This window comes from Ranitomeya variabilis, chromosome 2, assembly GCF_051348905.1.
Source record: "Ranitomeya variabilis isolate aRanVar5 chromosome 2, aRanVar5.hap1, whole genome shotgun sequence".
Classification (NCBI taxonomy): Eukaryota; Metazoa; Chordata; class Amphibia; order Anura; family Dendrobatidae; genus Ranitomeya; species Ranitomeya variabilis.
The window spans coordinates 940,958,334-941,246,691 of NC_135233.1; the positions used below are offsets into that span (position 1 = coordinate 940,958,334).

Below are 288,358 nucleotides of genomic sequence, written 5' to 3' on the forward strand. Positions count from 1 at the left end.
GTGAGATCACACACGTACCTTGTCTGGACCATGTGCTTAACCTCGTCATTCAACATTTTCTCAAAAGCTACCCGGAGCTACCAGATCTGCTAGTCAAGTATGCCATCTGTCTGTCAATTTTAGAAAGTCAGCTACAGATTCAACTGCACTTGCCATGCTTCAGCAGCGTTTGCAGCTTCCAACTCACCAACTGGTGTGTGATGTCCCCACGTGTTGGAACTCTACACTGCATATGTTGGAAAGGATTTGTGAGCAGAAGAGGGCAGCTGTTAACTACCAGCATCAACAAGGCCATCATTATTCAATTCAGACTCCACACATAAGAGCTCAGGAGTGGACATAGATGTCAGACATATGTACCACCCTCAAAAACTTTGAGGACTGCACCAAGATGATGAGCGGTGATGACACCATAATTTGCATCACCATACCTCTTCTCTGCTTTCTGAAAACCTCTCTGCTCACAATTAAAGAGGATGCATTGCAGGCGGAGCACGAGGACATGGAACAGGGAACCATACAGGGTGATTACACTCAGCCAAGCCTCATGTCATCCTAAAGTGGATTGGTAGACAATGAGGGAGAGGAGGAAGAACAAGAGTTTCTTTCATGCACTATAGCTGGTACTACAAGCACAGCTTTCATACCGTCTGTTCAGCATAGATGGCCTGAGGACAGGGAGGTGGAGGATGAGGACGAGGAGCACAGCATGGTCAGTCATCCTGTTGGTGAGGACACGGAAGTCTTGCCTGTTAGCAGTCTGGCATGCATGCCAGACTTTATGTTGCTCTGCATTTCCTGTGACCCTCACATTATTAAAATTTTCGGTGACACTCATTACTGGACACTTCCAGACCCACGCTCCAAGGAGAACTTTCAATCTCTTCTTCCAGAAGCAGACAGGTGTACAAAAATGTTGCAGTACCAGAGGGCCCTTGTAGCGGAATTACTACAAAATTCCCATCTGAGAATGCTGCCTGCAGACATCAGAGTTTGTTGTACAACCAAGGAGTCCAAGCGAGAGAGACAGACGTACAATCTAGCACAGGTAGGGGAACAATGGCAAAGTTCTGGGACAGTTTTCTCAGAACCTCCCATTGTGCTGGCACAGAGCAAGGAGTGCTATCACAAGAAGTGCAATGTTTGGGAAGATGCTGAGGGAGTACCTTGCTGATCATACAAACGTCCTCCGTGATTCCTCTGTGCCTTTTAATTATTTGGTATCCAAGCTGGACACATGGCATGAACTGGCTCTCTGTGCCTTGGAGGTCCTGGCCTGCCCTGCTGCTAGTGTTCTGTCAGAGCGGGTTTTTAGTGCTGCAGGTGGAATTATAAAAGATAAGAGCATCTGCCTATCAACTGTAAATGCCGGCAGGATGACTCTTAAAAATGAACAAGGGCTGGATTGGGCAAAACTTCTGTACACCACTGAAAGAAAACAGCGAAACATAACCTCAAATACATTGTCTTTTTTGTAGAGGTGTATTCTCATGCACCTCTTCACAACCACACATGGGTATATGCTTCCTGATTTTGTCTGTTTGGTGTTATCCTCCTCCTTATCCTCATCCTCATCATTAACAACCACTAGAACACCAGGGTGAATGTATTCTGTGATGCAAAAGTCACTCAATTTTTGTGCAAGGGAGTTTTTATTATGCCAGTTACTGATTTGAAGCCAAATCAAATGTTACTTCCCCAGGGGTAAATGGTTGTCAGCCCATACACTCAGTCAATGGGCATTACAAGTCTAGGAGACCCACTCCTTTAAATTGGGCCTAGTTTTTAATGAGGCCTTCCTCCACGTCTCATCATCCACTGCCACTAAATCACCAGGGTTAACGTGTTCCATGCTGCTACAGCCAGTCCAATTTTTGGCAAGGGTGTCTATAATGCCCATAAAATATTTTTTTTAAATGTACCCCCCATGGGGAAATGTTTGCCAGCCCATGCACTTATTGCTTAGGCATTACATGTCTACGAGACCCACTCCTTAAAATTGGGCCTAGATTTTAATGAGACCTTCCTCCACATCTCAATATTCTCCGTGTTCTTTTCTGCTACAGCCAGTCAATTTTTTGGCAAGGGTGTTCTTGATCCCCATAAAATAATATTTTTTAACAATTTACCCCCCATGGAGAAATGTTTGCCAGCCCATGCATTTAGTGTATGGGCATTACGAGTTTAGGAGACCCGCTCCTTTGTAATGGGACAATTTTTTAGGAAGCCCTCCTCCATGTTTCTTCCAAGCGGGTATTGGGGTGCATGCAAATTTGGGTCAAGGTGGCCCTGGCATTCAATGCATAAGGAAACAGAATGACAGGACCAACTGAAGAATGTGAGGTGGGTTTTCCTGTGACCATCCAGTACCTGGGTTCAAAGGCTTATTGGGGGTGCATATGACTTGGTAGCAGGGCAAGCCTTGCAGTCAATACATAAGAAAACAGTATGTGATTACAAAATGAATAATGTGAAGTCGATTTTCCTGTGGCCATCCAGTACCTGGGTTCAAAGCCTTATTGGGGTGCATATGACTTGGCAGCAGGGAAGGCCTTGCAGTTAATACATAAGAAAACAGTGTGGCAGGACCAACTGAAGAATATGAAGTGGGTTTTCCTGTGGCCATCCAGTACCTGGGTTCAAAGCCTTTTTGGGGTGCATATGACTTGATAGCAGGGCAGGCCTCGCAGGTAATACATAAGAAAACAGTGTGGCAGGACCAACTGAAGAATGTGAAGTGGGATTTCCTGTGGCCATCCAGTACCTGGGTTCAAAGCCTTTTTGGGATGCATATGACTTGACAGCAGGGCAGGCCTTGCAATCAATACATAAGAAAACAGTATGAGATTACAAAATGAATAATGTGAAGTGGCTTTTCCTGTGGCCATCCAGTACCTGGGTTCAAAGCCTTATTGGGGTGCATATGACTTGGTAGCACGGCAGGCCTTGCAGTTAATACATAAGAAAACAGTGTGGCAGGACCAACTGAAGAATTTGAAGTGGGTTTTCCTGTGGCCATCCAGTACCTGGGTTCAAAGCGTTATTGGGGTGCATATGACTTGGTAGCAGGGCAGGCTCTGCATTCAATACAACATTTTTTCAGGAAGCCCTCCTGTACCTCTCGTGAAAGGGATATTGGGGTGCGTCGCAATTCTTGGCAGCTCAGCCACTCACTGCATAGGCAATAACAGCACAGGAGACCAATTGTTTAACAATGGCCCTTTAAGAATATTAATACCACCTGATGCCCCTCTAAAAATAAGCTTTGTGAGTTTAAGAGTCCCTCCTTCATAAATGAAACAAGATATTTCTCTTATGTGTCACACACCACATGGCCAGCTAGTGTTGTTAAATGTTACAATGACATTTCCCAGTGAATGCATTTGTATTGGTTGATAGCAATGTTAAAGTATCATAAGTAACCCTGAGAATTGGGAAGAAAAGAGGAAGAAGAGACAGCAAACGATACACTGAAGGAGCTGTCCGAAAGGTAGGAGGAGATCCTTGAGAATAATAATGAGGAGCATAGTGAGGAGGAGTTGGTGGTTCATTGTGTCAATTGCTGCAGAGAGATCAATGAGAACCAGAAGAGAGTAGTGCTTAGAGATAAGCAAAAAAAATTCTGACGGAATTGAATTATACGCAAATATTATAAATACCCTAATTTGCATATTTTTGGGAATTAGCTTCTGCCACTAATTTGTTGAACTGTGAAAGAACATCAAGAGGTTACCAAATTAAAAAAAATAGTGCTCCCTTTACCATTTCTCATGCCAGCCTCTCGGCTCCTCGCCATCACCTGCCTGGTCCTCGTTACATCTTCATTTTACTGTTGCAAACCCTGAATCCTGGGCTTCTTCATACTAGGCTGGGATTTTTGGCTCTGATGAGACTGCAAACGAATCTGTGTATATGTGCAAAGTCACAGTGAGCATCATGATGTCATGACATTACAAGTGCTTGCACAGAACCGCCCTAGACCTCATTACAGGCATAAGTCTAGTGTGAAGAGGCCTGCAGATTTAGCACTTGCAGTGTTGATAAGATGATGTGAAGAGCATTGAACGTGTAATTGTGAGGAGAGGAAGGGCTGGAAAGGTGAACGGCACAGTGAGTATAATTATTGTTTTTTATCTTTTCCTTTCGTTTAATTATGCTCTGGGGTCTAGAAAAACCCCAGAGCAGAATAAGCGAAATTCAATACATGGAGAATAACTTCTCTACGAATCAAATTTCTTGGGAAAATCTGCACAAACAGGAGTTTTAATTTTGCATGATCTTCTGATTTCTACTGTGGTAGTGATCATTAGATTTAGATTTTTGTAGATCTCGAAAGTCTTTGGCAACAGCAGTTTCTGTAGAATGTAAAGAACATAAACCAGATTGTCAAGAAGCGAGTTATACGAAAGATAGCAGTTACCAAAACCAAAGTAATGCAGAACAAAGGACTACCAGAAAGTATCCAGGCATTACTTTGGTTTTGGTCTCTTCTCTGCAGTGATTTCCACTGACAAACCTCACAGTACACCACGATTGTATGTTTTATTTTAATTAATATTATTGATATATATTAGATCTTTTTGGTTATTTTTGGGTGCTCTGTGTCTTTAAATAGAAAGATAGCAGTTAAGACTGAACTAGACAAAGCGCTCAAGATGTTTAGAACTTAAGATGATTATTATGAGATTAGAAATGAAGGTGAGATAAGACACAGGTATGTAATTAGCAGAGCAGTTGTGTTCAAGAGATGCTCTTTTTTAGTAATGAGTTATGACATTATAACAGTGAATGGCACCTGATCAACCTAAACTACTTTCTCTGAGATCTATTGGGGGTCCATCAAGGTTTCTATTGTTTTGATATAAATATTTGATAAAAAATATTTCAATATTCCTGTTGTTTAAAGTGATGGACTTCCCTGTATATCCCTGATAGCCTGGGTGCTACTAGCGAATCACATCAGATGAAAGAGCATTGGATGCGATATGCTAATGACCCTCGGCTCCCACTCTGTGAGCGAGAGCCAAGTGTCAGTGTTCTGTGCTGTAATCCTCTCGCATGAGAAGATCACAGCACAGCTGCAGGGGTAATGTAGAGATTAATTTCTCCATCTCTTCTGCTGCCGGCACCCGCAGGAATCGCACCTCACTCCGGTGATATCTGAGTATAGTGCCATGTTTCACATGCACCCATTCATACGATTCAAATTCAAATTCAGCATGCAATCGCAGCATGCTCCAATTTTTTTTCTCTCCGTTCACAATCTGATCGTAGCAGGAGAAAAAAAATGCCATTGACACCAGAAGCATAGAATTTAATTGGTACAAATGCAATCAGGATTGCCTTCGTCTGATTAAATCGCAAGTGGGAGCGAGCCGTCAGTCAAACTGCAGGAGACACTAAAGACACTTGATTACAACATACATTTCCTGCCAATCCACACCACAATCTTTGTTTGTGGGTGGAAAAAAAGGATTTAGTCAGCCAACAATTGTGCAAGTTCTCTTACTTAAAAAGGTGAGAGAGACCTGTAACTGACATTTTAGGTAGACCACAACTATGACAGTCAAAATGAGAAAAATCGAGAAAATTACCTTGTCCGATTTGGCAAGATTTATTTAGCAAATTATGGTAGAAAATAAGTATTTGGTCATCTAAAAACATGCAAGATTTCTGGCTCTCACAGACCTGTAACTTCTTCTTTAAGAGGCTCCTCTGTCCTCCACTTATTAACTGTAGTAATGGCACCTACTTAACCTTGTTATCATTATAAAAGACACCTGTTCACCACGTCAGTCACACTCCAAACTGCACTATCGTGAAGACCAAAGAGCTATCGAAGGACACCAGAAACAAAATTGTAGCCCTGCACCAGGCTCGGAATACTGAATCTGCAATAGGCAAGCAGCTTGGCATGATGAAATCAACTGTGGGAGCAATATTAAGAAAATGGAAGACTTACAAGACCACTGATAATCTCTCCTCGATCTGGGGCTTCACGCAAGATCTCACCTCATGGGGTAAAAATGATCACAAGAACGATGAGCAAAAATCCCAGAACCACAAGGGGGATCTTGTGAATGATCTGCATAGAGATGGAACCACCGTAACAAAGGCTACCATCAGTAATACACTATGTCAACATGGACTCAGATCCTGCAATGCCAGATGTGTCCCCCTGCTTAAGCCAGTACATGTCTGGGCTCATCTGAAGTTTGCTAGAGAGCATTTGAATTATCCAGAAGAGTATTGTGAGAATGTCATATGGTCTGATGAAACCAAAATAGAACTGTTTGTTAGGAACAAAACTTGTGTTTGGAGGAGACAGAATGCTGAGTTGCATCCAAAAAATACCATACCTACTGTGAAGCATGGGGGTGGCAACATCATGCTTTTGGGCTGTTTCTCTGCAAAGGGACTAGGACAACTGATCTGTGTACATGAAAGAATGAATGGGACCATGTATTGTGAGATTTTGAATGCAAACCTCCTTCCGTCAGCAAGGGCATTGAATATGAAATGTGGATGGGTCTTTCAGCATGATAATGATCCCAAGCACACTGCCAGGGCAATGAAGGAGTGTCTTCGAAAGAAGCATATGAAGGTCCTGGAGTGGCCTAGCCAGTCTCCAGATCTCAACCCCATAGAAAACCTTTGGAGGGAGTTGAAAGTTCGTGCTGCCCAGCAACAGGCCCAAAACATCACTGCTCTAGAAGAGATCTGCATGGAGGAATGGGTTAACAACATACCACCAACAGTGTGTGCCAACCTTGTGAAGACTTGCAGAGAATGTTTGACCTCTGTCATTGCCAACAAAGGATATATATAAAAAATATTGAGATGCACTTTTGTTAATGACCAAATAATTATTTTCCACCATAATTTGCAAATTAAATAATAATAATAATAATAATTTTTATTTATATAGCGCCAACATATTCCACAGCGCTTTACAACTTATAGAGGGGACATGTACAGCATAACAGCATAACAGCATAACATTACAGCATAACAGAAATCACAGTTCAAAACAGATACCAGTAGGAATGAGGGCCCTGCTCGCAAGCTTACAACCTATGAGGAAAAGTGGAGACATGAGAGGTGGATGGTAACAATTGCTTTAGTTATTTGGACCAGCCATAGTGTAAGGCTCGGGTGTTCATGTAAAGCTGCATGAACCAGTTAACAGCCTAAGTATGTAGCAGTACAGACACAGAGGGCTATTGACTGCATAAAGTGTATGAGAACATGATGTGAGGAACCTGATTATGTGTTTTTTTTTTTTTTATAATAGGCCACACAGGGATAGTTAGGTTAATGCGTTGAGGCGGTAGGCCAGTCTGAACAAATGCGTTTTTAGGGCACGCTTAAAACTGTGGGGATTGTGGATTAATCGTATTAACCTGGGTAGTGCAATCCAAAGAATCGACGCAGCACGTGTAAAGTCTTGGAGACGGGAATGGGAGGTTCTGATTATTGAGGATGCTAACCTGAGGTCATTAGCGGAGCGGAGGGCACGGGTAGGGTGGTAGACTGAGACCAGAGAGCAGATGTAGGGTGGTGCTGAGCCATGGAGTGCTTTGTGGATGAGGGTAGTAGTTTTGTACTGGACTCTGGAGTGGATGGGTAGCCAGTGTAATGACTGGCACAAGGTAGAGGCATCGGTGTAACGGTTGGTGAGGAGTATGATCCTGGCAGCAGCATTCAGGACAGATTGGAGCGGGGAGAGTTTGGTAAGAGGGAGGCCGATTAGTATAGAGTTACAATAGTCCAGACGAGAATGAATAAGTGAGACAGTAAGAGTTTTTGCAGAGTCAAAAGTAAGAAAAGGGCAAATTCTAGAAATGTTTTTGAGATGCAGATTAGAAGAGCGAGCCAATGATCGGATGTGGGGGGTGAATGAAAGCTCGGAATCAAGGATGACCCCAAGGCAGCGGGCATGTTGCTTTGGAGTAATGATGGAACCGCACACGGAGATGGCAATGTCAGGCAAAGGTAGGTTAGTAGAGGGAGAGAACACGAGGAGTTCAGTTTTTGACAGGTTCAGTTTCAGATAGAGGGAGGACATGATGTTATAGACAGCGGTAAGACAATCACTGGTGTTGTCTAAGAAGGTCGGCGTGAAAGCAGGAGAAGAAGTGTATAATTGAGTGTCGTCAGCATAGAGATGGTACTGGAAACCAAATCTACTGATTGTTTGTCCAATAGGGGCAGTATACAAAGAGAAGAGGAGGGGGCCTAGGACTGATCCTTGAGAAACCCCAACAGTAAGGGGAAGGTGAGAGGAGGAGGAACCAGCAAAAGATACAGTGAAGGATCGGTCAGAGAGATAGGAGGAGAACCAAGAGAGAACGGTGTCCTTGATGCCGATGGAGCAGAGCATAGTGAGGAGGATGATCCACAGTGTCGAATGCTGCGGAGAGATCCAAGAGAATTAGCATGGAGTAGTGACCATTAGATTTAGCTGTTAGTAGGTCATTAGAGACTTTAGTGAGGGCAGTTTCAGTAGAGTGTAAAGAGCGGAAGCCAGATTGAAGAGGGTCGAGATAAGAGTTATCTGAGAGATAGCGGGTAAGACGGGAGTGGACCAGGCGTTCGAGGAGTTTAGAGATGAAGGGAAGATTAGAGACAGGTCTATAATTAGCAGCACAATTTTGGTCGAGGGAGGGTTTTTTAAGTAATGGATGTATGATGGCATGCTTAAATGAGGAGGGAAAAATACCGGAAGTGAGGGAAAGGTTGAATATTTTTGTTAGGTGAGAGGTGACAGCCGGGGAAAGGGACTGGAGGAGATGTGACGGAATGGGGTCACTGGTGCAAGTGGTCGGGCGAGAAGATGCAAGGAGCCTGCTTACTTCTTCTTCTGTAACTGGTTCAAAGTCAGAGAGTGAACTAGATGCAGTGGGGAGGGAGGACAGTGCATGGTATGAAGACATTGGGAGATGATTTCCTGTTGAATGTGGTCAATTTTTTCTTTGAAGTAATTGGCCAGATCATCAGCGCGGAGATCTGTGGTTGGGGCCTGCTCTCTTGGGTTGAGTAGGGACTGGAAAGTGTCGAAGAGACGTTTAGGGTTATTGGACAGCGAGGTGATGAGGGTGTTGAAATAGGTTTGTTTGGAGAGGTGAAGGGCAGAGTTGTATGTTTTAAGCATGAACTTATAATGGATGAAATCTTTGGGTAGATTAGATTTTCTCCACAGACGTTCGGCGCACCTGGGGCACCACTGCAGGAAACATGTTTGCAGCGTGTGCCACGGTTGTCGCCGTCTGTGTCGAGTTGTTCTATGTATAGGAGGTGCAGCTTCATCCAGGGCACTTTGCAGGGTTTCATTGTAATGCTTCAGAGCAGAATCAGGACATGAGATGGAGAAGATTGGGGCCAATGAGGACTGCAAGTTCTTCATAAGTTTCTGGGTGTTAATGGCCTGTATGTTTCTATAAGTGTGGAAAGTGGGGGTGACCTGATTGGGATGGCAGTTCTTGATAGAGAATGAAAGAAGGTTGTGATCAGAGAGCGGGAGAGGGCAGTTTGTGAAATCATCCAGTGAGCAAAGCCAGGGGAAGACCAAGTCAAGGGAGTTTCCATCTTCATGCGTTGGAGAGTTAGTATGCTGCGAGAGGCCGAAAGAGGAAGTTAGAGATAAAAGGTGAGAAGCAGATGGGGAGAGGGGAGAAGCAATGGGGATGTTGAAATCACCCATGATAAGGGTGGGGGTGTCACAGGAGAGAAAGTGTGGAAGCCAGGTGGCAAAATGATTCAGGAACTGATGAGAGGGGCCGGGAGGACGATACACCACCGCCACTCGCATGGAGAAGGGGACGTAGAGTCTGACAGCATGGACCTCAAAGGAAGGGAATACAAGTGAGGGTACTTGGGGGATAACTTGGAAGGTACATTTGGGTGAAAGGAGCAGACCAACGCCTCCACCTGCTCTGTTGTCTGATCTTGTTGTCTAAATCTTGCCAAATCAGACAAGGTGATTTTCTGGATTTGTTTTCTCATTTTGACTCTCATAGTTGTGGTCTGCCTATTATGTCAATTACAGGCCTCTCTCATCTTTTGAAATTGGGAAAACTTGCACAATTGGTGGCTGACTAAATACTTTTTTCCCCACTGTACTAGTTGGTCTCCGGTGACTTCTCCTCGCCCACCTGCGTGTGCATATATGCAGGACCTTTCAATCCAGGGCAATGGGCGGGGAGTATGATTTTCTCTGAAGCACTGCAGTTTTAGGAGTCAAACATACCTGGCTGAGTAAATAGGGCCAGCGTCCAATATATGCTGCCCATGGATTGGAAAGCATGTATCAGCTGACGGGTTCACTTTAAGATGAAAGAGATTTTTGTAACATTGGATTTAGGCGCTGAATAAACAGTCTTTGTAATGTGAACATTGTCAGAAATAATAATATTTATGCAACCTATTCCCCATGTTATTACACAACCACCAGCAGCTGCATGGCTCCACAGCTCACTTGTTCTGCAAATTGTAAGATTTCCCGCAGAATATTGGTAGCTTAGAATGAATCACCTGTGCAGATTTTGTGTACATTTTTGACATAGTGTTTTGTATTAAAAAATACTATATTTACTTTCAGATTATTTCTGCATGACAACACGTTCATCTCAGTGAGGTTTTGGCGGGTTTGTAGATACTGTAAACGGCACTCCTAGCATTCGCAACAAAGTTCTAAAATTGATTATATCTGAATCCCTTCTAAGTATAGGTAAGTACAATAAGTGATATTCTTGCTCATTCACCGCTATTACTCTTCAAGTTTTCTTACAGCCTGCTCCAGTTGTGCAGACATATGACCTCTGCAGCCAATCACTGGCCACCGTGGAGATGCCTTTGTTCACTTCTATGAACAAAGATTGACTGCATTGGTCATATGCCTTTACATCTGGAAGAGGAGGTATGAAAACATTTGGGGGACCTTGAGATTATTGGAAGAGGATAATAACTTAAACTGCATTGTGTTCCGTGCATGTATTTTCTATATTATCTTATACAGGCAGATTTAAAATCTGACCCTTTAGTGATATAATAGTATGGACCAATATACACATAAAAAAATACAACATTTCTACCTGTGCACAAAGATTCTTTGTAGCCAATACTCTGGCCACATTGCGTGTGTATTATACTCAGCTGATTCTGAGGAGTCAGGGTGCGCACTGTGCCTGACAATAAAATGTCTCTGTAGTGGATAATGTTATAAGGCTCAGTGGAATCAATAGATACAGCTTTAAGGGAAACTATTAACTGAAAAACATTGATTCTTTCAATTAAGTTATTGTGCTACATGTGCAGTATTTAAAAAAAAAAATGGCACAATTTTTCATACCACGATTAGAGATGGACGAACCTGAGCAGTTAAGTTTGAGGGCCGTGAGTGTTCGATATGGACCCCAAAGTTAACTGTTAACCAGAAAGTCTGTGTTACTGTTTGGGTTTTGCCCTTCAAATATGAGAGACCTGGAGCAGTTTGTGAAAGAAGAGTGCTCCAAAATTCCAGCTGAGAGGTGTAAGAAGCTTGTTGATGGCTATAGGAAGCGATTACAGTTATTTATTCCAAAGGATGTGCAACCAAATATTTAGTTGGGGTACGAACAATTTGCCTTTTTTCCTCTTTTTTTTTAGTGTTGTTCCAATACACACAAAAGAAATATACATGTGTATAACAAAACGTGTAATTGCAATAATTTTCTAAGGAAAATACTTCATTTTCTGGAACAATGTCAAGGGTGCCAACACTTTTGACGGTATGTATTACAATTACAGTTTGACCCTTAAACTGAGCTGATGCTGATGTTTGTCATATATGGGATTGTACCTACCTGATATTCTTACCATTTACATGTGACTATACTTATCCTGGATTACATCTACCTGTTACCCATATCATTTACATGGGAAGTTACTCACATTGTATTTTTCCTTGTTGATACCCTAATCATTGATATGTGACTATATTTATCTGAGTGTTTCATCCCTAATATTTCATCACATTTTAGTCAGTCATCTCTATTAATAGTTTTATTTCTATAGCGCCAACATCCAATGATGCAGTTTGATCAGTATCTGGTCATATTTGTATCTATATACATTTCCTATATACAATTTTAATGGTCACATTTGACTCTATATTTGTTTTTTATACCATGCAGTGTATCTCCTTCTCTTCATTGTTTGCACACACCGTTTTATTATTATTATTATTTATTTATATAGCACCATTAATTCCACGGTGCTGTACATGAGAAGGGGTTACATAAAAATACAAATATCACTTACAGTAAGCAAAACTAACAAAGACAGACTGATACAGAGGGAAGAGGACCCTGCCCTTGCGGACTTACATTCTATAGGATTATGGGGAAAGAGACAGTAGGTTGAGGGTTGCAGTAGCTCCGATGGTGTTGAGGTGGCCGTGTAGTCATTACTAGGGTTGAGCGAAACGGGTCGATCATTTTCAAAAGTCGCCGACTTTTGGCTAAGTCGGCGTCTCATGAAACCCGATCCGACCCCTGTGCTTGTCGGCCATGCGGTACGCGACTTTCGCGCCAAAGTCGCGTTTCAATGACGCGAAAAGCGCCATTTCTCAGCCAATGAAGGTGAACGCAGAGTGTGGGCAGCGTGATGACATAGGTCCTGGTCCCCACCATCTTAGAGAAGGGCATTGCAGTGATTGGCTTGCTGTCTGCGGCGTCACAGGGGCTATAAAGGGGCGTTCCCGCCGACCGCCATCTTACTGCTGCTGATCTGAGCTTAGGGAGAGGTTGCTGCCGCTTCGTCAGAAGCAGGGAGAGCGTTAGGCAGGGTCCACTAACCACCAAACCGCTTGTGCTGCAGCGATTTCCACTGTCCAACACCACCTTCGGTGTGCAGGGACAGTGGAAGCTATTTTTTTTTTTTTTTCCCCTCAGCGCTGTAGCTCATTGGGCTGCCCTAGAAGGCTCCCTGATAGCTGTATTGCTGTGTGTACGCCACTGTGGAAACCAACTGCTTTTTTCAAAGCACATATCCTCTTGTTCCTTCCTTTCTGCACAGCTATCTTTTTTGTTTGTCCACACTTTTTATTTAATTTGTGCATCAGTCCACTCCTATTGCTGCCTACCATACCTGGCTGAGATTACTGCAGGGGAGATAGTAATTGTAGGACAGTCCCTGTTTTTTTTTTGTTTTTTTTTTTTTGTGGGAGATTAAGATTGGCATTTCTGCTAGAGTGCCATCCCTGTGTGTGCCATCTCTCACTGAGTGGGCCATAGAAAGCCTATTTATTTTTTCCTTCATTTGTGTTCTAAAATCTACCTCAACACAAAAACACTACATCAATCAGTGGGAGAAAAATATTGGCCTCAGTCAGGGCTTGTGTGCCACTGCTGTGTGTGCTATCTCTCATTCAGTGGGCTATAGAAAGCCTATTTATTTATTTTTTTTTTTTAAATATTATTTGGTTTCTAAAGTCTCCCTGAAAAAAAAAAAATACCTAAAAAAACAGTGGGAGAGTAATATTGCCCTTTCAGCTTGTGTGCCAGTCTTGACTCCTGGGTGTGCCACCTCTGTCCCTCTCATTCAGTGGGCCATAGAAAGCCTTGGTTTTTATTTTATTTTTTAATATTATTTGGTTTCTAAAGTCTCCCTGAAAATAATAAAAAAAAAAAACATAAAAAAACAGTGGGAGAGTAATATTGCCCTTTCAGCTTGTGTGCCAGTCTTGACTCCTGGGTGTGCCACCTCTGTCCCTCTCATTCAGTGGGCCATAGAAAGCCTTGTTTTTTGGTTTTTTTTTTAATATTATTTGGTTTCTAAAGTCTCCCTGAAAATAAAAAAAAAAAAAATATAAAAAAACAGTGGGAGAGTAATATTGCCCTTTCAGCTTGTGTGCCAGTCTTGACTCCTGGGTGTGCCACCTCTGTCCCTCTCATTCAGTGGGCCATAGAAAGCCTTGTTTTTTGGTTTTTTTTTTAATATTATTTGGTTTCTAAAGTCTCCCTGAAAATAAAAAAAAAAAAACATAAAAAAACAGTGGGAGAGTAATATTGCCCTTTCAGCTTGTGTGCCAGTCTTGACTCCTGGGTGTGCCACCTCTGTCCCTCTCATTCAGTGGGCCATAGAAAGCCTTGTTTTTTGGTTTTTTTTTTAATATTATTTGGTTTCTAAAGTCTCCCTGAAAATAAAAAAAAAAATACATAAAAAAACAGTGGGAGAGTAATATTGCCATTTCAGCTTGTGTGCCAGTCTTGACTCCTGGGTGTGCCACCTCTCTCTCTAATTGTGGGCCATAGAAAGCCTTTTTATTTTTTTCCTTCATTTGTGTTTTAAAATCAACCTCAACACAAAAACACTACATCAATCAGTGGGAGAAAAATATTGGCCTCAGTCAGGGCTTGTGTGCCACTCCTGTGCGTGCCATCTCTCATTCAGTGGGCCATAGAAAGCCTTGTTTTTTTTTTTGTTTTTTTAATATTATTTGGTTTCTAAAGTCTCCCTGAAAATAAAAAAAAAAATACATAAAAAAACAGTGGGAGAGTAATATTGCCCTTTCAGCTTGTGTGCCACTCTTGACTCCTGGGTGTGCCACCTCTGTCCCTCTCATTCAGTGGGCCATAGAAAGCCTTGTTTTTTGGTTTTTTTTTTAATATTATTTGGTTTCTAAAGTCTCCCTGAAAATAAAAAAAAAAATACATAAAAAAACAGTGGGAGAGTAATATTGCCATTTCAGCTTGTGTGCCAGTCTTGACTCCTGGGTGTGCCACCTCTCTCTCTAATTGTGGGCCATAGAAAGCCTTTTTATTTTTTTCCTTCATTTGTGTTTTAAAATCAACCTCAACACAAAAACACTACATCAATCAGTGGGAGAAAAATATTGGCCTCAGTCAGGGCTTGTGTGCCACTCCTGTGCGTGCCATCTCTCATTCAGTGGGCCATAGAAAGCCTTGTTTTTTTTTTTTTTTTTTTAATATTATTTGGTTTCTAAAGTCTCCCTGAAAATAAAAAAAAAAATACATAAAAAAACAGTGGGAGAGTAATATTGCCCTTTCAGCTTGTGTGCCACTCTTGACTCCTGGGTGTGCCACCTCTGTCCCTCTCATTCAGTGGGCCATAGAAAGCCTTGTTTTTTTTTTTGTTTTTTTTTTATATTATTTGGTTTCTAAAGTCTCCCTGAAAATAAAAAAAAAAATACATAAAAAAACAGTGGGAGAGTAATATTGCCCTTTCAGCTTGTGTGCCACTCTTGACTCCTGGGTGTGCCACCTCTGTCCCTCTCATTCAGTGGGCCATAGAAAGCCTTGTTTTTTGGTTTTTTTTTTTAATATTATTTGGTTTCTAAAGTCTCCCTGAAAATAAAAAAAAAAAAACATAAAAAAACAGTGGGAGAGTAATATTGCCCTTTCAGCTTGTGTGCCAGTCTTGACTCCTGGGTGTGCCACCTCTGTCCCTCTCATTCAGTGGGCCATAGAAAGCCTTGTTTTTTTTTTTTTTTTTTTTAATATTATTTGGTTTCTAAAGTCTCCCTGAAAATAAAAAAAAAAATACATAAAAAACCAGTGGGAGAGTAATATTGCCATTTCAGCTTGTGTGCCAGTCTTGACTCCTGGGTGTGCCACCTCTCTCTCTAATTGTGGGCCATAGAAAGCCTTTTTATTTTTTTCCTTCATTTGTGTTTTAAAATCAACCTCAACACAAAAACACTACATCAATCAGTGGGAGAAAAATATTGGCCTCAGTCAGGGCTTGTGTGCCACTCCTGTGCGTGCCATCTCTCATTCAGTGGGCCATAGAAAGCCTTGTTTTTTTGTTTTTTTTTTAATATTATTTGGTTTCTAAAGTCTCCCTGAAAAAAAAAAAAAATACATAAAAAAACAGTGGGAGAGTAATATTGCCATTTCAGCTTGTGTGCCAGTCTTGACTCCTGGGTGTGCCACCTCTCTCTCTAATTGTGGGCCATAGAAAGCCTTTTTATTTTTTTCCTTCATTTGTGTTTTAAAATCAACCTCAACACAAAAACACTACATCAATCAGTGGGAGAAAAATATTGGCCTCAGTCAGGGCTTGTGTGCCACTCCTGTGCGTGCCATCTCTCATTCAGTGGGCCATAGAAAGCCTTGTTTTTTTTTGTTTTTTTTTAATATTATTTGGTTTCTAAAGTCTCCCTGAAAATAAAAAAAAAAATACATAAAAAAACAGTGGGAGAGTAATATTGCCCTTTCAGCTTGTGTGCCACTCTTGACTCCTGGGTGTGCCACCTCTGTCCCTCTCATTCAGTGGGCCATAGAAAGCCTTGTTTTTTTTTTTTTTTTTAATATTATTTGGTTTCTAAAGTCTCCCAGAGAAAAAAAAAAAAAAAAATTAGGTGGGAGATTAATATTGACATTAGTGCTTGAGTGACAGTCCTGCGTGTGTGTCATCTCTGTGATTTGGTGCCACAGAAAACAGAGTGTGTAACATTGTGCCTGATTTTCCTTGTGGTCTCACCAACCTGTTAAGGGATATTGAAATCATACTGAAGTTATAGCTCACCGTGTAAGTTGTTTGACAGCAACAAATAAAGTTACTTTGGTTACGATTTTTAAACAATGAGGAAGTCTGGTGCAAGAGGTCGTCGTGGGCGTTCATTGTCAGCTGGTAATGATGGTAGTGGTAGTGGAGCATCAGGTGGTCGTGGGGATAAAAATATTCCACCTAAGTCTGGAGCTGTGGAGCCAGTTTCGTCGTCAGGCTACACAAGGCCTCGAACGCTCTCTTTTCTGGGAGTAGGAAAACCGCTTTTAAAGGCGGAGCAGCAACAGCAAGTTTTGGCTTACATTGCAGACTCAGCCTCTAGCTCTTTTGCCTCCTCTTCAGAAACTGGTAAATGTACAAGCAGCGCGTCGCTTGTGGATGTTCACGGTCAAGGACAAGTCGCTTCCTTGTCCTCCTCAGCAAAAACTACAACAAGAGAGAAGGATGCAGCAGGCGACACAACGGGTCACTCCATGGAGCTCTTTACACATACCGTCCCTGGCTTAGAAAGTGAAACATTTAACAGGCCATGCCCATTACAAGTAGATTCTGACATGGAGTGCACTGATGCACAGCCACAGCCAGAGTACTATGCTGCTCCTTTGACTCAGACCACCACATTGCCCTCTCAGGGTACAGATCCACAATCAGACCCTGATGAGACTATGTTGCCCCGCCACGAACGCTATACCACCGACCGACACAGTGACACAGACGAAGTTGCACACGAGCTCGAAGAGGAGGTAATAGATGACCCAGTTATTGACCCCGATTGGCAGCCATTGGGGGAACAGGGTGCAGGCGGCAGTAGTTCAGAAGCGGAGGTGGAGGAGGGGCCGCAGCAGGCATCAACATCGCAACAGGTTCCATCTGCCGGGCCCGTATCTGGCCCAAAACGCGTGTCAAAGCCAAAACCTGTTGGAGGACAGCGTGGCCATCCGGTTAAAGCTCAGTCTGCAATCCCTGAAAAGGGATCCGAGTCTAGGAAGAGTGCAGTCTGGCATTTTTTTAAACAACATCCAACTGATCAGCGCAAAGTCATCTGTCAAAAATGTTCAACTAGCTTAAGCAGAGGTCAGAATCTGAAAAGTCTAAATACTAGTTGCATGCATAGACACTTAACCACCATGCATTTTCAAGCCTGGACTAACTACCAAACGTCCCTTAAGGTTGTAGCACCCTCGGCAAATGAAGCTAATCAGCAACGCAACATCCCTTCCGTCACTGTAAGGCCACCATTTTCCGCACCACCGGCAGTATCTGTGCAGGTTTCTTTGCCAGCCAAAAGCAGTCAGGGTCAGGGAATCACCAGTTTAGTAGGAGGAAATATTGCATCTAGGGCACCGGCGGAAACAATACCGTCTCCAACCGTCTCTCAGTCTGCCATGTACACCGGCACACCCGAAAGTTCCACGATCTCCTGCTCTCCAGTCCAGCTCACCCTACATGAGACTCTGGTTAGAAAAAGGAAGTACTTATCCTCGCATCCGCGTACACAGGGTTTTAACGCCCACATAGCTAGACTAATCTCGTTAGAGATGATGCCCTACCGTTTAGTTGAAAGCGAAGCTTTTAAAGCCCTGATGGAGTACGCTGAACCACGATACGAGCTACCTAGTCGACACTTTTTTTCCAGAAAAGCCATCCCAGCCCTGCACCAGCATGTTAAACAGCGCATCGTCCATGCACTTAGGCAATCTGTGAGTACAAAGGTGCACCTGACTACAGATGCATGGACCAGTAGGCATGGCCAGGGACGTTATGTGTCCATCACGGCACACTGGGTGAATGTGGTGGATGCAGGGTCCACAGGCGACATCAATTTAGGGACAGTTGTGCCTAGCCCACGGTCTAGGAAACAGTTGGCTGTAGGCGTTCGCACCCCCTCCTCCTCCTCCTCGTCCTCCTGCAGAAGCTACAGCTCTTCCACAGAACGCAGTCGGCCAACCACTCCATCGGCAGATGACACTGTTGCACACCAGTTGTCCCATTATGGGCCAGCTACTGCCAAGCGTCAGCAGGCTGTATTGGCTATGAAGTGTTTGGGCGACAACAGACACACCGCGGAAGTTCTGTCCGAGTTCTTGCAACAAGAAACGCAGTCGTGGCTGGGCACAGTAGATCTTGAGGCAGGCAAGGTAGTGAGTGATAACGGAAGGAATTTCATGGCTGCCATCTCCCTTTCCCAACTGAAACACATTCCTTGCCTGGCTCACACCTTAAACCTGGTGGTGCAGTGCTTATTGAAAACTTATCCTGGGTTCTCCGACCTGCTCCTCAAAGTGCGTGCACTTTGCTCACATATCCGACGTTCGCCTGTACACGCCAGCCGTATGCAGACCTATCAGCGGTCTTTGAACCTTCCCCAGCATCGCCTAATCATAGACGTTGCAACAAGGTGGAACTCAACACTGCACATGCTTCAGAGACTGTGCGAACAGAGGCGTGCTGTTATTTATTTGTGGGAGGATACACGGGCAGGCAGTAGGATGGCAGACATGGAGTTGTCAGGTGTGCAGTGGTCGAAGATACAAGACATGTGTCAAGTCCTTCAGTGTTTTGAGGAATGCACACGGCTGGTTAGTGCAGACAACGCCGTAATAAGCATGAGCATCCCCCTAATGCGTCTGCTGATGCAAAGTTTGACGCACATAAAGGAGCAGGCGTCTGCACCAGAGGAAGAGGGAAGCCTTGATGACAGTCAGCCATTGTCTGGTCAGGGCAGTGTACAGGACGAGGTAGCGGGCGAAGAGGAGGTGGAGGACGAGGAGGATGATGGGGATGAGTATATTTTTAATGCGGAAACTTTCACGGGGGCACAGGAAATTGGTTGCGTGTCACGGCCGGGTTCTGGTTTTTTGAGGGACACAAGTGACGTAGATTTGCCTGCAACTGCCCCTCAACCAATCACAACCGGAGATTTGACAAGTGGAACTTTGGCCCACATGGCGGATTATGCCTTACGTATCCTACAAAGGGACACACGCATTACGAAAATGATGAACGATGACGATTACTGGTTGGCCTGCCTCCTTGATCCACGCTATAAAGGCAAATTGCAAAATATTATGCCACATGAGAACTTGGAACTAATATTAGCAACCAAACAATCAACTCTTGTTGACCGTTTGCTTCAGGCATTCCCAGCACACAGCGCACGTGATCGTTCTCACACGAGCTCCAGGGGGCAGCAGACTAGGAGTGTTAGGGGTGCACACATCAGAAGTGGCGTTGGACAGAGGGGTTTTCTGACCAGGTTGTGGAGTGATTTTGCTATGACCGCAGACAGGACAGGTACTGCTGCATCAATTGAAAGTGACAGGAGACAACATTTGTCCAGTATGGTTACTAACTATTTTTCATCCCTTATCGATGTTCTCCCTCAACCGTCATTCCCATTTGATTACTGGGCCTCCAAATTAGACACCTGGCCAGAATTGGCAGAATATGCATTGCAGGAGCTTGCTTGCCCGGCAGCAAGTGTCCTATCAGAAAGAGTATTCAGTGCTGCAGGGTCAATATTAACCGAAAAAAGGACTCGTCTGGCTACCCAAAATGTTGACGATCTAACATTCATTAAAATGAACCACAACTGGATTTCAAAATCTTTTGCCCCACCTTGCCCGGCCGACACCTAGCTTTCCTATGAAAAGCTCTTGCCTGTGAATTACTTTTCTAATGTCTAATTTGCTGCAGCAGATTGTACAGCATACGACATGTTTACACCTCCCTAAATGGCCAAACTCCCCACACGGGGCCGTGGTATCGCGACTTGGCGCAAGCACCCGTGAGACTGCTGTTTGTCTGAAGAGGTGGGTGTGCTCGCTTTTGGTTGACGGCATTGCTACTGGGTCCCTCATAGTACAATGTAGTGTCTCTGGTGGTGGTGGTGCGCACCCAACGTCAGACACACCGTTGTAACATGAGTGGCCCTGGGGCGGTCCCGCCGGCCTCAAGAGAGTTCCCCCCTACCCCAGCTCAAACTGGGCTCTACCACGTGCAAAATTATGTCGCACAGCTCCACCAATCTTTAGTCTATTCGCTGACATCATTCAATGTCTGGCACTGACAATACAAATTTGTAGACATCTATGATGCAACTTAAAGTAGTCTGTGTCTGTGTCCTATATTGGCACCATTAAATAGTTACTGCCAAATTACTATGTCAGAAACTCAGCAGATGAGCCCACCCCTGTACCTAAGTATGCCACCTTTTTTTTTGTTTTGGTTGTTTTGCGAGACATTAACATCTATTTATATTTTGGGAGTACTGGGACAGACACTCCTTGCACTACTCCTCCACTCACCACCAAGCTGCCTGTGTATCCATGTAACCGCTGTAAAACTGCCATGAGCCTATTGTTTGTTATTTTAGGCCTTTGATAGCCTGTCTGCGGTCCCTACTCCTCCACTGACCACCAAGCTGCCTGCCCGTGTATCCATGTAACCGCTGTAAAACTGCCCTGAGCCTATTGTTTGTTATTTTAGGCCTTTGATAGCCTGTCTGCGGTCCCTACTTTAAATACTCCTCCACTCACCACCAAGCTGCCTGTGTATCCATGTAACCACTGTAAAACTGCCATGAGCCTATTGTTTGTTATTTTAGGCCTTTGATAGCCTGTCTGCGGTCCCTACTTTAAATACTCCTCCACTGACCACCAAGCTGCCTGCCCGTGTATCCATGTAACCGCTGTAAAACTGCCCTGAGCCTATTGTTTGTTATTTTAGGCCTTTGATAGCCTGTCTGCGGTCCCTACTTTAAATACTCCTCCACTCACCACCAAGCTGCCTGTGTATCCATGTAACCACTGTAAAACTGCCATGAGCCTATTGTTTGTTATTTTAGGCCTTTGATAGCCTGTCTGCGGTCCCTACTTTAAATACTCCTCCACTGACCACCAAGCTGCCTGCCCGTGTATCCATGTAACCGCTGTAAAACTGCCCTGAGCCTATTGTTTGTTATTTTAGGCCTTTGATAGCCTGTCTGCGGTCCCTACTCCTCCACTGACCACCAAGCTGCCTGCCCGTGTATCCATGTAACCGCTGTAAAACTGCCCTGAGCCTATTGTTTGTTATTTTAGGCCTTTGATAGCCTGTCTGCGGTCCCTACTTTAAATACTCCTCCACTCACCACCAAGCTGCCTGTGTATCCATGTAACCACTGTAAAACTGCCATGAGCCTATTGTTTGTTATTTTAGGCCTTAGAAGCCTGTCTGCGGTCCCTCCTTCCACTAGGCCTCCACTGACCAGACCACTGCTGCCTGTGTACCCCTGGAACCAATTTTAAAGTGCCTACAGCCAGCCCATTTTATTGTGTTAGGCCTTCGAAGCCTGTCTGCGGTCCCTCCTTCCACTAGGCCTCCACTGACCAGACCACTGCTGCCCGTGTACCCCTGGAACCAATTTTAAAGTGCCTACAGCCAGCCCATTTTATTGTGTTAGGCCTTCGAAGCCTGTCTGCGGTCCATACTTTAAATACTCCTCCACTCACCACCAAGCTGCCTGCCCGTGTATCCATGTAACCGCTGTAAAACTGCCATGAGCCTATTGTTTGTTATTTTAGGCCTTTGAAGCCTTTCTGCGCTCCCTCCTTCCTCTAGTCCTCCACTGACCAGACCACTGCTGCCCGTGTACCCCTGGAACCAATTTTAAAGTGCCTACAGCCAGCCCATTTTATTATGTTAGGCCTTCGAAGCCTTTCTGCGCTCCCTCCTTCCACTAGTCCTCCACTGACCAGACCACTGCTGCCCGTGTACCCCTGGAACCAATTTTAAAGTGCCTACAGCCAGCCCATTTTATTATGTTAGGCCTTCGAAGCCTGTCTGCGGTCCCTCCTTCCACTAGTCCTCCACTGACCAGACCACTGCTGCCCGTGTACCCCTGGAACCAATTTTAAAGTGCCTACAGCCAGACCATTTTATTATGTTAGGCCTTCGAAGCCTTTCTGCGCTCCCTCCTTCCACTAGGCCTCCACTGACCAGACCACTGCTGCCCGTGTACCCCTGGAACCAATTATAAAGTGCCTACAGCCAGCCCATTTTATTATGTTAGGCCTTTGAAGCCTGTCTGCGGTCCCTACTTTAAATACTCCTCCACTCACCACCAAGCTGCCTGCCCGTGTATCCATGTAACCGATGTAAAACTGCCATGACTGCCTACTGTTTGTTATTTTAGGCCTTTGATAGCCTGTCTGCGGCCCCTACTTGCAATACTCCTCCACTGACCACAATGCTGCCTGGAGTGCCTGCCTGTGTATCCATGTAACCGATTTCAAACTGCCATGACTGCCTACTGTTTGTTATTTTAGGCCTTTGTGAGCCTGTCTGCGGCCCCTACTTGCAATACTCCTCCACTGACCACAATGCTGCCTGGAGTGCCTGCCTGTGTATCCATGTAACCGATTTCAAACTGCCATGACTGCCTACTGTTTGTTATTTTAGGCCTTTGATAGCCTGTCTGCGGCCCCTACTTGCAATACTCCTCCACTGACCACACCAATGCTGCCCGTGTACCCCTGGAACCTATTTAAAAGTTCATAGAGCCTAGTTATATATTTTATTTACTATTAATAAGGCCATGATGGACTACGCTGTACCACGCTACAAGCTAACCAGTCGACACTTCTTTTGCGAGAAAAGCCATCCCAACCCTCCACCAGCTTGTAGAAGACCGCATTGTCCATGCACTCTGGCAATCTGTGAGTACAAAGGTGCACCTGACAACAGACGCATGGACCTGTAGGCATGGCCACGGAAGATTACGTGTCCATTACGGCGCAATGGGTTAATGTGTTGGATGCATGGTCCACAGGGGACAGCCTACTAAGTATGTCTGCAGTCCATAATTCAAATTGTCCTCCACTGTCTAAATCGGAGCTTCCACCTTCTGGCTTTCGGCCTATAGTATCAGAAATTAAACTGCATTTGGCCTTCAACTTTGGTTACGGCCTACTAACGGCTTCTGCCCCTCCCTGGTGTTGCCCTCAACTAAATAAAGCTGAGCTTCAACCTTCTGTTCCAAATTACCATTTTAAAAAATGCAATAGGCTTTTCCGGCCTACTAAAGGTGTCTGTCTGTGTGCCCCTGCCTGGTGTTGTCCTCAACTAAATAAAGCTGAGCTTCAACCTTCCGGCTCTCATTAAGTGGTTTTGAAAAAACAAAATGGTGGATAGGGCCTACTAACGGCTTCTGCCCCTCCCTGGTGTTGCCCTCAACTAAATAAAGCTGAGCTTCAACCTTCCGGCTCTCATTAAGTGGTTTTGAAAAAACAAAATGGTGGATAGGGCCTACTAACGGCTTCTGCCCCTCCCTGGTGTTGCCCTCAACTAAATAAAGCTGAGCTTCAACCTTCCGGCTCTCATTAAGTGGTTTTTAAAAAACAAAATGGTGGATAGGGCCTACTAACGGCTTCTGCCCCTCCCTGGTGTTGCCCTCAACTAAATAAAGCTGAGCTTCAACCTTCCGGCTCTCATTAAGTGGTTTTGAAAAAACAAAATGGTGGATAGGGCCTACTAACGGCTTCTGCCCCTCCCTGGTGTTGCCCTCAACTAAATAAAGCTGAGCTTCAACCTTCCGGCTCTCATTAAGTGGTTTTGAAAAAACAAAATGGTGGATAGGGGCTACTAACGGCTTCTGCCCCTCCCTGGTGTTGCCCACAACTAAATAAAGCTGAGCTTCAACCTTCTGCTCCAAATTACCATTTTAAAAAATGCAATAGGCTTTTCCGGCCTACTAAAGGTGTCTGTCTGTGTGCCCCTGCCTGGTGTTGTCCTCAACTAAATAAAGCTGAGCTTCAACCTTCCGGCTCTCATTAAGTGGTTTTGAAAAAACAAAATGGTGGTTAGGGCCTACTAACGGCTTCTGCCCCTCCCTGGTGTTGCCCTCAACTGAATAAAGCTGAGCTTCTACCTTCCGGCTCTGATTAACTGCTGTTTTTAAACAAAATGGTGGTTAGGGCCTACTAACGGCTTCTGCCCCTCCCTGGTGTTGCCCTCAACTAAATAAAGCTGAGCTTCAACCTTCCGGCTCTCATTAAGTGGTTTTGAAAAAACAAAATGGTGGATAGGGCCTACTAACGGCTTCTGCCCCTCCCTGGTGTTGCCCTCAACTAAATAAAGCTGAGCTTCAACCTTCCGGCTCTCATTAAGTGGTTTTTAAAAAACAAAATGGTGGATAGGGCCTACTAACGGCTTCTGCCCCTCCCTGGTGTTGCCCTCAACTAAATAAAGCTGAGCTTCAACCTTCCGGCTCTCATTAAGTGGTTTTGAAAAAACAAAATGGTGGATAGGGCCTACTAACGGCTTCTGCCCCTCCCTGGTGTTGCCCACAACTAAATAAAGCTGAGCTTCAACCTTCTGCTCCAAATTACCATTTTAAAAAATGCAATAGGCTTTTCCGGCCTACTAAAGGTGTCTGTCTGTGTGCCCCTGCCTGGTGTTGTCCTCAACTAAATAAAGCTGAGCTTCAACCTTCCGGCTCTCATTAAGTGGTTTTTAAAAAACAAAATGGTGGATAGGGCCTACTAACGGCTTCTGCCCCTCCCTGGTGTTGTCCTCAACTGAACAAAGCTGAGCTTCCACATTCTGCCTTTCGCCCTATACTATCAGATATTAAACTGCATTTGGCCTACTAGTGTGGTTAGGCCCTTGAAACAGTGTCTGCTGCTCTTGGGTTTGCTACTCCACTGAACAAAGCAATGCCGCCTGTTTAGTCCTGTTACCAATTTTGAACTGCATTTAGCCTACTTTATTCTTTGGCCCTATATCTGTTTCCTCCTCATCCTGCCCATTGCCCAGCCACTGCTAAATGAGTCTGCTGGTACATTGACCTAGACCACTACATTCCCCTTGTACTCTACACAGCCAGAATCTGACCCTGCTGAAAGTAAGGTTCCCCTTCCCGCATGTTATACCACCTTACACAGGGACAAAGAGGAAGGTGCAGATGAAAGTGCAGGTTCCTTCATCAGGTGGGGGGGCATACTCGTTGGCGACGTCACTGGCACAGGGCCCCTCAGAGTACGCAAAAGTGTCGCTGCTGGTGGGAGGCGCCCCCGACATGCAAACACACCGCCGTACTTTGAGGGGCCCTGTGCCAGTGCCAATGCGAACGAGTGGGCCCCCCCCTGCTTGCTCAGGATCACAGCACTTGCAACGTTTAAATACTTACCTTTCCCTGCAACACCGCCGTGACGTAGTCCGCATTTCCTGGGCCCACGAAAAACTTGAGCCAGCCCTACTCCCCCCACAACTTTTGCCAAATGACCCCCAATTCCCTATGCCCAACTATTATTATAAAGTTAATTACGATTGGCAAGCTTCAGAAACAAGAATGGATGTTTTTGGCATTAAAATGGGCACTGTAGGTGTTTTCCTGGCCTCCACTCACTGCCGACTATGCTTCCCCATTGACTTGCATTGGGTTTCGTGTTTCGGTCGATCCCCGACTTTTAGCGATAATCGGCCGAATGCACTCGACTCGACTCTGGACAAAATCGGGTTTCCCAAAACCCTACTCGATCTTAAAAAAATGAAAGTCGCTCAACCCTAGTCATTACAGGTTGTAAGATTCTTTGAAGAGGTGGGTTTTCAGGTTTCTTTTGAAGGATCCAAATGTGGTGGATAACCGGACGTGTTGTGGCACAGAATTCCAGAGGATGGTGGATCTTCAGGAGAAGTCTTGGAGGTGATTGGGTGAAGAGCGAATAAGCGTGGAGGAGAGAAGGAGGGCTTGGGAGGACCGGAGATTACGTGAGGGATGATATTGAGAGATTAGTGTTAGGGCTAGCGGAACGCACCAAATTATAAGAGAAATGGTATAAGGTTTGTTCGCAGCCCGGGGTCCACCGTGCAGAGATAGAACCTGCTGCTGAGTAATGATGGACTATATGGCGGTACAATGTGTATACACACATGGGTTAACTTCACCCTGTGTGAAGGAAGCAAACCCTGTTGCGTTACAGGGCCGCGGTACCGCACCAAGAGCTCAAGCAAGGAGTCTCAGGACTCTATCCCAAGACACAGGATTAGAGTACGTTCAGACCACTTGTGCTCGATACCGCAACTGGGGTGTCAAAGTAACAGAAAATATCACTTAAAACACAAGAGTGCGTGCTGTGCTGCTTTGGCGGACGCCACTAACCACCCAGACTTGGGATAGGAAAGCGCACGGCGCCTCACTGGTGGTTACAGCAATAGATGCTGTATCGTGTGTCTTTATGTTGACAGCTTAGTCGGGCACTAGACAGCAAGCATCCACCTTTTGTGAACAGTCACACACAAGGGAGGGGATTTTAAAGAACGACTTGCACTCATCAACACACACACGATTCCAAATGTACACTAGCGCATAGCCGTGCGGCCATGCGAACCTTTTATAGCTGCAGCAAGAACAGGACCTTCCCAGAAGGACCAATGGGAGTCAGTCACAGAAGAAGAACACCTTCAGGACCTTCCTAAAGGACCAATGGGATTTGCTGCAGTATCTAAGCATGTGACCCTTGATCTCCAATGAGAGATCTTGCCCTGGGCATGCTCAGAAAGGGAAGAGCAGGACTTAGTCTCAAACACGTCTGCTCACCGCTGCCCAGTACTGGCTACAATGGCAGAAGCTGGAAAGGCAGCAGTAACCAGTCATCCAGTATCAGCCTGAGCTAGACGCTGGGACCGATGTCTCCGCTGAGCAGACTCCACTGCAGCTGGAGAAGAATGGGAGACCGCAGCAGAGATGGTTTGAGATTCCCCCTGTGCAGAGGCGGGATCTCGACACCTAACAATTAGTTTGGAAATATACGGAGGAGAAAGGTTATGGATCGCTTTGTAGATCAGTGTTGCAAATTGTCTCTTCAGAGAGGAAGAGGACTGGAACTCTAGTGCCATTTATTGGAAGTAGCAATCCTAACAGTGAATGTCGACCCTTTAATGAACCATGTCACAGGATTTAGGATAATAGCCAAACCAGAATCTCAATTTGCAGACACTGTGTTTCAGGGTACTGCCCCTCGTCAGTGCAAAGTGGATATCTGGTTTGGCTGATTGAGAGGCATCTGACCGGGATCCAAGAAGTATCGTTTCTCCTTGTGGAGAGTGACATGATAAGCATGTCGAGTAGTGTTGAGCATTCCCATACCCGCAAGTATCGGGTATCGGCCGATATTTGCTGTATCGGAATTCCGATACCGAGATCCGATACTTTTGTGATATCGGGAATCGGTATCGGGATCGATATTAATGTGTAAAATAAAGAATAAAAATAAAAAATATTGATATTCTCACCTCTCCGACGCAGCCTGTACCTTACCGATGACCGCCACGCGACCAATCACAAGCCACGACGTCATCTAAGGTCTTTCAAGCGCTCATTCTTAGGAACGGAAGATGCCGGTTACATCGGTAAGGTCCAGGCTGCGTCGGAGAGGTGAGTATATCAATATTTTTTATTTTTATTCTTTGTTTTACACATTAATATGGATCCCAGGTAGTGTTGAGCATTCCGATACCGCAAGTATTGGGTATCGGCCGATACTTGCGGGTATCGGAATTCCGATACTGAGATCCGATACTTTTGTGGTATCGGGTATCGGTATCAAAACAACATTAATGTAATAATGTGTAAAAGAGAGAATTAAAATAAAAAATATTGCTATACTCACCTCTCCGACGCAGCCTGGACCTCAGCGAGGGAACCGGCAGCGTTGTTTGCTTAAAATTCGCGCGTTTACTTCCTTACGTGAAGTCCCGGCTTGTGATTGTTCGCGTGCCGCCCATGTGGCCGCGACGCGACCAATCACAGCAAGCCGTGACGTAATTTCAGGTCCTTCAGGATTTTAAAATTACGTTGTGGCTTGTGATTGGTCGCGTCGCGGTCACATGGGCGACGCGACCAGTCACAAGCCGTGACGTCACGGGAGGCTGGACACGCGCGCATTTTAAAATGCGCGCGTGTCCTGCCTCCCGTGACGTCCCGGCTTGTGATTGGTCGCGTCGCACATGTGGCCGCGACGCGACCAATCACAGCAAGCCGTGACATAATTTCAGGTCCTTCAGGATTTTAAAATTACGTTCTGGCTTGTGATTGGTCGCGTCGCGGTCACATGGGCGACGCGACCAATCACAAGCCGTGATGTCACGGGAGGCTGGACACGCGCGCATTTTAAAATGCGCGCGTGTCCTGCCTCCCGTGACGTCCCGGCTTGTGATTGGTCGCGTCGCACATGTGGCCGCGACGCGACCAATCACAGCAAGCCGTGACGTAATTTCAGGTCCTTCAGGATTTTAAAATTACGTTCTGGCTTGTGATTGGTCGCGTCGCGGCCACATGGGCGGCACGCGACCAATCACAAGCCGGGACTTCACGTAAGGAAGTAAACGCGCAAATTTTAAGCAAACAACGCTGCCGGTTCCCTCGCTGAGGTCCAGGCTGCGTCGGAGAGGTGAGTATAGCAATATTTTTTATTTTAATTCTTTCTTTAAGGCTACGTTCACATTTGCGGTGTGCGCCGCAGCGTCGCCGCCGCAACGCACAGCGCAAATGTGAACACATGCACAACGCAGCTTTTTGCGCCGCATGCGTCCTTTTTTTCATTGATTTTGGACGCAGCAAAAATGCAACTTGCTGCGTCCTCCGCGACCCGACGCGGGCGCCGCAGGGACGCATGCGGCGCAAAAAGCAAGTGCACCGCATGTCCATGCGCCCCCATGTTAAATATAGGGGCGCATGATGCATGCGGCGCCGCTGCGGCGCCCGCCGCTGCGGCGGGCGCCGCTAATGTGAACGTAGCCTTACACATTAATATGGATCCCAGGGCCTGAAGGAGAGTTTCCTCTCCTTCAGACCCTGGGAACCATCAGGGATACCGTCCGATACTTGAGTCCCATTGACTTGTATTGGTATCGGGTATCGGTATCGGATTGGATCCGATACTTTGCCGGTATCGGCCGATACTTTCCGATACCGATACTTTCAAGTATCGGACGGTATCGCTCAACACTAATCCCAGGGCCTGAAGGAGAGTTTCCTCTCCTTCAGACCCTGGGAACCATACAGGATACCTTCCGATACTTGGTGTCCCATTGACTTATATTGGTATCGGGTATCGGTATCGGCGATATCCGATACTTTTCGGGTATCGGCCGTTACTATCCGATACCGATACTTTCAAGTATCGGACGGTATCGCTCAACACTAATGTCGAGGTGAGGAGACTTAAAGCTGCAATATTCCTCTGGGAAATATGCAAATTGTCTCTTCAGAGAGGAAGAGGACTAGAACTCTAGTGCCACCTATTGGAAGTAGCAATCCTAACAGTCAATGTCGACCCTTTAACGAGCCTTGTTACTTGACTTAGGATAATAGCCAAGCCAGAATCTCAATTTGCAGATACTGTGTTTCTGGTTACTGCCCTTCGTCTGTGCAAAGTGGAGGTCTAGGTCAGTGTTAGTAGTTTAAACTGGATACGCTGGGAAATTGAGAGCCACTGAAGGGATTTGCAAAGAGGGGAAGCAGGAGTGTAGCGAGGAGGGAGATTAATTAGTCGGGCAGCAGAGTTAAGGACGGACTGGAGGGGTGCGAGAGTGTTAGAAGGTAGGCCACAGAGGAGGATGTTGCAGTAGTCGAGACGGGAGATGATTAGGGCATGCACAAGCATTTTGGTAGAGTGAAGGTTGAGGAAAGGATAGATTTTGGAAATATTTTTGAGCTGGAGGCGACAGGAAGTGGCAAGAGCTTGGATGTGCGGTTTGAAGGACAGGGCAGAATTCAGGGTTACTCCTAGGCAGCGGATTTTGGGGACAGGGGAAAGTGTGATTTCATTTATTTTGATAGCTAGATCAGGTAGGGAAGATATGCGAGATGGAGGAAAGATAATTAGCTCAGATTTGTCCACATTGAGCTTGAGGAAGTGAGAAGAGTTCAGTGGGTTGAGAGTTGGCTCAGGGATAGGAAACAAAGGGTGGTTATTAATGGAGCACACTCGAACTGGGTCACGGTTAGTAGTGGGGTACCACAGGGGTCAGTATTGGGCCCTCTTCTTTTTAACATATTTATTAATGACCTTGTAGGGGGCATTCAGAGTAGAATTTCAATATTTGCAGATGACACTAAACTCTGCAGGGTAATCAATACAGGGGAGGACAATTTTATATTACAGGCTGACTTATGTAAACTAGAAGCTTGGGCTGATAAATGGCAAATGAGCTTTAATGGGGATAAATGTAAGGTCATGCACTTGGGTAGAAGTAATAAGATGTATAACTATGTGCTTAATTCTAAAACTCTGGGCAAAACCGTCAATGAAAAAGACCTGGGTGTATGGGTGGATGACAAACTCATATTCAGTGGCCAGTGTCAGGCAGCTGCTACAAAGGCAAATAAAATAATGGGATGCATTAAAAGAGGCATAGATGCTCATGAGGAGAACATAATTTTACCTCTATACAAGTCACTAGTGCGACCACACTTAGAATACTGTGCACAGTTCTGGTCTCCGGTGTATAAGAAAGACATAGCTGAACTGGAGCGGGTGCAGAGAAGAGCAACCAAGGTTATTAGAGGACTGGGGGGTCTGCCATACCAAGATAGGTTATTACACTTGGGGCTATTTAGTTTGGAAAAACGAAGACTAAGGGGTGATCTGATGTTAATGTATAAATATATGAGGGGACAGTACAAAGACCTTTCTGCTGATCTTTTTAATCATAGACCGGTGACAGGGACAAGGGGGCATACTCTACGTCTGGAGGAAAAAAGGTTTAAGCATAATAACAGACGCGGATTCTTTACTGTAAGAGCAGTGAGACTATGGAACTCTCTGCCGTATGATGTTGTAATGAGTGACTCATTGCTTCAATTTAAGAGGGGACTGGATACCTTTCTGGAAAAGTATAATATTACAGGGTATATATATTAGATTCCTTGATAAGGCATTGATCCAGGGAACTAGTCTGATTGCCGTATGTGGGGTCAGGAAGGAATTTTTTTTCCCCATGATGGAGCTTACTCTTACCACATGGGGTTTTTTTGCCTTCCCCTGGATCAACATGTTAGGGCATGCTAGGCTATGGGTTGAACTAGATGGACTTAAAGTCTTCCTTCAACCTTAATAACTATGTAACTATGTAACTATGTAAGAGAAGGAGGATATGGCTGATAGACACTTTGGGATTCTGGAGAGCAGAGAGGTGACATCTGGGCCAGAGAGGTAGATCTGAGTGTCATCAGCATATAGATGCTACTGGAAGCCATAGGACCTTATGAGTTACCCCAGGCCGAGTGTATAGATTGAAAAGAGTAAGAGCCCAAGGACAGAGCCTGGTCAGTACTGGCTCGCACACCCTGTTAACCCGTTCTCCAAGCCATGATGTTTTAAGTACCTGAATAAAGCATGAAGTTTTAAGGACCAGTGAGTGCTATCTGAAGTTTCTCTTTTTTGCACATGGAATGTCCTACTTTTCTGGATGAGCACCCGGAGTCTAGAAGTGCGGTATAACTGAAATCCAACAAAGAGGGTGACAACCGTGCATGTTGAGGTCTAGCCCAAAAGCAGTGCCGTTATATTAATCTCTTTTTTCTTCTGGCATATTTCTGCTGTCCTATTTGCTGTTATCCTTGTAGAGACACCCTTCTAGAGACAGACCACGGTCCAGACAGACCTGTGTCTCTCAATTTATAACAAGCTAAGTAGTGCACATGAAATAGCAGGGAGACTGGTCACAGACACAGGAGGGGATTAATTAGTAGTCAGAAGGGAAAATGCAAGGGGAAATAGATCCAAATGGAAAGATAAAGCCAACTGGGTATTGGCATCAAGGAATTAAAACGAGAAAAAATGCAGGGGAAAAAAAAACAAAAAAACAGTAGTAGCAGCCAGCAGACCTACCAGGAATAGCAGGGTGAGGAAGATCAGGAAAGTTGGGTGATGGTGATGGGATTGAGGGTGCAGTCAGCGGACATACCAGGAATAGCAGGATGAGGAAGATCAGGAAAGTTGGGCGATGGTGATGGGATTGGGGGTGCAGTCAGCGGACATACCAGGAATAGTAGGGTGAGGAAGATCAGGAAAGTTGGGTGATGGTGATGGAATTGGGGGTGCAGCCAGCGGACATACCCAGGTGCTGTCCGGTGCTGTCCGGGTCTGAACCATCCGTTTTACCATCTGTACCTGTGATGTGCACCCTTGCCTCTTTTGTATGTTCACCATACTTTTTCACTTGATCAATAAAAACGTATTTGTTTTATCACATGCTTTATTTTGTTATATTGACTTAATCATCGGTTCTTTTGTCAATTTAAATGGAAACCTGAATGATCCCTAAGGTTCAACCTGCTGGAATCATTTTCTGCCTAATTTTTGCTGTCCACAGAACGGGAAGCATAACCATGGTGACAATTTCCTTTTAAGCTCTCTTTCAGAAGACGGTATTTTTGCCATTATTTACATGAGTATTTTTAGACAAAACCATGAGTCAAATATATATATTGAAAACTCTAGTGCATAGATTTGCAATTGTCCCATAATTTGTACCGAATTCTAGTTTTTGGCTTCCAATTACTGATGCAAAACTCTGACCAAAGTACAGCTATTTTGCAAGGGGTGTGTAGGGGGCTTAATATTTTTTTTTATAAATGTCATTGGTTCTATTTGATTGTATAAACATATAATGTATGTACACACACTCGTATACAAATGCACACATGTTCTAGATAAAAGGGCAGACTAGATGGATTTCTACAGAGAATATAACATCTTGAGTTAGTAACTATAAAAGGAAACTGAACATCACCGGTTTAAAGATGTTCTAAGAAAAAAACGATTTCATGGTAAAAGTAAAGCATGTATGGATATATATCACTTTAATATTTCTCAATTTCAACAGAGCTATAAGAGTGCAAAGCAGAATGTTGCACTTCAAAGCCCTGAACTGTTAGAGCAGAATATTGAATGACAGCTTCGGAGTGTATAGGTTTTCAGTCCGATAATGATCTCGCTGCAAAGTTCTTACATTTTGTGAGATATCATTAAGGATTTCGTTTTAACAGCGGGTTCCCGACCCTTTCTGACCTACTACACTAAAAGTGATCTGGATAAATAAAACACCTTACTAAATGCTAATTAGCCATTCATGGGCTCCGTGCCATAGGAAAACAATGCAACCCACAAGGAAGTAATGAAATAATTTATGAAATTAACCACATTACTGCATGCGGCTTACTATGATGTATTAAATCAAAGTGCAATTAAAATGAACGCTGTCTTAATTTTAGCAAACCGTGTTTTTCTTTCTTATAAATTATCTGCTTGATTTCCTCTCACAGTGTTTTCACTATAAGGCCGGCCTCACACTTGGCGTAAGACAATACGCCACGTATTATACGTCCGTACTACGGCTGTAATACGGAGAAATGTCCCCAAAATATTGATCCGTAGGCAGGGTGTGTCAGCGTATTTTGCGCATGGCATCCTCCGTATGTAATCCGTATGGCATCCGTACTGCGAGATTTTCGCGCAGGCTTGCAAAACCGACATCTAATGGATTTATGTGCTCAAATGTTCGGGAAAACATATATACAGTATATATATATATATATATATATATATATATATATATATATATATATGTCATTGAGACACATATATATATATTCTGTATTTAGATTTCATTCAGCGCGATATCTGTGAAAAGCCGGTAATTCAATTGCCGGCTTCTCATTTCTCCTGCACAAACCCGACAGGATATGAGACATGGTTTACATACAGTAAACCATCTCATATCCCCTTTTTTTTGCATATTCCACACTACTAATGTTAGTAGTGTGTATGTGCAAAATTTCAGCGCTGTAGCTGCTAAAATAAAGGGTTAAATGGCGGAAAAAATTGGCGTGGGCTCCCGCGCAATTTTCTCCGCCAGAATGGTAAAGCCAGTGACTGAGGGCAGATATTAATAGCCAGGAGAGGGTCCATGGTTATTGGCCCCCCCCGTGGCTACAAACATCTGCCCCCAGCCACCCCAGAAAAGGCACATCTGGAAGATGCGCCTATTCTGGCACTTGGCCACTCTCTTCCCACTCCCTGTAGTGGTGGGATATGGGGTAATGAAGGGTTAATGCCACCTTGCTATTGTAAGGTGACATTAAGTCAGATTAATAATGGAGAGGCATCAATTATGACACCTATCCATTATTAATCCAATTGTTTGAAAGGGTTAAAAAACACACACACACATGATTTAAAAGTATTTTAATGAAATAAACACACAGGTTGTTTTAATAATTTATTGCTCTCTCAATCCATTTCCAGGCCCTCGCTTGGCAAAATAATAAACGCACAAGATACATACCTTCTGATGTCCGATCACGTCCCACGATGTAATCCATCTGAAGGGGTTAACTAATATTACAGGCACGAGCTGCGATAAACCACTCGCTCGTGTCTGTAATCCCCCGGGTGCTGAAAGGAAAGCTGGATCTGTACTTACATTGAGTCGCGGTGATGCGCCCCTGCTGGATGTTCTCATGAACTGCAGCCTGGGAACTTTTTCCCACGCTCCAGGTCATATGAGGACATCCACCAGGGGGCGCATCACCGCGACTGAAGGAAATGTAGGTCAATGACCTACATTTCATTCATTCGCCGGGGAATTACAAGCAGGAGCACACCGCTGCATTAGCAGGGCTCCTGCTTGTAAATTATTTTAACCCCTTCAGATGGATTACATCGTGGGACGTGACAGTTCAGCTGAGGGTATGTATCTTGTGCGTTTATTATTTTGCCAAGCGAGGGCCTGGAAATGGATTGAGAGAGCAATAAATTATTAAAACAACCTGTGTGTTTATTTCATTAAAATACTTTTAAATCATGTGTGTGTGTGTTTTTTAACCCTTTCAAACAATTGGATTAATAATGGATAGGTGTCATAATTGACGCCTCTCCATTATTAATCTGGCTTAATGTCACCTTACAATAGCAAGGTGGCATTAACCCTTCATTACCCCATATCCCACCACTACAGGGAGTGGGAAGAGAGTGGCCAAGTGCCAGAATAGGCGCATCTTCCAGATGTGCCTTTTCTGGGGTGGCTGGGGGCAGATGTTTGTAGCCACGGGGGGGCCAATAACCATGGACCCTCTCCTGGCTATTAATATCTGCCCTCAGTCACTGGCTTTACCATTCTGGCGGAGAAAATTGCGCGGGAGCCCACGCCAATTTTTTCCGCCATTTAACCCTTTATTTTAGCAGCTACAGCACTGAAATTTTGCACATACACACTACTAACATTAGTAGTGTGGAATATGCAAAAAAAGGGGATATGAGATGGTTTACTATATGTAAACCATGTCTCATATCCTGTCAGGTTTGTGCAGGAGAAATGAAAAGCCGGCAATTGAATTACCGACTTTTCACTAACACCGCTGCGTATTTCTCGCAAGTCACACTGCTGGTCCGTGTGGAATCCGTATTTTTCTGGCCCCATAGACTTTCATTGGCGATTTTTTTGCGCAATACGCTGACAAACGCAGCATGCTGCGATTTTGTACGGCCGTAGAAAGCCGTATAATACTGAACCGTAATATACGGCTAATAGGAGCAGCCCCATTGAGAATAATTGTGCCGTTTATTTTGCGAGTTTTACGGACGTAATTTCTGTGCTCTTACGTCCGTAAAACTCGCTAGTGTGAGGCCGGCCTTACAGTTTTCATCCTGAAGATCTTTCAGAAGGTAAAATGTTCGATGTTTTTATTCTTTGGAACATGATTATATACAGAAATTCTTTTTAAATGCAAACAAAAGAAAAAAAACAGGGGATGTGCACAATAACAAATTCATGGAGGCTGCAAACATAGGCATTTAGCATTAGGATCTGAATTGTTACCTTGTCTTGGTTTACCTGGGCTCCAGACCGCTCCAGAACGAAGCATCCTTCTACAGTCCGATATTCCATTTTCTGCTTTTATCTTTGAAGCAATATTTGAGTGAAGCCACCATTTCCTCCATTTTCACACAATGATGTATTTTGTTTATTTGGTTTCCTGCAAAAGAAGATCCTAAAGACCCCCATGGACTAATGTTGGCTAAACAAGGCGATATCGAAGGGTTTAGCCGATTACCTGATTTGCTTGAGGGCACCAGCCGGACTGCTGATCCAATTGTTCTTTTGAAGAAAAGCCGCTGGTTGATGTGTCTTGTGTCAGCTTTCTCATAGAGAACACTCAGCCAAACGAGTGTTGCAGCGTATGGGAGTGTCAACTGAAATGGCTGTTGGCCGAACGATAATCCACAGAAGCATTCCGCCGACAGGCATCTAATGTGTATGGTCAGCTTAATGATTGTGAGATAAGAGGAGGAATTTAGATTTCCAGCCCCAATGATGACAATGGTCAATATAAGGTGAAAATTAAATTAGAAATTGGCTAGTGGATACTACAACCCCTGGCAAAAATTATGGAATCACCGGCCTTGGAGGAAGTTCATTCAGTTGTATAATTTTGTAGAAAAGAAGAAGATCACAGACATGGCACAAAACTAAAGTCATTTCAAATGGCAACTTTCTGGCTTTAAGAAACACTAAAAGAAATCAAGAACAAAAAATGTGGTAGTCAGTAATGGCTACTTTTGTAACCAAGCATAGGGGAAAAATTATGGAATCACTCAATTCTGAGGACAAAAATATGGAATCATGAAAAACAAACAAACAAAAAAACACTCCAAAACATCATTAGTAGTGTTGAGCATTCCGATACCGCAAGTATCGGGTATCGGCCGATACTTGCGGTATCGGAATTCCGATACCGAGTTCCGATATTGTTGTGGTATCGGAAATCGGAATCGGAAGTTCCCAGTGTATGGGTCCCAGGGTCTGGAGGAGAGGAGACTCTTCTTCAGGCCCTGGGATCCATATTCATGTAAAAAATAAAGAATTAAAATAAAAAATATGGATATACTCACCCGTCCGGCGGCCCCTGGACCTTACCGATTGTAACCGGCAGCCTCCGTTCCTAAGAATGAGGAGTTTAGGACCTGCGATGACGTCGCGGCTTGTGATTGGTCGCGTGAGCGGTCACATGAGCGGCACGCGAACAATCACAAGCCGCGACGTCATCGAGGGTCCTAAACTCCTCATTCTTAGGAACGGAGCCTGCCGGTTACAATCGGTAAGGTCCAGGGGCCGCCGGAGGGGTGAGTATATCCATATTTTTTATTTTAATTCTTTATTTTTTACATGAATATGGATCCCAGGGCCTGAAGGAGAGTTTCCTCTCCTTCAGACCCTGGGAACCATCCAGTATAGCTTCCGATACTTGTGTCCCATTGACTTGTATTGGTATCGGGTATCGGTATCGGCGAGATCCGATATTTTTCCGGTATCGGCCGATACTATCCGATACCGATACTTTCAAGTATCGGAAGGTATCGCTCAACACTAATCATTAGTATTTTGTTGCACCACCTCTGGCTTTTTTAACAGCTTGCAGTCTCTAAGGCATGGACTTAATGAGTGTCAAACAGTACTCTTCATCAATCTGGCTCCAACTTATTCTGATTGCTGTTGCCAGATCAGCTTTGCAGGTTGGAGCCTTGTCATTGACCATTTTCTTCAATTTCTACCAAAGATTTTCAATTGGATTGAGATCCGGACTATTTGCAGGCCATGACATTGACCTTATGTGTCTTTCTTCAAGGAATGTTTTCACAGTTTTTACTCTATGGCAGGATGCATTATCATCTTGAAAAATGATTTCATCATCCCCAAACATCCATTCAATTGATGGGATAAGAAAAGTGCCAAAAATATCAACATAAACTTGTGCATTTATTGAAGATGTAATGACAGCCAGTGCCTTTACCTGACATGCAGCCCCATATCATCAATGACTGTGGAAATTTGCTTGTTCTCTTCAGGCAGTCATCTTTAAAAATCTCATTGGAACGGCACCAAGCAAAGGTTCCAGCATCATCACCTTTCCCAATGCAGATTTGCAATTCATCTCTGAATATGACTTTCATCCAGTCATCCACAGTCCACGATTGCTTTTCCTTAGCCCATTGTAACCTTGTTTTTTTCTGTTTAGGTGTTAATGATGGCTTTTGTTTAGCTTTTCTGTATGTAAATCCCATTTCCTTTAGGTGGTTTCTCATAGTTCAGTCATAGACATTGACTCCAGTTTCCACCCATTCGTTTCTCATTTGTTTTGTTGCGCATTTCCTGTTTTGGAGACATACTGCTTTAAGTTTCCGGTCTTGACGCTTTGATGTCTTCCTTGGCCTACCAATATGTTTGCCTTTAACAACCTTCCCATGTTGTTTGTATTTGGTCCAGATTTTAGACACAGCTGACTGTGAACAACCAACATCTTTTGCAACATTGCGTGATGATTTACCCTCTTTTAAGAGTTTGATAATCCTCTCCTTTGTTTCAATTGACATCTCTTGTGTTGGAGCCATGATTCATGTCAATCCACTTGGTGCAACAGCTCTCCAAGGTGTGATCACTCCTTTTTAGATACAGACTAATGAGCACAGCTAATTTGATGCAGGTGTTATTTTTGGGTATGAAAATTTACAGGGTGATTGCATAATTTTTTGCTCAGAATTGAATGATTCCATAATTTATTCCTAAATGCTTGGTTAAGAAAAGTAACCATTACTGACTACCACAGCTTGTGTTCTTGATTTCTTTTAGTGTTTCTTAAAGCCAGAAAGTTGCCATTTGAAATGACTTTAGTTTTGTGCCATGTCTGTGATCTGCTTTTTTCCTACAAAATTAAACAACTGAATGAACATCCTCCAAGGCCGGTGATTCCATAATTTTTGCCAGGGGTTGTATTACTTTTGTTAGCATGTGACTACAATCCATTGTGTATGAGGTGCAAGACCCTCTATGACATCTGCTCTATTACAATCTACTTGCCGCTGTATTATGGCTTTTTTTAGGTTATTTATTATTGATTTTTCTATGAAGAAATCAACACCAAAGGTGTTCAGCAGCAACTGCTCCATATGAATATTTACTACAGTAATTACTGAATGTTAAAGTAACAATTAATATAAACATGATAAAGAATACGTGCACATTATAAAAAATGTCAGATATACTTTCCATTTGTTCAAATCTATTATGTTTCTATACTAACTCATTCAGCAATTAAAGGGAACCTGCCCCCCCAGGCGTTTTTAACTAAAAGAGCCACCTTGTGCCGCACTAATGCTGCATTCTGTCAAGGTGCCTCTTTTAGTTCGGGTCCCTGCAAACGCTGCAATAATCGCTTTTATAATTTGTCCCTCATACCTTAAAATAGACCTGGGGCATGTCTTTTCCCCGGACAGAAACGCCTCCCAGCCATCACTCAGCGCCTCTGCGCGCCGGGCGCTGCCTCCTTTTCCTTCATTAGCATCCCTGGCAACTGCGCATGCCCGAAAAAAAAACTTACAGCGCAGGCGCCGGGGACGCTAATGAAGGAAGAGGAGGTGGCGCCCGACACGCAGAGGCCCTGAGTGACGGCTGGGAGGTTTTTCTGTCCAGGGGAAAAGACATGCCCCCAGGTCTATTTCAAGGTACTCTATGAGGGACAAATTATAAAAGTGATTATTTCAGCATTTGCAGGGACCCAAACTAGAAGAGCCACCTTGACAGAATGCAGCATTAGTGTTGCACAAGGTGGCTATTTTAGTTAAAAATGCCTGGGGGGGGGGGGTGACAGGTTCCCTTTAAGTTTGTGAGAATTATGTAGATAACGCTTCTATATCTGTTCAAGGAGAGATTTTCCTGCTACAGACTTCTTTTCAGACTGATCTTTGGCTGTAGAGTTCGGCTACATTCACACAATGAGCTTTTGGTGAGTTTTTAACACTGTAGACTTGCTGTTTTTCATTGCATTTTTGTGTGCTTTTTTAGCATGCCTTTTTATCGTATTTTCACTCTCCATTTTTGTCTCTTTTGGTGTTTCATGGTCGAAATACAACTGCTTTTTTTTAATACTTCCTGGTATTTGGCTTTGACAAAACTTTATTGATATACTTAGATACAGATTTCATGTGATTTTGATGCAGTCCTGCGGCAGAAACGCAAAAAAATGCATGTGCATTTTTTACGTGTAGATTTTCTGCATCTTATGCAAGCCTATGGGGAAAAACTGTACATAAAACTCAGGGCACTCGCAAGAAAAATTGATAACAATGATTTCAGGGTAAAGGGTCATCAACTTTTTTAGTAAGTATAAAAATCAGATTATAACCTAGAAGTCACATCCCCATGGGGAATTTAATAGGCATATGTGTTTAAGACAGAAAGGTCTTTAGTCATTGCAAGAGAAATTGATCTGCTGTGGAATAGAAACACACACGTCAGTTTACGCTGAGTAAAAAAAGAAGCACTGTGGGCATGATATGTCTTTAAATCCCATCCACTTTACTGAAACTGTAAGGCTATATGCACACGTTCCGGATTTTTTGCAGTTTTTTTTCCTGTTTTTTCAGCAGTTTTCCACTGCAAAATGGCTTAAAAACACTTACATTAAGCATCCCATCAATTTTAATGCATTCTGCAATTTTTGTGCCCATGTTCTATACTGTATATTGCATTGGGAACCTCTGGAAAAATTCGTGGAAAATCCGCAAAAAAACCACACAAAAATGCGCTAAAAAAACAAAAACGCGAGCAGATTTCCTGCGACAGTAGTCCGGATTTGCTCACTTGGCAAACTTTCCTGAACATGGGCACATAGCTTTAGACTGTTTTTGACACAGCAAATATGCGCAGAATCACAAATGCAAAAGCGCACCAAAAAGCTTTGAGGGAATGTAGTCTAACTGACTAAAGCATGAGCCTTTCCTCGCTAATCTGTTTGCTGCAGATGGCCTGGCAGAAGCCTTACCCCCTTAGGGAAGCTATACCACTTGCTGTGCGACAGTATTTCAGCAACTATTTAAAAAAAATATGAATTAACCATTACAACTATTATGAGTACATAGTGTCCCATTGTGCAGCCGGACAACTGAGTTGTGCAGGTCCGGTGGAATGTTCAAATGGCTTGATAAAAATAGTTTGCAAAATGATTGATAGTAATGGTAGCATGGTATGGCAGATTTACTAAGAAAACTACTGAGCCATTAACATTCATTAATCATTTAAGAATCAACTTTTAAGAATCTACTTGAAATCTATGCCAGACTTACATGTCGAGGAGATTTCGCCAGCCCACGGCATCTCAGCCATTAGGCTTCTGATCTGTGGGACTATGTGCTAACACTATTCACTTTGTTAATAGCTGTAAAGAAAATTTTAATCATGAGATCTAATGTCTTGATGCTGAAGGGTATATTTTGAGGTGGCACAAATGGTGTAGAAAACATTTCTTACACCAGAAATGCATTCTAAATATCCTCCAGTGGTGGTTTTTGTAGCACACACTGTACATGGATTTATGTGAAAAGTCTTCTGATGAATTGAACAGTCACAGAAACTTTTGCAAGAAATCTTTCACATATATATATCCTAAGCTAGCCATACACCTTTCAGAAATATCCTAGATATATAAATTGGATGCTATGACACCCAATGGCCTTAATGTTGATTATCCTATGTTCCCTCATATCTGAGGCCATGCCCAAGAAGTGCTCACCTCATATTTCCTGTCATTCCTGGACTATATTAATGGATATAGGTTGTATTTTAAAGGCTTTTTTGTTTACATATTATTTTTATATTCATGTTTTAATAATTTTTGTCTTTAAAATATTATCTGATCATATTAAAATTGACAAATTTATATTTCATCTCACATGGATGTTTTCTCCAGTTAACACAAATTTTATATTTTATTTAAGTTTATTTACATAATTTGGTTATGATTATTTTTACATTTGATTGATGCTTATCTCTAATTCAACCACGTTCAACCACTTTATATATGCGATAGGCATATACAATTACCTCACTTGGGGATTTACTGTATAAATGCTGATGTGACTACACTGGCCCTTTGTAATCTACTATTGCACTTTATGTATATGGGAGTCTAATACTAAGCTCTAACTTAGTTGCTGCCCTGTTGGGGTTGTACCCTTGTTGCACCTGTTTCTCTCTTATTAAAACTCTGTCTTGCTATTGATGTTATTTTTTCAGTGCTATTTTATAGTGATGAATAATACATTATTTGATTTTTTATCTCTTGGTGGATTGAATACACTATTTTCTTTGCAGTCACAGATATAGCTGTGATTGCAGTGCAAAATAAAAGTAAGTTTTGGTCTTGGGCAATTATTTTCCCAAGGCAGATTTAAGAAAACCCACCATGGGCTTTTATTTTTTGAGTAGACTACAGGATGGTAGTGAGGCAGTCCGTTTCTTCCCAGCCAGGTCTTACAAGTGGCTTAAGGCCACAGATTCCTTGTAAAAACCCTGCAGCAAAAGGTTGACTGTGACAGTCTTGGTTTGCAAACTGCAGAGCAGAGTTTGCTCTGCAAAGCTTCAGCCTGTGTGAAGTAACATGGAGCCAAGCCGAGCCAAAAGGTCTGGCACTCCTCAGCAGCCCACGGCAACAGATCTCAGATATGGACTGTCTTTGTTTCCTGGCTGTGATCCGGAGGATACAATTTGCTTTATGTTTGTAAGTACCATGAAGAAAGTTGGTGTGTGCTGCATTTATAGTGATGCTAAAGATTACCCTATGGCCAGAGTGGACATTGAAAAAGCCCATGGTACTGAGTCCCATGAGGTCGGCATCATTCTGGACTTGTTACACCTTATTATTATAGGCTGAGACTTTTGTTTATTTTGGATCTGTTGGGGAAGGGTTCTGAGTTCGCTGGTGCGAATAGGTAACCAGTAAACCCTAATAAGGTATCACCACACCCAGGTGAAGACAGGTTTCCCTTTTGTGTCTTTGTTGTGGATGAGGAGGAAGGGTCCACTGAGTCTGACATTCCAGAGTTAAGGGTGACCAGTGAGAATTTTGGATCAGATCTGAGCGAAGCCTTTAATAATGTCACTGTCATAAGTGGGGTTGCACAGGAGCCAGGGGCTGACAAGAGGTTTCCCTATTTTATGATGAATGGGGTGTTTAATGCTCTAAGGAAGGCAGGGTTTTCAATCAACCTAAAGAAGTGTGGCTTGGGGAAAGAAGAAGCCAACTACCTGAGATATGTATTGGGGACAGGCATGATAAAACCCCAAATCAGGAAAGTGGAGGCAATCCAAACATTGATGAGGCCACTGTCAAAAAGGCAAGTTTGAGCCTTCCAAGGGATTGTGGGATACTACAAAAGGTTCATCCCAAACATCGCCATGATGGCTGCGCCTCTGACTGACCCCCTTAAGGGGATGAAATCAGTAATGGTCAAAAGAGTTTATACTTCAAACGGATGCTTCAGATGTCAGGATAGGCCAGTCCTTTCCCAGGAAGTACACAAGGAGGTGCGCCCTGTTCTCTACCTGAGTAGGAAGCTATCCTCATGTGAGAGGAATTATTCGGTCATAGAGAAGGAGTGGGCAGTGGACACGTTATGGTAATATCTTGTAAGACGTAAGTTTAGATTGGTATCTGACCATGCCCCATTCAGATGGATTAGGGTAACAAAGGGCAAAAATGCTAGTGTTAACCGCTGGTTATTAGCCCTACAAGATTTCAAATTCCATATAGAGCATAGAGCAGGGAAACTACATGGTAATTATTATTATTCATTATTGTTATACATTTATATAGTGCCTTTTATTCAATGCCACTTTATATGTGAGAAGGGGCAAATATAGACAAGCACAATAAACATGAGCAATAAAAGGCACACACAAATACAGAAGGAGAGAAGACCCTGCCCGCGAGGGCTCACAGTCTACAAGGGATGGGTGAGAATACAATAGGAGAGGGTAGAGCTTGTCGTGCGGTGGTTCATTAGACTAAGGATCACTGCAGATTGTAGGCTTGTCAAAAGAGGTGGGTCTTCAGGCTCTTTTTGATGGTTCCTGTGGTAGGCGAGAGTCTGATGTGTTGGGGTATAGAGTATGGGGGAAGAACGGGAGAAGTCTTGTACGTGGTTGTGGGAAGAAGAGATAAGAGGGGAGTAGAGAAGGAGATCTTGAGAGGATCACAGGTTGCGTGTGGGTAAGTAGTGGGAGACCATGCCACAGATGTATGGAGGAGACAGGTTGTGGATGGCTTTGTATGTCATAGTAAGGGTTTTGAACTGGAGCCTCTGGGCAATAAGGAGCCAGTGAAGGGCTTGGCAGAGAGGAGATGCTGTGGAATAATGGGGAGACAGGTAGATTAGTTGGGGAGCAGAGTGTAGGATGGATTGGAGTGGTGCCAGAGTGCTAGTGGGGAGGCCAGAGAGTAGGAGGTTGCAATAATCGAGGTGGGAGATGATAAGGGCGTGCACTAGCATTTTTGTGGTTTCATGGTCAAGGAATGCATGGATCCTGGAAACATTTTTGAGTTTGAGTTGGCAGGAGGAGGCAAGGGCTTGGATATGAGGCTTGAAAGAGAAGGCAGAGTTGACGATCACCCCGAGGCACCGAGTATGCGGAACTGGGGAAAGTGAGCAGCCTTTGACATTGATGGATAGGTTTGTTGGAGGGGTAGAGTGAAAAGGGGAGAGATGATGAATTCTATTTTGTCAATGTTCAGTTTTAGAAAGCGAGCAGAAAAAAAGCTGAAATAGCAGACAGACATTGTGGGATTTTGGTGAGTAAGGAGGTGAGGTCGGGTCCAGATTGGTAGATCTGCGTGTCATCAGCATAGAGATGATACTGCAAATCATGGGATTCTATGAGCTGTCCCAAGCCGAAGGTGTAGATGGAAAAGAGCAGGGGCCATAGGACTGAGCCTTGTTGAACTCCGGCAGACAGAGAGCAAGGTGAGGAGGTGGTATGGGAGAGGGAGACACTGAATGTTTGGTCTGTTGAGTATGATGAGATCCAAGATAGGGACAAGTCTGTGATGCCAAAAAAATGAGAGAATCTGTAGCAGGAGAGAAAGTGCAGCTGTAGAGGCTGAGTCAGAGGGAGTGAGCCAGGTTTCAGTGATGCCAAGGAAGGAGAGTTTGTTGGTAATAAAGAGGTCATGGATAAACAGCAGTTTATTGCAGACAGAGCATGCGTTCCATAGTGCTCCAGGTAAGGAGGCTGGGGATTGGAGTCTGGATGAATGGGTATGAGGATATCATGGTGGGGAAAACGTGTAGAGGATCATGGCAGGGGGTTAGAAATGAGTGTGGGGTGTGCTGAGGAGGGCCAGGATTTGGGGTTACCTCATCAGCAATGAGTAGTAGACAGAGCATCAGAAGGTGAGAGCAGGATAGGACATGATGTGGCAGTGTGAGTCTGGAGAAAGAGATTTGTATGTGGAGGAACAGCTGTGAGGAGGAGTGTTGTGGATTCTGTTTTTGGGCTCCCTCTGGTGGTTACAGCTGGTACTGGGTGACTTTGGTGGGTTGCGGTCTCTGGTTTCCACCTGTCCATCAGAGGCTGGGTGTTTCCTATTTAACCTGGCTTTCCTGTCATTCCCTTGCCGGCTATCAATGTATCAGTGTGTCTCTCTTACCTTTGCTACCTGCTCCTAGGCCTTCAAGACAAGCTAAGTCTGGATTTCCCTGTTTCATGTTTGCTTTCATGTTTTTAGTCCAGCTTGCAGATATGTAATTCTCTGCTGCTGGTTGCTCTAGTGGGCTGAAATTACCACTCATGTACCATGAGTTGGCACATGAGTTCAAGTAATTTCAGGATGGTATTTTGAAGGGTTTTTAAGCTGACCGTGCAGTTCACCTTTTGTATCCTCTGCTATCTAGCTTAAGCGGGCCTCATTTTGCTGAATCTGTTTTCATAACTACGTTTGTGCCTTCCTCTCATTTCACCGTCATTATATGTGGGGGGCTGCTATTTCTGTGGGAATATTTCTCTGGAGGCAAGATAGGTCTGTGATTCTTCTGATAGGGGTAGCTAGATCTCCGGCTGGCGCGAGACGTCTAGAGTCCACCCAGGAACGTTCCCCGGCTGCTGTTAGTTGAGTGTTGAGGTTCAGGATCGCAGTCAGCTCAGGTTCCATCACCCTAGAGCTCGTTCTGTTTTTGCCCGTGTTATGTGTTTAATTCCCTGCCATTGGGAACATGACAGTATAGCCGGCCCACAAAGTGTTAATTGTTTGGGCTGAAGCAGGAGAAAAAGAAGTGTTGAAGGGAATTTTTTTTTTTTCCCTCAGAGTTTTGCTGCCTAGCCCTTAATTGCTGTCTAGCTGCTTCTTACCTCCTCTTAACCCTTGAATGGCTCTGACCTTAGCTGTTTAACATGGATGTCCAGAGTTTGGCTTCCAGCCTGAATAATCTTGCTGCAAAAGTTCAAAACATACAGGATTTTGTTGTTCACACTCCTATGTCTGAACCTAGAATTCCTATTCCAGAGTTTTTTTCTGGAGATAGATCTACCTTCCTGAATTTCAGGAACAATTGCAAATTGTTTCTTTCTTTGAAATCTCGCTCCTCTGGAGACCCTGCTCAGCAGGTCAAGATTGTAATATCTTTCCTGCGGGGCGACCCTCAGAATTGGGCATTTGCATTGGCACCAGGGGATCCTGCATTGCTCAGTGTGGATGCGTTTTTTCTGGCACTGGGATTGCTCTATGAGGAACCTAACCTGGAGATTCAGGCTGAAAAGGCTTTATTAGCCCTCTCTCAGGGGCATGATGAAGCGGAAGTATATTGTCAAAAATTTCGGAAATGGTCGGTGCTTACTCAGTGGAATGAGTGCGCCCTGGCTGCAAACTTCAGAGATGGTCTTTCTGAGGCCATTAAGGATATTATGGTGGGGTTCCCTGCGCCTACAGGTCTGTTGTGAATTTGCTTTTTGCTCCCTCTAGTGGTTACTAGTTTTTTGACTCTGGTTTTTCTGTCATTCCTTTTATCCGCACCTGGGTCGTTAGTTAGGGGTTAGCTATATAAGCTCCCTGGACCTTCAGTTCTATGCCTGGCATCGTAGTTATCAGAGCTAGTCTGCTGTGCTCTTGTCTACTGATCCTGGTTCCAGTTATATCAGCTAAGTCTGCCTTTTGCTTTTTGCTATTTGTTTTGGTTTTGTATTTTTGTCCAGCTTGTTCCAAATCTATATCCTGACCTTTGCTGGAAGCTCTAGGGGGCTGGTGTTCTCCCCCCGGACCGTTAGACGGTTCGGGGGTTCTTGAATTTCCAGTGTGGATTTTGATAGGGTTTTTGTTGACCATATAAGTTACCTTTCTTTATTCTGCTATCAGTAAGCGGGCCTCTCTGTGCTAAACCTGGTTCATTTCTGTGTTTGTCATTTCCTCTTACCTCACCGTTATTATTTGTGGGGGGCTTCTATCCAGCTTTGGGGTCCCCTTCTCTGGAGGCAAGAAAGGTCTTTGTTTTCCTCTACTAGGGGTAGCTAGATTCTCCGGCTGGCGCGTGTCATCTAGAATCAACGTAGGAATGATCCCCGGCTACTGCTAGTGTTGGCGTTAGGAGTAGATATATGGTCAACCCAGTTACCACTGCCCTATGAGCTGGATTTTTGTATTCTGCAGACTTCCACGTTCCTCTGAGACCCTCGCCATTGGGGTCATAACAGTTTGCCAGGCCAGTATTAAATGTTTAATGCATTGCAGAAGAGGGATTATAAGAAAGAAGATTCTGAGTTTTTTTTTTTTTCTTCTTCCCCTTTACCTCAGAGTGGCTATGCTTGCTGCAGACATGAATGTCCAGACCTTGATTACAAGTGTGGACCAGCTGGCTACTCGTGTGCAGGGCATACAAGACTATGTTATCAGAAATCCTAGGTCAGAACCTAAAATACCGATTCCTGAACTGTTTTCCGGAGACAGGTTTAAGTTTAGGAATTTCATGAATAATTGTAAATTGTTTTTGTCCCTGAGACCCTGTTCATCTGGAGACTCTGCTCAGCAAGTAAAAATTGTTATTTCGTTCTTACGGGGCGACCCTCAGGATTGGGCTTTTTCGCTGGCGCCAGGAGATCCGGCATTGGCTGATATTGATGCGTTTTTTCTGGCGCTCGGTTTACTTTATGAGGAACCCAATCTTGAGATTCAGGCAGAAAAGGCCTTGCAGGCTATGTCTCAGGGGCAGGACGAGGCTGAAGTGTATTGCCAAAAATTTCGGAAATGGTCCGTGCTGACACATTGGAACGAGTGTGCACTGGCCGCTAATTTTAGAAATGGCCTTTCTGAAGCCATTAAGAATGTTATGGTGGGTTTTCCCATTCCCACAGGTCTGAATGATACTATGGCACTGGCTATTCAAATTGACCGGCGGTTGCGGGAGCGCAAAACCGCAAATTCCCTCATGGTGTTGTCTGAACAGACACCTGATTTAATGCAATGTGATAGAATCCTGACTAGAAATGAGCGGAAAATTCATAGACGCCGGAATGGCTTGTGCTACTACTGTGGTGATTCTACACATGTTATCTCAGCATGCTCTAAACGTATAGCTAAGGTTGTTAGTCCTGTCACCGTTGGTAATTTGCAACCTAAATTTATTCTGTCTGTAACTTTGATTTGCTCACTGTCGTCTTATCCTGTCATGGCGTTTGTAGATTCAGGTGCTGCCCTGAGTCTTATGGATCTGTCATTTGCTAAGCGCTGTGGTTTTACTCTTGAACCATTAGTAAATCCTATTCCTCTTAGGGGTATTGATGCTACGCCATTGGCAGCAAATAAACCGCAGTATTGGACACAGGTTACCATGTGCATGACTCCTGAACACCGCGAGGTGATACGTTTCCTGGTTTTACATAAAATGCATGATTTGGTTGTTTTAGGGCTGCCATGGTTACAGACCCATAATCCAGTCCTGGACTGGAAGGCTATGTCAGTCTCAAGTTGGGGCTGTCGTGGTATTCATGGGGATTCCCTGCCTGTGTCTATTGCTTCTTCTACGCCTTCGGAAGTTCCTGAGTATTTGTCTGATTATCAGGATGTCTTCAGTGAGTCTGAGTCCAGTGCACTGCCTCCTCATAGGGACTGTGACTGTGCTATAGATTTGATCCCAGGCAGTAAATTTCCTAAGGGAAGACTGTTTAATCTGTCGGTACCTGAACATACCGCTATGCGTTCATATATCAAGGAGTCTCTGGAGAAAGGACATATTCGTCCGTCTTCTTCCCCTCTTGGTGCGGGATTCTTTTTTGTGGCAAAAAAGGACGGATCTTTGAGGCCTTGTATTGATTATCGGCTTTTAAATAAGATCACTGTCAAATTTCAGTATCCTTTACCGCTGTTGTCTGACTTGTTTGCCCGGATTAAAGGTGCCAAGTGGTTCACCAAGATAGACCTTCGTGGTGCGTACAACCTTGTGCGCATTAAGCAAGGTGATGAATGGAAAACCGCATTCAATACGCCCGAAGGTCATTTTGAGTACTTGGTGATGCCTTTTGGGCTCTCCAATGCGCCTTCAGTTTTTCAGTCCTTTATGCATGACATTTTCCGGAAGTATCTGGATAAATTTTTGATTGTTTATCTGGATGATATTTTGGTTTTTTCTGAGAATTGGGATTCGCATGTGGAGCAGGTCAGGTTGGTCTTTAAAATTTTGCGTGAAAATTCGTTATTTGTCAAGGGCTCAAAATGTCTCTTTGGTGTACAGAAGGTTCCCTTTTTGGGGTTCATTTTTTCCCCTTCTGCTGTGGAGATGGACCCAGTCAAGGTCCGAGCTATTCTTGATTGGACTCAGCCCTCGTCAGTTAAGAGTCTTCAGAAGTTCTTGGGTTTCGCTAACTTCTACCGTCGTTTTATCGCTAATTTTTCTAGCATTGTGAAACCTTTGACGGATATGACCAAGAAGGGCTCCGATGTAGCTAACTGGGCTCCTGCTGCCGTGGAGGCTTTCCAGGAGTTGAAACGCCGGTTTACTTCGGCGCCTGTTTTGTGCCAGCCCGATGTCTCACTTCCCTTTCAGGTTGAGGTGGATGCTTCAGAGATTGGAGCAGGGGCCGTTTTGTCGCAGAGAGGCCCTGGTTGCTCTGTTATGAAACCTTGTGCCTTTTTCTCTAGGAAGTTTTCGCCTGCCGAGCGAAATTATGATGTGGGCAATCGGGAGTTGTTGGCCATGAAATGGGCATTTGAGGAGTGGCGTCATTGGCTCGAGGGTGCTAAGCATCGTGTGGTGGTCTTGACTGATCACAAAAATCTGATGTATCTCGAGTCTGCTAAACGCCTTAATCCGAGACAGGCCCGCTGGTCATTGTTTTTCTCCCGCTTTGATTTTGTTGTCTCGTATTTACCAGGTTCAAAGAATGTGAAGGCCGATGCTCTTTCTAGGAGCTTTGTGCCTGATGCTCCTGAAGTCGCTGATCCTGTTGGTATTCTTAAAGATGGAGTTATCTTGTCAGCTATTTCTCCGGATCTGCGACGTGTGTTGCAGAGATTTCAGGCTGATAGGCCTGAGTCTTGTCCACCTGACAGACTGTTTGTCCCGGATAAGTGGACTAGCAGATTCATTTCCGAGGTTCATTCCTCGGTGTTGGCAGGTCACCCGGGAATTTTTGGCACCAGAGATCTGGTGGCCAGGTCCTTTTGGTGGCCTTCCTTGTCAAGGGATGTGCGGTCATTTGTGCAGTCCTGTGGGACTTGTGCTCGAGCCAAGCCTTGCTGTTCTCGTGCCAGCGGTTTGCTCTTGCCCTTGCCTGTTCCGAAGAGACCTTGGACACATATCTCCATGGATTTCATTTCTGATCTTCCGCTATCTCAGGGCATGTCCGTTATCTGGGTGATATGTGATCGCTTCTCCAAGATGGTCCATTTGGTTCCTTTGCCTAAGCTGCCTTCCTCTTCCGATCTGGTTCCTGTGTTTTTCCAGAACGTGGTTCGTTTGCACGGCATCCCTGAGAATATTGTGTCAGACAGAGGATCCCAGTTCGTTTCCAGGTTCTGGCGATCCTTTTGTAGTAGGATGGGCATTGATTTGTCGTTTTCGTCTGCTTTCCATCCTCAGACTAATGGACAGACGGAGCGAACCAATCAGACTTTGGAGGCTTATTTGAGGTGTTTTGTCTCTGCTGATCAGGACGATTGGGTGACATTCTTGCCGTTGGCTGAGTTTGCCCTTAATAATCGGGCTAGTTCCGCCACCTTGGTTTCGCCTTTTTTCTGCAACTCTGGTTTCCATCCTCGCTTTTCTTCGGGTCATGTGGAGTTTTCTGACTGTCCTGGGGTGGATTCTGTGGTGGATAGGTTGCAGCGGATCTGGAATCATGTGGTGGACAACTTGAAGTTGTCACAGGAGAGGGCTCAGCGCTTTGCCAACCGCCGCCGCGGTGTGGGTCCCCGACTACGCGTTGGGGATTTGGTATGGCTTTCTTCCCGCTTTGTTCCTATGAAGGTCTCCTCTCCCAAATTTAAACCTCGTTTTATTGGGCCTTACAAGATATTGGAAATCCTTAATCCTGTATCTTTTCGTCTGGATCTTCCTGAGTCGTTTGCTATTCACAATGTATTTCATAGGTCCTTGTTGTGGCGGTACATTGTGCCTGTAGTTCCTTCTGCTGAGCCTCCTGCTCCGGTGTTGGTTGAGGGCGAGTTGGAGTACGTGGTGGAGAAGATCTTGGATTCTCGCCTCTCCAGGCGGAGGCTTCAGTACCTGGTCAAGTGGAAGGGCTATGGTCAGGAGGATAATTCCTGGGTGGTCGCCTCTGATGTTCATGCGGCCGATTTAGTTCGTGCCTTTCATGCCGCTCATCCTGATCGCCCTGGTGGTCGTGGTGAGGGTTCGGTGACCCCTCACTAAGGGGGGGGTACTGTTGTGAATTTGCTTTTTGCTCCCTCTAGTGGTTACTAGTTTTTTGACTCTGGTTTTTCTGTCATTCCTTTTATCCGCACCTGGGTCGTTAGTTAGGGGTTAGCTATATAAGCTCCCTGGACCTTCAGTTCTATGCCTGGCATCGTAGTTATCAGAGCTAGTCTGCTGTGCTCTTGTCTACTGATCCTGGTTCCAGTTATATCAGCTAAGTCTGCCTTTTGCTTTTTGCTATTTGTTTTGGTTTTGTATTTTTGTCCAGCTTGTTCCAAATCTATATCCTGACCTTTGCTGGAAGCTCTAGGGGGCTGGTGTTCTCCCCCCGGACCGTTAGACGGTTCGGGGGTTCTTGAATTTCCAGTGTGGATTTTGATAGGGTTTTTGTTGACCATATAAGTTACCTTTCTTTATTCTGCTATCAGTAAGCGGGCCTCTCTGTGCTAAACCTGGTTCATTTCTGTGTTTGTCATTTCCTCTTACCTCACCGTTATTATTTGTGGGGGGCTTCTATCCAGCTTTGGGGTCCCCTTCTCTGGAGGCAAGAAAGGTCTTTGTTTTCCTCTACTAGGGGTAGCTAGATTCTCCGGCTGGCGCGTGTCATCTAGAATCAACGTAGGAATGATCCCCGGCTACTGCTAGTGTTGGCGTTAGGAGTAGATATATGGTCAACCCAGTTACCACTGCCCTATGAGCTGGATTTTTGTATTCTGCAGACTTCCACGTTCCTCTGAGACCCTCGCCATTGGGGTCATAACAAGGTCTGAATGAGTCTATGGCTATGGCCATTCAGATTGATCGGCGTTTACGGGAGCGCAAACCCGTGCACCAGTTGGCGGTGTCTTCTGAACAGGCACCTGAGACTATGCAATGTGATAGAATTCAGTCCAGAAGTGAACGGCAAAATTATAGGCGGAAAAATGGATTGTGTTTTTATTGTGGTGATTCAGCTCATGTTATATCAGCATGCTCTAAACGCACAAAAAAGGTTGATAAATCTTTTGCCATTAGTACTCTGCAGTCTAAGTTCATTTTGTCTGTAACTCTGATTTGTTCACTGTCATCCATTTCCGTCGATGCCTATGTGGATTCGGGCGCTGCCCTGAGTCTTATGGATTGGTCATTTGCCAAACGCTGCGGTTTTAGTCTGGAGCCTCTGGAAGTTCCTATTCCTTTGAAGGGAATTGACTCTACACCATTGGCTATGAATAAACCGCAGTACTGGACACAAGTGACCATGCGCATGACTCCCGTTCATCAGGAGGTGATTCGCTTCCTTGTACTGTATAATTTACATGATGTACTAGTGCTTGGTCTGCCATGGTTACAAACTCATAATCCAGTCCTGGATTAGAAAACAATGTCTGTGTTAAGCTGGGGATGTCAGGGGGTTCATGATGATGCACCTCTGATTTCAATCGCTTCATCTACTCCTTCTGAGGTCCCTGCGTTTTTGTCTGACTATTGGGATGTTTTTGAGGAGCCTAAGCTCAATTCACTCCCTCCTCATAGGGATTGTGACTGTGCTATAGAATTAATTCCTGGCAGTAAGTTCCCTAAGGGTCGTTTATTTAATTTGTCAGTGCCAGAGCATACTGCTATGCGGAATTATATTAAGGAGTCCTTGGAAAAGGGACATATTCGTCCATCTTCGTCCCCTCTGGGAGCAGGTTTTTTTTTCGTGGCAAAAAAAGATGGTTCCCTGAGGCCTTGTATAGATTATCGCCTTCTGAATAAGATTACAGTCAAATATCAGTATCCATTGCCATTATTGACTGATTTGTTTGCTCGCATTAAGGGGGCTAGGTGGTTCACTAAGATAGATCTTCGCGGTGCGTATAATCTTGTGCGGATAAAGCAGGGTGATGAGTGGAAAACCGCATTTAATACACCTGAGGGCCATTTTGAGTATTTGGTAATGCCTTTTGGACTTTCTAATGCTCCTTCAGTCTTTCAGTCCTTTATGCACAATATTTTCCGTGAATATCTGGATAAGTTTATGATTGTGTATTTGGATGATATTTTGGTGTTTTCTGATGACTGGGAGTCTCATGTTCTACAGGTCAGGAAGGTGTTTCAAGTCCTGCGGGCCAATTCTCTGTTTGTGAAGGGCTCAAAATGTCTCTTCGGAGTCCAGAAGATTTCTTTTTTGGGGTACATTTTTTCTCCTTCTACTATTGAGATGGATCCCGTCAAGGTTCAGGCGATTTGTGACTGGACACAACCTACATCTGTTAAGAGTCTTCAGAAGTTCTTGGGTTTTGCTAATTTTTATCGTCGGTTCATTACTAATTTTTCCTGTGTTGTTAAACCTTTGACTGATTTGACTAAAAAGGGTGCTGATGTTGCTAATTGGTCTCCTACGGCTGTGGATGCCTTTCAGGAAATTAAGCGCTGGTTTTCTTCTGCTCCTGTGTTATGTCAACCAGATGTTTCACTTCCTTTTCAGGTTGAGGTTGATGCTTCCGAGATTGGAGCGGGGGCGGTTTTGTCACAGAGAAGTTCCGATGGCTCGGTGATGAAGCCATGTGCGTTCTTTTCTAGAAAATTCTCGCCCGCCGAGCGCAATTATGATGTGGGTAATCGGGAGCTTTTGGCCATGAAGTGGGCATTTGAGGAGTGGCGTCATTGGCTTGAGGGTGCTAGACATCGTGTGGTGGTCTTGACTGATCACAAAAATCTGATTTACCTTGAGTCTGCCAGGCGTCTGAATCCTAGACAGGCTCGTTGGTCGTTGTTTTTTTCTCGTTTCAATTTTGTGGTTTCATACCTGCCAGGTTCAAAGAATGTGAAGGCAGATGCTCTTTCCAGGAGTTTTGTGCCTGACTCTCCTGGAGACTCTGGGCCTACTGGTATCCTTAGGGATGGGGTAATATTGTCTGCCGTCTCCCCAGACTTGCGACGTGCATTGCAGGAGTTTCAGGTGGATAAACCTGATCGTTGTCCACCAGAAAGACTGTTTGTTCCGGATGATTGGACCAGTAGAGTCATCTCCGAGGTCCATTCTTCTGTGTTGGCTGGTCATCCTGGAATATTTGGTACTAGAGACTTGGTGGCCAGGTCTTTTTGGTGGCCTTCCTTGTCAAGGGATGTGCGCACCTTTGTGCAGTCTTGTGAAGTGTGTGCTCGGGCTAAGCCTTGCTGTTCTCGGGCCAGTGGGTTGTTGTTATCTTTGCCTATCCCGAAGAGGCCTTGGACGCACATTTCCATGGATTTTATTTCAGATCTCCCTGTCTCACAGAAAATGTCCGTTATCTGGGTTGTGTGTGACCGCTTTTCTAAGATGGTTCATTTGGTACCCTTGCCTAAGTTGCCTTCCTCCTCTGAGTTGGTCCCTTTATTTTTTCAGAACGCGGTTCGTTTGCATGGGATTCCGGAGAATATCGTTTCTGACAGGGGATCCCAGTTTGTGTCTAGATTTTGGCGGACGTTTTGTGCTAAGATGGGCATTGATTTGTCTTTCTCGTCTGCATTCCATCCTCAGACGAATGGCCAGATGGAGCGAACTAATCAGACCTTGGAAACTTATTTAAGGTGTTTTGTTTCTGCTGATCAAGATGACTGGGTTGCCTTTTTGCCACTGGCCGAATTTGCCCTTAATAATCGGGCTAGTTCTGCTACTTTGGTTTCTCCTTTCTTTTGTAATTCGGGGTTTCATCCTCGTTTTTCCTCTGGTCAGGTGGAGCCTTCGGATTGTCCTGGAGTGGACGTGGTGGTGGACAGGCTACATCAGATTTGGAATCAGGTGGTGGACAATTTGAAGTTGTCTCAGGAGAAGACTCAGCAGTTTGCTAATCGCCGTCGCCGCGTGGGTCCCCGACTTCTTGTTGGAGACTTGGTGTGGTTGTCTTCTCGTTTTGTCCCTATGAAGGTCTCTTCTCCTAAGTTCAAGCCTCGGTTCATCGGTCCTTATAAGATCTTGGAGATTCTTAACCCTGTATCTTTTCATTTGGATCTCCCAGCATCGTTTGCTATTCATAATGTGTTCCATCGGTCGTTATTGCGGAGGTATGAGGTGCCCGTTGTTCCTTCGGTTGAGCCTCCTGCTCCGGTGCTGGTGGAGGGAGAATTGGAGTATGTTGTTGAGAAGATCTTGGATTCTCGTGTTTCCAGACGTAAACTCCAGTATTTGGTTAAGTGGAAGGGTTATGGTCAGGAGGATAATTCCTGGGTGGTCGCCTCTGATGTTCATGCGACTGATTTGGTCCGCGCCTTCCATAGAGCTCATCCTGATCGCCCTGGGGGTTCTCGTGAGGGTTCGGTGACCCCTCCTCAAGGGGGGGGTACTGTTGTGGATTCTGTTTTTGGGCTCCCTCTGGTGGTTACAGCTGGTACTGGGTGACTTTGGTGGGTTGCGGTCTCTGGTTTCCACCTGTCCATCAGCGGCTGGGTGTTTCCTATTTAACCTGGCTTTCCTGTCATTCCCTTGTCGGCTATCAATGTATCAGTGTGTCTCTGTTACCTTTGCTACCTGCTCCTAGGCCTTCAAGACAAGCTAAGTCTGGATTTCCCTGTTTCATGTTTGCTTTCATGTTTTTAGTCCAGCTTGCAGATATGTAATTCTCTGCTGCTGGTTGCTCTAGTGGGCTGAAATTACCACTCATGTACCATGAGTTGGCACATGAGTTCAAGTAATTTCAGGATGGTATTTTGAAGGGTTTTAAGCTGACCGCGCAGTTCACCTTTTGTATCCTCTGCTATCTAGCTTAAGCGGGCCTCATTTTGCTGAATCTGTTTTCATAACTACGTTTGTGCCTTCCTCTCATTTCACCGTCATTATATGTGGGGGGCTGCTATTTCTGTGGGAATATTTCTCTGGAGGCAAGATAGGTCTGTGATTCTTCTGATAGGGGTAGCTAGATCTCCGGCTGGCGCGAGACGTCTAGAGTCCCCCCAGGAACGTTCCCCGGCTGCTGTTAGTTGAGTGTTGAGGTTCAGGATCGCGGTCAGCTCAGGTTCCATCACCCTAGAGCTCGTTCTGTTTTTGCTCATGTTATGTGTTTAATTCCCTGCCATTGGGAACATGACAGAGGAGGTGAGATGGCTGGGGAGGATGAAGGGGGAAATCAATAGTTCCTTACTAGGTGGATGGATTACAGAGTAGTATGGGAGTGAAAGTGAAAAAAAATTGAAACATTATAGTGGTTTCATATTCCTTTACCTTGCAGCCAATTCCAGTCCAATTCAAGTCTAATTCAGAGTAGTGTAATTAGAAATCTGTAATTTGAAAGATGAAATTTGAAAGATGGCTGGGGCAGACACATGGCTCAGAATATATCTGCGACTAAGGACAATCAGGTGTGAGTGAGGGGTTAGGTGTGGCCCGACCAAATGCTCATGGAGAAACAGAGGTCATAAAATGAGGGAGGGGTTGGAGTTACCTCTCAAAGATATGCATGAAAACACAAGAGAAATGAAGCAGATTATGGAAACTAAATTATGGGTAAGCAAAGCATACCAGGGGGAGTGTAAATGCAGTTCACAAACAGTCAGGAGCCGTGGAAAGATGAATACATTTAGAGCATACCTCTGTCATTTTATTTCCTGTTATTGCTGATGTTTTTATCCTCTACTGAACACATTTTTCAAGTGAATTAAGAAAAGGTTTTTTTCACTATCTCGTTGAGCTGGATTCTTCATTATTACCTTGATTCTTCCACGCCCTGACACAGCGGTTCCTTGCTCTGAGTTTCCAAGGATGTCGATCATGGTGAGCTGGACTTTGTTTGAGTTCGTTTTTGCACCTGGGACCATGTTATGGGTAGCTGTGAGAGATAGGCGGGTCTAGCTACCCACATACCTCAACTTTGGGTGTGGTTAACAGCCTATATAATGGAGGCTGTTGTTTGGCACATGATCGATGACTGGAGGTGTGGAAGTCTCCAGTTTGAGTTTGCTAAGACACTTACCTGAGTGGGTGGACCCTCCTTGCTATATGGACTGTTTGTTTTTCTGTTTGTTTTCAGTTTGTGCTGCTGAAGGCCATTTTTTGTTTGCTTAAACTTTAGCAGGTTTATGGAGATAATAAATCTGACTGAACATTTTTATGAAAACCACCTCCTATTCCTGTGCTTACATCAACCACAGCCGAGTCAGTAAAACCTTACACCCCCAAGAAGAAGCAAACACAAAACGCGCATCGGGGCTCATGACTACATCTCAGGTTATGTACTTTAACTTTTTCTACTTGTACTCTGCCACTCATTTCTCCTGTATATCTCCCCCACAAGCATTTACTCTGCATACTTCCCTCATAGGCAGTATGCCATTTCAGAATATATCATAAGCCTTAAGGCTTATAAGTTTTTACTACCAATGTGTCTCTATATTTTGCTGCTACAACTTGCTGCTGTATATACACATCATGCACTTTATTGAAGATGCATGAATTAGTGGTTCACACACTTTATAATGCATTATGATATACATATGACCCACTGATAGAACACTATGCACTAAGCACTTTGCAATACTAATTAAGCACTTTAACAAGCATACTGATGTATACCATATGTGCATCTTTCTAATTCAAGCAGTTACATTATATAGCTTACATTTATGCAGCTCGCCATGTGTGACACGAATCGAAGAATATGAATACCATATGGAATATGACCCCTTAATGATAAAGTGACCTATATGTGAACTTTTTCTAATAATCAATCATAGTACACGCCTGGTGTTTGTAGTTAATTTTATACCTGTATCTCCATTGGAAAAAGATTTTTAGCAAATTATACAGTATATGTTTAATAAAGTTGTAAAAATGTTCTTAAATACTTGGCATTGACTTCCCTTTATCTGTAGAATTATATTTAATAATGGAAGTGCAACTTAACTAAGCCTTTAGTAATTTTGGAACAAATTGAATGGTGAAATGTATCATGTTCCCATTGTAAACATAAAAAATAGGTCTAAAATAACATTTTTGGGGAAAAATTTGATTTTTTCTTCACATCTCAACGTCATAAACTTTTGTAAAGCACCTGGGAGTTCAAGGTGCTCACCACACATCTAAATACATTCCTTGAGGGGTCTAGTTTCCAAAATTAGGTCACTTGGATGGTTTCCACTATTTAGTCACATCAGGGGCTCTCCAAACACGACATGGTGACCGCTAATTATTCCAGCAAATTTTACATAAAAAAAAAATCAAATGGCGCTACTTCCCTTCCGAGCCCTGGCATGTTCCCAAACAGTGTTTTTCCCCCCTATATGGGGTATCGACATGCTCAGAGCAAATTGCACAACACATTTTGGGGTCTTTTTTTTTGCTTGTGGGATGAAGGGGTTAAGGAAGTGACAGTGGAGCGCCCCCACTGCCGCAGGGCCGAGGGGCACCCGGTACCGGGCCTCTGCGTCTCAGTCCTGGGGGTTGTCACGGTGGCTAGGCCCAGTCCGTGACCCTGCTGAGGGGCGTCCAGTGAAAGTTGAGAATGTGATGATGTTGTGGTGCGGTGTAGGTCACGGTGAATAACGAGGACACCAGGTTGCAGTCTCTTTACCTCTTTACTGAAGGCTTCAGGATCCTCAGTCCGGAATACGGTTAACTGGGCTACCTGAGTCCGGCCGGTCCGATGGCACCTCCAGAGTTCCCTTTGCAGGTGGAAATCTGTGCCTACCTTCTAGCGCTTGTGTGTTGTAGTCCTTCCCTGCTGTGCTTACGGGATAGTCCTCACAACTGTTGTGTCTGTTTCTGAAGTTCCCTCACAACTCGATTAAGATGTTCTTCTTCGTCCCCCCAGATGATATGGCTAGGACGCACCCGTATGACGGGTAGGCTCGGATCTCTTCTGGGACCCTAGAGTCGCCCCTCTCCAAATGTTGCCCCCTGTGTCTGCTTAGGTGATTTTGGGTGAGACAGCCCGCCTAGAACTGACTGTCCTGCCATAGGTTTGAAGTAAGGCCTGGAGCTCAATACTTCCTCGGCGTTTTCGGCCACCGGCTACACGTCTCAGTAGGATGTTGCCTTGTCTTACAGCACGACTCCTACTGGTGTTTCTCCTTGTTGCGTTGATCTCGTTTCTCACTCAGCACAATAAACCTCACTTCTTGTCCTTTCTTGGGGTACCGCCGCGATGAAGTGCAGGCGCGGTCCCGTAACGCTCTTTCTGTTCGCTAGGCCTCTGTCAGGATCCCACCCCTGACAGGGACCCCCCTGAATCTTCCACTGCAACACCCTCTGCCACAGGATGTTGCCTGGTTCCAACCCAGTCAGCTTCTCTCTAACTTCCTATCTGACCCCCAGTTTTACCAGATTGTGAGGAGTGGCCTAATACATAGCACCCTAAGCTCCCCCTGGAGGCCAGACTGTGAAGTGTATTGGTGTCTGTGATACCTGGTCAGGTGAACTCCTTCAGTGCCATCAGACGTACCATAGCCCCCCTTAGCGGCGGAGCATCAGTACTGCAACGACCAGGACTCTGGGGCACTGCAACAGCGTAAAATAAAAAAAAAGCCATATGTGTCCCCCTTTTCTATCTTTCAAAGTTGTAAGGTATGCACTGTGGCTAGTTACACATCAGCTCTTATTTTCCTGACCGATCATCTACATAAAAAATAGAAACATATTCTACTCTGATTTTGAGAACAGAACTCGCCTATTTAAGGTGATATCATCCATGCTCTGTCTGTTTTTCACTGAAAGCAATAGCTAAGAGAAGCTGAGGAAACCTCCATTTTTTCTTGCATGTAGAAAAACAGATGACACACACAGATGGTAAAAATAGACATAGTGATAAAAAATAAATGCAAAATTGATCCAAATGCTCTGCTTTTTTTGAGGAAGGAAAACAAATCATTGATACTGTATGTGCATAAAGCCTGACTATATGTGTTAAATACAAACTTGCTTCAATAGGGCGTGAAGGGATTAATACTAACAGTAGTAGACAGGTAACTACTCTTACTCTTGCAGCAAAGTCAGTTATCATAATACCGTCATATGTCATGCAGAAACTTATGTGAAGGTGCAAAACAGCAGATAGTAAATGCAGTGTTCTTTCCCATTTTCCTGATGTTGCAGAAAAGTTTCAGACTTTCTAAATGTGGGAAATAAAATGCAAACTACCTTTTCATTTTACTCACTTTGTCTATTTTCCAGATAATACATTTTTACATATAAACTTCTGGACATAGAAATAGAAAACTGTTACAAAACTCCAAAAACCCTTCATTCTTCATACATCAAGGTTTAAAGATTAAATTTTGTCTGTTTACAGCCACCACTAGAATTTCATACACTTACCAATGACAATATTAATATAAATTGAGTAATTTATGAACGCTGTGTGGATGCAAATTCTGAGACGTGGCTTTCCTACATCTGAATGGGTTCCCTTTAGTGATAAGCGAATATACTCGTTACTCAAGATTTCTCGAGCATGCTTTATTTTTATAAAGCACTAACATATTCTGCAGCTCTTTACAGTTTGCAGACATTATCATCACTGTCCCTGATGGGGCTCACAATCAAAATTCCCTATCAGTATGTCTTTGGAATGTGGAAGGAAACCGGAGTACCCAGAGGAAACCTACGCAAACACGGAGAGAACGTACAAACTCCTTGCAGATGTTGTCATTGATGGGATTTGAACCCAGGACCCGAGCACTGCAAGGCTGCAGTGCTAACCACTGAGTCACCGTGCTGCCCAGATGCTAGAGAGAAATTGATAAAGAAACAGGACAGAAGAAAAAATGACAACCTTTAAAATGAGGTGCTGGGAAAGGTTATTATTCATGGATGGCAAGAAGACCAAATCGGTTTTGGAACAAATCAAGCCAGATATGTTATTTGAATCAAGTATCACCAAGCTACAACTTGCCTACTTTAGACACATCATACGAAGAGAGCAATCACTGGAGAAGGACATTATGATTAGAAGAATAGAAGGAACAAGGCTAAGAGAAAGACCAGCAACCTAATGGCTTGATATAATTAGTATAATGGCGGATAAGACCCTGGTAGATCTAGACTTGCGCAAGATTGATCGTCTTACAGAGCATTCATCCATTAATCACCATATCTCAAGATCAAGCGGAAGGCCGCTAAATAATAATAATAAGAGAGAAATCTGTGCACTGTGCCCTACAATGTAATAACATGTCCCTGAAAGGCAAGATGGACAATTTAAAGTTTTAATCTGGTATTTTGTAATCTGATTGTAATGTGATATTTTGTTATCATCAATTTTTCCAATTTCTAAACTAAATTTGTGCTCTACCGATCAACCTCCAAATTACCACACTACAAATTAACTGTCAAATTAGCAAAATTGTTTATTGTTAGATGATTGGATAATGGGAAACCATAAAATCACTGTTGTCAGCAGCAAATCTCCTCATGGAAACAATGGTTGCACTGTACTACTGCTATTGTGTATGAATGTTTGGCTTTTTTGGGACGAAAAGATCATATTACAATTGTTTGCTGTTTATACAGCTTCATCTGCCCCATGTACAAGAGCCTTTTGGCTAAAATAATAATGGCCTGGGCTAGTAACACATCTACTCTGGTCCAGTAGGATTCATGCATGATTTTCTGTAGGGAACCTGCATTGCCTATGTGATGCAGTGACCCCTGTTACAGGTAGGGGGACCTGCATGGTCTCCTCAAAATACACACGGAGGCATATTGAGGCCATAAGAATGCATGGCAGTCACAGGTATCACTGTGGTGATGAGACAAAGTCGGGCATTTTTGCGAAGGGCCGGTATGTGTCACAGAGGAAGATACTCTGCACTGTAAGCCTTTAGTAAGGTTGTTCTAGGACCTTTACTCCCACAAGTATTTGCTCAGTTTTAAAGGGAGGCTTGCATGGCTAGTTTGAGATCTCGGTGGGTCGAACTAGCCACCTATTGGAGTGGTTACAACTATGAAATCTGACCAGGGTGTGGGTCACATGTTTTTCTGTGTAATCCCTTGAGATGGATTGCAGCGTGGGACTTGACTGTACGGCGGACAGGTATGGGAAATTGTGGAATGGAGGAGATCTGGTTTGGCTGAGTGAGAGGAGTCTGACTGGGATCCAAGAAGTATCGTTTCTCCTTGCGGAGAGTGACATGTTAAGCATGTTGAGATGAGGAGACTTAAAGCCGCAATGTTCCTCTGGGAAATATGCAAATTGTATTTAATGCCACCAACTTATACTTGAAAGAGAGCACAATAGAACATTAATACTGCATGGCTGTCAAAGTCAAGGTAATTTTAGTGTGTATTTGGACTCAAAATGGACATAAGCATTACTATTGTATGTGGGACATAAACATTGTATGGAATTTTATTTTTGGAGAATCTGTTCCTGTGAGACCATTGCAAAGTCAAAGTGTACCTTTAATATCATGAGAAAGTAATATGGAAATACCAGCTCACCTGTTTTAGGTGTGGATGAAAGTAAAGCATGGAATCACATTGCTGATACGTGTGTACAAGCAATAGAGAACATACAGTGCCTTGAAAAAGTATTTATACCCCTTCAACTTTTCCACATTTTTTACACTACACCCACAAACTTAAATTTGTTTTATTGGGATTTTATGCTATATAACAACACAAAGTAGCAAGTATTTGTGTAAAGGAATTGTAAAAGAATTTATTTATGGATTTCTAATTATTTTAAAAATATAAATCAGAATATTTTAGTTTCAACAATTTTATTTGAAAAAAAGTACTGTTTGACATGAAAAACAATAATATAAAAGTACAAGGATCCCCTCGCAGGGGGAAATATATGACAGAGTAAGTAAAGAGAAATACAATATCCTTGACTTTATATTGTTATTGATATTAGAACCGAAAACTAACAGTTTTAACTCAACTGTATTGGGCTTAATGGGAAAGGGGAAGGAAAAGGGGAGAATATATAACATTAAGTGTTAACAATAAAACATAAGTTGACGTGGATTAGCAGAACATTTGATTAAAAAGTTATATCTATTGATCAGGAATTATATATTTATGTATTATATGGATAAAGATATTATTCTAGACAGGTCATCCTCATTTTGTGTCTGGATCCAAGGATCCCATATATTATGAAAAGTTTCGTAAGATTCAGATCTAGTGGCTTCGATTTTTTCATACAACATTATTAAATTAATTTGTCTTTTCACCTGAGTTATGGACAGCATGTTAGTTTTCCTTTGTCCAGCTATGTGGTTTCTAATTGCCATAGTAATAAAGTCAATAAGACGACAAGTTTTATTATAAATCAGAATATTTTGATTTGAATTTGTATTCAACCCCCTGTAGTCTGGTACCTCTAAATAAAATCCTGAGTGACCAGTTGCCTACAGACGTCGTTTAATTAGTAAACTGAGTCCAACTGTGTACAATTTAGGGTATGTGCACACGTCCGGATTTCTTGCAGAAATTTCCTGAAGAAAACCGGAAATTTTCTGCAAGAAATCCGCATTTTTTTTTTGCGTTTTTTTTCCGGTTTTTTTCGCGTTTTTTTTAGCATTCTGCAAGCGTAATTAGCTTGCAGAATGCTAAAGTTTTCCAAGCGATCTGTAGCATCGCTTGGAAAACTGACTGACAGGTTGGTCACACTTGTCAAACATAGCGTTTGACAAGTGTGACCAACTTTTTACTATAGATGCAGCTTTTGCAGCATCTATAGTAAAAGATAGAATGTTTAAAAATAATAAAAAAATAAAAAAAATGCTTATACTCACCCGCAGACAGCTGATCTCCTCACCGGCGTCCGTTCCGTATAGCTGGTGTGTGCGCGCAGGACCTTCCATGACGTCGCGGTCATGTGAGCGGTCACATGACCGGTCTCGACCAATCACAAGAGAGTGATGTCATCGGCAGGTCCTTCACCGCACACCAGCTACAGGAACCGAAGCGGCAGCATGCAGCTGAGAGGCGGGAAGACATCGAGGGTGAGTATAGGACTATTTTTTATTTTCATTCTTATTTTTTGACCACTTATATGGTGCCCAGTCCGTGGAGGAGAGTCTCCTCTCCTCCACCCTGGGTACCAACCACACATAATCTGCTTACTTTCCTCATGGTGTGCACAGCCCCGTGTGGGAAGTAAGCAGATCAATGGACTCCTAGGTGTGCGGAATCCCCTGCAATTCCGCATTTTAATGAACATGTTGCTTTTTTTTCCGCGATGCGATTTTTTTGCGGAAAAAAAGGCTACATTTGCACAAAAAATGCGGAATACACTGAAAATAATGGGAGGCATATGTTAGCGTTTTTTTCACATTTTTATCACGTTTTTATAGCGAAAAAACGCGAAAAAAACGCGAAAAATACTGAACGTGTGCACATGGCCTTATTCTCAGTATAATTAAAGCTGTTCTGTGAAAGCTTCAGATGTTTGTTTGATGAACATTAGGGATTAAACATCATTGTTTGATGAACATTAGGGATCAAACATCATTATGAAAACCAAAGAGCACACCAGACAGGTCAGGGATAAAGAAGTGCAGAAGACTAAAGCAGAGATAGGTTATAAAAAGAATATCCAAAGCTCTGAACATCTCACGGAATATTGTTCAATCCATCTTACAAAAATTGGAGTGTGACACAACTGCAAACCTACCAACACATGTCTGTCCATAAAATGACATCTGTTGTGTATCCGCTTTTTGGGCTCCCCTGGTGGTTGCTGGGGGTACTGGTTACTTGTTTGCACTTTGCTTCTTCTGTTCACCTGCTTCCATCAGTGTTTGGGAGTTTCCTATTTAGCCTTGCTCTCCAGTCATTTCCTTGCCGGTCATCATTGTAACCAGAGCCTTCGGTTGCATGTTCCTGCTACTAGTCTGCTGATCAGCTAAGTGGACTTTGTCCTTTTGATTTGTACCTTTTGTCCAGTTTGCAGTTTTTGTAATTCTCTGTAGCTGGAAGCTCTTGCGGGCTGAAATTGCCACTCCTGTGTCATGAGTTGACACAGGAGTCTTAAAGTAATTTCAGGATGGTTTTTGAAAGGGTTTTCAGTTGACCGTGAAGTCCTCTTTTGTATCCTTCTGCTATCTAGTAAGTGGACCTCTCTTTGCTAAATCTACTTTCATACTGTGTATGTCTTTTCCTCTTAATTCACCGTTATTACATGTGGGGGGCTGCTATCATCTTTTGGGGTATTTCCCTAGAGGTAAGCCAGGTCTGTTTCTTCCTCTACCAGGCATAGTTAGTCCTCCGGCTGGCGCGTGGCATATAGGAAGCCGTAGGTATGCTCCCTGGCTACTGTTAGTTGTGTGGTAGATTTAGCTCACGGTCAACTCGAGTTTCCATCACCCGAGAGCTCGTTCGTTACTTATATGTTTCTTACGTTCCCTTGCCATTGGGAACCATGACAGTATGACCGGCCATGTGTTAAACTTATTGGCAGAAGAAAGGAGAGAAAAAAGAAGTCTGTAAATTTTTTTTTTTTTTCCCTTTTTCCTCTATGCTTGCTCCATAGTTGGATCTGTTGTATTTCAGCTTTAATTACAGCCTTTGCCTTTCTCTCCTTATAATCCTTGAATGGCTCTGAGCTCACCTGTTTAAAGATGGATCCTCAGAGTTTGGCTGCAGGTTTAAATAATCTTGCTACGAAGGTTCAAAATTTACCAGATTTTGTTATACAGGCTCCTATTTCTGAACCTAAAATCCCTACACCAGAGGTGTTTTCCGGAGATAGATCTCGGTTTTTGAATTTCAAATATAATTGTAAATTATTCCTTTCTCTCAGACCTCACTCCTCAGGAGATCCTGTCCAGCAGGTTAAGATTGTAATCTCTTTGCTGCGAGGTGACCCTCAAAATTGGGCATTTTCATTGGCACCAGGGGATCCTGCGTTGCTCAATGTGGATGCGTTTTTCCTGGCGTTAGGGTTGCTTTATGAGGAACCTAATTTGGAGATTCAAGCTGAAAAAGCTTTGATAGCCATATCTCAAGGGCAAGATGAAGCGGAGATATACTGCCAAAAATTTCGTAGGTGGTCTGTGCTTACTCAGTGGAATGAGTGCGCCTTAGCGGCAAATTTCAGAGAGGGCCTTTCTGATGCCATTAAAGATGTTATGGTCGGGTTCCCTGCGCCTACAGGTCTGAATGAGTCCATGACAATGGCAATTCAGATTGATCGGCGTTTGCGGGAGCGCAAACCCGTGCACCATTTGGCGGTATCTTCTGAAGAGACGCCAGAGAAAATGCAATGTGACAGAGTTATGTCCAGAAGCGAGCGGCAGAATTATAGGCGTAAAAATGGGTTATGCTTCTATTGTGGTGATTCTGCTCATGTTATATCGGCATGCTCTAAGCGTACTAGGAAGGTTGACAAGTCCATTTCAATTGGCACTTTACAGTCCAAATTTATTTTGTCTGTAACCTTGATTTGTTCATTATCAGTTATTACCGTGGATGCCTATGTGGACTCTGGCGCCGCTCTGAGTCTTATGGACTGGTCCTTTGCCAGGCGCTGTGGGTTTGATTTAGAGCCTCTGGAAGTCCCTATACCTCTGAAGGGTATTGATTCTACACCTTTGGCTTGTAATAAACCACAGTTCTGGACGCAAGTGACTATGCGTATGACTCCAGACCATCAGGAGGTGATTCGCTTCCTTGTGTTGTACAATTTACATGATGTTTTGGTGCTTGGATTACCATGGTTACAGTCTCATAACCCAGTCCTTGACTGGACGGCTATGTCTGTGTTAAGCTGGGGATGTCGGGGGGCTCATGGGGACACTCCTATGGTGTCCATTTCGTCATCTATTCCATCTGAGATTCCGGCACTTTTGTCTGATTATCGTGATATTTTTGAAGAGCCTAAGATTGGTTCACTCCCTCCTCACAGGGATTGTGATTGAGCCATAGATCTGATTCCTGGCAGTAAATTTCCAAAGGGTCGTTTGTTTAACCTATCTGTACCTGAACATGCTGCTATGCGCGAGTATATTAAGGAGTCCCTGGAAAAGGGACATATTCGTCCTTCTTCATCACCTTTAGGAGCCGGTTTTTTCTTTGTCTCTAAAAAGGATGGCTCTCTGAGGCCTTGTATTGATTATCGTCTCCTGAATAAAATTACAGTCAAATATCAGTATCCGTTGCCTTTGCTGACTGATTTGTTTGCTCGCATAAGGGGGGCTAAGTGGTTCTCTAAGATTGATCTTCGTGGGGCGTATAATTTGGTGCGAATTAAGCAGGGGGATGAGTGGAAGACCGCATTTAATACGCCTGAGGGCCATTTTGAGTATTTGGTAATGCCTTTCGGCCTTTCTAATGCACCTTCTGTCTTTCAGTCCTTAATGCATGATATTTTCCGTGAATATTTGGATAAATTTATGATTGTGTACTTTGATGATATTTTGATTTTTTCTGATGACTGGGAGTCTCATGTTCAGCAGGTCAGGAGGGTTTTTCAGGTTTTGCGGGAGAATTCTTTGTGTGTAAAGGGTTCAAAGTGTGTTTTTGGGGTTCAAAAAATTTCATTTTTGGGGTATATTTTTTCCCCTTCTTCTATTGAGATGGACCCTGTCAAGGTTCGGGCTATTTACGACTGGACGCAGCCTACTTCTCTGAAGAGTCTCCAGAAATTCTTAAGCTTTGCTAATTTTTATCGTCGATTTATAGCTGGTTTTTCTGGCGTTGCTAAACCTCTGACGGATTTGACTAAAAAGGGTGCTGATGTTGCCAATTGGTCCCCTGCTGCCGTGGAGGCCTTTTGGGAGCTTAAGCGCCGCTTTTTGTCTGCCCCTGTGTTGCGCCAGCCTGATGTTTCTCTTCCCTTTCAGGTTGAGGTCGATGCTTCCGAGATCGGAGCGGGGGCGGTTTTGTCGCAGAAAAGTTCCGACTGCTCAGTGATGAGACCTTGTGCGTTCTTTTCGCGAAAATTTTCGGCCGCCGAGCGAAACTATGATGTTGGTAATCGGGAGCTTTTGGCCATGAAGTGGGCATTTGAGGAGTGGCGTCATTGGCTTGAGGGTGCCAGACATCAGGTGGTAGTTTTGACTGATCACAAGAATTTAATTTATTTGGAGTCTGCCAGGCGCCTGAATCCTAGACAGGCACGTTGGTCGTTGTTCTTTTCCCGGTTTAATTTTGTGGTCTCGTACTTACCGGGTTCTAGGAATGTGAAAGCAGATGCTCTTTCTGGGAGTTTTGAGCCTGACTCTCCTGGGAATTCTGAACCTGCTGGTGTCCTTAAGGATGGAGTGGTTTTGTCTGCTGTCTCTCCAGATTTGCGACGTGCTTTGCAAGAATTTCAGGCGGATAGACCTGATCGTTGTCCGTCTGGTAGACTGTTTGTTCCTGACGAGTGGACCACTAGAGTCATCTCGGAAGTTCATTCTTCTACTCTGGCAGGTCATCCGGGAATTTTTGGCACCAGAGATTTGGTGGCTAGATCCTTCTGGTGGCCTTCCCTGTCTCGAGATGTGCGTGTTTTTGTGCAGTCTTGCGATGTGTGTGCTCGGGCCAAGCCTTGTTGTTCTAGGGCTAGTGGGTTGTTGTTGCCCTTGCCTATTCCGAAGAGGCCTTGGACGCACATCTCTATGGACTTTATCTCGGATCTCCCTGTTTCTCAGAAGATGTCTGTCATCTGGGTGGTGTGTGACCATTTTTCTAAAATGGTTCATTTGGTGCCATTGCCTAAGTTGCCTTCCTCATCTGAGTTGGTCCCTCTGTTTTTTCAAAATGTGGTTCGCTTGCATGGTATTCCGGAAAACATTGTTTCTGACAGGGGTACCCAGTTCGTGTCTAGATTTTGGCGGGCAGTCTGTGCCAGGTTGGGCATTGATTTGTCCTTTTCGTCTGCATTCCATCCTCAGACCAATGGCCAGACGGAGCGAACTATTTAAACTTTGGAGACTTATTTGAGGTGTTTTGTGTCTGCGGATCAGGATGATTGGGTTGCCTTTCTGCCGTTGGCGGAGTTTGCTCTTAATAATCGGGCTAGTTCTGCCACTTTGGTTTCTCCTTTCTTTTGCAATTCAGGGTTTCATCCGCGTTTTTCATCTGGTAAGGTTGAATCTTCGGATTGTCCTGGAGTGGATGCGGTGGTGGATCGGTTGCATCGGATTTGGGGACAAGTGGTGGATAATTTGGAATTGTCCCAGGAGAGGACTCAGCAGTTTGCTAACCGTCGTCGTCGTGTTGGTCCCCACCTTCGCGTTGGGGACTTGGTGTGGTTGTCTTCCCGTTTTGTCCCTATGAGGGTTTCTTCTTCCAAATTTAAGCCTCGGTTCATCGGTCCTTATAGGATTTTGGAGATTCTTAACCCTGTTTCCTTTCGTTTGGACCTCCCGGCATCTTTCGCTATCCATAATGTGTTCCATCGGTCGTTGTTGCGGAGATATGAGGTACCGGTGGTTCCTTCTACTGAACCTCCTTCTCCTGTGCTGGTGGAGGGTGAATTGGAGTACGTCGTAGAGAAGATCTTGGACTCCCGTATTTCCAGACGGAGACTTCAATATCTGGTTAAATGGAAAGGCTATGGTCAGGAAGATAATTCTTGGGTAACTGCCTCTGATGTTCATGCCTCGGATTTGGTTCGTGCCTTTCATAGGGCTCATCCAGATCACCCTGGCGGTTCTTGTGAGGGTTCGGTGCCCCCTCCTTAAGGGGAGGGTACTGTTGTGTATCCGCTTTTTGGGCTCCCCTGGTGGTTGCTGGGGGTACTGGTGACTTGTTTGCACTTTGCTTCTTCTGTTCACCTGCTTCCATCAGTGTTTGGGAGTTTCCTATTTAGCCTTGCTCTCCAGTCATTTCCTTGCCGGTCATCATTGTAACCAGAGCCTTCGGTTGCATGTTCCTGCTACTAGTCTGCTGATCAGCTAAGTGGACTTTGTCCTTTTGATTTGTACCTTTTGTCCAGTTTGCAGTTTTTGTAATTCTCTGTAGCTGGAAGCTCTTGCGGGCTGAAATTGCCACTCCTGTGTCATGAGTTGACACAGGAGTCTTAAAGTAATTTCAGGATGGTTTTTGAAAGGGTTTTCAGTTGACCGTGAAGTCCTCTTTTGTATCCTTCTGCTATCTAGTAAGTGGACCTCTCTTTGCTAAATCTACTTTCATACTGTGTATGTCTTTTCCTCTTAATTCACCGTTATTACATGTGGGGGGCTGCTATCATCTTTTGGGGTATTTCCCTAGAGGTAAGCCAGGTCTGTTTCTTCCTCTACCAGGCGTAGTTAGTCCTCCGGCTGGCGCGTGGCATATAGGAAGCCGTAGGTATGCTCCCTGGCTACTGTTAGTTGTGTGGTAGATTTAGCTCACGGTCAACTCGAGTTTCCATCACCCGAGAGCTCGTTCGTTACTTATATGTTTCTTACGTTCCCTTGCCATTGGGAACCATGACAGTATGACCGGCCATGTGTTAAACTTATTGGCAGAAGAAAGGAGAGAAAAAAGAAGTCTGTAAATTTTTTTTTTTTTCCCTTTTTCCTCTATGCTTGCTCCATAGTTGGATCTGTTGTATTTCAGCTTTAATTACAGCCTTTGCCTTTCTCTCCTTATAATCCTTGAATGGCTCTGAGCTCACCTGTTTAAAGATGGATCCTCAGAGTTTGGCTGCAGGTTTAAATAATCTTGCTACGAAGGTTCAAAATTTACCAGATTTTGTTATACAGGCTCCTATTTCTGAACCTAAAATCCCTACACCAGAGGTGTTTTCCGGAGATAGATCTCGGTTTTTGAATTTCAAATATAATTGTAAATTATTCCTTTCTCTCAGACCTCACTCCTCAGGAGATCCTGTCCAGCAGGTTAAGATTGTAATCTCTTTGCTGCGAGGTGACCCTCAAAATTGGGCATTTTCATTGGCACCAGGGGATCCTGCGTTGCTCAATGTGGATGCGTTTTTCCTGGCGTTAGGGTTGCTTTATGAGGAACCTAATTTGGAGATTCAAGCTGAAAAAGCTTTGATAGCCCTATCTCAAGGGCAAGATGAAGCGGAGATATACTGCCAAAAATTTCGTAGGTGGTCTGTGCTTACTCAGTGGAATGAGTGCGCCTTAGCGGCAAATTTCAGAGAGGGCCTTTCTGATGCCATTAAAGATGTTATGGTCGGGTTCCCTGCGCCTACAGGTCTGAATGAGTCCATGACAATGGCAATTCAGATTGATCGGCGTTTGCGGGAGCGCAAACCCGTGCACCATTTGGCGGTATCTTCTGAAGAGACGCCAGAGAAAATGCAATGTGACAGAGTTATGTCCAGAAGCGAGCGGCAGAATTATAGGCGTAAAAATGGGTTATGCTTCTATTGTGGTGATTCTGCTCATGTTATATCGGCATGCTCTAAGCGTACTAGGAAGGTTGACAAGTCCATTTCAATTGGCACTTTACAGTCCAAATTTATTTTGTCTGTAACCTTGATTTGTTCATTATCAGTTATTACCGTGGATGCCTATGTGGACTCTGGCGCCGCTCTGAGTCTTATGGACTGGTCCTTTGCCAGGCGCTGTGGGTTTGATTTAGAGCCTCTGGAAGTCCCTATACCTCTGAAGGGTATTGATTCTACACCTTTGGCTTGTAATAAACCACAGTTCTGGACGCAAGTGACTATGCGTATGACTCCAGACCATCAGGAGGTGATTCGCTTCCTTGTGTTGTACAATTTACATGATGTTTTGGTGCTTGGATTACCATGGTTACAGTCTCATAACCCAGTCCTTGACTGGAAGGCTATGTCTGTGTTAAGCTGGGGATGTCGGGGGGCTCATGGGGACACTCCTATGGTGTCCATTTCGTCATCTATTCCATCTGAGATTCCGGCATTTTTGTCTGATTATCGTGATATTTTTGAAGAGCCTAAGATTGGTTCACTCCCTCCTCACAGGGATTGTGATTGCGCCATAGATCTGATTCCTGGCAGTAAATTTCCAAAGGGTCGTTTGTTTAACCTATCTGTACCTGAACATGCTGCTATGCGCGAGTATATTAAGGAGTCCCTGGAAAAGGGACATATTCGTCCTTCTTCATCACCTTTAGGAGCCGGTTTTTTCTTTGTCTCTAAAAAGGATGGCTCTCTGAGGCCTTGTATTGATTATCGTCTCCTGAATAAAATTACAGTCAAATATCAGTATCCGTTGCCTTTGCTGACTGATTTGTTTGCTCGCATAAGGGGGGCTAAGTGGTTCTCTAAGATTGATCTTCGTGGGGCGTATAATTTGGTGCGAATTAAGCAGGGGGATGAGTGGAAGACCGCATTTATTACGCCTGAGGGCCATTTTGAGTATTTGGTAATGCCTTTCGGCCTTTCTAATGCACCTTCTGTCTTTCAGTCCTTAATGCATGATATTTTCCGTGAATATTTGGTTAAATTTATGATTGTGTACTTGGATGATATTTTGATTTTTTCTGATGACTGGGAGTCTCATGTTCAGCAGGTCAGGAGGGTTTTTCAGGTTTTGCGGGAGAATTCTTTGTGTGTAAAGGGTTCAAAGTGTGTTTTTGGGGTTCAAAAAATTTCATTTTTGGGGTATATTTTTTCCCCTTCTTCTATTGAGATGGACCCTGTCAAGGTTCGGGCTATTTACGACTGGACGCAGCCTACTTCTCTGAAGAGTCTCCAGAAATTCTTAAGCTTTGCTAATTTTTATCGTCGATTTATAGCTGGTTTTTCTGGCGTTGCTAAACCTCTGACGGATTTGACTAAAAAGGGTGCTGATGTTGCCAATTGGTCCCCTGCTGCCGTGGAGGCCTTTCGGGAGCTTAAGCGCCGCTTTTTGTCTGCCCCTGTGTTGCGCCAGCCTGATGTTTCTCTTCCCTTTCAGGTTGAGGTCGATGCTTCCGAGATCGGAGCGGGGGCGGTTTTGTCGCAGAAAAGTTCCGACTGCTCAGTGATGAGACCTTGTGCGTTCTTTTCGCGAAAATTTTCGGCCGCCGAGCGAAACTATGATGTTGGTAATCGGGAGCTTTTGGCCATGAAGTGGGCATTTGAGGAGTGGCGTCATTGGCTTGAGGGTGCCAGACATCAGGTGGTAGTTTTGACTGATCACAAGAATTTAATTTATTTGGAGTCTGCCAGGCGCCTGAATCCTAGACAGGCACGTTGGTCGTTGTTCTTTTCCCGGTTTAATTTTGTGGTCTCGTACTTACCGGGTTCTAGGAATGTGAAAGCAGATGCTCTTTCTGGGAGTTTTGAGCCTGACTCTCCTGGGAATTCTGAACCTGCTGGTGTCCTTAAGGATGGAGTGGTTTTGTCTGCTGTCTCTCCAGATTTGCGACGTGCTTTGCAAGAATTTCAGGCGGATAGACCTGATCGTTGTCCGTCTGGTAGACTGTTTGTTCCTGACGAGTGGACCACTAGAGTCATCTCGGAAGTTCATTCTTCTACTCTGGCAGGTCATCCGGGAATTTTTGGCACCAGAGATTTGGTGGCTAGATCCTTCTGGTGGCCTTCCCTGTCTCGAGATGTGCGTTTTTGTGCAGTCTTGCGATGTGTGTGCTCGGGCCAAGCCTTGTTGTTCTAGGGCTAGTGGGTTGTTGTTGCCCTTGCCTATTCCGAAGAGGCCTTGGACGCACATCTCTATGGACTTTATCTCGGATCTCCCTGTTTCTCAGAAGATGTCTGTCATCTGGGTGGTGTGTGACCATTTTTCTAAAATGGTTCATTTGGTGCCATTGCCTAAGTTGCCTTCCTCATCTGAGTTGGTCCCTCTGTTTTTTCAAAATGTGGTTCGCTTGCATGGTATTCCGGAAAACATCGTTTCTGACAGGGGTACCCAGTTCGTGTCTAGATTTTGGCGGGCAGTCTGTGCCAGGTTGGGCATTGATTTGTCCTTTTCGTCTGCATTCCATCCTCAGACCAATGGCCAGACGGAGCGAACTAATCAAACTTTGGAGACTTATTTGAGGTGTTTTGTGTCTGCGGATCAGGATGATTGGGTTGCCTTTCTGCCATTGGCGGAGTTTGCTCTTAATAATCGGGCTAGTTCTGCCACTTTGGTTTCTCCTTTCTTTTGCAATTCAGGGTTTCATCCGCGTTTTTCATCTGGTAAGGTTGAATCTTCGGATTGTCCTGGAGTGGATGCGGTGGTGGATCGGTTGCATCGGATTTGGGGACAAGTGGTGGATAATTTGGAATTGTCCCAGGAGAGGACTCAGCAGTTTGCTAACCGTCGTCGTCGTGTTGGTCCCCACCTTCGCGTTGGGGACTTGGTGTGGTTGTCTTCCCGTTTTGTCCCTATGAGGGTTTCTTCTTCCAAATTTAAGCCTCGGTTCATCGGTCCTTATAGGATTTTGGAGATTCTTAACCCTGTTTCCTTTCGTTTGGACCTCCCGGCATCTTTCGCTATCCATAATGTGTTCCATCGGTCGTTGTTGCGGAGATATGAGGTACCGGTGGTTCCTTCTACTGAACCTCCTTCTCCTGTGCTGGTGGAGGGTGAATTGGAGTACGTCGTAGAGAAGATCTTGGACTCCCGTATTTCCAGACGGAGACTTCAATATCTGGTTAAATGGAAAGGCTATGGTCAGGAAGATAATTCTTGGGTAACTGCCTCTGATGTTCATGCCTCAGATTTGGTTCGTGCCTTTCATAGGGCTCATCCAGATCACCCTGGCGGTTCTTGTGAGGGTTCGGTGCCCCCTCCTTAAGGGGAGGGTACTGTTGTGTATCCGCTTTTTGGGCTCCCCTGGTGGTTGCTGGGGGTACTGGTGACTTGTTTGCACTTTGCTTCTTCTGTTCACCTGCTTCCATCAGTGTTTGGGAGTTTCCTATTTAGCCTTGCTCTCCAGTCATTTCCTTGCCGGTCATCATTGTAACCAGAGCCTTCGGTTGCATGTTCCTGCTACTAGTCTGCTGATCAGCTAAGTGGACTTTGTCCTTTTGATTTGTACCTTTTGTCCAGTTTGCAGTTTTTGTAATTCTCTGTAGCTGGAAGCTCTTGCGGGCTGAAATTGCCACTCCTGTGTCATGAGTTGACACAGGAGTCTTAAAGTAATTTCAGGATGGTTTTTGAAAGGGTTTTCAGTTGACCGTGAAGTCCTCTTTTGTATCCTTCTGCTATCTAGTAAGTGGACCTCTCTTTGCTAAATCTACTTTCATACTGTGTATGTCTTTTCCTCTTAATTCACCGTTATTACATGTGGGGGGCTGCTATCATCTTTTGGGGTATTTCCCTAGAGGTAAGCCAGGTCTGTTTCTTCCTCTACCAGGCGTAGTTAGTCCTCCGGCTGGCGCGTGGCATATAGGAAGCCGTAGGTATGCTCCCTGGCTACTGTTAGTTGTGTGGTAGATTTAGCTCACGGTCAACTCGAGTTTCCATCACCCGAGAGCTCGTTCGTTACTTATATGTTTCTTACGTTCCCTTGCCATTGGGAACCATGACAGACATCCCAGTCAAGAAAATAGTATAATAGTAAAAGAATAAACAGATAAACAGCCAAAAGGCCCATTGTCACTCTGAAGGAGCAGCAGAGATCCACATCTCAGGTGATAGAATCTGTCCACAAATTTGAATTTTATGAAAGAATGTAAAAAATAAAGTCATTTTTGAGAGTAATCCATACAATGTTCTATTTTCAGTGTGCAAAAAGACATGTAGGGGACTCAGCTAGCATATGGAAGAAGGTGCTCTGGTCAGATAAGACCAAAGTAGAACTTTTTGAGCTCAATTCAAAAGGCTATATGTGGTGGAAAACCAACACTGCACATGAACCTAAAAACACCATCCCCATCATCAAACATGGTGGCAGCATTATGCTGTGGGGATGTTTTTCTTCAGCAGGGGCAAGGAAGCTGGTTAGAGTTGATGATGTCATGATCCAGTTCTGGGTTTGTTTTCTGCTATCCTCTCTCTGGACTGGTCATGCGGGGGTTAATCCATTCGGCCTCGTTTTGTAGCTGGCTGGGCTTTGTAGTCTGCTAGCCAGCATCAATGAAAGTTCATGCTTCCAGGCTAGAGCAGCTGACCCATATACCCTGGTGTTCCCTCTGCCTCCGACTTCCCGTATTTGTATTAGACCCGTTCCCTATCCCTGATTTAGTGTTTGTCTGGTGGTTTCCCTACAGTGTATGACTCAGCTTGATCACTGACTCCGCCTCATTTTCATCTCTGTACAATGTTCCCCAACAGACTTTGACTCTCTGGCTTGTACCCCGACTTCGTCTTACGTTTTGGATACTGCGCTCCCGTTTGGTGACTTCTGGCTGGTCTCTGACTACGTGCTCTGCTGTGACTTCTGGTATGCCGTCTCCTGTTTGTTGCTGACCGGCCTGCCTGACTACTCTGCCACCTTACACTGTGGTGCTACACGGTGAGTGCTACCTTGTTCCCCTTATCTGCGCCCCCTGGGTTAGGTTGCGTGCAATGTATGGAGCTAAATACAGGTCACTCCTGGAGGAAAACCTGTTAGAGGCTGCAAAAGACTTGAGATTGGGATGAAGGTCACCTTCCAGCATTACAACGACCCTAAACATACTACCAGAGCTACAATGGAATGGTTTAGATCAAAGCATATTCATGTGTTTTAGTGGCCTAGTGAAGGTCCAGACATAAATCCCATTGAGAATCTAGAAAAATTAGAAAGTACAAAAAATGATAATTGGAGTACAAATTATCAACTAGTTCACAGAAAAAAACCCCAGTGTACTCTAAAAAAAAATTAATAGCCTTTATTAATATAAGCTAAAATACTGGTGCACACAAAACACAATACCATCACCAAGAGAACAAAAAATGCTTAATAAAAAAGGCCAAGGGTGGTGCCGGGCCCTACTCTAAATCTCAACAACACCCTACCTGGCTGCGAAGGTTGGCACCCTTATTCCCCGCTCACCGTCTACTGTCCCACCTAACCCTTAACAAGCCCTGTAAGGAGGGGGTGAAGGTGCCTTGATATAATAGTTAAATGTGGGACCACAGAAGAAGGAGGAGGATGTTAGGTTCTGGTGACAGGTTTTACTGTCACCAGAATATTTCTCTGGCAGCGGGAGATGGGATAAAGTCGGAACAGGGGTGGCAGTGGTTATAGTTGCTGCAGCCATGCTAGCAGCCTAAATAGCTATTACGGTTACATCCACAGCTGAGGTTGCACGCTCGAGAGTCGCCAACTTGCCCTTCAGCTGATAGATGTATCCCTGCAATCGCTGTTTGTCTACCATTACTATCCAGACCCGGGCGCTAGTATACTGTTAGGGTTGGCGGAACGCACCGAGTAAATATTTATGTTAAATAGTTGCATTTGCAACCCAGGGGTACACCGTGCAGGAGAGAAACCTGCTGCTAGCAAATGGTGGCGCTATATGGCGGTATAAGCGAACTCTGTTACTTCACAGAATCGCAAAGATATGAAAACGCTGTGCCCTGTTAACCTCACAGAGGATCACAGCTACCTAACTGAGCAAAAGCAAAGAGTGGTCATGCAGTCAGCCTAGCACAGGAACAACTTCGCTCCGTTGGAGCCGGAATTCTAGTGGCTATATGCCAGCCCTGAATCCATACACACAAAACTCCTCACCGGAGGTGGCGGTATTCTAGGGGCTTATTTCAACAGCCAACCCTGACCACATGCATACATGACCACAAGATAGCAAAGCTCATAGCAAAGGTTGATACTAGTGCGTGGCCGTGTGGCCATGCAAACCTTTAATAGCTGCAGCAGACAAGGACCTTCCTAGTGGTCCAATAGGAGCTGCTACAGGACCTGAGCGTGTGACCCCGACCTCCAATGAGAGGTCCTCCCGTGGACATGTGTTGTGAACTCTGTTTTCAGGCTCCCTCTTGTGGTCACAGGTGGTATTGTGTGACTTTTGTTTTGGGCTCCCCCTGGTGGCTTTGTTTGTTATCCTGCGGGTCTGTGGCTGATCAGCTGCCTCGTTATTCACTCGGGAGTTTCCTATTTAGCTCTGTTTCACTTCCACTTGTTGCCGGCTGTCAATGTATTCAGTGCTATTCTGATTACTCCTGATTATCTTCGGTTTCAGTCTCTTCAGGAGAAGCTAAGTTCTGTTTAATTATTTTTTGCTCATCAGTCTGCAATATGATTTCTGTGTATGATGAGTTTAGTCCAGCTTGCTAATATGTGATTTCTTGCTGCTGGTTTGCTCTGGGTACAGAGTTGCTTCCCCCGCACCGTTAGTTGGTGCGGGGGCTCGAGCAATCTCTGCGTGGATATTTTGAATAGGGTTTTTAATTGACCGCACAGTTCCCTTTCTATTTTCTGCTTTCTAGTGTTAGCGGGCCTCATTTGCTAAATCTAATTTCATCTCTGCGTTTGTGCTTTCCCCTTAACTCACCGTTAATATTCGTGGGGGGCTATTCTATATCTTTGGGGTCATTTCACTGAGGCAAGTGAGGACTTTCGTTCCCTCTAGGAATAGTCAGTTTCTCAGGCCGTGAAGAGACGTCTAGGATTTTCAGGTAACGTTCCACGGCTACCTATAGTTGTTTGCGGATAGGATCAGGTTGCGGTCAATTCAGTTACCACTTCCCCAGAGTTTGTAGTCTGTTTAGTTACTTAGCTAGTCCTACTTGCGATCCTTGCCACTAGGATCATAACAGTACTGTTGTGAACTCTGTTTTCAGGCTCCCTCTTGTGGTCACAGGTGGTATTGTGTGACTTTTGTTTTGGGCTCCCCCTGGTGGCTTTGTTTGTTATCCTGCGGGTCTGTGGCTGATCAGCTGCCTCGTTATTCACTTGGGAGTTTCCTATTTAGCTCTGTTTCACTTCCACTTGTGGCCGGCTGTACTGTTATGATCCTAGTGGCAAGGATCGCAAGTAGGACTAGCTAAGTAACTAAACAGACTACAAACTCTGGGGAAGTGGTAACTGAATTGACCGCAACCTGATCCTATCCGCAAACAACTATAGGTAGCCGTGGAACGTTACCTGAAAATCCTAGACGTCTCTTCACGGCCTGAGAAACTGACTATTCCTAGAGGGAACGAAAGTCCTCACTTGCCTCAGTGAAATGACCCCAAAGATATAGAATAGCCCCCCACGAATATTAACGGTGAGTTAAGGGGAAAGCACAAACGCAGAGATGAAATTAGATTTAGCAAATGAGGCCCGCTAACACTAGAAAGCAGAAAATAGAAAGGGAACTGTGCGGTCAATTAAAAACCCTATTCAAAATATCCACGCAGAGATTGCTCGAGCCCCCGCACCAACTAACGGTGCGGGGGAAGCAACTCTGTACCCAGAGCAAACCAGCAGCAAGAAATCACATATTAGCAAGCTGGACTAAACTCATCATACACAGAAATCATATTGCAGACTGATGAGCAAAAAATAATTAAACATAACTTAGCTTCTCCTGAAGAGACTGAAACCGAAGATAATCAGGAGTAATCAGAATAGCACTGAATACATTGACAGCCGGCAACAAGTGGAAGTGAAACAGAGCTAAATAGGAAACTCCCAAGTGAATAACGAGGCAGCTGATCAGCCACAGACCCGCAGGATAACAAACAAAGCCACCAGGGGGAGCCCAAAACAAAAGTCACACAATACCACCTGTGACCACAAGAGGGAGCCTGAAAACAGAGTTCACAACAGGCATGCTCAGTGTGTGCAAAGCAGGACTTAGTCCCAGAAAAGCCTGCTCGCCGCTGACCAGTGCTGGGTACAAAAGCAGAGCTTGGAAAGGCAGCAGTAACCCTTTGCACAGTATCAAGCTGAGTGAGACGCTGGGACCGAAGTCTCCACTGAGCAGGCTCCACTGCGGCTGATGTAGAATGGGAGATCGCAGCAGACATAGTTTGAGATTCCCCCTGTGCAGCGGCGATAACTTGACACCTAATACAGGATGACTAATATAGTCTGATTGGAGATAAGGGGTCAATAATTTTGCTGACCCTGTCGTGGCTCTGCCTCACAGTGGAGGTTGGCACCCTACTACAAAAATGACGAGATTGGCACCCCTGCTCCTCGACGGCTATCCCCAAAAAACTCTAATGAGGTAACTTGTGGCAGGGATGTTGATGAATATAAGGTGCTATAGTGCTCAGATGTAGCATGTTAGGTCATATGAACCATGGGCCAAAATATAGATGGTAAACGGATTTAAGGTTGCTCAATATTAACCCCTTAGTGACAGAGACAATTTGGTACTTAATGACCGAGCCAATTTTTACAATTCTGACCACTGTCACTTTATGAGGTTATAACTCTGGAAAGCTTTAACGGATCCTGCTGATTCTGAGATAATTTTTTCTGGACATATTGTACTTCATATTAGTGGTAACATTTCTTTGAAATTACTTGCGATTATTTATGAAAAAAATGAAAATATGGTGAAAATTTTTAACATTTTGCAATTTTCAAACTTTGAATTTTTATGCCCTTAAATCAGAGAGATATGTTAATAAATAACATTTCCCACCTATCTACTTTACATCAACACAATTTTGAAACAAATTTTTTTTGTTAGGAAGTTATAAGTTGACCAGCGATTTCTCATTCTTACAACAAAATTTACAAAACCTGTTTTTTAGGGACCATCTCACATTTAAAGTCACTTTGAGGGGTGTACATGACAGAAAATACCCAAACTTGACACCATTCTATAAACTACACCCCACAAGGTGCTCAAAACCATATTCAAGAAGTTTATTAACCCTTTACGTGCTTAACAGTAACTGAAAAAATGTGGAAGGAAAAAATGAACATTTACCTTTTTTTGCAAACTTCAGAACCAATTTTTTTATTTTTACAAGTGTAAAAAGAGAAAATGAACCACAAAATCTGTTGTGCAACTTCTTCTGAATACGCCGATACCCCATATTTGGGGGTAAACCACTGTTTGGGCGCACGGCAGGGCTTGGAAGAGGTGAAGCACCGTTTGACTTTTTCAATGCAGAATTGGCTGGAATTGAGATTGGACGCCATGTCGCGTTTGGAGAGCCCCTGATGTGCCTAAACAGTGGAAGGTGTTATGATCCGGTGGTAGGATCTCAAAACTGACCTGACACATATGACCAGAATATAGGACAAGTTCTGGGGATGTGGAAGCTATACTGACCGCAATCCTGATCCTATCCACAAACACTAAAGGCAGCTGTGGAGCGTTCCTAAAATCCTTGACGCCTTGTTCACAGCCTGAGAAACTGACTACCCCTAGAGAGAAAGCAAAGACCTCACTAGCCTCAGAGAAATAACCCCAAAGTTATAGTCAGCCCCCACAAATAATAACGGTGAGTTAAGGGGAAAAGACAAACGTAGAAATGAAACAGGTTCAGCAAATGAGGCCCGCTAACACTAGATAGACTGAAAATAGATAGGAGTCTGTGCGGTCAGTACAAAAACTATCAAAAATAAACCACACAGAGAATACAAGAACCCCCACACCGACTCACGATGTGAGGGGCGCACTCTGCACCCCAGAACTAACCAGCAAGCGAAAAATCACATATAAGCAAGCTGGACTGAACTCATCATATACAGAGAAACGTTTTCAAGGAAATAATGAGCAAAATGAACAAACAAACTTAACTTCTCCAGCAGGAGACTGGTCACAAGGAATATTCAGGAGCTCTCAGAAACAGGACTGAATACACCAACAGCAGGCAACAAGTGAAGGTCCAGGAGGAATTAAATAGGGACCAGTCATAGCAGGAAATGAGGCAACTGAGCCCTGCTACAGACCCGCAGTATCGCTAAAGGCCACCAGAGGGAGCCCAGATGGAATTTACAACAGTACCCCCCCCTTGAGGAGGGGTCACCGAAACCTCACCAGAGCCCCCCGTCCAATCAGGATGAGCTGAATGAAAGGCATGAACCAAATCAGCCGCATGGACATCAGAGGCGACAACCCAGGAATTATCCTCCTGACCATAGCCCTTCCACTTAACCAAGTACTGAAGCTTCCATCTCGAAACACGAGAATCCAAGATCTTCTCCACCACATACTCCAATTCTCCCTCGACCAAGACAGGAGCAGGAGGATCAACAGAAGGAACCACAGGCACCACATATCTCCGCAACAATGACCTATGGAACACATTGTGAATGGCAAACGAAGCTGGGAGGTCCAAACGAAATGACACAGGGTTGAGAATTTCCAAAATCTTATAAGGACCGATGAAACGAGGCTTGAACTTAGGAGAGGAAACCTTCATTGGAACATAACGAGAAGACAACCATACCAAATCCCCCACACGAAGTCGGGGACCCACACAGCGACGGCGGTTAGTAAAGCGCTGAGCCTTCTCTTGTGACAACGTCAAATTGTCCACCACATGGTTCCAAATCTGCTGCAACCTATCCACCACAGAATCCACCCCAGGACAGTCAGAGGGCTCAACCTGACCCGAGGAGAAACGAGGATGAAAACCAGAATTGCAAAAGAAAGGTGAAACCAAAGTAGCAGAACTAGCCCGATTATTGAGGGCGAACTCAGCCAATGGCAAAAAAGTCACCCAATCATCCTGATCAGCCGAAACAAAACATCTCAAATAAGTTTCCAAGGTCTGATTAGTTCGTTCGGTTTGGCCATTCGTCTGAGGATGGAAGGCCGACGAAAAAGACAATTCAATGCCCATCTTGGCACAAAAGAACCGCCAAAATCTGGACACAAACTGGGATCCTCTGTCAGACACAATGTTCTCCGGAATACCATGTAAACGAACCACATTCTGAAAAAACAGTGGTACCAAATCGGAGGAGGAAGGCAGCTTAGGCAAGGGTACCAAATGGACCATTTTAGAAAAATGATCACAAACCACCCAGATGACAGACATTCTCTGAGAGACAGGAAGATCTGAAATAAAATCCATGGAAATATGAGTCCAAGGCCTCTTCGGGACAGGCAAAGGCAAAAGCAATCCACTGGCATGAGAACAGCAAGGCTTGGCCCGAGCACATATCCCACAGGACTGCACAAAGGAACGCACATCCTGCGACAAGGAAGGCCACCAAAAGGATCTCGCCACCAAATCCCTGGTACCAAAAATCCCAGGATGACCCGCCAACACCGAAGAATGAACCTCGGAAATAACTCTACTGGTCCATCTGTCCGGGACAAACAGTCTCTCTGGTGGACAACGGTCAGGTCTATTGGCCTGAAACTCCTGCAACACTCGTCGCAGATCAGGAGAGATGGCAGACAAAATCACCCCCTCTTTGAGGACACCAGTCAGTTCAGAAACTTCCGGGGAGTCAGGTACAAAACTCCTAGAAAGGGCATCAGCCTTCACGTTTTTCGAACCCGGAAGATATGAAACCATGAAATTGAAATGAGAGAAAAATAGCGACCATCGAGCCTGTCTTGGAATCAACCGTTTGGCAGACTCGAGATAAGTCAAATTCTTGTGATCCGTCAAGACCACCACACGATGCTTGGCTCCCTCAAGCCAATGTCGCCACTCCTCAAATACCCACTTCATTGCCAACAACTCTCGATTACCAACATCATAATTCCACTCGGCAGGCGAAAACTTTCTTGAAAAGAAAGCACATGGTCTCATCACAGAGCCATCAGAGCTTTTCTGCGACAAGACAGCCCCTGCTCCAATCTCAGAAGCATCAACCTCGACCTGGAAAGGAAGAGAGACATCGGGCTGGCGCAAGACAGGAGCCGAAGAAAAGCAACGTTTCAGCTCCTGAAAGGCCTCCACGGCCGCAGGAGACCAATTAGTCACATCAGAACCCTTCTTGGTCAAATCCGTCAAAGGTTTAACCACACTAGAAAGATTAGTGATGAAGCGACGGTAAAAATTAGCAAAACCCAAGAACTTCTGAAGACTCTTCACAGATGTAGGTTGAGTCCAGTCATGAATAGCCTGGACCTTGACTGGATCCATCTCAATAGTAGAAGGAGAAAAAATAAAGCCCAAAAAGGAAACCTTCTGGACTCCGAAGAAACATTTAGAGCCCTTCACAAACAAGGCATTGGCACGCAGGACCTGAAATACCATCCTGACCTGCTTCACATGAGATTCCCAATCATCGGAAAAGACCAAAATATCATCCAGGTACACAATCATAAATCTATCCAGATACTCTCGGAAAATGTCATGCATGAAGGACTGAAACACAGAAGGGGCATTAGAGAGCCCAAAAGGCATCACCAAGTACTCAAAATGGCCTTCGGGCGTATTAAATGCGGTTTTCCATTCATCGCCCTGCTTTATGCGCACAAGATTATACGCTTCTCGAAGATCTATCTTGGTGTACCAACTGGCCCTCCTAATCCGGGCAAACAGATCAGACAACAGTGGCAAGGGACACAGAAATTTTACCGTGATGTTATTTAGAAGGCGATAATCAATACAGGGTCTCAGAGAACCATCCTTCTTGGCCACAAAAAAGAACCCCGCACCCAAAGGGGACGAGGACGGGCGAATATGCCCCTTCTCCAAGGACTCCTTTATATAACTCCGCATAGCGGTATGTTCTGGTACAGATAAATTAAAAAGTCGTCCCTTAGGGAACTTACTACCAGGAATCAGATTTATAGCACAATCACAATCCCTATGAGGAGGTAGGGCATTGGATTTGGGCTCATCAAATACATCCTGGTAGTCCGACAAAAATTCAGGGACTTCAGAAGGAGTAGAAGAAGCAATTGACACCAAAGGAGCATCGCCATGAATTCCCTGGCAACCCCAACTTGACACAGACATTGCTTTCCAATCCAGGACTGGATTATGAGCCTGCAACCATGGCAGGCCCAACACAACAACATCATGCAAATTATGTAGCACAAGAAAGCGAATCACCTCCTGATGTGCAGGAGCCATGCACATGGTCACTTGAGTCCAGTACTGAGGTTTATTCTTGGCCAATGTAGCATCAATTCCCTTTAGTGGAATAGGGACTTGTAAAGGCTCCAAGATAAAACCACAGCACCTGGCAAATGACAAATCCATCAAATTCAGGGCAGCACCTGAATCCACAAAAGCCATAACTAAGTAGGATGACAGAGAGCAAATCAGAGTAACAGACAAAATGAATTTAGGTTGTACAGTACCAATGGTGACAGACTTGGCAAATCTTTTTGTGCGCTTAGAACACTCTGAGATAACATGAGCAGAATCACCACAGTAAAAGCACAACCCATTCTGACGTCTGTGGTTTTGCCGTTCAAATCTGGTCAGAATCCTGTCGCATTGCATAGGCTAAGGCTTTTGCTCAGAAAATACCGCCAGATGGCGCACACGTTTGCGCTCCCGCAAACGCCGATCAATCTGAATGGCCAAAGACATTGACTCATTCAGACCCGCAGGCGTGGGGAACCCCACCATAACATCTGTAAGGGCTTCAGAAAGACCCTTTCTGAAAATCGCCACCAGGGCGCACTCATTCCATTGAGTGAGCACAGACCACTTCCTAAACTTCTGACAGTAAATCTCTGCTTCATCCTGACCCTGAGAGAGAGCCAGCAAAACCTTCTCAGCTTGGTCTACCAAATTTGGTTCCTCATATAGCACTCCAAGCGCCAGAAAAAACGCATCCACATTTAGTAATGAAGGATCTCCTGGCGCCAGAGAGAATGCCCAATCTTGGGGGTTACCACGCAACAAAGAAATAACAATTTTAACTTGCTGAACAGAGTCACCAGAGGAGCGAGGTCTTAGAGAAAGGAATAACTTACAATTATTCTTAAAGTTCAAAAACCTAGATCTATCTCCGGAGAACAGCTCAGGAATTGGTATTTTAGGCTCTGACATAGGACTGCGGACTACATAATCCTGAATGCCCTGTACCCTTGCAGTGAGATGGTCCACACTAGAAGACAGACTCTGAATGTCCATATCTGCAGCTGAGTTCAGAACCACCCAGAGATTAAGGGGAGGAGAGAAACTAAACACAGTGCAGAGGAAAAAAAAAAACGACTTCAGAATTTCTCTTCTCCCTCTTCTGCTGCATTAACACTTTATGGCCTGCTGTACTGTTATGATCCGGTGGTAGGATCTCAAAACTGACCTGACACATATGACCAGAATATAGGACAAGTTCTGGGGATGTGGAAGCTATACTGACTGCAATCCTGATCCTATCCACAAACACTAAAGGCAGCTGTGGACCGTTCCTAAAATCCTAGACGCCTCGTTCACAGCCTGAGAAACTGACTACCCCTAGAGAGAAAGCAAAGACCTCACTAGCCTCAGAGAAATAACAACAAAGTTATAGTCAGCCCCCCACAAATAATAACGGTGAGTTAAGGGGAAAAGACAAACGTAGAAATGAAACAGGTTCAGAAAATGAGGCCCGCTAACACTAGATAGACTGAAAATAGATAGGAGTCTGTGCGGTCAGTACAAAAACTATCAAAAATAAACCACGCAGAGAATACAAGAACCCCCACACCGACTCACGATGTGAGGGGCGCACTCTGCACCCCAGAACTAACCAGCAAGCGAAAAATCACATATAAGCAAGCTGGACTGAACTCATCATATACAGAGAAACGTTTTCAAGGAAATAATGAGCAAAATGAACAAACAAACTTAACTTCTGCAGCAGGAGACTGGTCACAAGGAATATTCAGGAGCTCTCAGAAACAGGACTGAATACACCAACAGCAGGCAACAAGTGAAGGTCCAGGAGGAATTAAATAGGGACCAGTCATAGCAGGAAATGAGGCAACTGAGCCCTGCTACAGACCCGCAGTATCGCTAAAGGCCACCAGAGGGAGCCCAGACGGAATTCACAACAGGAAGGCCCCCAAAAGTGACACAATTTTGGAAACTAGACCCCTTAAGGAACTTATCTAGATGTGTGGTGAACACTTTGAACCACCAAGTGCTTCACAGAACTTTATAATGTAGAGCCGTGAAAATAAAAAATCACATTTTTTACACAAAAATTATTTTTTGCCCACAAATTCTTATTTTTACTAGTGTAAAAAGAGAAAATGAACCACAAAATCTGTTGTGCAACTTCTCCTGAGTATGTGGATACCCCATATGTGGGGGTAAACTGCTGTTTGTGCGCACGACAGAGCTTGGAAGAGAAGGAGCACCGTTTGACTTTTTCAATGCAGCATTGGCTGGAATTGAGATCGGACGCCATGTCGCGTTTGGAGAGCTCCTGATGTGCCTAAACAGTAGAAACCCCCACAAATGAAACCATTTTGGAAACTAGACCCTTTATGGAACTTGTCTAGATGTGTGGTGAGCACTTTAAACTTCCAGGTGCTTCACAGAAGTTTATAGCGTAAAGCCGTGAAAGTAAAAAATCACATTTTTTCTACAAAAATGCTCTTTTCGGCCCCAAATTTTTATTTTTACAAGGATAAAAGGAGATATTAGACCCTAAAAGTTGTTGTGCAACTTGTCCTGATTACGTCGATACCCCATATATGGGGGTAAACCACAATTTGGGCGCATGGCAGAGGTGGGAAGAGATGAGGTTCCGTTTGACTTTTTCAATGCAGAATTGGCTGGAATTGAGATCGGATGCCATGTCGCATTTGGAGAGCCCCTGATGTACCTAAACAGTGGAATCCCCCACAAGTGACCCCATTTTGGAAACTAGACCAATTACGGAACTAGATGTGTGGTGAGCACTTTGAACCCCCAAGTGCTTCACAGAAATTTATCACGTAGAGCCGTGAAAATAAAAAATCCTTTTTTTCCTCAAAAATGATTTTTTAGCTCACAATTTTTTTATTTTCTCAAGAGTAACAGGAGAAATTAGACCCCAAAATTTGTTGTCCAGTTTGTCCTGAGTACGCTGATACCCCATATGTGGGGGCACCACTGTTTGGGCACACATCGGGGCTCGGAAGGGAAGTAGTGGCGTTTTAAAATGCAGACTTTGATGGAATGGTCTGCGGGCGTCATGTTGCATTTGCAGAGCTCCTGATGTAGCTAAACAGTGGAAACCCCCCACAGGTGACTCCATTTTCAAACTTGACACCCCAAAGAGCTTATCTAGATGTGTGGTGAGCACTGTGAACCCCCAACTGCTTCACAGAAGTTTATAATGTAGAGCCATGAAAATAAAAAATCATATTTTTTCCAAAAAAATGATATTTTCACCCCCAAATTTTTACTTTCACAAGGGTAACAGGAGAAATTGGACCCCAAAATGTGTTGTCCAATTTGTTCTGAGTACGCTGATACCCCATATGTGGGGGGACCACTGTTTGGGCACACATCAGGGCTCGGAAGGGAAGTAGTGATGTTTTAAAATACAGAGTTTGATGGAATGGTCTGCGGGCGTCATGTTGCATTTTCAGAGCCCCTGATGTGCCTAAACAGTTGAAACCCCCCACAAGTGACCCCATTTTGGAAACTAGACCCCCAGGGAACTTATTTAGATATGTGGTGAGCATTATGAATGCCCAAGTGCTTCACAGAAGTTTGACGCAGAGCCGTGAAAAAAAAAAAACTTTTTTCCACAAAAATGATTTTTTAGCCCCCTTTTTTTATTTTCACAAGGGTAACAGAATCTAGACCTCAGAAGTTGTTGTCCAATTAGTCCTGAGTACTCTGATAACCCATATGTGGGGGTAAACCAGTGTTTGGGCGCACGGCAAAGCTCAGAAGGGAGGGATCAACATTTTACTTTTTGAGCGCAAAATTGGCTGTCGCGTTTGGAGACCCCTTGATGTACCTAAACAGTGGAAATCCCCCAATTCTAACTACAACCCTAACCCCAACACATCCCTAACCATAATCCCAACCCAATCATAACCCTAATCAAAACCCTAACCCCAAAACACCCCTAACCCTAATCCCAACCCTAACCACAACCCTAATGCCAAAACACCCCTAACCCTAATCCCAACCCTAACCTCAAACCTAACCCTAATCCCTATACACCCCTAACCCTAATCCCAACCCTAACCTTAACCCTAATCCCAAACGTAACCCTAATCCCAAATGTAACCCTAATACCAACCCTGACCCTAATGCCAACCCTAACCCTAATACCAACCCTAACCCTAGCCCTAACCCTAACTTTAGCCCCAACCCTAACTCTAGCCCTAACCCAAACTTTAGCCCTAACCCTAACTTTAGCACCAACCCTAACCCTAACTCTAGCCCTAACCCTAACTTTAGCCTCAACCCTAACTTTAGCATCAACCCTACCCCTAACCCTAGCCCTAACCCTAACCCTAATTGGAAAAATGGAAATACATACATTTTTTATTTTATTGCTTTTTCCTAGCTAAGGGGGTGATAAAGGGGGGGATATTTATTATTTTTTCTATTTTGATCACTGTGATAGGATCTCACAGTGACCAAAATAAAACAAGAGGAAGAATCTTCCTCTGCCGGCTGGCACATCACGGCAGGTGCACTGCGCATGAGCCCGCCATTTTCTTCCCATAGGAAGAAGCCGACGGCCAGTAGGGGACGCAGGAGGACCCAGGGACACCGGTAAGCATAAAAGGGTCCCCGATCCCCCTATTTCTCTGTCCTCTGATGTGTGATCACATCAGAAGACAGAGAATGATACAGCTGTTTTTATTTTTGCAGTCGCTGGTAAACGGTTAATTACCAGCAATCGCAAAACAGGGGCACCCGGCAGCTGAGACCCCAAAGATCTGCCGGGTGCCGGCCGGCGGGTGCACTGCGCATGCGCCTGCCATTTTCTTCCTGGAAAAAGATGGCGGCGCCCATCGGGAGCCACGAGGAGCATCGGAGGAGACGGGTGAGTATCGGGGGGCGATCGGGGACCCCATTTCTCTGTCCTCTGATGTGTTGGGTTTTTTTGCGGCCGCTGGTAAACATTTAATTACCGGCAATCGCAACCCGGGGGTCAGTAAAAACCGACCCGAATAATGTTCTCTGGGGTCTCGGCTACCCCCAGCAACCGAGACCCCAGAGAAAGTCGGATTCTGGGGGTGGCTATACACTTTTTCCGCAGCGCCGTTAATTAACAGCGCTGTGGTTTAAGTACCCTTAACTGCCGTCGTTAAAAGGCATATCGGCGGTCGTTAAGGAGTTAAATAGTACCCAAGTCATGCTAGTACATAAATATAGATATTCATAATTGTAACAGAGAAAGCAAATAGACCGGAGTAGAACCCCTCCAGATAAAAGGTTTAAGGAATAGAAAAAAATATGGGAATGTTTTTTTTGAAGATTCGGTAGCTGCATTGATATTATATTGCTTTTGTTTTTGTATGAACAAACAAAATACATCATGCTGATAGATCACACCAATGTTTGGAGACTCACATACTGCTTAGGTGTATGCTGAAAAAAACCAACACAGCGCATATTTACTTTTGAAGGTAAATGACATGGGGTTTCCTCTTCCCATCATGTCTTCTGCGTTTCTAGCCCTTCCTTTCTGCATCTTTGAAGTTATCTATCCTAATAATAATTTTATTGTTCTGGCATATCCTCTTGTGAACTGTACTGGCATGACTGCAGTTTTTTAAGCTCTTCTATATTTTGGTGCTGCTGAGGACAAATGACTGCCACTGAATTTCAGCTAATAATGTACACATAGTTGGAAAATCATCAGAAAAATAAGATGGATTTTAGAAAATTTTTGAGATAAAAAAATGTATAATTTGGAATTGGTCTAGTAAACTGAATGTTCTCTCTCCCTTATGTATTAGTTGCTTCAGAAAAACAGAATAAAAATGCACGGATCCTTGTATATTTAGTGTTTGAAAGCTGCATCCAGATGCCAAACTGTGCAATGTATCATAATCAGAAGAACATTTGGCTGTATGATTAGCATCTTGATTCTTAGTCTCATTGGCTGACTATACTGGCAGCTACAGAATTTTCCTTGGGGTAATCTAGGTCAAGCTTTTCTAATCCTCATAGGGTATTTCCTTTAGTAGAAACTCCTTGAATGTTCCGTGGACTTATGTGACTCTTTTATCTTTGTGTTTAACTAAGAAATTGGTCTTTCTCAATCCGCAAACTATTTCAGTGTAATGAAGAAGAGCTTAGCTGTATTATGGTTTGTACAGATTAAAATACTAACCAAGCGCTAAACTGCCTGTATTGTATATGCAGTATCCTACTGTTTATACAGAAATTGGTAAAGAGGGACAGATTGGTATGAAATGGGGGCGTTTAAGGGTAGAAAAATATACATTGATCCTGGTTCAATTCCATTTTTATTTAAAATATAATGTTCTTTCCTGATTCATTTGATAATAAATGTTAATAGTGGCTAAAGCTTGTTTTATGCTAAATAGCACTAACTCCTGAGCAAGGCAGGGATATGATTAGGCCTAGTTTAGTGAAATCAGACGATTATTGCGAAAAGTCAGGGGCCAACCGAAACACGAAACCCAATGCAAGTCAATGGGGAATCAAAGTCGGCAGAGAGTGGAGGGCAGGAAAACAACTATAGTGCCCATTTTAATGCCAAAAACATCAATTCTTATTACTGAAGCTTGTCAATCTTAATTTACTTTATAATAATAGTTAGGCATTGAAAACTGGGGGTCATTTGGCTAAAGTTGTGGGGGGGGGGGTATGGCTGGCTCAAGTTTTTCGTGGGCTCAGGAAACGCGGAATACGTCACTTTGCAAGTGCTATGATCCTGAGCAAGCGGGGGCCCACTCGTTTGCATTTGCACTGGCACAGGGCCCCTCAAAGTACGGCGGTGTGTTTGACGGCGGTGGCGCCTTCCACCAGCAGAGACACTTTAGAGTACTATGAGGGGCCCAGTGCCAGTGACGTCGCCAATGAGTATGCCCACCCACCTGATGAAGGAACCTGCACTTTCATCTGCACCTTCCTCTTTGTCCCCGTGTAAGGTGGTATAGTATGCGGGAAGGGGAACCTGAGTTTCAGCAGGGTCAGATTCTGGCTGTGTAGAGTGCAAGGGGAATGTAGTGGCCTGGGTCAATGTACCAGCGGACTGATCTAGCAGTGGCTGGGTAATGGGCAGGATGAGGGGGAAACACAGATCTAGGCCCAAATAATAAAGTGGGCTAAATGCAGTTCAAAATTGGTAACAGGACTAACCAGGCGGCATTGATTTGTTCAGTGGAGGACAACTGTAATGAGAGGCTGACACAGTGAGTAGGCCCAAATAAGTAAGTAGGCTAAAAGCAGTTCAAAACTGGTAAAAGGACTAAACAGGCGGCATAGCTTTGTTCAGTGGAGGACAACTGTAATGGGAGGCAGACACAGTTAGTAGGCCCAAATAAGTAGGCTAAATGCAGTTCAAAACTGGCAAAAGGACTAAACAGGCGGCATAGCTTTGTTCAGTGGAGGACAACTGTAATGGGAGATAGACACAGTTAGTTGACCTAAATAAGTAAGTAGGCTAAATGCAGTTCAAACAGGTAAAAGGACCAAAACAGGCGGCATAGCTTTGCTTAGTGGAGGACAGCTGTAATGGGAGGTTGACACAGTTAGTAGGCCTAAATAAGTAAGTAGGCTAAATGCAGTTCAAAACAGGTAAAAGGAATAAACAGGCAGCATAGCTTTGTTCTGTGGAGGACAACTGTAATGGGAGGCAGACACAGTTAGTAGGCCCAAATAAGTAGACTAAATGCAGTTCAAAACTGGTAAAAGGACTGTCAGGACTCTGAACATTTTTTACCTTTTGTGCCTAACTGCCCTTTTCCAAGCTGGCGTCTTTGGTCTCATGTGCACTGTGTATTCCTGCTATAAAACTCCACCCCAGCCTTCAGTCTGTGCTAGAGTATTCTGCCTTGCATCCAGCTCCTGACCTCTGATTACTCCCTGGCTATATACCTGCTCCTGTGAACCTGTGTGGTGATCCTGCTACTCTGCTCTGAGTTCCTGCTGCATACACCAGTTTCCAGTAATCCTCCTTCATCTGCTGCTCGTGCTTACTTCCATCTGCATTTGCTGGACATGTAAGCTGTTTCTGCTCTGCAAAAACCTGAGACTATTAACCAGGCCTCCCTGGTTGAGCTAAGATATTATTTGAACTGCCTTATAAGCATATCTATCTGTGTTTTGGACTAAGCAAGGACTTATTCGTGTCAAGTATCCTCAAGAATAACTGTGCTTCATAGACTTTCTGCTTGATTGCATTTTCCTCTGAAGTTTCCTATAGACTGCTAAGCTGCGTTTAATAATATTATTATTATTATTTATTGTTATAGCGCCATTTATTCCATGGCACTTTACATGTGAGGAGGGGTATACATAATAAGAACAAGTACAATAATCTTAAACAATACAAGTCATAACTGGTACAGGAGGAGTGAGGACCCTGCCCGCGAACGCTCACAATCTACAAGGGATGGGTGAGAATACAGTAGGTGAGGATTGAGCTAGTCATGCAGCGGTTTGGTCGCTCAGTGGTTACTGCAGGTTGTAGGCTTGCCGGAAGAGGTGGGTCTTCAGGTTCTTTTTGAAGATTTCAATGGTAGGCGAGAGTCTGATGTGTTGTGGTAGAGGGTTCCAGAGTAAGGGTGATATGCGAGAGAAATCTTGTATACGATTGTGGGAAGAGGAGATAAGAGGGGAGTAGAGAAGGATATCTTGTGAGGATCAGAGGTTGCGTGTAGGTAAGTACCGGGAGACGAGGTCACAGATGTATGGAGGAGACAGGTTGTGGATGGCTTTGTATGTCATGGTTAGGGTTTTGTACTGGAGTCTCTGGGCAATGGGGAGCCAGTGGAGGGATTGACAGAGGGGAGAGGCCGGGGAATAGCGGGGGACAGGTGGATTAGTCGGGCAGCAGAGTTTAGAATAGATTGGAGGGGTGCGAGAGTGTTCGAGGGGAGGCCACAGAGCAGGAGGTTGCAGTAGTCAAGGTGAGAGATGATGAGGGCATGGACTAGGGTTTTTACAGATTCTTGGTTGAGGAATGAACGGATTTGTGAAATATTTTTGAGTTGAAGTCGGCAGGAAGTGGAAAGGGCTTGGATATGTGGTTTGAAGGAGAGATCAGCGTCAAGGATTGCCCCGAGGCAGCGAGCTTGTGGGACTGGGGAGAGTGGGCAGCCATTTACTGTAATGGTTAGGTTCGTTAGGGGGGTCGCATGAGATGGGGCAAAGATGATGAATTCTGTTTTATCCATGTTAAGTTTCAGAAATCTAGCAGAGAAGAAGGATGAAATAGTGGACAGACATTGAGGGATTCTGGTTAGTAGGGAGGTGATATCTGGTCCAGAGATGTAGATCTGTGTGTCATCAGCATAGAGGTGATACTGAAAGCCATGAGATTCTATGAGCTGTCCCAGGCCAAAGGTGTAAATGGAAAAGAGCAGGGGCCCAAGGACTGAACCTTGCGGGACTCCGACAGATAGGGGGCAAGGTGAGGATGTGGTGTGTGAGTGGGAGATGCTGAATGTCCAGTCTGTTAGGTATGATGAGATCCAGGATAGGGCCAAGTCTGTGATGCCAAGGGATGAGAGGGTCTGTAATAATAGGGAATGGTCCACTGTGTCAAAGGCAGCCAACAGGTCGAGGAGGAGGAGAACAGAGTAGTGTCACTTGCTCTTGGCGGTTAAGAGGTCGTTGGTGACCTTAGTTAGGGCAGTTTCAGTGGAGTGGTGTGACCGGAAGCCAGATTGTAAGCGGTCAAAGAGGGAGCAAGAAGAGAGATGGGAGGACAGTTTAAGGTAGACGTGTTGTTCCAGTAGTTTGGAGGCATAAGGGAGAAGTGATATAGGGCGATAGCTAGATACAGGAGATGGGTCAAGAGAGGTCTTTTTGAGGATAGGTGTGATGGAGGCATGTTTAAAGCTTGAGGGGTAAACACCAGTTGTTAGTGATACATTGAAGAGATGGGTTAGGGTTAGGATGAAGACTGTGGTGAGGTTTGGGATGAGGTGGGATGGGAGCGGGTCAAGTGCACAGGTGGTGAGATGCGATCTTGAGAGTAGAGTGGAGAGTTGATCTTCTGTAATGGTGGAGAAGTTGGTTTTGGAGGTGGAGGGCTGGGAAGTCGGGAGGAAGGGCTCTGGGGCTTGTTGACCAAAACTGTCTCTGATGCTATCAATCTTCTGCTTGAAAAATGAGGCAAAGTCTTCAGCTGAGATAAGTGGGGAGGGAGGAGGTGCTGGGGGACGGAGGAGAGAATTGAAGGTGTTGAATAACTGTTTAGGGTTGTGAGACAGGGAGGATATGAGAGATGAGAAGTAGGTTTGTTTAGCTGTGGCGAGTGTGGTCTTGAAAGTAGTGAGGGACTGTTTGAATGCGATGAAGTGGTCGTTGGAGTGGGATCTTTTCCATCTGCGCTCAGCAGCCCTGGAAGCTTGCCTCAGTTCTTTGGTCAGGCTGGTGTGCCAGGGCTGTCTGTTGATTTTGCGAGCTTTGGTGTGTGTAAGTGGGGCAGCAGATTCCAAAGCTACAGCTATTGTGGTGTTATATAGAGCGGCAGCGTCATCCGCATTGTGTATGGAACTTATGTCTGTGAGAGGGAGGAGGGATTCAGAGAATGAATGTAGGTCAAGATGTTTAAGATTTCTGCGAGGGTGTGAAAGTTTGTGGGATGGGGATTGTAGACATGGAGTGGAGCGAGATGAGAATGTGAGAAGGTTGTGGTCAGAGAGTGGAAGAGGTGAGTGTTGTGAATTCCGTTCTCGAAATCCCTCCTGTGGTCATGAATGGTACTTCGGTGAGTTCTGTCCTTGGACTCCCTCTGGTGGCTGTGAGGGGAGCTGCTGGTTCTGAGATTCCTTCCCCAGCTGCCCTCGTTTAGGGCAGGCTAGGATTCTCTATTTAACTCCACTCAGATCGTTACTCCATGCCAGCTGTCAATGTTCTAGTACTGATTCAGATCTCTCCTGGATCTTTCTGAGGACCTGTCTACTCCAGCAAAAGCTAAGTTCCGTCTTGTTCATTTGTTACTTATGGTTTTTCTTGCTAAGTTCTAGTCCAGCTTGCTATCATGAAACTGCCTGGCTGGCTGGAAGCTTTGGGGGTGCAGAGTGGCACCACCGCACCGTGAGTCGGTGCGGGGGTATTTTTTGCACACTCTGCGTGGTTTTTGTAGTTTGTTGTGTTGACCGCAAAGATCCCTTTTCTATCCTCAATCTGTTTAGTTAGACTGGCCTCTCTTTGCTAAAGCCTATTTCATCCTGTGTTTGTGATTTCCTCTTAACTCACAGTCAATACGTGTGGGGGGCTGCTTTTACCTTTGGGGAAATTTCAAGTGAGGCTTTGTTTCCTTTCTTTAGGGGTAGTTAGCTCTTAGGCTGTGAAGAGGCATCTAGGCAGAGTCAGGCACGCTCCACGGCTATTTCTAGTTGTGTTGATAGGAGTAGGGTTTGCGGTCAGCAGAGTTCCCATTTCCCCAGAGCTCGTCCCAATTCCGTGTTTAACTATCAGGTCATTCATGGTGCACCTAACCACCAGGTCCATAACAGTGAGTTAGAGAGGTTAGATAGGGAGCAGAGGCAGGTGAAGATGAGGTCCAGTGTGTAACCATCTTTGTGAGTGGCTGCAGAAGACCATTGAGTGAGGCCGAAGGAGGAAGTGAGAGATAGAAGTTTAGTGGCAGCTGAGAGGGAAGTGTCAATGGGGATGTTGAAATCGCCCATGATGATAGTGGGGATGTCCGCAGAAAGGAAATGAAGTAGCCAGGTGGTGAAGTGGTCAAAGAAGGTGGTGGCTGGCCCTATGGGGCGGTAAATGACAGCCAGTTGGAGGTTGGTGGGGGAGTAGATGCACACAGAGTGCACCTCAAAGGAAGGGAGGGTAACAGAGGGTGGCAGTGGGATTGGGGTGAAGGAGCAGTTATCTGACAGGAGAAAACCAACTCCTCCGCCATGCTTGGTGCTGGGGCTGGGTGTGGGAGAAAGGTGGAAGCCACCGTAAGAGAGTGCAGCAGCGGAGGCTGTGTCAGAAGGGGTGAGCCAGGTTTCGGTGATGGCGAGGAAGGAAAGTTTGGTAGTAGCAAAGAGATCATGGATGTAGGGAAGCTTGTTACAGACAGAGCGAGCGTTCCACAGAGCTCCTGTTAGTGGGACTGGGGAAGAGGGGGCTGGGCGAATGGGTATAAGGTTAGAGAGGTTACGGAAGTTTGTGATGGAGCGTGGGTGGGAGGTAGAAATGACTGTGGGAATATGGTGAGGAGGACCAGGATTTGGAGAGATATCACCAGCAGTGAGAAGGAGCAGAGATAGTGTTAGCAGGTGAGAGCAGGAGAGGGCATGAGGGGGCTGCCTGTGCTTTGAGACAGAGGATTGTATGTTAAGGAACAGTTCGGAGGAGGTGAGATGGATGGGGAGGATTGAAGAGGAGATGAACAGTTGCTTACTTGGTGTGGGGATTGGGGGAGGTAGCAGAAAGTGAAAGATTATAGGGGTGAAAGTGAAATATTTACACCAAGTGTTGTGGACTTGAGTTTCTCTCTGCACCTGTTTGAATCACCGTGTGATAATATAGACTTTACCACTTATAAAACTGTGTCCTGTAGTTGTCTTGTTCCACGCAAAGAGTCTCCTGAGTTATCCCCTATAATTATTGCAAGGACTAAACAGGCGGCAGTGGAGGACAACTGTAATGGGAGGTAGACACATTTAGAAGGCCCAAAAAAGTAAGTAGGCTAAATGCAGTTCAAAATTGGTAACAGGAATAACCAGGCGGCATTGCTTGGTTCAGCGGAGGACAATTGTAAGGAGTGGCTGACACACTTAGTAGGCCCAAAAAAGTAAGTAGGCTAAATGCAGTTCAAAATTGGTAACAGGAATAACCGGGCGGCATTGCTTGGTTCAGCGGAGGACAATTGTAAGGAGTGGCTGACACAGTGAGTAGGACCTAATAATTAAGTAGGCTAAAATCAGTTCAAAATTGGTAACAGGACTAAACTGGCGGCGTTGCTAGGTTCAGCGGAGTACAGTTGTAAGGAGTGGCTGACACACTTAGTAGGCCCAAATAAGTAAGTGGGTTAAATGCAGTTCGAAATTGGTAACAGGAATAACTAGGCGGCATTGCTTGGTTCAGCGGAGGACAATTGTAAGGAGTGGCTGACACACTTAGTAGGCCCAAAAAAGTAAGTAGGCTAAATGCAGTTCAAAATTGGTAACAGGACTAAACTGGCGGCGTTGCTTGGTTCAGCGGAGTACAGTTGTAAGGAGTGGCTGACACACTTAGTAGGCCCAAATAAGTAAGTAGGCTAAATGCAGTTAAAAATTGGTAACAGGAATAACTAGGCGGCATTGCTTGGTTCAGCGGAGGACAATTGTAAGGAGTGGCTGACACAGTGAGTAGGACCTAATAATTAAGTAGGCTAAAATCAGTTCAAAATTGGTAACATGACTAAACTGGCGGCGTTGCTTGGTTCAGCGGAGTACAGTTGTAAGGAGTGGCTAACACACTTAGTAGGCCCAAATAAGTAAGTGGGCTAAATGCAGTTCGAAATTGGTAACAGGAATAACTAGGCGGCATTGCTTGGTTCAGCGGAGGACAATTGTAAGGAGTGGCTGACACAGTGAGTAGGCCCTAATAATAAAGTAGGCTAAATGTCTGACAAAAAAATTTTCAGAAAGAACCAGGAGGCATAGCTAGGTACAGGAATGGGCTCCTCTGCTCAGTAGCAGACAGTGGTAGTAGGCGCAACGTTTTAACTGGTCTAAATGGAGGCCAGGGCCCCTGTATATGTTAACTATCATCTATCATTTCAATAAATTTGTATTGGCAGTGCCATTGAAGGATTTAATAGCACAGACTACACAGTGGTGGAGCAGGGAGAGGTAAGTATTGTAAGTGGTAGAGCACTGTTCGAGCTGGGGGGGAACACTCTCTCATGGGCTGCGGTACTGACACAGGGCCCCTCATATTACAACAGTGTGTCTGACGTTGGTTGTGCTCCACCACCGTCAGAGACACTTCATTGTACTATGAGGGACCCTGTGCTAGTGCCGTCGCCCAAGAGTGGGCACACCCACCTGTCCAGGCAAACAGCACTCGCACGGGTGCTTGCGCCAGGTGGTGACCACAGTCCTGTGGGGGGAATCAGCCCATTTAGGGAGGTATAAAAATGGCCTATGGTGGATATTCAGCAGCTGCAAATGGAGGAATTGGAGAAGTCAGTAAGAGGAGGCCAAAAACAAGACATTTTTCAGGCAAGCTATGTGTCAGCAGGGGAAGGTGGGGCCAAATAATTGGAAATCCATGATTGGTTCATTTTAATGAAGGTTAGGTCATCAACATTTCGGATAGCCAGACGTGTCCTTTTTTCGGTCAGTATTGAACCAGCAGCACTGAATATTCTTTCTGATAGCACACTAGCAGCAGGGCAAGCGAGCTCCTGTAATGCATATTCTGACAATTCAGGCCAGGTGTCTATTTTAGATGTCCAGTAATCAAAGGGGAATGACCTTTGAGGGAGAACATCGATAAGGGCGGAAAAATAGTTCGTAACCATACTGGAAAATGTTGTCCCCTGTCACTTTGAATCGATGCAGCAGGACCTGTCGTGTCAGCGGTCATTGTGAAATCACTCCACAACCTGGTCATAAAACCCCTCTGTCCAATGCCACTTCTGATTTGTGCACCTCTAACACCTCTGCCATGTTGCCCACTACGGCTCGTGTGAGAACCATCACCGCCGCTGTGTGCTGGGAATGCCTGAACCAAGCGGTCTACAAGAGTTGCTTGTTTGGTAGCCAATATTTGCTCAAGGTTCTCATGTGGCATGATATTTTGTAATTTTCCTTTATATCGTGGATCCAGGAGGCAGGCCAACCAGTAATCGTCATCGGTCATCATTTTGATAATGTGGGGGACCCTTTTTAGGATACGCAAGGCATACTCAGCCATGTGGGCCAATGTTCCAGGTGTCAATTCACTGCTTGTGCTGGGTTGAGGAGCACTTTCTTGCAAATCAACATCACTTGTGTCCCGCAAAAACCCTGTACCTGACCTTGCAATGCCACCAGTTTCTATTGCCCCCTGAGAAGCATCCTCCTCACATAAATATTCATCCCCATCATCCTCCTTCTTCTCCTCTTCGTCCGCCACCTCGTTCAGGAGAGTTCCCTGAGCAGACAATGGCTGACTGTCATCAAGGCTTCCCTCCTTCTCGGCTGCAGATGCCTGCTCCTTAATGTGCGTCAAACTTTGCATCACCAGACGCATTAGTGGGATGCTCATGCTTATGATGGCGTCGTCTGCACTTACCAGCCGTGTGCATTCCTCAAAACTCTGAAGGACTTGACAGAGGTCTTGTAGCTTCGACCACTGCACACCAGACAACTCCTTGTCTGCCATCCAACTGCCTGCCCTTGTATGTGTATCCTCCCACAAATAGATTACAGCACGCCTCTGTTCGCACAGCCTCTGAAGCATGTGCAGTGTGGAGTTCGACCTTGTTGCAACGTCAATTATTAGGTGGTGCTGGGGAAGATTCAGCGATCGCTGATGGTTCAGCATACGGCTGGAGTGTACGGGCGACCGGCGGATGTGCGAGCAAAGTCTTCGCACCTTCTGGAGCAGGGTTGGTAACCCCGGATAATTTTTCAGGAAGCACTGCACCACCAGGTTCAAGGTGTGAGCCAGGCAAGGTTTGTGTTTCAGTTCTGAAAGGGCTATGGCAGCCATAAAATTCCTTCCGTTATCACTGACTACCTTGCCTGCCTCAAGATGTACACTGCCCAGCCAGGACTGAGTTTCTTGCTGCAAGTACTCAGCCAGAACTTCCGCGGTGTGTCTGTTGTCGCCCAAACACTTAATTTGCAACACAGCCTGCTGACGCTTACCACTAGCTCTTCGATAATTGGATACCTCGTGTGCAATACTGGCAGCTGCAGATGGAGTGGTCGTGCGACTGCGCTATGTGGATGAGCTTTGGCTTCTGGAGGAGGAGGGGGAGGAGGAGGAGGGGTGGCAAATGCCTACAGCCAACTGTTTCCTAGACCGTGGGCTAGGCAGAACTGTCCCACTATGGCTGTCCTCTGTGAACCCTGCATCCACCACATTAACCCAGTGCGCCATGATGGACACTTAATGTCCCTTGCCATGCCTACTGGTCCATGCATCTGTTGTGAGGTGCACCTACCTTTCCATTGACTGATTGCCTCAGTGCATGGAAAATGCTGTCTTTGATATGCTGGTGGAGGGCTGGGATGGCTGTTCTCGCAAAGAAGTGCTGACTGGGTAGGTCATAGCGTGGTACTGCGTAGGCCATCAGGTCTTTGAAAGCTTCGCTTTCAACCAACCAGTAGGGCATCATCTCTAATGAGATTAATCTAGCAATGAGGCCGCTCAAACCCTGTGTATGCGGATGAGAGGAGTACTTTCTTGTCCTAACGAGAGTCTCTTGTAGGGTGAGCTGGACTGGAGAGCTGCATATGGTGGAACAAGCGGTGGTGTTGGTGGTGGTGGACATGGTGGATTGAGAGAGGGTTGGTGATGGTATTCTTGATGTTGACCTACATACAGTGGTTCCTACCAAAAACCTTGTGATTCCTTGACTGTTTTGGCCTTGCGACGATACCTCCATATTTGCTGCTGGTGGTGTCCTAACCGGTGGGCTTACAGTGAGGGAAGCAATGTAGCGTTTCTTACTACCTTCATTCTGAGCAGATGCACCAACGGTACGGGACATTTGGTAGTTAGTCCAGGCTAGCAAGTGCATGCTGGTTAAATGTCTAAGCATGCACGTTGTATTAAAATTTGGGGGATTCTTCCCTCTGCTAAAGGTCTTTGAGCATTTCTTACAGATAACTTTGCACTGATCATTCGGATCTTGGTTAAAAAATTGCACACTCCACTATTCCTACTATGGAATATCTTTTCAGGCATTGCACGCTGTGCTACTTTCACTGGATGGCCACACTGTCCTAAACGTTTTTTTGGTTGACAAACGTTTTTGGCCTGAGACGGGCCTGCCAGATGAAAGCTGTTGCGATGTAGATGGCTGCTGCGGATCATCCTCCTCCGCTTCTGAGCTACTGTCAGTGGCACCCTCTTCCCCCAATGGCTGCCAATCTGGGTCAACAACTGGGTCATCTATCACCTCCTCTTCAATGTCATGTGCACCTTTCTCTGTGTCACCGTGTAAGGTGCTATAGCGTTCGGGACGGGGCACCATAGTTTCATCAGGGTCAGTTTCTGGCTCAGTACACTGTGAGGGCAATGTAGTGATCTGAGTTAATGGAACAGCATAATAATCTAGCTGTGGCTATGCATCAGTGCACTCCATGTCCAATTCATCTTGTAATGGGCTGTTAACAATTTCCCTTTCTAACCCAGGCACGGTATGTGTAAAGAGCTCCATGGAGTAACCTGTTGTGTCGCCTGACGCATCCTTCACTGTTGTTTTGGGTGAAGGACACAAGGAAATGACTTGTTCCTGACCAAGGGCATCCACTGACGACTCGCTGCTTTTAAATTTGAAACGTTCTGAAGAGGAGGCGAAAGAGCTAGAGGCTGAGTCAGCAAGGAAAGCCAAAACTTTTTCCTGCTGCTCCGGCTTTAAAAGTGGTTTTCCTACTCCCAGATAAGGGAGCCTTCGAGGCCTTGTGTAGCCAGACGATGACGCTGGCTCAACACCTCCAGCCTTAGCTGCTATTTTGCTTTTCCCACTACCACCAGATGCTCCACCACCACCATCAGTACCAGCTGGCAATGACTGCCCACGGCCTCTTCCACCAGACTTCCTCATTTTTGGGAAAATCTAACCAAAATAACAACCATTATATGATACTGTAAAACAAGGTAGAAGGTGTATATAAACTTGTTGAGAATTTAATTCTCCCTTTTTTGGGGGGAGACTGCACCACAACTCAGGCCCAGTGTATAACACAACACAATGTGAGTGGCAGCAAGTGGCTGGCTGATGCACGACAAACTAAGAGGACTGAGGTATATCCACTTTGTGAGAATTTCAATCTCCCTTTTTTGGGGGGGAGACTGAACCCAAACTCAGGCCCAGTGTATTTTACAATGCAATGTGAGTGGCTGCAAGTGGCTGGCTGATACACCACAAACTAAGAGGACTGAGGTATATATCCACTTTGTGAGAATTTCAATCTCACTTTTTTCTTTTGGACACAGAACCCAAACTCAGGCCCAGTGTATCTTACAACGCAATGTGAGTGGCAGCAAGTGGCTGGCTGATACACCACAAACTAAGAGGACTGAGGTATATCCACTTTGTGAGAATTTGAATCTCCCTTTTTTGGGGGGGAGACAGCACCACAACTCATGCCCAGTGTGTAACACAACACAATGTAAGTGGCAGAAAGTGGCTGGAAGATATATGAAAAAATCCAAGGACTGTAGTACAATTTCAATCTCCCTACAATGATCTCAGGACAAGTATGGCAGCAACAAAAAGGACTGCTGCACACAAAAGTGTGGACAAATAAACAAGATAACTGCAGAAAGGAGCAACAGGATTTTTGCTTTTAAAAAAGCAGTTGGTTTGCACAGCAGCGGTGCAAACAGCAATGCAGCTATCAGGGAGCCTTACAAGGCAGCCTAATAAGCTACAGAGCTGATGCACAAAGATATAGCCTCCACTGTCCCTGCAAAAAAAGGTGGTGTTGGACAGTGGAAATCACTACAGCACAAGCGGTTTGGGGGTTAATCTTCCCTCCCTAACTATAGCCCTTCTTCTGACGAAGCTGCAGCAATCTCTTCCTATGCTAAGATCGGCAGAAGTAAGATGGCGGTCGGTGTGCACGCCCCTTTATACCCCCTGTGACACTGCAGAAAGCAAGCCAATCACTGTCATGCCCTTCTGTTAGATGGTGGGGACCGAGACCTATGTCATCACGCTGCCCACACTCTGTTTCCTCCTTCATTGGCTGAGAAATGGCGCTGAACGCGTCATACGAAATTCGACTTTGGCACCGCATGGCCGATCCCACAGATCGGGTCGGGTTTCATGAAACCCGACTTTGCCTAAAGTCGGCGATTTTTGAATTTGTCTGATCTGTTTTGCTCAACCCTAATCACTACCCATCTTGAAAAGTTTTCCCCCTCCCATATACTAATGTGCCACAAACAGGAAGCTGCTATCACCAACCATTCCCATTTTATTTAGGTGTATCCATATAAATGGCTGATATCTCATATCACCTCCCTACTTATTAGTTGTTTGTACCCAAAGCAATAGTCGGCCCTAATGCTCCCAGGACTACAACATATCCCGTACCTATAGGGGCATGCCGCTAAAGAGATGTACAAACTGAAGATAGATGGTACATAAAGAAGAAATGTGCAATAATGATAACAAATTGTCACGATACCACAGACCTATTGCTTTATCTATGGTTTAAAGTACACACTAGCCTAATATTACCAGATGATAATAGGACACCCACGATATTTGGAATAGGGGTTAATAGTGTGCTGTAAAGGTGCTATAGTCTAACTCTACCAATCCCTATAACCCCTGTCCCTACCTATCATGCGGAGGTTGGCACCCCTAAATAATCACGCAAATGGCGCCCCCGGTCTCGTCGACTATCCCTTAGTAACCCTATTTTGCTTAGCCTGACCCATATGCATGCAATGGGATAATGGGTCTAAGAGAGGGGGTGAGGGACCGAGGATAGGTATGGGATAATAATATAGGGACCAGCAATAACACCGGTAGGTATGGGGAGTATTAAGATACGAATACGGTCAAAGCACGGAAAAAGGTTACTTAATGCAACATTGATACCATCTTTCTATGTCATGTGCATCCATTACCATACTCATATGCTTTGTGTTCGACCAACCGAACCACCTCCTATTGTTATACCCTACCCCGCACATAAATATACCACATAATACTGATAATATTATGCATTTATCTTATCTGGTGTCCAGACGATCGTCTGGACACCAGATAAGATAAATGCATAATATTATCAGTATTATGTGGTATATTTATGTGCGGGGTAGGGTATAACAATAGGAGGTGGTTCGGTTGGTCGAACACAAAGCATATGAGTATGGTAATGGATGCACATGACATAGAAAGATGGTATCAATGTTGCATTAAGTAACCTTTTTCCGTGCTTTGACCGTATTCGTATCTTAATACTCCCCATACCTACCGGTGTTATTGCTGGTCCCTATATTATTATCCCATACCTATCCTCGGTCCCTCACCCCCTCTCTTAGACCCATTATCCCATTGCATGCATATGGGTCAGGCTAAGCAAAATAGGGTTACTAAGGGATAGTCGACGAGACCGGGGGCGCCATTTGCGTGATTATTTAGGGGTGCCAACCTCCGCATGATAGGTAGGGACAGGGGTTATAGGGATTGGTAGAGTTAGACTATAGCACCTTTACAGCACACTATTAACCCCTATTCCAAATATCGTGGGTGTCCTATTATCATCTGGTAATATTAGGCTAGTGTGTACTTTAAACCATAGATAAAGCAATAGGTCTGTGGTATCGTGACAATTTGTTATCATTATTGCACATTTCTTCTTTATGTACCATCTATCTTCAGTTTGTACATCTCTTTAGCGGCATGCCCCTATAGGTACGGGATATGTTGTAGTCCTGGGAGCATTAGGGCCGACTATTGCTTTGGGTACAAACAACTAATAAGTAGGGAGGTGATATGAGATATCAGTCATGGTATCACCCCTAACAGATAAGAAAAGTACATTAAGAAAGGATATGGTAACGGTAGTCCTAAGTACTTGGTTTTAAATTTTGGTCACATTGTTGTAGGGCTACGGGTTTTTGTCTACTACAATTTTAAATAATTTTCTAAATAAAGGTATTTTTGGTATTAGTTGTTTTTGAATAATATGTTTGATCACTACACCAACCCATTTGTTATTTGTATAAGTCTCAATGTGTATCCATATAAATGGCCCACCTTTTATAACTGCCAGTGTGAACAACGGCGGAACAAAGCATTAAGCGTTAACCTAAATCAGACTGCGTTAACTCCACACAGTGTGAACAGAACACAAAGTATCAAGCTTAGTTACTTCACTGAGAGGTACTGCACTCAATATGCTGAGTGCTATACCCTGTTAAACGTCACAGGGATAATCACATGTGGGCTGCGCTTGCGCTGCAACTAAACTGTGCCAATTGCACACAAGAATGAAGCAGATGCAGAGACAAAACAAAGAACTAATGTGACGCACACATGGAAGAAACAGATGCTAAGCCAAGGGATAGCTACTAAGTCCTAATTCTACCTGCCAATGTAAGAACTTTCAGTGTATAGAGCATCACCTGCAAACAGAGTAGTAGAGTATCCACTCACAAACATCACAAATAAGTGATACCAGCGTGCTTGCGTGTGCTGCTGAGAGCCTTTTAAACCCTAGGCTCCACCCCAAACACTTAAGCCCATCTGGATGTGGCATCGCCCGCAGGCCAATCCGGAGCCGTTACATCACCAGAGCAGCTAACGTCTGACCACCAATGAGAAGACGCCGCATCACGGACATGCTCAGTAAGGTGATCTCTGGATTTAGACTCTGGAGTGCAGGACTGCACCAAAATATCACTGATTCCCATAGACTTGGCTGGAGAGCCAGCAGTAACCAAGTGAATAGCATGAGCCTGAGCAAGATGCTGGGACCAACATCTGTGCTTATCAGCACCCGCCTCAGCCGGAGCTGAATGGGAGACCACAGGACCAGGCAATGCTTGGGATCTATCCCACGCAGCAGAAGAATCCTGACACCTAACAATAGGCCCCTCAAACTCAATTGAAATGTGTTTTGATCCCTAAAAATATTGTTTTGTAAATTTTGATGTAAAAATGAGAAGTCGCTGGTCAACTTTTAACGGTTGTACCTTTCAAGCAAAAAAAAAAATACATTTCAAGAATTGTGCTGATGTAAAGTAGCCATGTGGGAAACTATTTTGTGTGACATGACTCTCTGATTCAAGGGCATAAAAATTAGCGTATTTTTTGGACCATAAGATGCACTTTTTTCCTCCCAAATTTTTGGGGAAAATGGGGGTACATCTTATGGTCGCAATATACTTACAAATCCTGCAGCTAGGGTGGTGCAGTGGGGCTCTGTGGTGTGGTGGCGGGGTGTGCTCCGGGGCAGCTCTCAGCAATCCGGGGGGGGGACTCTGCCGGCATTTCATCAAAGTCTAGAGGCCTCCCGCACATCCGTTGCTTCCATGTTGTGGTGGCCTCCGGGAACATGGCCTCTGGGAACATGGCCTGCGGGAAGATGGCCGCTGGGCCAGGGGTGGTGCACGCTCAGATTCAAATCTTGTCCCGAGAACACGGGAGATGAGATCTCATGGCGAGATCTAATTGCCAAGATTTGAATCTGAGCATGTGCCACCCCCATCCCGGAGTCCATGTTCCCCGAATCCATGTTCCCAGAGGCCACTGCAACATGGCAGCAATGGATGTGAGGGGGCCTCTGTGCTTTGATGATATGCCAGCGGAGCCCTACATGGAGCACAGAGAGCTGCTGCCACAGCAACAGAGCACAGTCCCTGCCCCAGAGCACAGCCCCCCTGCCCCGGAGCACAGCCCTCCTGCCCCAGCACAGAGCCCCAGCCCAGAGCACCTGCCCCAGCACAGAGCCGCAGCACAAAGCCCCTGCCCCAGCACAGAGCCCCTGCCCCAGCACATAGCCCCTTCCCCAGCACAGAGCTCTTGCCCCAGTGCAGAGCCCCTGCCCCAGCACAGAGCCGCTGGCATGGGTTTTCCCAGAAGCCACCGCAACAGCCTGGACCACCGGACAACCCCTGTGACCACTCCTCAACCAGTGCCGATCACTTTACTGGTAAGCTGAATTCGGACTGTAAGACAGACCCCCATTTGACACATTATTTTTTTCCCCTATTTTCCTTCTGAAAATTTGGGGAGCGTCTTATGGTCCGGTGCGTCTTATAGTCTGAAGAATACAATAAGTTTGAAAATTGCAAAATGTTCAACATTTTCACCAAATTACCACTGTGATTAAGTGCAATATGTCATGAAAAAATATTCTCAGAATCAGTGGGATCCATTGAAACGTTCCGGAGTTATGACCTTATAAAATGACAGTGGTCAGAATTGAAAAAAATTGGCCTGGTCAAGAAGGTGAAAACAGGCTTCGGGGTGAAGGGATTAATGTCATTATTCTATTTGAAACTTTAGAAATACAGATACTAATTACTCTCCATAAACTTAAGTAGACAAATTGCATCCCAAGCTATTCTATGAGAAATATATTTTACAATTCACTCTAATGAATTACAGGTTTGATGATTTCAGTGGATTAAGATATACTTGACTCTGAACAAACTGAATTAACCATGGCATCTAATACTACAAAAAGAGTGTCAGGTTTTTCTACAAAATATCCCGTGCGAGAGCGCTGTACAATTAAATCTAGAATATATTGTAGCAATTGCACTGCACTTGAACTTTACAATTAGTGCATTTGAAGTTTAATTAATTGTACTCGCCTGATTCAATATATACCCTGAAGACTGTGCAGCGCCTGATGATTATTTACTGCATGAAAAGGACTGATAATTAGGTTATATATTTAGAAAATAACTCACACTCATATATTCAGCTTTTTATAGTTTGCTTTTCATTTAATAAAAAAAACACACAAAGAAGCGATTACTACTAAGTAGTGAAATGTGGATTATCCCATCTCAAGTGAGCATTGAGGATAAATTCATAAAAGCTGCAATAAACTAGGATGGGGGCATAGATCTTATTTTATGTTCACGAGGTAGGGATACATGGAAGTCATGTGTGGTATGATTTTCTAGCAATAAGAAATAGCGCTATCCATGGACTTACCAAAAAAAATAAAACAGTTTCCCATTGAATTTTCCCTGCGCATCACCACTGCTCTCCAGGAACATGAGAAATACCATTTGCAATATGATTATACAGTACTTGCTAAGACTAAAATACCTCTCTAAATGGAATTGGTCACATAACTTCAGGTAAATACTTTACAAATTGGGAACCTTAACTTCATTTGTAGGAAAATTAAACTAATTAGAGCTTGATATAAAATGCACATGCAGATTTTGTTGTAGATCGTTTCTGCAATTCCATTGAATACTCCCAGTATATACAGAAATTAAGCACGCTATTTAAAATAATTTATTTTCACTATTGCCAACTTGCCAACAAAATTAAGCTTGATAAGTTTGAACACTAATTATGATACTTTTATTAGTACTCTTTTTTTGTTTTTTTTGGTTTAAAGGAAATTATTATCAGAAAATGACCTATTGTTTAACCCCTTAACCCCTGAGGGTGGTTTGCATGTTAATGACAAAGCCAATTTTTACAATTCTAACCACTGTCCATTTATGAGGTAATAGCTCTAAAATGCTTCCATGGATCCTGGTGATTCTAAGATTGATTTCTCATGACATATTTTCCTTCATGTCAGTGATAAAATTTCTTTCATTTGACTTGCATTTATTTGTGAAAAAAATGAAATTTGGCGAAAATTTTGAAAATTTTGCAATTTTCCAACTTTTAATTTTCATGCCCTTAAATCATAGAAATATGTCACACAAAATACTTAATAAGTAACATTTCCTACATGTCTACTTTACAACAGCACAAATTTGGAACAACATTTTTTTTTCTTAGGAAGTTATAAGGGTTAAAAGTTAAACAGCGATTTCTCATTTTTACCACACCATTTTTTAGGGACCAAATCACATTTGAAGTCACTTTGAGGGGTCTATATGATAGAAAATAGCCAAAAGTGGCACCATTCTAAAAACTGCACCCCTCAAGGTGCTCAAAACCCACATTTAAGATGTTTATTAACCCTTCAAGTGCTTCACAGGAATTTTTGGAATGTTTAAAAAATGAACATTTAATGTTTTCACCAAAAATTTAGTTCAGATCCATTTTTTTTTTAATTTACCAAGGGTAACAGGAGAAATTGGATCAAAAAGTTGTTGAGCAATTTGTCCTGAGTAGGGTTGAGCGACTTTTATTTTTATAGGATCGGGTCGGGTTTCACGAAACCCGACTTTCTCAAAAGTCGGGTCGAGTGAAATCGGCCGATCCTATAAAAAAGTCGGGGTCGGGGTCGGCCGAAACACGAAACCCAATGCAGTGCAATGGGATACTATGGCTCCCAGGGTCTGAAGGAGAGGAAACTCTCCTTCAGGCCCTGGGATCCATATTAATGTGTAAAATAAAGAATCAAAATAAAAAATATTGATATACTCACCCTCGGACGCGCCCTGGCACTAACCGGCAGCCTTCCTTCCTAAGAATGAGCGCGTGAATGACCTGCGGTGACGTCGCGGCTTGTGATTGGTCGCGAGCGGTCACATGGGCTGTCACGCGACCAATCACAAGCCGCAACGTCATCTAAGGTCCTTCACGCGCTCATTCTTAGGAAGGAAGGCTGCCGGAAAGAAGCAGGGCGCGTCCGAGGGTGAGTATATTCCTATTAGGTATATACTCACCCTCGGACGCACCCTGCTTCTTTCCGGCAGCCTTCCTTCCTAAGAATGAGCGCGTGAAGGACCTTAGATGACGTCGCGACTTGTGATTGGTCGCGTGACTGCCCATGTGACCGCTCGCGACCAATCACAAGCCGCGACGTCAACGCAGGTCATTCACGCGCTCATTCTTAGGAAAGAAGGCTGCCGGTTAGTACCAGGGCGCGTCCGAGGGTGAGTATATCAATATTTTTTATTTTGATTCTTTATTTAACACTTAAATATGGATTCTGATACCGATTCCCGATATTGCAAACATATCGGAACTCGGTATCGGAATTCCGATACCAGATTCAGAAGATCGCTGACCTCATGGCCGACCCCACACAGGGGTCGGGTCGGGTTTCATGAAACCCGACTTTGCCAAAAGTCGGCGACTTCTGAAAATGGCCGACCCGTTTCGCTCAACCCTAGTCCTGAGTACGCTGATACCCCATATGTGAAGGTAAACCACTGTTTGGGCACATGGCTGAGCTTGGAAGGGCAGGAGCGACGTTTGACTTTTCAATGCAGAAATCAGCTGTAATTGAGATCGGATGCCATGTAGCCTTTGGAGAGCCCCTGATGTGCCTAAACAGTGAAAACCTTCCACAAGTGACACCATTTTGGAAACTAGACCCCCCAAGGAACTTATCAATAAAACCTATATAGAAAAGAAGTGACTCCCTGACGAAGCGGTAGCGAAACGTGAGTTGGAGTGGTGTGTGCGGGGGTTGCGGCACGTCATATTGGTTGGTGTTCATGACTGGTTTGATGCTCATTTAAACTGACTGATTTGCTCCTTTTCTTGGCATTTTTTGATTAGCATGCATATATTTTATTTTCAATAACCCTCACTAATTTTATTTTAATCATCGGCAAATAATTTATATGCACAATTAGTTATTTTTCACTTGTTTACAATATATTAATTGATGTTTGGAGTAATAATATTATTATTCAGATTGCACTATTATTGCACTTTACACCAATATCATAATCTAATTACCTTATTTTTTGGTAATTGAATTTACAATTGGTTAGTATGTATATATTTTCAACAACCCTCACTTATATATTTAATTAATTATTGTTAATATATTTATATGCACTGTGTCCATATTTAATAATTTTGCACCAATATTAATTTTGTCATGAGACCGAGTATTATTATTAATATTATTTATATTGCACTATTGTCATTGCACTTTACCTTAATGTGAAATGTTGAGTGGATTTTGTCGTTATTAATTTTTATGCTAGTCATTTATGATATTTATTATATTTTTTATTTAATATACCTATTTTTTATACATATATTATTTGGTAAATTATTTTATGCATTATGCAAAAAAATGATTTTATCAATTAATTCGACATTCCCCCCCCCCACACACACACACACACATACAGATCTATTTTTATTTTTTATCATTTTGATTCATTTTTCATTTTTTTTAATTTTTATTATTTTTTTTATTTTTCTTGTCTACTGTCTAATTTTAAATTACCTTAATAAAATATTGTTTTTATTGTATATTGTGTCATATGCCTTTTATATTAATAAAAACAATGATTTAATTAAATTATTTATTGAATCGGTGAATATGTTTTTGAGGTTTATACCCCCCAAGGAACTAGATGTGTGGTGAGCACTTTGAACCCCCAAGTGCTTCACAGAAGTTTATAACAAAGAGCTGTGAAAATAAAAAATCATATTTTTTCCACAAAAATTATATTTTTGTCCCCAATATTCTATTTTCCCAAGGGTAACAAGAGAAATTGGATCCCAAAAATTGTTAAGCAATTTTTCCTGAGTATGCTGATACCTCATATGTGAGGGTAAACCACTGTTTGGGTGCATGGCAGAGCTCGGAAGGGAAGGAGCGCAGTTTTACTTTTTCAACACACAATTGGCTGGAATTAACATCGGACATCATGTTGCATTTGGTGAGCCCCTGATGTTCCTTATCAGTGAAAAAACCCCACAAGTGACACCATTTAAGAAAGTAGACACCCAAAGAAGTTATCTAGATGTGTGATGAGCACTTTGAAACCCCATGTGCTTCACAGAAGTTTATAACATAGAGCCGTAAAAGTAAAAAATCAATTTTTTTTTTCAACAAAAATTATCTTTTTGCCCCCAATTTTCTATTTTCACAAAGGTAATAGGAGAAATTGGACCCTAAAATTTATTGTACCATTTGACAACTTTTACAACTCTTTCAACTCAAAATTGGCTGGAATTAAGATCAGACACGATGTCGTGTTTGGAGAGCCCCTGATGTGCCTAAACAGTGGAAATTCCCCACAAGAGACACCATTTTGGAAACTAGACTGCCCAAAGAACTTATCTATATGTGTAGTGAGCACTTTAAATCCCCAAGTGCTTCACAGAAGTTTATAACGTAGAGCCTTGAAACTAAAAAATCATATTTTTTCCACAAAAATGATTTTTTGCCCCCAATTTTTTATTTTCCCAAGGGTAACAGGAGAAATTGGACCCCAAATGTTGTTGTACAATTTTTCTTGAGTACGCTGATGCCCCATATGTAGGGGAATACTACTTTTGAGGCACAGTACAAAGCTCAGAAAGAATAGGTGCCATATTGGAGTTCAGATTTTGCTGGAATGGTTTAAGGGTGCTATGTCACATTGGCAGAGCCCCTGAGGTGCCAGAACAACAGAAACCCCCTATATGTGAACTCATTTTACAAACTATACTCCCCAATGAATTTATCTAGGGGTGCAGTGATCATATTAACACTGCATGTGCTTCACAGAATTTTATACCACTGAGCGGTGAAGAAAGAATAAATGACATTTCTACCACTAAAATATTGTTTTAGTCCCAAGTTTTTAATTTTTCTAAGGGCTAATAGAAATTTTTTTTTACAACAAACTGAGGTCCATTTTTCTCTGAATGTGACAAAACCCTATATGTAATCGGGAAATATTTTTCAGGCACAGCGCAAAGCTCAGAAGGCAAGATGTTACTGTTATGGTTTGCAGGTGCCATAACCCACTGGGAGAACCAATAAGGTGCCAGAACAGCTAAACCCCCCATAAGTGACCCCATTTTACCAACCACACCTCTCAATTAATTCATCTAGGGGTGCAGTAATCATATTGAAACAATGGGTCACAGAATTTTATACCATTGGGAAGTGAAGACAAAATAACTACATTTTTACCACCAAAAAGTTGGTTTTAGAAAAATATTTAAAATTTTCACACAAAAAGTGAATAAAAATGGCAACAAAATATTTCCCACAATTTCTACTGAATGTGGCAATACCCCATATGTGGCCGTACAGTACTACTTAGCCATACGGAGAGACTCAGGAGGAATGGAACGCTATTTGCCTATTCAAGTGAATGGGTCTGTGCACATGTCAGTGTGTTTCCACGTACCGTGTGTCCATGAGCAAAACACGCTGACATGTCCGTTTTTTTTAATGTCGGCATGGGCCACAAAATGTCCAGCACATGTGCATACGCATAACACATATGGATTCCCTCTGTGTGACATGCATCGGCGCCAGGGAAGAAGCATTACAGTAAGCGCTGTTCCCTGTTGCAGGGAAGAAGCATTACAGTAAGCGCTGTTCCCCGTTGCCAAGTGGTGAATACGGCTCTCATCAGTCTCCCCTGCTCTGCCGGTGATCGGCACGAGCAGGGGAGAATGATTTGAATTACATTTAAGTGATAAAAGAGACAGGGGGCAGCTGATGGAACTATTACTCCCATCAGCCTACCCCTGCTGCTGCTAATAACAGTGACAGCAGGAGCGGCAGATGGGGGTATTCATCAGCTGCCACCTGCACTATAAATAAATTAAAAAACAGCTATAATTATTAAAAAACAGCGTGGGGACCCCTCTATTCTTGATAAACAACCTTGCTGAAGCTGACAGATGAGGATTGCAGCCCCAGCAATGAGTTTTGCCTGGCTGGTTATAGAAAATACAGGGGAACCCACACCATTTTTTTCATTTATTTATTTATAGCACAGGTGACGGCTGATGAATACCCCCATCAGCCACTCCTGCGGTCAATGTTATTAGCAGCAGCAGGGATAGACTGATGGGAGTAATAGTCCCATCAGCCGCCACTTGCTGTCTCTTTTATCATTTAAATGTAACTCTTATAATTCTCCCCTGCTCACGCTTATCGCCAGCAGAGCAGGAGAGAATGATGAGAGCCGTGTTCAGCACTTAGTGCAACGCTTCTTCCCTGGCACCCGTCCGTGTGGTACTGATACGGCACACAGATACCACACATGTGCTGCATGTATTACACACGGACACTGACATCTCCAGTACCGGAAATATCAGGATGTCTGAAAGAGACCTTATAGTGGGTTTTTATATTTGGCTGCTGTTGCACACTAAAAGACGCTTTCTTTTTGCAAAAAACAGTTTTTGCATTGCCACATTTTGAAAAATATAATTTTTCCATATTTTAGCCCACAGAGTCATGTGAGGTCTTGTTTTTGCAGGACAAGTTGATGTTTTTAATGGTACCATTTTTGGGCACATGACATTTTTTGATCGCTGTCTATTCCGATTTTTGGGAGGCAGAATGAACAAAAAACAGCAATTCATGAAATTCTTTTGGGGGGTGCGTTTATATCATTCCATGTGCAGTGAAATTGATAAAGCAGATTTATTCTTCGGGTCAGTATGATTAGAGCGACACCTCATTTATGTACTGTTTTTTATGTTTTGGAGCCTTTATACAATAAAAACTGTATTATAAAAAAAATAATTATTTTTTATTCTGAGAGCTATAACTTTTTTATTTTTCGGCTGATGGAGCTGTATCGCAGCCTATTTTTTGTGGGACAAGATGACATTTTCAGTGGTACCATGATTAGTTATACCCATCTTTTTGATGAGACATATAATGGTGAAGTTCGTTTAAGCACATGTGACTAGAGTTGAGCGACTTTTACTTTTTTTGGATCGAGTCAGGTTTCACGAAACCCGACTTTGTCAAAAGTCAGGTTGGGTGAAATAGGCCAATTATTGGGAAAAGTCAGGGGCCGACTGAAACACGAAACCCAGTGCAAGTCAATGGGGAATCAAAGTCGGCAGTGAGTGGAGGACAGGAAAACACCTACAGTGCCCATTTTAATGCCAAAAACATCAATTCTTATTACTTAAGCTTGTCAATCTTAATTTACTTTATAATAATAGTTAGGCATTGAAAACTGGGGGTCATTTGGCTAAAGTTGTGGGGGGTATGGCTGGCTCAAGATTTTCGTGGGCCCAGGAAATGCGGAATACGTCACGGCGGTGGAGCAGGGAGAGGTAAGTATTTCAACTTTGCAAGTGCTGTGATCCTGAGCAAGCAGGGGGGGCCCACTCGTTGGCACTGGCACAGGGCCCCTCATAGTACAGCGGTGTGTTTGACGGCGGGTGGAGCCTCCCACTGGCAGAGACACTTTTGCGTACTATGAGGGGCCCTGTGCCAGTGACATCGCCAACGAGTATGCCCCCCACCCGATGAAGGAACCTGCACTTTCATCTGCACCTTCCTTTTTGTCCCCGTGTAAGGTGGTATAGTATGGGGGAAGGGGAACCTGACTTTCAGCAGGGTCAAATTCTGGCTGTGTAGAGTGCAAGGGGAATGTAGTGGTATGGGTCAATGTACCAGCAGACTCATCTAGCAGTGGCTGGGCAATGGGCAGGATGAGGGGGAAACACAGATATAGGCCCAAATAATAAAGTAGGCTAAATGCAGTTACGTCACGGCTTGCTGTGATTGGTCCGCGTCCCGGCAACATGGACGCCATTAACCAATCACAAGCCGTGACGTCACGGGAGGCTGGACACGCGCGTTTTTTAAAAAGTGCGCAAGTCCAGCCTCCCGTGACGTCACGGCTTGTGATTGGTTAATGGCGGCCATGTTGCCGGGACGCGGACCAATCACAGCAAGCCGTGACGTAATTTCGTCACGGCTTGCTGTGATTGGTCCGCGTCCCGGCAACATGGCCGCCCTGACCAATCACAAGCCGGGAATTCACGTAACCAAGTAACAGCGCGAATTTTAAACAAACAACGCTGCCGGTTCCCTCGCTGAGGTCCCGGCTGCGTCGGACAGGTGAGTATAGCGATATTTTTTATTTTAATTCTTTCTTTTACACATTTATATGGTTCCCAGGGCCTGAAGGAGAGTTTCCTCTCCTTCAGACCCTGGGAACCATCAGGAATACCGTCCGATACTTGAGTCCCATTGACTTGTATTGGTATCGGGTATCGGTATCGGATTGGATCCGATACTTTGCCGGTATCGGCCGATACTTTCCGATACCGATACTTTCAAGTATCGGACGGTATCGCTCAACACTATCAATGATATATTAATTATTAGAAGCAATCCTTTTGCTTTTCACAATAAAGACTCCAAATTTTAAAGTGACAGTGCAACGATAATGGATAACAGGCCATACCACAAAAAGGTGCAAATATATACTATTCCCAAATAAATATTACTATAAAGCCACAGGTATCCAAAACTGGAAGAAATCCATATTTCTCACCTGTGTAAGGCAATTTGCCTACTACTGGATACTCAAAGCAGAACCACTAGGCATAAAGAACCCATATGTCCTGCAACCTCCCTGTGATCGATAAACCGCAGGGTTTTACTGGCTTGCTAGGTATTGTTATCATGGGTGTAATTACCCGAACCCCAGAAACACACACTGACCCAGGTTACATCCTATGGGACTATTGCACCTCCCGTTGGCCACTTGGACGCCACATGTAGCATATAACTATGCGAGGCATGAATGCTGTGTATAAACCGCTCGGTACATATTACCTGACTTCTACTGCCATTCCCCTGCCTCCTGGCATGCTAGACCATGGCTACCCCGACGCGCGTTTCACATCTGCTTCCTCCTGGGGGCGTGTCTAAGGCCGGGCATCATAGTGGAGCGCCTCCACGTTAAGGGCAATGGGGTACTCGGTACCAGGCCTTTCGGTTCGGGGGATGTCACGGTGGCCTGACCCGGTCCGTGGCCCTTTGAGGGGCGTCCAATTAAAAGGTCTTATTTGTCTAGTGTTCGTGATGCCACCTGTGGTATTCGGTCAGGGTGACCGACGCTGCTAGGGGTCCGCTGGGGTGATGGAATGGCAGCTAGATGGTGTAACTTCCCACAGGTGAAGTATGTCCCCAGGGCTTCCCTTGATGAGTAGATGGTAATGGTGTAGGTCGCAGTAAATGATGAGGACACAGGGTTGCAGTCTCTTTACCTCTTTACTGAAGGCTTCGGCATCCGCAATCCAGAGCACTGCTAACAGGGCTGGCTGAGATCGGTCAGTCCGAAGGCACATCCAGATTTCCCTTTGCAGGTGGAAATCAGTAGCCTTCCTACTAGTCCATGAGCCAAGAACCAAATTTGACGATATCGGTACCAAGCGGAGTGACTAATTCTCTTTGGTATTTTTAGGTAGATGCATGTCTGTAGTTTATTTTTTGATATGATAGCCCTTACATATACGTAGCTTATTAACCCCTTCAGCCCTAGGCCTATTTGTACCCAAGTGCCTAAGCCAATCTGACCTGTGCCACTTCATGGGCTAATAACTTTGGAACGCTTTCACCTATCCAAGCCATTCTGAGATTGTTTTCTCGTGACATATTGTACTTCACGTCAGTGCTAAATGGGAGTCAATATATTTTACCTTTCTATATAAAAAAATGCTAAATATTCGGAAATTTTGGAAAAATCGGCAATTTTTTAACTTTGAAATTCTCTGCTTTTTACAAAAATACTGATACCCCCCATAATAGTTATTAATTTACACTCCCCACATGTTTACTTCATATTGGCATCATTTTGAAAATGAAACCTTATTGTTTTACGACGTAATAGGGCTTATAGTTTTATGCGCAATTTTTCACATTTACAGCAAAACCCACTTTTCAAAGGACCAAGTCACTTCTGAAGTCACTTTAAGGGGCTTACATAACAGAAACCACCCATAAATTACCCCATTTTGCAAACTACACCCCTCAAGCTGTTCAAAACTCATTTTTAAAAACTGTTAACCCTTTAGGTGTTCCACAGGAATTTTAGCATGAGCCAAGAACCAAATATGACGATATCGGTACCACCCGGAGTGACTAGATGTAGTATTTGTAACAAAATTTAATCCAAGTTATGTAAATACACACTGAACATGTCATGTGCATATATATATATATATATATATATATATATATATATATATATATATATATGTTACTCCATAATATCTTCAACATCGGACTCTGAATCTGACTGTTGTTCTACTGGCTCGTCTTCAGTACCCTTGTTCTGGCATGTCTGTAATCTGCACATGTCTGTGCACTTCAGGCCATTGCTGAGGCAAGTACACTGAGGAAGTTCACATGACCGCACACACTTGCAGGACAGTAGCTGTATAATAGCTTCTGGTGCTGGTGCCCCTTGCATCCACTTGACAACAAGCTTTCCGTCGTTATCTATCATCCAACCGCAGTCTGTTGGGTTTGCAACCCATGGCTGGCTCTGCAGACTTCTCCTCCAGATCGCAGCCTGGTAGTTTGCACGCAGTGCATGCATGAAAAGGCAGTCCTGGCAAGGAGGGAGTTGACTTGACTCTACCACTCCACGTCTGGCACAGAACAGCTGATAACGGAGCCTGTTTACCTCAGTTGTTTGGGTAGTTGGCAGGTACATGTGGCAGGTGATTTCCTGTAACTTCTCAAAAAGTTCGGTAGACACTTCCCATGAACGACCAACTTCCTGAAAGGCATCCTGGTATGTCTTGTTCATCTTCAACTGCTTGAGTGTCGTCATCTTCCCACGGCCAGCGAATGCACTGACGGTGTCACAGCCTGTAAATGCATGCATACCAATCAATGAATCACATACGCTGCCTCCCAATGTTCGGCTCAGAGTGGTGATATCCAGGAATCTTGTCCGGTTCTGTGTACCGCATTTCTGGAACAGGTGGGATGGGATTTTGTGGCACATGCCCAGACACAGGACCATGACATCAGTATCCTCCGAAGTGATGATGACCGACTTGTAACCAGATTCTGCTGCATGAAGAGCATGGAGAAGGAGGCGTGTGTCTGCTTCTTCTTGATTTGACTTAAGGTCAGCAGCCTCTTCCCACTGTTCTTTGGTGATCTTAAAGCAGAGCTGCTCACATGTGACATACAGCTCCTTCTCCTCAAGCTTCTCCCTGTGGTGTTTCGCCTTCCATTCTTCTACCAGAAACTTTATGAGACTTGCCTTGTTGGAGGAACTACTTAGAAGCTTTTTCCACTGCTGGATGTTGTGCCCATGTTGAATGTTCTTGAAATGGATCCCTGTGCCTTCATATCTGTTGACTCTTTCTGTATCTTTGATGGATGTCTCCTTGTAGACGTCAAAGACAATATCAATGCGCTTGCTCTTAGCACCCTCATGGATAGCGCGACTCATTGCTGTGCCTGCTAGCTGGCCAAATGTTGCATTGTTTCCCTTCAGTTTCTGAACCAGGCTCATCCCATCAATGATGGTTGCAGAGGGCTCGGGGATCACTTCTGCAGGACGAGCATTCCTCTCCAACTCCCTTGCGAGGGCAGCCTTGTTGGTCTTGCGGATAGACCCATCACCATTGGCAAGTGCCCATGGCAATGGACCCAGGGGATGAGTCAAGACATCACTCATTTGTAGCTTTCTGTTCTCAGCTACAAGTATCATCTGGCCAAATAGGTTTCTGTCAGCCTTCAAAATTACCTCCTTGCCAAGACCTTGTCTGCGTGTCTTCATTTGGATGTTAGAGAACGTTTTAAGTTTGTTCTTCGTCATCTTGTCATGAAACAATGTAGTTGGCTTATCGGTACCCAAACGCTCATCCTTGAATGTTTGATATGCATCCTCTCCTATACTGTATGCCCCTTGAAGGTCTTTGGCTACATCTGGTGGTGCTACAGTCGCTGTTGACAAACTGATAAGTTCACCATTATGCTCTTTGTTGAAGGGGTTCACCCAACCTGTCTCCAGCAGTTGAACGAAAGATTGGACATCGGCTTCATCTCTTCTAATCCTAGACACCTGTAGGTCTGAATGGCTGAAGTCAGTATATTGTTGGCCTACCAGGGCCCTCAGCTGCCTCAAGTACATACTGCGGTACTCTGATGTCAGGTAGAACCTGGAAACAGCTCCAACTTTGAGGCTGAAGCCTTTTGTGCCCCCTGGTGTCTGGGTGTCTTTGTTGATTGTCTCTTCAATGGTCTGGTCCACAGGAATTCGTCCAAAAGGATTCTTGCTACCGATCTGGACCGAAAAGCCACCTTGCATGAAGTATTCATGGACCTCTGGGTGTTCTATGGGCAGCCGAGACATTGTGGCATAGTAATAGGTTAGGTATCGGGCATAGTTGACCTTGTCATAGGCAAAACACCATGGTATCATCTGTCGGATTGCTCCTAGGTGAAGCATCCAGTTGCCTTCTCTTGAAGCTCGAACCAGGGCCAGCATGGTCTCGACCATGTATGTGTCAGTGTATACGTGTATGTGTCAGTGTGTGTGCGTGTGTTGGGGCACCTCAGGGTGTCTTCAAATGTGACATAGCCCCCTAGATTTCTTCCAGTAAAATTTGCACTCCAAAAGTCATTTGGCGCTCCTTCCCTTCCGAGGCCTGCCGTTCCCCAATACTGCAGTGTACGACAACATATCGGGTGTTGTTGTGTTCGGGAGAGATTGGTGAACAAATAGTGGGGTGCATTTTTTGCTGGTACACCTCTTAAAAATAAAAAAATGAGCCTAAAATGACACCTTCATGTAAAAAATGCACTTTTTCCATTTTCTCAACCAAGTGTTTCCAACTACTGTGAAACACTGGTTGGGTCAAAGTGGTCACTATACCCCCTAAAAGATTCCTTGGGGGTGTAGTTTCCAAAATAGGGTCACTTTTTGGTGTTTCCACTGTGGGGGTACCTCAGGCAGCCTTCAAATGTGACATGGCCCCCTAGATTTCTTCCAGTGAATCCGCCACCCAAAAACCACATAGCGCTCCTTCCGTGTTGAGCTGTGCTGTGTGCCCATACTTTAGTTTACGAGTACATGTGGGGTGTTTCTATAAACTGCAGAATTAGGGTAACCAAGTTTGGGTTTGCCGTTAACCCTTGCTAGGTTGCAGGTAAAATTGGATTACAATGTAATATCTGGAAAAAAAATGAAATTTTGAAATTTCGCCTTCATTCTGCTAAAATTCCTGTGGAACACCTAAAGGGTTAACAGTTTTTAAAAATGAGTTTTGAACAGCTTGAGGGGTGTAGTTTGCAAAATGGGGTAATTTATGGGTGGTTTCTGTTATGTAAGCCCCTTAAAGTGACTTCAGAAGTGACTTGGTCCTTTGAAAAGTGGGTTTTGCTGTAAATGTGAAAAATTGCGCATAAAACTATAAGCCCTATTACGTCGTAAAACAATAAGGTTTCATTTTCAAAATGATGCCAATATGAAGTAAACATGTGGGGAGTGTAAATTAATAACTATTATGGGGGGTATCAGTATTTTTGTAAAAAGCAGAGAATTTCAAAGTTAAAAAATTGCCGATTTTTCCAAAATTTCCGAATATTTAGCATTTTTTTATATAGAAAGGTAAAATATATTGACTCCCATTTAGCACTGACGTGAAGTACAATATGTCACGAGAAAACAATCTCAGAATGGCTTGGATAGGTGAAAGCGTTCCAAAGTTATTAGCCCATGAAGTGGCACAGGTCAGATTGGCTTAGGCACTTGGGTACAAATAGGCCTAGGGCTGAAGGGGTTAATAAGCTACGTATATGTAAGGGCTATCATATCAAAAAATAAACTACAGACATGCATCTACCTAAAAATACCAAAGAAAATTAGTCACTCCGGGTGGTACCGATATCTGGCCCGGCTCATGGACTATACTAGCGCCTGTGTGTTGTAGTACCTCCCTGCTGAGCACCACGGGATAGTCCTCACAACTCTCATGTATGTTTCTGTTCTTTCTCTCCGTCCCCCAGATGGTTTGGATAGGACGCACCCGTATGACGGGGTAGGCCTGGAGTCATTTTATAGGGACCCTAGAGACGCCCCTCTCCCACAATTGCCTCCATTGTCTTCGTTAGGTGTAAAGGTTGGACAGCCAAATTGGAATAAACTGCCCTGCCGTAGTTCAGAGTAATGCGTAGAGCCTATTACTCCCTTGGTGTTCCGGCCACTGGCTACCCTCCTCAGAAGGATGTTGCCGATCTTAAGGCAGGACTCCTCCTGGTTCTATCTCCTTTATGCTGTGATCTCGTCTCTCACTCTCCACAATATACTTCACTTCTTGTCCTTCCTTTGGAGACTGCCGCTATGCAGTACAGGCGCAGCTCCGTAGCAATCTTTCTGTGCTAGGCCGCTGTCAGGATCCCACACCTGACAGGTCCTCCCTGGAACTCTCCCAGGCTGCTTTCTTCTCTAACTTCCTATCCAACCCCCAGTTTTACCCATATGTGAGGAGTGGCCTAGTAGATAGGACCTTTTGCTCCCCCTAGTGGCCGGAGTGTGAAGTGTAGTGTGTGACTGTGATACCTGTTCAGGTGAACTCTTTTAGTACAATCAGACGTCCCATCACTCCCCCTGGTGGAAGAGCGACGTTACTGCAACGACCAGACTCTGGGGCGCTGCAATAGCGTTCTTAAAATGTGAAGAGACCAATCAGATTGTACACACGGGGATTCCACCGATACGTCACATATTGACAGCACCCTCCCACCAACCAATCAGAATACACACATGGGGATACCCTGGCGTGTCACCCAAAGGCCGCGCCTGTTTGTTGACCTAAACACTCCCACTTTTGGTGCGTCATGACACAACCACGCCCACAGCTCATTTCCACCCATCAGCACAGGCAAGCTCCATAAAGCGGCACCCGGTAAGGGGATCCCCACCCCGGAGTGACTGGTAATTACGACCCCAATCTCAACCCCGAAGCAGTATGTCATAATGACTTCTCCTCCCCTAGGCACATCACAGAGCCCCGCCGCATCCGGCCGAAGGAGGCCGTGGCGTCAGGAAAACATGGAGTGGGACACTGCGCATGACACAGGTTATAGATGGTTGGGTGTACAAGCCAACACCAAAGGAAAGAAATGGGAGGCACACAAACACTAGGGACTGCACAATGGATGATGAGAAACACCTTGGATCTCCCCTGCAGGAAGAAGGTGCCAGAAAGTACCATCGCCCTAGTGCGATCCCCACAAAAGGACATACATCGACCAGGTAAGTACCCAGAAGCAACAATCACTCCAACCACATAAATCTATTGTTGAATCCATCATGGTCACCCACCTAAACCCCACTGTGCCGTCCCAAAGCAACCACTTGATGAAGCCATATTATAAACAATGTGCAGTACTGCTAGCTGGAACCGACACTCATGGCAGATCCTGCAACCCCAAAAGTATAGGGGTGCAGAAATGGAAACCTGGAAATCAATAGTTGCCCCATGCCAACCATCATATCCCCAAACAAAAAGGCTGCCGTTAAAAATATAATAGGACTAAGTCCACTAATTGTTAGAACAGAATATAAGGACAAAAATCCACTAATTATCCAAATCATCATATAGTCCATACAATATCCGGAATCCAACAAAGTCCAAGCCAGCCGATTGCTGGTTTCCATTGGTTCCTTGGAACACATTTTTTTCAATGGTTTCCATTGGTTCCATGGAACACATATCCATCCATAGTTCTTATAGAGACAGGCATCATATCTTTGCAGTGGGATTATAGGACAGATATCAAAAGCCTTTTGATCAATGCGACCTCCCAAAGTCCCATCACCGATTAGTTGCTCCTCAAACCCCGTAATGGAAAAGTGAGAACCTGAAAAATGATAGAAAAATTAAAACCAGTCTAAAACAATTAAAACCATAGCCCACACCAAACACACAACAAATAAAACACTTAAAATGACCGACCAAACTACTAAACACTGGGTATGTACACAAAAATACATCATAAGAAGGACCCAAAACCCAAAGTCTCATTCAATCCCTGCGGAGCCAGGGTACCCAGCCGGTAAATCCATTGGCTCTCAACTTGAGCCAGGGCTTTCCCCAGATCTCCTCCTCTGGGGCCAATGCTAACAAGGTCTATGCCTTTTACTCTCATGAAGCAGGGATTGCAGTCGTGGAATGTTTTATAATGTCTCGGAATTGTCTTCAGACTGGAGAGATCCTCCACTGTTTTGGCTCGTTCGATATCCAGCACGTGTTCTCGAACCCGTATCCTTAATTCCCTGGTGGTAAGGCCAATGTATACCTTTCCACACGGGCAGGTCGAGTGATAAATCACCCCCTTTGATGTGCATGAAATAAACTTTGTAATCTCATATATTTTGGATCCATCAAAATTGGCAAATTTTTTTGTTCTAACACAATTTGCACAGGCCTTAAATCGGCCACACGGAAAAAAGCCCACCAAATCTTTGTCCAAACCATTCTTCTTTTCAGGCTCATAGTGACTGTGTACTAGAATGTCGCAAATATTTCTTGACCTCTTTGCCACTATAGCAGGTTTTGGGGGTAAGATTTGTTTTAAAACAGGGTCAGTATGAAGAACCGCCCAGTGTTTCTCCACAATCCGCCTAAACTCATACCATTTATTGTGGTATCCCGTGATCAGGTGTACCTGATCCTTACTACCCGTGGTTGGTCCCCTATTGTTGTTATAGTGCAGGGCATCTCTGGGTGTGTTCTTAGCTCTCATCAACCCCCTCCTTATAGTTTTTTGACCATATCCACGCTGTGAAAACCTATTGACTAGCTCTTCTGATTGGGTCACAAAATCAGCCTCATTTGAGCAAATGCGGCGAACCCGCAAAAATTGCCCAATTGGGATACCCCTGATTGTAGACAGTAGATGTGCAGAGCGGGCATGTAAGAGCGAGTTGGTAGCTGTACTTTTACGGAATACATCAGTAACAATGTCTCCCTCCAGGCGGGCATGTATCTGCAGATCTAGGAAGTCAACTGACCTACCATATTTAAAGGTGAGTTTGATATTCAAATTGTTGTGATTCAGATTCATCATTAGGGCATTAAGTTCTGCAAAGCTCCCCTCCCATACAAACCAAATGTCATCAATATATCTCATCCACTCCTGGATGAGATGACTCTGGGGGATGGGATTACTCATAAAGATGTCCCTTTCCCAAGCCCCCAGAAACAGGTTTGCATAGGAGGGGGTGCAGCATGCCCCCATCGCAGTGCCCTGTAGCTGCAGATACGTGCCACGCCCAAAGACAAAGACATTGTGTGAAAGCACAAATTCCAGTAATTACAGCAACAGCTGTACTAACTTTTTGTCTAAATTGCTTGTTTCCAAATACCAAGCCACCGCTCTAATCCCGTCCGCATGTCTAATTGAGGTATAAAGTGCCTCCACGTCTGCGGTGACCATAACACTATTAGGACCCAACTGGAGATTGTCCAGTCTACGCAAAGCTGCAGTAGTGTCCTTGATAAATGATGGCAGTTGACTCACCAAAGGTTTAAGATAATAATCAAGGACTTGAGTGATAATTTCACAAAGACCCCCGTTACCCGACACAATAGGTCTTCCCGGAGGGTCGATGGGGTCTTTGTGTATTTTGGGTCACAGATATAATGTAGGCATTCTTGGGTGAATATTTCTAATTAGTTCCCATAGTCTTTTAGGGACTGTGCCCTCCTGAAATGCCCTCTCCAAAATAACACTTAGCCGGTCCTGAAAAACCATCATGGAATTACTGTCCAATTTCTTATAACAATCTTTATTATCCAAAAGTTTGTAGGCTTGCTTCTCATATTGGGTATGGGGCCATATCACCAAGTTCCCGCCTTTATCGGTGGGTTTGAATACAACGTCTCCCCACCCTTTGAGGATATCCAAAGATCTTCTATCTGATTGGTCAATATTAGAGTAACCAAACCCCTCTTTAGCAAGCTTCTCAATTTCTCCAGTTACCAACCTCGTAAATACCTCTACTGCCGGGCAGACATTTAAAGCAGGAAATTTCCTTGATTTCCTGACCAAATGGTTTGGAAACCCACTCACCTCAATGGGATTGCTCTCCAGTTCTAAGGCTTCCAAATTAGCCAAGTTAAGCCAAATTAGCCAAATTAGCTTCCCTCTCCTCCTCCGTGTCAAAATTAACATCCCCTTGCCCCTTGTGGTGAAGCTTCTTTAAAATGAGTTTCCTTGAAAAGAGATGTAAGTCTTTCACTGATGTTAATGCATCTAGGGAGAATGAGGGACAGAAAGTAAGACCCTTTTCTAGAATAGACATCTGTTCATGTGATAGTACATGTGATGAAAGGTTAATCACCTTCATTTTATCATTTCTTTGGTATGGACTCTTTTTTAAAAAGTCATGAGATTTAGAATTACCACCATACCTAGTACGTTTATTCCATGGGACAGTCTCCGTACCCTGATTAGAAGTGCCAGCGTCCGACAATGATGATGCAGAGCTGATAGAAGTAGCTCTAAACTCACTCCTCTCCTTCCTCGGACGAGGATCCTGCCATTTATAGACCTATTATTCTCATAGTCCATGACATCCCTGGAGTATTTTTTGGTTTTCACAGCACAGATATCTTTTTCCCATTTCTCAAGGTCATTAGTAATTTCCTTGAAGAAAGTTTCTAGTTGGTCTTTTTTCAACTCTTTTTTTAGTGAAAGTTCTAATTTACTAATCTCATCCTCTATCCTCTTGATAGACAGAATGTTGCTTTCTATGATAATCTGCAAAAACTCCAAGGAGCACGTTTAGGCAGCTGCCATCCACCGATCAACAAGTTGTTGTTCCCCTAGGTCAAAGGTTGGATACAACTGTACCCTCAACCCCCTAGGGATGATTTTCTGACTCACATAGTTCTCAAGGGTAGTCTTAGTCCACCATACTTTAGTCTTTTTGTGTACATAGCTCTTGTATTGCTTCATTAAAACTTTATCACTATTAGACATATCGGTCCCTGATTGAGAGGCACTTAAACGAATAATACTTGAAGCTTTTTGACGCCAGGTCAATTCTTTGACTGAGAAGTCCATGCTGGACCACCAAGTGCACTGCCTAAAGACAGAAAAATATATGATAAACACAACGTACCAGCCCATTTCCTTTAAACTAAGGATAGGCAACACTCCAAAATTGCTATAAACATACTGACTGTAAAGTTATTAGACTGTACTCGGTCATGAAGCGTTTTGTAAATTTAAGAGAAACCTTTATTAACACAAAATATACACACAATTAAAATCAGTGCCTCAAAATCAGAGCAAAATCGCATTATAGAGGCCAGCAGAGAGAACAACAGATAGTCACTCAAATATATACTATTCCCAAATAAATATTACTATTAAGCCACAGGTATCCAAAACCGGAGGAAATCCATATTTCTCACCTGTGTAAGGCAATTTGCCCACTACTGGATACTCAATGCAGAACCACTAGGCATAAAGAGCCCATATGTCCTGCAACCTCCCTGTAATCGATAAACCGCAGGGTTTTACTGGCTTGCTAGGTATTGTTATCATGGGTGTAATTACCCAAACCCCAGAAACACACACTGCCCCAGGTTACATCCTATGGGACTATTGCACCTCCCGTTGGCCACTTGTACGCCACATATAGCATATAACTATGCGAGGCATGAATGCTGTGTATAAACCGCTCAGTACATATTACCTGACTTCTGCTGCCGTTCCCCTGCCTCGTGGCACGCTAGACCTCAGCTACCCCGATGTGCGTTTCGCATCTGCATCCTCCTGGGGGCGTGTCTAAGGCCGGGCATCATAGCGTTCTTAAAATGTGAAGAGACCAATCGGATTCCACCGATACGTCACATATTGACAGCACCCTCCCACCAACCAATCGGAATACACACATGGGGCTACCCTGGCGTGTCACCCAAAGGCCGCACCTGTTTGTTGACCTAAACACTCCCACTTTTGGTGCATCATGACACAACCACGCCCACAGCTCATTTCCACCCGTCAGCACAGGCAAGCTCCATAAAGCGGCACCCGTTAAGGGGATCCCCACCCCGGAGTGACCGGTAATTACGACCCCAATCTCAACCCCGAAGCAGTATGACACAGGTTATAGATGGTTGGGTGTACAAGCCAACACCAAAGGAAAGAAATGGGAGGCACACAAACACTAGGGCCTTTACAATGGATGACGAGGAACGCCTGGGACCTCCCAACGCCTGGGACACAATTTAATTGTGTGTATTGTTTGTGTTAATAAAGGTTTTTCTTAAATTTACAAAACGCTTCATGACCGAGTACAGTCTAATAACTTTACAGTCAGTATGTTTAAAACTAACAGGACTGAAGTATATCCACTTTGCGAGAATTTGAATCTCACTTCTGTTGGGGGGAGACTGAACCAAAACTCAGGCTCAGTGAATATAACAACCAAACCTAAGTGGCAGAAAGTGGCTGGCTGACATATGACAAACTAACAGGACTGAAGTATATCCACTTTGTGAGAATTTGAATCTCACTTTTTTGGGGGGAGACTGAACCAAAACTCAGGCCCTGTGCATAAAACTACACAATGTAAGTGGCAGAAAGTGGCTGGCTGATGTACGACAAACTAACAGGACTGAAATATATCCACTTTGTGAGAATTTGAATCTCACTTTTTTTTGGGAGACTGAACCAAAACTCAGGCCCAGTGTATAAAACAACACAATATAAGTGGCAGAAAGTGGCTGGCTAATATACGACAAACTAACAGGACTGAAGTATATCCACTTTGTGAGAATTTGAATCTCACTTTTATTTTTTGGAGACTGAACCAAAACTCAGGCCCAGTGTATATAACAATGCAATCTAAGTGGCAGAAAGTGGCTGGCTGACATACGACAAAGTAACAGGACTGAAGTAAATCCACTTTGTGAGAATTTGAATCTCACTTTTTTTTGGAGACTGAACCAAAACTCAGGCCCAGTGAATAAAACAACACAATGTAAGTGGCAGAAAGTGGCTGGAAGATATATGAAAAAATACAAGGACTGTAGTACAATTTCAATCTCCCTACAATGATCTCAGGACAAGTATGGCAGCAATAAAAAGGACTGCTGCACACAAAAGTGTGGACAAATAAACAAGATAACTGTGCAGAAAGGAGCAACAGGATTTTTGCTTTTAAAAAAGCAGTTGGTTTGCACAGCAGCGTGCAAACAGCATTGCAGCTATCAGGGAGCCTTATAAGGCAGCCTAATAAGCTACAGAGCTGATGCACAAAAATATAGCCTCCACTGTCCCTGCAAAAAAAAAGTGGTGTTGGACAGTGGAAATCGCTACAGCACAAGCGGTTTGGGGGTTAATCTTCCCTCCCTAACTAATCCCTTCTTCTGATGAAGCTGCAGCAACCTCTCCCTATGCTAAGATCAGCAGAAATAAGATGGCGGTCGGCGTGCATGCCCCTTTATAGCCCTTGTGACACCGCAGAAAGCAAGCCAATCACTGTCATGCCCTTCTGTAAGATGGTGGGGACCGAGACCTATGTCATCACGCTGCTCACACTCTGCGTCCTCCTTCATTGGCTGAAAAATGGCGCTGAAAGTGTCATGCAAAATGCGACTTTTGCGCTCAGATCGGCAATCTCATGGCCAATCCCACACTAGGATCGGGTCACGTTTCATGAAACCCGACTTTGCCGAAAGTCGGCGATTTTTGAATTTGTCCGATCCGCTTCGCTCAACCCTTTGCATGACAACTTTTAAATCAATACATTTCTAATCAACCTTTTGAGGGGCGGAGCACTATATACTTTTGCCTAGGGCATAGAAAAGTGTAAATCGGCCCTGTACTGGATTTATATATCCAGAGGGAAATGGTATCTGAACCAACAAATTGCTAATAGGGTACATTCATACAGTGTTTTTATGCAATTTTTCAGACCTACAATCTGCAGTTACCGTACTTTATAATAAATATTTTTTACAAAGCCATATAATCTTCTGCTCAGCTTTTCTGGTATATAAATTGCTGCTAGTTCCATGTTCAAAGTGACAGGTTACACGATTTTAATTTTGTTGCTGCAGACCAGCAAAACCAATAAACCCATGAAGGGTCTGCAGACTGCAAGTAAGCAGTTAGTGATAATATACAGTACAGACAAAAAGTTTGGACACACCTTCTCATTTAAAGATTTTTCTGTATTTTCATGACTGCAAATTGTACATTCAAACTGAAGGCATCAAAACTATGAATTAACACATGTGGAATTATATACTTAACAAAAAAGAGTGAAACAACTGAAAATATGTCTTATATTATAGGTTCTTCAAAGCAGCCACCTTTTGCTTTGATGTCTGATTTGCACACTCTTGGCATTCTCTTGATGAGCTTCAAGAAGTAGTCACCGGGAATGGTCTTCCAACAATCTTGAAGGAGCTCCCAGAGATGCTTAGCACTTGTTGGCCCTTTTGCCTTCACTCTGCGGTACAGCTCACCCCAAACCATCTCGATTGGGTTCAGGTCTGGTGACTGTGGAGGCCAGGTCATCTGGCATAGCACTCCATCACTCTCCTTCTTGGTCAAATAGCCCTTACACAGCCTGGAGGTGTGTTTGGGGTCATTGTCCTGTTGGAAAATAAATGATGGTCCAACTAAACACAAACTGGATGGAATAGCATGCCGCTGCAAGATGCTGTGGTAGCCATGCTGGTTCAGTATGCCTTCAATTTTGAATAAATCCCCAACAGTGTCACCAGCAAAGCACCCCCACACCATCACACCTCCTCCTCCATGCTTCACGGTGGGAACCACGCATGTAGAGTCCATCCGTTGACCTTTTCTGCGTCGCACAAAGACACGGTGGTTGGAACCAAAGATCTCAAATTTGGACTTATCAGACCAAAGCACAGATTTCCACTAGTCTAATGTCCATTCCTTGTGTTTTTTAGCCCAAACAAGTCTCTTCTGCTTATTGCCTGTCCTTAGCAGTGGTTTCCTAGCAACTATTTTACCATGAAGGCCTGCTGCACAAGGTCTCCTCTTAACAGTTGTTGTAGGGATGTGTCTGCTGCTATAAATCTGTGTGGCATTGACCTGGTCTCTAATCTGAGCCTCTGTTAACCCCTTCACCCCCGGAGCTTTTTCCGTTTTTCCGTTTTCGTTTTTCGCTACCCTCCTTCCCAGAGCCATAACTTTTTTATTTTTCCGTCAATTTGGCCGTGTGAGGGCTTATTTTTTGCGGGACGAGTTGTACTTTTGAACGACATCATTGGTTTTAGCATGTCGTGTACTAGAAAACGGGAAAAAAATTCCAAGTGCAGTGAAATTGCAAAAAAAGTGCAATCCCACACTTGTTTTTTGCTTGGCTTTTTTGCTAGGTTCACTAAATGCTAAAACTGACCTGCCATTATGATTCTCCAGGTCACTACGAGTTCATAGACACCTAACATGACTAGGTTATTTTTCACCTAAGTGGTGAAAAAAAATTCCAAACTTTGCAAAAAACAAAACAAAACAAAATTGCGCCATTTTCCGATACTCGTAGCGTCTCCATTTTTCGTGATCTGGGGTCAGGTGAGGGCTTATTTTTTGCGTGCCGAGCTGGCGTTTTTAATGATAGCATTTTGGTGTAGATACGTTCTTTTGATCGCCCGTTATTGCATTGTAATGCAATGTCGTGGCGACCAAAAAAACGTAAATCTGGCGTTTCGAATTTTTTTCTCATTACGCCATTTAGCGATCAGGTTAATGCTTTTTTTTTATTGATAGATCGGGCGATTCTGAACGCGGCGATACCAAATATGTGTAGGTTGGGTTTTTTTTTTATTGATTTATTTTGATTGGGGCGAAAGGGGGGTGATTTAAACTTTTATATATTTTTTATTTTTTTCACATTTTTAAAAACTTTTTTTTTTTACTTTTGCCATGCTTCTATAGCCTCCATGGGAGGCTAGAAGCAGGCACAGCCCGATCGGCTCTGCTATGCAGCAGTGATCATAAGATCGCTGCTACACAGCAGATTTGCAGGTGTGCTGTGAGCGCCGACCACAGGGGGGCGCTCACAGCCACCGGCAATCAGTAACCATAGAGGTCTCAAGGACCTCTATGGTTACCTTCCTGACTCATCGCCGACCCCCGATCATGTGACGGGGGTCGGCGATGCGCTCATATCCGGCCGCACGGCCGGATGCGGTAGTTAAATGCCGCTGTCTGCGTTTGACAGCGGCATTTAACTAGTTAATAGCGGCGGGTGATCGCGATTTCACCCGCCGCTATTGCGCGCACATGTCAGCTGTAAAAAACAGCTGACATGTCGCGACTTTGATGTGCGCTCACCGCCGGAGCGCACATCAAAGCGGGGGTCCCGACATGTGACGTACTATACCGTCACATGTCGGGAAGGGGTTAAAATGCCATTTCTGAGGCTGGAAACTCGGATAAACTTATCCTCAGAAGCAGAGGTGACTCTTGGTCTTCCTTTCCTGGGGTGGTCCCCATGTGAGCCAGTTTCTTTGCAGCGCTTGATGGTTTTTGCAACTACACTTGGGGACACTTTCAAAGTTTTCCCAATTTTTCGGACTGACCTTCATTTCTTAAAGTAATGATGGCCACTTCAGTGGCCAATTCAGTGTGAATTTACACTTTTCATAGTCATGAAAATACAGAAACATCTTTAAATGAGTAGGTGTGTCCAAACTTTTGGTCTGTACTCTCTATATATATATATATATATATATATATATATATATATATATATATATATGTATATATATATATATACAAACAGATAGAAGGGAGAAGGGATAATTCATTTTGATTTTGTTGGGTAACTTTATTATTTGTAATTGCTTTTTCTCCTCACTCTATTTAAGGAAACCAGACTTATTTAAAAAGAAAATGATATTCTGCTTATGACAGCACCAGAAGGAGAGACTGCTGTGTTAGATAACCCAATAAGCCATGCTGCCATGTTTTTAATATCTCCATCACTGCTGCCTTAGTTTAGGTGGCCAATACTATATATCGATTTTGAAAATATTTGTTTATACAGTTAAGATAACAGGCTTTGAAGGAGCGATTCTTACAGGTTTACACAGGAGAAAGTCCTTTCTCATATTTCATATTGCTCTAAATAGTTTGCTTAATTTTGAAACATAAGAAGTGAGAATTTGTGGGAAAAATGAGGTGGGAAAAACAGGCCAAAAAACACAAACAGTCAAACACACACCTTTTATTGTTGCTAGGGCATGGGGGAAGTGTTAGAAAGAAGAAACACTAAGTTTTATTAAAAGCTAAAGAAAGACTTAAAGCAAGAGCAAAAAAAAGAAGTATGTGTAAAAAAAGGTAAAAGGTATTAATAATATTCATATAAAAGGCTATACTCTCATGTTCGTACTGTACATATATGACCTGGAATTATTAATATCAGTAATAACATAAACAAAAAATAGAACATCTGCGACTACTCTGTCGCTTCTTTGCTCACACACTTTTTATGTAACTTTGCGGTTTAGTATTGTGTAAGCCTATTGTTGTCTGCTCTTTGTGTGGATAAGTTAAGAGTTCTTTTACCTAATTTCTCCCAGTAGGTTCAAAGCCACAGTATATCCTAAGTTATAAGTAGAGCTTGGCAATGTAATGTAAAATATTGGATATTTTGAAAACAGTTTAACCTGCAAAAATGAGTGCCTACTTTTATCCATGCATGTGTTTCTGTTAAAACAATTTCAATACATTTTTTCTTTTTAAACAAGGGCTTCTATAGTAAATCATAGTAAATCATAAATCTATGCTAAAGTAATATACCAGATATTTTGCAATGTAGCAGAGGGACACTATGGTAGACCAGTTTTCACATGGAGTATCCACGTATCATCCATTTGTCTCTTTTTTTATCTGTTTTTTTCGACTGAAACTTAGTAAAGTATCACCTGAAAGCAATTTGAAAACTGATAAAATTCATGCCTCCCATTCTTCATCCATTTTAAATTCATCCCCGTAGACTTGATTTGCTGATTAAGATCCCAAAAAAAAAACCTGATGGAATGAGTTTAACCCCTTTTCCATTCGGAGCCCTGGTTTGTGCCCAGTTGGTACTTTTCCTTCACATATGGTTTATATGCACACTCAGGAGAAATTGCAGAACAAATTTTGGGTTCCGATTACTCCTGTTAGCCTTGTGAAAATAAAAAATTGGAGTTAAATTAACATTTTTGTGGGAAAAATTAGATTTTTTTAATTTCACAGCTCAACGTTATAAATTTCTGTGAAGCACCTGGGGGCTTAAGGTGCTCATCACACATCTAGATAAGTTCTTTGAGGTTGCTAGTTTCCAAAATGGGTTGATTTGTTTGGTTTCGACTGTTTAGGCACCTCAGGAGCTCTCCAAACATGACATGGTGTACGCTCTCAATTCCAGAAAATTTTGAGTTCAAAAAGTCAAATTTTGCTCCATTCCTTCCAAACCCTGCTGTATGGAAAACCAGTACTTTTCATCCACATATGGGGTTTTACAATTCTCAGGAAAAATTGCACTACATATTTTATGGGGTAGTTTCTCCTGTTACCCTTGTGAAACTAAATAAATTTGGGTCTAAATTAAACATTTTTGTGAAAAAAGTTAAATATTATTTTTTTCCTTCCACATTGCAAAAATTCTTGTAAAACACCTGAAGGGTTAATAAACTTCTTGAATGGGTTTTGAGCACCTTGAAGCGTGCAGTTTGTAGAAACTTGTAGAAACTAGAAATTTGTGTCAAATTTGGGTATTGTCTGTCACATAGGCCCCTCAAAGGTACATCAAATGTGATGTGCTCCCTAAAAAAAGGCTGTTTTTAGCTCCATTTTTTCATTTTCACTAGGATAACAGGAGAAAACGCACCCCAAAATTTTTTGTGCAATTTTTCCTGAGTACACTGATACCCCATATGTGGTCAAATACTACTTTTGACGCACAGTACAAAGCTCTGAAGGGAAGAAGCACTACAGTATATTGGAGTTCAGATTTTGCTGGAATAGTTTGAGGGTACTGTCACATGAGGTGCCAGAACCGCAGAAGCCCTCCATATGTGACTTAATTTTTCAAGTTACACCCCCAATGAATTATTGTATGGGTGTAGTGATTATATTGACATCAGATGTGTCTCACATAATTTTATAACATTGGGCAGTGAAGAAAAGATAATTTTTATATAACCAAAATTGTGTTTTAGTCCCAAAGTTTACATTTTCACAAGGGAAGGAAAGTGAGTAAAAATGGCACCAAAATTTGTCACACTGTCTCTGATGAACATGGAAATACCCCATATGTGGCTGTACAGTACTACTTAGTCATACGGCGAGACTTGGAAGGGAGAGAGCGCTATTTCCCTTCTGAATCACAGATTTTCCCAGAGTAGTTTGTAGACTTAATATACACAGCTCAAAAAAATAAAGAGAACACTTAAACAACAGAATATAACTCCAAGTAAATCAAACTTCTGTGAAATCAAACTGTCCACTTAGGAAACAACACTGACAATCAATTTCACATGCTTTTGTGCAAATGGAATAGACAACAGATGGAAATTATTGGCAATTATCAAGACACACTTAATAAAGGAGTGATTTTGCAGGTGGGGACCACAGACCACATCTCAGTACCAATGCTTTCTAGCCGATGATTTGGTCACTTTTGAATATTGGTTGTACTTTCACACTTGTGGTAGCATGAGACGGACTCTACAACCCACACAAGTGGCTCAGGTAGTGCAGCTCATCCAGGATGGCACAGCAATGCAAGCTGTGGCAAGAAGGTTTGCTGTATCTGTCAGCGTAGTGTCAAGAGGCTGAAGGTGCTACCAGGAGACAGGCCAGTACACCAGGAGATGTAGAGTGGGCCGTAGGAGGGCAAGAACCCAGCAGCAGGACCGCTACTTCAGCCTTTGTGCAAGGAGGAACAGGAGGAGCATTGCCAGAGCCCTTCAAAATGACCTCCAGCAGGCCACAAATGTGTATGTGTCTGCATAAACGGTTAGGAACTGACTCCATGAGGATGGTCTGAGAGGCTGACATCCACAGATGGGGGTTTTGCTCATAGCCCAACACTGTGCAAGATGCTTGGCATTTGCCACAGAACACCAGGATTGGTAAATTCGCCCCTGGCGCCCTGTTTTCTTCAAAGATGAAAGCAAGTTCACACTGAGCACATGTGACAAACGTTACAGAGTCTGGAGACACTGTAAAGAACGATCTGCTGGCTGCAACATCCTTCAGCATGACCAGTTCGGCAGAGGGTCAGTAATGGTGTGGGGTTGCATTTCTTTGGAGGGTCGCACAGCCCTCCATATGCTTGCCAGAGGTAGCCTGACTGACATTAGTACCAAGATGAGATCCTCAGACCCCTTGTGAGACCATATGCTGATGCGGTTGGCCCTGGGTTCCTCCTAATGCAGGACAATGCCAGACCTCATGTGGCTGGAGTGTGTCACCAGTTCCTGCAAGATGAAGGCATTGAAGCTATGGACTGGCCCACCCATTCCCCAGACCTGAATCTGATTGAACACATCTGGGAAATCATGTCTCACACCCTCCTCCAAAGTCACATTGCACCACAGACTGTCCAGGAGTTCGTGGATGCTTTAGTCCAGGTCTGGGAGGAGATCCCTCAAGAGACCATCTGCCGCTTCATCAGGAGCATGCCCAGGCATTGTAGGGAGGTCATACAGGCACATGTTGGCCACACACACTACTGAGCATCATTTCCTTGTCTTAAGGCATTTCCACTGAAGTTGGATCAGCCTGTAACTTCATTTTCCACTTTGATTTTGAGCATCATTCCAAATCCAAACCGCCGTGGGATATTAGTTGTGATTTACGTTGATAATTTTTAGATTTTTTTGTTCTCAACACATTCCACTATGTAATGAATAAAGATTTACAACTGGAATATTTCATTCAGTGATATCTAGGATGTGGGATTTTAGTGTTCCCTTTATTTTTTTGAACAGTGTATAAAGCCCCTACATGCTAGAAGAGCAGCATTCCCCCTCAAGTGACCCCATTTTGAAAATTATAGCCCTTTGGGAATTTATATATAGCTGTAATAACAATTTTGACTCCATGGTTGTTTTCCAGAAACAAGCAGCATTGTATGTTGCTGTGTGAAAATATTTTTTCAGGCCCAATTTTTTTATTTTCCCAAGGGTAACAGGAGAAATTGGACCCAAAAAGTTATTGTCCAATTTGTCCTGAGTACGCTGATACCCAATATGTGGGGGGGACCACTGTTTGGGTGCATGGCAGAGCACGGAATGGAAGGAATGCCAATTGACTTTTTCAATGCAAAATTGGCTGGAATTGAGATCGAGCGTCATGTCACGTTTGGAGAGCCATTGATGTGCCTAAACAGTGGAAACTCGCCATAAGTGACCCCATTTTAGAACCCCCCAAGAAACTTATCTAGATGTGTGGTGAGAACTTTGAACCCCCAAGGGCTTTAGAGAAGTTTATAACGTACAGCCGTAAATTTAAAGAATCATATTTTTTCAACAAAAATGAATTTTTCACCCCCAATTTTTATTTTCCCAAGGGTAACAGGAACCCAAAAGTTATTGTGCAATTTGTCCTGAGTATGCTGATACCCGATATATGGGGGTAAAACACTGCTTGGGTGCATGGCAGAGCTCAGAAGGGAAGGAGCACCGTTTGACTTTATCAACACAGAATTGGATAGAATTGAGATCAGACACCATGTCATGTTTGGAGAGCCCCTGATGTGCCTAAAGAGTGGAAAGCCCTCAATTCTAACTACAACCCTAACCCCAACACACCCCTAACCATAATCCCAACCCTAACCATAACCCTAACGACAACCCTAACCCTAGCACACTCCTAACCCTAATCCCAACCCTAACCCTAATCCTAACTTTAGCCCCAACCCTAACTTTAGCCCCAACCCTAACTTTAGCACCAACCCTAACACTAACTTAAGCCCCAGCCCTAACCTTAGCTCCAACCCCAACCCTGACTTTAGCCTCAAACCTAACCCTAACATTAGCTCTAACCCTAACTGTAGCCCCAAACCTAAGCCAACTTTAGCCCCTACCCTAACCCTAATGGGAAATAGAAATAAATGCATTTTTTATTTTATTATTTTTCCCTATCTAAGGGGGTGATAAAGGGGAGTTTGCTTTACTATTTTTAGCAGGTTTTTATAGCGGAATTTATGTTTGGCAGCTGTCACACGCTAAAAGACGCTTTTTATTGCAAAAAACAGTTTTTGCATCACCACATTTAGAGATAAATAATTTTTCCATATTTTGGCCAACAGAGTCATGTAAGGTCTTATTTTTTTGCAGGATGAGTTGATGGTTTTAATGGTACCATTTTCAGACACATGAGATTTTTTTTACCTCTTTTTATTACGATTTTTGGGAGGCAGAATGAACAAAAACCAGCAATTCAGGAATTTCTTTTGGTAGAGGGGCGTTTATATAGTTCCGCGTTTGGTAACATTGATAAAACAGTTTTATTCTACAAGTTAGTTTGATTACAGTGATACCTCATTTATATTTTTTATGTTCTGGCGCTTTTATACAATAAAAACAATTTTATATAAAAAATAATTATTTTTGCTTGGCTTTATTCTGTGAGCTATATCTTTTTTATTTTTTCGCTGATGATGCTGTATGGCAGCTTGTTTTTTGAGGGACAAGATAATGTTTTCAGCGGCACCATGTTTATTTATATCCGTTTTTTGAAAGCGTGTTATTCCACTTTTTGTTCGGCGGTATGATGATAAAGCATTTTTTTTGCCTTGTTTTTCTTTAAGGGGTTCACTTAAGGGGTTAACTGGTGGGCCAGTTTTATAGGTCGTGTCATTACGGATGCGGCAATACTAAATATGTGTACTTTTAATGTTTTTTAATTTACATAAAGAAATGTATTTTTGGAAAAATATTTATTTTATTTTCTTTATTTAGTAATTTAAAAAAAATATATTTTTTTACATATTTTTTTTAACTTTTTTACATTATCCCAGGATGGGACATCACTATATAGTGTCTGTCAGATCTCTGATCTGAAACTTTGCACAACACTGTGTCAGATCAGCGATCTGACAGGAAGTGAAAGAGGCTTCTCATGTCCTGCTCTCAGCAGGCACTGACAAGCTACCTCCCTGCAGGACCCAGAAGGACCCCACAGCCATCTTGGACCTTGGGGCCTGCAAGGAGGAGACGCTTGGAACAACGTGATCACATCGTGTTGTTCTGAGGGTCTCAGGGAAGCACGCAGGGAGACCCCTCCTTGCGCGTGCTTCCCTATGCTGCCGGAATGCTGCGATCTTGTTTGATCGCAGTGTTCTGGGGGTTAAAGTGCTGGGAGTGGTCCATGACTATAACGGGGACATAGTGCCAGGTGTCAGCTGTGATAATCAGCTGAAATCCGGCCACGCTCCCCCTGTGGGCGTGACTGATCGTGTACAACGTACTATCCCATTGATGGTCATACGGACCCAAGTCACCTCGATGGGATAGTATGTAGGATGTCAGAAAAGGGTTAATGGTCTTCCATAAGTCCTTATACCGAATGACTCTGACAAAGTTGGCATCAGACAAGATAGTCTTGGACGGGCTCGAAGGTATGGAATCCGTGGCATGGATTAGGGACAAAGCATCCCCTTTCCCATTACAAGACCCTGGGCAGTACGAAATGACAAAATCAAATTGGTTCAAAAATAGACTCAAATGAGACTGCCATGGAGAAAGACATCTAGCAGATCTAAGAAACTCCAGAATGTGATGATCCGTGAGCATAATAACTTGTGCTGCCCCCGGAGATGGTGCCCTCATTCCTTAAATGCGGCGATATTGGGTAGAAGCTCTTTATCTCCCACATCATAGTTCTTCTCTGCAGCAGAGAGTCTGCGAGATAAAAAAAGCACATGGAGAGTCCACTTCAACGATGAAAGAATGTGCCGGGTTAGGGTGAATCAGTACAGGTGCAGAACTTAAGACAATCAAAGGCTTCCTGAGCCTGTGAGGACCACAAGAAAGCCTTTTCCTTCTTGGTTAGCTGTGTAAATTGTTGAACAATATCAGAGAAATTATGAATAAATCATCTATAAAAATTTGCAAATCCAATGAAACGCTGTACCTCCTTGACATTTTTAGGTGTGGGCAAATCAAGAATAGCCTGGGTCTCACTTGCCTCCATGTTAAGCTCCTGCCGTGAGATGACATACCCCAGAAAAAGAATCTCTGTGCAATGGAATTCACCTTTCTCAGGCTTAATGTAGAGATGATTCTCTTTCAGACTTCTCAGAACGGTTTTAACATGCTCCTGATCTTACTGCAATGAATAAAAACAAGATCAAAATATTGTCCAGATAGATCACGACAAAATGGTCTAACAGATCTCTAAAAATATCATTAGCCAGAAGTTGGAATGTTGCCAGAGCATGCAGAGACAAAAAGGCATCACCAGATATTTGAAATGCCCATACTGACATTTAAATGCAGTCTTTCATTCACCTCCAGAGCGGATCCGAATCAAATTATACGCTCCAACTTAGAGAAGATTTTGTTCTGTCAAACTCTCCAGCAGTTCTGGAATTAACGGTAAAGGGTAGCGATTCCAGATGGTTACCTTATTGAGCTCCTGATAATCGATACAAGGTCTAAGAGTTCCATCCTTCTTTTTAATGAAAAAGATGGTTTCTCCTGCCGGTGATGAGGAGAGGCAAATTCCTTCAAAGCCTGCAGCTCTGGAGCTGCTAGTGGAAGCAGTTCAATGGGACAATTACACAGTCTGTGAGGAGGGAGCTGATCTGCAATCTTCTTCTCACAAATATCTGAAAATTGGTTATAAATGGATGGTAATAAAGATACCTCAGTGGTACATTCCATATCCCGAGGACTTGCCTGGCTTGTTACTGGTGTCTCTTTTGATGGCAAATTGATCTCCTTAGTCTCCCAGTTGATTATAGGATTCTGCGACTCCAGCCATGGGATTCCTAAAATTAAAGGGAAATGTGGTGAGGAGATCAACATAAAGGATAGCATTTCCCGATGATCGGGCTCTATAAAAACTTCCAAAAGTACAGTTTGCTGATCTACTGGTCCAGAAATTAAAGGGGAACCATTCACCATTTCCATCGTTAGTGGGGCGGCTCTCTGCGGAGTCTGTATGCCATGTTCCTTGGTAAGGGTTAAGTCCATAAAATTACCTCCTACCCCTGAATCCACCATAGCTGCACAGGGAAGCCATTGTCCTGAAGACTGGATCTTAATGGGAAGGGAGCAATGTGTGGCTTTATCCTTCTGTGTCTAAGGTAGTAGACACAGTGTGTTTGTGTCTAGAGGTAGTCACAGATAGAGACTGAAAGATGGTATTCTTGAAAAAACTAGACTCAGATGTAACAGATTCTGCATCCTGATTTTCAAATTCCCCTACCATGGCTAGTACCTTGCAAGACCGCTTAGGACAGTTGATGAGGAAGTGATCTGACTGACCGCAGAAAAAGCACAGACTTTCCCAGAATCGATGCTCCCTGCGGTCGTTACTCTCATGCCGCTGTAAAGCATCCACCTGCATGGGAACTGGTTCAGCCTCCCAAAAGGATTTTGCACAAAGCTGTATAAAAGCATCTAGCTCCACCGGAGCAGCAGCGTGAGCTAACTCATCTTTCAACACACTAGACAATCCCCTCTTAAAAATGGGTAATTGGGCGTAACTGTCCCAAATCGTATCCATTGCCTGCTGTTTAAACACAGTAGTGTATTTGATAACAGAACGCTTACCCTCGCGTAATGATAACAAGGCAGTTTCAGCTGTAGTGCATCGATTAGGATCATCAAACATCATAGACATTGCCGCAAGAAAATCCTCAAGGTTATTCAAACGAGGTTCACGAGTCTCCATAAGCGGATTTTCCCACGCGAGAGTTCGGGACGTAAGAAACATGATTATACATAAAATCTTAGATCGATCAGTAAGTGGGCAGCATGCACATCAAAATACAAAAGGCTTTGATTTACAAACCCACGAAACTTGTAGCGGTCTCCACTGAACCTAAACAGTGGTAACTTGGGAGGGATAGTTGGCAGTGGATGTACCGGGGGTGGAGGCACCCTTGCAGCCATCTGATTACTTAACCCCTTCATGACCCAGCCTATTTTGGCCTTAATGACCTTGCCGTTTTTTGCAATTCTGACCAGTGTCCCTTTATGAGGTAATAACTCAGGAACGCTTCAACGGATCCTAGCGATTCTGAGACTGTTTTTTCGTGACATATTGGGCTTCATGTTAGTGGTAAATTTAGGTCGATAATTTCTGAGTTTATTTGTGAAAAAAACGGAAATTTGGCAAAAATTTTGAAAATTTCGCAATTTTCACATTTTGAATTTTTATTCTGTTAAACCAGAGAGTTATGTGACACAAAATAGTTAATAAATAACATTTCCCACATGTCTACTTTACATCAGCACAATTTTGGAAACAAATTTTTTTTTTGCTAGGAAGTTATAAGGGTTAAAATTTGACCAGTGATTTCTCATTTTTACAACAAAATTTACAAAACCATTTTTTTTAAGGACCACCTCACATTTGAAGTCAGTTTGAGGGTTCTATATGGCTGAAAATACCCAAAAGTGACACCATTCTAAAAACTGCACCCCTCAAGGTGCTCAAAACCACATTCAAGAAGTTTATTAACCCTTCAGGTGTTTCACAGCAGCAGAAGCAACATGGAAGTAAAAAATGAACATTTAACTTTTTAGTCACAAAAATTATCTTTTAGCAACAATTTTTTATTTTCCCAAGGGTAAAAGGAGAAACTGGACCATGGATTTTGTTGTCCAATTTGTCCTGAGTACGCTGATACCTCATATGTGGGGGTAAACCACTGTTTGGGCACACGGCAGGGCTCGGAAGGGAAGGAGCGCCATTTGACTTTTTCAATGAAAAATTTGCTCCACTTTTTAGCGGACACCATGTCGCGTTTGGAGAGCCCCCGTGTGCCTAAACATTAGAGCTCCCCGACAAGTGACCCCATTTTGGAAACTAGACCCCCCAAGGAACTTATCTAGAAGCATAGTGAGCACTTTAAACCCTCAGGTGCTTCACAAATTGATCCGTAAAAATGAAAAAGTACTTTTTTTTTCACAAAAAAATTATTTTAGCCTCAATTTTTTCATTTTCACATGGGCAACAGGATAAAATGGATCCGAAATTTTGTTGGGCAATTTCTCCTGAGTACACCGATACCTCACATGTGGGGGTAAACCACTGTTTGGGCACATGGTAAGGCTCGGAAGGGAAGGAGCGCCATTTGACTTTTTGAATTAAAAATTATCTCCATCGTTAGCGGACACCATGTCGCGTTTGGAAAGCCCCTGTGTGCCTAAACATTGGAGCACCTCTACAAGTGACCCCATTTTGGAAACTAGACCCCCAAGGAACTTATCTAGAGGCATAGTGAGCACTTTAAACCCTCAGGTGCTTCACAAATTGATCCGCAAAAATGAAAAAGTACTTTTTTTTCACACAAAATTTCTTTTAGCCTCAATTCTTTCATTTTCACATGGGCAACAGGATAAAATGGATCCTAAAATTTGTTGGGCAATTTCTCCTGAGTACGCCGATACCTCATATGTGGGGGTAAACCACTGTTTAGGTGCACGGCAAGGCTCGGAAGGGGAGGCGTGCCATTTGACTTTTTGAATGGAAAATTAGCTCCAATCGTTAGCGGACACCATGTCGCGTTTGGAGAGCTCCTGTGTGCCTAAACATTGGAGCTTCCCTACAAGTGACCCCATTTTGGAAACTAGACCCCCCAAGGAACTTATCTAGATGCATAGTGAGCACTTATAACCCCCAGGTGCTTCACAGAAGTTTATAACGCAGAGCCGTCAAAATAAAAAATAATTTTTCTTTCCTCAAAAATGATTTTTAGCCCAGAATTTTTTATTTTCCCAAGGGTAATTGGAGAAATTGGACCCCAAATGTTGTTGTCCAGTTTGTCCTGAGTCCGATGATACCCCATATGTGGGGATAAACCACTGTTTGGGTGCACCGCAGGGCTTGGAAGGGAAGGCACGCCATTTGGCTTTTTGAATGGAAAATTAGCTCCAATCATTAGCGGACACCATGTCGCGTTTGGAGAGCCCCTGTGTGCCTAAACATTGGAGCTCCCGCACAAGTGACCCCATTTTGGAATCTAGACCTCCCAAGGAACTAATCTAGATGTGTGGTGAGCACTTTGAACCCCCAAGTGCTTCACAGAAGTTTATAACACAGAGCCATGAAAATAAAAAATAATTTTTCTTTTCTCAAAAATGATTTCTTAGCCCACAATTTTTTATTTTCCCAAGGGTAACAGGAGAAATTGGACCTCAAAAGTTGTTGTCCAGTTTCTCCTGAGTACGCGGATACCCCATATGTGGGGGTAAACCACTGTTTTGGCACACGTCGGGGTTTGGAAGGGAAGTAGTGACGTTTTGAAATGCAGACTTTGATGGAATGCTCTGCGGGCGTCAGGTTGCATTTGCAGAGCCCCTGATGTGCCTAAACAGTAGGAACTCCCCACAAGTGACTCCATTTTGGAAACTAGACCCCCAAGGGAACTTATCTAGATGTGTGGTGAGCACTTTGAACCCCCAACTGCTTCACAGAAGTTTATAACGCAGAGCCGTGAAAATAATAAATGTGTTTCCTTTCCTCAAAAATATTTTTTTAGCCCAGAATTTTTTATTTTTGCAAGGGTAACAGGAGAAATTTGACCCCAAAAGTTGTTGTCCAGTTTCTCCTGAGTACGCTGATACCCCATATGTGGGGGTAAACCACTGTTTGGGCACATGCCGGGGCTCGGAAGGGAAGTAGTGACGTTTTGGAATGCAGACTTTGATGGAATGGTCTGCGGGCGTCACATTGCATTTGCAGAGCATCTGATGTGCCTAAACAGTAGAAACACCCCACAAGTGACCCCATTTTGGAAACTAGACCCCCCAAGGAACTTATCTAGATGTGTGATGAGCACGTTCAACCCCCAAGTGCTTCACAGAAGTTTACAACGCAGAGCCGTGAAAATAAAAAATCATTTTTCTTTCCTCAAAAAAGATGTTTTAGCAAGCAATTTTTTATTTTCACAAGGGTAACAGGAGAAATTGGACCACAATATTTGTTGCCCAGTTTGTTGTGAGTACGCTGATACCCCATATGTGGGGGTAAACCACTGTTTGGGCGCACGTCAGGGCTCGGAAGGGAAGTAGTGACATTTGAAATGCAGACTTTGATGGAATGATCTGCGGGCATCATGTTGCATTTGCAGAGCCCCTGATGTGCCTAAACAGTAGAAACACCCAACAAGTGACCCCATTTTGGAAACTAGACCCCCGAAGGAACTTATCTAGATGTGTGGTGAGCACTTTCAACCCCCAAGTGCTTCACAGAAGTTAATAACGCAGAGCCGTGAAAATAAAAAATAATTGTTCTTTCCTCAAAAATTATGTTTTAGCAAGTAATTTTTTATTTTTGCAAGGGTAACAGGAGAAATTGGACCACAACAGTTGTTGCCCAGTTTGTCCTGAGTACGCTGGTACCTCAAATGTGGGGGTACACCACTTTTTGGGCGCACGTCGGGGCTTAGAAGGGAGGGAGCACCATTTGACTTTTTGAACGCAAGATTGGCTGGAATCAATGGTGGCGCCATGTTGCGTTTGGAGACCCCTGATGTGCCTAAACAGTGGAAACCCCTCAATTCTAACTTCAACACTAACCCCAACACACCCCTAATCCTAATCCCAACTGTAGCCATAACCCTAATCACAACCCTAACCCCAACACACCCCTAACCACAACCCTAACCCCAACACACCCGTAACCCTAATTCCAACCCTAACCCTAATCCTAACCCTAATCCCAACCCTAACCACAACTGTAACCCCAACACACCCCTAACCCTACCCATAACCCTAACCACAAGCCTAATCTTAACCCTATTTCCAACCCTAGCCCTAATTCCAACCCTAACTCTAATTCCAACCCTAACCCTAAGGCTATGTGCCCACGTTGCGGATTCGTGTGAGATTTTTCCGCACGATTTTTGAAAAATCTGCAGGTAAAAGGCACTGCGTTTTACCTGCGTATTTACAGCGGATTTCCAGTGTTTTTTTGTGCGGATTTCACCTGCGGATACCTATTGAGGAACAGGTGTAAAACGCTGCGGAATCCGCACAAAGAATTGACATGCTGCGGAAAATACAACGCAGCGTTTCTGCACGGAATTTTCCGCACCATGGGCACAGCGGATTTGGTTTTCCATAGGTGTACATGGTACTGTAAACCTGATGGAAAACTGCTACGAATTCGCAGCGGCCAATCCGCTGCAGATCCGCTGCGGATCCGCGGCCGATCCGCTGCGGATCCGCGGCCGATCCGCTGCGGATCCGCGGCCGATCCGCTGCGGATCTGCGGCCAAATCCGCACTGTGTGCACATGCCATAACCCTAACCCTACCCCTAACCCTAACCCTACCCCTAGTTCTAGTTCTAACCCTAGTTCTAACCCTAACCCTAGTGGAAAAAAAAATATATATATTTTCTTTATTTTATTATTGTCCCTACCTATGGGGGTGATAAAGGGGGGGGGTTATTTATTATTTTTTTATTTTGATCGCTGTGATAGAACCTACCACAGCGATCAAAATGTACTTTGCCGGCCGGCAGATGCGGCGGGCGCACTGCGCATGCGCCCGCCATTTTGGAAGATGGCGGCGCCCAGGGAGAAGACGGACCGACTTCGGGAGGCTCGGTAAGTATGAGGGGGTGGTGGGGGGGTGAATCGGAGCACAGGGAGGGGGATCGGAGGACCGGGGGAGCGGACAGGAGCACGGGGGAGCGGACAGGAGCACGGGGGAGCGGACAGGGGGACGGAGGGGGGTACCGGAGAGAACGGAGGACTGGGGAGGAGATCGGGGGCAGTGGGGGGGGCAGAACATGATTTCCAGCCATGGCAGATGCTATTGCAGCATTGGCCATGGCTGGATTGCAATATTTCACCATTTTCATAGGTGAAATATTGCAAATTGCTCTGATTGGCTGTTGCACTTTCAACAGCCAATCAGAGCGATCGTAGCCATGTGTGGGCAAAGCCACCCCCCCTGGGCTGAAGTACAACTCCCCCTCTCCCTGCAGATCGGTTAAATAAATAGGAGTTAACCCTTTCACCCGATCTGCAGGGATGCGATCATTCCATGACGCCACATAGGCGTCATGGGTCGGATTGGCACCGACTTTCATGACGCCTACGTGGCGTCAAAGGTCGGGAAGGGGTTAAATCCTGAAGTGCCTGCCCCAAATGGGCTTCCCAGTTAGCAACCTTCTTTTGCAGAGCCTCTATATCCCTCTGTAAAGAGTGGATCATAGAGAACAACTGATCCAACTTTGTTAGGTATGTTCTTTTTTCTAAAATACAAACATGAATGGTGGAGGACACCGACAGGGCAGGAAAGCAGCAGGGAAATCCAAACACTTTTCTTAATCGGTTCATACAACACAATTTAAAGGTTTTTTTCTCAGGAATACATCTCTCAAGGTGGGAAGTCAGTTGGCGCCAACATGTGCTGTGCCAGCATGTGCTTATATGATATTATGTCAAGTTAGCATTACAGTCATCAGCAACAGCACTGGGAGGCATAGCACTGGAATGGTGCAGGTGCTGTAAGTGAGTACATAGTGTTTTTATTTTATATGGTGCACTGTTGCTTTTAAAAAATGGTTGTTCAAGTAGTGAACAATTCCTTGAAGACCAGGTGTGGACCGTCATCCAGAAGTGGATATCTGCTGTGGTGATCTGGAGGCGCAAGTGAACAGGGCAATTACTTTCAATGCTGATGTACGGTACAGGGTTTGGGCCAGGACTGTGCAGCGGATGGGATAGGAACCAGCCAGTGTGAGCAGAGCATGAAATACTGGTTACTATTGATGAGCGAATATACTCGTTACTCGAGATTTCTCGAGCATGCTCGGTGGTCCTCCGAGTATTTTTTAGTGCTCGGAGATTTAGTTTTTATTGCCGCAGCTGAATGATTTACATCTGTTATCCAGCATAAGTACAACCAGGCAACCCCCACATGTACTTATGCTGGCTAACAGATGTAAATCATTCAGCTGCGGCAATAAAACTAAATCTCCGAGCACTAAAAAATACTCGGAGGACCCCCGAGCATGCTCGAGAAATCTCAAATAACGAGTATATTCGCTCATCACTACTGGTGACCACTGTTAGTGCCTATAACTTAAGTGAAAAAGTGCTGAAGAAACATTCTAGTGGCCTTAATGTTGTGAGCGCCTTTGGGAGTTATCACACAAAGTATATTAGGGCATCTCTCCTACTGTAAAATAGATAGTATAGGGAATCCATACGGCAACTGTGCTTATTGTCATTTTCGCTATTATTGTATTACCAACCCCTTCATTTCTGTTTTAAGAGAATGAATAGTTTACTTGGTTAGTTCTGCCTTGTCCTTATCTGCATGTTGCATGCTAGTTACCTGTTCACATACATGAGGATCAACATATTTCTAGCCATTATATGACTTTGAGCCTGCATTTTCACCAAATTTTCCTTCTGGAAGTTCTATTTCTAAATTTTTAGTTGAGTTGATGTCAACAAAATCCAGGCTCCCAAATTCAAATGGCCCTCCATCCATTCTGCACCACCCAGTAGGCCAAAACTGAAGTTAGTATCAACACGTATAGAATTGATGAAGGTAGAAAATATCTAGTAATTCACGGGGTGCATGTCTTATGAAATGCAAGCTGTATTGCCCACAAAACTGGCATTTTTGAAATTTTAAAACCAATATGCGGTCAAAATAGTCTATACAACCATGGTTTCTTGATGGGTGTAATTTTCAAAATAGGGTCACTTTTGTGGTTTCTAGTGTTCTAGCCTTTGAGGACTCTGAAAATGGCATGTTCAACTATTCTAGTAAAATCTGTGCTCCAATATTAAAATAGTGATGTGTGCCATCTGAGCCTTGGCAGGTGAGCTTATTGTTTTTGGATAAAAATTGAATAGCAAATTGTGAAGCAATTTTCTGCTATTACCCCATATGGGGATGAAAAAAGTGGGGGTAAAATAAATAAAATAATGTAACTGAAAAATATGTCTTTTTTACAGTATTTTCATGGCCCATTGTTACCGTATGTGATACACCTGTATTGCCAAAATGCTCACTGCTTCATTAGATTGATTCCTTTTGGACTGTGGTGCCCAAAATGTCAACACTTGTAGGCCTGTTCTGCCAATTCAGGGGTACTGCAAGTGAATCCCACAATTTCTTCTAACAAAATTGGCATTTCCAAAACCAAATAACACTTCTTTCATTCAAACCATGCTATGCCAAACAGTATGACTACATACTGGCAACTGCCACATTCATGAGAAATCATGTAAAAAATTTGGAACAATTTCTTCCTGTTAATCCTATTGAAAATGAAAAATGTAAAGTCTAAAAAAACATTTAAGTGAAAATAAGTAATATTTCAACTACACAATACTATAAAATTATGAAACACCTGTGGGTTTAAAATGTTTGCATCATACAGAGTCCTTCAAAAGGGAATACAAAGAATCTTAAGAGCTATTTTTAAACACAAAAACACTGTGTCCTACAGCATCTCTGGGCTTGCCTCTTATTGAGCACCTCTGGCATGTTTTTAGTTGGTAGTTGCAAAAGCAGCTGCCAGCAGAGGATCTTGATGATTTGTGTGTCCAAGTGCAATAAGTGTTGCAGAACATTTATCAGAAAATCATTAATAGCTTCATTGATAGAATGTCAAGGTGTGTAAGTGCGTACTCAGACACAATACTGAATAAATGAAGTAGTTTTGAAAAATGTGTTTCCCTTTTCTCATAATATGCACATCATTAACATGTCTATCAATCCTGTAATTTCCAAAGCTACGTGAATTTTCCTTCTTTGCTTTGCAATTTCAATGTTGAGGAGTGTATACTGTGTATATTGGTATGGTGTTGCTCGAAGAAGGCTGAAAATTTGCTGAAAAATTGCATAAGTCTTGGTGAGTAGACTTGAATTATTTCACCTGCATCCTTGGAGTGCTACCTCTACTCTTTGGAGTTTATATATACAAATATTACAGTAATATATTCTGATCATTTCTGTTATGCAAAAAAAGAATATATTTTATATAAATGTGAATGTGTTATAACTTTTGAATAGATTTCTCAATGATGGCACATTACCACTGTGACCTGAGTCAATGTAATCAAAGTGAGTGTTTAACACTCTGTATTTAAAATCTTATCAGCATGATTTCTCTTAAGAATTTAACCTCATTGTTAAATTTGATAAACCCCCAAGTAAGTGATTATAGAGGACATCCAACATAGAAGTTAAAAGACAGTTTTAAAAGAATGAAATTCACCTGTGACAAGAGACACAATGAAGCTCATCTGAAACCTAAAAATAATAATAGTTTAATCTATTAATTCCAAGCACAATATACCGTGAGTGCTCATTTCCCACAGCAATTACAGAGTAAGTAAAAGAAATTATTTTAAACATTTCCTCTTGTCTCCTTTTCAGAATCACTAACAATAACTTTTGAATATGCAAAGTGGCTTATCTTATCTATATATTTGTCACAAGGGAGATGCCTACAATTCTCTCAATCCTTTCTGACTGTTTCAAGGAGCATGACAAAATCTGTGACAAAACTGCACTGGAGACATCTCAGCTAAGGATCCATGCATTTGAAAGCAAGTTTCAAGGCAATTTTTCTGCTGGAGATAGATCTCAAAGGAATGGCATAAGAGAGTTCATAAAAATAACTACATTCTAACAAAATATATACCAGAAAGTTGTTATGTTGTGTGCAGGAATGCAAGGAAATATTTCTTTACTTGGTTCCTATGGTGACACTGAAGGTCAAAGTCATACTTGTCAAATTGTTGACTACCAGAATCACTGGCTGATTTAAAGGGAACCTGTGTTAGGCGCTGGGATTTTTCTGCTGCATGGGATAGATCCCAAGCATTGTCTGGTGCAGTGGTCTCCCAACCAGGCCCGGCCGCTGGGATGACTGCCCAGCACAGACTCCATTGACAAGTATAGAGATGGCTAGCACACGACCGAGGGAAGTAAGGTGCTAGTGAACGGGAAGTAATCCCATCAATACGTACAAGTCTATAATCACTGCACACTTTGCAACAAGGTTTATGCTTCAAAATAATGTGTATTTTATTATAAGTGAAGAGGCGACAAGTATAGACGTTTCGGCCACTCTGTGGCCTTGATCACTGTGTCGCGTAGTGGAGATGTGTCACTGAGTGATGCTCGAGCGTCCTGGATAAGTTGGGTCAAAACCTGGATAACCCCTGATTTTGAGCTGCACTGGCCAATATGGTGAGTGCGCCTTCTTTGATAAAGCGCAATAGTAGAGCTGTATGAGCCCAGACTGTATAGATGCCAACGCGTTCCACCGCTAAGGCACGGTTGTGCCAGCGCTCCTCCAGCTATATACAACCCCGCATCCGGACTTGACTGGCATCTATGCAGTCTGAGCTCATACAGCTCCACTATTGCGCTTTTCCAAAGAGGGCGCACTTATCATACTGGCTGGTTGGCATCTATACAGTCTGGGCTCATACAGCTCTACTATTGCGCTTTATCAAAGAAGGCGCACTCACCATATTGGCCAGTGCAGCTCAAAATCAGGGGTCATCCAGGTTTTGACCCAACTTATCCAGGACGCTCGAGCATCACTCAGTGACACATCTCCACTACGCGACACAGTGATCAAGGCCACAGAGTGGCCGAAACGTCTATACTTGTCGCCTCTTCACTTATAATAAAATACACATTATTTTGAAGCATAAACCTTGTTGCAAAGTGTGCAGTGATTATAGACTTGTACAGCACAGACTCCAGTCCCAGTGTCTTGCTCAGGGTCGTGCTGTACATTTGGTTACTGCTGGCTCTCCAGCTAAGTCTATGGTAACCACTGGTATACACATGCAGCAATGCGCTCCGGAGCCTAAGTCCAGAAATCACATTACTGAACATGTCTGTGAGATGGCGCCATTTCATTGGTGATCGGTTGTCAGCTGCTCTGGTGATGTGGTAGTTCCAGATTGGTCCACGGGCAAGTTCCTGTCTGACTGGACTTGAGCTTTACATATAAAGGGCTCTCAGAGGTGCACAGGCTAGCATCATCTTTGTTCTTGAGTGTATGGGACTTTCCTCCAGTGTGGTCTTTGACAGCATGTTCTCATGGCCGGGGGAAAGTCATCAGAATTCTGGCACCTCTGGGAGGAGTTTGTTTGTATGAATTCAGGGCTGGCGTTTAGCCATTAAAATTCTGGCACCTCTGGAGAGGAGTTGGTTGAGTTCACTTGCTGATTGTGCGATCACTGTCTGCCTTTACCCCGTTAGAGGGTTACGTTCCCCTGTGAGGTGAACAGGGGTCATGGCTAGCTCCATACCAGCTCTTGCAGAGCATCTATTCCATTACTGTGTGCGAATGACACAGCTCTTTTGCAGGGCATCTATTCCGTTACTGTGTGCAAGTGACACAGCTCTGTAGAAGAGCTTCTGTTTTGTTTTGCTTGCATGTTCATTTCTGGTACTGTTCACTGAGTGGCGTTTAACTCTGTGTATGCAAGCTATCACTCGCTCTGTGTACCGTCATTGTTCACACTAGGTGCAGCTTAACATCTCTGCACGGTGGACCCCGGGTTGCAATTGCACTTCATTATTTAATTTATTTAGTGCAATCCTCCAACCCTAGCAACTTGTCTTCAGTTTTGTCATACATCAACTTAAACTATCACCTTATTCAGAACCATTGCTGCATTCCATAAATGGTTATATAACCCCCTGAGTCTCCCTGTATACCTTTCAAAAACCTTTTAAAAAGTTCCTCCACATTGTATGTTTATCATGTCAATCCGAAAGTTGTCCAGTCTGAGCTCTCAACCCCTCCTCCTGGCTGCTCGCTGTCCACCTGCTTTGATTGACATGGATGAAGCCTCCCGTGTCATCTACATAGCTGGGTGAACTTCCATGCCTGTGCAGAGACATCGTCGTTTGCTCCTGCTGATTATTATTATTACTATTATTATTTATTTATATAGCACCATTAATTCCATGGGGCTGTACATGAGAAAGGGGTTACTTACAGATTTATAGATAAAGTTTACAGTAAGCAAACTTACAATGACATACTGGTACAGAGGGGAGAGGACCCTGTCCTTGCCGACTTACATTCTGCGGGATAATGGGGAAGAGACAGAAGGTCGGGAGTGCAGCAGCTCAGGTGGTGGTAAGGCGCCAGCTCTGGTGGTGGTGAGGAGGCAGCTCTGGTGGTGGTGAGGCGGCAGTTCTGGTGGTGGTGAGGTGGCAGCTCTATTGGTGGTGACGCGCAGCTCTGGTGGTGGTGACGCGTCAGCTCTGGTGGTGGTGAGGCGGCAGCTCGGGTGGTGGTGAGGCAGTAGAATGGTCATTGCAGGCTATAGGCTTTCCTGAAGAGATGGGTTTTCAGGTTCTGTCTGAAGGATCCGAGGGCGGTGGATAATCGGACGTGTTGAGGCGTGGAATTCTAGAGGATGGGGGATATTCGGGAGAAGTCTTGGAGGCGGTTGTGTGAGGAACGAATAAGTGTGGAGGAGAGTAGGAGGTCTTGAGAGGATCGAAGATTCCATGAGGGAAGATATTGGGAGATTAGTTCAGAGATATAGGGAGGGGACAGGTTGTGGATGGCTTTGTAGATCAGTGTTAGTAGTTTGAACTGGATTCATTGGGGAATTGGGAGCCAGTGGAGGGATTTGCTGAGGACAGACTGGAGTGGTGCAAGAGAGTTAGTGGGGAGGCCACAGAAGAGGGTGTTGCAGCAATCGAGGCAGGAGTTGATGAGGGCATGCACAAGAGTTTCAGTAGATTGTGGGCTGAGGAAGGGTTGGATTCTGGCAATATTTTTGAGTTGGAGGCGATTATGCTCTGTTCTACTGCAGGCAGAACTGAAAACATCAATGTGCATGCGCACAGCAATGACACCAAAATTGTTCCTGTACATGAGCCAAAATGACGTGCGCCGCTGCTTGCGCACTGACATTTTTGGCTCTGCCCGAAGTAAGGATTTTGCCCGGCTTTCTTTATGATGCAGGAAGGCTTATCCACCTCAATCAAAGCAGGAGGATGTCGAGCAGCTGTCGGCTGGATACAAAAAGCATTTACAAGCTTGCAAAAGGGGTAGTATTAACCATGCAGGGTACTCAAACTTTTGCTTAGGCCCATACTCCTTTTTGTAATTTTTAAAATGTAAAAAATGACAATGTATTTATTTTTTGCCTAAAATACAAAAGAAATGGGTCATAGTTAACTTTAACTGTTTTACATATCACTTCATTTTCAACTTGCTTACCGTATGTACTCGAGTATAAGCCAAGAATTTCAGCCCATTTTTTTAGGCTGAAATTGCCCCTCTCAGTTATACTCGAGTCATTCCCAGGGGTCGCAGGGGAGGGGGAGTGGCAGCTGTCTAATAATACTCACCTGCCCCTGACGCGGTCCCTGCACGTCCCTTGTTCTCCGGGTGCTGACAGCTTCTTCCTGTATTGAGTGGTCACATGGTACCGCTCATTACAGTAATGAATATGGACCCGACTCCACTCCCATAGCGGTGGTGCCACATATTCATTACTGTAATGAGCGGCACCATGTGACCACTCAATACAGGAAGAAGCTGCCAGCGCCAGGACAGCCAGGGACGCGCAGGCACCGCACCGGGAGCAGGTGAGTATGACGGGGGCACTGCGCGATATTCACGTGTCCCCCGTTCCACCGTCGGCACCGCTGTGTCTTCTGCATCCTATGCAGTGATGCTCAGGTCAGAGGGCGCAATGACGTGATTAGTGTGCATGCCACCCTCTGCCTGAATGTCAGTGCAGAGGACGCGGAAGACACAGTGACGCTGACGGTGGAACGGGAGACAGGTGACTATAGCAAGTGCCGGGAGCCTGAGCAACGAGAGGTGAGTATGTGATTTTTTTTTTAATAGCAGCAACAGCAAATGGGGCATAATAGTCTATGGAGCATCTTATTGGGCCATAATCAGCATTTGTGCAGCATTGTGTGGGGCAAATATCTCTATGGAGCATCTTATGCGGCTATAATCAGCATGTGTGCGGCATTATATAGGGCAAATATCTCTGTGGAGCATCTTATGGGGCCATAATCAGCATTTGTGGAGCATTATAAGAGGAAAATGTGTCTATGGAGCATCTGTTGTAGCTGCTGCCTTAGGCTTTCTCTTAGCATCTCATCTTTTTCTTGATACTCCTTGTTTGATTCTTGATGGTGGCTTGGTATACAATCTTTGACAGGCTGGAGACCTCCATGCATTATGAGGTGCTTATGTGCTTCATATCTACTGCTTCCATCTCTTCTTTTGGCCAGCACACTATGCCAGCAGGGTATCTGATAAATGGCAGAGCATATGCATTGATGGCGCAGATTTTATTCTTCCCATTGATCTGGGTCTTCCGGATGTGTCTTAGCCTTTAATGGTATTTGGATTAGGCTGCTTTCGAAGTACTTGGAGCATGTGTATAGATCTGTTATGTGCCCTGCTGGTAATTCCACTTCATCAGTCTTGACTAACTTGCCTCTCTTTATTACCAACTGGCCACACTTCTTCAGTGCAAAGAAAATCCTGATGTCTTTGCTGTAGATCATTGTCAGGTGGATCAGTGAATTACATAGTTACATAGTTACATAGTTATTAAGGTTGAAGGAAGACTGTAAGTCCATCTAGTTCAACCCATAGCCTAACCTAACATGCCCTAACATGTTGATCCAGAGGAAGGCAAAAAAAACCCATGTGGCAAAGAGTAACTCCACCATGGGGAAAAAAATTCCTTCCCGACTCCACATACGGCAATCAGACTAGTTCCCTGGATCAACACCTTATCAAGGAATCTAGTGTATATACCCTGTAACATTATACTTTTCCAGAAAGGCATCCAGTCCCCTCTTAAATTTAATTAATGAATCACTCATTACAACATCATACGGCAGAGAGTTCCATAGTCTCACTGCTCTTACAGTAAAGAATCCGCGTCTGTTATTATGCTTAAACCTTCTTTCCTCCAGACGTAGAGGATGCCCCCTTGTCCCTGTCTCATGTCTATGATTAAAAAGATCATCAGAAAGGTCTTTGTACTGTCCCCTCATATATTTATACATTAAAATAAGATCACCCCTTAGTCTTCGTTTTTCCAAACTAAATAGCCCCAAGTGTAATAACCTATCTTGGTATTGCAGACCCCCCAGTCCTCTAATAACCTTGGTCGCTCTTCTCTGCACCCGCTCCAGTTCAGCTATGTCTTTCTTATACACCGGAGACCAGAACTGTGCACAGTATTCTAAGTGTGGTCGAACTAGTGACTTGTATAGAGGTAAAATTATGTTCTCCTCATGAGCATCTATGCCTCTTTTAATACATCCCATTATTTTATTTGCCTTTGTAGCAGCTGCCTGACACTGGCCACTGAATATGAGTTTGTCATCCACCCATACACCCAGGTCTTTTTCATTGACGGTTTTGCCCAGAGTTTTAGAATTAAGCACATAGTTATACATCTTATTACTTCTACCCAAGTGCATGACCTTACATTTATCCCCATTAAAGCTCATTTGCCATTTATCAGCCCAAGCTTCTAGTTTACATAAATCATCCTGTAATATAAAATTGTCCTCCCCTGTATTGATTACCCTGCAGAGTTTAGTGTCATCTGCAAATATTGAAATTCTACTCTGAATGCCCCCTACAAGGTCATTAATAAATATGTTAAAAAGAAGAGGGCCCAATACTGACCCCTGTGGTACCCCACTGCTAACCGCGACCCAGTCCGAGTGTGCTCCATTAATAACCACCCTTTGTTTCCTATCCCTGAGCCAGCTCTCAACCCACTTACACATATTTTCCCCTATCCCCATTACTCTCATTTTATGTAACAACCTTTTGTGTGGCACCGTATCAAAAGCTTTGGAAAAGTCCATATACACTACGTCCACTGGGTTCCCTTGGTCCAGTCTGGAACTTACCTCTTCATAGAAGCTGATCAAATTAGTCTGACATGAACGGTCCCTAGTAAACCCGTGCTGATACTGGGTCATGAGGTTATTCCTCTTCAGATACTCCAGCATAGCATCCCTTAGAATGCCCTCCAGGATTTTACCCACAGTAGAGGTTAAGCTTACTGGCCTATAATTACCGAGTTCAGTTTTTGCCCGTTTTTTGAATATTGGCACCACATTTGCTATACGCCAGTCCTGTGGTACAGACCCTGTTATTATGGAGTCTTTAAAGATTAAAAATAATGGTCTATCAATGACTGTACTTAGTTCCTGCAGTACTCGGGGGTGTATCCCATCCGGGCCCGGAGATTTGTCAATTTTAGTGATTTTTAGACGCCGCCGTACTTCCTGCTGGGTTAAGCAGGTGACATTTAATGGGGAATTTTTATCACCAGTCATTTTGTCTGCCATGGGATTTTCTTTTGTAAATACTGATGAAAAAAAGTCATTTAGCATATTGGCTTTTTCCTCATCCTCATCCACCATTTCACCCAGACTATTTTTAAGGGGGCCAACACTGTCATTTTTTTAGTTTCTTACTATTTATATAGTTAAAGAATATTTTGGGATTATTTTTACTCTCTCTGGCAATGAGTCTCTCTGTCTCAATCTTTGCTGCCTTGATTTGCTTTTTACAGAATGTATTTAATTTTTTTGTATTTATTTAATGCCTCCTCACTACCTACTTCCTTTAATTCTCTAAATGCTTTCTTTTTGTCCCTTATTGCGCCCCTTACAGCTCTATTTAGCCATATTGGTTTCCTCCTATTTCTAGTATGTTTATTCCCATACGGTATATACTGTGCACAGGTCCTATCCAGGATGCTAATAAACGTCTCCCATTTTCTTTGTGTATTTTTGTGTCTCAGGATATCGTCCCAGTTAATTGCACCAAGATCCTCTCTCATCCGTTGGAAATTTGTCCTCCTGAAGTTTAGTGTCCTTGTCACCCCCCTACTACCCATCTTATTAAAGGTTACATGAAAACTTATTATTTTGTGATCACTATTCCCCAAGTGACCCCCAACCCTTATATTTGATATGCGGTCTGGCCTGTTGGTTAATATTAGGTCTAGCAGTGCCCCCCTCCTTGTTGGGTCCTGAACCAGTTGTGAAAGGTAATTGTCTCTCATAGTTGTCAAAAACCGATTACCTTTGCTGGAACTGCAGGTTTCTGTCCCCCAATCTATTTCAGGGTAGTTGAAGTCCATCATAATAATGGCTTCTCCTTGAGTCGCAGCTTCATCTATTTGCTTTACGAGGATATTCTCCATTGCTTCCATTATTTTTGGAGATTTATAACAAACCCCTATCAGTAATTTATTATTTTTTCCCCATCCCCTTATCTCCACCCACAGGGACTCTACATTTTCATTAAATTCACCTATATTATCACGCAGGATGGGTTTTTAGAAAGATTTTACATATAGACACACCCCTCCCCCTCGCTTATCTGTACGGTCATTTCTGAACAGGCTATAGCCCTGCAAGTTAACAGCCCAGCCCATGGCTCTCATCCAGCCACGTCTCAGATATCCCCACCATGTCATAATTATGCTCCAACAACATTAGTTCTAATTCATCCAAATTGATGTTTTGTTCGTTTTTTTTCGGCATACAGCTTGATGTCATCCATGTAGAGGAGGTGGCTGATGGTGCTTCCACTCTTGAACTTGTATCCATAGCCAGACTCAGTAATTATCTGACTGAGGGGGTTCAAACCTGTGCAGAACAGCAATGGGGACATTGCATCACCATGGTATATGCCGCATTTGATCGTCACTTGTGCTAGTTGTCTTGAGTTGAATTCCAATGTTGTTCTCCATAGCCCAATTGAGTTCCTGATAAAGGTTCTTAATTTCCTGTTGACATTGTAGAGAGCCAAGCATTCACAGATCCATGTGTGTGGCATTGAGTCATAAGCTTTCCTGTAGTCAATCCAGGCTGTGCTGAGATTGGTCTATCTGGATCTTTAGTCTTTAATGACTGCTCTATCTACTAGGAGCTGGTGCTTAGAGCCTCTGGTGTTGGTCCCAATGCCTTTCTGAGCTGGATTCATGTACTGGTTCATATGGTTCTGTAGCTTGGTGGCTATGATACCTGACAGGAGTTTGCATGTTGTTGTAAGGCAGGTTATTGAGCAGAAACTGGGTGGAACTGTTCCTTTGTGAAGATCCTTCATGATCGGCATTCTTCCTTATGTTAGTGGAGCTCCCCCACTGCCGCAGGGCCGAGGGGCACCCGGTACCGGGCCGCTACGTCTCGGTTCTGGGGTTTTCACGGTGGCTGGGCCCGGTCCGTGACCCTGCTGAGGGGCGTCCAGTGAAAGTTGAGAATGTGATAAGGTTGTGGTGCGGTGCAGGTCGCAGTAAATAACGAGGACACCAGGTTGCAGTCTCTTTACCTCTTTACTGAAGGCTTCAGGATCCTCAGTCCGTAATACGGTTAACCGGGCTGCGGGAGTCCGGCCGGTCCGATGGCACCTCCAGAGTTCCCTTTGCAGGTGGAAATCTGTGCCTACCTTCTAGCGCTTGTGTGTTGTGGTCCTCCCCTGCTGTGCTTACAGGATAGTCCCCACAACTGTTGTGTCTGTTTCTGAAGTTCCCTCACAACTCGATTTTGATGTTCTTCTTCGTCCCCCCAGATGATATGGCTAGGACGCACCGGTATGACGGGTAGGCTCGGAGCTCTTCCGGGACCCTAGTGTTGACCCTCTCCAACTGTTGCCCCCTATGTCTTCTTAGGTGATTTGAGTGAGACAGCCCGCCTATAACTGACTGTCCTGCCGTAGGTTTGAAGTAAGGCCTGGAGCTCAATACTTCCTCGGCGTTTCCGGCCACCGGCTATGTGCCTCAGTAGGATGTTGCCTCGTCTTACAGCACGACTCCTACTGGTGTTTCTCCTTGTTGCGTTGATCTCGTTTCTCACTCAGCACAATAAACCTCGCTTCTTGTCCTTTCTTGGGGTACCGCCGCGATGGAATGCAGGCGCGGTCCCGTAACGTTCTTTCCTGTTCGCTAGGCCTCTGTCAGGATCCCACCCCTGACAGGGACCCCCCTGAATCTTCCCCTGCAACACCCTCTGCCACAGGATGTTGCCTGGTTCCAACCCAGTCAGCTTCTCCCTAACTTCCTATCTAACCCCCAGTTTTACCAGATTGTGAGGAGTGGCCTAATACATAGCACCCTTAGCTCCCCCTGGAGGCCAGACTGTGAAGTGTATTGGTGTCTGTGATACCTGGTCAGGTGAACTCCTTCAGTGCCATCAGATGTACCATAGCCCCCCTTAGCGGCGGAGCATCAGTACTGCAACGACCAGGACTCTGGGGCACTGCACTCCCCCCGGTTAAACCCAGTACTCCTGGACTGGAAAGAAAACAACAATACATGTCAGCAAAAAGACATACAATTTTGAAATGCGATAACAAGTAAACTTGAACAGAGCTTCCCTTTATGGGAGGTGAGGACACTTGAAAGTTACAAACATGGTTAAATATTTTAAATAACACACTATAAATAACTTCTCTTACCCAACCGGGTATTCTACTTAGTGCAATTTCTGAACAATAATTTAACATTGCCTTTAAGGACGTACACACTGAATCCACTAAAGACCCTCTTATAAAACACTATAAGGCTAATCAACTTTTCTTCATTTTCCACCTTTACATCTGCAGGACCGCCTGTCTATCTGCCCCAGGCCTACTGCCTCTCGTTCTGTTGCAGGACCGCCCCTTTCCACCCAGGCCTACTGCCTTTCTGCTACTATACACAGTATAGAACTTATCAACCTTCTCTCAGTTCAAGATCACTGAGCCATCTCGGTATGGCTCCTAGGAGGACTCACCGACTAACCCCGTACGGGTTGTAGTAGCAAGAAGACACATAAAAGGACGAACAGTTAACTATATACAAATGATGAAGCATTCTTGCTTACTCAGTTTCTGGCTGGGCAGGAGGCAGCCTCCTCCCGGGCCTCACCGGACAAACGGGTCATGATGGTGTAGCAAAGACCGGTCCCAGTAACGATAGGATCCCTCGTTGGGACACCCTCCTCGCTCGTGGGTGAACACGACCCGTAGCGACACGGTGGGTCTGAATCCCCTGGGGTTCCGCGGGGGCAGGTTCCGGCACCTTCCCTGCAGAAGGCTTGTCTTCCGACATTCCGGCAGCATCCTGGAGTGCGACGCACTGCTGGATGCCCCGAGCTATCCAGTCAACCTCCCTCCTCCACCGGGTGTAAGTCACTGCGTCTCCGGGCTCCAGGTCGCGACCGTACCTTCCTCCGCAGGGTTCCACCTCTTCCCAATCCACACGGACCTGCAGTGGCTCTCCAATTTCTTGTATAACTCCCCGTCCTTCCCGGGAGTTGAAGAACACCACCACACCCCAATATGATGGGGGAACCTCCTCGACTTCCGTCAGGTCGATCTGGGCCGCAGGCTGGGGTCTATTCCTCCACACTGTCATCAGGCACCGCAGATGTTCTGCCTCCGGCAGGATCCTCAGGCCCTGCGCCTGCAGCCCGCACTCTGCCGCGGCCGGGATGGAGGAAGCAGGGGACTCCGGAGTTAGGCGGACCTCCGTAGGCTGACCCAGCCGAGCGGTCACACGAGCATTGGCCTCCCGGCGGCATGCTATCTGCCGGGCCTCGGCTGCGACCACACACTCCTCAGATGGCGGCCAGTTGGGTCTGCCCGTCGGTAGCTCCGTAAGGGCCAGTCCCTGCAACGATGGCGCGTCTGGAGCTGTGTCGGGTGGTGCAGCCTCATGCTGGGTCGGGTCGTCCCCACGCGGTGCTCCCGGCGTCGCCATCTTTGCTTCCTCTCCAGTGTCTTCTTCCCGCGGTCTCTTTCGTGGGCGGCCCTGTCTCCATGGTCTCCACCCTCCAAAGAGGATGAGAAGGCGGACCTCGGCTGCTGACGGACACGTCCTCAGGATGCAAAAATGTTTAGACTGGGCGGCCATTGTCTTTCACGCTCTTCAGCTGGTCCACGCCTACTCCACGCCCCTCTTCTTCTCCTGCGCTCTCCTCAGCACTGTAATGGCGGCGGTTTTTGGCGGCAAATGGCAATGCACAGTCTTGGCAATAAGTCACAGTCCAAACACAGTAAATCACAATTCCAAGGCACACATGACCTGATTCTTCAGGCTTAAGTAGATCCTGTTCATGACGCCAAATTGGAGCGCCCCCCACTGCCGCAGGGCCGAGGGGCACCCGGTACCGGGCCGCTTTGTCTCAGTTCTGGGGTTGTCACGGTGGCTGGTCCCGGTCCGTGACCCTGCAGAGGGGCGTCCAGTGAAAGTTGAGAATGTGATAAGGTTGTGGTGCGGTGCAGGTCGCAGTAAATAACGAGGACACCAGGTTGCAGTCTCTTTACCTCTTTACTGAAGGCTTCAGGATCCTCAGTCCGGAATACGGTTAACCGGGCTGCGGGAGTCCGGCCGGTCCGATGGCACCTCCAGAGTTCCCTTTGCAGGTGGAAATCTGTGCCTACCTTCTAGCGCTTGTGTGTTGTGGTCCTCCCCTGCTGTGCTTACAGGATAGTCCCCACAACTGTTGTGTCTGTTTCTGAAGTTCCCTCACAACTCGATTTTGATGTTCTTCTTCGTCACCCAGATGATATGGCTAGGACGCACCCGTATGACGGGTAGGCTCGGAGCTCTTCCGGGACCCTAGTGTCGCCCCTCTTAGGTGATTTGAGTGAGACAGCCCGCCTATAACTGACTGTCCTGCCGTAGGTTTGAAGTAAGGCCTGGAGCTCAATACTTCCTCAGCGTTTCCGGCCACCGGCTACGCGCCTCAGTAGGATGTTGCCTTGTCTTACAGCACAACTCCTACTGGTGTTTCTCCTTGTTGCGTTGATCTCGTTTCTCTCTCAGCACAATAAACCTCGCTTCTTGTCCTTTCTTGGGGTACCGCCGCGATGGAGTGCAGGCGCGGTCCCATAACGTTCTTTCCTGTTCGCTAGGCTTCTTTCAGGATCCCACCCCTGACAGGGACCCCCTTGAATCTTCCCCTGCAACACCCTCTGCCACAGGATGTTGCCTGGTTCCAACCCAGTCAGCTTCTCCCTAACTTCCTATCTAACCCCCAGTTTTACCAGATTGTGAGGAGTGGCCTAATACATAGCACCCTTAGCTCCCCCTGGAGGCCAGACTGTGAAGTGTATTGGTGTCTGTGATACCTGGTCAGGTGAACTCCTTCAGTGCCATCAGACATACCATAGCCCCCCTTAGCGGCGGAGCATCAGTACTGCAACGACCAGGACTCTGGGGCGCTGCACTAGCGAAGCCTGATTCTAGCAGTTGTTTCTTCTGCTTTGCCATGCATTCATGTACCGCTGTTAATTTATTTAGCCAGTAAGTGTGAAGCATATCTGGGCCAGGTGCTGTCCAGCTCTTCATGTTCTTGACCCGCTGTTGGATGTCTGCTTCTGTAATTGCGACTGGTTCTTGCTCTAGGTGGTTGCTGTGTTTCATTCTCAGATCTTGCAGCCACATTGGACTGGTGAAGTGTGTTTTTTACTTCTCTCATAAGTTCAGTCTCTGCTATTGGTGGAGTTGCTGCCTTTGTGGTGTTACTCTGTAGTTTGGAGAACACTTTGAATGGTTCTTGGGAGAACAGGGCATTTGTTTTCTTGACCCCAGCTTCCCTAGTGTATCTCCCTAGTCTTGCAGCGAGTGCTGTGAGCCTTGGTTTAGCTGTCTCTATAGTTACAGTTGGGGTTAGTCCTTTGTACTTGCCCAGCTTGATCTTATTCTTTAACTATACACCCTTCTGTATTTCTATTAGCAAGCTGACTTCCCTTCATGTCACCTTAATCGGTGTTCTTTGTGTCATAGGCAGCATTTCTCTTCCTCCAAACACGGCAAGTTGAGTTAATGCCAAAGAGCTCAATTTTTGTCTCATCTCACCATAGCACCATCTCCCATTCCCTCACAGAATCATTGAGGTGTTCATTAGCAAACTTCAGATGGGCCTGCACATGTGCCTTCTTGAGCAGGGAGACCTTGTGGGCACTGCAAGACTTTAAACCTTTACGGTGTAATGTGTTAGCAATGGTTTTCTTGGTGACTGTGGTCCCAGCTGCCTTGATATTGTTAACAAGTTTCCCCCATGAAGTATTAGGCTGATCTCTCACCTTCCTCATGATCAAGGATACCCCAAGAGGTGAGATTTTGCATGGTGCCCCAGATCGATGTAGATTGACAGTCATTTTTTATTTCTTCCATTCTCTTACTATTCCACCAACAGTTGTCTCCTTCTCACCCAGCATTTGCAAAATGCAAATAAATTTATATAATGTGTTTTTCTGGATTTTATTTTTGATATTACAAAATCAGCAAATGATCAAATAATTATTTCCTTCAACTCTCATGTTTACTGAGGCACTATAGTTAGTAGTCTTGCCCAAGGGCCACTACTGGTATATTATTACCAACAGAGCAGAGCCAGGATTTGAACACCATTCTCCCATATTGTAGGCTGTGCACTTAACCATTACACAATACCAGCTACTCTCTGGATATACTTTTCCACAGTCCACAGCTTTGTGGGAACAGTTTTTCAAAACAGAGTGCTTGAGGTATCAAGTTGCCACTTTAGAGACCAATGTAGTTTAAGATAAATGATTAGAAAATAAAGCGTCAGAGAGGGAAATTAATTTTAAGAAATGGCTTATGAGGTGATTCATTAATAAACTTCTGCTACCAGAATGTTTCCCTTTATAAGCGCAAGTGATCCTAAAATAAAAAAAAGAACAAGGGGGAATTAAATTCCCAATTCCCCATGGCATCCTTGCAGCAGACACAAGCTCTTATATAAAAAAATTATGTCAAAGGCTAAAATTATGTTAACTGTCTAGGAAGGTAAGAGGTCGATATCCACCACTTTAGGGCATTACATCTTTGTCCTTAGAAGGCTTACTAAGAGCCAAAAAAATACAAATTTACTGCCAATTTATGACATTTTCAAGTACCAGTATATGCACAAACAAAAAATATCTTACTTAGAAACAATTATTGTGATTTTCTATTTTTCTTTTGCTTGGGCTCAGACAATGCTGAGCACATTTGTTCAGATAGGTCTCATAGATAAATGAAGATCATGTTCTGATAAAGCTTTTGGGAAAATATGATGACTGTTGCTTCACCTCCACCGCTTCATGCTGGACTGAGTTATTGAGCACGTAATGGAACTTCTGGCATTTAATTTTATTGCCTGAAGCAAAATGAGATAAGGTGAGCTAAATTAGGTGAAGAGAAGCTTGCCTCCACAGAGAGTTGTGTTATGCTCTGTAGCCTCTGCAATGTCTGTAAGCCATTATATGTATATATCTCTCTATATATAGCAAAGACATAAATATTTTTATATATATAAACATATCTTGTGCATTGCTCCACACATCTCTCTTATTCACTAAAAAAATAAAAAAATCTAAAAATTTTAATTGCCACTCTATTATCCCATTAAAAAAAGATACATATGAAGTGTCATCACGTCTATTAAAGTTTGATCATTTAAACTATAAAATTAATTAATCTGATCATTAAACAATGTATTGAAAAAAAATCAAAAAGCCAGATTAGCATTTTTTTACCTCTGTAACATTGCTAAAAACTACAATCGAAGGGCAAAAACAGAAAATTGCCTCATCAGGATAGATTTAATAAAACCCAAAATCTATATAATTGAAAAAATTATTAACAGAACTAAGATAATATGGTTGCATAAATGTGTAACCTTGAAACTAATACGCTGTTGAAATACCTTTTGATATTATGACTGCAAACAGTTTTTTGAGGTAGGAGTCAATCAACATGGCATATCAAGAATTGGCAACCTTTGCTGACTCTTTCTTGGAGGGAAGCTCCAAATCTGTCAGACTGCAAATGCTTCTACAATGTACAATGCCCTCTTTAAGTCATCCACAGATTTTAAATTAGATTCCGTTCTGAGCTCTGGCTGGAACTGTTAGTAACGTGGAACTGTTCATAATTTTCTTAGATGAAAGAACTGGAGCACACTGTTAAGAGAAGATGGAGAACAAAATTTGTTCATCTTCTCCATTGTGTCAGTGCATGGAAATGTCATCCGAGTGCATTCCTATGGTTTCCACTCACTAATTGGCTTGCATGTCCAAGTGCGATCTGAATATAGGATCAAACAAAGACATGCTGGAAATTTGTCCTTGGAGAGACTCGGTCCTAGGAAAAAAAATGGACATGTGCACGGCCTCACTAAATAAAATTGGTCCTAGTGCGATACAATGTTTTGCAGAAGTGGACTCGGACGGAAAATAAGGTGGTGTGTGTTAGGGGTTGAGTTCCCGCTTCTGCACAAGGGGAATCTTGGACAATCTCCGCTGTGGTCTCCCATTCTTCTCCTGCCGCAGTGGAGACGTTGGTCCCAGCGTCTCGCTCAGTCTGACTCTATGCAAAGGGTTATGCTGCCTTTCCAGCTTCTGCCATTGTAGCCAGTACTGGGCAGCGGCGAGCAGACATTTTTGGGACTAAGTCCTACTTTTCCCCTTCTGAGCATGCCCAGGGTAAGATCTCTTGTTGGAGATCAAGGGTCACATGCTCACATACTGCAGCAAATCCCATTGGTCCTCTAGGAAGGTCCTGAAGGTGCTCAACTTCTGTAGCAGCCTCCCATTGGTCCTTCTGGGAAGGTCCTGTACTTGCTGCAGCTATAAAAGGTTTGCATGACCACACGGCCATGCGCTAGTGTACATTTGAAAATGTGTGTGTTGATGAGTGCAAATCATTCTTTAAACATCCCCTCCCTTGTGTGTGACTGCTCGCATAAGGTGGATGTCTGCTGGCTAGCGCCTGACTAAGCTATCAACATTAAACATACGATACAGCGTCTATTGCTGTGACCACCAGTGCGCTATTAGAGCGCTTCTGTAACCCAAGTCTGGGTGGTTGGTGGCGTCCGCCAGTGCGGCACTGCTCGCACTCTTTTGCTTAATTTTACTAGACTGGGACTAGAAAAAAACGAATATGTTCGGAACCAATCATCAAACATAAATTTGGCATAAATAAAGCACCAGTATGGCACGAATATGGCAAATTCCGATTCGGCTACCGATGTCGAACATATTCGCTCAACTCTGTGTGGATCTTACTGTACATGTATTTAGGTAGTGAATAAAGAAATAAAAGAAAAATATGAATTGAGGTATCCATTACTTTTTAATGGCCAGCTGATGGAAAGCAGAATGCTGGGGACTGGTGTTATTATTCTGGGAAGGGGACAATAAACATGGAGCTTCCCAGGCTATTAATATCAGCTCACAGCTGTATGCATAGCCTTTACTGCTTATTAAAAAAGGGGAACCAAAAAAAATGGCATAGGGTCCCCAATATTTTTAATACCCAGAAAATGTTAAGCAGACAGCTGTGGGCTGATATTAACCCTTTCATGACCCAGCCTATTTTGACCTTAATGACCTGGCCACTTTTTGCTGACCACTCTGACCAGTGTCCCTTTATGAGGTAATAACTCAGGAACGCTTCAACGGATCCTAGTGATTCTGAGATTTGTTTTTCGTGACATATTGGGCTTCATGTTAGTGGTAAACTTAGGTCGATAATTTTTGCATTTATTTGTGAAAAAATTGGAAATTTGGTGAAAATTTCGAAAATTTTGCAATTTTTAAATTTTGAATTTTTATTCTGTTAAACCAGAGAGTTATGTTACACAAAATAGTTAATAAATAACATTTCCCACATGTCTACTTTACATGACCAGCGATTTCTCACTTTTACAACAAAATTTACAAAACCATTTTTTTAGGGACCACTTCACATTTGAAGTCAGTTTGAGGGGTCTATATAGCTGAAAATACTCAAAAGTGACACCATTATAAAAACTGCACCCCTCAAGCTGCTCAAAACCACATTCAAGAAGTTTATTAACCCTTCAGGTGTTTCACAGCAGCAGAAGCAACATGGAAGGAAAAAATGAACATTTAACTTTTTAGTCACAAAAATGATTTTTAGCAACTTTTTTTATTTTTCCAATGGCATAAGGAGAAAGTGGACCACAAAAGTTATTGTCCAATTTGTCCTGAGTATGCTTAAACCCCATATGTGGGAGGAATCACTGTTTGGGTGTACGGCAGGGCTCGGAAGGGAAGGAGCCCCATTTGACTTTTTGAATGAAAAATTAGCTCCAATTGTTAGCGGACACCATGTCACTTTTAGAGAGCCCCTGTGTGCCTTAACATTGGAGCTCCCCCACAAGTAACCCCATTTTGGAAACTGGACCCCCCAAGGAACTTTTCTAGATGCATAGTGAGAACTTTGAACCCCCAGGTGCTTCAGAAATTGATCCACAAAAAAAAGTACTTTTTTTCTCAAAAAATATCTTTTAGCCTCATTTTTTTTCATTTTCCCATGGGCAACAGAACAAAATGGATCCTAAAATTTGTTGGTCAATTTCTCCTGAGTACAGCGATACCTCATATGTGGGGTAAACCACTGTTTGGGTGCACGGAAGGGCTCAGAAGGGAAGGAGCACCATTCGACTTTTTGAATGGAAAATTAGCTCCAATCATTAGCGGACACCATGTCACGTTTGGAGAGCCCCTGTGTGCCTAAACATTGAAGCTCCCCCACAAGTGACCCCATGTGGGGTAACCACTGTTTGGGCACACGTCGGGGCTCGGAATGGAAGTAGTGACATTTTGAAATGCAGACTTTGATGGAATAGTCTGCGGGGGTCATGCTACGTTTGCAGAGCCCCTGATGTGCCTAAACAGTAGAATCCCACACAAGTGACCCCATTTTGGAAACCAGGCTCCCAAGGAACTTATCTAGATGTGTGGTGAGCACATTTTACCCCCAAGTGCTTCACATATGTTTATAACGCAAAGCCTTGAAAATAAAAAAATCATTTTTTTCCCTCAAAAATGATATATATATTTTTTTATTTTCACAGGGGTAACAGGAGAAACTGGACCTCAAAAGTTGTTGCCCAGTTTGTCCTGAGTACGCTGGTACCCCATATGTGGGGGGAACCACAGTGTGGGCACACGTCAGTGTTGGAATCTGTTTAGTTTGTGACTATTGGCCATTTTCTTGTGGAGTTCTGGATGCTGGTCTTTTTCCTCTGGTGCTGAGTTTGTCTTGGGTCAGGTGTTTGTATCACTCTTTATTAACCAGCACCTGCTTGCCAGTCCTTGCTGGAAAACAGTGTTAATCTTCTTGAGCTCTAGCTTGGTGCTTTTCTTTGTGTTCTGTGTGTGTTATTTGTGCAGTGCTGGTACCTCTGGTTCTGCTAGCCTTAGTTTCTGTTTTCTATTGGTTTCTGCAGCCTTCTCTGTGTTTTCTATTAGGAGGTGACCTGTTTTTGTACCCAGTCCTTAGTTCTTTTAGGGAACCGCTTCCCCTTATCTATAGGTCTTCGTTTGAGATTACCCTAGGATCGTCGGTGGGTCTATTCGCAAGGAATGTGTCGCCCACTCCATCGTAGGATTCCAGCCTAATCATAGTGCAGGGTTAGTTTTCCAACCCTTCTACCTTAGTCCTGTGTTGCAGATCGGTAACAGTCGGGGCTCTGAAGGGAAGTTGTTTTGAAATGCAGACTTTGATGGTCTGCGGGCATCATGTTACGTTTGCAGAGGCCTTGATGGGACTAAACAGTAGAAACCCCCCACAAGTGACCCCATTTTTGAAACTAGACCCCCCAATGAACTTAACTAGATGTTTTTGGGAGCATTTTTTTACCCCCAAGTGCTTCACAGAAGTTTATAACACAGAGCCGTGAAAATAAAAAATCTTTTTTTCCTCAAAAATGATTTTTTAGCCCGCAATTTTTTATTTTCACAAGGGTAACAGGAGAAATTGGACCCCAAAAGTTGTTCAGTTTTTCCTGAGTACGCTGGTACCCCATATGTGGGGGGAAACCACTGTTTGGGCACACATCAGGGCTCAGAAGGGAAGTAGTGACATTTTGGAAAGCAGACTTTGATGGAATGGTCGGCGGGTGTCATGTCGCATTTGGAGAGCCCCTGATGTGCCTAAACAGTAGAAACTCCACAATTCTAATGGCAACCCTAACCTCAACACACCCCTAACCCTAATCCCTATCCTAACCCTACCCTTAACCCTTCCCCTAACCTTAATCCTAACCCCAATTTTAGCCCCAACCCTAACCCCAAATTTAGCCCAACTCTAACCCTAATGGGTAAACTGGGGCAGGAGAGGGTGATCACCGGGGCAGGGGGGAGATCAGAGGGGCAAGGGGAGATCTGCAGGGCAGGGGGTAATCCACAGGGCAGGGGTGATCACCGGGGCAGGGGGAGATCAGTGGGACAAGGGGCAAATTAGCGGGGCAGGGGGGAGATCACCAGGGCAGAGGGGAGATCAGCAGGGCAGGGGGTGATGTGCGGGGCAGGGGGTGATCCGTGGGGCAGGGGGTGATTCATGGGGCAGGGGGTGATCCATGGGGCAGGGGGTGATCCGTGGGGTGATCAGCGGGGCAGATCAGTAGGGCAGGGGGAAGATCACTGGGGCAGGGGGAGATCCATGGGGCAGGGGTGAGATCACTGGGGCAGGGGTAAGATCAGCGGGGCAGGAGGAGATCAGCAGGGCAGGGGGGAGATCAGTGGGGCAGGGGGGAGATCTGCGGGGCAGGGGTAAGATCAGCGGGGCAGGGGTGAGATCAGAGGGGCAGGGGGAGATCTGCGGGACAGAGGTAAGATCAGCGGGGCAGGAGTGAGATCAGAGGGGCAGGGGGGAGAAACATGTGGTGGCAGCATCATGCTATGGGGGTGTTTTTCAGCTGCAGGGACAGGACAACTGGTTGTCATTGAAGGAAACATGAATTCGGCCAAGTACAGAGATATATTGGATGAAAACCTCTTCCAGAGTGCTCTGGACCTCAGACTTGGCCGAAGGTTCACCTTCCAACAAGACAAGGACCCTAAGCACACAGGTAAAATCACAAAGGAGTGGATTGAGAACAATTCTCTGACCATTCTTGACTGGCCCAGCCAGAGCCCTGATCTAAGCCCAATTGAGCATCTCTGGAGAGACCTGAAAATCGCTGTTCACCAATGTTCACCATCCAACCTTATGGAACTGGAGAGGATCTGCAAGAAAGAATGGCAGAGGATCCCCAAATCCAGGTGTGAAAAACTTGATGCATCATTCTTAAGAAGACTCATGGCTGTACCAGCTCAGAAGGGTGCTTCTACTCAATACTGAGCAAATGGTCTGAATACTTATGACCATGTGATATTTCAGTTTTTCCTTTTTAATAAATTTGCAAAAATTACTATATTTGTTGTTTCAGCCAAGATGGGGTGTAGAGTGTACATTAATGAGAAAAAATAAACTTTTTTGAATTGACCAAATAGCTTGGATGATTATGAAAAATGGGGGGAACTCACGCCATTTTAAAAAATTGTTTATTTAGATAATTAAAAAAAAACGACATGGGATCCCCTCTATTTTTGATATCAAGCCAAGTTAAGGCAGACAGTTGGCAGACCTAAGACAGCTGCATGCTTAACCTGCACTGGTTATCAAAAATATAGGAGACCCCACGTATTTTTTTTGTTACTGCTTCTATTAATATTATTAATATAGTTATAATTTTTTACATGATTTGCTGGCCACCACAGGAATGCTAATACTTGACATATCTGTGATGGGGCCGGAAGTGCCCACACAGGAAAAACTAGTTGATTGGCTCCACTGCAGCCTTTCAACAGGCTTTGTTGGGGTTGCTGAACCCAAACAGTAACAAGGACTTCTGTGAGAAGTCCTTGTTCAAGGCCCGTGCACGGGCACTAGATGTCTGGTGCGGACCCCGAACTTTACCATTCCGGTCCGCCCATCTCTCATGATGGATCGTAATATGCTTTGTGAGTTATTGCATAGATTTATCATGGAGCTGGGTTTTTTTTATTTTACAACAACATTTAGCCCACTGAAGTAGAAGTGAAGACCTAGAGTATAGCATAATGTTTGTCTAAATGGAACCTGACACATGAGTCATGTTGCCCACACCATGGGCATTATGAATCAGAGTCTGGCAGCACGATTGCAGCCAAATACATTTTTCTCTGAACTGCTCAGAGAAAATATAATTAGTAGATACGGCCCTTTGCAAGATACTTGTCAATCACCTGGAACGATGCTGGGAAAAGCTGGCCATGGCTGGTGGTGGACTCGTCTCATCTCGGGCTATGGTCGCCTGCCAGATCTTTTAACCCCTTTACCCCCAAGGGTGGTTTGCACGGTAATGACCGGGGAAATTTTTACAATTCTGACCACTGTCCCTTTATGAGGTTATAACTCTGGAAAGCTTCAACAGATCTTAGCGATTCTGACATTGTTTTCTCGAGACATATTGTACTTCATGATAGTGGTAACATTTCTTCGATATAACTTGCGTTTATTTGTGAAAAATTTGAATTTGAATTTTTATGCCCTTAAATCACAGAGATACAGTACAGACCAAAAGTTTGGACATACCTTCACATTTAAAGATTTTTTGGTATTTTCATGACTATGAAAATTGTACATTCACACTGAAGGCATCAAAACTATGAATTAACACATGTGGAATTATATACTTAATAAAAAGTGTGAAACAATTGAAAATATGTCTTATATTCTTCAAAGTAGCCACCTTTTGTTTTGATGACTGCTTTGCACACTCTTGGCATTCTCTTGATGAGCTTCAAGAGGTAGTCACCAGAAATGGTCTTCCAACAATCTTGAATGAGTTCCCGGAGATGTTTATCACTTGTTGTCCCTTTTGCCTTCACTCTGCGGTCCAGCTCACCCCAAACCATCTCGATTGGGTTCAGGTCTGGTGACTGTGGAGGCCAGATCATCTGGCGTAGCACCCCATCACTCTCCTTCTTAGTCAAATAGCCCTTACACAGCCTGGAGGTGTGTTTGGGGTCATTGTCCTGTTGAAAAGTTGAAAAATAAATGATGGTCCAACTAAACGCAAACCGGATGGAATAGAATGCCGCTGCAAGATGCTGTGGTAGCCATGCTGGTTCAGTATGCCTTCAATTTTGAATAAATCCCCAATAGTGTCTCCAGCAAAGCACCCCACAACATCACACCTCCTCCTCCATACTTCACGGTGGGAACCAGGCATGTAGAGTCCATCCGTTCACCTTTTCTGCGTCGCACAAAGACACGATGGTTGGAACCAAAGATCTCAAATTTGGACTCATCAGACCAAAGCACAGATTTCCACTGGTCTAATGTCCATTCCTTGTGTTCTTTAGCCCAAACAAGTCTCTTCTGCTTGTTGCCTGTCCTTAGCAGTGGTTTGCTAGCAGCTATTTTAGCATGAAGGCCTGCTGCACAAAGTCTCCTCTTAACAGTTGTTGTAGAGATGTGTCTGCTGCTAGAGCTCTGTGTGGCATTGACCTGGTCTCTAATCTGAGCTGCTGTTAACCTGCGATTTCTGAGGCTAGTGACTCGGATAAACTTATCTTCAGAAGCAGAGTTGACTCTTGGTCTTCCTTTCCTGGGGCAGTCCTCATGTGAGACAGTTTGTTTGTAGCACTTGATGGTTTTTGCAACTGCCATTGGGGACATTTTCAAAGTTTTCCCAATTTTTCGGACTGACTGACCTTCATTTCTTAAAGTAATGATGGCCACTCGTTTTTCTTTACTTAGCTGATTTTTTCTTGCCATAATACAAATTCTAACAGTCTATTCAGTAGGACTATCACCTGTGTATCCACCAGACTTCTACACAACACAACTGATGGTCCCAACCCCATTTATAAGGTAATAAATCCCACTTATTAAACCTGACAGGGCACACCTGTGAAGTGAAAACCATTTTCGGTGACTACCTCTTGAAGCTCATCAAGAGAATGCCAAGAGTGTGCAAAGGAGTCATCAAAGCAAAAGGTGGCTACTTTGAAGAACCTAGAAATTAAGACATATTTTCAGTTGTTTCACACTTTTTTGTTAAGAATATAATTCCACGTGTGTTAATTCATAGTTTTGATGCCTTCAGTGTGAATTTACAATTTTCATAGTCATGAAAGTACAGAAAAATCTTTAAATGTGAAGGTGTGTCCAAACTTTTGGTCTGTACTGTATGTCACGCAAAATACTTAATAAGTAACATTTCCCACATGTCTACTTTACATCAGCACAATTTTGGAACCAAAATTTTTTTTGTTAGGGAGTTATAAGGGTTAAAATTTGACCAGAAATTTCTCATTTTTACAACACCATTGTTTTTAGGGACCACATCTCATTTGAAGTCATTTTGAGGGGTCTATATGATAGAAAATACCCAAGTGTGACACCATTCTAAAAACTGAACCCCTCCAGGTGCTCAAAACCACATTCAAGAAGTTTATTAACCCTTCAGGTGTTTCACAGGAATTTTTGGAATGTTTAAATAAAAATGAACATTTAACTTTTTTCACACAAAATTTATTTCAGCTCCAATTTGTTTTATTTTACCAGGGGTAACAGGAGAAAATGGACCCCAAAAGTTGTTGTACAATTTGTCCTGAGTACACTGATACCCCATATGTGGGGGTAAACCACTGCTTGGGCGCATGGCAGAGCTCGGAAGGAAATGAGCGCCATTTTACTTTTCAATGCAAAATTGACTAGAATTGAGATGGGACGCCATGTTGCATTTGGAGAGCCTCTGATGTGCCTAAACATTGACAACACCCACAAGTGAAACCATTTTGGAAAATAGACCCCCTAAGGAACTTATCTAGATGTGTGATGGGCACTTTGACCCACCAAGTGCTTCACAGAAGTTTGTAATGCAGAGCCGTAAAAATAAAAAATATTTGTTCACAAAAATGATCTTTTCACCACCAGTTTTTTATTTTGCAAAGGGTAAGAGAAGAAATTGGACCCCAAAAATTGTTGTGCAATTTGTCCTGAGTACGCTTATACCCCATATGTAGGTGAAAAGCTCTGTTTGGGCGCATGGCAGAGCTCGGAAGGGAAGGAGCGCCTTTTTACTTTTCAATGCAAAATTGACTGGAATTGAGATGGGACGCCATGTTGCGTTTGGAGAGCCCCTGATGTGCGTAAACATTGAAACCCCCCACAAGTGACACCATTTTGGAAAGTAGACCCCCTAAGGAACTTATCTAGATGTGTGGTGAGCACTTTGACCCAACAAGTGCTTCACAAAAGTTTATAATGCAGAGCCATAAAAATAAAAAAATCATATTTTTTCACAAAAATGATCTTTTCGCCCTCAATTTTTTATTTTCCAAAGGGTAAGAGAAGAAATTAGACCACAAAAATTGTTGTGCAATTTGTCCTGAGTACGACGATACCCCATATGTGGGGGCCATTTGGAATGCAGACTTAGATTGATTGGTCTGCAGGTGTCACAGTGCATTTCCAGAGCCCCTGATGTACCCAAACAGTAGAAACCCCCCACAAGTGACCCCATATTGGAAACTAGACCTCCCAAGGAACTTATCTAGATGTGTTGTGAGAGCTTTGAACCCCAAGTGTTTCACTACAGTTTACAACGCAGAGCCGTGAAAATAAAAAATCTTTTTTTCCCACAAAAATGATTTTTAGCCCCCCAAATTTTTATTTTTCCAAGGATAACAAGAGAACTTGGACCCCAAAAGTTGTTGTCCAATTTGTTCCGAGTACGCTGATACCCCATATGTTGGGGTAAACCCCTGTTTGGGCGCACAGGAGAGCTCGGAAGGGAAGGAGCACTGTTTTACTTTTTCAATGCAGAATTGGCTGGAATTGAGATCGGACGCCATGTCACGTTTGGAGAGCCCCTGATGTGCCTGAACAGTGGAAACTCCCGAATTCTACCTGAAACCCTAATCCAAACACACCACTAACCCTAATCAGAACGGTAACCCTAACCACACCAGTAACCCTGACACACCCCTAACTCTAATCCCAACGCTAATCCCAGCCGTCAATGTAATCCAAACCCTAACCCTAACTTTAGCCCCAACCCTAACCCTAACTTTAGCCCCAACACCATCCCTAACTTTTGCCCCAACCCAAACCGTAACTTTAGCCCCAACCCTAACCCTAACTTTAGCTCCAACCCTAGCCCCAACCCTAACCCTAGCCCTAACCCTAGCCCTAACCCTAGCCCTAACCCTAACCCTAGCCCTAACCCTAATGGGAAAATGGAAATAAATACATTTTTTTAATTTTATTATTTTTCCCTAACTAAGGGGGTGATGAAGGGGGGTTTAATTTACTTTTATAGCGTTTTTATAGTGGATTTTTACGATTGGCAGCTGTCACACACTAAAAGACGCTTTTTATAGCAAAAAAGTTTGTGCGTCTCCACATTTTGAGACCTATAATTTTTCCATATTTTGGTCCACAGAGTCATGTGAGGTCTTGTTTTTTGTGGGACGAGTTGACGTTTTTATTGGTAACATTTTCGGACACGTGACAGTTTTTGATCGCTTTTTATTCCGATTTTTGTGAGGCAGAATGACCAAAAACCAGCTATTCATACTATAACTTGACTATAACTAGTCAACTAGTTACTATAGTTGACTATAACTTTTTTATTTTTTTGCTTGTGATGCTGTATGGCAGCTCTTTTTTGGGGGGACAAGATGACGTTTTCAGCGGTACCATGGTTATTTATATCCGTCTTTTTGATCGCGTGTTATTCCACTTTTTGTTCGGCGGTATGATAATAAAATGTTGTTTTTTGCCCCGTTTTTTTTTTTCTTACGGTGTTCACTGAAGGGGTTAACTAGTGGAACAGTTTTATAGGTTGGGTCGTTACGGACGCGGCGATACTAAATATGTGTACTTTTATTGTTTTTTTTTATTTAGATAAAGAAATGTATTTATGGGAATAATATATATATACAGGTCCTTCTCAAAAAATTAGCATATAGTGTTAAATGTCATTATTTACCATAATGTAATGATTACAATTAAACTTTCATATATTATAGATTCATTATCCACCAACTGAAATTTGTCAGGTCTTTTATTGTTTTAATACTGATGATTTTGGCATACAACTCCTGATAACCCAAAAAACCTGTCTCAATAAATTAGCATATCAAGAAAAGGTTCTCTAAATGACCTATTACCCTAATCTTCTGAATCAACTAATTAACTCTAAACACATGCAAAAGATACCTGAGGCTTTTAAAAACTCCCTGCCTGGTTCATTACTCAAAACCCCCATCATGGGTAAGACTAGCGACCTGACAGATCTCAGAAGACCCAGAAAGAAATTTCTCAACAAATAGGCTGTTCCCAGAGTGCTGTATCAAGGCACCTCAATGGTAAGTCTGTTGGAAGGAAACAATGTGGCAGAAAACGCTGTACAACGAGAAGAGGTGACCGGACCCTGAGGAAGATTGTGGAGAAGGACCGATTCCCGACCTTGGGGAACCTGAGGAAGCAGTGGACTGAGTCTGGTGTGGAAACATCCAGAGCCACCGTGCCGCATTCCCCAGGTAAAGCCACTTTTGAACCATAAACAGCGGCAGAAGCGCCTGACCTGGGCTACAGAGAAGCAGCACTGGACTGTTGCTAAGTGGTCCCAAGTACTTTTTTCTGATGAAAGCAAATTTTGCATGTCATTCGGAAATCAAGGTGCCAGAGTCTGGAGGAAGACTGGGAGAAGGAAATGCCAAAATGCCTGAAGTCCAGTGTCAAGTACCCACAGTGATGGTGTGGGGTGCCATGTCAGCTGCTGGTGTTGGTCCACTGTGTTTCATCAAGGGCAGGGTCAATGCAGCTAGCTATCAGGAGATTTTGGAGCACTTCATGCTTCCATCGGCTGAAATGCTTTATGGAGATGAAGATTTCATTTTTCAGCACGACCTGGCACCTGCTCACAGTGCCAAAACCACTGGTAAATGGTTTACTGACCATGGTATTACTGTGCTCAATTGGCCTGCCAACTCTCCTGACCTGAACCCCATAGAGAATCTGTGGGATATTGTGAAGAGAAAGTTGAGAGACGCAAGACCCAACACTCTGGATGAGCTTAAGGCCGCTATTGAAGCATCCTGGGCCTCCATAACATCTCAGCAGTGTCACAGGCTGATTGCCTCCATGCCACGCCGCATTGAAGCAGTCATTTCTGCCAAAGGATTCCCGACCAAGTATTGAGTGCATAACTGAACATTATTATTTGATGGTTTTTTTGTTTGGTATTAAAAAACACTTTTATTTGATTGGTCAGGTGAAATATGCTAATTTATTGAGACAGGTTTTTTGGGTTATCAGGAGTTGTATGCCAAAATCATCAGTATTAAAACAATAAAAGACCTGACAAATTTCAGTTGGTGGATAATGAATCTATAATATATGAAAGTTTAATTGTAATCATTACATTATGGTAAATAATGACATTTAACACTATATGCTAATTTTTTGAGAAGGACCTGTACTGTATATATTTTTTGTTATTTAGGAATTTTTTCTTTTTTTTTACACATGTGGAATTTTATTTTTTTACTTTTTTCTTTGTCCCAGGGGGGGACATCACAGATCGCTGATCTGACAGTTTGCACAGCACTCTGTCAGATCAGCGATCTGACTTACAGTGCTTCAGGCTTACCAGTGCCTGCTCTGGACCCAGAAGTAGTCCCTGCAGGACCCGGATGCAGCCCCGCGGCCATTTTGGATCCAGGGCCTGCAGGGATAGTCCCCTCCCTGCGTGATGCTTCCCTATACCGCCAGAACACTGCGATCATGTTTGATCGCAGTGTGCCGGGGGTGAATGTGCCGGGGGCGGTCCGTGACCGCTCCTGGTACATAGTGCCGGATGTCAGCTGCGATACTCAGCTGACACCCGGCCGCAATCGGCCGCGCTCTCCCCATGAGCGCGGCCGATTGCTATGACGTACTATCCCGTCGAGGGTCAGATAGGCCCAGGTCACCTCGACGGGATAGTACGTCTAAGGTCAGAGAGGGGTTAAGCATATTTTCTGTGAAACCCATTGGCGAAAAATATGCCTGCCAATTGCCAATCAAGGTCTGATTTTTTCTATTTAATATTATAAATGTAAAATATATATTTTAAGTCTCAAAACCTTATATTTATTTAATAGAATTAAATTAGTACCTTGAGCTGAGATCTTAGGTCCATTTCTATAAGTTTTGTATTTACACACATTTCTCTGCATGGAAGTACTACATACATCGATGCTTTGCTGCTGTTTTCCTTAAAATCTCATCTTAAGGATCAATTTCACTTTAATATAAATTAGAATTCTTTATTACTGATGAAAAGTAATATTTTTCTTAATCCTAGAGAATCATTGTTAATGATGACCAGCATTTCTAGTTGCCTCATATACAATATAAAAAAATAGACACATTATAGACTGTTTTCCATATTTACATACCTCCAGAGGATGCTCTTGATCAGCAAGCCTATGCTGTAGAGGGGGTTTGGTGTGTGATTAAAGTAGATACCTAAAATCAATGGTGAATTGGAGTGTGTGATTGTTGTATTAGTACAGCTTATCAAATGCAAGAAAAAGACTACTCACTCGGAAAATGTTCGGGATGCAAGTATGTGATTTAAGTAGACTTTTAAACTATAAAGGTATTTAAATTTGTGTGATATTGTACTTTTTCAATGCAGCTTTTCATATCAGTGGGTGATGGTGGAATTTAGCATCCATCAATGACCTGCACATGACAGAATTAACAATGCTCTTATAGTAGCTTGGATCAGGAATTATATATTACTAGACATTATTCTTAGTATCTGTTGCTTCTCAACTTCAACATCATTGTGTCTAAAAATTGTACATTTATTACAAAATATGTCTTCAATAAGTATAATCCATTTTTCATTTCTTGAGAGAAGTCACAGGTAAATGAACTCCTTAACATTGAAATTGCAAAACCAAGAAGGATAAGTCATTGAGTTATGAAAATCAAAGCATTGAAAGACATGTTACAGTGAATATGGAAAGTAATCAGACCCCTTTAAATTTTTCACTCTCTGTTTCATTGCAGCCATTTGGTAAATTCAAAAAGGTTATTTTTTTCACATTAATGTACACTCTGCACCCCATCTTGACTGAAAGAAAAACCAAATGTAGTAATTTTTGCAAATGTAATAAAAAAGAAAAACTGGCATATCACATGGTCATAAGTATTCAGACCCTTTGCTCACACACTCAGATTTAAGTCACATGGTGTCCATTTCCTTGTGATCCTCATTGAGATGGTTCTACTCCTTCATTGGAGTCCAGCTGTGTTTAATTAAACCGATAGGACTTGATTTGGAATGGCACACACCTGTCTATATAAGACCTCACAGCTCATAGTGCATGTCAGACCAAATGAGAATCGTGAGGTCAAAGGAACTGGCCAAGGAGCTCAGAGAGAGAATTGTGGCAAGGCCCTGATCTGGCCAAGGTTACAACAGAATTTCTGCAGTACTCAAGGTTCTTAAGAGCACAGTGGCCTCCATAATCCTTAAATGGAAAAAGTTTGGGACCACCAGAAGTCTTCCTAGACCTGGCCTTCCAGCCAGACTGAGAAATTGTGGGTGAACAGCCTTGATGAGAGAGGTAAAGAAGAACCCCAAGATAACTGGCTGAGCTCCAGAGATGCAGTGGGGAGATGGGAGAAAGTTCCACAAAGTCAACTATCACTGCAGCCCTCCACCAATTGGGCCTTTATGGCAGAGTGGCCAAACGGAAACCTCTCCTCAGTGCAAGACATATGAAAGCCCACATAGAGTTTGCTGAAAAACACATGAAGGACTGATAGGGGTCGAGTTCCCGCCTCTGCACAGGGGGAATCTCGAGCCATCTCCTCTGCGGTCTCCCATTCCTCTCCAGCCGTAGTGGAGCCTGCTCAGTGGAGACGTCGGTTCCAGCTTCTGGCTCAGCCTGATACTGTTTGGATGGTTTCTGCTGCTCTCCCAGGCTCAGCCATTGTAGCCAGTACTGGTCAGCGGCGAGAAGATGTCTCTGGGACTAAGTCCTGCTTTTTCCTTTCTGAGCATGTGCAGCGCCCCAGAGTCTGGTCATTGCAGTAACGTCGCTCTCTCACCAGGGGGAGTGATGGTACGTCTGATTGCACTGAAAGAGTTCACCTTGCCAGGTATCACAGACACACATTACACTTTACACTCCGGCCGCCAGGGGGAGCAAAAGGTCCTATCTACAAGGCCACTCCTCACACATGGATAAAACTGGGGGTTGGATAGGAAGTGGGGGAGAAAGTAGCTGGGGAGAGTTCGAGAGAGGACCTGTCAGGGGTGGGATCCTGACAGAGGCCTGGAAAAGGACAGATCGTTACGGAGCCGTGCCTGTGCCTTATAGCGGCAGACTCCTAAGAAAGGACACGAAGCGAAGTATATTGTGGAGAAGTGAGAAACGGGATCACAGCACAAAGGAGATAGAACCAGAAGGAGTCATGCCTCAACATCAGCAACATCCTTCTGAGGTGCGTAGCCGGCGGCTGGAACGCCAAGGAAGTAATAGACTCTACGCATTACTTTGAACTATGGCAGGGCAGTTAACTCTAGGTTGGCTGTCTCACCTTAATCACCTAATTGCCTGCTGACTGCCATCAGCTAAGCAGTTAGCTGTGTTCCCCTATAACGCTAACAGGGCACAGCGTGTTCTTTTCTGTGTGACTCAGTGAAGTAACTGAGTTCACTTATACCGCCATATAGTGCCATCATTTTCTAGCAGCAGGTTGTCTCCTACACGGTGGACCCCAGGCTGCGAATGCACCAATTATAACATCCATATCAACTCGGTGCGTTCCGCCAGTCCTCAAATAATTCTAGCGCCAGGGTCTGGGTAGGAAATGGAGGACGATCAGGGTCTACAGCGGTACATCCAGCAGCTGGAGTGTAAGTTGGCGGCTCTTGAGCTTACAACCTCGGCTGTGGATGTTACGCAGTCGCTGTTCAGGCTGCTAGTGTAGCAGCAGCCAGTTTGTCCTCTGCCACCCCTGCTTCGACTTTATCCCATCTCCCGCTACCAGACAAGTTTGCTGGAGACAGTAAGCTATGTCGAGGATTCGTGAGCCAGTGCACCATACATCTTGAGCTTCTGGCTGCACGTTTTCCTATGGAATGGGCTAAGGTGGGATTTATCATATCCCTTTTGTCGGGCAGGGTGTTTGAATGGGCTACGCCGCTGTGGGAGTGTGATGATCGTGTGGTGCAGAGTGCTCCTCGTTTTCTGGACACTTTGAAACAGGTTTCTTTAGGACCTCGCCTCATACACGATACGGCACTCCAACTGTAGGCAATTACACAGGGTTCATCCATGGTCAGCCAGTTTGCCATCCAATTCCGGACTCTGGCATCAGAGCCAGAGTGGCTGGATAAAGTCCTTATTCCGGTCTTCTGGAAAGGACTGGCAGAACATAATAATAATAATAATAATAATAATCTTTATTTATATAGCGCCAACATATTCCGTAGCACTTTACAGTTTAACAGCTTCAAACACAACAGTCATAAGTAACAATATTAACAATACAATAATTAAAGCAACACAAGACGACCCTGCTCGTGAGAGCTTAAAATCTACAATGAGGTGGAGGAGATACAAAGTACAGGTGTGTATTTACAATGATGTATTTACAATGATGGCCCAGCCATCTTCAGGCTAGTGGGGGATAGATGGAAGTAGTGAATGGGCTTCACACAAACAAAATAACTGATTAGGGAACATGATAGGCCGATCTTAACAAAGAACATGTGAAGGACGCCTTGGCCATCAGGGAGATTCCTGCCACACAGGAGGAGCTTATTACTATCTCTACCCACATCGACCTCCATTTTAACGAGCGGAGGTTAGAGCGGACCCAGTGTAGGCAGAGGTTCCGGCTGGCTCCTACCTTCGCCAGTCCTCTGGAATCTCCTGTTCAGGCGTCCAACACCCATGAGGCCATGGAGGTTTCTCAAGCGGGACCTAAGTCCTGGGCCGCTCGAGTACCTGTGGTTTGTAATATTTGCCAACAGTTAGGCCATTATGCCAATAAATGTCCTCAGTGGTCGGGAAAATGATCGCGTCTAGTAACCATTGGAGGAGGTTCACTAGACACAAAGGCATTTTCCTCCAAGTTGTCCTTTAAAGGGACAATCACTTTAGGCTCTTCCACTCTCACAGTCAAGCTTTGTGTGGGCTGGAGGGGAATTTTATGTCCTCTGCCTTCGCCCACACAATACCCCTGGTGATGCTCGCCAGGCCAGTGACTGTTTGAGTGGTAAATGGGTCAACACTGCCCACACAAATTACACATCAGTCCATCCCTTTCACATTATCTATGTCTCCTTCCCATCAGGAGATTATCTCTCTGCTTGTTCTTCCCGAGGGGATGGATGAGATTATACTTGGGATGCCCTGGTTATGTTTTCACTCTCCTCTTATAGAGTGGTCCTCAGGGAGAATTTTGGGTTGGATCGAATCTTGTAAGGGCAGATGTGTGAGGGAGTCTGTTCAAGTGTCCACTACAGAGATACTCGAAGATCTCACTTCCCTACCCAAGTGCTATTGGTCCTATGCAGACGTGTTCTCCAAGAAGGCTGCAGAGACCCTTCCACCTCACCGCCCATATGACTGTCCTATTGACCTCATGCCTGGAGCTGAACCTCCTCGGGGACGGGTCTATCCCCTCTTTCTCCCGAAGACGGAGGCTATGTCCCAATACATCCAGGAGAATTTGGCAAGAGGGTTCATTAGGAACTCAGTGTCACCTGCAGGGGCGGGGTTCTTCTTTGTGCAGAAGAAGAACGGAGAACTACGTCCATGCATAGATTACAGGGGTCTTAACGCCATCACCATTAAGAATAAGTACCCGTTGCCCCTGATATCTGAGCTCTTCGATAGGCTACAGGGAGCAAGGGTATTCTGGAGAGAGCTTTGTCGTTTACTCAGCATTGAGTTAAATCTCTCTTCAGCATATCATCCTGAGATGAATGGATTGGTAGAGAGGACAAATCAGGCCTTGGTCACATATTTGCAACATTTTGTTTCTGCCAGGCAGGATGACTGGGCATCCCTGCTACCGTGGGCACAGTTTGCGCTTAATAACAACGTAGCCAACTCCACTTGTCAGACTCCATTCCTCCTTAATTATGGTCAGCATCCGTGGGTTCCTGTGCCTATGTGTTGTGAATTCCGTTCTCGGGCTCCCTCCTGTGTTTATGAGTGGTACTGTGTGAGTTTGTTCTTGGGCTCCCTCTGGTGGCCTTTAGCGATATGGCTGGGTTCAGCTGCTTCATTTCCTTCTATGCTGGGCCTATTTAACTCACCTGGACCTTCATTTGTTGCCTGCTGTCGGTGTATTCAGTCCTGACTCTGAGCTCTCCTGAATATTCCTTGTGACCAGTCTCCTGCTGGAGAAGCTAAGTTTGCTTGTTAATTTTGCTCATTATTTCCTTGAAAACGTTTCTCAGTATATGATGAGTTCAGTCCAGCTCGCTTTTATGTGATTTTTTGCTTGCTGGTTAATTCTGGGGTGCAGAGGGCACCCCTCACATCGTGAGTCGGTGTGGGGGTTCTTGTATTCTCTGCGTGGTTTATTTTTGATAGTTTTTGTACTGACCGCACAGACTCCTATCTATTTTCTGTCTATCTAGTGTTAGCGGGCCTCATTTGCTAAACCTGTTTCATTTCTACGTTTGTATTTTCCCCTTAACTCACCGTTATTATTTGTGGGGGGCTGTCTATAACTTTGGGGTTATTTCTCTGAGGCAAGTGAGGTCTTTGCTTTCTCTCTAGGGGCAGTCAGTTTCTCAGGCTGTGAAGAGGCGTCTAGGTTTTTAGGTAACGCTCCACGGCTGCCTTTAGTGTGTTGGATAGGTTCAGGATTGCGGTCAGTGTAGCTTCCACATCCCCAGAACTTGTCCTATCATTCTGGTTATATGTGTCAGGTCAGTTTTGAGATCCTACCATCGGATCATCACAGTACAGCAGGCCACAAACTGATAATGCAGCAGAAGAGGGAGAAGAGAAATCCTGAAGTCATTTTTTTTTTCCCTCTGCACTGTGTTTAGTCTCTCTCCTCCCCTTAATCTCTGGGTGGTTCTGAACTCAGCTGCAGATATGGACATTCAGAGTCTGTCTTCTAGTATGGATCATCTCACTGCAAGGGTACAGGGCATTCAGGATTATGTAGTCCGCAGTCCTATGTCAGAGCCTAAAATACCAATTCCTGAGCTGTTCTCCGGACATAGATCTAGATTTTTGAACTTTAAGAATAATTGTAAGCTATTCCTTTCTCTGAGACCTCGCTCCTCTGGTGATTCTGTTCAGCAAGTTAAAATTGTTATTTCTTTGTTGTGTGGTGACCCTCAAGATTGGGCATTCTCTCTGCCGCCAGGAGATCCTGCATTACTAAATGTGGATGCGTTTTTTCTGGCGCTTGGAGTGCTTTATGAGGAACCTAATCTGGTAGACCAAGCAGAGAAGGTTTTGCTGGCTCTCTCTCAGGGTCAAGATGAAGCAGAGGTTTACTGTCAGAAGTTTAGGAAGTGGTCTGTGCTCACTCAATGGAATGAGTGCGCCCTGGTGGCGATTTTCAGAAAGGGTCTTTCTGAAGCCCTTAAAGATGTTATGGTGGGGTTCCCCAAGCCTGTGGGTCTGAATGAGTCTATGTCTTTGGCCATTCAGATAGATCGGCGTCTGCGGGAGCACAAACCTGTGCACCATCTGGCGGTATTTTCTGAGCAGAAACCTGAGCCTATGCAATGCGACAGGACTCTGACCAGAGTTGAACGGCAAAACCACAGACGTCAGAATGGGTTGTGCTTTTACTGTGGTGATTCTACTCATGTTATCTCAGAGTGTTCTAAGCGCACAAAAAGGTTCGCTAAGTCTGTCACCATTGGTACTGTACAACCTAAATTCATTTTGTCTGTTACTTTGATTTGCTCTCTGTCATCCTACTCAGTTATGGCTTTTGTGGATTCAGGTGCCACCCTGAATTTGATGGATTTGTCATTTGCCAGGCGCTGTGGTTTTATCTTGGAGCCTTTACAGTTCCCTATCCCACTAAAGGGAATTGATGCTACGCCATTGGCCAAGAATAAACCTCAGTACTGGACCCAAGTGACCATGTGCATGGCTCCTGCACATCAGGAGGTGATTCGCTTTCTTGTGCTACATAATTTGCATGATGTTGTCGTGTTGGGTCTGCCATGGCTGCAGGCTCATAATCCAGTCCTGGATTGGAAAGCAATGTCTGTGTCAAGTTGGGGTTGCCAGGGAATTCATGGCGATGCTCCTTTGGTGTCAATTGCTTCTTCTACTCCTTCTGAAGTCCCTGAATTTTTGTCGGACTACCAGGATGTATTTGATGAGCCCAAATCTAGTGCTCTACCTCCTCATAGGGATTGTGATTGTGCTATAAATCTGATTCCTGGTAGTAAGTTCCCTAAGGGACGACTTTTTAATTTATCTGTACCAGAACATGCCGCTATGCGGAGTTATATAAAGGAGTCCTTGGAGAAGGGGAATATTCGCCCGTCCTCATCCCCTTTAGGTGCGGGGTTCTTTTTTGTGGCCAAGAAGGATGGTTCTCTGAGACCCTGTATAGATTATCACCTTCTAAATAACATCACGGTCAAATTTCATTACCCCTTGCCACTGTTGTCCGATCTGTTTGCCCGGATTAGGGGGGCCAGTTGGTTCACCAAGATAGATCTTCGAGGAGTGTATAATCTTGTGCGCATAAAGCAGGGCGATGAATAGAAAACAGCATTTAATATGCCCGAAGGCCATTTTGAGTACTTGGTGATGCCTTTTGGGCTTTCTAATGCCCCCTCTGTGTTTCAGTCCTTCATGCATGACATCTTCCGAGAGTATCTGGATAGATTTATGATTGTGTACCTGGATGATATTTTGGTCTTTTCTGATGATTGGGAGTCTCATGTGAAGCAGGTCAGGATGGTATTTCAGGTCCTGCGTGCCAATGCCTTGTTTGTGAAGGGCTCTAAATGTCTCTTCGGAGTCCAGAAGGTTTCCTTTTTGGGCTTTATTTTTTCTCCTTCTACTATTGAGATGGATCCAGTCAAGGTCCAGGCTATTTATGACTGGACTCAACCTACATCTGTGAAGAGTCTTCAGAAGTTCTTGGGTTTTGCTAATTTTTACCGTCGCTTCATCACTAATTTTTCTAGTGGGGTTAAGCCTTTGACGGATTTGACCAAGAAGGGTTCTGATGTGACGAATTGGTCTCCTGTGGCCGTGGAGGCCTTTCAGGAGCTGAAACGTCAATTTTCTTCGGCTCCTGTCTTGCGCCAGCCCGATGTCTCTCTTCCCTTTCAGGTCGAGGTTGATGCTTCTGAGATTGGAGCAGGGGCTGTCTTGTCGCAGAGAAGCTCTGATGGCTCTGTGATGAGACCATGTGCTTTCTTTTCAAGAAAGTTTTCGCCTGCCGAGCGGAATTATGATGCTGGTAATCGTGAGTTGTTGGCAACGAAGTGGGCATTTGAGGAGTGGCAACATTGACTTGAGGGAGCCAAGCATCGTGTGGTGGTCTTGACGGATCACAAGAATTTGACTTATCTCGAGTCTGCCAAACGGTTGAATCCGAGACAGGCTCGATGGTCGCTGTTTTTCTCTCGTTTCAATTTCGTGGTTTCATATCTTCCGGGTTCGAAAAACGTGAAGGCTGATGCCCTTTCTAGGAGTTTTGTACCTGACTCCCCGGAAGTTTCTGAACTGACTGGTGTCCTCAAAGAGCGGGTTATTTTGTCTGCAATCTCTCCTGATCTGCGACGGGTGTTGCAGGAGTTTCAGGCCAATAGACCTGACCGTTGTCCACCGGAGAGACTGTTTGTCCCGGACAGATGGACCAGTAGAGTTATTTCCGAGGTTCATTCTTCGGTGTTGGCAGGTCATCCTGGGATTTTTGGTACCAGGGATTTGGTGGCGTGGTCCTTTTGGTGGCCTTCCTTGTCGCGGGATGTGCGTTCCTTTGTGCAGTCCTGTGGGATTTGTGCTCGGGCCAAGCCTTGCTGTTCTCGTGCCAGTGGATTGCTTTTGCCTTTGCCTGTCCCGAAGAGGCCTTGGACGCATATTTCCATGGATTTTATTTCGGATCTTCCTGTCTCTCAGAGGATGTCTGTCATCTGGGTGGTTTGTGATCGTTTTTCTAAAATGGTCCATTTGGTACCTTTGCCTAAGCTGCCTTCCTCCTCTGATTTGGTGCCACTGTTTTTTCAGAATGTGGTTCGTTTACATGGTATTCCGGAGAACATTGTGTCTGACAGAGGATCCCAGTTTGTGTCCAGATTTTGGCGGTCCTTTTGTGCTAAGATGGGCATTGAATTGTCTTTTTCGTCGGCCTTCCATCCTCAGACGAATGGCCAAACCGAACGAACTAATCAGACCTTGGAAACTTATTTGAGATGTTTTGTTTCTGCTGATCAGGATGATTGGGTGACTTTTTTGCCATTGGCTGAGTTCGCCCTCAATAATCGGGCTAGTTCTGCTACTTTGGTTTCACCTTTCTTTTGCAATTCTGGTTTTCATCCTCGTTTTTCCTCGGGTCAGGTTGAACCCTCTGACTGTCCTGGGGTGGATTCTGTGGTGGATAGGTTGCAGCAGATTTGGAACCATGTGGTGGACAATTTGACGTTGTCCCAAGAGAAGGCTCAGCGCTTTGCTAACCGCCGTCGCTGTGTGGGTCCCCGACTTCGTGTGGGGGATTTGGTGTGGTTGTCTTCTCGTTATGTCCCGATGAAGGTTTCCTCTCCTAAGTTCAAGCCTCGTTTCATCGGTCCTTATAAGATTTTGGAAATCCTCAACCCTGTGTCATTTCGTTTGGACCTCCCAACATCGTTTGCCATTCATAATGTGTTCCATAGGTCATTGTTGTGGAGATATGTGGTGCCTGTGGTCCCTTCTGTTGATCCTCCTGCTCCTGTCTTGGTCAAGGGGGAGTTGGAGTATGTGGTGGAGAAGATCTTGGATTCTCGTATTTCGAGACGGAAGCTTCAGTACTTAGTTAAATGGAAGGACTATGGTCAGGAGGATAATTCCTGGGTTGTCGCCTCCGATGTCCATGCGGCCGATTTGGTTCGTGCCTTTCATTCGGCTCGTCCTGATCGGCCTGGGAGCTCTGGTGAGGGTTCGGTGACCCCTCCTCAAGGGGGGGGTACTGTTGTGAATTCCGTTCTCGGGCTCCCTCCTGTGGTTATGAGTGGTACTGTGTGAGTTTGTTCTTGGGCTCCCTCTGGTGGCCTTTAGCGATATGGCTGGGCTCAGCTGCTTCATTTCCTTCTATGCTGGGCCTATTTAACTCACCTGGACCTTCATTTGTTGCCTGCTGTCGGTGTATTCAATCCTGACTCTGAGCTCTCCTGAATATTCCTTGTGACCAGTCTCCTGCTGGAGAAGCTAAGTTTGCTTGTTAATTTTGCTCATTATTTCCTTGAAAACGTTTCTCAGTATATGATGAGTTCAGTCCAGCTCGCTTTTATGTGATTTTTTGCTTGCTGGTTAGTTCTGGGGTGCAGAGGGCACCCCTCACATCGTGAGTCGGTGTGGGGGTTCTTGTATTCTCTGCGTGGTTTATTTTTGATAGTTTTTGTACTGACCGCACAGACTCCTATCTATTTTCTGTCTATCTAGTGTTAGCGGGCCTCATTTGCTAAACCTGTTTCATTTCTACGTTTGTATTTTCCCCTTAACTCACCATTATTATTTGTGGGGGGCTGTCTATAACTTTGGGGTTATTTCTCTGAGGCAAGTGAGGTCTTTGCTTTCTCTCTAGGGGCAGTCAGTTTCTCAGGCTGTGAAGAGGCATCTAGGTTTTTAGGTAACGCTCCACGGCTGCCTTTAGTGTGTTGGATAGGTTCAGGATTGCGGTCAGTGTAGCTTCCACATCCCCAGAACTTGTCCTATCATTCTGGTTATATGTGTCAGGTCAGTTTTGAGATCCTACCATCGGATCATAACACCTATGCCCATGTCTTCCGCCGACTCCTGGGTTGCAGACTGGGCTATGGAGGCACGGAACATTTGGTACTGCACTCAGGATGCCATCTGGGTCTCCAAGGACAGAATGAGGTCCTCCGCCGATGCACATCGGCGCCCCGCTCTGACCTTTGCTCCTGGCGACTTAGTGTGGCTCTCCGCCCATAAGATCAGGCTGAGAGTGGAGTCTACTAAGTTTGCTCCTCGCTACTTGGGACCTTTCAAGGTTCTCGAGCAGGTTAACCCTGTGGTCTACTGTCTGGCCCTTCCTCCACGTCTAGGTATCACCGACACCTTTCATGTGTCCTTCTTAAAACCCGTACACATGTCCCGGTTTCCCGAGTCATCTGCTGGGACATCGGGTTCGTCTTTGGATGAGTATGAGGTGAACGCTATCTTGGGGTGCAAGGTGATACATGGGAAAAAGTTTTATTTGGTGGACTGGAAGGGTTATGGCCCAGAGGACAGGTCCTGTGAGCCTGTTGAGAATATTCAAGCTCCGCTGCTCATTGCTGCCTTTGAGCATAGCAAGGCCCAAGGAGGGGGGCCCTAGGAAGGGTGTAATGTTAGGGGTCGAGTTCCTGCCTCTGCACAGGGGGAATCTCAAGCCATCTGCTTTGCGGTCTCCCATTCCTTTCCAGCCACAGTGGTGCCTGTTCAGCGGAGACATCAGTCCCAGCGTCTGGCTCAGCCTGATACTGTGCACATGGTTTCTGCTGCTTTCCCAGGCTTAGCCATTGTAGCCAGTACTGGTCAGCGGCGAGCAGATGTCTCTGGGACTAATTCCTGCTTTTTCCCTTCTGAGCATGACCAGGGTAAGACCTCTCATTGGAGGTCAGGGGTCACATGCTCAAGTACTGCTGCAGCTCCCATTGGTCCTCTAGGAAGGTCCTGAAGTTGCTCTGGTATTGTAGCAGATTCCATTGGTCCTCTAGGAAGGACCTGAAGCTGCTGCAGCTATAAAAGGTTTGCATGGCTGCACGGCCATGCGCTAGTATCACTTCATGTTATTAGCTTGCTAATTGTGGTCACGCCTGTATGATTGTATTCAGGGACCCAGCTGAAATAAGCCCCTAGAATACTGGCACCACCGGTGAGGAGTTTTTGTGTGCTTCTCAGTGTGCATGACCACTGACTGCCATCAGCTCAGCAGTTAGCTGTGTTCCCCTGTAACGCTAACAGGGCACAGCATCTTCTTTTCTGTGTGACTCAGTGAAGTAACTGAGTTCACTTATACTGCCATATAATGCCATCATTTTCTAGCAGCAGGTTGTCTCCTGCACGGTGGACCCCAGGCTGCGAATGCACCAATTATAACATCCATATTTACTCGGTGTGTTCCGTCAGTCCTCACAAGCACTCCCAGACTATGAGAAATAAGATTTTCTGGTCTGATGAGAGAAAGATCAACCTTTTTGGTGATAATTGTAAGTGGTATGTATGAAGAATACCAGGGACTGCTCATCACCTACCCAATACAATCCCCACAGTGAAACATGTGGTGGCAGCATCATGCTATGGGGGTGTTTTTCAGCTGCAGGGACAGGACAACTGGTTGTCATTGAAGGAATCATGAATGCGGCCAAGTACAGAGATATCTTGGATGAAAACCTCTTGCAGAGTGTTCTGGACCTCAGACTCGGCCGAAGGTTCACCTTCCAACAAGACAAGGACCCTAAGCACACAGCTAAAATAACAAAGGAGTGGATTCAGAACAATTCTCTGACCATTCTTGACTGGCCCAGCCAGAGCCCTGACCTAAACCCAATTGAGCATCTCTGGACAGACCTGAAAATGGCTGTTCACCAATGTTCACCATCCAACCTGCTGGAACTGGAGAGGATCTGCAAGAAAAAATGGCAGAGGATCCCTAAATCCAAGTGTGAAAAACTTTATGCATTATTCTCAAGAAGATTCATGGCTTTACCAGCTCAAAAGGGTGCTTCTACTCAATACTGATCAAAGGGTCTGAATACTTATGACCATGTGATATTTCAGTTTTTCTTTTTTAATAAATTTGCAAAAATTACTACATTTGTTGTTTCAGCCAGGATGGGGTGTAGAGTGTACATTAATGAGAAAAAATAAACTTTTTTGAATTGACCAAATAGCTGCATTGAAGCAAAGAGTGAAAAAATTAAAGAGGTCTGAATACTTTCCGACTTTAGATATATGCAAATCACAAAAAGGAAATTATTTTTTTAAAGTATCTTGCTCTTCAGTATCAAGTATGAACTCCACACGCAGAAATACAAGCATGTACACAACTTGGTATGCTATCAATAAAGTTATGAATTGTCTATGAAATGTTCTACCATGCTGAATGCACTTGGGCACACAAATCTTCAAGATCTGCTACAGGCAGTTTCCTTTTGCAATGGCTGACAAAAGATGTCACAGATGTTTAATGGGATAACATTTTAGAGACTCTGCAGGCTATAGTAGCACATTTAAGCAACACATGCTTCTAATAGTAACATGAGCATGTGGCATGGAATAGTCACATTGAAAATCAGCTCCTGAAACACTTTTACTTTCCCTCAAGAAGGCCTCTTCATGGAGACATGGTCTGCAAACCAACTGTCACGATCAGTGTAGGAAATACTAAGTGCAACATGAAGGGAAAAGGGGAGGAGAACCGAACACTAGAGAAAGGGGAAATGGAGACCACCTAGACAAATCTAACAACAAGAAAAAGCAGAGGCCATAAAAACTGGGGATCACCAGGCAACATGGAAATGTGCAAAAGATAACACACTTTATTGAGGTACAAATAATGGACATTAGACATTTAAAAACATTTAAAAACAATAAGAACAGTGCCCACAATATGGTACATGCCTGTACAGAGGTAGAAAGGGGGAAAAAAGGACAATATGAGAATGTAGACACAGGTACTACACACCTATATGGACAGCATATTTGCTAAGTGCAAAAAGGTGGAAGCATTACATAAAGTGGCAGAAAAGTGTGCCAATATGTCTGCACAGAGGAGGTATTGATATTAGAATATATAGTTAACTCCACATATGATGTAGTACTGCTGAGCATGCAGCCCTCAAGGTAGAACGTCAGGCCCTATAATAAGAACGCATAGACTGCTGCAAGCAGGGAGTGACATAAATACCACAGTACACTTGGAAAAATGCCACACTCAGCAAGTAAAATGTCCCTAAATAAATGTTTTTAAATAATAGGCACATAGACCCTATTGTCCCACAAAAAAAGCACACATGGTGCACAAAGAATCATATAGAGTGCAGAGGTAATACTCTAATATCGCAAAATACCAAGGTGCGCAAAAAAGGCAGAGCAGCCAAATCCCCTTCAATATTTGGGCATAATAGCCCTATGCAGTTTTTATGGCCTCTGCTTTTTCTTGTTGTTGTATCTACATGGGTTTTAGAGGTCAAGGTTGGATCCCATATTCTAATGATCTGTGGTGCCCCCTCATACTAATTAATAAGAGCACCTAGACAAATCTAACATCACCCTGTTTGCCCTAAGTATCCCTATATAGGTTCCGCACCTATCACCGAGCAGGATATCTAAACCCTGCATGACCTTGGCGATAAGCACTGCATGGGGAAGGACAGGATAGTCACTAATCAATCCCCCTACCACTAAAGGCAGATGGGATACACAAAGAAGGGGAGCACAGCTTGAGTAGACTCAGAGAGAAACACAGACATCCTCCAAACACCAAAGATAAAGATAGCCAACTGTTATTGCTCTAAGCCTCAACAGGGAAATGGAGCTATCACTGTCAACTCCCAGCAGCAATCTGGGATTTATAAACACTAGAACTAGAACAGAGTGAATGCTGGCACTGGGTGCTAGACGCAGAAGGACCAGGAAGAAGTCTGCAAAGCAAACTGCTGAGACTTTTTGCAGTTAGATGTAGAGCTACAGTCTGCAGCCTCTGACACACCCATGGCACCAACCTACTGCTATCACTACATCCAAGACAAAAGCAGGACTCATTAATGGAGATAATAGACATAAATTTCAACCTCCATTGCTGTCTTCCTTTGGAACATGGCAACATGGCAACATGTAAGACTAAGAGCATGGCATGAGATTTATAGAATACCTTTAACTGGATGTCTGGCTTGCAATGTTATGCAAATGCCTTCTGATGGTTTGTGTACACACTGTTTGAAGCCTTATGAGTGGTGCATGATATCTAATTTCAGCTCCAGTACAGAAATGATAACTACACTGTGTGCAGAATTATTAGGCAAGCTGTATTTTAGAGGATTATTTTTAATATTGATCAACAACTATGTTCTCAATCAACCCAAAAAACTTATAAATATCAAAGCTTAATATTTTTGGAAGTTGGAGTGTTTTTTTTTTAAGATTTGGCTATCTTAGGAGGATATCTGTTTGTGCAGGTAACTATTATTGTGCAGAATTATTAGGCAACTTAATAAAAACCAAATATATTGCTATCTTACTTGTTTATTTTCACCAGGTAAACCATTATAACTGCACAAAATTTAGAAATAAACATTTCTGACATGCAAAAACAAAACCCCCAAAAATGAGTGACCAATATAGACACCTTTCTTTATGATGACACTCAACAACCTTCCATCCATAGATTCTGTCAGTTGCTTGATCTGTTTACGATCAACATTGCGTGCAGCAGCCACCACAGCCTCCCAGACACTGTTCCGAGAGGTGGACTGTTTTTCCTCCCTATAGATCTCACATTTTATGAGGGACCACAGGATCTCTATGGGGTTCAGATCAGGTGAACAAGGGGGCCATGTCATTATTGTTTCTTCTTTGAGACCTTTACTGGCCAGCCACGCTGTGGAGTAGTTGGAGGCATGTGATGGAGCTTTGTCCTGCATGAAAATCATGTTTTTCTTGAACAATACCGACTTTTTCCTGTACCACTGCTTGAAGAAGTTGTATTCCAGAAACTGGCAGTAAGTCTGGGAGTTGAGCTTCACTCCATCCTCAACCCGTAAAGGTCCCACAAGTTAATCTTTGATTATACCAGCCCACACCAGTACCCCACCTCCATCTGGCTGGCGTCTGAGTCGGAGTGGAGCTCTCTGCCCTTTACTGATCCAGCCTCTGGCCCATCCATCTGACCCATCAAGAGTCACTCTTATTTCATCAGTCCATAAAACCTTTGAAAAGTCAGTCTTAAGATATTTCTTGGCCCAGTCTTGATGTTTTATCTTATGTTTCTTGTTCAAAGGTCGTCAATTTTCAGCCTTCCTTACCTTGGCCATGTCCCTGAGTATCGCACACCTTGTGATTTTTGTTACTCCAGTAACGTTGCAGCTCTGAAATATGGCAAAACTGGTGGCAAATGGCATCTTGGCAGCTTCACGATTGATTTTCCTCAATTCATGGGTAGTTATTTTGCGCCTTTTTTGCCCAACTCGCTTCTTGCGACCCTGTTGGCTATTTGCCATGAAACGCTTGATTGTTCAGTGATCACGCTTCAAAAGTTTGGCAATTTCAAGACTGCTGCAACCTTCTGCAAGACATCTCACAATTTTGGACTTTTCAGAGCCCGTCAAATCTCTCTTCTGACCCATTTTGCCAAAGGAAAGAAAGTTGCCCAATAATTAAGCACGCCTTATATAGGGTTTTAATGTCATTAGACAACACCCCTCCTCATTACAGAGATGCACATCACCTGATTTACTTAATTGGTAGTTGTCTCTCAAGCCTAAACAGCTTGGAGTAGGACAACATGTATAAAAAGTATCATGTGATCAAAATACAACTTGCCTAATAATTTTGCACATAGTGTATGTGTCATTTTTTTGAGTCCACGTGGGCAACATCATGACAAGGCCTTCACCAGGGAAGACCATAATTGTCCAATTGGAATTATGATGTGAGATGGCATACTATATGTTAGCTAGACCCCTCTAGTCTTCATTCTAGGTACCCTAACATCTGGTCGTTATATTGATTTGTCAAACAATGGCTTGTTTTTCAACATGGCAATGCAAGGCTGCATGGTGCTTGTGCTTCTTTGAGCAGCCTGTGTTGCTAAAATATGTTACCATGGCCTACAGTGTTTCTGAACTTGTCTCCCATAAAGCACACCTGGATGTCATTGGTTGGTAGTTGCAAAGAGAGCTGCCATGATTGATGATTTGCATGCCCAAATTCATTCATTGTGGTAGAACATTCCACACACAATCATTAATAACCTCATTGATGTTATACCAAGGCATGTAAGTGAGTGTATTTCTGTGCATGGCATTCATACTCAATACTGAATAAATAGAGATGTTTTTAAAATGTTGTTTACATTTTTCTATCATTTCCATAAAAGTAAAATGTTTATTGCTCCTCTGATTTTCATAATTCTTTTAGTTTTCCTTCTTTTTGTTGCAATTTCAATGTTGAGGACTGCTATATTATAAGTGTTATGTAATCTCCATGTCACAATAATAACTCCTTATGTGACAGGATTTTTTAATGATTTTTTTATGCAAATATGCTCCTTAGTTTATACTGTTTCAGAAGCCTAACCTGGATTCTTGTGTATTACAGTGACCTAAAATACTTAATATTTTTATAGACCTAGATCTTTGATGGCTTGTGACTATCCATATTCCTCTTGATTACATTCCAGAGGTTTTCAATAGGGTTCAGGTCTGGAGATTGGGCTGGCCATGACAAGGTTTTGATGTGGTGGTCTCTTAATTTTTGCCAGAGCCGTAGCATTTTTTTCACCATACTTGGATTTTTTTTCCCATTTTCCAATACTCTATATGTCAAAATAAATAGTATGATTTGTCGTGGAAGAATATTGCTCAAAAAAATACTAATAACCTCATTGAAAGCATGCTAAGTCATGAAAGTGCTGGGATTTTTTGGGTGCTCATAATTTATACTGAATAAATCGAGTTATTTTGAAAATGTTGTCAATACTTTTCTATCATTTGCATATGATTAACATGTCTATCCTGTGATTTTCATCATTGTGAGACTTTTCCTTTATGGTGTAGCAATTTCAATGTGGAGAAGGGTATACGCGTAGTAAGAGAAATTCCCTGGTCTTTACCCCTGTACCTTTGCTTCCTTTATCCCTGTACCTTTGTTTGGACTCTTTTCCAGGAGAAACATCAGATCACACTCTTCTGAGTAGCTTCCAGTCTCTGACAATTGCAGACTATAGACTTCATGATTTGGGAAACAGTGTAAAATCACAATTAGAAAAGGATGAAAACAGAAACTGAACAAAAACTAAGCCATGAGACAAACAAGAAATCAGGAAGCCAAGATATCCTGAATAATGACATTGAAAAAGGGCTGGAGAGGAAAGTCAGACAGAACTATACAGTAGCCAAGGTAGGATGCACCATCTTGCCAGGATTATACAGCTCTGGCAAAAATTAAGAGATCACCACATCAAAACCCTGTCATGGACAGCCCAATCTCCAGACCTGAACCCCATTGAAAATGTCTGGAATGTAATCAAGAGGATGATGGATAGTCACAAGCCATCAAACAAAGAAGAACTGCTTACATTTTTGCTCCAGAAGCAGTGCGAAAGACTGGTGGAAAGTATGCCAAGACACATGAAAGCTGTGATTAAAAATTACCGTATTTTTCGGACTATAAGATGCACTGGACCATAAGTCGCACACCAAATTTGGGGTGAAAACTGCATAAAAAAAGATTTTTTTATAAGATGGGGGTCCGTCTTACTGTCCAAATTTACAGTATCCTACCTGAGGGCTGGCGGTGGCAGAGCAGGGTCACAGGAGGCATGAGGCAGGAGGCAGAGGTGGAGTGATGCAGTGAGGCGTGCACCTGAGCAGGGTCCCTTCCTACTTAGGTGGGCGATGCCACAGCCTGGTGTCCATGGGGGGGTTGCAGCAGTGCTGTGGCGGCAGAAGAGGTGCAGGGATGATGAGTGGTATGGCGTGTGCAGGGTCCCTTCCACAGGTGAGGTGATGCAGCGGCCCGGTATGCAATGTGAGCAGCAGAGCCGGGTTAATCACCGATTTATCGGTGGCGGCGGCCATCTTCCCAAGGCCGCGCGTGCGCAGATGGAGTGCTCTGCTTCCCGGGGCTTCAGGAAAATGGCCACGGGAGGCCACGCATGCGCAGATGGAGATCACCGGCGGCCATTTTCTTGAAGCTGAGATCTAAATCTGAGAACTCGGCTTCAGGAAAATGGCCGCTGCGATCTCCATCTGCGCACGCGCAGCCTCCTGCGGCCATTTTCCTGAAGCCCCGTGAAGCAGAGCACTCCATCTGCGCACGCGTGGCCTCAGGAAGATGGCCGTCACCACCGATAAACCGGTGATCAACCCGGCTCTGCTGCCCACATTGCATTCTGGGCCGCTGCGTCACCTCACCGGTGGAAGGGACCCTGCGCACGCCATACCGCACCTCTGCTGCCGCACCTCTGCCGCTGCCACCACACCGGGTAAGCCTGCATTACGACTATAAGACGCACCCCCTATTTTCCCCCCTTTTTTGGGGGGGAAAAATTGCGTCTTGTAGTCCGAAAAATACAGTATGGTTTTTCCACAAAATATTGATTTCTGAACTCTTCCTGAGTTAAAACATTAGTATTGTTGTTTCTAAATGATTATGAACTTGTTTTCTCTGCATTATTTGAGGTCTGAAAGCACTGTTTTCTTTTTGCTATTTTGACCATTTCTCCTTAACAGAGAGAAAACACAAAATGTATTGCTTGGAAATTCGGAGACGTTGTCAGAAGTTTATAGAATAAAATAAAAATTTACATTTTACTCAAAAATATACCTATAAAGAGAAAAATCAGACAAATTGAACATTTTGCAGTGGTCTCTTAATTTCTGCCAGAGCTGTACATAATGATACACATCCTTTTCAGTTTTTACATCTTTGAGAAATGAACTGTACTTGTTCTGTGTGTTATCCATTTTGCTACAATTTAAAACCATTTTTTCTCATTCACTTTTAAAACTGTAGTAAGCTGTCAAGATTTTTTTTACATGGACAATTAGCAATGGACCAGTTAAAATGCATAAAAAATGGATACAAAACTGACTTAAAATAATTTTGTTGGTTTTTCATCACTTTTTGACAGATAACCATAGACTTAAAAACTATCAAAACAGATCAGAATAGGACGTGTTGTGAGCTTCACAGATTGAACGCACAAATGTATTCTTTTTACAGATGTATGAATGGATCAATGAAACACTACAGATCCATTTGCTGTCCACTTAAAAAAAAAATGGATGGCACAAGGGCGACAATAATGAATGTAAGAACCAAACAAGAGCCACTTAGACCTTTATGAGTTACGTCTTTCTTATAAATCTGACAACATGTTAACATTTTTAATAATGTAAATTACATATTAGGAGCTAAAATTCTATTTATTACAAAAACTAGCTTCGTGGTGAACTATTCATGACAAAATGAATGAAGACAGTATTCAGGAATGAGTAAATCTCTACTGATAGGTCCATGAATTTCCAGTGAAAATGCAATGGCATTCTAGTTCTATCACACTGTACAAACTGCCTTCACTCAAAGTTTGCACAGTTCATATTTTCTACAGCTTTCACTGACAGCTATTATCATAGAAAACTAAAATAAGAATTTGCGCACAATAAGAATCCAGTTACTTTGTTGCAAAACTGGTTTTGCCTTTCTATATTCTGTTCAAAGGGGTTATGTATAATTAGAAAACATTACTGCATAATCCTATATATGTGACTGGTATTGCAGCTTTTTGCTGCAACAGCACACACAACACATGGACAGTTGTGACATTATTTTAAGAAAAAAAGCAAAATGTGCTTTTTTTAATGCAGTACAACCCATTTAAGGTAGTATGTGTTGCAGACAACCATAAAACTGAAACCAGTGTTTTATCACTTGGGGACTGTAAAGATGTGAGGTTGCGGGTTGCAATAAACATGTTGGCAAGTTAATGATGAAGTTCAATTTATTTCTTTCGTCCCCGGTTATGCAGCAAATCCATGTTGATGGCCAAAATACAATGTCCTCAGTACACATGTTCTCAATCTGAGATCGCTAGTTCCACTGCCCCATACCAGGTGATGCCCACTGTCTCCCAACTTTTGGTTGGCCCACAGCTTTTGAAAAGTCAAGCCGGTATAGTTTGCAGTCACAGCCTATGTTCCTCCAGACTATGGATATCATGACCGCAGCTCATGGATACCCCTGCAGCCAACCATGACAATCTTTTCTCATCAGTCCACCATACAACAAACCGCCCCCCCCCCCCTTCCCCGCGAGTGAGCCCGGCCCTCAGGAAAACACTCCCCTCCCAAAACCAACTGTGCATTGGTGGGGTGTCTCACTCAGGTTGATCCCCCTCACCTGGCTTACATGTGAGACCCCCTGTGGTGATGGTTCCCCTGGTTCTACTATCCCAATCCACACAATGGCCTTATGTATGCATAAGATCTAACCTGATTGTTTTCCTCTGCTTACTGTCACTGAATGCAAACATTGATTCCTGAGGATGAACTGAGGAAGAAGCAAATAATAAAACACAGCAAGAAAATATCTAAAAAAAACACAATATTGATGCAACTGGTGCTCCGTGCTGGAAAAGTCTACATCCCATAGCGCAGCGGACACCGCTCTACGATCATTGGTCCAATAGCCTTTAGTCCGTGACAGTTCATCACAGTAGCCACAGATGAATTTCAATTTATTTTAGTAGTTTTCTTGTAATAGATTAATTTTCTAACATGAATTTTGTGCTGCACTCACTAATATCAACTAATTAGGGGTTCCTAGAACTGTTGCAGGGAGTGAGTTTTAGTTTTTAAAGGGCCAGTAGGAATGCTGCTTGGCAACAGTCCACATGACATTGTGACGCATTAAAGCAAACATCCAGTTCAGGTTAATATAATACATATCTATTTTAAAGACATAAAAGCAAATACATGCCTAGTAAATGTAAATGGCACACCCTTTGTAAAGTTAAACAGTATATTGAAATTATCATTCATAATAATGCCAAGATAAATGAAAGTGTATTCATCTGCTGGAATCATTCATTCTAAAATTTGAGGTTATGATTAAACTGTGCCAATTTATAAAATTACTAATGCGGACATGGGCAAAGTGTAGCTGGTGGGTCATATCGGACCCTTTGGATGTTTCTGTCCCCCACCCAGCATCATGATTTTACCTGTATCTGCATCCTGTGTATCTGAAACTTAGTGCAGCAGGTGAAAGGACATCACTAGATCACACTTCCCATGCAGAGCCTCAGTCTGACATGAGCACAGGCCAGAGTGTTGGGAGAATAGGGTAAGTTAAGCAAATTTTCATTTTATTTTTTACATGAAATTGACAGAACTTGGAGGAAGACTGTGGGGTATTATACTGTGTGGGCCACAAAACTGTGTGTGTAGAACTGTGAGATTCATCATGCTGTGTGGAGGAATCGTAGGGCTCATTATACTGTTTGTGGAGGGGGCTGTGAGGACTATCACACTATGAGAATGGACTGTGGGCTCCATCATACTGAGTGGGGGAAATGGTGTTCATCATACTTTGTGGGCGACTGTGGGGTCCATTATATTGTTCATAGGTCTGTAAGATTCATCATAATGTGAGGTAAACTGTGAAGTTCATCAATCTTTGTGGGAGGACTGTGGGGTCTATCATACTGTGAGGGGAGCTGTCTGGTCCATCATACTGTGTGGGGGGACTGTGGGTTCCATCATATATTGTGGGGAGCTGTGGAAGTCATGAAACTGTTTGGGGGAATGTAGGGTGATTATAATTTGTGGAGGATTGTGGGATTCCTGATACTATGTGAGCTTCCTTGCACACATCCATTAAATCTACAGGAATTTATACTTTGCAGCAGGGGCTCAAAGGTTGTACAATAGTCACTGACTGGTGGAGCAAGCTGAGGAAATGAACCAAACAAGCCAGAGTCAAAACTAGACAATCACTAATCAAGGATGGCAAAATCAGAATCTAAAAGAAGTTAAAGAAAGCTAAATTAAAGTTTAAGAGCACCAGGCAGAGTACAGAGGCAAAGAAAGGGTAATAAGGGGTAAGATCAAACAAGAGTGGACAAACAGGTTTTAGTCCAAAAGAGTAGTAAAAAAATTAGCCAGGTAAGAACACTAAGAACAAATAAAAAAAACTGACCAGCACATCTAAACTAGTTTTTATATGTGCCAGCTAAGACACACTCCTATGACAAGCGCACTCCAAAGCTTGTTTTATCTGGTTCCCTCCTGCTCTATTAATAGGCTTTTTAGACCAGGAGAGGTGGCTTATCAGGTTCAGGGACCAAATAATGAAGGACACTTTGATTATGGATGTTGGGCTCACAAATATTGGTCAATCTATGAGCTAAGTACCTTCTTTTTACTGTCATTTTTCTATAGAAATATTGCAGATACATTTTTCCAATTTTCCATATGTACATAATGTAGCGTTTTTCTATTTTCTATGGCAGTAATGCAGCTCCAATTTCCAGAATGTCCCTCCAGACAGCACCATTGGAAGGTTGTCCTTCTTATCCTTGATAGGGACATGAACACACAAGAGGTTAAAATTCCCCTCCCTCCACCACCCTCTCAGTGTTTTTCCTGTCCCTATCAGGGACAGACGCAGAAGAGGATTACCTTCGTGTGGGAGTAGGAGCTCCGGTAGCTGGAAGTAGGAGGATCAGGTGGGGATCCTCGTCATCTCTCCTTTCTCCTAATGGAGGTCCAGAGGCCCACATCCCGCTGATCAATGGGTCTCTCAGCCTGGTCCATGCCGATAGTGGACCCTGAAGTGAGCCGCTTCCCCTCCTAAGGGTTTCTTGGCTCGCGCGATGCATCTTTTCATAGCACAGGAGAAAGGCTTTCGGTTTGGAGGAGTATGCACAACCTCTAGTGGCCAGCGTGCATTCCACCGTGGAGCGCACTTCCGGACTATTTTGAAAAAGCGGTGCCAAACCCTAGGAATTAAAGGGGAACCGCCTTTTATCCTGATGATTCAGATGGAAGACAGGTGAGACTATTTAAGGTATGGCAGGTGGGGGAGTTGATGTTTCAGTGCATCAGTTCAGCCAGCTTTGGAAGGAAAATCCATTAACTGGTCTGATACTCCTACTGAGACCCCAGTACAAGTGAGTTTCTGGGTGTGTGTGCCTTACTCTGTCTCTTTGTCATCTGGTCACAACTATTTAAAAGGGGGTAATATTGATAGTATCTTCCTTTGTGCCGTTATAGGACAAGGAGACTCCTAGAAGGGCCATGGCTACATCTGCGCCTAAAAAACTGTGTTGTGTATAAATATGTGATTCTTCAAAATTTTTATTAGTCTATGCCTGATGAAGAGACCTCAGTAGTGTCAAAAGCTTGCAATTTGTTACTATATTTTCAGTTAGCCAATAAAAGGTATCAACCACTGAGGACTGTCAATTCTAAATATTTTTCTATTTTTTTTCTTTTTTATTATCTACTGGCTAGCATGGTACCAAGACATGTATCTCACCTGTATCAGAGTTTCTACAGGCAGGATTTGAAAAAGGCCTGAGACCTAGTACTCTTAAAGTACAGATCTCAGTCTTAAGTGTTTTTATGGACTACTCACTGGCATCCCATCCTTGGATTGAGTGTTTTGTAAAAGCCACAAGCAGATTAAGACCCACAGTTAGGGCCTATGTCCCTCCATGAGATTTGAACATTGTCCTAAACGGTCTGTGTAAACCTCCATATGAACCAGTGGAAGACTCAAACATAAAATCTCTCTCCCTTAGAGCTGCTTTCCTTGTGGCCATAACTACGGCCAGACGGATTGGGGAAATACAAGCATTTTCCATAAAAAGCCCATAGCTTAAAATTCTAGAGGACTGCATTATCCTTAGGTTAGACCCTGCCTTTCTGCCAAAGGTGGCATCCCCTTTTCACATGAGTCAGGAATCAGGATGTAGTTTTGCTTTTCTTCTGTCAAAATTATAAGAATGATCGGGAGCGATCCTTGAGCGATGATCAGATCGCCTGTATATAGCAGAACTGCTCACTTGCTATGAGTGCTGACCACCAGGTGGTGCTCATAGCAATCCGGCAGTGACAACCATTGTGGTCTGCTGGAAACCTCTGGGTTTCATGCCAACCCATTGACGACCAGCACTCATGTGACCTAGGCATCGTTGGGCATGATTTCCAGCGCGCTTGCAGGTAGCGCATGTTAAATGACGCTGTCAGAGTTAGATAGCGGCATTTAACTAGTTAACAGCCGCGTGTGGCTCGCGATTCCATCTGCAGCTGTTAGAGGCCCATGTCAGCTGTTTTGAAAAGATGTGGGCTCAGGGAGGGAGTCAGACATTGGCGTACTATTATGCCCGATGTCGGAAAGGGGTTAAATCTAAAATAGGGCACAAAGTCCACTGTTTATACATTGACCCATTCAGCGATTGATCCTCTGAATACATGGCTCTTTAGATGGACACCTCAATTGGCCAGAATAATTTTTTGTCAATGCAGCAGGACTGGCAAATGAATTGCACAAAAGAAAAAGGACCAGGACAAATAAATTAATTTAAGTAGAAAAACAGCAGATTATTTGTAGGAATTTTCTGACACAGTAAATTTCAATTTTGACAATAACATGCAGAAATTTATTAAAGCGTTACAGCATTCATAAATATCAACATTTTTATAGAGATGTTATCTTTTTAGTCAATTTTGCCTACGCAACCAGCCTCAATTAAATCAAATGGCTTAGTCATATGTTGTTTACTAAAATAAAATATTATTCACATGTATAATTAAAATGATACTTACCTCAGTATATGTGTAGACAATAACAATCTTTTTCTCACTGTTTGCTAAGTAAGCTTTTTTTATTGTTAGGACATTGCTGTAAAAAAGAAAAGCCCTCCATACATTAAGTACCTGGTGATTCTTTAATTAATTTGTGTTAACAAACATAAGTCAATCTAAGTAGGCGAGTTACAGGGGAGAGATATAGCAGCTGTTTTAACCAACATAGTGACCCCAGGAGGTGTGTATTCCCGACTACATCAGGCTCCCTGTAGGCAGTGTAACCAAATTGGAGTCTCATGTCACAACTTTGTCCTAAGAAAGTTATGATAAAAGAAACCAAGAAAGTATTCAATATGTAAATCTAATGATAGGTTGAATTAATATGAATTTACTTAAATTTTATATTTGCTTTAAAGGCTATGGACACCTCTTGAAATGAAAAAAAAAAGATTTTTATATATGATAAGGGTTACCTTTCATAAATAAAATTGTAATCTACATTCATTTTCAGACCCTCGCGAATTGCAATTTGCAGCCTGACCTACCATTAAGATTTTTTCAGGTTGGAGTGACACTACCTGTAATACAGGCTGATTGTGAGTTTTATGTGTGCAGCGTGTTGGTTTCTTTGCTTGCTTTCATGTATTATCACAATTTCTAATCCACACTACCTCCTTATCTATAATCTAGCTCTTCCACCCTCCAAGACCTATCTATTTTACCTTCTGGACCTCAGACAGATTTGAGATATTTTTGTGAAAACATTTATCAAAATAAGGGATGTATAAATACTTCTCAACAGCAAAATAGTACAAGAGTTTTAAAGAAGAAGAATATCTAGTATGTAGCTTAAAGAGGAACAGAGTAGCTGTTTTTCTCCATTTTTTTCTACTCTCCTTTGAGGAGACACAGGGCACCTCAATTTCTGGTGCCAATTTCCTTATCACTCAACTAGGAATTTAATTTCTTTCAACTCGATGTATCAGCACATTAAACCCAATATGATAATAAAAATGTTAAAAAGGCAGGGTAATGAGGATGATAAAGTACACACCCACAGTTCTGGCTGAACTGGAAGCCCATAGAGAAGTTCAGAACTGTGCCAGCATGGACACGACACGTGTAACTTCATCTGTCCCACATAACTGAGTTGACAATGCCTTAATAACTGCCCCATACCCAGAAGATAATGGTTGCATGTCACAGTCGGATCTGCCTGTAATAGCCACAGCTGGAGCTGAGCTCTGCATGTAACTATTAACCTGATAAATGCCGCTGCCTGTAATTCTCTCAGGATCAATAAAGTAAATCGCATCATATCAATCTCTGACAGTTACATTAACAGTGAGTGGGCTTTGGGTCATATCAATCTATGTGCTATAGCAACCCATTGGCACCCTGCAAGCACATCACGTGGTGGCCAATGGGTTGCAATGGTAGATCGGGGTTTTTTGAACACCAATTCTCTGCCATAATTGAGCTGCATTGAAACCCAGCCTGAGGATTAGGAATCTGTAGTATTGCTTTATACAGTAAAAGTGGTCACACATTGCAGGTTCAAGTCCCCTAAAGAGACTAAAAAAAACAAATGCAGTAAGATTTTCAGATTGTTTTTACCACTAAAATAATAAAAAAAGAAACTTGGCAGGTCTAGTTGTGCAATCATATTTATCTGGCCAATCATGATGCCCAGTGTGAGGCAGCAAGGGGGATCATATATGAGAGATGGTATGTGTCCCCCAGGATGCGTATAGAGACATTTTTAAACCCGCGGAAGCACATTGTATTTACAGCAAAACATCTGTGAACTACAAGGCAAAGTAAAAGTAAGTGTGGATTTGGTCAAAGTAGTTGACCTAGTCAGATTTTTAGGAGTACTCGACATGGGCTTTTATTTTTGGATTTATTTGCAGGTTTGGTAGTGAGGCGAATTCCACCCTCCACTCTGGGTTTTGGGATTGGCTCTATGTTCATGATTCCCATTTAAACTCTAAGTTTTGTCTTGGGGGTGTCAGTTTTGGTTTGAAAGCTGCATAGCAGGAGGCCTGAAACATCTGGTCACCTACTTGAGTAGGAAACTTACTCCAACGGAGAAAAAATATAGTGTAGAGGAGAAGGAGTGCATGGCCATTAAGTGGGCTTTGGAGTCCCTACATTATTATTTGCTCGGGCAACAGATTTGCATAGTGACAGACCATTCACTCTTTGTCTGGATGAGGAATCCCAAGGAGAGGAATGCACGGGTCACCAGATGGCTCCAGTCACTGAAAATCTTCAGCTTCAACGTGGAACATCGAGCAGGGATGGTGCAAGGAAATGCAGATGCCTGGTTACGGGACCCTGTATGGTGATAATTGGTCAAGCCCACAAGTTTTGAACAGAGGGGGTGACATGTGAGGCAGGGAGATTTTATATGAGGGCTGGTATTTGTGCCCCAGGATGTGTATAAAGACATATTAAACCCACTGGAGTGCATTGTGTTTACAGCAAAACATCTCTGAATTACAAGGCAAAGTAAAACTAAGTGTGGATTTGGTCAAAGTAGATGACAGAGTCAAATTAAAGGAAAACTCTACATGAGCTTTTATTTTTGGAAGAATTTGCAGGTTTAGTTGGGAAAAACCCTCCCTCCACTCCAGGTTTTGGGAGTATCTATATGTCTGTGATTCCCATTTAAACACTCAGTTGGTGTGTCAGTTTTAATTTGCAAGCTGCAGAGCAGGAGGCTTTGTGCAACGCAGTCCTGTGTGAAGCTAACACAGAGTCAGGGACTTCAAAGTGGCTGACTTACCCAAGAGATACTGTGGTATCATTGCCCACGGCAATGAGTTCGAACACTGACAGTTTTTGAGTACCCGGCTGCGAACTGGAGGATATAGTTTACCTGTTTATGTAACTTTCTGGAATATGTTGAACTTTCTGTAGTTCATACCTATCTGTCACACTGTGTAAACCCTCCTGCACTACACCAGTTATCTTTACTACACAATGTATACTATAAAAACATTTATCCAAAAACAATCTCAGAATTGCATTTTCTTTGTAATTTCACAGCACTTACAGAATATTTTCCAGTACGCTATGTGGTAAAATGAATGGTGGTATTCAAAAGTAAAACTCATCCCATAAAGAAGCAATTAAACATATGTCTATGCGAATGTTAAAATAAAAAGTTATGGCTCTTGAAAGAATGGCAGGAAAAAAAGGAGAAAGCAAAAATGGAAAATGGCCATGTAAGAATGTGGTTAAGAGGTGAATTTCTGTTTTCCAAATAAATTGATCAACATGCTTGATGACACAATTAACATAACGATGTGAATAAAATGCCAAAGTTCCTCACAGTTCCAGAGCACTATAGTAGTATTAATGGATTTATACAGTATATTTGCATTATCTAGATTTTCCTTATTTAAAGGTACGTTTACCATTACCTTTGGTTAAATGAGAACCGTACTTTCAACAAACTTTTATAAGAAACTTTGTAATATAGATACTAAAAAACATCCGTAGTCATAGCTCCTACTCCAAAGTTGAACAATATTGTAATCCACTTGGCACATAGATTAAATAACAGTTAGGTATATGCCTGGATAGTCAGTATAAACCATGATAGAAAATAAGGAGTAAAAAATATGCATAGGTTAAATATCCCCTGCTAATCCTCCACAGTCCAATATATCATATAGCATATTTGACACCAAGATTAAGTGCAGAGATAAAGTGCAGGCCAAAAAAGAATATCATAATTATAAATAGGAGTAAAAGTTTGCATTTCCCCATCAACACAGTTCATCGGGAGGTAGTATAGATGTAAGAGAGGCCAGATGCCATGATGATTAGTGACCTGTGCCAGCGGTCAAAAGAAGGACTTAAATAGACTCCATTTCAGTATAGTGCACACATCTCCCTGCACCGGAGAGATGTTCGCCGCATATGCCGATTTCCCTGCCTACAGGTACTGTGTTTTATCTTACTAATTTATTTTTCTATTATCGTTACTCTATGGATATTTATCACCGGGGAAATAATGGTTAGCATGTTTTGTTCTTATCCATCTATTTTCTAGCACCCTTCTCTGTCTTTTGGAGTTGGGGTTCTCCCTAAACATTCAGATCTAATTGTATTTGATATAATTACCTTCTGTACCACTTTTTTTTAAATTGTTGTTAAAGAGAGTTTCTTATTATCGTATAAGTGACTGGCAGTTAAGTTTGTTAGAACTATAGCCTTTTTCTATTTTTTTTAGGTTAAATGCCCCATCTATTGTCCTATTTAATTGATTGTTGTAACAGATTATGTCATATGATTATAATTGATGGGCCACTATGGTACATTTAAACATTATTTATGTTTATGTTTTTTATGTAGAAATATACTCTTGAAAAAGGCCAAAGAGACCGAAACATTGGGAGAGAATTTTCTGTTTTTAGTTATCAGCTGCGGAATCCCTGAATAAAATATTTTTGTTTCATAATATTGAGAAGTTTCATCTTATTTGTGGAGTGCTTGAGGTTACTTATTAATTGATTTGGAAAGGCATACACCTTTCTATATAAGACCTCACAGCTCACAGTGCATGTCAGACCAAATGAGAATCATGAGGTCAAAGGAACTGGCCAAGGAGCTTAGAGACAGAATTGTGACAAGGCACAGACCTGTCTATGGTTACAACAGAATTTTTGCAGTACTCAAGGTTCCTAAGAGCACAGTGGCCTGCATAATCCTTAACTGAAAGAAGTTTGAGACCACCAGAAGTCTTCCTAGACCTGGCCGTCCAGCCAAACTGAGCTATCGTGGGAGTAGAGCCTTGGTGAGAGAGGTAAAGAAGAACCCCAAGATCACTGTGGCTGAGCTCAACAGATGCAGTAGGGAGATGGGAGAAAGTTCCACAAAGTCAACTATCACTGCAGCCCTCCACCAGGCAGGCCTTGATGGCAGAGTGGCCCGATGGAAGCCACTCCTCAATGCAAGACATTAGAAAGCCCGCATAGAGTTTGCTAAAAAACACATGAAGGAATCCTAGACTATGAGAAATAAGACTCTCTGGTCTGATGAGATGAAGATAGACCTTTTTGGTGACAATTCTAGGTGGTGTTTGTGGAGAAAACCAGGCACTGCTCATCGCCTGCCCAATACAATCCCAACAGTGAAACATGGTGGTGGCAGCTTCATGCTATGGGGGTGTTTTTCAGCTGCAGTGACAGGACGATTGGTTGTTATTGAAGTAAACATGAATGCGGCCAAGTACAGAGATATCCTGGATTAAAACCTCTTCCAATGTGCTCTGGACCTCAGACTTGGCCGAACGTTCACTTTCCAACAAGATAATGACCCTAAGCACACAGCTAAAACAACAAAGGAGTGGTTGCAGAACAACTCTTTGACTATTCTTGACTAGTCCAGCCAGAACCCTGACCTAAACCCAATTGAGCATATCTGGAGAGACCTGAAAATGGCTGTCCACCAACGCTCACCATCCAACCTGACGGAACTGGAGAGGATCTGCAAGGAAGAATGGCAGATGATCCCCAAATCCAGGTGTGAAAAACTTGTTGCATCATTCCCAAGAAAATTCATGGCTGTACTAGTTCAAAAGGGTGCTTCTACTCAATACTGAGCAAAGGGTCTGAATACTTATTTAGGGCGTTGATCCAGGGAACTAGTCTGATTGCCGTATGTGGGGTCGGGAAGGAATTTTTTTCCCCATGGCGGAGCTTACTCTTACCTCATGGTTTTTTTTTGCCTTCCCCTGGATCAACATGTTAGGGCATGTTAGGCTATGGGTTGAACTAGATGGACTTAAAGTCTTCCTTCAACCTTAATAACTATGTAACTATGTAACTACTTATGACCATGTGGTATGTCAGTTTTTCTTTTTTAATAAATTTGCAAAAGTTACTACATTTCAGTTTTTTTCAGTCAAGATGGGGTGCACTGTAAAAAATGAACTTTTTTGAATTTACCAAATGACTGCAATGAAACAAAGAGTGAAAAATTTAAAGGGGTCTGATTACTTTCCGTACTTACTGTAGATGTCATCAGTTCTCTTGAAGCAGCTTTCAGATAATGCCCCCTTTATATCATACCAACATATGCTAACAGTACATTTTGAAAGTATTTGCCTTTTGCAGAAAACCTAATTACAAGTGAAACATTTTTCCGCAATAATATTTACCCAGTTTCCATTTTCCAAATCTAATTTCAAATTCCTAGTAGAATCAGTCACTGCTTTTGCTTCTGTGGTATTATTTTTCAAAGATGCATATACTAAGTCTTGTAGGACAGCTTATTTGTTATCTAAATTAAGATCAAATTCCATGAGTGAATTCCTTGGAAAATATTGGCTATGTATTATTCATGTTACACTTTAATTTCAGATTGCCTGTATGCACTGGCATTGTAATTATCAATTCCTTATTTTGGTTATACAATACATTGTATAATTATTCAGGTATTCCCAGCATTATGTTTTTTCCCATAATATATAATTTCTCTACTATTGTTCCTTGAAATGCACTGCATGTTTTCTTGTATATGGTTACAACCTTATGTGAAAAATAGTGATGGGCGAGTATACTCGTTACTCGAGATTTCCGGAGCATGCTCGAGTGGTCTCCGAGTATTTTGGCGTGATCAGAGATTTAGTTTTTTCGCCACAGCTGCATGATTTGTGGCTGCTAGATAGCTTGAATTCATGTGGGGATTGCCTGTTTGTTAGGTACTCACTCATCACTAATGGTCATAATTATCCAGACCCTTTAGTTAGACACTCATATTTAAGTCACATGCTGCCCATTTCCTTGTGATCCTCTTTGAGATGGTTCTACAACTTCAACGGAGGCCAGCTGTGTTTAAATAAACTGATAGGACTTGATTTGGAAAGGCACACACCTGTCTATATGAGACCTCACAGCTGACAGTGCATGTCAGACCAAATGAGAATCATGAGGTTAAAGGAACTGGCCAAGGAGCTCAGAGAAAAAACTGTGGCAAGGCACAGATCTGACAAAGGTTACAACAGAATGTCTGCAGTACTCAAGGTTCCTAACAGCACAGTGGCCTCCATAATCCTTAACTGGAAGAAGTTTGGGACCACCAGAAGTCTTCCTAGACCTGGCCATTCAGCCAAACTGAGCAATCGTGGGAGAAGAGCCTTGGTGAGAGAGGTAAAGAAGAACCCCAAGATCACTCTGGCTGAGCTCCACAGATGCAGTAGGGAGATGGAAGAAAGTTCCAGAAAGTCAACTATCACTGCAGCCATCCACCAGTCGGGCCTTTAAGGCAGAGTGGCCCGACGGAAGCTTCTCCTCAGTGCAAGACATATGAAAGCCCACATAGAGAATGCTAAAAAACACATGAAGGACCCCCATACTATGAGAAATAAGATACTCTGGTCTAATAAGATGAAGATAGACCTTTTTTGGTGATAATTGTAAGCGGTATGTGTGGAGAAAACCACGTACTGCTCATCACCTGCCCAATGCAATCCCAACAGTGAAACATGGTGGTGGCAGCATCATGCTATGGGGTGTTTTACAGCTGCAGGGACAGGACGACTGGTTGTCATTGAATAAAACATGAATGCGGCCAATTACAGAAATATCCTGGATGAAAACCTCTTCCAGAGTGCCCTGGTCCTCAGACTTGTCTGAAGGTTTACCTTCCAACAAGACAATGTCCCTAAGCACACAGCTAAAATAATAAAGGAGTGGCTTGAGAACAACTCTGTGACCACTCTTGACTGGCCCAGCCAGAGCCCTGACCTAAACCCAATTGAGCATCTCTGGAGAGACCTGAAATTGGCTGTCCACCAATGTTCACCATCCAACCTGACGGAACTGGAGAGGATATGCAAGGAAGAATGGCAGAGGATCCCCAAATCAATGTGCGAAAAACATGCTGCATTATTTCCAAAAAGACTCATGGCTGTACTAGCTCAAAAGAGTACTTCTACTCAATACTGAGCACAGGGTCTAGATACTTATGACCATGTGATATTTCAATTTTTCTTTTTTAATAAATTTACATTATATACAGTTATATGAAAAAGTTTGGGCACCCCTATTAATCTTAAGCTTATTGTTTTATAAAATTGTTTTTTTTTTTGCAACAGCTATTTCAGTTTCATATATCTAATAACTGTTGGACACAGTAATGTTTCTGCAGTGAAATGAGGTTTATTGTACTAACAGAAAGTGTGCAATCTGCATTCAAACAAAATTTGACAGGTGCATAAGTTTTAAATACTCCTACCTACTTTTTACTGACTTACTAAAGCACTTTTTTTTGTTTTGTAACCTTATTGAGCTTTGAACTTCATAGCCAGGTGTATGCAATCATGAGAAAAGCTACTTAAAGTGGCCACTTGCAAGTTGTTCTCTTGTTTGAATCTCCTCTGAAGAGTGGCATCATGGGCTCCTCAAAACAACTGTCAAATGATCTGAAAACAAAGATTATTCAACATAGTTGTTCAGGGGAAGGATACAAAAAGCTGTCTCAGAGATTTAACCTGTCAATTTCCACTGTGAGGAACATAGTAAGGAAATGGAAGAACGCAGGTACAGTTCTTGTTAAGGCCAGAAGTGGCAGGCCAAGAAAAACATCAGAAAGGCAGAGAAGAAGAATGGTGAGATCAGTCAAGGACAATCCTCAGACCACCTCCAGAGAGCTGCAGCATCTACTTGCTGCAGATAGTGTCACTGTGCATCGGTCAACTATACAACGCACTTTGCACAAGGAGAAGCTGTATGGGAGAGTGATGCGAAAGAAGCCATTTCTGCAAGCACGCCACAAACAGAGTCGGCTGAGGTATGCAAAAGCACATTTTGGAGAAGATAATTTCTTTTTGGAAGAAGGTCCTGTGGACTGATGAAACCAAGATTGAGTTGTTTGGTCATACAAAAAGGCGTTATGCATGGCGGCAAAAAAACACAGCATTCCAAGAAAAACAGTTGCTACCCACAGTAAAATTTGGTGGAGGTTTCATCATGCTTTGGGGCTGTGTGGCCAACACCGGCAGCAGGAATCTTGTTAAAGTTAAGGGACGCATGGATTCCTCTCAGTATCAGCAGATTCTTGACAATAATGTTCATGAATCAGTGACAAAGTTGAAGTTACGCAGGGGATGGATCTTTCAGCAAGACAATGATCCAAAACACCGCTCCAAATCTACTCAGGCATTCATGCAGAGGAACAATTACACTGTTCTGGAATGGCCATCGCAGTCCCCAGACCTGAATATCATTGAACATCTGCGGGATCATTTGAAGAGGGCTGTCCGTGCTCGGCGACCGTCAAACTTAACTGAACTGAAATCGTTTTGTAAAGAGGAATGGTCAAAAATACCTTCATCCAGGATCCAGGAACTCATTAAAAGCTACAGGATGCGACTAGAGGCTGTAATTTTTGCAAAAGGAGGATCTACTTACATGCCCTGAGGAAGAGAGCAGGAACGCTCTTGAAACGCGTAGGCTAAAATAAACCATTTTAAATATATCCCGTGAGCGCGGTCTTCATTTTGCCTAAGACTACTACTCCCAACATCCTCCTGGATTTCTGTGGAGACCTGCTGCTACGGTTACACCCGCATGGGAGTTGTGACCCATTTTCACAACTGCAATAGGTGAGCATATTCCCTACCAAGTCTGTATTTATCTATATACAGTGTGACACATTGGGGGTGCCTTGTGTTTTTTTTCTTTTTAATTCTTTAAGATTGGCACACACTGTTGGTGGTATGTTGGCCCATTCCTCCATGCAGATCTCCTCTAGAGCAGTGATGTTTTGGGCCTGTTGCTGGGCAACACGGACTTTCAACTCCCTCCAAAGGTTTTCTATGGGATTGAGATCTGGAGACTGGCTAGGCAACTCCAGGACCTTCATATGCTTCTTATGAAGCCACTCCTTCATTTCCCCGGCGGTGTGCTTGGGATCATTATCATGCTGAAAGACCCATCTACGTTTCATCTTCAATGCCGTAGCTGATGGAAGGGGGTTTGCATTCAAAATCTCACGATACATGGCCCCATTGAAACTTTCATGTACACGGATCAGTCGCCCTGGTCACTTTGCAGAGAAACAGACCCAAAGCATGTTGTTGCCACCCCCATGATTCACAGTAGGTTGGTGTTTTTTGGATTGAATTCACCATTGTCTCCTCCATACATGACGAGATTTGTTTCTACCAAACAGTTCTACTTTGTTTTCATCAGACCATATGACATTCTCCCAATACTCTTCTGGATAATCCAAATGATCTCTAGCAAACTTCAGATGGGTCTGGATATAGTAACATAGTTATTAAGGTTGAAGGAAGACTTTAAGTCCATCTAGTTCAACCCATAGCCTAACATAACATGCCCTAACATGTTGATCCAGAGGAAGGCAAAAAAAAAACATGTACTGGCTTAAGCAGGGGACACGTCTGGCACTGCAGGATATGAGTCCCTGGCAGCATAGTGTGTTATTGATAGTAGCCTTTGTTACAGTGGTCCTAGCTCTATGCAAGACAAGTCATTCGCTAGGTCCCCCCATGTGGTTCTGGGATTTTTGCTCACCGTTCTTGTGATCATTTTGACCCCACGGGGTGAGATCTTGCGTGGAGCCCCACATCGAGGGAGATTATAAGTGGTCTTGTATGTATTCCATTTTCTTATTATTGCTACCACAGTTGATTTCATTACTCTAATCTGCTTGCATATTGCAGATTCAGTCTTCCCAGCCTGGTGCAGGGCTACATTTTTTTTCCTGGTGTCCTTCGACAGCTGTTTGGTCTTCACTAGGGTTGAGCGACTTTCATTTTTTTAAGATCGAGTCGGGTTTTGTGAAACCCGACTTTGTCCAGAGTCGAGTCGAGTGCAGTCGGCCGATTATCGCTAAAAGTCGGGGATCGACCGAAACGCGAAACCCAATGCAAGTCAATGGGGAAGCATAGTCGGCAGTGAGTGGAGGCCAGGAAAACACTTACAGTGCCCATTTTAATGCCAAAAATGTCCATTCTTGTTCTCTGAAGCTTGTCAATCTTAATTAACTTTATAATAATAGTTGGGCATTGGAAATTGGGGGTCTTTTGGCAAAAGTTGTGGGGGGTAGGACTGGTTCAAGGTTTTAGTGGGCCCAGGAAACGTGGACTACGTGGAGCAGTGAGAGGTAAGTATGTCAAGTTTGCAAGTGCTGTGATCCTAAGCAAGCAGGGGGGGCCCACTCGTTGGCATTGGCACTAGCACAGGGCCCCTCAAAGTACAGCGGTGTGTTTGCACGGCGGGGGCGCCTCCCACCAGCAGCAACACTTTTGCGTACTCTGAGGAGCCCTGTGCCAGTGACGTCGCCAACGAGTATGCCCCCCCCACCTGATGAAGGAACCTGCACTTTCATCTGCACCTTCCTCTTTGTCCCTGTGTAAGGTGGTATAACATGCGGGAAGGGGAACCTTACATTCAGCAGGGTCAGATTCTGGCTGTGTAGAGTGCAAGGGGAATGTAGTGGTCTAGGTCAATGTACCAACAGACTCATCTAGCAGTGGCTGGGCAATGGGCAGGATGAGGAGGAAACACAGATATAGGGTCAAAGAATAAAGTAGGCTAAATGCAGTTCAAAAATGGTAACAGGACTAAACAGGCGGCATTGCTTTGTTCAGTGGAGGAGCAAACCCAGGAGCAGCAGACACTGTTTTAAGGGCCCAACCACACTAGTAGGCCAAATGCAGTTTAATATCTGCTACTATAGGCCAAAAGCCTAAAGACTGAAGCTCAGCTTTATACAGTTGAGGACAAACACCAGGGAGGGGCAGAAGCCGTTAGTAGGCCCTAACCACCAAATTTTTTAAAAAACATCACTTAATGAGAGCCAGAAGGTTGAAGCTCAGAATTATTCAGTTGAGGAAAACACCAGGGAGCGGCAGACACCGTTAGTAGGCAGTAACCAAAGTTGAAGGCCAAATGCAGTTTCATATCTGATACTATAGGCCGAAAGCCAGAAGGTTGAAGCTCAGCTTTATACAGTTGAGGACAAACACCAGGGAGGGGCAGACACCGTTAGTAGGCCCTAACCACCAATTTTTTAAAAAACAGCACTTAATGAGAGCCAGAAGGTTGAAGCTCAGATTTATTCAGTTGAGGAAAACACCAGGGAGCGGCAGACACATTAGTAGGCCGTAACCAAAGTTGAAGGCCAAATGCAGTTTCATATCTGATACTATAGGCGGAAAGCCAGAAGGTTGAAGCTCAGCTTTATACAGTTGAGGACAAACACCAGGGAGGGGCAGACACCGTTAGTAGGCCCTAACCACCAATTTTTTAAAAAACAGCACTTAATGAGAGCCAGAAGGTTGAAGCTCAGATTTAGAGAGTGGAGGACAATTTGAATTAGGGACTGCAGACAGACTTAGTAGACTGTCCCCTGTGGACCATGCATCCACCACATTAACCCATTGCGCCGTAATGGACACGTAACCTTCCGTGGCCATGCCTACAGGTCCATGCGTCTGTTGTCAGGTGCACCTTTGTACTCACAGATTGCCAGAGTGCATGGACAATGCGGTCTTTTACATGCTGGTGGAGGGTTGGGATGGCTTTTCTCGCAAAAGAAGTGTCTACTGGTTAGCTTGTAGCGTGGTACAGCGTAGTCCATCATGGCTTTATTAATATTAAATAAAATATATAAATAGGCTCTATGAACTTTTAAATAGGTTCCAGGGGTACACGGAAAGCATTGGTGTGGTCAGTGGAGGAGTATTGCAAGGAGGGACCGCAGACAGGCTAACGAAGGCCTCAAATAACAAAAATTAGTCTCATGGCAGTTTTAAATCGGTTACATGGATACACAGGCAGCATTGTGGTCAGTGGAGGAGTATTGCAAGGAGGGACAGCAGACAGGCTAATGAAGGCCTAAAATAACAAAAATTAGTCTCATGGCAGTTTTAAATCGGTTACATGGATACACAGGCAGCATTGTGGTCAGTGGAGGAGTATTGCAAAGAGGGACCGCAGACAGGCTAGCGAAGGCCTCAAATAACAAAAATTAGTCTCATGGCAGTTTTAAATCAGTTACATGGATACACAGGCAGCATTGTGGTCAGTGGAGGAGTATTGCAAGGAGGGACAGCAGACAGGCTAATGAAGGCCTAAAAATACAAAAATTAGTCTCATGGCAGTTTTAAATCGGTTACATGGATAAACAGGCAGCATTGTGGTCAGTGGAGGAGTATTGCAAGGAGGGACCGCAGACAGGCTAACGAAGGCCTCAAATAACAAAAATTAGTCTCATGGCAGTTTTAAATCGGTTACATGGATACACAGGCAGCATTGTGGTCAGTGAGGAGTATTGCAAGGAGGGACAGCAGACAGGCTAATGAAGGCCTAAAATAACAAAAATTAGTCTCATGGCAGTTTTAAATCGGTTACATGGATACACAGGCAGCATTGTGGTCAGTGGAGGAGTATTGCAAGAAGGTACCGCAGACAGGTTAACGAAGGCCTCAAATAACAAAAATTAGTCTCATGGCAGTTTTAAATCGGTTACATGGATACACAGGCAGCATTGTGGTCAGTGGAGGAGTATTGCAAGGAGGGACAGCAGACAGGCTAATGAAGGCCTAAAATAACAAAAATTAGTCTCATGGCAGTTTTAAATCGGTTACATGGATACACAGGCAGCATTGTGGTCAGTGGAGGAGTATTGCAAGGAGGGACCGCAGACAGGCTAACGAAGGCCTCAAATAACAAAAATTAGTCTCATGGCAGTTTTAAATCGGTTACATGGATACACAGGCAGCATTGTGGTCAGTGGAGGAGTATTGCAAGGAGGGACAGCAGACAGGCTAATGAAGGCCTAAAATAACAAAAATTAGTCTCATGGCAGTTTTAAATCGGTTACATGGATACACAGGCAGCATTGTGGTCAGTGGAGGAGTATTGCAAGGAGGGACCGCAGACAGGCTAACGAAGGCCTCAAATAACAAAAATTAGTCTCATGGCAGTTTTAAATTGGTTACATGGATACACTGGCAGCATTGTGGTCAGTGGAGGAGTATTGCAAGGAGGGACAGCAGACAGGCTAATGAAGGCCTAAAATAACAAAAATTAGTCTCATGGCAGTTTTAAATCGGTTACATGGATACACAGGCAGCATTGGGGTCAGTGGAGGAGTATTGCAAGGAGGGACCGCAGGCAGGCTAGCGAAGGCCTCAAATAACAAAAATTAGTCTCATGGCAGTTTTAAATCGGTTACATGGATGCACAGGCAGCATTGTGGTCAGTGGAGGAGTATTGCAAGGAGGGACCGCAGACAGGCTAACGAAGGCCTCAAATAACAAAAATTAGTCTCATGGCAGTTTTAAATCGGTTACATGGATACACAGGCAGCATTGTGGTCAGCGGAGGAGGATTGCAAGGAGGGACAGCAGACAGGCTAATGAAGGCCTAAAATAACAAAAATTAGTCTCAAGGCAGTTTTAAATCGGTTACATGGATACACAGGCAGCATTGTGGTCAGCGGAGGAGGATTGCAAGAAGTGTCTGACACAGTTAGTACTCACAAAAAATAAATAGATGTTAATGTCTCGCAAAACAACAAAAAAAAAAGTGTGGCATACTTAGGTACAGGGGTGGGCTCATCTGCTGAGTTTCTGACAAAGTAATTTGGCAGCAAGTATTTACTGGTGTCAATATAGGACACTGACCCAGACTACTTTAACTAGCATCACAGATGTCAACAAATTGGTATTGTCAGTGCCAGGCATTGAATGATATCAGCGCATAGACTAAACATTGGTGGAGCTGAGTGAGATAATTTTGCACGTGGTAGAGCACAGTTTGAGCTTGGGGGGGGGAACTCTCTTGTGGCCGGCGGTACCATCCCAGGGCCCCTCATGTTACAACGGTGTGTCTGATGTTGGGTGCGCACCAACACCGCCAGAGACACTTCATTGTACTATGAGGGACCCAGTGGCGGTGCCGTCTACCAAAAGCGGGCACACCCACCTCTTCAGACGAACAGCACTGTAACGGGTGCTTGCGCCAAGTGGCGAGACCACGGCCCCGTGGGGGGAATTTTCCCATTGTGGGAGGTGTAAACATGTCGTATGCTGGACAAACAGCTGCTGCAAATTAAGAGATTGGAACACTCAGTAAGACCAGTCCACAAGCAAGACCTTTTTATAGGAAAGCTAGGTGTCAGCCGGGAAAGGTGGGGCAAAATAATTTGAAATCCAGGAGTTGTTCATTTTAATGAAGGTGAGATCATCCACATTTTGGGTAGCCAGACGAGTCCTTTTTTCGGTTAATATTGAACCAGCAGCACTGAATACTCTTTCTGATAGCACACTAGCTGCTGGGCAAGCAAGCTCCTGCAATGCATATTCTGCCAATTCAGGCCAGGTGTCTAATTTGGATGCCCAGTAATCAAATGGGAATGACGGTTGAGGGAGAACATCGATAAGGGATGAAAAATAGTTAGTAACCATACTGGACAAATGTTGTCTCCTGTCACTTTGAATAGATGCTGAAGTACCTGTCCTGTCTACGGTCATTGCGAAATCACTCCACAACCTGGTCAGAAAACCCCTCTGTCCAACGCCACTTATGATCTGTGCACCTCTAACACCTCTGCCCTGTAGCCCCCTGCAGCTTGTGTGAGAACCATCACCGGCGCTGTGTGCTGGAAATGCCTGAATCAAACGGTCTACAAGAGTAGCTTGTTTGGTTGCTAATATTTGTTCGAGGTTCTCATGTGGCATAATATTTTGCAATTTGCCTTTATAGCGAGGGTCAAGGATGCAGGCCAACCAGTAATCGTCATCGCTCATCATTTTAATAATGCGTGGGTCCTTTTTGAGGATATGTAAGGCATAATCCGCCATGTGGGCCAAAGTTCCAGATGGCAAATCTGCGGTTGTGCTGGTTTGAGGGGCAGTTACAGGCAAATCTACGTCACTTGTCTCCCTTAAAAAAACAGAACCCAGCCTTGCAACGCCACTAATTTCTGTTGGCCCAGGAGAAGCTTCCTCATTAAAAAAGTACTCATCCCCATCATCCTCCTCGTCCTCCTCTTACTCTTCGCTCGCTACCGTGTCCTCTACACGGCCCTGACCAGACAATGGCTGACTGTCATCAAGGCTTTCCTCTTCCTCGGCTGCAGACGCCTGCTCCTTTATGTGCGTCAAACTTTGCATCAGCAGACGCATTAGGGGGATGCTCATGCTTATTATGGCGTTGTCTGCACTAACCAGCCATGTGCATTCCTCAAAACACTGAAGGACTTGACACAGGTCTTGTAGCTTCGACCACTGCACACCTGACAACTCCATGTCTGCCATCCAACTGCCTGACCGTGTATCCTCCCACAAATACATAACAGCACGCCTCTGTTCGCACACTCTCTGAAGCATGTGCAGTGTGGAGTTCCACCTTGTTGCAACGTCGATGATTAGGCGATGCTGAGGAAGGTTCAAAGAACGCTGATAGCTCTGCATACGGCTGGAGTGTACGGGCAAATGGCGGATATGCGAGCAAAGTCTGCGCACTTTGAGGAGCAGGTCGGGTAACCCCGGATAACTTTTCAGGAAGCACTGCACCACCAGGTTTAAGGTGTGAGCCAGGCAAGGAATGTATTTCAGTTGGGAAAGGGCTATGGCAGCCATGAAATTCCTTCCGTTATCACTCACTACCTTGCCTGCCTCAAGATGTACAGTGCCCAGCCATGACTGAGTTTCTTTCTGCAAGAACTCGGACAGAACTTCCGCGGTGTGTCTGTTGTCGCCCAAACACTTCATTGCCAATACAGCCTGCTGACGCTTGCCACTAGCTGTCCCATAATGGCACACCTGGTGTGCAACAGTGGCAGCTGCGGATGGAGTGGATTGCGACTGCGGTCTGTGGACGAGCTCTCACTTCTGCAGGAGGACGAGGAAGAGGAGGAGGGGGGCGAACACCTACAGCCAACTCTTTCCTTGACCGTGGGCTAGGCAGAACTGTCCCAATATTGCTGTCCCCTGTGGAGCCTGCATCCACCACATTCACCCAGTGTGCCGTGATGGACACGTAACGTCCCTGGCCATGCCTACTGGTCCATGCATCTGTTGTCAGGTGCACCTTTGTAGTCACAGACTGCCTGAGTGCATGGACGATGCGGTCTTTAACATGCTGTTGGAGGGCTGGGATGGCTTTTCTAGAAAAGAAGTGCTGACTGGGTAGCTCGTAGCGTGGTACAGCGTAGTCCATCAGTGCTTTGAAAGCTTCGCTTTCAACTAACCGGTAGGGCATCATCTCTAATGAGATTAGTCTAGCAATGTGGGCGTTCAAACCCTGTGTACGCGGATGCGAGGATGAGTACTTCCTTTTCCTAACAAGAGTCTCATGTAGGGTGAGCTGGACTGGAGAGCTGGAGATCGTGGAACTAGCGGTGGTGCCGGTGGACATGGGTGACTGAGAGAGGGTTGGAGATGGTATTCTTGCCGGTGCCCTACATGCAGTGTTTCCTACTGCAAACCTGTGGTGATTCCCTGACTGCTTTGGCCTGGCAACGAAAGCTGCACAGATACTGCAGGTGGTGCGGGAAATGGTGGGTTGACAGTGAGGGAAGGGATGTAGCGTTGCTGACTAGCTTCATTGGCCGAGGATGCTGCAACCTTTAGGGACGTTTGGTAGTTAGTCTAGGCTTGCAAATGCATGGTGGATAAGTGTCTATGCATGCAACTTGTATTTAGATTTTTAAGATTCTGACCTCTGCTTAAGGTAGTTGAACATTTTTGACAGATGACTTTGCGCTGATCATTTGGATGTTGTTTAAAAAAATGCCAGACTGCACTCTTTCTACTATCGGATACCTTTTCAGGCATTGCAGACTGAGCTTCTTTAACCGGATGGCCACGCTGTCCTCCAACTGCTTTTGGTTTTGCCACGCGTTTTTGGCCAGATACGGGCCCGGCAGATGGAACCTGTTGTGATGTTGATGCCTGCTGTGGCTCCTCCTCCTCCGCTTCAGAACTACTGCCGCCTGCACCCTGTTCCCCCAATGGCTGCCAATCGGGGTCAACAACTGGGTCATCTATGACCTCCTCTTCTATGTCGTGTGCAACTTCGTCTGTGTCACCGTGTAAGCCGGTGGTATTGCGTTCGTGACGGGGCACCATAGTCTCCGCTGGGTTTGATTCTGCCTCAGTACACTGCGAGGGCAATGTTCTGGTCTGAGTCAAAGGAACAGCATAGTAATCTGGCTGTGCATCTGTGCACTCCATGTCCGATTCAACTTCGAATGGGCATGGCCTGTTAACTGTTTCACTGTCTAACCCAGGAACGGTATGTGTAAAGAGCTCCATGGAGTAACCTGTTCTGTCGACTGACACATCCTTCACTGTTGTTCTGGGTGAAGGACACAAGGAAGTGACTTGTTCCTGACCAGGAGCATCCACTGACGATGCACTGCTCTGACATTTTGCACTTTCCGAGGAGGAGGCGTAAGAGCTAGAGGCAGAGTCAGCAATGAAAGCCAATACTTGTTCCTCCTGCTCCGGCTTCAAAAGTGGTTTTCCTACTCCCAGAAAAGAGAGCGTTCGAGGCCTTGTGTAGCCAGACAACGAACCTGGCTCAACAACTCGAGACTTAGGTGCTGTACTGCTTTTACCACGACCACCTGATGCTCCACCACCACTACCATCATTACCAGCTGACAATGACCGCCCACGGCCACGACCTCTTCCACTAGACTTCCTCATTGTTTGCAAAACGTAACCAAAGTAACGGTATTTGTTACTGTAAAACAACTTATAAGGTGAACTCAAACTTCTGTTGGATTTATATATACCTTTATAGGTGCCTGACGCTGAAAGGAAAATCAGGCCCAATGTTACACACTAGGTTTTCGGTGCCCCAATAATTTGAGACAGATGGCACACACAGGACCAGCACTCAAGCAGAAATGCCAATCTTAATCTCCCACTATTTTTTTTTTTTTTTATGGGAGAATGTAAAAAAATAAAATAAAATTACACACTAGGTTTTCGGTGGCACACAATGAGAGACAGATGCCACACACAGGACTGGCATAGAGGCAGACTTGCCAATCTTTATCTCCCACTAATTATTTTTTTTTTAAAAGGGAGAATTTACCCCCCCAAAAAAAATGGCCAAGTATTACACAGTGGTTTTCGGTGGCACACAATGAGAGACAGATGCCACACACAGGACTGGCACAGCGGCAGACTTGCCAATCTTTATCTCCCACTAATTATTTTTTTTTAAAAGGGAGAATTTAGAAAAAAAAAAAAAAAGGCCAGTATTACACAGTGGTTTTCGGTGGCACACAATGAGAGACAGATGCCACACACAGGACTGGCACAGAGGCAGACTTGCCAATCTTTATCTCCCACTAATTTTTTTTTTTTAAAAGGGAGAATTTACCCAAAAAAATAAATGGCCAAGTATTTCACAGTGGTTTTCGGTGGCACACAATGAGAGACAGATGCCACACACAGGACTGGCACAGCGGCAGACTTGCCAATCTTTATCTCCCACTAATTATTTTTTTTTTAAAAGGGAGAATTTAGAAAAAAAAAAAAAAAGGCCAGTATTACACAGTGGTTTTCGGTGGCACACAATGAGAGACAGATGCCACACACAGGACTGGCACAGAGGCAGACTTGCCAATCTTTATCTCCCACTAATTTTTTTTTTACAGGGAGAATTTACCCCCCCCCAAAAAAAATGGCCAAGTATTACACAGTGGTTTTCGGTGGCACACAATGAGAGACAGATGCCACACACAGGACTGGCACAGAGGCAGACTTGCCAATTTTTATCTCCCACTAATTATTTTTTTTTTAAAAGGGAGAATTTAGAAAAAAAAAAAAAAAGGCCAGTATTACACAGTGGTTTTCGGTGGCACACAATGAGAGACAGATGCCACACACAGGACTGGCACAGAGGCAGACTTGCCAATCTTTCTCTCCCACTAATTTTTTTTTTTTTACAGGGAGAATTTACCCCCCCCCAAAAAAATGGCCAAGTATTACACAGTGGTTTTCGGTGGCACACAATGAGAGACAGATGCCACACACAGGACTGGCACAGCGGCAGACTTGCCAATCTTTATCTCCCACTAATTTTTTTTTTTTTTAAAGGGAGAGTTTAGAAAAAAAAAAAAAAAGGCCAGTATTACACAGTGGTTTTCGGTGGCACACAATGAGAGACAGATGCCACACACAGGACGGGCACAGAGGCAGACTTGCCAATCTTTATCTCCCTGCAGTAATCTCAGGAAAGTATGGCAGGCAGCTATAAAAAGGACTGCTGCACACAAAAGTGGGGACAAACACACAAGATAGCTGTGCAGAATGGAAGGAACAACAGGATTTGTGCTTTGAAAAAAGTAGTTGGTTTGCACAGCGCACGGCATACACACACAGCAACGCAGCTATCAGGGAGCCTTCTAGGGCAGCCCAATGAGCTACAGCGCTGAGGAAAAAAAAATGTAGCTTCCACTGTCCCTGCAAACAAAAGGTGGTGTTGGACAGTGGAAATCGCTACAGCACAAGCGGTTTGTGGCTTTATGTACCCTGCCTATCACTATCCCTGCTTCTGAAGAAGCGGCAGCAACCTCTCCCTACGCTCAGATCAGCAGCAGTAAGATGGCGGTCGGCGGGAATGCCCCTTTATAGCCCCTGTGACGCGGCAGAAAGCAAGCCAATCACTGCAATGCCCTTCTCTAAGATGGTGGGGACTGAGATCTCTGTCATCACGCTGCCCACACTCTGCGTCCACCTTCATTGGCTGAGAAATAGCGCTTTTAGCGTCATTGAAACGCGACTTTGGCGCGAAAGTCGCGTACCGCATGGCAGACCCCACACAGGGATCGGGTCGGTTTCATGAGACGCCGACTTTGCCAAAAGTCGGCGACTTATGAAAATGAACGATCCGTTTCGCTCAACCCTAGTCTTCACTATAGTGGAGTTTGGAGTGTGACTGTTTGAGGTTGTGGAAAGGTGTCTTTTATACTGATAACAAGTTCAAACAGGTACCATTACTACAGGTAATGAGTGGAGGACAGAGGAACTTCTTAAAGAAGAAGTTACATGTCTGTGAGAGCATGAAATCTTGCATGTTTTTAGGTGATCAAATACTTATTTTCCACCATAATTTGCAAAATAAATCTTGCCAAATCAGACAAGGTGATTTTCTGGATTTGTTTTCTCAGTTTTGACTCTCATGGTTGTGGTTTACCTATGATGTCAATTAAAGGCCTCGCTCATCTTTTTAAGTTGGAGAACTTGCACAATTGGTAGCTGACTATATAAAATTTTACCCACTGTATAGCAGGCAGCAGGTTCCCTTTCATTGAAAATAATATCAATGTGCTGCTTTAACAGTTTTAAATGACTTGTCTGAAATTGTTTAACACAGCCATTGAACAGACTTCATAGGAACAGCTCATAAGAAAAATAATTGGAAAACAACAGTCAATGGCAGACAGGTTGGAAGATTTTTCAGAAACAATGAACAATACTACCGGCAAGGTTGTCATGTATAGAGTGAAATCTGTTCCAAGATTGAGAATGCTAGAAATTTATGTTCCCATATATTTTGCAAAACAATATACACACATGGTCAAAATTGTTGGTACCCCTCGTTTAATGAGAGAAAAACCAACAATGGTCACAGAAATAGGTATATTTTTCATTTATTTTAAACTTTTTAAAATGACCAATAATATCACATACAGGGGACAAATACCACCGCACCATGACCAGACACTATATTATCTCCACATAGTGACCTATAATACCACATACAAGGAACAAATACCACCACACCATGTCCAGAACACATATTACCACCACAGTGACCAAATAATATCACATACAAGGGACAAATACCACCGCACCATGACCAGACCACATATTACCACTACATGATGACCAATAATACCACATACAAGGAAAAAATACCACCACACCATTACCAGACCACATATTACCACCACATAGTGACCAAATAATAGCACATACAAGGAACAAATACCGCCACACCATGGCCGGACAACATATTACCACCACATGGTGACTGAATACTAAAATACTGATCAGTAATAAAAAACCCACAATACTAATATCACCATAAATGCCATTATACACAGGAGATCTGTACTTAGTATGCAGTGTCTGTGTACAGGTAATACAGTGATCACTGTATATACTGTAGTATACAGTGTATAGTCTCAGTGTACAGGTAACATACTGACTCACCAGACATCTCTAGGTGAAGTCCTTCATCTTTGCTTTTTATCTTCATCCAGCACAGACCACCATCACTTCTTCCAGCCAGGGCTGGTCTCTGCAGGAAATGACATGGTTATCTAGAGCTCCGCTTGCAGAACACATTACTTATTTTTTTTCCCATATTCTAAACTACACCAGATGAAGTTAAAAAGGCAACAGTGTTGCTCTACACAGTAACAGGACTGCCTCCCCCATTTAAAATAGTATCCTCAAAACATAAAATACATCACTGCAGTAATAATATCCCCCATCCTGACCTCCGTGTGTCTCATTCCTGGCTCCATCCATATGTTCTCCCATCCTGCCCCATCTGTCCCATGATCCTGCTCCATCTGTCTCCATCCTGCCCCATATGCCTCCATCCTGCCCCATCTGTCTCCATCCTGCCCCATATTCCTGCCCCATCTGTCTCCATCCTGCCCCATCTGTCCATCTGTTTCCATCCTGCCCCATATGTCCATCTGTGTCCATCCTGCCCCATGATCCTGCACCATCTGTCTCTATCCTGCCCCATCTGTCTCCATCCTGCCCCATGATTATTATTATTATTATTATTTATTATTATAGCGCCATTTATTCCATGGAGCTTTACATGTGAGGAGTGGTATACATAATAAAAACAAGTACAATAATCTTAAACAATACAGGTCACAACTGGTACAGGAGGAGAGAGGACCCTGCCCATGAGGGCTCACAATCTACAAGTGATGGGTGAGGATACAGTAGGCGAGGGTAGAGATGGTCGTGCAGCGGTTTGGTCGATCGGTGGTTACTGCAGGTTGTAGGCTTGTCGGAAGAGGTAGGTCTTCATGTTCTTTTTGAAGGTTTCGATGGTAGGCGAGAGTCTGATATGTTGTGGTAGAGAGTTCCAGAGTAGGGGTGATGCGTGAGAGAAATCTTGTATGTGATTGTGGGAAGAGGACATAAGAGGGGAGTAGAGAAGGAGATCTTGTGAGGATCGGAGGTTGCATGCAGAAAAGTACCGGGAGACGAGGTCACAGATGTATGGAGGAGACAGGTTGTGGATGGCTTTGTATGTCATGGTTAGGGTTTTGTACTGGAGTCTCTAGGTAATGGGGAGCCAGTGAGGGGATTGACAGAGGGGAGAGGCCAGGGAATAGCAGGGGGACAGGTGGATTAGTCATGCAGCAGAGTTTAGAATAGATTGGAGGGGTGTGAGAGTGTTAGAGGGAAGCCACGGAGCAGGAGGTTACATTAGTCGAGGCGGGAGATGATGAGGGCATGGATTAGGGTTTTTGTAGATTCTTGGTCTAGGAATGTACAGATCTGTAAAATTTTTTGAGTTGATGGTGGCAGGAAGTGGAAAGGGCTTGGATATGCAGTTTGAAGGAGAGATCAGTGTCAAGGATTTCCCCGAGGCAGCAAGCTTGTGGTTCTGGGGAGAGTGGGCAGCCGTTTACTGTAATGGATAGGTTTGTTGGGGGGGTTGTGTGAGATGGGGGAAAGATGATGAATTCTGTTTTGTTAAGTTTTTATGTTAAGTTTTAGAAATCTAGCGGAGAAGAAGGATGAAATAGCGGACAGACATTGTGGGATTCTGGTTAGTAGGGTGGTGATATCGGGTCCAGAGATGTAGATCTGTGTGTCTTCGCCATTGAGATGATACTGAAAACTGTGAGATTCTATGAGCTGTCCCAGGCCAAAGGTGTAAATGGAGAAGAGCAGGGGCCCTTCAACTGAACCTTGCGGGACTCCAACAGATAGAAGGTGAGGTGAGGAGGTGGTGTGTGAGTGGGAGACGCTGAATGGCCAGTTAGGTATGACGAGATCCAGGATAGGGCCAAGTCTGTGATGCCAAGGGATGAGAGGGTCTGTAGTAATAGGGAATGGTCCACTGTGTCAAAGGTAGAGGACAAGTCCAGGAGGAGCACAGAGTAGTGTCGCTTGCTCTTGGCAGTTAATAGGTCATTGGTGACCTTAGTTAGGGCAGTTTCAGTGAAGTGGTGTGACCGAAAGCCAGATTGTAAGTGGTCAAAGAGGGAGCAGGAAGAGAGATGGGAGGACAGTTTAAGATTGACGTGTTGTTCCAGTAATTTTGAGACATAGGGAGAAGTGTTATAGGGCAATAGCTAGATACAGAGGATGAGTCAAGAGAGGGCTTTTTGAGGATAAGTGTGAGGCATGTTTGAGGCAAGAGGGGAAAACACCAGTTGTTAGTGATAGGCTGGAGAGATGGGTTAGAGTTGGGATGAAGACTGTGGCGAGGTTTGGGATGAAGTGGGATGGGATCGGGTCAAGTGCACATGTGGTGAGATGTGATCTTGAGAGTAGAGTGGAGAGTTGATCTTCCGTAATGGTGGAGAAGTTGGTTTTGGAGGTGGAGGGCTGGGCAGTTGGGAGAAAGGGCTATGGGGGTTGTCAACTAAAACTGTCTCTGATGTTATCAATCTTCTGCTTGAAAAATGAGGCAAAGTCTTCAGCTGAGATAAGTGGGGAGGGAGGAGGTGCTTGGGGACGGAGGAGAGAATTGACGGTGTTGAATAACTGTATAGGGTTGTGAGACAGGGAGGATTTGAGAGATGAGAAGTAGGTTTGTTTCGCTGTGGCGAGTGTGGTCTTGAAAGTAGTGAGGGACTGTTTGAATGCAATGAAGTGCTCGTTGGAGTGGGATCTTTTCCATCTCCGCTCAGCAGCTCTGGAAGCTCTCCTCAGTTCTTTGGTCAGGCTGGTATGCCAGGGCTGTCTGTTGATTTTGCGAGCTTTGGTATGTGTGAGAGGGGCAAGAGATTCCAAAGCTACAGCTATTGTGGTGTTAAATAGAGCGGCAGCGGCATCCGCATTGTGTAGGGAACTTATGTCTGTGAGAGGGAGGAGGGATTCAGAGAGTGAGTGTAGATCAAGGTGTTTAAGATTTCTGCGAGAGTGTGCAAGTTTGTGGGGTGGGGATTGTAGAAAAGGAGTGGAGAGGAGAGAGAATGTAAGTAGATTGTGGTCAGAAAGAGGAAGAGGTGAGTTAGAGAGGTTAGATAGGGAGCAGAGGCGGGTGAAGATGAGGTCCAGTGTGTGACCATCTTTGTGAGTGGCTGCAGAAGTCCATTGAGTGAGGCCGAAGAAGGAAGTGAGAGATCGAAGTTTTGTGGCAGCTGAGAGGGAAGTGTCAATGGGGATGTTGAAGTCACCCATGATGATAGTGGGGATGTCTGCAGAAAGGAAATGAAGTAGCCAGGTGGTAAAGTGGTCAAAGAAGATGGTAGCTGGTCCTGGAGGGTGGTAAATGACAGCAAGTTGGAGGTTGGAGGGGGAGTAGATGAGCACAGAGTGCACCTCAAAGGGAGGGAGGGTAACAGAGGGTGGCAGTGGGATTGGGGTGAAGGAGCAGTTATCTGACAGGAGAAAACCAACTCATTCACCATGCTTGCTGCTGGGGCGGGGTGTGTGAGAAAGGTGGAAGCCACCATATGAAAGTGCAGCAGGAGAGGCTGTGTCAGAGGGGGTGAGCCAGATTTCGGTGATGGCGAGGAAGGAATGTTTGGTAGTAACAAAAAGATCATGGATGTAGGAAAGCTTGTTGCGGACAGAGCGAGCGTTCCACAGAGCTCCTGTTAATGGGACTGGGGAAGCGGGGGCTGGGCGAACGGGTATAAGGTTAGAGAGGTTACGGAAATTTGTGATGGAGCGTGGATGGGAGGTAGAACTTACTGTGGGGATGTAGTGAGGAGGACCAGGATTTTGAGAGATATCACCAGCAGTGAGAAGGAGCAGAGAAAGTGTTAGCAGATGGGAGCAGGAGAGGGCATGAGGTGGCTGTCTTTGCTTGGAGATAGAGGATTTTATGTTGAGGAACAGTTCTGAGGAGGAGGTGAGATGCATGGGGAGGATTGAAGAAGAGATGAACAGTTCCTTACTAGGTGTAGGGAGTTAGCAAAAAGTGAAGGATTATAGGGGTGAAAGTGAACACAAACAGAAACATTGTTTACAGTGAATGTGTCCAGTTACCTTCACTTCCGTTCTGGTTCAATTCAGGTTTTAATTTTACATTAATCTTCACACTTCTAGGACACACTTATAGGATACACACTGCAGACTAAAGTCTTTGCAGACTTGAGCTATGCAATATATGTACAACTAAGTGCATTCAGGTGTGAAGCAGAGAGGAATGGTCTCTGTTCATCTTGGTCAGAGAATTAAGAATGGACCAGATGCATATAAACAAGCCAGAGTAAACAACGTAATAAATAACACCGGGGTAAAGCTGGGGTTAGTTGATAGACATACCATGTGAGAGCTAGGAGCAGAGGTAAGAGTCTGCGTGGAAAGTTGGATGATGTACTATATGATCCTGCATCCTGTGATTAAGACGGAACTTCCTGAGGAAGATATAATAAGGCAGATGAAAATAATGTGGACACCGTCTGACCTGTGATCCGGCGGTTTCTGTCTTTTTATTAGGAGTGCATAAAAGTGTAGACGGCCACAGTTTTGTGCACCTCTGAAAACAAAGGACATCACGGAACAGAGGCCAGACAGAGCCCAGAGTAACTTTGCTGCAGCATTATAGTGTATAGATCCCTTGTGGGGTTTCATCTGAATTTCGTCACTCAGAGATTTAAAGGGAAACCACGATGTAAGTGCATTCTGTGTAAAGTGCGGGATAAATATGATCCAAAAAGTTTTGCAAAATGTTTCAAATAAAAGCTTCAACTCAATCCACAAAAAAAGCAAGTCTCCACTGAGGTCTGTTATCGGAAATATAATGTTACCACGTTACTGACAGCACAAAGGCTCTGGAAAAATGAAATCACTTTATCCCCCAAAATTCCCCCCGAAATTCCACAATTCTGTGCTCTCAAATCCAAATGACCCCCCATTCCCTTGTGAACCCCAATGTGTCTAAACTGCAGTTAGTATTCACATGTTTGGCATTTCTGTTGCGATGGGAGCCTGCCTAATTTATGGGTGCATGAGCTGAACACAATGTACTGGCACAACAACATACTGGTTACTACAACAGCAGTTTGCAATTTTCACTCAGTAACATTCCCTGCTGCTTGTTTCTGGAAAATACCCATGGAATCAAAATCTTCACAACACCTGTAAATTCCCAATGCGTTACTTATAATTTCCAAAATAGGAAGAAGAAATAAAATGGAGTGCACCTTGTGCAGATCAACTGTTGTGAATTCCGTTCTTGGGCTCCCTCCTGTGGTTGTGAATGATACTTTTGGGAGTTCTGCCCTTGGGCTCCCTCTGGTGGGTTTGAGTGGAACTGCTGCTCCTGGAGTTTGGCCTGGCAGCTGACTTCACTAATCGGCTCCCTTGGCCTTGGTATTTAACAGGGCTCTGGCCTGTAATTCATACCAGCTGTCAATGTTCTTGTAGGTTAGACTCAGTCTTCTCCTTGGATTTCTCTGATGGCCTGTCCATGTCAGCATAAGATAAGTTCTTGCTAGTTCTTGTACTTACTGTTCAGTTTAAAGTTATGTCTCTTTTTGTCCAGCTTGTCATTATGAAACATTCAGGCTAGCTGGAAGCTCTGGGGAAGCAGAGTTGCCCCTCCACACCGTGAGTCGGTGTGGAGGTTATTTTTGTAATCTCTGTGTGGATTTTTAGGTTCTATATACTGACCGCACAGTTCCCTTTCCTATTTCTGTCTATCTAGTCAGAGTTGGCCTCCTTTGCTAAAATCTGTTTTCATCCCTGCGTTTGTCATTTCCCTCTCCACTCACAGCCAATATATGTGGGGGGCTATCTTTCCTTTGGGGAATTTCTCTGAGGCGAGATAGTTTTCTATTTCCATCTTTAGGGGTAGTTAGTTCTTAGGCTGTGAAGAGGCGTCTAGGGAGTGACAGGAACGTCCCACGGCTATTTCTAGTGTTTGTGTTAGGATTAGGGATTGCGGTTAGTAAAGCTACCACCTCCTCAGAGCTTGTTCATGATCTATTTTACCCACCAGGTCATATCAGTGCTGCTCCGTACCCACCAGGTCATTTCAGTGCTGCTCCGTACCCACCAGGTCATTTCAGTGCTGCTCCGTACCCACCAGGTCATATCAGTGCTGCTTCGTTCCCACCAGGTCATATCAGTGCTGCTCGTTACCACCAGGTCATAACAATCAACCTAGCTGGACAAAGTCCCTGCGGTGAGAGTAATCACCTAAAGAAGTTGTGCAAATCAAACACTGATGCACACAAGAAAGAAACCTCCTGTTAATTGCTGCTCTACCTGCTGGATTCAAGGAGATCCAGGTGAAATTAAGTTCAGAGTAGTCGGTGTATATGAATCCTTTCTGTAAATCTGGTAGTGCATGTGTACACCAAATACTCCTCTGAACTTAATTTCCAAAATGGAGTCACTTGAGGTGGAGTTCTGCTCTTCTAACACTTAGGGGCTCTGCATATGGAGTCTGCAAAGTATTATAGAAAATTCTGTGCTCCAGGATGCCTGCTGTATAACAGTACTGCTTATACACACAGCGAGACTCGGGAGGGACGGAGCGCTATTTGCTAATAGCGCTCTGTCCCTCCTGAGCCTTGAACTATGGATAAGCAGTACTGTACAGCCACATATGGGGTATTTCTACATTCAGCAGAAATTGTGGGACAAATTATGGTGCCATTTTTACCCATTCCCAGTGTGAAAATGTAAAATCTGAGGCTAAATTAAAATTTTAGTAGTAAAAATTTTATTATTTTTTACTTCATTGCTCATTGGTCTAAAATTCTGTGAACCAACTGTGGTGTCAATATGATCCCTGCACCCCTAGATGAATTCATTTAGAGGTGTAGTTTCTAAACTAGAGGGATTCAGCTGTTCTGTCACCTAAAGGGCTCTGCAAACTCCAATATGGTGCTTCTTCCATTCTGAGCTTTGCACTGTGCCTCAAAGGTAATTGTCAACCACATATAGGGTATTGACATACTAAGGAGAAATTGCACAATACATTTTTGGGTTCATTTTCCCTGCTATCCTTGTGAAAATAAAACATTTGTAGCTAAAATAAAATTTTTGTGGGGGAAAAAGGTGATTTTTTTTTTATTTTCACAGTTCTACATGATAAACTTCTGTGTAAGCAACTGGGGGTTGAAGCTGCTCATCACACATTTAGATAAGTTTCCTGAGTGGTCTATATTCCAAAATAGTGTCACTTGTGGGGTGTTTTCACTGTGTAGGCACATCAGGGGCTCTCCAAATGCAACATGGTATTTGCTAATTATTCCAGGAAATTTTGCATTCAAAAAGTCAAATGGCGCTATCTCCCTTACAAGCCCTGCTGTGCACACAAACAATAGTTTTCAATCACATATAGGGTATCAGAATACTCAGGAGAAATTGCACAACAAACTGTATGGTGCAATTTCTCCTCTTACCCTTGTGAAAATGTAAAATTTGGGGCAGAGAAACATTTATGTGGGGAAAATGTGATTTTTTTTATTTTCACGTCTCAATGTTATAAACTTCTGTGAAGCACCTGGGGGTTAAAGGTGCTCACCACACATCTAGATAAGATCCTTGAGGGGTCTAGTTTCAAAAAATGGTGTCAATTGTTTGGGGTTTCCACTGTTTAGGCACATCAGGGGCTCTCCAAACACAATATGGCATCCACAAATTATTCCAGCAAATTTTGCATTCAAAAAGTCAAATGAGGTTCCTTAGTTTCCAATCCCTGCTGTGTGCCCAAACAGTAGTTTTCCCCCACATATGGGGTATCGGCATGCTCAGGAGAAATTGCACAATAGATTTTGGTATTAATTTTTTCCTGTTACTCTTGCAAAAATAAAAAAAGTTGGTCCATATTAAAATTTTTGTGACAAAAGGTTAAATGTTCAATTTTTCCTTACACATTCCAGAAATTCATGTGAAGCACCTGAAGGGTTAATAAACTTGTGGTTTAGAATGTTGTCACTTTTTTGTATTTTCTGTCATATAGATCCCTCAAAGTCACTTCAAATAGGATGTGGTCTCTAACAAAATGGTTTTGTACATTGTGTTGGAAAAATTAGAAATTGCTGGCCAAAGTTTAACCCTTATAACGTTCTGACAAAAAAAACTATGTTTCAAAAATTGTGCTGATAGAAAATGTTATTTATGATCTATTTTGTGTAATAACTGATTTAAGGGTACAAAGAAACAGAGTTTGAAAATTGATAACTTTTCAAAATTTTTGCCAAATTTTAGTTTTTTTCAAATAAACCCTAGTCATATTGAAGAAATTTTATGACTATCATAAAATACAATATGTCAGGAAAAAAAAGACAATCTCAGAATCAGTGGGATCCATAGAAATGTTCCAAAGTTATCACCTCATAAATTGACAGTGGTGAAAATTGTTAAATTTGGACTTGTCATGAAGATACAAACAGCCTTGGAGGATGAAGTGATTAAAAATTGTATATTTTGATAGATCAATTTTTTTGGGGAAAAAAAAAAGTAAAAATAGTTGGTGGGGGTGATTAATTTATACTTTAGTATATTTTGTTTTAATTTTTAAACATTATTTTTACATTTTTACTTAGTTGGGGGATTTGAATAGCTTGATCGCTTATACTGTATAATGCATTACCACGATGTAGTAAATAGTGTAATTGTGTTTCTCCAATAAACCTTCACAAGAGTCTTAAAATGATAGTTTTTGGGGCTGTTGGCTGCCATGGTAACCCATCAGATCCCTGAGATCGCTTCTTGGGAGCCAATGCAAGTCGGTATGTGTGAAAACTAGCAATTATATAATTTACATTCTGTAATCCAAGTTTGAGAGGGACATTTAAATGGTTAAACTGCAGTGATCAGAGTGAGCTCTGGTCACTGCAGTTACATGCAGATACTGGCTATGTAGAACAACCAGAATCTGTCGCATAGGAAGCAAGCTTAGCTTCTGAGACGACTTCATACTTTCTATTACAACCCATGATGAAAATCTACATCACAAGGCATTAAGCAGTTCACGTGTGTAGTCTCTTGGAGGTAAAATGAAGCCAGCGCGACTGTGGTCTGGATGATGCTGTCAAAAAAACTGTAGCACAAGTGTTATACAATCTTCCCAAATACAGATTCAACTCTCTGATTAGGAACATTCTTTCATTTGCAATTTTCCAAGCACATGCCCTTGGTTCCCACCATGCCTTCAGTATATTCTTTATTGAAATTTGAAATTATTTATGTATTTATTTTTCTTCTTAATTGAAATATCTTCTTTTGTCTTCCTGCTTATTGGAAGATATTCCATAATTTTCCTATTTTGACTGCAATATTAAAATCAAGCCATTACAACTACATACAATATTGTATTTAGAATTAATTCATTTAAAATACGAGTAGCGAAAATAAGTATTAACATGTGGAGTGACAAAGTTTTAACATATGGTTTTGAAGGGTTTCTCTTTTATCTTTGGACAAAAAAAGTTCAACACTTTAAAAATGCTCTAAAGTGTTGGACTTTTAGTGATTTTCAAACGCAATCAGTACTGTAGTGTGACTAACATACTGGTAGTTATGCAATGTTAGGAGTCCAAAAGAGTGTTATTTTATTGAATACAGTGCAGTAAAAAAGTTACTTTTAACCATGAATCTTCCATTGGGAAGAGGGAAGAAATGTAACATTAGTGGAAACTACAAAATACTCAATGAATGAATGAATCATATCAAATAATAAAATTAATTACTGGGAATAGCAGTACTTTAGTACTCAAACATAAGTGCACATGACTATGAAATCCCCATTGAAATCTCTATAAGCAGGTTGAAAGCAATTACAATAGGACAGGATATTTGACTATAACCATGATTATTAAGCAGGAAAGGTTATGGACTGATGGCTGACATTGCTGACTTTTTGTTGAACCAGACTTATATTGGACTTGGATTGATACTTAGCTATGTGGCCACTTCCGCTGCATACAGGCCAGGTCTTTGTTACACCAGCTGTACCATTCAAGTGAGATCCTTAGATAGACAAGCTGACCTTTCATGGAGGATCCTTCATCCATACTGTGAGTGGCTGCTTCCTCTTGTCCCTAAACAGGAAGGCTGTTATTTCAGGCACATTGCAGCTACTGCTTGACTGCCAGCTTTTCAGCTAGCTTCATTAATGACAACAGTTTTTATATACAGAAAAAGTAAAATTAAGCTCATTCATTCACTTGTTTATTTTACTATAATGCTATTATTTAATGATAAAACATTGTAACAGTGTGGCAAAAAAATCAGCCTGATAGAGGAGAGAGAGAGGAGAGGGAAAGGAGAGGAAAAGGAGAGAGAGAGAGGGGAGCGAGAAGAGAGGGAAAGGAGAGAGAAAAGAGAAGGAGAGAGAGGAGAGGCAAAGGAGGCAGAGAGAGGAGACAGAGGAGAGCAAAAAGAGAGGGAAGGTGAAAAGAGACAGAGAGAGGAGATAGAAGGGAGGGAGGAGAAAGAGAAGTGAGAAGAAAGAGCAGGGGCGAGAGAGTAGAGAGAAAACAAAGAGGAGAGAGCAGAGGAAGGGATTGAGAGTGAAAGATGAGAGGGCAAGAAGAGAGAGAAAATAGAAAAGAGAGAAAGGAGAGGGGAGAAGAAAGGGGAGATAGAAGAGAAAAGAAGAGTGAGACAATACAACAATAAAATGCTAACCTTTCATTTTCCTTTTTTAACATCATGAACTGGCGCGTTTTTTTGGGCCCACCACAGTATCAAGAGACCCCTTGGTGGGTCAAGGCTGTTAGATTATAATGCTCCTTATAGGTCTAGCAAAAGCAACCACATTTGGAGTGCAATGTGTAACCATTCAGTTATCTAATTTGGTTGCTGAAAGAATTTGATCAGACCTTACTAATAAGATATCGTTCATGTTGAATAAGAGGGAAGGGTGAAATTGAAGGTGGACATGCACATGCTTCATACAGATAGAGCATAAGCATGTGTAGGAATATTTTTTTATCTGGGTTAATTAGCTGATGGGATCACTATCTTATGGCATAGATGGTTGGCACACAAAGAACTTTCTCTCCAACGCAGTGGATTTAGTTCAAACCAAATAGATCACATTCTAAAAATAAATTCCTATTTTTTCTGTCTATTAACAAAAAACATTACTGTCTCTTGCTAACAGAGGCTCTAACTGCCCATCACCTCAAATTAAAACATACTGAATACCATGCCTTATGATGAGGCTGACTCCCACACAGGCTGGCAGTGCCTTCTCTTCATGCTAGGAGCCTACTCACAGCTTATTCTATTCTCTGAGAATAGAAGGAAGAAGCAAGTAAAGAAAATGTCATTATAAATAAATTCCTAAATACCTTTAATTAGCAAACTACACTCATTTTGACTAATAAAATAATCACTATATAATTAAAATGTCCAACATCCAATGAACAGTTGTCTGTGATCATGTGCAGGAGGAATCTCTGTTCCCTGTATGTAAGGGAAAATATTCTCCCAAAATATCGTATTTCTTGCTGGAGATATCAGGGGTCCTGAAATTAGATGTGGCTTTTAACGTTGCTGTCACCTTGTCTACCTGATAAAAAACTGAAAATATTAGGGATGCTGAGGTAAGAAGAGGCTTCTTACACTACTGTTCAACATGTCCATCTGATCTAATACTGTAGATACCAGAGGTGCTGTCATAAAAAGAGGCTTATCCCTCTACTATCCAACATGTCTATCTGATCTAATAATGGAGATACCAGAGGTGATGTCATAAAAAGAGCATTCTCTTCTACCGCCCAACATGTCTATCAGATCTATTACTGGAGATATGTGTGCTGAGGTAAGAAGAGGCTGTTCATACTGCTGTCCAACCTGTCTATCTCACGAGTAATGGAGATATCAAGGGTTCTGAGGTAAGAAGAGGCTGCTCACACTGCTGTCCAACCTGTCTATCTCATGAGTAATGGAGATATTAAGGGTTCTGAGGTAAGAGGAGGCTGCTCACACTGCTGTCCAACCTGTCTATCTCACGAGTAATGGAGATATCAAGGGTTCTGAGGTAAGAAGAGGCTGCTCACACTGCTGTCCAACCTATCTATCTGATCTAATATTGGAGATATCAGGGGTTCTGAGGTAAGAAGAGGCTGCGCACACTGCTGTCTAACCTTTCTATAGCTACGTTCACAACGCAAACAAAAACGCAGCAAAACGCATGCACAACGCTGCGTTTTGCGCCGCATGCGTCCTTTTTTTGATTGATTTTGGACGCAGCAAAAATGCAACTTGCTGCGTCCTCTGCGCCCGGATGCGTGCGCCGCAGTGACGCATGCGGCGCAAAATGCAAGTGTGACGCATGTCCATGCGCCCCCATGTTAAATATAGGGGCGCATGACGCATGCGGCGACGCTGCGGCGCCCGACACTGCGGCGCTGACCGCAAATGTGAACGTAGACTAACTCATCTAATACTGGAGATATCTGAGGTGCTGAGGTAAGAAGAGGCTGCACACACTGCTGTCCACCCTGTCCTTCTGATCAAATACTGGAGAAATCAAGGGTCCTGAAATAAGATAATGCTGCTTACATTACTGCCACCATATACATCCAATTTAATACTAGAGATAGCAGGAGGGCCAAGATTAGAGGTTGCTCACATTGATACCCACTCAGTCTTTCGAAATGCCGTGCAGCTGCTGTGAGCTGGAGATAGCTTGACATTATGTGAAATAGGTTATATCCACATCACGTCAGCAGAGTTTACTACTGTACATGATCATAAGTTACTGCCCTATTAACATGCTGTTACAAGTTTCCGTAAGTGTAACAAGATGAACGCTATTTAATGAATTGTAGCAATTACATCCCTAAAATGAACAAGTGTGATTTGATAACTAAATTAAGGTATTTAGGAATTGAGTTGTGCTGGTAGCAAGGATAGATAATAGTTGGGTAATAAAACCTAACTTTTAATATTTTTCACATAAAACCGGGGAACATATAGACACACTAATTGGAACAAGTGCTAGAAATACAAATTTCAATGCAAGTGCTCAATAAAACTAGTGCCATTTAGTAAAATAACTCCAAAGATATATTAATGCTCCTCTTCTAGGTTCACCTGTATTGGTGGATAAAATGCGTCGGAAGGGAAATAATGGACACTAGTGAGGGCAGGACTACAATGGAAACAAGGAAACAATATTTTCAAAATATCTTGATTTATTTAGTATCAAGTATGATCATCACACTCAGAAATACATGCAGTTACACATTTTGGTATGCTATTAATAAGGTAAAAAAAAAACAAAAGGTATAAACTGGGATATAAACTGCTGTGCATGTAACGTGTAAGCGCACGTTCACACTGGCCACTGAACAATAAAAAACAAAGACAGAAGCATAATGATTAAATACCCTGCAGTAAATAAACAGCATGGTGTATGAAAATAATATTCGGTACTTAGTTAACATGTTTCTTGTAAAAAAAAAAATGAAACATATTAACTAAGTACAGTATCTTATTTTCATGCACTATGCTATTTATTTATTTATTTACTGCAGGGGATTTAATCATTATGTTTCTGTCTTTGGTTTTATTAATAAGGTTATTAATAATTGTTTGAAGAATATTCTGCCAGACTGTATGCACTTGTGTATGCAGATCATCAAGATCCACTGCTGTCAGCTCCTTTTCCAATTGCCGGCCAAAAATCATGATGTACTTTTATGTGTATGATTGAAGACAAGTTGGGAGACACTGCATACACTGGTACCATGCTAAAGCAATGCAGGCTGCTCATAGAAGCATGAACAACATGGGGCCTGAGTTTGTTGCGTTTAAAAATAGTTTCCACGAAAGAAATGGCTGTACAGCTGGTTCTATGACACACATCAATGTAATGCCTGGATGTTATTGTATCTGAAATAAAGACTAGAGGGTGTCTGGCTAATGTACACCATGCCACCCAACACTATAATCCCAGGAGTAGAACCAATGTGATGTTCCCTTATGAAAGCCTCTTCATGGCATTGATTACGTGGTCTCTAGACCAAAGTCAAGCTATCATTGCATCCAAGACAATTGTGGGAATCCTTACTGAAGATTATAGAACTCCATTTGAGTCTTGCTCTGCATTATGACAGTTCTTGAGGGCAGTGGCATGAGGTCATCAGAACACATATAGCTGGACATCTGGCTCATAGTTCAATGTTGTGCAAACAATTTCAAATGGTTCATGTAGACACTGATGCCTTAAGCTTGGTATGTGATTTACAATTTTACAAGCTATATGGAATAGATCAGATATGGTAGGACCATACTGCTAAAAGAAAAACATTTTTTTTAACAAGACAACATCAGGCGGTATGTAGCTTGTGCTACTGTAAGCAGCCTTCACAGCCTAAACATGCCACCATCGTCTACAGTGTCTCCTATCAAACACATCATTGGTCGTCAATTACGAAGAGAGCTGGCAAGTGCATTCAGCATGGCAGAACATTGTTCAGACAAAAAAGAATAACCAAGTATTATGCAAATACATGATGCTATATGTATTTCTGAGAATGGCGTTTGTACTCGATGCTAAATAAAACAAACTGTTTTGAAAATTTTGCTTCCTTTTCATCACATTACATATCATTAACATGTTTATTGATCTTGATTTCAATGTTCAAAAGTCAATAATGACATTTCCTTTATTTTTTTTCTTTTCTTAGAGAACCATTTAAAAGAGGACATTTACCAATTTTAGTTAGAAGATAGCGGCACTCCGAAGTAAGGCGCACAAGTAGGGTCCCAAACCATATCTATAATATAATGCTAGGAGCGTCACTCTGTCCGAAGCATTTATAGACTGCGCATAGAGTTACGCATCCGGGGATGAGGATTGTGGCCCAGGAAATCGCGGTAGAGATCACGGTATGCGTAATCTCCGGTCATTATTGACTTTTGAACATTGAAATCAAGATCAATAAACATGTTAATGATAGGTAATATGATGAAAAGGAAGCAAAATTTTCAAAACAGTTTGTTTTATTTAGCATAAAGTACAAGCGCCATTCTCAGAAATACATATAGCATCATGTATTTGCATAATATTTGGTTATTCTTTGTTGTCCTAACAATGTTCTGCCATGCTGAATGCATTTGCCAGCTCTCTTCGTAATTGACAACCAACGATGTTTTTGATAGGAGACATTGTAGACGATGGTAGCATGTTTAGGCTGTGAAGGCTGCTCACACTAGCACAAGCTACATGCCGCCTGATGTTGTCTTGTTGAAAAAAAATGTTTTTCTTTTAGCAGTGGTCCTACCATATCTGATCTATTCCATACAGCTTGTGAAATTGTAAATCACATACCAAGCTTAAGGCATCAGTGTCATGAACCATTTGAAGTTGTTTGCACAGCATTGAACTAGGAGCCGGCTCCGTGGACAGAGCACCCTGCAAGAAATGCTGTGACCCGGGAGGAGGGACGTGTGTAAGCTGAGTGTGGGCGGTGACAATGTGCATGTCTGTGTGCAGGCGAGGTCTGCGTATCTGTGTGTGTGGGTCTGCAGGGCTGTGTGTGGGGTCGGCAGGGCTGTGTGCAGTGGTCTGCGGGGCTGTCTGTGGGTCTGTGGGCTGTGTGGCAGTCTGCCGAGGCTGTGTCAGTGTGTGTATGTGTGTGTGTGCAGGCATCGTCCGATGGTACTACAAGTCCCATCCGGCTATGCCTGCTACAGTGGCAGTGATTGACACATTAGGAAATGATGGGACGGTAGTGGTCCCATCATCTGGATAATGTTTTGAATGTAAAAAAAAAACACATACAGTATATATATAGTTCATAGTCATGATCTACACCTAATCCCCGAAGCCCTCGCTCACCTGGAAAAAAGTTAACTTAATAAACCAAAAATATACTCCGTGTGTCTGCCATAATCCAAATAATACGATTGTCCCACGATTATCTCCTGTGGAAAGCTGTAACATCAGCTGATGTGACCGCTCTCCAGGGGCTCCAGGATACAATGACGGAAGGTATCCTTCCACACTCTATCCCTCCGCTGCTGTGAGTACAGTATAGTTCATACTGTCAGTTGCGGCACAGCTGCATGGGAAAATTCCCACGCAGAATTGCCATAAAGCTAGACAATGAACTAAAGTAACCTCTTCAGTGATGCACTGCAGGAGCCATTGTCTCCTGTCAGTGTGTCACTGAAGGTCTATAGAGCTGTCACAATGAGAAAGGCTCATTCAGAGCCGGAACGTTGCAGAGACATGTGGGTTCATTAAAATCCTACATATTATCTTAAAAGAAAATGGAGTGCTGCCTGCTTTTTTGGAAACGTATGGACTAGAGATGACCAGTGGATGGGTAGTCTGAGGGCTTTGCACCCGAAGATAAGTAAAGGATTTGTGCTGTTCCAATTTTTGCTATTATGGATATATCTATAGATATATCTATAGATATATCTATCTATAGATAAATCTCTCTATCTATAGATATATATCTATCTATAGATATATCTATCTCTAGATATATCTATAGATAGATAGATATATCTTATCTATATATCTAACTATCCATATATCTATCTACATCTAGCCATAGAAATATCTATAGATTGATATATCTATTGATACCGTATATGAATAGATTTATCTATGTATCTATACATTTATCTATAGATCAATCCATCTCAGTCCTTCTATCTATCTATCTAGCTTGAGAAAGGCTCCATAGGAGCCGAAACGTTGCCTGCCATGTGGGTCAAAATAAATAACCACAGAATTTCACCTAAAGAATGAGTGCTGCCTGCTTTTTTCTAATGGTATTGTAACTATTGCAAAGTGGATAGATTGCAGAGGAGGCTTGTGCACCCAAGGACTAATATATGTGCTGTTCCATTTTTTTACTATATCTATCTATCTATCTATCTATCTATCTATCTATAGATCTATCTATCTATCTATCTATCTATCTATCTATCTATCTATCTATCTATAGATAGAAGGAATGAGATAGATACATCTATAGATAGATATAGCTATACATAGATTGATAGATATTATCTATAGATCTATCTATCTATCCCATATCTACCTATCTATCTGTCTGTCTATCCATCTGTGTGTAATGGAGTGTGGGTTGGACAAATGTAAAAGAGGAGGTTGGAAAAGAAATGACATCACATATCTTTTTTGTTCAATAATAGATCTTTATTTAGCTTTCAAAAACGCATACAAAAACGCATAAAAAAACACATCAAATCCACACAAAAAACGCATCAGAAACGCACCAAAAAAGCCCAGATTTGTACCTTCATTTTCTGCCAAGATCTGAGGATTCAGTGAGGAAAAATCCGCAGGCAAATCCGCAACGTGTGCACATACCCTCCAAGTTCCTGTTCGTGCGGGAGCCCCTGGAGCAGCTGCTGTCCGCCTACAGGAACAAGTTCAGGGAGATCAAGGACTACCAGCAGCGGTACAGCCTGGAGATCGTGTGCCAGTACTGCCAGCTGCCGCCCGCCACCGCATCCAAAGGGGATGACGTCACTTTCTCAGAGTTCCTGCGGTACCTGCTGGACGAGGATGAAGAGAAGATGACCAAGCACTGGATGCTCATCTACCACTTGTGCCAGCCCTGCGCCGTGCCCTACAACTTCATCGGCACCTACGAGCGGCTGTAAGAGGATGCTAACCGGGTGCTGGACGCCATCGGTGCACATGACAAGATAGAGGTGAACAAAACAGGATGAGGGCACAGGATGGAGGCTGCACATGACAGGAAGGGGGCATAGGATGGGGGCTGCACATGACAGGAAGGGGGCGCAAGATGGTAGCAGCACATGACAAGATTAGGGCGCATGATGGAAGCGGCACATACCAGGATAGAGACCATATACCAATATAAATGCTCACCACCCAGCCGTAGAATGGGTTCAATAGCTAGTAGCAATATAGAGAAACTTGGCACTCAGGTGATGGATGAAAATAAATGATTTTATTTACAGTGTCCCAGTACAGATTGATGTTTCGGTCAGCATGGACCTTCATCAGAGTACACACTGTTATGAGTACTAAGGTCTTAGACACAATGTATACTCTGATTAAGTTCCTTGCTGACCAAAACATCAAATTGTACTGTGACTTTTAATAAAATCACTTATTTTTATCCATCACCTGAGTGCCAAGTTTTTCTCTATTGTTTTACCAGTTTTAGCATGTTAAACTGGCCACATCATAGAATTAGTGCAGCAGAGCTGAATGAAAGGTTGTTTTTATTTTTTTAATAATTTCTACTCACTAGCAGAAATATTTGATGTAGGTTAATATTTATGATAAGTCCGAGAGGGTGTTACCAGAAATGTTTCTTTAAGGGAGTGACAGAAGTCGTCATGCAAGTTGATAAAGAACACACACCTAAATAAGTTTAGATCAGGCTTTCTTTTGCATGAGGCATGTAATGACACACATACTTGCTTTCAGCCCTGATCGCTGCAGCTACTGCATAGAATATTTTAGAACTAAATGTGATTGTAAACACTTCCAGGTTTCATCTTATAGCAGTCAGTGTGGGAGGAGGGATCAGAGCAGAGCAATACTTCCAGCTTTCATTTCAGGGTAGTTAGCATACCCTTCCCTACACACTGACTGCAGTGAGATTAAAGCTCTAAGTGTTTGCAATCTAATTCAGCAATGGTATATTAGCTACAGTAGCTGCAGAGATTAGGGTGGACAGCAGGGCTGTGTGACATTACATATCTTGTGGCATTATCCAGAGGTGTGTTTTTTATCCTTGTATGATGCCTTCTGCTTATGTTTAATTAATGTCACTCAGTAAAAAATATACATCACCAGACAAAAATCTCTGGTAATGCCCCTTTGGCTTTATCATAAATTATAATCTAAACTTTATAAGATAACATTTCCTTAACGGAGATGGGAAATTATAAAATAAAAATTACATTTCATTCAGCCACTTTCCCCTGCTGTGGCCAGATTATCATGCCCCAGATGGTGAAAGGCCCTCTTTAAAAAGCATTCTCATCTGCCTTCTAGCAAGAGTCTAGCAAGACTTTCAGGCATGATCAATTAAATCTCATCTCCAGGGTCAAAATATATGCAGTGGAGTACAATTTCTCATACCTTATATTTATTTCTGGTAATATCCAGACTATTGTACTTTTACATTGGCATTTGCATCACATACTTCAAGCGGCTGGGGTTACATTGGCTCATTGACTGGCTCCTAGTGTTTCATAATAATCCCTTAATGGACAGTATTGAGACCACATCAATTTACACTTGAAAATCCAAAAGGTTTAAATGCTGATTATCAATCACATGTGTAGTGTAAGTGGTGCTAACAGACACATCAAAAACATCACACACAAAACTATTGCCAATGTAAACGTTGACCTCTAAAGGCCCCGTCACACATAGCGATTTACCAACGATCACGACCAGCGATACAACCTGGCCGTGATCGTTGGTAAGTCGTTGTGTGGTCGCTGGGGAGCTGTCACACAGACAGCTCTCTCCAGCAACCAACGATCAGGGGAACAACTTCGGCATCGTTGAAACTGTCTTCAACGATGCCGAAGTCTCCCTGCAGCACCCGGGTAACCAGGGTAAACATCGGGTTACTAAGTGCAGGGCCACGCTTAGTAACCCGATGTTTACCCTGGTTACCAAAAAAAACAAACAGTACATACTCACCATCTGATGTCCGTCAGGTCCCTTGCCGTCTGCTTCCCACTCTGACTGAGTGCCGCCGTACAGTGAGAGCAGAGCGCAGCGGTGACGTCACTGCTGTGATCTGCTCTCACTGTACGGCGGCACTCAATCAGAGCAGGAAGCAGACGGCAAGGGACCTGACGGACATCAGATGGTGAGTATGTACTGTTTGTTTTTTTACATTTACGCTGGTAACCAGGGTAAACATCGGGTTACTAAGCACGGCCCTGCGCTTAGTAACCCGATATTTACCCTAGTTACCAGTGAAGACATCGCTGGATCGGTGTCACACACACCGATTCAGCGCTGTCAGCGGGACCTCAACGACCAAAAAACGGCCCAGGCCATTCCGACACGACCAGCGATCTCACAGCAGGGGCCTGGTCGCTGCTACGTGTCACACATAGCGAGATCGCTACTGAGGTCGCTGTTGCATCACAAAACTTGTGACTCAGCAGCGATCTCGCTAGCGATCTCGCTAAGTGAGACGGGGCCTTAAGGGTCCACAAGATAATCATTTCTTCTGATTCAGGTTCTGTTGACCAGCTGGTTCACACAATGCATTAAGTCCTCAAGCTTTGAGATATAGTTATTAGGGATGAGGGAATGTGTTCGGTGGTATTCGGTTATCACTTGAGTATCACGGTGCTCGAATTTGCTCTTTAGTCGGCAAGCAACGGGGGGTTCTCAATGTAAAACTCAAATCCCTGCTCCATATCTTTGGCGCCTGTTACGCGGCGAATAAGCATGTGAGGATTGCCCAGGAGTTACTGTAATGCTGTAGCCATCTTGGTTGTGGCAATACTGTGATTGGCTGGCCATCTGACATCATAAGGGATCATAAAAGGAGGACAGGCGCTGCCCGGCTTGGCACACTGACGCCACTGCACAGCTCTGTGACACTTTGTATAGAGGGACAGAGTGGTTTTCTAGACCTGTGTGCACAGTATAACGAATCAGAGGCCTGTAGTGTTTATACTGATCCTGAAGCTGAGCCATCATACTAACAACATTTTGGTGATATATCACAGTACTAAAAAGTATTTGAAAATTTAGCTTGTTTGTGCACATTTCTTGCTGTACACTATTCCATGTACTGGGGTACATTTTTATAATATAGAACACTCAAAAAAAAAGTTTTAAAATTATGCTGGATTACATTTCTCAGCCATACAGTATTATGTGTTCTTGGGTACATTTGGCTGATATATAACCCTCTAAAAACTTGCTAAAAAATGTATCAGTATTATATTGCTCATTCTTAGAGTTACATATTTTTGGGTAAATTTTGTTCTATATAAGCCTGAAAAAACGTGTTCAAAATTTTAGACTATGTCCACACGTTGCAGATTTTGTGCGTTTTTATTGCATTTTTTTCAGCATGGACTTGTCACATAACCTGATGCCAGCAAAGTGATTGAGAAACCGAAAGTGTCATGCACACTTTAAGGCTGCCGTCACACTATCAGTATTTGGTCAGTATTTTACATCAGTATTTGTAAGCCAAAACCAGGAGTGGAACAATTAGAGGAAAAGTATAACAGAAACATATGCACCACTTCTGCATTTATCACCCACTCCTGGTTTTGGCTTACAAATACTGATGTAAAATACTGACCAAATACTGCTAGTGTGACGGCAGCCTAAGTATTTTTGACTTGCAGATTTTGAGCAGACTATTAATCAGCATGTCAATTCTCTGAGGATTTGTGCCCTGCGTTTCCCACCATTGACTTTACTCAAATCAACCAAAAACACAAAATAGCACCAATAGCGCAGCAAAAATGCACTAAGAGCGCACGTTTTGGCAGCTGCGTTTTTCCTTCCAAGAGATGCACATATACTGTAGTGCAGAAATGTTACTCAATGTGTGCATATACCCTTATCCAGTGGCGTAGGAAGGGGGGTGCGGGCGGGGCGGGCCGCCCCGGGTGGCACAATGCCAGGGGCGGGTCCGACCCAGAGAGGAGGAGGAGGAAGGAAAAAAAAAGGAGAGACGCGGGCCCTTTAAATCTTTGGGCGGCGCGCACCGCCGCCACGACCAGGCCCCCCCCCCGATACCAGCGCTGGCATTGGGCCCCCCTTCTACAGCGCTGGCATTGGGCCCCCGTTCTAATACTCACCTCTCCTGGTTCCTGCGGCAGCTGCAGCGTCTTCGGCGCCCTCTGACTCTGCGACGTCTCAGGGCAGAGGGTGTGATGACGTCATCACTGCACGCTCAGCCTCTCTGTCCTGAGCGTTGCAGAGCCGGAGAGACGCTGAGTGCACCGGACCAGCGCTGGGAACGGGAGAGGTTAGGATTTTAATTATTTTTTCTTTATGTCTCACTCAGACACACTGGGGGTAATATGCTGGACACACTGGAGCAGATAGATTGCTGGACACACTGTCTGGGGGCAATGCTGGACACACTGGGGCAATGCTGGAGACTGGGGCAGATTGCTGGACACACTGGGGGCAATGCCGGAGACTGGGGCAGATTGCTGGACACACTGGGGGCAATGCCGGACACTGGGGCAGATTGCTGGACACACTGGGGGCAATGCCGGACACTGGGGCAGATTGCTGGACACACTGGGGGCAATGCCGGACACTGGGGCAGATTGCTGGACACACTGGGGGCAATGCCGGACACTGGGGCAGATTGCTGGACACACTGGGGGCAATGCTGGACACTGGGGCAGATTGCTGAACACACTGGGGGCAATGCTGGACACTGGGGCAGATTGCTGGACACACTAAGGCAATGCTGGACACGGGCAGATTACTGGACACACTGGGGCAATGCTGGACACTGGGGCAGATTGCTGGACACACTGGGGGCAATGCTGGACACTGGGGCAGATTGCTGGACACACTGGGGGCAATGCTGGACACTGGGGCAGATTGCTGGACACACTGGGGCAATGATGGACACGGGCAGATTGCTGGACACACTGGGGGCAATGCTGGACACTGGGGCAGATTGCTGGACACACTGGGGGCAATGCTGGACACTGGGGCAGATTGCTGGACACACTGGGGGCAATGCTGGACACTGGGGCAGATTGCTGGACACACTGGGGGCAATGCTGGACACTGGGGCAGATTGCTGGACACACTGGGGGCAATGCTGGACACTGGGGCAGATTGCTGGACACACTGGGGGCAATGCTGGACACTGGGGCAGATTGCTGGACACACTGGGGGCAATGCTGGACACTGGGGCAGATTGCTGGACAAACTGGGGGCAATGCTGGACACTGGGGCAGATTGCTGGACACACTGAGGCAATGCTGGAAACGGGCAGATTGCTGGACACACTGGGGCAATGCTGGACAATGGGGCAGATTGCTGGACACACTTGGGGCAATGCTGGACACTGGGGCAGATTGCTGGACACACTGGGGCAATGCTGGACATGGGCAGTTTGCTGGACACACTGGGGCAATGCTGGACACTGGAGCAGATTTCTCTACACACTGGGGGCAATGCTGGACACTGGGGTAGATTGATGGACACACTGGGGCAATGCTGGACACTGGGGCAGATTGCTGGACACACTGGGGGCAATGCTGGACACTGGGGCAGATTGCTGGACACACTGGGGGCAATGCTGGACACTGGGGCAGATTGCTGGACACACTGGGGGCAATGCTGGACACTGGGGCAGATTGCTGGACACACTGGGGGCAATGCTGGATACTGGGGCAGATTGCTGGACAAACTGGGGGCAATGCTGGACACTGGGGCAGATTGCTGGACACACTGAGGCAATGCTGGAAACGGGCAGATTGCTGGACACACTGGGGCAATGCTGGACAATGGGGCAGATTGCTGGACACACTTGGGGCAATGCTGGACACTGGGGCAGATTGCTGGACACACTAGGGCAATGCTGGACACTGGGGCAGATTGCTGGACACACTGGGGGCAATGCTGGACACTGGGGCAGATTACTGGACAATGGGGGCAATACTGGACACTGGGGCAGATTGCTGGACACACTGGGGGCAATGCTGGACACTAAGGCAGATTGCTGGACACACTGGGGGCAATTCTGGACACTGGGGCAGATTGCTGAACACACTGGGGGCAATGCTGGACACTAGGGCAGATTGCTGGACACACTGGGGCAATGCTGGACACTGGGGCAGATTTCTGGACACACTGGGGGCAATGCTGGACACTGGGGCAGATTGCTGGACACACTGGGGCAATGCTGGACACGGGCAGATTGCTGGACACACTGCGGCAATGGTGGACAATGGGGCAGATTGCTGGACACTGGGGGCAATGCTGGACACTGGGGCAGATTGCTGGACACACTGGGGGCAATGCTGGACACTAAGGCAGATTGCTGGACACACTGGGGGCAATGCTGGACACTGGGGCAGATTGCTGGACACACTGGGGCAATGCTGGACATGGGCAGTTTGCTGGACACACTGGGGCAATGCTGGACACTGGAGCAGATTTCTGGACACACTGGGGGCAATGCTGGACACTGGGGTAGATTGATGGACACACTGGGACAATGCTGGACACTGGGGCAGATTGCTGGACACACTGCGGGCAATGCTGGACACTGGGGCAGATTGCTGGACACACTGGGGGCAATGCTGGACACTGGGGCAGATTGCTGGACACACTGGGGCAATGCTGGACACTGGGGCAGATTGCTGGACACACTGGGGGCAATGCTGGACACTGGGGCAGATTGCTGGACACACTGGGGCAATGCTGAACACTGGGGCAGATTGCCTGACACACTGGGGCAATGCTGGACACTGGGGCAGATTTCTGGAGACACTGGGGGCAATGCTGGACACTGGGGCAGATTGCTGGACACACTGGGGGCAATGCTGGACACTAAGGCAGATTGCTGGACACACTGGGGGCAATGCTGGACACTGGGGCAGATTGCTGGACACACTGGGGCAATGCTGGACACGGGCAGTTTGCTGGACACACTGGGGCAATGCTGGACACTGGAGCAGATTTCTGGACACACTGGGGGCAATGCTGGACACTGGGGTAGATTGATGGACACACTGGGGCAATGCTGGACACTGGGGCAGATTGCTGGACACACTGGGGGCAATGCTGGACACTGGGGCAGATTGCTGGACACACTGGGGGCAATGCTGGACACTGGGGCAGATTGCTGGACACACTGGGGGCAATGCTGGACACTGGGGCAGATTGCTGGACACACTGGGGGCAATGCTGGACAATGGGGCAGATTGCTGGACACTGGGGGCAATGCTGGACACTGGGGCAGATTGCTGGACACACTGGGGGCAATGCTGGACACTAAGGCAGATTGCTGGACACACTGGGGGCAATGCTGGACACTGGGGCAGATTGCTGGACACACTGGGGCAATGCTGGACATGGGCAGTTTGCTGGACACACTGGGGCAATGCTGGACACTGGAGCAGATTTCTGGACACACTGGGGGCAATGCTGGACACTGGGGTAGATTGATGGACACACTGGGGCAATGCTGGACACTGGGGCAGATTGCTGGACACACTGGGGGCAATGCTGGACACTGGGGCAGATTGCTGGACACACTGGGGGCAATGCTGGACACTGGGGCAGATTGCTGGACACACTGGGGCAATGCTGGACACTGGGGCAGATTGCTGGACACACTGGGGGCAATGCTGGACACTGGGGCAGATTGCTGGACACACTGGGGCAATGCTGAACACTGGGGCAGATTGCCTGACACACTGGGGCAATGCTGGACACTGGGGCAGATTTCTGGACACACTGGGGGCAATGCTGGACACTGGGGCAGATTGCTGGACACACTGGGGGCAATGCTGGACACTAAGGCAGATTGCTGGACACACTGGGGGCATTGCTGGACACTGGGGCAGATTGCTGGACACACTGGGGCAATGCTGGACACGGGCAGTTTGCTGGACACACTGGGGCAATGCTGGACACTGGAGCAGATTTTTGGACACACTGGGGGCAATGCTGGACACTGGGGTAGATTGATGGACACACTGGGGCAATGCTGGACACTGGGGCAGATTGCTGGACACACTGGGGGCAATGCTGGACACTGGGGCAGATTGCTGGACACACTGGGGGCAATGCTGGACACTGGGGCAGATTGCTGGACACACTGGGGGCAATGCTGGACACTGGGGCAGATTGCTGGACACACTGGGGGCAATGCTGGACACTGGGGCAGATTGCTGGACACACTGGGGCAATGCTGAACACTGGGGCAGATTGCTGGACATTGGGGCAGATTGCTGGACACACTGGGGCAATGCTGGACACTGCGCCTGTGCGGCCGCCCTGCTTGTGAATCCCAGCCCCGCACAGTGCTTAATGCATAACACACTGCGGGGCTGGGATTACCAAGGTGGTTGGCCGCACTCACCGCACAGGTGCAGTCTGCAAGCCTGGATGTGACGTCAGACGGCCAGAGCTCTCTGCGCCTGCACCAAACAGCGATACACAGCACAGGCGCTGGATTTCATGGGTAAACAGCGCTGAGGGGGCGGTACCCGGCATTGAGTGATGGCAATGGGGGGGTGCCAAACTCGGGAACAGCCCCGGGCGGCAAAAGCTCCAGCTACGCCAGTGCCCTTATCACCATTATATTGCTCACCCACATACTACTCTGTGGTCTGGAGTACATCTCCTTTGTACATAATCCTCAAAATGCATAGTCTTTATAAGTCTAGTAGTACCAATACATGACAATTTAAACTGAATGTGTATGAGGCCCTCCTTTATGTGTACTACAGGGTGAATCTGAGACCATTATTTTTGGAAGTTCTCGCTTTTATCAAAAATTAAAATGAAATGTCCTATTTTTTAATAAAAAAAAATCAATTTAGGGTTACTTAAATTATTTATATATTTTAAATATTGTTAAAATTTTACCTTATGTACAAGTCATTATAATAATAATAATTTTTTGTCAGTTTGGAATATTTTATTGTCACTTCTTAAAGTGGAGTAAAAGTGTGACACCGTTGTTATCAATGGCGATTTGGGAGTCAAAGATGCTTCCAGGGATATTCCCCATGCTGTTATCCTTCCATTCAGCACTTTTCTCATCTATTTGAATGATTTCACTACCCTCCAGACCTCTTTGTAGGGTCTGCTGGAAAAAAAGCTCACTTTTTACCAATGACGACCATTATACTCGTTATTCGAAACGAGCATGCGAGTATTAGGAATTGATCGGTTCGAGCAACGAGCACCAAAGCATTTTAATGCTCGCTCATCTCAAATAGTTAAATGCTTATTAGACAGAAAACTCAATGTTACATCAGTGTCACAATATTAAGACTTGCCAACTGCATTATGGGAACACGGTGTCTCTTAACAATGTACCATGCCTTCACATCACAGCGCTCTATTTAGTTTCCCTTAGCAACTCACTGTGTTCCTATGAATATCCAGATATCAAGACACCTTGGACCTTTGTATAACATCCATTTGCCATGGAATCCTTTCTTTCTTGCTCACTTCCAGTTGCACTTTTAGAGCCTTTAGTTCTGCTGCAAGCTGTGCCAAGACCTTTAGGATTCTTCCTTCTGTTTATGAGTCATCTCCCACAGTTTCAAGGGTTCATCTGGGGGGGGGGTCACTCTTTGTTGTAAACCAAGTTCTCTTGTGTTTGTGCCTCCACTTCTGCACCACTTTGTCAACTAGAATGGACAAACCTATATACTGTACATGCAATATTTCACTTATGTATAAAGGGTAAGAAAATGTATTGAAATGCCACTTGAATCTTGCCAGGAAATGTGATTTGAATTGATTTGCTGAGAATTAAATGGGCCTTATTATGCTGTAAGGTCCCTCCAGATCCCAGATCGTAAAAAATGGAGGTTAAAAATAATTATACCTACTTTTCACCAGTCCTGACGCACAGTCTCTTTCCACCCAGTTTTCACATGTTTTCCCCCACTACTTCCCAACGTAGTTATTCCTTGTGCGCGGGTCTCAAAACGCCATGACTTTGTCTTGGAATTGACATGCAAAAAGCATCTAATGTAGTCCATTCGATACATTTGATAAAAAAATTACATTACTTTGCTAAAGAACACAGTATTATTTAAAAAGTGGTGGACAAAAAAACATCACCATTGTGCAAGGCCTATGTAGTGACATATGGCCAATGAATGTCAGTCACTAGGATTCATGCAATGTCATGATGCCAGGGTGACAAACGTCATAACATCATCTTGATCTATTGAGGCCTAGTCAGTGCAGAGATACTGAAGATGCAGGGATGCAGCAGGAAAAGTTTCGTGAGGATGGGATCAGAGTAAAGAGAGAATGACTGCACAGATGTACAAATGAGGACTAGGTTAAAGGGGTGTTCCCATCTACAAGATTCTATCCCAATATGTAGTAGGTGTAATAATAATAATAATATTAGAAAATATCTCCAATTAGAAATCTAGTATAGTTTTTCTGATTTGCTATGTCACTTACCCCATGTAGCGCATTGCAGGACCTTAGGTATCCATGGTTACACCCACTGATCTGGTGACAGCTAGCTGGTTGCTAGCGGTTTTAACCATGGATACCAAAGGTCCTGCAATGCTTGCACATGAGGCAAAATAGAAGAAAAGTAGCACCCACCCTCCAATTAAAGCTTTCTTTATTCAGTCACGTAGTAGCGGGTTCGGGTTCAGCAAGAGGAATGTGGGGGACTTCTTGAAGTCCTCCACATTCCTCCGGCTGAACCCAAACAAGCTACTACATAACTGAATAAAGAAAGTTTTAATTGGACGGTGAGTGCTTCCTTTTCTTCTATTTTGGACATTGCTATTACAAAGGCTTTTATGATATGCACTTGCACTCCGATGGTTGATGGTGGTTTGCTAAAAGACTGAATAGGTGGTATACAGTTGCTTCAGCCATGGATTAAGTGCTGGCAATCCATTTCTATAAATTTTCTACAAAGACAATATTATTATTACACCTACTACATATTGGGATATAATCTTGGAAACGGAAATACCCGTTTAAGTATCATTTAAAAAATTAAACCTTTTTTCATGTCTTGAAATTTCTGCAAAATGACAGTTGGTCAGCAGTTATTTTGCTGGACTCACGAGAAGCAAATAACTTAAAATTAGAATTTCCAGAATCCATGAATTGTGTGCAATTGATTAATTTAGATTTGTTTAACTCTTCATTAACATCCAGTTTATATATATTCATACTGAACCCCAATGCAGAAACACAGTAAAAACAACCAGTCTGAAAATTCTTTCTATATACTGTAGTTGGACACTAGAGATAAGAAGACCAGGCCGTTATCAGATTATTTGGCTCTGTCATAATTGTGACACTTCTTGTAATCTCTTATCACAATTACCATGCAGAAAACAGCCAACGAAACCCATCTGACACATTTGATAAAATAAGTGACATACCTTAGGTAATTGTTCATTTTTAAAGAACATTGCTTGTTACAGTAAAGATTGTGCAAGTAAAAACACCATATGGTTTAGCTCTGTCACACCCCAAGGGTCATTTTTGGAACATTATTTTGCAAAAGTTTGAAAAATAGAGCATAAAGAAACCATGTTTGAGATAATGGTGGAATATTCAGGAAAAGAGTATGTATTTTGTTACTCTCAGTTAGTATTAAGCAATATTCTAAGCTAATTTTTCCAATAAAACAATGGACTTTAGGATGGAAAAGACAATGGGATCTACAGGTGTTATTGTCTGTCCTATGACAGAACAGAACAAGGATTGATAACAAATCTGCCTGTGTGGCATGTGAAATATGGTCACCAAAACAATTTTGGAGGGTATGTAGCAGGGGCGGACATATCATTGGTTCAACATGTGCAGCCACACATGGGCCCAAGAGGTGAAGGGGCCCACTTTTACCTTTAAATCAGCAAGCAGGTTTTGTCTCAGACATAAAACGGGGTTCATTTACTCTTCTTGGACAGAAGAGTCTTTGTCTAAGGCCGATGTCACACTTGCGTGTGCAATGCGAGAAACTCAGCGGGCGCCCCTCGCATCAATACCCGGCACTGCCGCCGGCACTCGGGACCGGCGTGTGCGGCTGTATGTATTTCTATGCAGCTGAACGCTCCAGTCCGAACTTCCGGCAGCAGTGCCAGGAATTGATGTGAGTTTCTCGCATTGCACACGCAAGTGTGACACCTGCCGAACACTGGTATATACAGTAGAAAGGGAATGGAAGGGCATGGCACAATTAATTTGTTGCACTGCTAAGATTCAGCAGATCTATTTTCTTCAAGATCTCATATTACCCATTTTAAAGTTTAATTGTCCTACTCATTTGTAATAGTGCCAGTTACTCAGAGATTAAAATAAAAAAATTGATAAACTTACTTCTTTGGCACCATATGAAACTGTGACAAAATTTTGGTTTTCATAAACCCAACAAAGAACTCTTTTCACCTTGTAAGTCTTTAATTGCATTTCAAGGTTTACCATTTTCTCCCCTCGAAGTAATAACAAGAGGTCTTTTTAAACTGGTGACCTTGATTCAGAATAAGCGATAAATAAGCGCAAACTCATTGAGCCGTACAATGTCTGTGTTATTGTGACACCTTACATCACAGTGTGGAGGATGTATTCACATTTCAACATCTGAAAGCTATTAAGTGACGATTTTTAGCAGGGAAAATGAGGACATGTCTTAACACTAGGTTGAAAAAGATTAGAAGGAATGAAGGAGTTGCTGAAGAGAGCAGAAGCATGTTTTTTTTCAATACTGTAAAAAGAAAAAAAATAATCACGGTCATGAGGATGAATGAAAATGCTTATCACAGCATTCTGCAAAAGAAGACTTTAGTGGGTTTATTTTAAGGGTGGATTCAGCTGCATGGAGCGTCATGGTTGAGTCTAAAATAATTGTTCTAACACAGACAAATTGTGGAATCTCACAATAGACATGAACACTGAGCGTTTACTTATTTCTTCTTTCAGCAGGAGAGAAATGGGGGCAAATGTACTGTAATTCCCCTGCTGTGCTGAGACTTAACCGTGGGATTTCACAACAGGCATCTCTTATTATTTTACAAGAATTATTTCTCGCTATCATAACTTCTTTGAGATAAAAGAAACACAGACGGGTCTTTTAATATAACACAGTACTAAGCCACAGACTCAATTATAAGCAAGTCTATCATGGGCCAGTGATTTCATATTTTCACTTTGACTTAACATTAACTAAGATGGCAAAAGCAATTTTGCCATAAATTTTTTTCAAAATGATAAGTAAAATCAATCTAAATACGAAAAAAATAAAAATAAAGTCATCCTGCAAAATAATTTTATTTCTAAATATAGACTGTTTGAATAACACGGAGAAGGTTTAATAAGATTGTCCGGTAAGCAATCCACTACTTGTAGTTGGCAATTTTCCCAATGCAAATATGAATAAAATCCATAAATTTAAATGTGATTTCAAATAGCATGGAAAAAGAACAAAAAAGCAAAAGTAGCAGCAAGTCGAGCTAGCAAAAATAAAAGTGGATTTAGAATAACAATGCTGTCATATGAAATAATTCACTAAAAGTATTCAGATTAGAAAGCCACGGACATTAGTAAGAGGATTACTAAATATGAAAGATTTGTCTATCTATATAAAAAGGTACTTTGGTAATGGAGTTTACCATATTGTTAATAACTTTGCAGTACTTATCATTTTAGGCTGCATTGGTGATGCAATAGGGATCAGGTGTAAAAAATGAAGTAGAAGAAAAAATAGTGGTGTCATTACGGCAACCATGTCGCCTTGAAAGCAATGATAGAAAATAATATCAAACATGCAAACATCTCAAGTGGTCATCATAGGCAGCACCACTATTTTCTCTCAAATCTTAGCACATTGTTCTGTCAAAGAATGCACCGAAAATAGGCTAACACACTCCCTTGCACCTGCTTTCCTTCATAGCATAATTACGCCTCAAGTAAGGTCTAAAACTAGTTGGAAAATTCACATACATGTATATCCATATAAAGCTATATGTAATATTTCATACCATAGGCCTCACGTACATGAGTGAAGGTAATATTGGTAGCAACCAGTCAGATCACCTCTTTTAGTTTATCTAGCTAATGCATTAAACAGGACTCTTTCATTTGATTAAAAGGTTTAGCTAACTCCCCTGACAAATCTATAAGCTCACCCAAATTTTACTGCTCTTTTCAATTTTGGGCAGTATGTGAATTCTCCTCTTACAGACCAACTTTTCTTCAGAAAAGGGGATTGCTTTTTCAACCTTTCATCCATCCGTCCCAGACATTGATAATTTCAGCTCAGCAGCATTTGACGCTGCCAGATCAGCTAATGAGCTGCAATTGGCAGTGTCTGGGAGTGAAGGGTGAAAGCGCTCGCCCATAAAAAAAGACTCTGAAGAAGCACCCAGATGGATTGCAGACCCGCAGATATATCACATACTGCGCACCAGAAGAGGCAAATTTGAATATTTCTGTAGTTGAGTGACACAGCACAAAATGGAAACGAGCGGGAACATGAGGCAAACTCGAGGACTTTTTATAAGAAACTTAACACATTTTTTGAGAAAGTCCTCTTTAAGGAAAGCTATAATCAGAAAATTAACTGTTAATTAAATATTTTTGGGGGTTAAATATATATTCTTTTTAAAAATTGACAATGCATGTTAAAAATAACAAATATGAATCTTGCAATTTTTACACAGACCACTTGGAGACTCAGGGTATGTGCACACGTTGCGGATTTCCTGCAGATCTGCAGCTTTTTTTTCCGCCCATAAACGCTGCAGATCTGCAAGTGATTTACAGTACAATATAAATCAATGGCAAAAAAAAAATGCTGTGCTGATGGTGCGGAAAAATCTGCACGGAAAACGCAGCAGATTCAAAAAAGGACCATGTCAATTCTTTTGCGCAGATCTGCTGCGTTTCTGCACCCATTCCATAATAGAAATCTGTAGGGGTAAAAAGAGGAAGAAATCTGCACAAAAATCTACAACGTGTGCACATACCAAAAAAAGGCGCAGATTCTGACCTGCGTTTTCTGCCAAGAAATGCAAAATCTGCACAGAAAATTCCACAGTCAAATCTGCAACGTGTGCACATAACCTCAATGTTTTCTATTGAATCATCTAATGAGCCTTTGCAAAGGTTATTGTGAAGGGAGGGGAGAAGGGGAGAAGGGTCAGTTGTGATTGTGATTAGCGGATCCTGTTTTATAAACTGTATATAGAGATATAATCTGTCATTTTAATCCTGACTTTACTGATAAAAAAAAAAAAAAACTACCGTAAATTCTTCCTGAAAGAACAGGAAATTAGCCTAAAAAAGAAAAAATCGCTAATTTTCTTTTTAATAAAGATCACGATATGAAAAAAAACGCTGCCATTTTTAGTACATGTAACACAAAAACTCAATTTCAACAATGTCATTTTTTAATAATAGATACCCTTTAAATGTGACATTTGAAGCTCAATTTCAATGAGAACCTGTTTTACATTTTGCAAAAGCTTTTCTACCCAATATATATGAATGGATCTAGGGCTCAAATATAGTGAGAGCAAACGTTTTGCGGGGTCTCTACCTTCCATTTTATTTCTCCAATTTTTCCCGGACACTTCCTTAGCAGCAATACAGTGGCATGTAAACATTTGGGCACCCCTGGTCAAAATTACTTTTATCGTTTATAAAAACACAGCTCTTCTAAACTTGTGCCAAAAACAGCAGCCATGGGTTCTTTTAAGCAGGAGCCTAACACTCTGAAAATTAAAATGGTGGAGGCCCACAAAGCAGGAGAAGGCTGTAAGAAGGTGGCAAAGTGTTTCAGTTGCCCTTTCCTCAGTTTGAAATGCAATTAAAAAATGGCAGTAAATAGGAAGAGTTGAGGTCAAGATAAGGTCTGAAAGACTAAGGAAAATTTCAGTGAGAGCTGCTTGTAGGATGGCTAGAGAGGTAAATCAGAACCTCTGCTTGACTGCAAAATACCTTCAGAAAGATTTAGCAGACTCTGGGTTTGTGGTACATTGTTTTACTGTTCAGAGATATCTGCACAAATATTGCCTTCATGGAAGAATCATCAGAAGAAAATCCCTGTGTCCTCACCGTAAAATTGAGCATCACAAGTATGCAAAATAACATCTAAACAAGCCTGATGCATTTTGGAACAAGTTCTGTGAACCTGTAAAGTTAAAATAGAGCTCTTAGGCCACGATGATCAAATGTATTTGTGGAGAAAAAAGGTCAAAGAATTTTAGGAAAATAACATCTCACTAACCATTAAGCATGGGGATGGATCAATCATGCTTTGGGGTTGTGGTGTAGCCTATGGTATGGGGGAACATTACACAGGTAGAGGGAAGAATGATTCCATGAAATTTCAACAAATTATTGATGCAAATATAACATCATCTGTAAAAAAAGCTGATGATGAAAAGATGGCTTCTACAAATGGATAATGATCCTAATCACACATAAAAATTCACAATCGACTACCTCAAAAAGCATAAGCTGAAGGTTTTACAATGGCCCTCACAATCCCTTCATCTGAACATTATTGAAAATCTGTGGCTAGATCTCAAAATAGCAATACATGCAAGACAACCCAGAAATCTCACAGAACTGGAAGAATTTTCCAAGGGAGAATGGATGAAAATTCCTCAAAGAAGTGTTGAAAGACTCTTGTCTGTCTACAAAAAGCATTTACAAGCTATGATATTTTCAAAAGTGGATGCTACTAGGTACTAATTATGCAGGGTGCTCGAACTGAACTTTTCTATCAGCACATTCTCCTTTTTGTAAATTTTAAAATGTGACAAATGAAATATTCTCTCTCTCTCTCTCTATATATATATACTCGAGTATAAGCCGACCCGAGTATAAGCCGACCCCCATAATTTTGCCACAAAAACCAGGGAAAACTTAATGACTCGAGTATAAGCCTAGGGTGGGAAATGCAGCAGCTAGTGGTAAATGTCAAAAGTAAAAATAGATACCAATAAAAGTATTGAGACATCAGTAGGTTAAGTGTTTTTGAATATCCATATTGAATCAGGAGCCCCATAAAATGCTCCATACAAAATACGCCCCATATAATGCTCCATAAAGTTTATGATGGCCCCATAAGATGCTCCATATTAAAATATGCCCCATATAATCCTGCATAAAGATTAATAATGGCCCCATAAGATGCTCCATAGAAACATTTGCCCGATATAATGCTGCACAAATGTTGATTATGGCCCCATAAGATGCTCCATACAGACACTTGCCCCATATAGCGCTGCACAAACAATGATTATGGCCCCATACAGACACATGCCCCATATAGTGCTGCACAAACGTTATGGCCCCATACAGACACTTGCCCCATATAGTGCTGCACAAACATTATGGCCCCATACAGACACTTGCCCCATATAGTGCTGCACAAACGTTATGGCCCCATACAGCGCTGCACAAACGTTATGGCCCCATAGATGCTCCATACAGACACTTGCCCCATTTGCTGTTGCTGCGATAAAAAAAAATCACATCCTCACCTCTCCTTTGCTCAGGCCCCTGGCACTTTCAATATTCACCTGCTCCTCGTTCCGGCACCTCTCCATCTTCAGCGTCTTCTGCACTGACGTTCAGGCAGAGGGCACGCACTAACCACGTCACCGCACCCTCTGACCTGAGCGTCACTGCAGAAGACGCTGAAGATGGAGCGGTGCCGGAACAAGGAGCAGGTGAATATCGCGCAGCGCTCCCCTCCCCGTTATACTCACCTGCTCCTGGCGCGTTGCAGTCCCTGCTTCCTCGCAGCTTCTTCCTGTATTGAGCAGTCACCATTACCACTCATTACAGTAATGAATATGCGGCTCCACCTCTATGGGAGGTGAAGCCGCATATTCATTACTGTAATGAGTGGTACCATGTGACTGCTCAGTACAGGAAGAAGCTGACGGTGCCAGGAAGCCAGGGACCTGCAGGGACCGCGCCAGGAGCAGGTGACTATAATTAGACAGCCCCCGCTCCCCTTCCCCTGCCGACCCCTGGGTATGACTCGAGTATAAGCCGAGAGGGGGACTTTCAGCTGAAAAAAATGGGCTGAAAATCTCGGCTTATACTCGAGTATATACGGTGTATATATATATATATATATATATATATATATATATATATATATACACTGTAGCTGAAGAGCCCAGCGTTGCCTGGGCATAGTAAATATCTGTGGTTAGTTATAGCACCTCACTTCTCTCATTTTCCCATCACGTCTCTCATTTTCCCCCCTCACACCTCTCATTTTCCCCTCACTCTTCCAATTTTCCCCCTCACTCCTCTCATTCCCCCTCACTCCTCTCATTCTCCCCTAACACTTGTCATTTCGACCTCACATCTGTCATTTTCCGATCACTCCACTATTTTCCCTCATTCCTCTAATTTTGCACTCACACCTTTTAATTTTCACCTCAAACCTCTCATTTTCACCTCAGTATATACCTGTAAGTCATCTCCACTGTAAATAGTATATACCTGCTGTATGTCATCTCCTCCTGTATATTGTATATACCTATGTGTCATCTTCTCCTGTATATAGTATATACCTGTATGTCATCTCCTGTATATAGTATATACCTGTATGTCAACTCCCCTGTATATAGTATATACCTGCTGTATGTCATCTCCTCCTGTATATACCTATGTGTCATCTCCTCTTTTATATAGTATATACCTGTATGTCATCTCCTCCTGTATACAGTATATACCTGTGTGTCATCTCCTCCTGTATATAGTATATACCTGTATGTCATCTCCTTCTATATTTAGTATATACCTGTATGTCATCTCCTCCTGTATATAGTATATACCTGTATGTCATCTCCTGTATATAGTATATACCTGTATGTCAACTCCCCTGTATATAGTATATACCTGCTGTATGTCATCTCCTCCTGTATATACCTATGTGTCATCTCCTCTTTTATATAGTATATACCTGTATGTCATTTCCTCCTGTTTACAGTATATACCTGTGTGTCATCTCCTCCTGTATATAGTATATACCTGTATGTCATCTCCTCCTATATTTAGTATATACCTGTATGTCATCTCCTCCTGTATAAAGTATATACCTGTATGATATCTCCTCCTGTATATAGTATATACCTGTAAGTCATCTCCTCCTGTATATAGTATATACCTGTGTGTCATCTGCTCCTGTATATAGTATATACATGTGTGTCATTTCCCCTGTATATAGTATGTACCTGTATGTCATCTCCTTCTGTATATAGTATATATCTGTGTGTCATCTCCTCCTGTATTAGACCTCTTCACACGTTATTTGTTCAGTATTTTTACCTCAGTATTTGTAAGCTAAATTGGCAGCCTGATAAATCCCCAGTCAACAGGAAGTCCTCCCCCCTGGCAGTATATATTAGCTCACACACACACATAATAGACAGGTCATGTGACTGACAACTGCCGTATTTCCTATATGGTACATTTGTTGCTCTTGTTGTTGTTTTTTTTCTGAACAACTTTATTAACATTTTCAACCAAAGCAAGACATAGAGAGAGCAAGGTTAACATAAATGCAATGACATGAAACATTCATGAAGCATAAAAGTAAAAATAGAATAAAATAAAATAGCAAAACAATAAATACAGCTAATTTTAATGGAAATATTTTTTGTAGTTTGTCTGCTTATTAATCAGATTTTTATTTTTGAAGGATAATTCCAGACTTGTGTGTGTTTTAGGGCGAGTTTCATTTGTCAAGTTGTGTGTGCTGAGTTGTGTGTGGCGACATGCATGTAGCGACTTTTGTGAGATGAGTTTTGTGTGGTGACATGCGTGTAGCAACTTTTTGTGTGTCGAGTTGCATGTGACAGGTTAGTGTAGCAAGTTGTGTGCAGCAAGTTTTGCGCATGGTGAGTTTTGCACGTGGCGAGTTTTATGTGTGGTGCGTTTTGAGTATGTGCAAGTTTTGTGGGAGGCAACTTTTGCATGTGTTGCAACTTTTGTACATGCACAAAAGTTGCAACACATGCAAAAGTTGCCTCACACAAAACTGGCAATTTTTCAGCGTGTGCAAGTTTTGCGTGTGGCGAGTTTTGCGCGTGGCGAGTTTTGAGTAACGACTTTTGTGTTTCGACTTTTATGTGGCGAGGTTGGTGTATGTGTGGTGAAATGTGTGCTGAGGGTTGTATATGTGTTCAAGCACGTGGTAGTGTGTGGCGCATTTTGTGTGTGTGTTCATATCCCCGTGTGTGGTGAGTATACCATGTCGGGGCCCCACCTTAGCAACTGTACGGTATATAGTCTTTGGCACCATCGCTCTCATTCTTTAAGTCCCCCTTGTTCACATCTGGCAGCTGTCAATTTGCCTCCAACACTTTTCCTTTTACTTTTTCCCCATTATGTAGATAGGGGCAAAATTGTTTGGTGAATTGGAAAGCGTGGGGTTAAAATTTCGCCTCACGACATAGCCTATGACGCTCTCGGGGTCCAGACGTGTGACTGTGCAAAATTTTGTGGCTGTAGCTGCGACGGTGCAGATGCCAATCCCGGACATACACAAGCACACGCACACATACAGCTTTATATAATATATATATAACAAAGGAAATGTGCCATCTTTAAATTTAGACCTTTTATAGATCATTTCATCTTCTACTTGCTTAGCTGTTCATAATAGCAGTAAATTTGACCAGAAGTCCCCAAACTTTCATGACACTGTATATAGACATTGCAAAATATTTAAAGAGGTTTTGCCGTTGCATTACATGATAGCATTTTTTCTAGGAATTGTCATCATCTAACAACCATTAGGATTCCGACTTTTAGGCCCCTCATCGACACTGCATTTGAAGATGCTGCTGTGTGGCTTCAGTGCTACATCCTCTAACAGTTTTCACCTGCACAGGAGCGTTTCTGGCCAACCACTGTAACATGTTCTTATTCAAGTAAATGCAGCCGGTTATAGTTGGGTATCAGAAGTGGTTCTGTACAACAGAAAAATTGAAGGGAACTTTTTTCTGAAGCAGCACTGCAGCCCTCTCATTTTCAAGATTGGTGCGATATATAGTTTAGCGCCAAAATGACTAGTCATTTATTAAGATGGAGAAATGTAAAGCACCACTCCAACTTTTTTTAAATTTCACTGCTGAAGTGATGGCACTAATCCATGTTCCCTGCCCTTAGTATGATTCTTACCAGCCACTGTTTTCTACTTCAGTCGCGCTCTGACATCTTGAGACTGCAGAATCTGACTGACCGGAAGTCAAAACTAAAAGTCATAAACACTCAATGTAAATCTATGACCGCCTCATTCTGGCTCTTATAGACTTACATTGAGATGTGACCTCCAGCTTTCCCAGCAAACACTGGAGCAATCCAGCAGGTCACAACAGCTAGTAGAAAACAACCGAAGCTGTGCCGAGAACAGCAGAATATGGCGGCTGGTAAGTATATTACTAAAGGCAGGAACCTTACATTTTTTTAGACCAATCCAACAGTAAAAATAAAACAAAAAAAATGTTGGAGTGCTGCTTTTAAAGTGATTAGGCATATTAAAGTCTAACATGATAACACTTATTGTTTCCATGCACATTAGCGTGTTGTTCGATCCCATCTACATTTGCCAGGAGCTCCATTTCACCTTGATCTAGTCCATTGTATGTATCTTATAAAGACAGAATAGTTGCATACAATTAGCTCTCTCCTTGCGTCATCATTTAAAGTAAATTCTAAAACCAAGAGACATTTAGAGCTGATCTTATTTGTTTGAGATTAACTAGAACCTGAAATTTGTTTTCTTTAGAGACGTGTGGGGTCTTCAAAGCGGTATACAAACTAATTCTAGCATGGTAAAAATAGAAACCACCTGGAGAAGGATAACTATACAGACACAGTCATGCTGCCATATGTTCTCATGAAAAGATCTAATTTGTGTATATCAAATCAGACTTATTAAACTACTTGACTTATGAAGTAGAGAAAACCACTAACTGCAGCGTAAAGAGCCATAGAACAAAGGTGGTGAACTGTCTGTGCTCTAGTTGTGCCAACCTATACTTCCCCCGATGCTTGACAGTTAAAGAGGATGTTATAAAAAGTATAATTAAATGCCAAGCGCAACATTTTCTGGGGTTGAAAAATACATCATTTGCAGAGCATGCTGTTCATCTTCCAAAAAAAACTACCATACAAAAACATCAAGAACACCAAAGCCAACACCGAATATTCCAGTATACACGTATATAAAAGACATGATCTTCTTAAAGGTTGTCTGGTTTGAATAAACTATTTTTAGAAAGATGGTTCCCTGGAGATTGCTTTATTGAGGAGGACCATGCTGGTGGTGATTCCCATGATCATTTGATGGGAAATTGTGTAAGGTCTCATTTTCCATGCAGCGCCACTACAAAGAAAATGGAGCATTACACTTCACTAGTTAAAATCAATGGTTATACATTCACTTCAGTGGACACTGGTCCTCGAGAGCTGTGACACCCTTCTTAGAGCACTAGTTTACAGAGAGCATTTTAAACCCAAAGGGGAAATGATCTAAGTGATCCTTATACATCAAGACCACCGTAGATCATATATTACATTACTAACAGTGTATAATAAGGCTAGTATTAAATTATTCCATTCACATAGAAAACAAATGCAAGCTGTAACAATATGGCTTACTGGTTTCTAATTGAATATGACAATCAGGTGGGATCTGAATAACAAAATTGTCAAGTTACAATATAGTGGAACTCACTCAATTGTAATTAAAACCGAACCATGAATAGTCATGTAAATTGACTAACAGAGGAACAGTGCTTAATTAAAATGTACCATGTATGCAGATCCCAATATTTGTGCATATGTTGCTTATTTAAATTCATGATTTTCTATATCCTAATGCCTATTACCATTCAATCAGAGGAGCATACACTTGTTTATGCTGTGTTTGGAAAACACATTAATGTAGGTTAGATGGATGTCATGCTATAATAGCATAGCGGTGATAGAGATGAATTTGAATAATGTTTTGTCTTGAAAACTTCTATCAAAGGCATGTTCTGTAATGTAGGGTAATGAGTGGAACCTTTCTTCTCTCATATACTTTGTACATGGGGAAAAAGCAATGGCACAAAGATGAAAGCTGCATTTGCATAGAGGTCCATCTCCTGGTATGAAGTGAAACCTATGAACCTTCTCCTTTCACATACATTTAGACACTCTCTACTAATAGAAAGAGACAGTGACTAGTTTTCTTTCCTTGAAGACGTGTGAAACCGCTAAGCCGGCCTGACAGCTCTCATATTCTCATAGAAAAAGGTCCAGCATATGCAGGTTACTACACGGCAGAGCGTTTTCATCCTTAGGCTGCTCAGTCTACATCTAGTGGACTCTGTACTTTACTTCTGATGCTTAATAATATAAAAACAGCAGAACATATTTCATAGTTTTATTGGGTCTCTTTGACTTTGAAATGGCCAAGTACAACACCGGACACACTTGGGGTGAAAAGTTGTTGTTTTTCTGGCTGTTTAGGATCTATGAACTACTACCATGCTGTACACATATCCTGCATGCAAATATCACAGCGCCGTAAAAAAATGAATACCTTTTTATTGTGAAAGTTTAACACATTTAGTAATTGAACTACAAAACCTGAGAGAGGCTTTAATGTCAAGTAACACTGTCTCCATAGGCAAATCAATTAAATGGCACTGTTAAATCACAGGTAAAACAGATTTACTGAACTATATTAAATTACAGATAATGGTACAAAAATAAAACATTTTTCACGTAAGCATTAAAACACATACAGTACTATATTCCAAACATACACAGTACGTTTAACATATAAATCACATTTATCCCTTCATATCATCTATTGACATGATATAGAGATACATCATGCCACATCTCGAGAACATTGTTGTACTGTTAGATGCTGAGCACTAATACAAAAGAAAAAAAAAGGTCTCGATGCCCAGAATTGAGAAACGTTTCTGGAGATCTACATATTTTAGCATTTCTCAGTAGTTAATGGTACCAGGGCAGATCTGGATCTGGAGGTCAAGGGGACAGACAGCCTTGCATACTGCAGGCATACAGTCTAGCCTGGTTTAATAAGAAAAAAAAACACCAAATCTCATACAGCATATTATGTTTCTCATAGTCTTCTATCATACACCTCACAGAAATTCTAGTCTAGTGCCTAGTGTAGGTAGTATTGACCTTTTCCACAATGAGCCCTTGTTCATTAGAAATCCAAACTCTAGAATGTTTCATTCTCCATTTAACTTTGTTAATTGTTTTAATTTATGTATTTTTAAATAGTCCATTTTGTGCAATAAAACTGTCAGACAATTGACACACTGCTAAAGAATGATAATCTATTTGTCATGTACACAAGTGCTTCCGCTACAACCTTCAATGGTAGGACCAAGGACATAACTTCTTTTTGACCATCCCCTCAGTCACCACTATGTGATCGGTAATGTCCCCAATGGTTATATAAACATTTGGATAGACAATTGTCCCCCTATTTTACCTCTATTTCTTTCATCCTTACTAAAACAGACATAGCTAAATGATGAAAGGGCAGTAGTATAGAGTAAATACCTCTAGCTAAGCTTTCGATTGAGGTGGCTTTTTTTTTTTTTTTTTTTTAAAGTACATTTCTATTGCAACAACACTTTGTTTTCTAAAAAATCAAATGTCTCTCCAGTAAAATAATTATTTCATATGTCCATTGCTTCAAGGAAAAGCAGGTACACAGAAAAATAATATGTAGTCACCTAATTATTAATACTTTTCTTTTTTAAATATCAGCACATTACAACTTTTTGAGATACATTCCTTCACCGTGTTAGCAGTAGTTAAAACTTATTCACAGTAAAATCTGGAATAATTTGGAAATCAATACATTTATAATGTTAAGCTTGTGGAGATAAAATGATCCTAGAGGGAAAACACCCTTTTGTTTTTCAGACAGTGATGGGAATGCAAATGTCTGTCAAGATGCCTTTGAACTTTCTGCCTTCTTGTGGATAAATAGTCCTATCCTGCTTTAGTATTTCAATTGACTTTTACCCGTAACATCATTACAAGAAAGAAACAGCCATATTCTTAGATAATGCATCCCCATAGTGCTAACAGTTGGGTGTCTGAAGCAATCCAATTCTTAGACTTCACAAGCTTGTGTCTCCATTCTGCTTGTACTCCGATAAGATGTTGAGAGTCATCTCTTCACTCTTTGATTGCACATTTGCTTCACTTCTTCTAGATGCTTTCCTAGTTGCCCTTGACAGCTTCCGCCGAAAGGTGTCTCCTGCCAAGAAATAAAGGATGGGATCCACACAGCTATTGAGGCTAGCAAGACCCCTAGTCACTTGGTAGGTAGCATATACTCTGTCGTTGAAAGAACACATTTCGGGGGACTGAAAATCCAACCTGGCTCTCAAATTCAGGTTCTTCATCACATGGAAAGGCAGATATGAAACCGCAAAGACAGTCAAGACAATAATGACCAGATAAATAGATTTTTTTCTCAGGGGAGCGTTGTTCATATCTTTATAGATCAAAGCTCTAACGATTAATCCATAACATCCCAGAATTAGTATAAAAGGGATGCAGAAGCCAAAGACAGTGGTGCACATGCTGTAGATGAAGTAACTTCTTAAGTAATCATCAGAAGATGTGTCAAAACACGTAATGGTTTTATTTTTCCTCATAGCAGTACCAGAGAAAAATAGGATTGGAGAGATACCGGCGATTACAATGAACCAGACGAGAGCACTGATGTAGATGGAATTTTTCTTCTTCAGCCTCCCAAGTGATTTGAGTGGATGCACTACCCCTGTGTATCTGTGGACACTGATACAAGTCAGGAACAGAATGCTTCCATACAGGTTCACATGGAATATAAACCTTTGCAATTTGCACATGACATCCCCAAAAATCCAGTCAGTTTTATTAAAATAATAAAAAATCAACGCTGGGAGGGAAAGGACATATAAAAAATCTGCAAGTGCTAAATTGAACATGTAGACGGAGATACTGCTCCATGGTTTCATGTGAAAAATGAACATCCATATTGCCACACTGTTACCAATAAATCCTGTGATACAAACCACTATATACACAGCGGGGAGGTAATAGAATTGAAAGCCTGTCTTTGTCAAAGAGCATTTTGTGACATTCCCAGTAGATGAGCCACTTGCCAGCAAAGTGCTTTGAGTAACATTCAAAAGAGCTGATAGAAAGACTTCTGTCATGGTCTTTTCAAGTCAAAACAGGCAGGGAGTGGAAAACAACGAGGTTGGTGGCTGCAATCATCTAAAAGGAGAAAGGTAAGGAGGAGGTAGCAGTTACTACATTAATAATCAGGTAAATTTGGGAGCTGAGACTGGCCCCTAATGCTGAATTACAATGCATAGCTATACAATCAGCAAACTTCCAGCTTATTCTGCGCTCTTCAATGAGAGGAGAAAATCTCTTCTCTATTGAAAATCTAAGAGACTAATTCTCTGTGAACCTTTAATCGGGCAAATCAATTCTCTAGTGACATAATACCAAAGGACTAATGCAAGCAGCAACCTAGTAGCAAGCAATGAAAGTTATGTGGGGTCATCTCATTAACATGGAAGGAAGTGCAAAGTGCACAATTTATAAAAAACTTCCACCCACTTGCATTGCACGGGTGTGGACAACTGGTTTTCTCTTACAAGCCATGCCTACCTCACAGCGTAGTCCCTCTGATCTTTGCAATCAAAAACCTCTGTCGTGGCCATCTCCGGAACCCATAAACCACAAGTGAGAGTGTGCGAAAAGTTGCATTGCCTTTGTCGCACGGTGCAAGAGTCTGTCTGCCTTTCCACATTGATTCCTTCACACAGAGAAAGTGTACAGCACTACTTCTCCAGAGAATGAGAGAGACCCAGTGAGGAGGGGAGGGAGGCAGAGAACGATGGTGGGTGGGAGCACAGTACAACCTCCTCACTAACTTGTCACAGGCAGCAGCAGGCGTGGTCTCCCAGCTCATCCCTCTAAAACAACATGCATTCTGATAAGAAGTCGTTCCCACAGGCTCCATTATTCTCAGCTTGCCTTTCCCTGTGATCCTTTTTGACAACTGAAGTGAAGGAAAGAAGGGTTTCATGCCAACAGGGAACCGAAAATCAGTTGTGTTTGGATTTCGATCAGATGTATAAAGATTAGATGAGTGTTAGGGCTCGCTCACACTAGCACGTAAATCAGACGAGTGCAACCCGATAAAAAAGGGATCAATGTTATTCAATGAGGCAGTGCAGATCTGCAGTTTTCTTTTCAGCTGTATTCGGCATGAGAAAAAAAATCCCAGCATTCTGCGATTTTACTCTGACATCGGATACATTGCAATTCTGTAACATAGGAAACTGCAAATGATTAATAGCTGCTGAGTAAAAAAACAACGGATTACATATGGAAGACAAGTGAGAGAAAAATCCCACTTTTCTGGAGGAAAATCAGGCTTTTTATGCACTCGTGTGAGGCCGGTTTCCTCATGTGTGACAGTTTCCTCACATACCGGAGACACTGACACACGTAGACACATTAAAATGAATGTGTCTCTGCAGATATCAGCGTGTTTTCACAGACTGTGTGTCCATGTGCTAAACACGGAGACATGTCAGTGTTCGTGGGAGCACACGGATCACACGGACCCATTAAAGTTAATGGGTGCGTGTCAACACGTATCGCACACGGATGCCATCAGTGTGCTGCCCGTGTGCGTTTTTAAAGTCATAGGGTTAAAATTGAAACAAATTGTTTCAATACACGGACACGGACAGCACATGGACATCACACGGATCCCACATGGATGTACCACATGAGCACACGGACACGGATCACTCTGGTACCGGAAATATCTGGAAGTGTGAGACTGGCCTGACCCCCAGTAAGTATTGAGAGGACAACAGCAAGGTAAAGCGCTTTGGAATAGGATGGCGCTATATAAGTAAGATGCAAACACAATAGGTAAATTACTGCAAATCTAAAAGACTTGTGGCGTAACAACTGATCTTTCCTAACAAGTGACAATACAGACACAGAACGGTGCAAATATAACACCTGAACAAACGAGGCAGGGAAGACGCCCGGGACCACTTAATAAAGATTCGTTATTGCATTTGAGCCTGTATTGCGTTTTTTTTCCTCCTGTTTTTATATGTGCACCAAATTTATGTTTTAATTTATGCCTTATTTAAAATCTATTGTTTACGTTTGCCTTTTTTTATGTAGTTCGCCACTGTGGGTGGACTTTAGGGCTTTCAGATGTTTTCGCCTAATTAAAGCTTTGTGCCATTTTGAAAAACGTGCAACTTTTTTGCGCTGAAGAGTCACAAAAAAAGTTAAACATTTTTTTACGCTGCACAAAATTCATTACCAACATGTAGAATTTTGAATAATTTGGAGAAAAAAAATTTACAAAAAGATACAAAATATGAATTGGGGCCAGTGTCTATCTCACCGCATGTATAGTACCTGACCCGCAAACTTCCCTAACGATAACCTTTCTCTTGAGCCATTACCTTTCCAAGGCTGGGTTCATGCAACCATGTGAAAAATGATCTGAGACCCATCCAGAAATCTCAGGAAATTTTTTTTCTCACTTTTCCTCGTGTGGTTCTGTATGGAATCCAATTTCTTTTACACACTCATAGACTTGAATAGGCAAGCCTAATCCAACACAATGAAGAAACTACTGCTTCCTGTGATGTTTTTCATATGCAGATTTCATCCATGAAAATAAAATCAGTCATCTGACTGCCCCATTCAATAACATTGGTCTGACTGTTATTGTAAAAACTTGCAAGACAGTTTCCTATGTGAGGCCCACTTCAGATGTCTTAATAGTACAGGCACTGGAAAAAACAGTACCAGATTTATCCCTGACCATGTGTAGCATCCATGTGCTATCCATGTCCCGTCCGTGTGCAACATCAGTGTGACATGTACCAGCATCTGGGAAAAAGCAGTAAAATTATCGCCGTTTCCAGGTAATGGGTGCTGAATCCAACTCATCATTGTCCCCTGGTCTACCTGTGATCAGCGAGACCAGGCGACAATGATGACAATTGTAGTCATTACCCTCTTTCTGTGTATTGCGAATATTAAATAAATAATAAAGAAAATAACTTTGTGGGGTCACCTTTATTTTTAATTAACCAGCTGTGGGAAACAAACAGCTGGGGGCTGTTGTTATTATTCTGGGGTGGAGCCAAAAGCCATAAAGGTTCCAAGGCTATTATTAACAGCTCACAGCTGTCTGCTTAGCCATTACTGATTAGTAAAAAGGGGGGACACACCAAAAAAAAAGATACATGGTCCCCCCTTTTTTTATTAACTTGCAAAGCCTAAACAGACAGCTACGGGCTGATATTAATAGGGTTGATATTGCCCTCCCCAAACTATGAACACCAGCCATCAGCCACCCCAGAAATGGTGCATCCAATAGATGTGACAATTTTGGCGCTGGTGCATTGGCAAGTGGGGTAATAGTTTGGAAGTTGACATCAAGCCATGGTTTTTGTAATTGATAGGCGCCACCAGACACCCTCATTACTAACCCTGTAATTAAAAGCAATAAAGGCACACATAGAGGAAAGTCCTTTGAGGCCGGGATCACACACAGCGAGATATGGCCGAGTATCGCAGGTTAAAACCAAGCTCTGGCACCGGCGCTCCAGAGCAGAGCGTGCGGCCGCATAGCAATACATGGAGCTGCACGCTCCGCTCCGGAGTGTCGGTGCCAGAGCTTGGTTTTAACCTGCGAGACTCGGCCGTATCTCGCTGTAGTGTGACTCCAGCCTAATTGTACAAATCATTCCCAGAGAACAACCCTTTTATACCCATTTACTAACCTAAAAGTAAAAATAAAAAATCAACAGAATTCTCACTTGTCCGCTGTTAATCTACAGTGATGAAGTGTCGTGATGATCCCCAACTCTTCTACATCTGGATAGTGGGGTGAGTGGTGACAAGAGTATTGTGACCCCTCATCACTTCAGCCAGAACACAGTGAGCTTAGCCTGAGAACATGGCTGCAGTAATGAGGGGTGACATAATTAAGGTTACCGCAGGTCACAAGCAGTGGTTCACACATGGCAAGCTCTGTGGCCTGTGAACTGCTTTAACCCCTTAGTGACAGAGCCAATTTGCAGCTTAATGACCAGGCTAATTTTTACAATTCTGACCACTGTCACTTTATGAGGTTATAACTCTGGAACGCTTTAATGGCTCCTGATTCTGAGAATGTTTTTTCGTGACATATAGTACTTCATGTTAGTGGTAACATTTCTTCGATATTACTTGCGATTATTTATGAAAAAATGGAAATATTGCAAACATTTTTAAAAGTTTGCAATTTTCAAACTTTGATTTTTTTATGCCCTTAAATCAGAGATATGTCACACAAAATAGTTAATAAATAACATTTTCCACATGTCTATTTTACATCAGCACAATTTTGGAAACACATTTTTTTTGTTAGGAAGTTATAAGGGTTAAAATTTGACCAGCGATTTCTAATTTTTTCAACAAAATTTACAAAACCATTTTTTTTAGGGACCATTCCACATTTAAAGTCACTCTGAGGGGTGTACATGACAGAAAATACCCCAAAGTTACACCATTCTAAAAACTGCACCCCTCAAGGTGCTCAAAACTACTTTCAAGAAGTTTATTAACCCTTTACATGCTTCACAGGAACTGAAACAATGCGGAAGGAAAAAATAAACATTTAACTTTTTTTTACAAATATTTTACTTCAGAACCAATTTTTTTCATTTTCACAAGTGTAAAAAGAGAAAATGAACCACAAAATTTGTTGATAAATTTCTCCTGAATACGTCGATACCCCATATGTTGGGGTAAACCACTGTTTGGGCACAAGGCAGAGCTTAGAAGAGAAGGAGCGCCGTTTGACTTTTTCAATGCAGAATTGGCTGGAATTGAGATCGGATGCCATGGCGCGTTTGGAGAACCCCTGATGTGCCTAAACAGTGGAAACGCTCCACAAGTGACACCATTTTGGAAACTAGACCCATCATGGAACTGATCTAGATGTGTGGTGAGCACTTTGAACCCCCAAGTGCTTCACAGAAGTTTGTAACATAGAGCCGTGAAAATAAAAAAATCACATTTTTTCCACAAAAATGATTTTTCGCCCCAAAATTTTTATTTTCACAAGAGTAACAGGAGAAATTAGACAATGAACGTTGTTGTGCAATTTGTCCTGAGTAAGTCAATACCCTATATGTGGAGGTAAACCACTGTTTGGGTGCACAACAGAGCTCGGAAGGTAAGCAGCGCCGTTTGACTTTTTCAATGTAGAATTGGCTGGAATTGAGATCGGACGCCTTGTCGCGTTTGGAGAGCCCCTCATGTGCCTTAACAGTGGAAAAACCCTACAAGTGACACCATTTTGGAAACTAGATCCCGTACAGAACTTTTCTAGATGTGTGGTGAGCACTTTAAACCCCCAAGTGCTTCACAGAAGATTATAATGCAGAGCCGTGAAAATAATAAAATAAAACTTTTTCCTCAAAAATGATTTTTTAGTCAGCAATTTTTTATTTTCACAAGGATAACAGGAGAAATTAGACCCCAAAATTTACTGTGCAATTTATCCTCCCCTCAAGGAGTTTATCTAGATGTGTGGTGAGCACTATGAAATCCCAAGTGCTTCACAGAAGTTTATAACGTAGAGCCATGAAAATAAAAAATCATATTTTTTCCACAAAAATGATCTTTTCAACCCCAAATTTTTACTTTCACAAGGGTAACAGGAGAAATTGGACCCCAAAGTTTATTTTGCAATTTATCCTGAGTACACTGATACCCAATATGTATGGGGGAACCACTGTTTGGGCGCATGGCAGAGCTCGGAAAGGAAGGAGCACCGTTTTGGAATGCAGACTTTGATAGAATGGCCTGCGGGCGTCATGTTGCATTTGCAGAGCTCCTGATGTGCCTAAACAGTAGAAACCCACTACAAGTGATGCCATTTTGGAAACTAGATCCCCCAAGGAGCTTATCTAGATGTATGGTGAGCATTTTGAATGCCCAAGTGCTTCACAGAACTTTTACGCAGTGCCGTGAAAATAAAAAATCTTTTTTTTTCACAAAAATTATTTTTTAGCCCCCAATTTTTTTTATTTTCCCAAGGGTAACAGGAGAAACTGAACCCCAAATGTTGTTGCCATTTTCTTCCTGGGAGAAGATGGTGGCACACATGAGGGGGAATCATGAGGGCTGAGGAGCACCAGGAGGTACCGGAGAGGGATCGGGGACAATATTTCTCTGTCCTCTGATGTGTGATCTAATCGGAGGACAGAGAAATTAAATGACAAATCGCACTTTTTTTTGCGGTCGCCGGTAAACAGTTAATACCGGCGATCGCAACCCGGAGGTCGGTAAAAACCGACCCGAATCATGTTCTCTGGGGTCTCAGCTACCCCCAGCAACCAAGACCCCGGAGAAAATTCAACTCTGGGCGGCACTATACACTTTTTCCACAGCACCCTTAATTAACGGCGCTGTGGTTTAAGTACCTATAACTATCGCCGTTAAAAGATGTATCGACGGTCATTAAGGGGTTAACATTATTGATGTCACCGCTGACAGCATGAGAAATTTCCTGGGAAAGAGACTTGGAATAGCGCTAACTGAAAAACTTTTCCCAGACACCAGTATGTGTCACACTGATGTCATCAGTGCATAGGTGTTCGGGACATATTGTGGACCGTGTTCCCAGTAAAAAACGGACATGTTCCACACTAACATGTGCGCAGACCCATAGATTTGAATGGTTCTATGTGTGTAAGTGTCTCCAGTAATTGTGGAAACTCTCACCACATGTACTGGAGACACTGACATATGAAGGGGCCTTAAAGAAATGCAAGGTATCCATACAAATCAGATGCTATACTGTTGCTCTGTATAGAATCCATTTTTTTGTTGTGCACCCATAAACTTAAATGGGTGGGTCTCATTTGAAACATCCTGTGACTTTTTTATACTCAGATTTGGTCCATGACAAAAAAATTGGACATCTCTCTGAGTGCTGTTCATGTGCCATTTTTTCTTGAATGTTCATACGATCCTACCATGATAATAACAATATATCTGTCCATTCTTCAAATATTCCTTGCAATATCTAATATATAAAGCTGAATGTGTGTGTATGTGTGTATGTGTGTGTGTATGTCCGGGATTGGCATCTGCACCATTGCAGCCACAGCCACAAAATTTTGCACAGTCACACGTCTGGACCTCGAGAGCATCATAGGCTATGTTGTGAGGCGAAATTTTAACCTCACGCTTTCCAATTCACCAAACAATTTTGCCCCTATCTACATAATGGGGAAAAAGTGAAAGGAAAAGTGTTGGAGGCAAATTGACAGCTGCCAGATGTGAACAAGGGGGACTTAAAGAATGAGAGCGATGGCACCAAAGAGTATATACCGTACAGTTGCTAAGGTGGTGCCCCGACATGGGATACTCACCACACACGGGGCTATGAACACACACACAAAATGCACCACACACTACCACTTGCTTGAACACATATACCACCCTCAACACACATTTCACCACACATACACCAAACTCGCCACATAAAAGTCGAAAAACAAAAGTCACCGCTCAAAACTCGACACGTGCAAAATTCGCCACATGCAAAACTAGGCTCACGCGAAACTAGGCTCACGCGAAACTAGCCACACGTGCAAAACTCACCTCATGGAAAACTTGCCACATGCAAAACTTGCACACGCGGAAAAATTGCCACATGCACAAAAGTTGCTACACATGCAAAAGTTGCCTCACACAAAACTTGGACATACTCAAAACGCACCACACATAAAACTCGCCATACGCAAAACTTGCTGCACACAACTTACAACACACAACTTGTTACACTAACCTGTCACATACAACTCGACACACAAAAAGTTGCTACACACATGTCGCCACACAAAACTCACCTCACAAAAGTCTCTACATGCATGTCGCCACACGCAATTCAACACACACAATGTGACACATGAAACTCGCCCTAAAACACACACAAGTCTGGTATTATCCTTCAAAAATAAAAATCTGATTAATAAGCTACCAGAGCAACAAATGTACCATATTGGAAATACGGCAGCTGTCAGTCACATGACCTATCTATTATGTGTATGTGTGAGCTAATATATAATAATAATAATAATTTTATTTATATAGCGCCAACATATTCCGCAGCGCTTTTCAACTTATAGAGGGGACTTGTACAGACAATAGACATTACAGCATAACAGAAATCACAGTTCAAAACAGATACCAGGAGGAATGAGGGCCCTGCTCGCAAGCTTACAAACTATGAGGAAAAGGGGAGACACGAGAGGTGGATGGTAACAATTGCTTTTGTTATTTGGACCAGCCACAGTGTAAGGCTCGGGTGTTCATGTAAAGCTGCAAGAACCAGTTAACTGCCTAAGTATGTAGCAGTACAAACACAGAGGCTATTGACTGCATAAAGTGTATGAGAACATGATGCGAGGAACCTGATTATGTTTTTTTTTTTTTAAATTTTAATTAGGCCACACAGGGATAGTTAGGTTAATGCGTTGAGGCGGTAGGCCAGTCTGAACTAATGCATTTTTAGGGCACACTTAAAACTGTGGGGATTGGGGATCAATCGTATTAACCTAGGTAGTGCATTCCAAAGAATTGGCGCAGCACGTGTAAAGTCTTGGAGACGGGAGTGAGAGGTTCTGATTATTGAGGATGCTAACCTGAGGTCATTAGCGGAGTGGAGGGCACGGGTAGGGTGGTAGACTGAGACCAGAGAGGAGATGTAGGGTGGTGCTGAGCCATGGAGTGCTTTGTGGATGAGGGTAGTAGTTTTGTACTGGATTCTGGAGTGGATGGGTAGCCAGTGTAATGACTGGCACAAGGTAGAGGCATCGGTGTAATGGTTGGTGAGGAATATGATCCTGGCAGCAGCATTCAGGACAGATTGGAGCGGGGAGAGTTTGGTAAGAGGGAGGCCGATTAGTAGAGAGTTACAATAGTCCAGACGAGAATGAATAAGTGAGACAGTAAGAGTTTTTGCAGAGTCGAAAGTAAGAAAAGGGCGAATTCTAGAAATATTTTTGAGATGCAGATAAGAAGAGCAATCCAGTGACCAAATGTGGGGGTGAATGAAAGCTCGGAATCAAGGATGACCCCAAGGCAGCGGGCATGTTGCTTGGGAGTAATGGTGGAACCACACACGGAGATGGCAATGTCAGGCAAAGGTAGGTTAGTAGAGGGAGAGAACACGAGGAGTTCAGTTTTTGACAGGTTAAGTTTCAGAATGAGGGAGGACATGATGTTAGAGACAGCGGTAAGACAATCACTGGTGTTTTCTAAGAAGGTCGGAGTGAAAGCAGGAGAAGAGGTGTTTAATTGGGTGTCGTCAGCATAGAGATGGTACTGGAAACCAAATCTACTGATTGTTTGTCCAATAGGGGCAGTATACAAAGAGAAGAGGAGGGGGCCTAGGACTGATCCTTGAGGAACCCCAACAGTAAGGGGAAGGGGAGAGGAGGAGGAACCAGCAAAACATACAGTGAAGGATCGGGGGGAGGGCTTCCTGTAGGCTGGGGATGTATCAGGCTGCCAATCCAGCTTACAAATACTGAGGTAAAAATACTGACCAAATAATGTGTGAACAAGGTCTAATACAGGAGGAGATGACATACAGGTACATACTCTATACAGGGGAGATGACACACAGGTGTATACTATATACAGGAGCAGATGACTCACAGGTATATACTATATACAGGAGGAGATGAATTACAGGTATATACTATATACAGGAGGAGAAGACATACAGGTATATACAATATATAGGAGGATATGACATACAGGTATATACTATATACAGGAGGAGATGACACACATATATACTATATACAGGAGGAGATGACATACAGCAGGTATATACTATATAAAAGAGGAGATAACTCATAGGTATATAGAGGAGGAGATGACATACAGCAGGTATATACTATATACAGGGGAGATGACATACAGGTATCTATATATATAATTGTCTAAGAGTTTCTCTGTCTGTCTGTCTGTCTGTCCTGGAAATCCCGCGTCTCTGATTGGTCGAGGCCGCCTGGGCCTCGACCAATCAGCGACGGGCACAATATCGACGTAGATGTCATAATGGTTGCCATGACGACGGTGATGTCATAAAGGTTGCCTTGACCAATCAGCGACGGGCACAGTCTGCCCCGAATTCTGGAATCATCATTGTCCATATACTACCGGGACATGCATATTCTAGAATACCCGATGCGTTAGAATCGGGCCACAATCTAGTATACTATATACAGGAGATGACATACAGGTATATACTATATATAGGAGGAGATGACATACAGGTATATACTATATACAGAAGAGATGACATACAGGTATATACTATATACAGGAGGAGATGACATACAGCAGGTATATACTATTTACAGGGGAGATGACATGCAAGTATATACTATATAAAGGGGAGATGACATACAGGTATATACTATATATAGGAGATGACATACAGGTGTATACTATATATAAGGGAGATGACAAATATGTATATACTGAGGGGAAAATGAGAGATGTGAGGTGAAAATGAGAGGTGTGAGGTGAAAATGAAAAGGTGTGAGTGCAAAATGAGAGGAGTGAGGGAAAATAGTGGAGTGATCGGAAAATGACAGATGTGAGGTCGAAATGACAAGTGTTAGTGGGGAATGAGAGGAGTGAGGGGGAAATAAGAGGAGTGAAGGGGAAAATGAGAGGTGTGAGGGAGAAAATGAGAGATGTGAGGGGAAAATTATAGATGTGAGGGGGAAAATGAGAGGCGTGATGGGAAAATAAGAGAAGTGAGGTGCTATAACTAACCACAGATATTTACTATGCCCAGGCAACACCGGGCTATTCAGCTAGTATACTATAAATATCTAGGGCAGCACGGTGGCGCAGTGGATAGCACTGCAGCCTTGCAGCGCTGGAGTCCTGGGTTCTAATCCCACCTTGGACAACATCTGCAAAGAGTTTGTATGTTCTCTCCGTGTTTGCGTGGGTTTCCTCCGGGCACTCCGGTTTCCTCCCACATTCCAAAGACATACTTATAGGGAATTTAGATTGTGAGCCCCATCGGGGACAGCGATGATGATGTGTGCAACCTGTAAAGCGCTGCGTAATATGTTAGCGCTATATAAAAATAAAGATAAAGATTAAATATAAATAAGGCCACTTTCACATGTTCAGTATTTGGTCAGTAATTTATATCAGTATTGGATGGAGGCTCGATGCTATCGCATCGGGAGGACGGTAATGTCACGATGGGGCAGGTTTTGCAGCATTGAGCATCTCTCCCCCCATGGGCTCACCCACCTATCCACTCTCTCTTTTGCCATGTGCTGACTGCTCCCATCTGTGCTCTCTTCTTTGACCTGTTTACCCCATGTGCTGACCGTGTGCAGAATATACCACAGCTCCTGGGCTGGAGGAAGATAAAAAGACAATACTGACATTACAGCAGGAGATTGCAGAGGATACATTTTGTGAGGTAAAATATTGTTTTAAAACAGTCAGTGAAATATTTTACCTCACAAAATGAATCCTCTGTGATCACCTGCTGTTATGTCAGTATTGTCTTTTGCCTCCTCCCCTGCCCAGGAGATGTGGTATGCTCCGTACACAGTCAGACACAGACAATTTTTAAAATGAACTTTTGTTCGTGGAAAAACTCCTTTAACGTGACCGGCTTCCTCTGCCTGTAGACACGGTGCGCATCTGCTGCCGGGATCAGCCAAATAATTCACTGCGCCAGGTGCAGTAAATCGAACTGCCACCACTAGGGTTGAGCGAAACGGGTCGATCATTTTCAAAAGTCGCCGACTTTTGGCTAAGTCGGCGTCTCATGAAACCCGATCCGACCCCTGTGCTTGTCGGCCATGCGGTACGCGACTTTCGCGCCAAAGTCGCGTTTCAATGACGCGAAAAGCGCCATTTCTCAGCCAATGAAGGTGAACGCAGAGTGTGGGCAGCGTGATGACATAGATCCTGGTCCCCACCATCTTAGAGAAGGGCATTGCAGTGATTGGCTTGCTGTCTGCGGCGTCACAGGGGCTATAAAGGGGCGTTCCCGCCGACCGCCATCTTACTGCTGCTGATCTGAGCTTAGGGAGAGGTTGCTGCCGCTTCGTCAGAAGCAGGGAGAGCGTTAGGCAGGGTCCACTAACCACCAAACCGCTTGTGCTGTAGCGATTTCCACTGTCCAACACCACCTTCGGTGTGCAGGAACAGTGGAAGCTATTTTTTTTTTTTTTTCCTCAGCGCTGTAGCTCATTGGGCTGCCCTAGAAGGCTCCGTGATAGCTGTATTGCTGTGTGTACGCCACTGTGGAAACCAACTGCTTTTTTCAAAGCACATATCCTCTTGTTCCTTTCTGCACAGCTACCTTTTTTGTTTGTCCACACTTTTTATTTAATTTGTGCATCAGTCCACTCCTATTGCTGCCTGCCATACCTGGCTTAGATTACTGCAGGGAGATAGTAATTGTAGGACAGTCCCTGTTTTTTTTTTTTTGTGGGAGATTAAGATTGGCATTTCTGCTACAGTGCCATCCCTGTGTGTGCCATCTCTCACTGAGTGGGCCATAGAAAGCCTATTTATTTTTTCCGTGATTTGTGTTCTAAATTCTACCTCAACACAAAAACACTACATCAATCAGTGGTAGAAAAATATTGGCCTCAGTCAGGGCTTGTGTGCCACTGCTGTGTGTGCTATCTCTTATTCAGTGGGCTATAGAAAGCCTATTTATTTATTTATTTTTTTTCTTATTATTTGGTTTCTAAAGTCTCCCTGAAAAAAAAAAAAAAAAATAAAAAAACAGTGGGAGAGTAATATTGCCCTTTCGGCTTGTGTGCCAGTCTTGACTCCTGGGTGTGCCACCTCTCTCTCTCATTCAGTGGGCCATAGAAAGCCTTTTTTTTTTTTTTTTTTTTAATATTATTGGGTTTCTAAAGTCTCCCTTAAAAAACAAAAAATACATAAAAAAACAGTGGGAGAGTAATATTGCCCTTTCAGCTTGTGTGCCAGTCTTGACTCCTGGGTGTGCCACCTCTCTCTCTCATTCAGTGGGCCATAGAAAGGCTATTTATTTTTTTGGTTTTTTTAATATTATTTGGTTTCTAAAGTCTCCCTGAAAATAAAAAAAAAAAAACTTAAAAAAACAGTGGGAGAGTAATATTGCCCTTTCAGCTTGTGTGCCAGTCTTGACTCCTGGGTGTGCCACCTCTCTCTCTCATTCAGTGGGCCATAGAAAGGCTATTTATTTTTTTGGTTTTTTTAATATTATTTGGTTTCTAAAGTCTCCCTGAAAAAAAAAAAACATAAAAAAACAGTGGGAGAGTAATGTTGCCCTTTCAGCTTGTGTGCCAGTCTTGACTCCTGGGTGTGCCACCTCTCTCTCTCATTCAGTGGGCCATAGAAAGCCTTTTTTTTTTTTTTTTTTTTAATATTATTGGGTTTCTAAAGTCTCCCTTAAAAAACAAAAAATACATAAAAAAACAGTGGGAGAGTAATATTGCCCTTTCAGCTTGTGTGCCAGTCTTGACTCCTGGGTGTGCCACCTCTCTCTCTCATTCAGTGGGCCATAGAAAGGCTATTTATTTTTTTGGTTTTTTTAATATTATTTGGTTTCTAAAGTCTCCCTGAAAATAAAAAAAAAAAAACTTAAAAAAACAGTGGGAGAGTAATATTGCCCTTTCAGCTTGTGTGCCAGTCTTGACTCCTGGGTGTGCCACCTCTCTCTCTCATTCAGTGGGCCATAGAAAGGCTATTTATTTTTTTGGTTTTTTTAATATTATTTGGTTTCTAAAGTCTCCCTGAAAAAAAAAAAACATAAAAAAACAGTGGGAGAGTAATGTTGCCCTTTCAGCTTGTGTGCCAGTCTTGACTCCTGGGTGTGCCACCTCTCTCTCTCATTCAGTGGGCCATAGAAAGGCTATTTATTTTTTTGGTTTTTTTAATATTATTTGGTTTCTAAAGTCTCCCTGAAAAAAAAAAAAAACATAAAAAAACAGTGGGAGAGTAATATTGCCCTTTCAGCTTGTGTGCCAGTCTTGACTCCTGGGTGTGCCACCTCTCTCTCTCATTCAGTGGGCCATAGAAAGGCTATTTATTTTTTTGGTTTTTTTAATATTATTTGGTTTCTAAAGTCTCCCTGAAAATAAAAAAAAAAAAACTTAAAAAAACAGTGGGAGAGTAATATTGCCCTTTCAGCTTGTGTGCCAGTCTTGACTCCTGGGTGTGCCACCTCTCTCTCTCTAATTGTGGGCCATAGAAAGCCTTTTTTTTGTTGTTTTTTTTTTTGTTTTTTTTTTTAATATTATTTGGTTTCTAAAGTCTCCCTGAGAAAAAAAAAAAAATAAATTAGGTGGGAGATTAATATTGACATTAGTGCTTGAGTGACAGCCCTGCGTGTGTGTCATCTCTGTGATTTTGTGCCACAGAAAAGAGAGTGTGTAACATTGTGCCTGATTTTCCTTGTGGTCTCACCAACCTGTTAAGGGATATTGAAATCATACTGAAGTTATAGCTCACCGTGTAAGTTGTTTGACAGCAACAAATAAAGTTACTTTGGTTAAGATTTTAAAACAATGAGGAAGTCTGGTGCAAGAGGTCGTCGTGGGCGTTCATTGTCAGCTGGTAATGATGGTAGTGGTAGTGGAGCATCAGGTGGTCGTGGGGATAAAAATATTCCACCTAAGTCTGGAGCTGTGGAGCCAGTTTCGTCGTCAGGCTACACAAGGCCTCGAACGCTCTCTTTTCTGGGAGTAGGAAAACCGCTTTTAAAGGCGGAGCAGCAACAGCAAGTTTTGGCTTACATTGCAGACTCAGCCTCTAGCTCTTTTGCCTCCTCTTCCGAAACTGGTAAATGTAAAAGCAGTGCGTCGCTTGTGGATGTTCACGGTCAGGGACAAGTCGCTTCCTTGTCCTCCTCAGCAAAAACTACAACAAGAGAGAAGGATGCAGCAGGCGACACAACGGGTCACTCCATGGAGCTCTTTACACATACCGTCCCTGGCTTAGAAAGTGAAACATTTAACAGGCCATGCCCATTACAAGTATATTCTGACATGGAGTGCACTGATGCACAGCCACAGCCAGAGTACTATGCTGCTCCTTTGAATCAGACCACCACATTGCCCTCTCAGGGTACAGATCCACAATCAGACCCTGATGAGACTATGTTGCCCCGCCACGAACGCTATACCACCGACCGACACAGTGACACAGACGAAGTTGCACACGAGCTCGAAGAGGAGGTAATAGATGACCCAGTTATTGACCCCGATTGGCAGCCATTGGGGGAACAGGGTGCAGGCGGCAGTAGTTCAGAAGCGGAGGTGGAGGAGGGGCCGCAGCAGGCATCAACATCGCAACAGGTTCCATCTGCCGGGCCCGTATCTGGCCCAAAACGCGTGTCAAAGCCAAAACCTGTTGGAGGACAGCGTGGCCATCCGGTTAAAGCTCAGTCTGCAATCCCTGAAAAGGGATCCGAGTCTAGGAAGAGTGCAGTCTGGCATTTTTTTAAACAACATCCAACTGATCAGCGCAAAGTCATCTGTCAAAAATGTTCAACTAGCTTAAGCAGAGGTCAGAATCTGAAAAGTCTAAATACTAGTTGCATGCATAGACACTTAACCACCATGCATTTTCAAGCCTGGACTAACTACCAAACGTCCCTTAAGGTTGTAGCACCCTCGGCCAATGAAGCTAGTCAGCAACGCAACATCCCTTCCGTCACTGTAAGGCCACCATTTTCCGCACCACCGGCAGTATCTGTGCAGGTTTCTTTGCCAGCCAAAAGCAGTCAGGGTCAGGGAACCACCAGTTTTGTAGGAGGAAATATTGCATCTAGGGCACCGGCGGAAACAATACCGTCTCCAACCGTCTCTCAGTCTGCCATGTACACCGGCACACCCGAAAGTTCCACGATCTCCAGCTCTCCAGTCCAGCTCACCCTACATGAGACTCTGGTTAGAAAAAGGAAGTACTTATCCTCGCATCCGCGTACACAGTGTTTTAACGCCCACATAGCTAGACTAATCTCGTTAGAGATGATGCCCTACCGGTTAGTTGAAAGCGAAGCTTTCAAAGCCCTGATGGAGTGCGCTGAACCACGATACGAGCTACCCAGTCGACACTTTTTTTCCGGAAAAGCCATCCCAGCCCTGC

The 288,358-nt window shown here is 43.6% G+C and overlaps 1 protein-coding gene across 1 annotated transcript; it reads right to left on the bottom strand.

The window, feature by feature from the left end:
* Positions 1 to 269,759: 269,759 nt before the first annotated feature.
* P2RY1 (purinergic receptor P2Y1) lies at positions 269,760 to 272,909 on the bottom strand. Its single transcript, XM_077290720.1, has 2 exons — positions 272,771 to 272,909; positions 269,760 to 272,368 (listed from the first exon to the last, which is right to left on the bottom strand). Exon 2 carries the CDS (start codon positions 272,305 to 272,307, stop codon positions 271,222 to 271,224), a length of 1,086 nt encoding a protein of 361 aa, XP_077146835.1. The 5' UTR covers positions 272,308 to 272,368; positions 272,771 to 272,909; the 3' UTR covers positions 269,760 to 271,221.
* Positions 272,910 to 288,358: the final 15,449 nt, after the last annotated feature.

Bases quoted from the DNA above. Each gene is read 5' to 3' on its own strand.
- P2RY1 (XM_077290720.1), bottom strand. From the start codon at position 272,307: ATGACAGAAGTCTTTCTATCAGCTCTTTTGAATGTTACTCAAAGCACT.